Source organism: Pezoporus wallicus, unplaced genomic scaffold, assembly GCF_028554395.1.
Source record: "Pezoporus wallicus isolate ANWC-B61680 ecotype Strahan unplaced genomic scaffold, APGP_CSIRO_Pwel_v1 contig_3365, whole genome shotgun sequence".
NCBI classification, from domain to species: domain Eukaryota; kingdom Metazoa; phylum Chordata; class Aves; order Psittaciformes; family Psittacidae; genus Pezoporus; species Pezoporus wallicus.
In genome coordinates, this window is record NW_026640883.1 from 1,065,834 (window position 1) to 1,283,026 (window position 217,193).

The window sequence follows — 217,193 nt, forward strand, 5'->3', positions numbered from 1 at the left end:
AATGTAATGCAGTGCAGTGCCATGTAATGTCATGTAGTGCAATCTAATGTAGTGTATTGCATGCAGTGGCGTGTCGTGTAACGCAGTGCAGTGCACTACCATGCCATGGGCCAGGCCAAGCGCTGTGGTTTTGTGAGGGCACTGTGCAGCACTACAGACCATGTGTAGTGCAGTGTGATGCAGTGGGGGAGCACAACAGTGTTGTAGAGGTGCGTTGTCTGTGTTGGAGAACACACATTGTAATGCAGTGCCAGTGCCACAGAAGGGTGCAGCGTGGTGCCCCAGGGGATGTTGGTGGGGCTGTGCAGCAGCCGCAGGAGGGTGCAGTGCCACAGTGGGTGCAGGCAGTGTTTGGGAGCTCAAGGAGCAGACCCCATGCAGGCAGGATGGCATGCGAAAGAGCAGTCTTATTGCAGCAGGGTGCAGGAGGTTCCTGGGCTCAAGGCTGCTGAAAGTCCAACTCTTCCGTTAAATATAAACCTGCCATAGCTCTTGCCCAGTTAACCACTCCTGTGGCCGTGGCAGGCCCGCACTCAGTGCACAGGCAGGATCCTCCTGAGCTGCCTTCTCCCCCTGCCCAGATCCACGCCAAGATGGCCACCGTCCCCCATGACTTCAACATCAATGCCCCGCGCTGGGACCAGAGCACCTTCATGGGGCGCCTGAAGCACTTCCTCAACATCACTGACCCACGGACCGTGCTGGTGCCGGAGAAGGAGCTGGACCGGGCCAAGACTCTGGTGGAAGCCTGCAGGTGAGGAGCAGGGGTACAGCAGGGCAGGTACCATCCCCATGGCCATACCTGACCACCCTGCAGGGCCACACAGGGATGGAAGCAGTCATTCCCCAGTGCATGTACATAATATCCATTAGAGGTGATTTGGGAGGAGTTTCCCAGCCTTCTCTTGGGAGTCTCAAGCTGAGGCAAGCTTCCCTCATGGAAGATGTTTATCTGCCTTTCATGTTTGGTGCCCCGGGGCTCTGTGCCCCGGTGATGGAAGGTGCTGGTGGGTCTGCTTAGTTCCTCCTCGATGGTCTCTGGGCTTGCAGGACCGGGCTGGTGCCACCAGGAAGCAGCCTGGAGCAGCTGCTGTACGCCAAGAAGCTGTACGACTCAGCCTTCCACCCTGACAGCGGCGAGAAGATGAACCTTGTTGGGAGGATGTCCTTCCAGGTGCCAGGGGGCATGGCCCTCACCGGCTGTATGCTCCAGTTCTACCGGTGAGCTCCTGGGGATGCTGGGCAGCATCCCTGACAGCCCACAGCCCCTGAGAGGTCCCCGACAGTCCAGGCATGGCCTCCTCTGGGGCTGGCTGGTGCTTGAGCCATGCCCATGGCTGCTGTGCCTGCCTGTGTCCTGTAGCCAAGACCTGCATCCCTGTGCCCTGTCCCTGTTGCACAGCCTGTGGTGGAAGCATCATGAGTCCTCCCAGCTCCCAGCATGGCTGGGAATAGCCCCACTTCACCTCAGCTCAGCTCTTCCTGGAGCCCCTGTAATGATTAACGTGGCCAAGCCCTGCATGGCTGCTGCTCTCGCTCCATGGATCATAACAGCCCTCAAAAATGAGGACCAAATGTGCCCCCAGGCCAGGCTTCTCCAGTGGCCCCAGCCCATACCAACAGCTCCCTGTGTTTCCCTTCTGAAATGGCTGCTGTGGGGGGTGAGCAATCCTGTTCCCAGCAGGGAGGCTGTGTGGGACAGCCACTGCCTTCCCCAGTGAATCCCCATCCCATCCCGCCCCTGTTTGCTGGACTGGTTTCACAGTCACTGGTGAGATCCAGCCTGGATGGGAGTTCTCCCAGCGCTGATCGGTCACCCTCTTCCCAGCCCACCTCTACCCTCCTGCACCCCAAAGCTTGCTCAGACCCACATCTCCCCGTGTCTCCTCCTCAGTGCCCCTGAAACACCAGGAGGAGCCCAGGCATCATAGTCACCCCCAGAGCTGCCTCTGTCCCCATATGCCCCCACTGTGCCGCTCCCTTTGACAAAGGCTTATCTGAGCTCAGCAGGATGCCTGCTGGCCCTGGCTGAGCACCCCACCAGGCTGGGCCCCTTCTTTGCTCCCCAAAGCCCTGTCACAGACAGGACTCCTGAGATCATTTCCCAGCTCTGCCAATGGCTCGTGGCTTTGCTGCAGTGCCTCATTTTCCTTTGGGAGACATCATGACAAGGGTACTGAAGGCATCTTGGCTGCCTTCCTGCCAGGTCAGGTATCCCTGACAGCCCTCAGGTGCTCTCCTGGTCCCTTCCCTCTGCAGGACAGTGCCTGCTGTGGTCTTCTGGCAATGGGTGAATCAGTCCTTCAACGCCTTCGTCAACTACACCAACCGCAATGCTGCCTGCCCCATCTCACTGAAGTAAGTGTGCCCACACACAGAATGGGCACCTTCTGTGTTGGGACCCCCTTTATGTTCCATAAAGACCCCCTGTGCCTGGTCTTGGGCACTGAAGGAACAGGATTGAGTCAGAGTTGGTGTTTCTGTTCTCTCCCTTCTTTGGAAATCACTGTCCAGGCAAATTGGGGTGGCTTATGTCACAGCCACTGGTACAGCCCTGGCCACGGCCGTGGGACTCAACCTCTACACCAAGGTATGCCGGGATGGGTAGGGGAGCTGGCTGCATCCTGCCCTCCTGCACTGACACCAGCCTGTCTCCCGCAGCGAGCACCCCCCTTGCTGGCCCGCTGGGTCCCCTTTGTGGCCGTGGCTGCTGCCAACTGTGTTAATATCCCCATGATGCGGCAACAGTAAGTGCCATGCACGGCTGGGGCGCCTGAGGGACCCAGCTCCTTCTGAAGGCGAGAGGATGGAAGCCATGCTGGGGTCTTGCACATTCATGGTGTCAGGTCTCTGGTGAAGGTGCCGGGTGGGGTGTCTCAGCCTCTGCCTGGAGCAGGAGCGGGATTTTGGGCTGAGGATAACTATTCTGGGGTCTGGCCTGGAATATCTCTCAGACCCAAAGATCTTCTGCATGTGGTCATGGGAACGCCCCAGTCCACAATGTCCATGCACTGGGACCCCCTAGATGGGGCTCATGTAGAGACCTGTGTCTGCTGCTTGGTGTCCCCAGAGGTGACAGCGAGGGGAACTGGGGTGCTGTGGGGGACTGTCCCCTTGCTGGGCTGTGGGTCACAGGGAGGTGTCTGTCCCCTGAATGGCCAGACCCAGTTTGCAGCCATGCCCTGAAGATGGCAGCATTGGCTGGGCTGGGGACTGTGGTGCCCTGGGCTGGCGGAGCCCTACACCCTGGGACCAGGGCTGGGGTCAGTGGGGTTGCTGGGACCCCCTTGGTACTCCCTCACCCCACTGCTGTGTCCTCACACTTACGCATCGATCTCAGTTCCCACTCACTACTGCCTGTCCCCTCCAGGGAGATCATCAACGGGGTCATGGTGACAGACCAGGACAACAACGAGCTTGGCCACTCCAGGGTGAGTCTGGGGATGAGGGTCCAGGTTGGGGTATGGCATTGGCAGGGGCTCACCTGCTGCTTTTGCTTGCAGAGGGCAGCAGTGAAGGGCATCGCGCAGGTTGTGGTCTCCAGGATCACCATGGCAGCACCAGGCATGAGTGAGTGCAGAGCAGGGGAGTAGGGGGCTGGACTGGGGACTCCACTGGGACCAACCACTTCACCCTCCCCTGCTCTCAGCAAGATCCTTGCCATGCCAGAAGCCTGGCAGAAAGGATGGGAGCATGAGGAGCATGCTGCCTGGGGGATGGATGGATAAAGGGATGAGGGTCCTGTGCCAGGTCCCTGCGATGAGCACCCAGTAGTTCCCAGCACAGCTAGCTGCTGCCATGGCACGAAGGATGGTCCTGCTGGGGCAGCCCTTTGGGCCTGGCTTTCAGGGATACCCTGACCTTTTCTCTCTGCACCTAGTTATCTTACCCATCATCATGGAGCGACTGGAGAAATACCCCTTCATGCAGGTGAGCCTGTGTTTCTCCTCCCATGGTTTGCAAGTGGGTCCTGTGGTGCCACTGAGATGCTGGAGATTATATGGGGGGTTGTAGACCCTGGCTTGCTTTACCCCCTATTCAAGTCACCAGTACACCAGAGATCTCTTGGGAGAGGCTGTGAAAGGGTGGCAGGGTTGGTGGCACCCTAGAGGTATTGGGCATTCAGCCCCTTTGAGGGGAGAGGTCTCCCTACCCTGTAAGCAGGGCTTATGGCTAAGCCAGAAACTCAATCCCAGCTCTTCTCTTGCAGCGAATCCGAGTTCTCCACGGGCCTCTGCAGGTGCTTGTCAGTGGGGGCTTGTAAGTATCTCACTGCTCGAATGCCTGTGGGTGCCTGGAGGGTGGCTCCAAGAGATTCTTGAGAAAAGACCTCTTTCCCAGCAAGGGATTGCAAAGCTGCTCGCCTTTCAGCCTGGGCTTTCCCCAGTTATTTGGAGTCAGCACCTCTTGGGATGAGATTCCTGTGGCCAGGGGGCAAATGGCCTGCAGTCCACAAAACTAATGCTATATCTTCTCTGTCCCACAGCCTCCTGTTCATGGTGCCAGCAGCCTGCGCCCTGTTCCCTCAGAGATGGTACCTGTCCCACTGCTTCTTCCTCCTGCACGGGACCTTGGGAACCTTCCTCCTCCCCTAAGTCCTCTCTGCCCTTCCCAGTAGGAGCATGATGTCCTCCTGCATGCACCTGAATGTACACACTGGAGTCCCGGGCAGCAGGAGAGCATATGCCTCCTCTGCTTTGCAAGCTCTGTGCTGAGAGCATTGGGACCCCCCAGGCCCATAGGCAGCTCTCTGCCCCCCAGCACTGGACGTGGTGGGTGCCAGGAATGGGTGGTGGGTCTTGATGTGAGCCTGCAAGATCCCAGGGACTGCAGGGGACCTTGCATATCACTGGGGAGGGAGGGTGACCTGTCTAATGGCCATGGAGGAAGATGACAGGTCTAAGTGTCTAACCCTTCTCCCCACAGCTCCCTTGCGTTGTCCAACCTTGAGCAGGAGCTGCGTGACAGCATCGTGACCAAGCACGGGGACAAAGTGCCATACGTCTACTTTAACAAGGGTCTGTGAATGGAGACTACCTCAGGAGCCATCGCACCCCTCCTGGTAGCCTCCTGCCACCACCAGCCCCACATTCCCTGAGCAGGGCTCAGAGGCACAGTCCAGCCAGATCTGCCCCCTGCCCCAGCCCAGCACCCTGGTGCCTCCTCCCTGCAGGGGAGCATGATCTGGCTCTGTGCACCCAGCTTGCAGCACTCTGGCTTGTCCTGAGCCTCCCCCCATTGCTGCTAGCCGTGTGCTTGCCTCCCCATGTTCCTCTGGGTGATGGTGGCACTTCCGATGCCTTCCACTACCCCAGCCTTGTGTCTGTGTGAGCCTCATGACTCCTGTGAGGCATCAGGCTCTCCCTTGGGGCTCAGAGTGCAGTCCGACCTCCAAAAGCAGGTGCCCTGCCATTGCACCAGGAGCCAAACCACATTGCTGCCTTAAACCACCACAGTGGCCTTTTACCAAGAGGGACGTCTCCCCTCTGCACAGGGAGCATCCTGAAGTTGAGGGACCAATGCTTGGACCATGCCTTCCTTATTCTCAGGTTCAGGATTTATTCACTTTGTGTTGCCACAATCCAGGAGAGAAATAGTTACTTGTTTTTTAAGCTCTAATTTTTGCAATCTACCCATTCCTCTGAGTGCAAGAGCCAGCCATCACCCTTGTCCCACTTCTCACTGTCTCTACAGTAGGACCAAGGATCTGCAGCTTTGGGGGACAGTTGACTCTGGCCCGCCTTGGGCAGGGGGAAGCGGACACAAGAGTTACAAAGCTGGCAAGGCACTGACCCAGACTCTGAATGGCAGCACTGAAAATGGCAGAGAGGAGGGTTGAGCAATTAAATTTTAAAAGCAGCTGTGGGCTCTGCTTCTGGCTGGTTCCCTGGACAGGGCTGGTACGTGGGTCTCATGCAAGTGACAAAATGGAGGCGATGGTGCTGTGCTCATGGTGACTCACCCCATTGGGGATATTGAGGGATGACACTAACTGACCCTACACCCATGGGTGCTGTTTGTCTCCTTGGCCAGACAGTGTTTGCAGTGATGCTAACTTGGGTCTGCCAGAAGGCTCTCCCACACCAAAGAAGAGCGGCTTAAGTTTGTTGCAGCCTACGTTTCAGAAGAAGGAGACCCAGAGTTTAGTCCTAGTCCTGGGCTAAAGTCCCTGCCCTCAACCAGCTGCATCCAGCTCTCTTCTTGCTGGTGAGCATCTCGTGGTGGGATAAGCATGTTTCTAACCAGCTGTCTGATGTGGCTGCTTGGAGAGCCCCATACTCATCCCTTCAGCCAGGGATACCTGTCAGATTCCCACGTGGAGACACAGGGTCTGCAGCAAAAGGGCTTTATGGCATTAAGCACTCCACTCCTACAAGCAGAGCAGCCAAACCCAAAATGTACTTCTTGAAAGGCCAAGCTGTATCTACAACAGGTTTGCTTCTGCCCAAGCTGCAACAGGCAGAGGATAATGTCTGCAGCCACGTGTAGTTACAGCTAGAAAGTTGTATAAGAGCTCTGAAATAATTAATAGGTCAGCAGAAAGTAGGAAAACAAGTTAAAGCTTGTGTATCCATTCCCTGGGCATTATTAGATCTCTTGTTAATGCACAATTAAAATAATAGATAAGCACATGAAATGTAACAGATGTCACTCCTGTTGCAAGTGGGAAGAAGCCAGAAGAAGACATCTCTGCTCTCCTTAACTCAAGCTGCTCTTACTGTACACCCAAACCTGCTTTGAGCACTTTCAGAAAGGCACCTGTAGCAGTCTGGGCTGTATTTGGGTCCAAGGTGCCTCTCACAGTGATGCTCTAAAACTGCCCCTCCCTGCGCATTACAGCCATGCTCTTGCTGTTGACCCTTCCTGTATTTGCAGTGAGTACCGACAGGACTGTGCAGCCAATGATGCTGGGGCAGCAGCCTGGGACCACAGTGGGAAAGCCTTAGCATTATTGCTGTCCCCGGCCATACCAGAGGGGCAATGGAGGAGAAGGATCCTCTGAAGAGCTACTGCCATCTCACACCAGCTCATCCCCTGCCCTGGGGAGCAGGGCATGGTGCAGCACACTGCTTTGGACAGAGGAAGTGGGTTGCTCTGGGCTTGGAGGATATTCAAGCCATCCTCAAAACAGACCTCCCCCACCCCTGAGCTTATAGTAGTGGATTCCGTCTTCAGATCGATGTGGGTTTATGCCAGCTGACAGCTTAGCTCAGCAGGGTTTGTAGGTTTCCAGGTTGTAGCTCCCATCTCCCCTGAGGATTCAAGTCATCTCAACAGCTCATGTTGCCCTGGTGTCAGGAGAGGGTTGATGCAGCCAGAGCCTTCCTGCACTCCCTAAAACCACAGCAACTCCCCAGCACGCCTTGGTCTCCTTAGGGAGCAGAGGGGTCACAGCCACGCTGCAGCCACCAAGTCCCTGTGCTTCCAAGGGTGACTCTGCCAGCCTGCCTCCATCTCCCATTGCTGCAATACGAAAGAAACCTCATTGCCAGGAGTCAGAGCCGGACTCATCCCTGATCGGGAAGAGCTGCAAGTGTTAATTGCTCTCCAGCGATGAGTCACACCTGATCTGGGCTGGTTCTGTGCTCCCATTGAATTCATGCCTTCTCCCAGCTGTGCCTCTAATTGTGGTGAACAGGAATAAAGCTTCTTTAATAACTGTTCATGGCTGAAATGTCATGTTTATAACCTCCCTTCAAATGAAAACCAGACAGAAGACACTGGGCTGCAGCAGAGCCTTGGAAGGCATGGGAGGCTGAGGTGCTCATCTGGAGCATCAGCAGTCCCAGCAGGCAGGCTTGGCTGGCTGCTCCTCACCCAAAGGCTGGTGGAGGCTGGTGAACTGGCTGCCTATGGAGGAGGGATCGGCAGGGTGCCATGTGCAATGGGTTAACACTCGATGGCCCGTGCCAGGGCAGGTGGGCGAGCTGAACCAGCGGGGTTAGGTGTGCCCCAAGCACTGCCCTGACTGGAGCATGCCAGGGTGGGAGATAAGCTGCTAAACCCATTACTTTTGTTTTGGCTTTTCTTAACGTGTTATCTGAGCATCTGATAAACCTTATCCCTCTGATCCCTGTGGAGGCAGCCCGATGTGCAGGGAGCGGCAGTGTAGAAAGCCTCTGCCACTGCCCTGGGAACACGGGCTATCTCCCCTGAGCTGTGAATTAACCCCCAGTGCCAGTGTCCCCTCTTCTCCCAGGCATGCAAGCCTGGGCAAGGGACTGCAGTGTGGGGACATGGTGGGACTTGGCCATGGTGGGACACTTCTCCATGCTGCTGCTGCCTCTGGACCAGACTGACACCAACATATGGTTGCCTGCCAGGCACCTCCAGTCCAGCCCTATGCTGCTGCTATCATTTTAGCCCCCTCTCCATGTCAAACTCCCAGATCCAGGTTGGCCGCTTGGGTCTGGGGCTCTATGGGTGCACTGGAGAGGAGGCCAAGCGGGGATCATGGTAGCCAGGTGTGGCCAGCTGAATGGAGGACGAGTGTCTGGCTGCCATTGGGGTGTCATGGCGCTGTAGTAGGCTTATGAACCCCCTTTTTGCAGTGCCCAGGTGTGTCCCTGGAGGTGCCTGCACTGAGGGTGCAGGGCCAAGGGGCAGCCCCCCCACTCCGCCTCCAGGCAGTTCCGCCACTCACAATATGGCAGCGCGCCCCCACCCCAGCCTCCCTCCCCGGTGCGCCACACTCAAGATGGCAGCTCCCGGTGCGCAGGCCCCGCCCCTCCCGGTTCTGCCCATAAGCGACAGTGCTCTGAACCAATAGCAAGCCAAGCGGCGCACCGCCCACCCAATAGGCGGCCGGGTGGGGCGGGCCGGGGCGCGGGGTGCCCCCTCGGCTCCCGTCCCGGGCCGCAGTCGGGCTGGGGAGGCGGGGAGCGGGGGGTGGGGGGGGGATGGCGAGGAGGTTCCGCGCCGCCATGGCCTTGCTGCTGTTCCAGGCCCTGCCCGAGGGGCTGCCTGCCAGCGTGGAGCCTGCCCAGGTAGGGGCTGCCCTAGGGGAGGCTGCTTGGAGGGGGTCTGGGCTCGCGCCGTGCTGGGGGGTTGTGTCCGTGAGGCTGGGGGATACAGCCTGTGAGGGGCCTGAACGCCTGAGGGGCAGCGCAGGGGTCTGTACCCTCCGTGGTGAGGGACGTGGCCTTTGGGGTAGGGGGTCAGGCTGGGCTGGCAGGAGCAGGAGTGGGGTCCCTGGGCTCTTGGGGCTCGAGGAAGAGGCTTTTGGGGCCCTGCCTGAGGTTTGGGAAGCCCTTTAGGTGAAGAAAAGCTGGAGGAGATGCAGAGACTGGAGTTTGGGGGTGCTTCTGTGTTGAGGGGATGGAGAGGGTTTGTAGAGGATCTAGGTGCAGGTGCCAGTGCTGCTTTGAGATGCTTTGTATGGCAGGGTGAGGAAGAAAGGTGCTTGGTGGTGGTTGACTGGAGATGGTGGTGAAGATGGCCATAGTGAGGGCAGAGGCTTGAGCTGGCAGGTGCGTGGGGACTGTGGATGGAGCAGTGTGTGTCTTCCTGGGGTGGTGACAGGGAGGAGGTGGCCCGTGAGGGGATGGGGCTGGAGGAGGTTTGGGATGAGCTGGAAGGTGTCTCTGGGGCAGCTAGCCAGAGGGTCAGTGGGGAAATGGGACTTGTGTGGTGCTGGTGAGCTGGTCTGCCCGTGGCAGTAACTGTGGTGGGGAGGTTTGGCGCAAGCCTCGGCACAGAGGGAAGGAAAAGGGAGTGTGTGTCAGCTGGGATGAGGGGAGCAAGGCCTTATCTTTGTAGGCTCTGACCACCTGCTTACTACCTTCTTCATGCCTGGAAAGGGTTTTAATAAAGTTGATTCTCTCTTCATCTCTTTACTGTTTCCTGTCTATGCTGCAGTGTATACCATTCAGATACCAGTGATGTTCTGGGGTTCCCCCATGTAGATGCATGTAGACCTCTCCCACCTTGATATGTATGCTTAGTGTCACTCGGAGAGAGGTGTACTAGGCCAAGCAACCTGTGCATGACCTGGATCTTATTATTTGTGGAGTCAAGATGTCTCTTTCACCCTGTGTAGAACACAGACAAAACAGGATGACTTCTGGTTTGATACGGTGTATTACTTATAAGGTACAAATGGTAAGTTGCATTTGTTGAAGGTCTGAGCCAGCGAGATGCTGCTCTATGACTGCAGGTCACAGAAGCTGTGGGTTGCACGGTGCTTAATGTAACAAGGGTGCAGATGGGGAGTACCCTTTCTGGAAGGCTTCCATTGAAATATTTCTCAATGCTTCTGCTGAAGTTTGCTGAGGAGTTTGCCTAAGACTAGAGATGTTATTTCCCTTTTGTATTACTGTTGTCTTTTCAGGATGCTAAGAGCATTAGATCTACTTTAAAAGCTGTGTATTGGTAGTGCCATCCCAAATCTCTTTTGGCTGCACTGAGGCTAAGGTTGTGCATTGATGCCCTAGGGAACCAGGTGTAGGATTGTGTTGAACAGTGTGTTTTCCATGCTGTCTCAACTGCCTTTACCAGGTGGAAGTCTTGGTGCTTGCTCTGTATCATCTGTGAGCTGAGGTACATAAACTAAACATATAGAAGCACATCTCAGGTCTGTTTTGCTCTCTGGTCGTTGTGGCATTCCAGCTGCAAGCAGTGGTCAGGTGGTAGGATTATCTGGACAGAAGCTGTGAAAGTGTTGAACCCTATACATGCTCATAAAAATACTATACCTGCTTTGAAGACTGTGAAAGATGCTCCCTGAGTTGTACGCCTTCTGCATTAGTGAAGGAGCTGGTAGAATAAAAGAATAGGAAGTAGAAAGGAGGAAAGGAAAAAAGAGGGTGTGGAAGCAATCATACAGCTAGGTTGCCTGTGGAATAGTTGCATACGTGACTTGTGGGTATCCTCTCCAGTCAGTGCACCAGAAATAATCCTAAAATAACACATCTTGTGTGTGGTACAATACATGAGAGTGGGGGAGAAGAGCTTTGGCATCCTACGTTTTCTTTAAGGCACTTAGATACAGATACATCTTTTACTCATTTTCTTTTCATAGTTTGTCTATATAAAACTCTTGCAGTTTATTTTAGATCTTAAATGTAGACTCTGTCTGTCAAAAGTCTGGTATTATCTTGCTGCATACTAGAGATTGACAGCTACCCACTCAAAAATGACAGTGGTAATGTAGGATCTGGAAAATGAGCATGTAACAAAACTTTATCTCTCTTGGTGTTGCCTTGGAGTGTGATTTCTTCAGAGCTGATGGGCTTGTGGAGAGAAGCTGCAGTGGGGTAGTGCTGGACTTGAAAGATCTCACCAAGGCTTCCTGTGTTTCTAGCTGAAACCCTGACAGCATTTGCCTCTTGTCCTCTCCAGGGGGTTGCTGCCCTTGCTGCCTCTAGGGGCTACTGCCTACTGTCTACCTTGCAGACATTTGCCATGGCCTGCTTGCTGCTGCTGTTGGGAAGAGTGTACACCACCTTGCCTGTATAAACTACCCCACAGACCTGGTGGTCTAAGACTGGGAGGTGCTGCAGGAAATGTGTCCTCTAAATAATTCAGGAGGTGGAGCTGCACTGCTAGCTGCACTGAGCAAACATTCCTGAGAACACATTGTACTCTGCAGGAGGGTCTGATTTTCCAGGTTAAAATAAGTCCAGCCTGCCTGGGATCTTCAGAGACTCATTTTAACTGACACTTGTTCGGGATGGAATGGAGGACAATGAAGATAATTAGGTCATCACCATACCGAGTCCAAGTTGTTCAACTGTCTCCATGAGTATTCATTGCAGTTTTACTTGTAATCAGAGCACAAAACTCAATTAACAGGAATAAAAACATCAGTAGATTATGGGCAGAAATACTGCACTTACATAATAAAATCAGGATAAATGTCATGGGAAGAAGACATTGGCCATGTTCAGTTGCAACTGAACCACACACCTTAGCTGTGCATTCCCCTCTTGGTTTGAGGGAGGAAGAAGTGAGGAAATAAGAAATTGATCTATTTTAAAATCAGCTTGATCAGATTTTAAATGAAAAACTTTGAAGATTAATTGCTTTTCTGTTGTAGTTTATCTGCAGGGCAGAGTAAAGGTTATTTGACTGCCTTAACTATCTGTCTGCTTCCCACGCCCACAGCTTAATTATCACATAGTTTTCTCAACTGTTGTTTTTCTTAAAAACAAGATATTTAAGTGAATGCTAACTATGTGACAAGACTGCAACATCTTTCTGTCTCTAATAAGGTGGTTTTGAGCCAAAATCTGTCAGAAGCATGCTCTTAGACCAGTTTTGTTTCAAAAGAGTTTGATTGGAGTACTGTGACTTGAGGGATGATTCATCATATGTGACAAAGAGGATGGATCTTTGCTTTAAGAAAGAACTCAGTGGACTGCCTCTGTGGCTAACACCCGTGTAACACAGAGTTCCTGTCTCAGGCTGTCCTCTGGCTGGGACCATAACTCTGATTGCACCAACTTGGAGTCACCAGGCTTCATCCAAGAGTTTGGCTGTGTTTGGGCCCTTGCAGAGCATCACTTCAGGTAGTTTGTGAATTGAACAGCAAAATTTCAACTGTCCTTGTGTAAGAGAGGCTCATCTCATCAGTAAATTTAAGACAACTTTTGTAATTAAAGGTAATTAGTTACAACTACACTTCTGTGTCTCCTGAAATCCATTGGGGTCCTTCAGGAAGACAGCTGCTCATATAACTGTAGGATATATTTTGTTTGCCATGATATCTTGTCTGTGACTTGGTTTTTGGCTTGCTAATTTCCACAGTTTTGGCAGGAGGCAGCAGAGATCAAAGTACGTCCTGTACTTGCTCAGAACAGGGACCTCTAAATAACTGTGCACATTGGATTAAGCACTGCTTGTACTGTGGTGATGATAGCACCGTGAGCTCCGGTGCCTCATCTGTATAGCACGCTTTCCTGCTGATTAAAATGCTTTTGGTTGTGAGTTGCCCTTACAGTTACACACAATGCTGTGAGAATTTCTCCTTCCATCTCTGCAGCTGTGCAGCAGATGGAAAGCCCGGTCGGAAAGTGTCCAGTGCAGCCTGGGAGCAGTTTCCTTCAGGACAGTCAAAGCAACTCTGTGACTGGGACATGTCATTGCCTTTCTGAGAATTTCCTTGCCACCTTCCAAATATTAATTAACAAAACCCACTATTTTAAGAATAAACTCGGGCAGCTTTTGTTGTGCTGTGCTGAAAGGGGACTTGGAAAGTTTCATCTTCCAGAGTTGTTGCAATATAGTCAGGGATTTTTCCATCCTCCAAGCCTCAGGAGCCAGGCAGGGTCAGGCCAGGTCAGCCTCATCCAGCTAGGGGCAGCATCCAATGCTGACTGTCCCCAAGCAATGGCTCTGCTGGTTGCAGTGCTGCTGGGCACCAGGGATGCTGCCCAAAGTAGTGATACCACCATTGGCCCTCCTAGTGAGACAAAGGGATGGATGTGCTCTGTGTTTGGCCACATTTCAATGGCTAAAACACCCATAAACCCTTCTTTGATAAACCTGCTTTGATTCCTAGAAGTGCTCCTCTCCTAGGCTTCTTCAGCAGTTACTTTTCTGCTGGCAAAAGAGGGTGCTCTTCTCTATAGCTCTGTCAGCTTGTGTTAACCCAATGTTATGTTGAAGTTCACCTTCTTTCTTTCTGCAGTATTAGAAAGGCATTAATATAGGTAGAAGTTTGTGTTTCTTTGTAATGTGAAAACACATGGACATCCTCTGAGGTAACGGGCACTATATTTAGTAAATGCAAACCACCCACCTTTTCTTTTAGCCTTTTTTTTTTCCCTTCAAGTCATATTGAGAGGACTGGTAGGATTGAACAGACATTAACTTGTGGCAAAAAGCTAGAAATGGGCTACTGATCTTCTGGCCTACTTCCCCATCCAGGGCTGTCTGTGCTGTGCCCTTTGGTCGTGGCTGTGCCTATACATGTCCTGCATGTTTAGTAACATTGAGCTACACATGGCCTTTTGTTGTTTCCTGACAACATGCATATTTGGTAATGGGTTTGGGGGTGTTCCTCTAATGTGAGCTGTCCTGTTTTTGTAGGATAAGATTTGCCCTTTCTGGTTAGCTGCATAGGAATCTTCACAGCTTATTAATGTATTTAACTGTTGATTTTATGGCTGTACGTTTGTCTTGCATTTGCTTTGAGGGGTTTGTGAATCCAAAGTGACCTGGCAAGCTGCTCCTGCCAGGGTTGTGCTGCTGTTTTTGCAATATGAAGGAAAGTGCTTGGCATGTCAAGAGGCATTTCAAAAGCAGTCTCTGAGGCAGGGCCGGTGGCAGTCTCAGAAGTCATGGCAGGGCAGAGATGCTCACTGCACATTTTGGGGGAACCTGGTTGCACGAGGTATTGGTCTCTTCTTCCAAATCAGAAGAATGTAAATATGGAGTGTTGGAATGCACTCCTCGATGACTTCGTGGAGAGATGCTGATGGGGAAGCCAGGTCCCTCCTTCCTCCTGCTATCTTGTGTGATTAAAAAACCCACAGGTAAGAAGATAGGTTTTGAGATGCCAGCATCTTGGTGCTGTGGCAGTGAAGCTCGAGAGTCAATTGCCTGCGTGGCTGAGGCTGTGAACAGTGCACATAACAAACAGGCCTGAAATAACAGCTGGCTGGAGAGAAAACGCTGCCAAGCAGGAATTGCATGCCCGTACTTTGCCTGTGACAGGAAGCGTGTTGGCGTGGCAGTCACAGATGATGCTTTTTCCGTGATTTCACAGGTACTATTTAACTGCAGAGGAAGGCTCAAGGTGCTGCAGAGACCTGATAATTTATCTGCTTGGATAAGGAGGAGCTTCATTCACCTCTAATGATGTGATTATCAGTGGGATCACAGCCCCCAGTATTATTTTTAGAGGACTGCTACAGTCTCTGCAATGGCTTGTGAATCTGTAATGGAGCACTTTGCATGAGGGGATTTGCTGGGTGCCAAATGAGTTGATCACATAAGGGACCTCTGGAGATTGTCTAGTCCACCCCCAGTGCCAAGGCAGGGCCACCTAGAGCAGGTTACACAGGAACATGTCCAGGCGTGATGCAGCAGACCAAACCACTTAATGCCAGTGTGGCCAGTGTTCCCTGGCATGCTGTACCCTGAACAGACAGAAAGGAGAGACTTTATTTTGTGTGGAGGCAGCTTGTGGTGCTGCTGGTCTGCAGGCCTCCTCCACTGGTCAGTGTCCATTCAACTGGTATTGCCTGTGGTTGGTCCAAAGAGAAAGCGTATGAGAGAGCTGGGTTGTGTAGGAAATTTAGATGCAGTTGCCTGACTCTTCCTTCTTCACAAGCACTTCTGCATCAGCGTCAACAAATCCAGCCACTGACAGTGCACTGGCAGTTTGCTAGCAGTCACCACTTGAACATGGAAGAAATCTCCAGTGCATCAGGGGACAGAGCTTTTGCCATTTAAAATGCTGCTGGCCTCTTGTTGATAATGACTTACAGAGGTGTAGGTGGGTATGGCGAGCAGCTACCAGTACTGCCAAGCTGTAGAGTACTGGGTTAGGGAAGAATGGAGAACAGAAACCTTTCCTTTTCTCATGGCAGTTCAAGACCTCAGGATGCTGACTGCAGTCCTTAGGACTACCAGAGAAAAGCAGTTGCCTCAAGAAAGGAAAGCTCTGATAGCAGTATTCTTCCTTCTTTCCTCTTTCATCTTCTGCATTACTATGAAGTGTAAATTTATTACTTTAGTGGTGATGTGTTTTTATTACATCTCTGGTTCTGGTGTGAGCAAAGCAGTGATGGGCATTTCAGAGGCAACTCAAGAGTAGAAGTCCATGGTTTTTAGGGTTTTTTGCTTTCTTAGTTTGGGTTTTTGGGTTTGGGAATTTTTAGTTGTTTTTGTGGGTATTCTTGTGATCTGTGAGGGATCATGATCAAAGCAAAGCCTAACCCTGTCTTGGCTCTGCTTGAGGCTGAGGGAGCTTGTTAAGATACTGATTTGCTGAAAGTCCTGGAGCCAGATTTGATAGGAAGAGACCTCTAAGATGCATAAGATGTCAACAGAATTCCTGAAAACAGGCACAGAGACCTAAAAAAAAAAGCCCAAAACAAACAGAAACCAACCAACCAAAAAACCCCAGCAACAGCAAAAACCAGGGAAGCATCACTGAGCAAGAAGCTACAGTTGTGAGCTTATTAAGCGCTGCAAAATTTGTGAGCCTATGATTGACTGACTTGATATATGCCCTAGCTTCTGGAAAAGCTTCAATTGGAGCTCACAGTTTACTAGCCTGCAAAGTCAATCAGCCTTGTGGAACAAATTAATGGGAGGTCAGCTTTACGGAGCTCTGCTGGTTACAGAACTATTCTTATTTTTCTTTTTTGTCTCCTGCTGGCTGAACAGCAAATTGAAGGGGAAAAGGCTGATAAGCTATAGAAACGGTTATGAAGCGTGTGTTTTGCCAGGAATCTCACCAGCCGTCTTGAGCTTCCCTTGTGTAAAAGATTAGTGTTGCCTGTTGGAAACAGGGAGGAAAGTCAGACATTAATGGCGTGCCAGCAGACTGTGCTGAGGCTTTTTAGTGAGCAGAACTGATTCACTCTTTTCTCTCATGTCCTAGCACACAGATGTGGCCAGCAGGTCAAGGACTCTTGTCCACAAGAGACTTCTTTTTACTTAATATGGAACTGGAGCTCGCAATCAAGACAGTCTGGGATAATGCTGTCAGTCAAACAACGGTGTAACTGTGGCAGTCACACCAGAAGCCTGATAGGGGAAGAGTGTAAAATATGCAGAAGTACTCACCCTTGCCAAGCTCTGTATTCCTGACGCTTTGTAACAAGATTTTTATTTGTTAATACTGTATCAGTAGTTGCATGGCTTTTTTAAAACCTCTACGTGGGATCATGTTTAAATCCCAGGTAGTGGATGGTGGCCAACAGGAAGGCATGGGAGCAGCATGTCTTACACCTCCAGCAGAAGATCAGGCCATTCTGTTGCATAAAATATCCTGTGACATCTGTCCAGCTGGTGGTAGGCAGAAAATTAGTCCCACAGAATTCGCAACGTGGTGCAAAAGCACCTTTTTGAGCTTTCTGGCTGAGCTAAACATGAATTAGGAGTGACTGATGTAGAATGAAAGGGTTAAACAGTGGCTGGGGTCAGTCTGGGCCAAGAGGGAGGGGAAAGACTGGAGGAAGTGGTGGTCATCGTACAGGGGTGTTGCAAAGACTGGACAAAACCTTTTAAGAAGGCAGTATGTCTTCAAGGCCGTGATACTGGGCTGACTTCATCTCATCCTGCGTATCAGTTGTAATTGCTTTGGGAATATTACTAAGAGTGTTCCTGCCTTGATGGGAGGAAGGACTTTTCTTCAGACACTATCTGAAAGATGTTTTCTCTGTGCTAGGAAAGTATTTAATGCAGCTACCTGAATGCAAGGTCATGACTCATGTCTGGGTCTCCTTTGTAATGAATTCCTTCTTTCCTTTCTCCTTTGCAGACTGCTTTTCAAATAGTGAATGTTGAAGAGGAGGAGGAGGGTTGCATGTGTATTGCATTGTCTTCACATTACCTTGTCATTTTGACTTTTGTCTTTTTAGAAGCAGCAAACTTCACAGTTTGCATTTGACTCTCCAGTCTCCTGTGATCTGAAGCTTAGATAAAACAGGCTTGCAGACATATGTCATTGCTGATTGCCCCCATTTGCTGATGGTTAGCACTTGGACTCTGACAAAGCCTGTTTTAAATTGCAGTGTCAAAAATAAGAACTCTTGGTTTATTTTCCTCTCCTTTTCCTAGCTGTATTGTTTTCCCTTTGTCTCATTGTTTTTCTCATTAGAAATGTTTGCATCTCACATACTTGATTATTAAATATTGTTCTGTTTGTGGCTCATTGTTTTACTGAGTTTCTTGCTTTTCCACTCTGTCCTTGTACCTCTGTGCTTCCAGAGTATTAATGCTAAACCACCAGAGTGTCTTTGGGCTGTGGAAGCAAGAGTCGGGAGTTTTCTTCTCCTCTGACCCATTTTGTGCCCTTAGGCCCATCCCTTGACTGGAGTCTGAGGATCAGCCTGGCATTGAAAGATGAAGGAAGAGGAAGTCCGCAGTGATCGTGCTCTTCATAGTGTTGTTTTCAGTTCTGAAACCTGTAGTCTGCTTTCTCTAGATGGCCTAGCTGAAGCAGCAGTCCTCCTTTATTTTCAGCATGCTGTGTATTTATTGAGAAGCGTTGTGCCAGGAAAACTTTAGATTAAGGGACCAGACAAATCTGTTGTTGCCTTGTTTCACCTTTGCTGGCATGTAACTTCAGGCTGATAGGAAGTGTAAGGGCTTGCTGAGTTCTTTGCATGGACAAAGCCCAGACAAACCTTTTTTCACAACCTCTAACAGAACAGATAAACTTTGGGGAACAGGAAGAGTGGCACTGATGGTTTCTTGTCTGTGTCATATTATCTAGCAGCATGGAACTAAAACTCTTCCTGCTATGATCCTGTTCTCAAAAGATTTTGGAAGTTTGACCAAGAGATTGGATATATTCAGTGTGTCTTAATAAAACAGGACTAAATTTGTGTATGGAAACAGCAAACAAGTTGGCTTTGGCTTAAGAACCTAGAGATCTGAAGGGGAGGAAGATGGCACTAGACAAGATGTTCACAGTGGCCTGGCTGGGTGCTGTGCTTGCACCTTGATCTTCCTGAACTAAGCAAATGGAGGGTGAATCTGTGTCCATGAAAGTATGTGGCTTGCATAAGTGTAAATGTGAAGGCTATCTGAGCTGCTGCTGTTGATGTAACCAATACCACACTGTTAATACAGGAAAAAGTTAATTTTACAAATCTGAAAACCTTAAGTTCTAGTGGCTTTTTACAGGTAGGGACAAACTTTTAAATGGATGACCTTATATTTTGTTTATCCTTTTTGCGGGAGTTCTTCTCTCACACAGGGGCTACCTGCCAACACTCCTGAAGCACTTCACTTTACTTCAGGACAGGATGCAAGGTAAAACTTGTTTATGCTTTTAACTAATCTCTTTAAAGAAACAGGCTTTAAAAATACCACTCTTATCTGGTTCAACCCATTAACTTGTTCATTTACAGGTCTTACACTGTTTCTGTGTTTGTTGGCTTTTTCCCCTCTCCTTACAGGAGGCATCTTGCATATTCTGCAGTGGTGAGGGCTCTTGAGAGTGAAGTGTCTTGATAGTTTACCCTCAAGGATTAGTGCAAAGGTAAATGATGGGAAAAAAAAACCAGTTTTCAAATGAAATTTCTTGGGCTTAGTTGTTGGGATTTTTGTTTGTTGGGTTTTTTTTTGTGGTTGGTTTGTTGGTTTTTTTTTTGAGGGTGAATTTATAGATATTGTAAAAAGTAATGATTTTTAAAAGCCACAGTGTGCTCCTGAATCCTTCCTCTGACACAAGTACTTTTTTGCAAGAACTCTTCAGTTCTGGTCCTGGCTTACCACATGATATTAAGAAAGTAATGTCACATTTCTAATCTGAAATGGAGACACTAAAATGGTGAACATACTATTAACTGTTGTTTGTGTTTGTTGGTTTTTTTTTTGTATCAAAATACTGGGACATTGTGTGGTACTAGGTGTATAAATATTGTGTAATTCCCCTCTTCAGATGGAGGTCTGGATGAGAGTCTTTAGGTCTAAATTATTAATTGTTAACCAAGAAACTCCTGGTTTTCTTCTGCAAGGTTTCGGTCCAAAGGTTTTCAATAACCTCAAGTACTATGGTCAAACTTTACCTAATTGTTGAGATACAGTTTGATTGTTCTTCTTCTGTCCTTGAGTGGGGACTGTTCTTCTGTATGGATGGAAAGCATTACAGTAAATAATCAACATGTGAAAACACACAAGGATCAAACTTTTGTGCACCTCACAGATCACATGTGCTGTGTCTCCTGCATAGAAAGCGAGAAGTAAAACCTTTTCCTTCTTTTCAACTACAGAACCAATTAACTGAGAGTAGAAGTTGAACTTCTTGTATCATATTCCCCCTTGGAGGCAACAGCACAGAGAGATGCAGATTTAAGACTAAACCAGCAGGTTCAGTGAGCAGAGCTGTGAGATGAGAGCGAGCTTGCGGAAATGCAAACACAGAATCTGAAAAGGTAGTACAGAACCGAAACTGGCAGCAAAAACTATTTTGGTAGCTGCATTTTGGCCTGAAAATCCCTCAGATGCATAGAAAACAAGGTAGTCTCTTTTCTAGACTTTTGAACTACATACCAAAATCTGCAGATGGCCATGAACCATAAGACCCTGCCGTGTGTCCCTTGGAGAGTGAAGGGGGAGAGGGAGCCCAGAGCAGGTTGTCAAGAGGTTCTGTCCATGCAGGATGGTGCTGGAGTGGGCAGGCAGAGTGCGTGGCTTCCAGCTGCTCCGAGATGTGAATGTCAGCACACAAGCTTGCCTGGCTTTCTTTGGCAGCAGGGGAATTTGACTACCCAGCAACCCAGCTCTTGGGAAGGCTCAGACATCTGTCCTAAGTTTCTTTATAGGATAGGATGCTTTTTGATACCCAGCCTTTCTGCAAAGAGTAAGATAATCTTATGCATGTAAAGAGGACATTTTATATTTGCACGCTAAAAAGACATCCTCTGTTTCCAAACAAGCATGCGTCTTGCATCTCTTGCTATTTTACATTGCACCTTTTGTTTAGGTGATTAAATGAACCCTCTAGTTTGACTTCCTGATTCTTTAGTGCTAACTTGCCTCTGTCCTCAAGTGCTTGGGCTTTCTGTACAGCAGAAGAGTTTCAGATAATCCTCATGCCCTTCTGCAAAGAAAGAGCAGGATACTTCTGCATGGGTGGTGGGTGTTCATTTATCACTTAAAGTGAGAGCTTGTCCAGTTTGTGTCAGTAAGTCCTTTGATCCTCTTACTTAAATGAGACAGTGGGTGTCCTGCAGAAAAGATACCTTGCAAGGTTATGCTGCTCCACGCTGGTTAATAAAAGCTCATAAAACCATATTGGACTGGAGACTATGAATAGTTTCCCAAGTACAGTTCTCCGTATTGTAGTTCATAGCAAACACAATTTATTCTCAGCTGACTGACCTCATGTGGACTTGTGCCTGTGTAAGCAGCAGCTGAAATCAGTGGTCTGAGCACTAATCTGCAAGTCATAGACAGTAGGTTATTATTTAGTGAGAATGCTCTGCAAGTCTCTTGCTGCAGCATTTTCATTCAAAAGGTCACTTCCGTGAGTTTGTGCGCAGCTGAATTTAATGTTCTTTCTCAGCAAGGCAGGCCACACTGGAGAGTGCATAATTACAATAAATACAACTTTGTTCTCAGCTGAAAAATCCATCTGAAATAAATTTTTCCAGCCCTTCCAAGAAACGCTTTTAGTAAGATAAATAAAAGCAATTCTTGCAGATTTCACATTCATTCAGCAGGAATGTTAGTGGGTGTAGGGTGCCTCCACTTAAGTCACTCATCACAGTGCCTTCTGGGCTCTATCAACTTGTATATTCAATAGCTGGCTAAGGGTAGTATTTGCAAATTGGGTTTCTCGCAAGCCAGTTAAAGCCAAGTTCATTATTTCTTTCTTGGGTTGAATCCTGATTATTACTTTGATTAAAATTGTTCTTAACAGCAAGTACAGAGAGTTCAGTTAGACTCTCAACTTGAGCAAGCTTTAAACAATGCTTTGATAGGTGCATCTGGTTTTAGGGAACAATGCTTTGATAGGTGCATCTGGTTTTAGGGACATGCATGTTTTTATACAAGCTTTTGTGGCTTTTTTTTCTGGTTGGCACTTCTGTGTCAAAGTCCATTTGTTTTCTTCTGTCTTCTATTTCGCAACACTGGAAATACTGAGAAAGCTTCTGCCTAAATACAGAAGGAAAGCTAAGAGGGCTTTTTTTATTCCTCCCCTGAACTTCCAAGCAAGTACTTTAACAAAAAAATCCCCTCTTTGCTTTCATCTTTCAAGAGACTGCGCAGAGTATGAAATGTCCGGACTTCCCTTTCTTTTAATTTTTTGTCCAAGCATAGCAAAGAGGCTCTGCTAGTTGATCAGGGGGTTCCTGATGGTGGAAGCTAAATCTCTGCCTAGTTTCTCTGGATCTGTAACCAGACTGGTTACCTTTCAGGTTTCAGAAGAGTTCTACAATGTGATCCTAAAGTGTCTTTGTGCTTTCCCTGCAGAGACTTCAGATAAGCAGTTTCCAGTCTTCGCCACTCAAAACTGTCATAATCTTTGGTTTGGGAACTACCTGGTAATAGTGTGCAGTTGAGTATTGCTGCAAGGTCAGTCTTCTGGAGGGCTCTGCTGGAATCTGTGAGTTTGCAAGGAAGAAGACTTGCATGACAGTGTCAATGGTAAATGAAAGATAAGACAGCCATTCTGCTCTTGCCAAAAATTTGGACAGCCCTGTGCTGTACTGCTTGGCAAGTTATGGCACCTAGTATCTATCTTATTCTGTTTCCTTCTCATTTTGATGAGAGCGAGGCATGGAGGCCGTTCTAAAGGAAAGAAGAGCCTTCTGTCTGGGCAGAAAATAGAGCGAAGTCACTGAAATCTGACCACTCAGATATCATTAAATGGAAGTGATAGTCCTGGGGAGGAGGGGTGGAAACTCACTTCTGCTTTCATTCATGGCCTGTGTGCTAGGTTAGACATTCATCTCTCAAAGACTTGGTATCTGTTCAAGCCCCAGTGGGTTTCCATTGACACTGGAGAATAATCAAAGGAAGAACATGCTCTCTGTCATTGAACTATGGGCTTGTACCTTATGGTCACGTTCCATATTGATCAGGAGCAGGTTTCATTAGCACTTAGGTCATGACTGTCTGCTTTTTTTTTTCTCAAGGTATTCTTTTCTCTCCTTGCTTGTCTCCTTTGTTCCTGCTACTGCCTTCCTTTTCCTCATGCAAGTCTTTGTGTTCTCTTTATTTTATCTGTTGAAGTGATCAGGAGTTGAATACTTGGTACTTGCTAATGAAGCTTCTTTGGCAGTGAGGCAGCCAGGGAACTCACTTACACTAATTGTTGTTTTAAGATCTCTTTAGGCTTCCTGACCCTATGTGCAGACATGGTTTATTATTGAAAGATTGTCTTGAGTTAGAAAATCAGCTCTTTTCCTAAAATGAAAACACACATCCATCAGAACCTGGATTTCACGTGGGTTGTGTAAATATGTAATTTGGGTTAGGTCCGGTCACTGGAAAATAGGCAGTCCTGTTGTCCAGGAAGTTACAGTGCAAGAAACGTGGGGAACTTCAGAAAGTCACATTAAATGTCTCCTTGGAGAATTGCCTCAGAAATCCTGACCTCTGCATTTCTGCCATGTGCAGTCACTTGAGCAGTTGCTACGTTCATGTGTACGTGTGTTTGCGTGACATTATAAACTGTGGAAAGAATAATGCCATGCTTCCCAGACAGCTTCCCAGAGACTCTCCCTCTGCCCCAGTATATGGCACATAAGCAATCACTCTGATGGTCAGAGCACCATCTCCTTCAATCAATGCCATGTTCCTATGGTCAAATCACAGAAACTTACTGCTAGGGGTCTGTGCACCTGAATTTCTAAGGGTGATGGCTAGGGTGCTCTCTGACACTTCTGGTCTTTGCCAAGCCACCATCTAGGGTCAGTGTGTACAGTTTTAGGATAACCCAGGTACCCTGTTCCTGTCCCCATCTGCTAAAGGTTTCCTGTGCAAGATGTTTGTTTTACTCTCCCCTTTATCAACCCTGACAACAGCTGGTTTTTAAATGTTGCTCAATATTTTCAACAGGATCTCAGGATGACTGCTAATTCCTTCAAACCCTTGTTTTGTTTTAGAATTTCTAATCCCATTTGCTATGACTAAGTTCAGTTGCGTGGTTTCCACAGAGAGGATTAGGATTTACTGCCATAGGTACGTCATTCTGCCTTTGAAGCTGCTTGCTCATGCTTTCCTTGGCAAGCTCTGGCAGACATGCTTAGCACCAACAGAGATCATATCTTTTAGAAGCTGCAAAAGGGTTAATCAGAAACATGTTTATGAAACCAGGTTGCTCACCTTTACAAGCTTTTACTGTGATGTTTTTGGATGCTTTCAGAAGATTTATCACCTGGCTTGGTAATTTATATTACGTTTTTCTTTCCTTTCTTGAAGCTATTTTAATGCTGTGTATGGTGGTGTTAAAATTAATGATGATAAGCTACTTTTCTTGGCAAGCCCTAAATTGCACACTTCTTGGATGCAAGCTGGAGAACGTGACTGTTTTCATGTGGCATAAGATTTTTGGCTGATTTATTCAGGGTGCTTGAATAAGCATAGGGCATCTGAAGTACATCTGTAGCTTCAAAACAAATCCAGCAAAATGACTTGCATCCCCCAGGCAGGCAGAGAGCTGTTTGTACAGATGCTTTTTCTCAAGAGCCATTTTGTAGGATTGGTCACAGTTGTGGTTGACTTTACTTACATGTGCAGGGAGAGGGGCTGATGGCTATTCAAGCGAGTATTATTTTTCATCAGGGCGATTAAAGGTATTGCTATTGATAAGGGCATTTCTTTGTGTGGAGACTCTCTAATGGAGCACCTGCACGTACACAGTACTACTTTAAAAACATTAAACAGGATCTACCCTCTGATGGGAGTTGTTAATTGTGCTTTTGGCTCCATCTGCCTCACTGGCAGATGTACCATTGTGAAATTTTTACAACCTAATAAAATATTAGAGGATGCTTCATTTCAAGAGGAAACTTGATGGCTGCTTTCAGCTGATGCCCCTTTGAAACCAGGTGAGAAATGGACTTGCTTCACTGGGACTTGCACATACCTCTGCAGGCATGGCACCAGGATATTACAGTCCTCTTGCATGAATTACAAAGAGCCTTTAATAGCTCTGGTAGGATAGATGTTATAGCACGCTCTGCATATTTGATGTGATGCAGTTGAACAGACTGTGAAAATCTTATTTCTTTTACTACATTAACACAAAGTGAAATTATTTGTACATTTGATACAAAATGTGTCTTGATTTTTAGTTAGTGTATTTCAAAAGCCATGAGGGAGATTCCTGGGCCTTGCTATGTTTGCCCTGGTCTGGTAGTGAATGCTGAGCTTTGCCAGTACGGGCTTTTGATACAAAGTTGTGTGTTATGTATTTGTAAAATAAGGATTTTCCAGAAACTCATAGGAATCTGGTGACTGTTGTTTGTATTTTCTTGATTGTTAAAATTGCACAAATCTAGAATCTTTTCTGCGATTTCTGAAGTTGTCATTTATCTAACATTTTCTCTTCCCAGGAAGTTTTGTCTCCTGGGATTTAAGTATTTGCTGATGCAAATATCTGTGATCACAGGTAGTTGAAGAACTGTCAAGTATCACATCATTAGGTCACCAGTTCAAGTCTAGCCCAAAGTGGTAATGGGCATTTTTAAACTCCTTAATGGACTTCATCAGGATTTACATTTAGTTGCTTAAACTAAACTCTGAGCTTTTGCTATTCAGAATTATGGATTGAAGTGGACAATAAAGACTAGAAACAGTTTCTTCTATAACAGAAAATTCTGTTTGATTTGTCTTAGTATCTGTATTTGCTTGTCATCATACATAGGGCTTTAGAAGGAGGAAAGGTAACATCTCAGAGGAGTTGCTGCATAAGAAATAATGCAGAAAGGTGACCTTATCTAGCATAGAAGTGTTGGCAGCAGTCAAGTCTGGTGGTTTCAGTGTGCTTTCCTATGACTTTTAAGTTGCAAGAGCCTTTGGAGAAAGTATAGGAGGACAGACACTTTGAAGGGAAAGAGATTTTGAAATTGGAAATGCAATGTGAAAATGTTTTGAACGGCAACTGAAATGCTTTTGGATAAAGTACTTCTCAAATTCTTCCAGGCAGCTGCTCTTCTAAGGAATGACCATTGCTTGGCTGGTTGTTTTTTTTTTTTTCCCCTTGTTTCTTCTAGCACTTGTCTGGATCTTTTATATAAAGCTTCACTTCCAAATCTGACCTCTTATCTTGGTTTGTAGTCAAGAATCATGGACTTAAGTTTAGAGTAAAATCTAATACTTATTAGACTGTACATTCCCCAGTGTGTAGAGAGCTTGAAATGGTTCCATTCAGCTGTGTGGGCTTTTGCAGCTACACAGTTCCTCCTTGTCGATTTGTTATTCTAAACCTGGGAAATCCTTACAATCTCTTTGAGGTGTGTTGAGACATGGAAAGCCTTGCAAACCCCTGCAGTCAGGGGCTGACCTCCTGTGTGCTGGGCTCTGCCTGCGACTGCCTCTTACTTCCAACCTTTTCCTGACTGTTTCCTGAGTGCTTTCTGGCTTGTTTCAGGGAATAGCTTGGCAGCAAATCAGGAATCCATAGCTGGAGTCCTTCAGGAAAGAAGATGATGATACTGAAGTATGAATTTTGATGTCCTGGTTGTTAGAATCTGCTAGCAGAAATGTCAAGATGTGAAGAGGAGAGATATGAAAGCCGGTGCAAGTGTTCTCTTTCTTTGCGCTTCTGAGTTGAGAAATCAGGATCTGGGTTGGCTTCCCCACCCTGAAGACTGTTGCATAGTATCCCATGCATCTCATGCAGTAGGAGATTGTTGGTGACTTTTGTCAGTATTCAGAGTTACAAAAAGTGGTTTGCGAGGTGTGGAGACAGGAAATAAAAGATATTTAATGACATGAAAAGAAAAACTTGATAACTTGAGTTATCACTGTGGAACTTTGTTACAGGGATTCCAGTTCTGTGGGTCTTAAATATGTTTTCATATGTGTATACTCTTTACAGAGTCCTCAGTCGTGTAGGTCTGAGTTCTTGGCTCTTTGGGAGAAATTGAGATCATTAGTTTTCATTCCTGATGGTGCTTATGGCTGCCTTTTTGCTGGTTATCTCAGAGACTGTTAGCAATATATTTATGGCTTCCTACTTAGAATATTCTGTTACAATCAAGTATGTCAGAAGCACTGAGTGCATATTTCTGCCTCTCTTTTGCTGCTGACTTGCTTTATAAAGGCAGTATTGAAGTTCTGGCTTAGCAAATGAATACCAACCATTAAACAATTTCTGCCTGTATTTTGTCTCTGATTGCTTTTTGGCTTGTAACAGTGATTTCAGCCAGAAGTGGTACATGGCTAGGAATCTTTCTAAATTCTCATCCATCTTTTTCTGGAGACTAAAAGAGGAAAGTTAGTGAAGTGCAAAGGAAATTCTTTTTCTTTTCAAGCTGAGTCATGACAAGATTGGCAAGTTGCAAGGGAAAACTTAAATCTGGTGTTTACTTACTATAGTTAATGAAATCTTCCTTTACAGAAAATTACTAGAGTGAAATAAAATCTTATCTTGCTTTTATTTTTATATATAGATATGCACACATATATATATAGTTGGTCAAGGGAAGGGGTAAATAAAAAGAAGGTACCACTTTCTAATGATAATTCTCCAACGATTTGCCCTAAAATTATGGTCATCATCAACAATTGCTAATTTTGACAAATAGGATGGCTTTGTATTGGGTTTCGCTCATTACAGGCAAATAACTAGATCACAGGATGTTTTTCTTAAACCTGTGATCTTTAACGGGGGAATGAGTTCTGATTCAATACATATAAACAGTAATACGTTGAACTAGCATGGAAAAAAAAGTAAAATCTTTTGCATAATGTAAAGTAATAGAAGTTATCTATAACCACTAAGGACTCTGACTCCTTAACTTCTACTCTTAATTTGCTGATGGAAAATAAAAGAATAGAAAACAGTGACTTTGCCAAACATGAAGTCCAGCGCAGTTTGAGAATGGACCATGAGTTCTTTGGAGTGTTACAAAATGGCTGTTATTTCTCTTGCAAAAAAACTCTGGCTAATGTGAAAACATGTGTTATCTGTTGTTTTGAAAATAGATGAAATAGATTGCAGAAGAACATACTTGTCAACAGGAAGTAACCATCAACTTAGGAGGCATGCAGGCGTTGAGTGTGGCTGGACAAGACTGCGAAGAGTAAAGATAGAATTTCTTTCCCCTGGCTTTCGAGGCTGCCAGTAGGACCAGAGAACACCTTTCAGGAGGGCCAAGCAGGCTTTTCAGGCCCCTTTGGTGTTTGTGCAGTGTCTTAAATTAAGTCATGATGCTACACTTTTCATGGCAAAGACTGCTGGTTGCGTGGAGCAAAGCTGCAGGTTGTCACCAGCCCACAGCCACCTCCACTCCTGGTGTCAAAGGAGTATTTAAATATTAGTAAGAGTTGATGTAGGTCAAATCCAACATGAGAATTTCAAGGTGTCCCTGTGTGGGGTTTTGTAATGCTGCCAGATGTGCTTAGAGCTGTTGCATGCAATGAAGGACCTTCTGTGATTGCATTGATCAAGATAGTACCGTGGGTGTGTTCCTGATCAAGAGGAAAAGTGAGGTCAGTAGGAATGAATGTTGTGCTGCAGCTCAGACTGGAAAAGAGATACTTTGGTGTGCTGGGAAGAATACATGTCCAACTTCCACTTTGGGTCGTTCAGTCTAACATGGCAGTTTTGATGTTATCTGGCAGGTGACTTTATTGTCTTCCTTGTTGGGCTGCTTTACTTGTTCAGCTGCAGGCCAATTCTGTACTTTGTCCACTGCTTTTTCCTCGGGTAGGCGATCCTTCTTCTTGTCCCAGTACAAGCTTCAGCCTTGCTCACTGTCTCCTCTTGGCTCAGAATTACCTGCTGCATTTCTCATTGTAGATGTGTCCAGGAGTCCCACCCTTCAGAAAGCTGGAGGCCTGGTTTCAAGTCATCTCCAAAATTTTTTGGATGTGGTAGATAGGATGGGAGCCACTCACATGTTGGGCTCTCAGATGTTTGGATATTATGGTGGGAATGAAAGCAACAAGGAAAGTAGCAGACAGGAAAATCCTCATGTCTGCTGAATCTGCCAGTAGCCCTGGAGGAATAAGATGTTCAGATGTTTTCTTAACTCCTCTCTTCCACTTTTTGGGTTAGGTCTACTTGTTTGTTCAGTGAGTGAAGAGTATCTTCTGTCTTGGAACATGTGTAGAAGTGAAATGGCTAGGTACTCTACTCTCAAAAACTCAGAAGCTAACGTTGGCATTCTTGCCATTTCCCACATCTTCTATGCTGACATAATGACATTCCTTGTAAACTGATGGCAAAGCAAATGATCTTTTTTTGGGTCTTGCTTCCATCCATAGTTTAACTCTTCTTATGAGGTGTATCTCTGATCAAATTATATTAACAAAATTTTTATCTTCTTGGTTTTACAAATGTGATTTAAATGTTCTCGACTTGAAACTTGGCAAACACTGCATTTGTATGCAAACAGTGGGGATGGGATGGGGAAGTCACTTGGCTGTTGAAAAAGTACATATGGGAAAGTCACATGGAGCTTCCAGTGTTTTATTTATAATTCTGCAAAGGCCTCTTCTAATTAGAAAAATAGAAGAGACCAAATAGTGGCTTCTGGAAAGCAAGCAGTTAGGTTTTTCCGTGAGTATTTTTAACACAAATATTAACTTCACAGATTGTAACACTCTTTCCTCCTTAAATACTTTTTTTAGCCTTCAGGATGTATAAGTGGGTAGACTAACACTGCGAAGTAAACCTTAACTCCCGCAGCAGCTGGCTTCCTAAATTCAAATTGTGAAGCTGTAAGATGTTTTATTTTCATTTAGCAAACACATACTGAGTTTCCAGAAAGGTAATATGATTTACAATAAGCAGAGCTAGTGGGAACCATATGCTTTTCAAGTTTGTCTTTGAATGATTAGAGTATTTGTTTCAAAATGTCTTTTCCAGAAGAACACTAGTTTTAACCATTAAGTAATGTTTAAGTAAGAACTGAACATTAAGTAAGAACTGAAGCTGGATTTTCAGATTTGGCTGTATGTATGGACAGACATCTCCAAACACAAGTCCTTGGAATGATTCTACTAGTTAATAATGCAACCGTGAGTTTTAGGTCAGCTTGATTCCAATCAGTGTTTTGCTGACATCAATATAAGATAACTGTGTTACCTGAAATCACTTGAACAAAGCTGAAGGAAGAGCGATAGAAGTGGTCTGCCTGAGAAGCGCTAGCATTCTCCTTCTGCTCGAATTGCTGAACGTGGCTAACTCTGCAGAATGGTATTTAAGGTTACGTTTGGAGTCATTAGGTTATAAACAGTCTGCAAAATATTTTACATACTTCATGTTAATATTCCTCTGAAGATCAAGATTCCCTGGGGAGAAATGAGAATATGCACCAAAAACATTCTCAGTTCTCGAGGTTTATCCACGACTTCCTAGATCACTAAAGATCAACTGTCTTGTGAAGGAATTATTACAAAACAAATTTTGATGCAGCTCTCGGGATGTGTACATGTGGGGAGGACTATACTGGGTAATGCCCCTTCTTTTAGTTGTCAGATTTTCATATTTCTGCTGGCTGATATGTAGATAGTGACTGGAAAATCTTTCTGACTTGAATTTGGTAAATTTATACGAGCCTTCATGTTCAAGAATGCTTTTGAGTCCCAGGCTATGTTGAAAAAAAACATGGTAAAAATGTTCAGATCTTGGCAGAATGTCTGAATCTGTGCTATTGAATAGAGAGAGGAGTCCTTTAATTTGTGTTTCTCAGTAAGTCTTATGGGGGAGAAAGTTCTTGACCTTTCTTGAAGATGCCAGAGTGCCTCTGAGAGATCTGACCCACCATGTAATTTTTTTTGCCAAGAATAAATGTGTCTACTGTGAAGAAGTGGCTGTTTTGTGCTAGACACAATCCATGTAAAACTGGGTCTGTGGGGGGACTCTGCTGTACTTGTGAAACTGGTCTTGTCTTTTGTTCTGGCATTAGCATTTACTCTCTTCACTGAATGCTTGGCATCTACAGTGGTACAACAGCATGTGTGCCTGTGCTCCTTGCTCCTGTGTGTTCAGCCGACCTAGGGCAACACTCTGAAATAAAACAAAACTTCTAGACCACTAATTTGTCCTTCAGAAGTGAATCTTATTTCAGATTCCACTGTGAAATACTGGGATTTGTAGACCTGGCAGGATGGCTCTGGCAGAGTTACCATGTTGCAGCAAGATTTGGGCTGTCTGTCAAAGCCTTGACTTAAGTGGCACTTCTCATACCTGAGGATGTAACTCACAAGGGACATCCTTGGAATCTGTGTGCATCCAGATTTCTTCCAGGGTCCAGATGAGAAGCAAAAAGTGGAGGACCTAAATGAGAATGTGGTGAGAGCTGCTGTAAGCAGCAGACACTCACAAGCTAGTTGCAGTTTATAGACTGTAGGAGCCACTGGTGCATCTTTCTCTTCCTGGGGAATTCAGGAAGGAGCATTTTCCATGTGTTTGTTGAGGTTTTGGAGGTCTGGGTATCCTTCAGGGTAGTTTGAAAACTAGCTGCAGACCGTGTGACAGCAGTACTTTGCACTAATGAGGAAGCAGCAGGGTTGCTCTTCCTCTAGCTTGCCTAGAAAGGAGAAGTACGAGGCTCAGCTGGTCAGAGCTACACGACTGTAAGGCATAATAATAGCTTAAAAGACTTCTCTTTACACAGCTCAAACATACGCTAACTGTGTATTAGAGAACTAAAACCTGGTCCAGTGCACTTGATCTGATAGCAGAGCTGCTTGATTCACCTCTGTTACTGATTTGATTTCCAAATTGAGTCCTTCAGCATCTGTAAGGCTTTTTTGGTGCATGAACACATGGAATACCACTGGCTCTCCTGGCTCACTTTGGCAGATACGAGTTCCATTTCACTAGTAAGTTTCTACATTTATAAAAGGCTTTAGCTTTTTTAATTGAAACTTTGCTTTGAATTTTAACAGAATTTGGGTACATTTTCACAGTCACTGATTTTTCCTTGTGGTAACTTCAACTCAGTGCGAGCTCAGACGTCAACAAATAGTCCACTGTGTGCTGACACTCTAAAAGGTAAAGTCATGCTGTCAGTTTATGCTGAATTCTTTCCACAAATGGGTTATATGTTTTAAAAGTCCCTAACATTTTTTTCTCACGTCAGACCTGGGTTTTAAAGAGATCCTGAAATTTATTATCTTTATCCTTTTTTTTTTTTTTTTGCTGATGCTAATACCATGTACTAAATTCAGTTGTCTAAAACTGAAGGGACAATAAAGATTTTACTGCTTGTCTAGTTCACCTTTGGTGTAAAAATTGTGTTACAGTGAGCAAGGTTCACAAAAAGGCTTAAGAAAAGGTTCTGCAAATAGAGTATTAGATGTGAAAAAGGAAGTATTGATCTGAAATGTAATAAGAGAAGTGAGTAAACAGTAACTCAGTAACTGATATATAGACTGAAAAGGTTTGCTGTTCTTTTGGATCTCTAGGGGTAAAAAACCAAAGCACACAAACTCCTGGTTGTAATTCTACACACATTAAAATTAATACTAAGTGTAAAGGGGTCAAGTCAAAGGAAAAGAATAAGGAAGAAAAATTAGAAAATGGTGAAATGCTTCAGTATTTACTAGTATTTACTAGTGTATAGTGAAGTACTAGAATAAATCCCTGAAGGCTTTATAAGCATCTCTTAGGCAACAGGAAATGAGCGGTGTGGATTTATAAGAAACAACCTCATGGGAAAAAAAAAATTTGGCTGATTCAATGGATTAGAGTCCAGCCTGAGTGAGGGAGCGCATTTTGGTTATGTGATGCTGAGTATAGATCAGGCTTAAACAGCAATGCAGTGGGTTTATTAAGTGACAAATATATGCTGAGTAGTATTCTGCGGTGGTGACTGGGGTCCTGGAGGGGTTTGTTGTGCCTCTGTGCCAACAGTTTGGGATGCAGAGAGAAAGCACCTATAATGCAGATGAAGGGTTGTGTGTGTGTAAGACAGGAGAACAACCAAAGCCTCATTTAACTTCTCCCAAAAGAAAAGCGCAGAGTACTTGCTGGATAGAAAAGTTAAATAGAAGGAATCTAGGATTTTGGAATGTATCGGAAACTGAGCGCAGTTGTTGCAAAAACCCTACCAAATCTGTAATGATACAGTAATAGAAGTGTCCTATGCAGTTGTTTTGTAATACTCCATGCTAGTAAGTGATGCACACCATTTCAGATCCCACATTTTAAGATGGGTTTAAGTTGCAGAGTGAGAAGAACTGTGATAAAACTATGATTTAATCCTTGTAGTCTGTGGAAAAATCCTCAACCCAACACCTTTTGTCTTCTGAAAGCAACTTACAGATAAATAGAACAATTTTCCAGGTGAGCTAAGTTAAGATGATGACTGATCAGTTGTCTTATTTTTAGTGCAGACAGAAATTACTGCCATATCTTGCACTAAGGCCTGAATTAATACTAACAGGAAAGAACATACTAATTTCTAAAGAGCATTGAGCACAGAAGCACATTGCCTGTTGAGGTGGTAGCAATACTAGTGATTGTAGTTGTCTTAAGAATGGGTTAGAGAAATGTTGATGCCTTAGGTTGTGAACAATGCAGCGAACTATTCCCAGAGCAGTTTGTCAGGGTGACTTTTTGCGAAGCCTTTCAGCCTGGTGCCTCTGGGTTTGCATCTTTCATTCTTGAACAGCCCTGAAGTTTGAAGCCTGTTTTAAGGAACAAGTGCTGAAAGGACAGTCTTATGGCCAGTCTGTAATTAAATCCTGCTCATGAATGTTGCTGTCCATCCCCAAGTTCTTCATGTATTTTTACCTGGAAGATGTCTCTTTCAATGGGCTGATGACTTTACAAAGTGCAGGCTGGGTCTCTGCAGTGAAATTGGTGGGCTGTTTTCTCACTTGTTTCCAGGAAAGGAGATGTTCAGAATTCCTACTCCCAAAACTACCTGCTCAGGAGAAAAATACTACTGTAGGAGCCTATGATGTGTCAGAAGTGAGTATTTCTAAAAACTGAATGTATTTCCTTGCCTTAGAGCTTCTTCATTCAACGAGCACCCGCAGGTCTTTAAGCTTTCTGAGTGCTGTTCACCTTTTGAAGAAGATAACTGGCTTATGATAGTTTGGTGCTTGGTTGGTTTTTTTTTTTAACTTAAGTTTACTGTTTTACTGTAGTCATGCTACTTAGCACTAGTTACCTTCCTGTGAAAAGGTGGGATGTCAGTCAGGTTTTGATTTGTTTTACACAAATGCATATGGACTATTTGGTTTATGCTCTGGGAGAATTTAAAAGAAAATAATGGTTCCAGGAGTAAGAGGCCACCAATACTGTGATCTAAAGCAAATGTATGTCTCCTGGGTTCAGACCATGACAGAATGTCTGGAAGCCAGTTTTCAGTAAGGGGAAAGCTAGCACTTAGTCTTCTTTCTTTTCTGCAGCCTTGCTGCAGAGAAGTGTGTGAAACAGGTAAAACAGGGTCATGCTGTCCTCCTTCAGCCCTGCCACAGCCAGGGGAGTGTTTGCTTAATCTGCCAGTGGAATAACAAGCACTAATGGAAATTAGAGCAGTTGGGATAAGATAATACCCGTAAAGGCAGATTATGGTGGTCAGTGTTTCTTCCCAAAATAAAACTGAAATGAGTTTTTAATTATTGGGCACTGAACTACAGGAAATAAAGCATGCTTATGCCCAGAAGAGGAACACATGTTGACCATACAGCGAAGGGGGAAGCCCTACAGGTATCATGAACCCAGGGGAATGAGACAGCGGGATGTTGAATGTTATCTGCCCTTGAAACAGCAAAACCACTTGGCCCGCAGGTTTAGAAACTTGCTGTGATTCTAGGTGCCACCAGTGCTTTTAATGCTTAAGTGAAGTGCAAACTGTAATGCCAGGGCTGATGCTGAAACACAACACTTGGCCATCGCTTCCTGCCTGCCCGCCTGTTCCTTATGTAACTGCTGGCTGTCCCAGGGTGGCCTCTAGATGAGCTGAGCCCAACAGGAAATATTTGGGTAACCGGTGGCAGTTCTGCTAGGCATAGAAAGAATAGCAATTAGTTGTATTTGGAGTCCAACAGTTGTAATACCTCCAACAACTTGCTGGCACTCTCTCCATTTTACAGTCAGGGAAAATAGCTGCAGAGAGGGGAAAATGCAGTAGGATGAAGGAGCTGGGGATGGGAGGCTGTGAATTTTTTGTCCTGTATCTTTGGATCGTACCAACTTTATTTGTACCTGGAAACCTACATCTGTGAGCTCTCTGCTTTATGTGGATGATGCTTTCTGACAGCTCTTCTGGTTGAGGCAATCCCAAAAGCTCTCCTTTTCTGGTTGGCAGAGCAATAAATTCTGTGGCCTTTTGGGAAGCTTTTCTTGTCTTCCTGGTAAAGATGTGGTACAAGGGAGAACCAGTATTACAACAGGGAGAGATTAGGCTTTAAAGTCTGTTTCCTGCTTTTTCACAGATATGGGTAAACTCAACCTTGAAACTGCACTTAACTGTAAACTGTACTGGTTTGTTTATTCCTTACTTTTGTTGACTCATCATTTAAAAATAGAGATGAATTTATGCCTTTCTTCCAAGTACTTTGAGAGCTCCTAAGCAACATAGTAATTCAAGTTAAAAAAGACAAGCTTTTGTGTAAGATGAGGTTTATCTGAAGTGTTTTTTTTTTTTTTTTTGCGTAAAGTTGCATGTTTGCAGATGTTTTTAACCATGGAGGTTAAGATCTGGTAGCTCTCTTACAGTTGTGTCTAGTGATAAAAAAAGTGATGTCTTTAATACTGTTTTGATGTGATCTTTTAAATGCTTGTGGTATTGAGCTTTCTTAATGGTTAAACTTGTGATTTCCTTTAAGTCTTTGTTTTAGTTGTGTGAAGATACGTATGTGATCTTTAGTGCTTTTCTTTTTGGATAAGGAGAACTCTTCCTGTCTCTTTGCTTGTCATATGCCATGTGGAAGGGCTTCCCTCATGTTTGTGCCAGGCTCTAACCACAAAGCCTCACCCTACTTGTTGCAGTTCAGATGAATTTAGTTTTCTGCTGGTAACAGAAATCCTGTACAACTGTAGGTACTACACAGCCCATTGGGTTCATTGACAGACTTTTAATTTTGGGAGTAGGGTATTGTGATCCACATGTATTTTTTTAAGAGGAAGAAATCCCTGTTAAATCAATTGTTTGTGGTTAGTGTACTGCCAACACAATCATCCGTGCAACCCAGAACCCACCTATTGATGTGGATGTAGGTTCCACAGCAGTGTAAAGTCCAGGGATAATAGTGGGAAAGTGCTTGAGGTTGTACATATACAGGGCACTTTGAGGACATTTCTTTGCCTCAGCACAACCTATGCAATATTGCTCTGCTGTAACATTATGTAACCATAGTATCCAGCAGAGTGCTCAGAAAGAAGCAGCTGCTGATGTCTCTTTTTTATTTTCCCCTAAAGGATTTCCTGGAAAATCTGCTTCTCTCAAGAAGGGCCATACAGAAGTGATGCTTTGCTGGAAACAAAACCTGAGTTCTCAGAACTCAATAAGAGATCCTCTTGTGAACTGAGGAAAACAAGTCTTCTGGGATTCTGGGGGCTTTTCTAAATTTGTTCAGATCAGACCAGATCTGACCAGACTGTATTTGTGACAGATCCTCTGGCAAAGTATTACATGATGAGAAAACCATTTTAACCAGCTGTCTACCTCTTGTCAGATTAAGTAACTTTACTGTTCCTGAAGAAAGAGCTGAGCATCTTTGGGCAATGGGATGCCCATTTGACACCATGGTTTCTGAATAAGGCGTGCATTTTAGGTTTAGAAGAATAGTAGCAGAGATTAACATCAAAATACTTACTAATTTGTAGGAATATCATCACTTCAAGTTACATGCATCTATACATGTGTGATCACCTATCACATGTGCTATCTATTCACATCTCTCTGGATGTTTCCCACAGTCAACATGCCTGTGCCTCATGTGAGACTGGATTTTTGCTGAACAGTAGCATTTCATGGAGGTGCACTTGTGAGAGTGCAAAAGAGGCAAAAAAGGCCATGACCTTTTTTGGGTTTTGTCATCTGCTCGTGGTGATGTGATGCAATTTGGCTGATCCGTGATCCCCTTCTCCTGCCCCAGACTTCTGTCTTAGGTATATCTTGGTGATGAAATGCCACGTAACTGCCTTTATCTTCAGTGGGGTCTCTGTTTTTATGGTAGGTTCTTTTTAAATATATTTGCATGCTGGGAAAGATCAAGTGCTCCCTGATGTGCAGCAGTGCTTGGTCCTGAATAGTTGGGGCCAGCAGTGGCAGTGCTGCATCCCAGGTAATTGCTCCATGTATGTAAGTATCCTTCTCTTTGAGGAGCTCTGAGTTAAGACCGTCTGCTGTGTAATTGCCTGTTGCTTTAGATTCTGATTGGAAAATCCATCTCCTAGGACCCCAGAAGGTAAATTGGAGCAGCACTATCCCATGAAATCTAGAGGCAGTAGAAGAGTAAGGAAGAAGACAACCTTAAAATCAATGCTAGTCACCCCAGCACTAGTGCTGTTAGCTTTGGCAAATCCTGTCTCAGCAATAAAGCCAGCTGCCATTTTGGCAACAAGACAGACAGACTTGGCATCAGCCCCTCTGGCACCAAAAAATGCTTCGTGGGAGCTGGCACCAGCACTGTGAAACAAGGGTAAGGCCCAAGGGAAATGCCAGGCAGACATGGGATGAGCACTAAAAATAGTGAGTTACTGTCACTTGGAGAGAAAACAAATAGCACTTCTAAGAGTAGGGCAGCTAAGATCTCCATCAAGGTTGTGCTGGTAAAAGCAGCTCTAGGACAGTGCTGTCTCCTATAACGATGTGACCAAAGGACACACAGAGGCTGTATTTTTGGTACCCATATGGTGCAAGACTCTAAAACTAGAACAGACACTTACCGTCTTGATCCCACATTCGGGGGATCCTGTTACTGTCTGCAGGCTCTGCCTTCTTCCCTGTCTGGAGCAGATCATCTTCTCTTGAGCCATTACCAAAGGTCCTATTTGCATACGTGGGCAAAAGGAAAACAAGAGCTGTAGTGTCAAAAAGCAAGGAGCCAGACTAGTGTCCCTGTGCCACCCAGGACACACTAGCCCTCCTGAGGACAGCCTTGTCAGATGTCTAACAGCTGAGCTCCCCACCTCTATCCTCCTTCTCCCCCTCCCAGCAGGCTCACAGAAAGCCAAGTAGGCTTTCCAAGTGACTTCATTACCCACTCCAGGCTAAAACTGAAGCCTGACGTTGGTGCCCAAGACCTGGGAATGCTGAAAGGGCAGAATTGACTGCGTTTCCACTGAAGCAGTTAGTGCCACTTCTCAGCAGGGCAATTTCAACTCTTTAGTCTGCCTCTGCCTCAGTGGCAAAGGACTTTAAAGCTTTTTAAGACCTCTGGCCTTGAATGGCAGGGCTGGGGTATTCAAATAGTGCTCATACAAATTAGATGATGCAAATAGCGTTTGGTGTTACAATTACTTTGGCTTGGCCACAGGTCTGCTGCTGTGAAGCAAAGTGTGCTGGACCTGTGGCTATCATTTTCTTCTTGGGGAAAAAGCAGTGGGAAACAATGTCACTGAGGGCTGGAAATTTCAAGCTACACTTAGCAAAAACTATTTTGGTCTCAGAGATGGAGCCTGGACTTTTCATTACCACCAATCTCCCATCAGCTAAACAGCAGACTGGGTAGAGTGTCTGGAACAGCCTGGACATGGCGTCTGTTGTCTCCCCTGTCAGATGGGTGTTGGAAAGGGCTGCTCTTGAGTATCTCTTCCACATCCACTCCTTGTCTGCTCCCTGCCCTTTCTTGAGTGCCGTTCTTATGATAGCTTAATACAGAAAGCAGCTTCAGAGGAGGAGCCCACTTGCTGTACATAAGTGCAAAGGGAAGCGCTTTACTGTTGGTATTTCTTCACCTGCATATGAAAAGTGAAGAGGAGGACAGGCTCCCGCTGAAATAACCAGTGACAAACTGGGTGGTGGCTTCCTCTGCAATGCCCCTTCCTTTGGTTCAGGGCTCAGTTATGACTTTCAGGTGGAGGATGTGGCACATATTTGCACTTGCCTGCTTGCTGTTCAGGATTCAATTACAAATCAAGATTTGGTTAGAGTCAAGCATGAGCTGTTGCCATTGAGGCTTTAACACTGAGTATGTTTTGAAGTGCACAGTCTCTTCCTCCCTGGTTAACTCTTTACTCAGAGGCAAAGCCAGGTGACAGCAGTGAGGTTGAAATGCACTGTCTTGATTTGCTTATGTTGACTTAGTAAGCTGCAGAAGTTTCTTGCACTTCTAAACCACTGAGCTGGCAGAAGTGGTGACAGGCTGCAGGGAAGAGGGACCTGCCCAAGGACAGATTCTAACCACTGCAAGCCCTTGTGCTTCATTGCACATTAAAAATTATTGATCCAGCAGACCGGTTGCAGCACTTGCTCACAAGCCAGTTCCAACATGTATGGTGTCTTTTCCTGCAGTTACTCTTTGCTCTCTCTTACGATGATTAAGTCAGTTTGGCCTGACAAACAGTAAATGGAAGTGATTTCAGTGTCCTTGTTTTGTAGTTGAACTGCATACAAACTGGGGGATCCACTTTACCCCACTCCTACATAGGACAGCAGTACTAGACACAAAGGGTCTGAAAAGTTTGGTTTGGACCATGTGCCCCCTAAGCAATGGAGTAGGTCCTGTAGGTAGTAGGAAAAACAGGACTGACCTGTTGCTGTTTGTCCTCTAGAATTTGTTGATGACATTCTTTGTAGGCAGTGCCAATGTTATACATTACATGAGCCTTGGACACCTGGTCCTCACATTGGAAAGTCATCGTGTTCTTATAATGGTGCCTCTAGGGTGGGGAAGTGGCTCTTCACTCCTCAGGAATTGACAAGTGGACAGATTTTGCAGGCAGGTAGCCAGCCAGAAATGGTTTCCAGCCAGATCTAGCACTGCACTGCTGTTCCCTCACTGGTGGTCTCCCAGTGTCTCATGCTGATTTTGCTAGCAAGCAATCCCCTTTAGGACATTTGCCATCAAGGTAGGTAGAGGTTGGTTGTTCCTGGATGTTGTCTTATTCTAGAGAAACAGAGATACGTTTTTATGCCTTTTTGTATGTTTCTTTCCCTTTTCCTTTTTTATTTTTTTCTTTATTCCCAGAGCCATCTCCAGGATGGTGAAACATAAAATCACCTGCATTCAGGTTGCTTCTTTCACACTTTGTTTTGAGTGCCTGGCAGACTTGCGTAGTCTCAGTTCTAGCACCCAAGGCTGTGGGCCACCTGGTGAATATGGGTAAAGGATGCTCCTGTTACAATATGAAAATAACAGAGTGCACTGGGGCAAATAGAAGAGTCATAAGATAAAATTGTTCCAACTTTATGGTCAACCTGTATATATATATATGTATGTGTATATGTATGTGTGTGTGTGTATATATATATATATCTGCAGAACCAACCATGGTCTTCAAGTTTTAATCGAGGGGATATTACCACCCATATTTACTGTGCAAAACCTCTTCCTGCCTGGGACTTTTATAATGGAGCAACTGAGAGCAGCCTTGTGCTTCAAGCCTGATGGATTTGAGCTGCACAACCTCCACTTTCATTCCAATCTTGTTGTAATAACTGGATCACCTAAAGGTCAAGCTGCTTCCTCAGGGGGTATCAAAATTGATATTGTATCTTGCTGGGTTACTAAACCTGCTTGCAAGCATCTCCCATCAAGCATAGAAAGTGACTCTAAAACGGCCCAAACAACTTCCATCATCTAATTCAGTTGCATGCTAAAATCTGAGGTCACGATGCACAGTGTGTGAGGCTTGGGAAGGAGTCACACAGCATCCTTTGCTTGACGTCATGTTCAGCAGACCAGTAGTACAGACTGATAAAGCGCAGAGGTCTTTAATCCCTCCTCTTCAAAAGAATCTTGCTCACCATTATCCTGAAGTGGGATCCACACTGACATGCCAAAAAAGGGTGGGTGGCAGCTGCCTAATAAAGCAAATGCTCAAAATCATGTAGATCCTGTAATTTTCCCTGATGTTAGCCCAGACTTTTCATAACCCTCAAGAGATTCCTCTGCAGAGAAACTGCAAAACTTGTGTTTGCTCTGTTCTTTATCTCAGGTGGACGCACTCTTGTGTCATAGGTGGGTGGCCTTTGCAGATGTTAAACTCCAGGTTCGTATAAAGGAAGTGAAACCCATGCTGAGCCAGCTGCCTTAGAGCTGCTCGTGCTTTCATTAAAATAATTATGATTTCAGCTCTGGTTTCCCCCAAGCAGAGAGCAATAGAAAATTAGAAAGGTTTTGGAAATGGACAATGAGCAGCTGAAGGCTTTGGGAAAAGATTTTGTATTAAGAGGATAGGGAAGATTGATATCTTTTAAGAAGACAGCTAACAGGTACAGAGTAATGAATGGGTGAGAAGATGGATGGGGACTTCTGTTCCCACCTCCTAATAATATGAAAGTCAGATTACAAAGTGGTGAATTCACTTCTGATGAAAGGAACTATTTGTTCGCAATCACTATCTATGACCTTGCTGCAAGACAAAGCACAGGGGCAAGAACGTACAAACTTAAAGGAGGGAGTAAAATTATACCAGTTGGAATAGCCAAAGCAGTTGCAATGCTTAGGAGAATGTCAGTGTTTTGAAAAGGTGTATTTGTCGGTGTATTGATTAGGGCATTACAAGAGTATAAGCTAACTTGTACAGCTTTTTGGGGCCTTTTTTTTCCTCTCTCCAAGGCTTTTTCCATAATCGCCTATAGGGGAGTTTGTGGAGTGTGTTACTGGTAGCTGCCACTCAGAGACTGCAAGAGAGGAGGTCTGCTGCTGCAGTCGAATGCCTGCTTGCAAGCCACCTATTTTGTGTCAGTTCTTCCAAGATTGCTAAATTAACACATGAATTAGGATGTTTTAGCTTTTCTGTTATGTTACTGCCTTTGATAATCCTTCACAACTTGTCTTAGATGTGGAATGACGCTTCACCTTTTAAGTATGTGCCGGGGGAGAGGCGGGTGGATAAAGTTAGATTCCTTCTGAGGATTTAGAAATTGCTGCATTGGCTCAGCCCTGGGATCTGCCTCGTCCAGGGCTCTGGATAGCAACAGCCAAAGTCAGATATTTCAAAGGACAGCATGAGGCCACAGAACAGATGACTAAAACAGAAAGCTGCCCTTTTAAATCACTGCTGTTTGTCCATAGAATTGGAAAAGCAAAGGTTGAGAGTTTGTTTGATCCAAGAGCACAAAAGCTGGAAAATCCCGTTGCCTGGCTGATGCTAGCTAATGCTGATGTTTTGTATCCTCCAGGAAATTACTAATGTGCCTGTTTTCTCTTAGGAAAAACAGAGATGTGCTTACCTTAAACGACAAGTTATACTCTGCCTTTAAATTGGTGTAAAAATAAGTAATACTTGTGTGTAGTCTCACAGCCTAATTGTGTAGAGGAAGATCCACAGTGGGATTCTCGTTTGGGAAACAACCCCAGGGTTGGGCAGGGCTGGGCTGGGAGGAGGCAGCGGCAGTGGTCACTGAGGGGTTTTGGCATCTGGAAAATGGGTGTCTTTTTCTGACACTGTTGCAAGCTATCCAGCTGTCAGGAGGGTCTGGTCTGTTAGGGGTTTTTGCCTTTTTTATTTTTTAATCTTTTGTTTTTCTTTTTCTTTTCCCCTGCTGTTGCAAATGAGCATTTGTAAGAATTATATGTGGTTTCTTGCTCTGCTGAAGTCCTGAAATTATTGTTAAAACTGCTACTAAAAAAGGGATTCAGTGAACTCTCCATGGGAAAAAAAAACAAAACCCGTATATTCCTTCCCTTGTCAAATATTGTAACTTGTCAAGGTCCAAAAGCCAAAGAGGCCAAACACAAGGGGAGTTGCCCCTCTGTCAACTATGCCTGGAGCGGCTGCTGGGGCACACAGAACGGTCGTGGTGTCCCAGTCCCCCCGACAGACGAGGACAGCTGCTGACTAAAGAGAAGCGCAAAAAAAAAAAAAAGAGGTTGCTGAACTTTCAAAGTGGAGGTAGAAAAGGGAGTTAAATTTAGATTATCTTCTGCAGTGTCATCTCTGACACCGCTGCGGAACTTGCTGTACTCCTTGCATGGGAGAGGACAAACAAGACATGCCATCCTGGGCACCAGATGATAAATTTGTTTATAAGGCTTAATTACCCCTTGGCATGAAAATGTGAAATGAGCTCAAGTAGAATGAGAAACCTTATGTTGGGACTAGCTGCATTTTTCCTTGGGGAAGGGCAGATTAAAATGTCTTCCCATCACCTGTCTGGTGCTAGAGAAGCCCAGTGCTGATCCTGCTGAAATGAGGGTAGTTTGTGACTGTTTCTTTAGTGAGATGGCTGTTAACTGGATAGGCTGAGAGTGAACGCTGCCGTTAAGAGTTGCTCAGAAAAAACAGCTGTGTGGCAGGCAGAAGGCAGCATGGGAGCGCTTTTGATCTGTGAAGGCTTTACCCAGGTCCCTGTGATCTGGAGGTACTTGGGAAAACCATAGTTGTTGCTCCTAGAGCTCCAGTGCCATTCAGCAAGTGGCATCAAACATGGCTTTCTCCTCAAAAAACCCAAAACCAGCTAGATTAAATGTCTAATTTTGCTTAACAAGATTTAATCATCGCTGAGGAGCTGCTGGCTCTTGCCAACGTTTTTAATGGATTCCCCTCCACTTGCAACATCCCATTAGCAGGGAGCAGAGCGGTTGTGCTCCGCATGGCTCTCGGCCAGGGTCCCGCACCGGCAGCACACAGCTCCCGTTGGCAGCGAGCTGCCTGGTGTTACCCAGCAGCTGCATTAAGGGTCAGGGCTTCTTTTTTATTTATTTTTTTGGCTCTATTTTTTTTTTTTTTCGCAGAGCTGCCCGATCTGATGTCATTTCCCTCTTGCAAACACCCCGGCTGGGCTGCGTCTGAGATATGTCACGGGGAGTGGGAGGAGGAGGAGGGGGAGCCAGCGAGTGCGTGCAGTGTCCCAGGACCCTGTTTACTTAGCATTCCCAACCGAGGAAGCCCGGGTTTAAATAGGATCGAGGAGCGGGGCTGCCCACAGCAGATGAGGAAATGGTCACTGTGGGGCTTTAAATTCCTGCCTTCCCATGCGCTGGTGCGGAGGATGAGCCTGCAGAATGCCTTTCCTCCTGGGTCTCAGACAGGTAACCAGCTGCGGTGCGGTGGGAGCTGCTCGCTCAGGTGGAGGATGTGATTGATTTGCTTTTATTTTGACCACCCCCGCACCTCTAAGGAAGCGGTTTCTGACTTTCCCAAAACGCAGCCGTACAAACGGTGCTTCCCCACCCGTGGCGTTTGCTCGGAGAGCACGGCAGTGGGAGAGACGCTTTTCATCAGCTAGGAAGGAGCAGAGCTGTGAGGCAGGGACAGCAACTCGCTGCTTGTTGTAGGCTGTGCGGCAGGGCGGCTCTTCGTGTCGTGCTCCTGTGCAGTTTCTGTTTGCTCCGCGTTCAGGGTACTTTCCACAGTCCTTAATATGGAATTGTGTTTACATTGCTTCAAAACGTGCCAAACTTTGAACCCTTTTCTTGTGTGGGCAGTATATGCTGAGGGTTACACTGGGGGGGGGGGTGTGTTAAAAAGACATTTTTCTGTATTTCATCCCTGACAGAGGTCACCAAACGGCAAATGACAACGTGCTATGACCCCCAGCTTGGTGACTTTTTAACTGAGCTTTGTCCCAAGTTTCTTGTTCATCTAATAGCTGGTAAAGGCGAGTGGAATGAGAAACGGTAGCAACTGCCCAGCTGCTCCCCGCTGGAGGAGGTGCCAACTATGTGTGCCTCTGCTCGGGGAGAGCAAACCCTTTTTTTGGTCTGGGAGGCACGTCTGTAGGCGAATTTAACTGTAAACTCTTCGCAGGACCGTCGGGATCTGTAATCCACAATAAATAGGTACTGCATGTTATCGGAGTGCTGCTCGCAGCTTCTAATTTAGAATTAAAAAGTCAAGATTGGACCGTAGCATGCTTTAAACCTTTCAGCTGTTCAGAAATGAAGGCAAAAGGACTTGAGCACACTGCTGAGTAAACAGTGCTGCCTCTCTTTCCTTATCAGTTCAGTTTTTAGTGAAATGCAGCTCCCCCCCTCCCATCCTGCTGAACTGAAAACAGTTTTACATAAGAAACTACCTCTAGCACAATGACCTTCTGTAACTGAGCGCAATAGCTGTAATAATAGTTCCCTTGTTAGCACTCAGGGCAAAGAGACTTTCCCTAAAAACATCAAAACTGAACCAAGGAGGGAATATTCGGGCACGAAGGCTGAATGGCTTGAGGTAACTCAACTTTGAGCAAGACATAGTTGGCTTAAATGCTGAGGCTGCTCGAGTCTCGTGTGTGTTTTTCTCTAAAGTTCCTATTTTTAAATTAATCTTTTTGTTTTAGAGACACATTTGGGACAGTGGAGGTGCTGCATATGGTGTAAAACCAGAAGTTCTGTGTAATTCGGCTTCATTTGCTCCAACTGCGAACATCTGGTTATCTCAGTGGCTGGATGGTACTTTTTTCCTTGGCTTGTAACTTTTTGGCACCTACACAGAGGCCTTTACAGGAAGCAGAAAAAAGGTGTTGCCTCAAGACCACAAGAGCAAAGCTTTTGACTATTTTTATCCACTGATGAAGGATATAGTGGGAAAGAGCTGCATGAACTTTGCTTAGTTTTAATCATTTTGAGTTTTAATTTTTGGTCTTAAAAACCTAAATATTTGTGATTGTGTTCTGCATTCAGAAATTTCTTCTGCTTATAAAAGAGCAGGGGAAAAAAAGGGTTGTTAGTGAACAATGCTATTTAATTAAAAGTGTGGGAGGAATTCAGACACATCTCATCACCTCTATTGTCTCTTGTGTTTGCACTCGGCCTGTAAACACTTGGTTTTCTGGGATGTCCTTTGTTGTTCTTGTTCCCACTCAACACAAGGGGTGTTGCCCCTGGGCTGCAGGGAAAAGGTGCTGAATGGGGTGCCCTCCCATGAGCTTCGAGGACAACAGCGATTGTGGTGAGAGCCACTGCTCCCTGAGACAGGCACCCCTTGCTCATTCCTGTGCTGAAAGACTGCTTTCCCTGGATCTGCCATCACTTCTTTATTGGGACCCAGTGGCTCTGCAGCCTGGCAGATGAACTGCAGAACATATGATAAAAACAGGGTGTTTGGTTTGGGGATTTTTTTTTTTGGGTGGTTGTTGCAGTGGGGATGATGTTTAAATGCCTAAAAAGCTAGGTCAGCTCTATTTGACATCAGTGCAACGTGGGTGTTTAAAGGTCCCATCCCAGGAAACATGATTGTAGAGCATCTTAGCTTTCAGTTTTAAGTGAGCATTTCCTCTGAGGGTTGCAGGTGAAAGCTTGAACATGTTCATGTAATTTGCTGCATAAATGTAAAAGAGGGGGGGGGAAGATGGGAATTTTGTATCCCTGACCTTTTCCGGTTTAATTTTAACTGCTTGAGGTTTTCGGTGATGTCAACTCTTTGGTGGTTTAAAACAACAAAACACAAGGCAGCCTCCTCAAAGCTGTAATTTCCTAGAGGCGGCTATCTGTAATGTGAAAGGGCTGGGACTGCAGCTGGGAAGCTTCTAGCAAGGTGTGAAGGGAAGTAAACACTTTCACTTGGGCTTAAAATGCCAGTGTGCAGTTCTTTGAAAGTGAAACTTGCAATAAAAATGAAACCAGCCCTTACCGAACTGTATCAGAATGTCCACGATCTGTGAAAGGACAGCGTTCCCTAAAAGATTGTTGGAGTATCTCTCCAAGATAAATGGATGCAACAAACCAATTTGTTCCTCAGATAAAGGTTAATAAAACCTTGGAGGTTCTGTATCCGCTGGGGGTGTGAAGATGGTTCTGCTGGGCTGATTAATCATGGTGATTTAAATATTAATTCTCCTGATGCTGGCATTAGAGAAGCAATAAGTGTTGTGGATTAGAGCTCCCACTTCGGAGATCTTTATTGTGCCTGGGACAGCTCAGAGCCATTATTCCTCCCACCTTACCATACTGTATTTGGATGTTTGCACTTAATATATTTTGGTTTTTCCACATTCAGCAAAACCAGATTTGTGGTGGGTGTCTTATGAAGAAATGTCCAGACTTGATTTATTTCCTGGCCTCAGCTGTGTGTCGTAAGGCAGTCTTACAGGAATTATCTCTTGACGAGCTGGCACCCGAGGTTCCAGTAACTCCCAGCAATCAAAGCCATTTTCATCTTTACCAATCTTAACATGTTTTTTGTTAAACTGAATCCACCAAACGCACAGCACTTGCTTCGGTAGTGGATTTTTGCTTTTATGTTCCAAAGGACTAACAAGTGTGGTGTTTGAATATAGGAGCTGACTGGTGGCTTTAGTGCACACTCAGCTGGGTTGGCGTCAGTCCTGACCTGCCCTGGTGATGAAGGGTTCCCCTCCAGTTGTGCCAGTCCTTGCTGCCATCCCACCTACTGTCCTGCTCTGAAAGGACCTAGTGATCTTTTAATTTAAGATGAATTTTTGTCTAGGAACTGGGAAGCAGCTGGCAAACCAGGAATTGTAGTAAACTCATGGCAAGATTTGGCATTCCAGTATTTTCAGTAGGAACTTTAACTTGCAACTGAGTCTTTTATCTGACAGAAATGAGCCTCATCTTTGTTAGCTTTGTGTTTGCATTCTCATGAGCTGTTGCTGATGGTCTTAGCTGACCAGCACTAGTGATAGTCTGATATGTGAGCTTGAGTAAAAGCCAGGTGGTAACTCATTGGGTATCAACGACAATTTTTTCCAGTTGGCTGTTTCAAACGTATTAAAGATACTGATAATCACTTCCATTCGGGTACTCTGGGTGCTTAAAGAACATACATGGCTCGCATTCCGATTACAAGTTCCTCAAGGTACATATTCTAGTTCATTTTTCTGAAGGTTGTGTCATTTGCTTAAATCCATCCTGCTTTGTTGTTAGGGGGGCGATGGATACTGAAAGCAAATGTCTGCTGCCTGTGAGTAATGAGATCAGTGAAATAACTAGGTCAGGATTTTTTTCATTGTTGGACAGATGCTTATTACCAAAGTCCCCAGTGAGAGCCACAAAGCCAGGTCTGGAGAGGTCACAGGTTGAGCCTGAGTCCTGTTAAAACCAGTAGCATCTTGCTTTCCAGTGGGTGCTAGTTTGGCAGCCTCCCTCTAGCCTGCTGCTGGGCTTTTCATGGTGTCCCACTGTCTGTAATGCGTTATTTGGTTCTGTTATTAATCCCTATCTCTTCCAGGTCAAACAGTAATTTGCTACATAGTGCCTTGGCAAATGGTGTACCTGAGGTTTGGAGAGAAATGGGAGTAGGTCTAGAGAGCTGGCTACCCTAGAAAACAGGAATGGCATATAACCTGCTGTCAGTAAATGCAAATCACATTTGCACACAAATGTTTTCCGGGATGTCTGGGTATTACCAAGGTTAGGATGAACAGATACTCTGTCAGGTTGAATGACACACAGAGGCCATATAAATGCAAGGTGCTCATATTTAGGGTAATGGAGGCCAGATTTCTGTGGAAAGAGGAGACAGAGCAAAGAGCTAAAATGGTTATTAGATCTCTGTGATACCAGCTACTGCTGGTTTTGGTTACCTGGTTAATGCCAGCTGAGGAGTCATCTTTTGTAGGTGGTTCACTGCCAACTATGCACTTTTGAGCGTGGGCTGTGGTGTTTGTTGCTGCAGTTGCACATATTAATTTTCAGCTTGGAAAATAGCCATACCGGTCTGGAATTTGCTCATCTTCATCTTTCTCCTTTTTGACATAGCAACAACGTTCCTAGGTTAACTGCTGGCTTTTGAGAATAGAAAATTATGAAGTGCCTTGATCCTTTTGTTGTAATGGTACTCCACTGTCCATCAGTTCTCATTCCTTCAGTTTCCTACACTGGCTTCATACACAATAAATCCTAACAGATTTATGAATATTAAACCCAACCATTTAGTACTAAAAACCTTCAGAAAAGTAGGTTGAGGAGGTCTGATTTCATCCTTTCTAGCAGCAAGGTGCAATTCAGGCTACCTACAGACCTCCCTGAATGCCTCCTGTCTTGATCGTGCCCTAGATTTTGACCTTTTAATTTGACACGTAGACTTCCAGCAAAGGTCCAATACTAAACTGGAAAGTGGAGAAAATAATTGGCTTTTTTCCCTGGCACTGACGTTAATGTTTGCTGTAGCTTCAGATGTGACAACATGCAGCACTGCCTTGAGTCCTCTTCTACCTACCACTGCTGGGTATTTTAAGGATTATTTGTAAAAGCACTTGACAGCACGAGTGTGCTCCTGGCAGAGTTGCTAGCATGATTGTGGGCTTATAACAAATGCCAAATATCAACAAGAAAATAAGTAAATCTTACTTTATTCCAAGCTGCTTTATAAAGTTTATGACAAGTGAAAACTAATCCAGAATGCCACATCTTAAACGGAGGCTTTCCAAGTGCACTGAGGTGAGGTCTTCCCAACTCAACCAGTCTCATGAGACAGAGTCTCTACTGGATTTAACAAATGGCTTCTATTGAACTGGATGCAAAGAGAACACAGACTCCAGGTTTGCAGAGCTTTCTCCTGAAAGCTGCTGGCTTTGGAGTGTGGATCAGGGATCCAGTGTTTCCAGTTTCTTAGATCTGCATTAGCTCTTAGGATGACGCCAAGGAGACCATGATGCACATGAGTACGTGTTGCTTTACAGGACAAAGCCAGACTCTTGAAATAAGCTGGAAATCTCCCGGGCTTTGCAGGTAGGAGATAACGGATGGTGTGTTCAGGCTTCTTAGTTGTGAAACAGGAATATTCTGTTCTGATGGAGTTGAACAGTTTTTGAGAGCAGACCCATGTAGATACTGCTTAGTAATCCCGTCTGGAGGTGTGTACAGTTAGCTGAACAAATGGTGGTGGGCAGGGATGTGCTTGCCTGGACAACAAGAAAACAAGACTGTCCTTCAGCAGATGAGCCTGCACCGGAATGTGATAGTCACTGGCTATTGGGGAAGAAAGTGCTTTTGGAAAGAAATTCTCCTCCTCCTTTATGTATCACTACCTAACACACACCCCCCCCCCCCCCCCCCCCCCCGCCCCCCCAACACATCTGTAATAGCTCAGTAAAAACTCCATGGTGCTAAAAATGATTAAGATTTAAAAACATGAGTGCTGCTTGCAATGGAAGGTAGAAACAAAGGCAGGTCGCTAAATGCTAGTACTCAGCTTTCTCCTGTAAGATTTTTTTCCCCCAGATATATTTTTCTTACCTATAAAACTACTTGCAGTCCTGTGCTTTGTCCCTACCTGTTGGTGTGAAAGAGGAAATAGTTGTTTTCATAGCACAAGTACTTGTGATACAGTTTCCAGGAGACATTTAGACTATGGATTACTGTATTGCCGATATGTCTTAAGTAGCTGCAGTTTTGCAGCATGTGACACAAGAAGGAATGGGGGAAGGAAGTAGAAATAATACAGAATTGATGGTATGAAAAGTGCAGGCTGGGGTTTAACCAGGAATTGAAGCCTGATGGAAGTGCTTGGTGGTGAGCAGAAGTTTCCTGACAAAAAAATACCATGATCTCTCTACTGATGGCAGTGTGTAACCTCCTCCTTGGCTTGCAAAACAGTGCAAGAAACTGTACAGCTTGTTGCAGAGATGAGTCTTGACTTATGTGGGGAGAGGAAAGGAGACTGAAATGCTCGATCCAAAGGAGACACCTGTACCATGTTCCAAAACAATGCTCTCCTTGTGCTGGAAGCTTTGCCTAGTAGACTTTTTCCAATGATTTGTTGCCTTTACATGTTATCTCTTTCCCTGTGCTGGGTTGAGTAACCTAGCGTTGGAGGTAGCTGTGCTCTGAGCAGGGGTCGGGCCATGTGACCTGCTGGGATCCTTTCCAAACTAAATTATTACTTGATTCTGTGAAACTGTTTGGAAACAAGGGTGACAGTTCTGGGTCTGACACGTGGCACTGGGTCTGACGGCTCCCTGTTCCAGAAACCCATTGGTGGCTGGGCTGGCAGAGAGCTGCAGAAAGGCTCTAAGAGCAGCTGCTTGGACTTTGAGGAGTATGGCTGGCACTGCAAGGACTTGAAAACCTGGGACTTTCTGAGCTGTGGGAGCTGAAAGCCAACTGCAAAGACTATTCAAAGGTACAAGTGCTTATGTATTAGCAAGGAAGCTAATTTCTCTTGGTCAGTATGTAAAGAAGCTTCAGACAGCAAGATCTGATCTCTGCTTTAGATGGTAAAGCAGGATGTTGCTGGAGACTTTATCTCCAAAAGCAGGCAGGAGTGACCCACTGAATAGCAACCTAGGTACTGAGAATCTTTTCAACATGCACACCTATCCCCTCATAGACCTGTTTGCCGTCTGGGCTAAGAAGAAGCAGCCATGCACATAAGCATATGGTGTTGTGGAAAGGTCATTTCAGATACAGTGAGTTTGGCAAGAGGGAGTCAGGAAGCTCAAGGGAAAGGATAATGTGATTAAAGTCTCAGAAAGTAAGACTTGGAGAAGTTCTTAAGTGGGGAAAATACAGTGACATTGAAGTTGTTATAGGTTGTTGCTGCCAAAAGACACGGATGTGTTCCTTATTGCTGCTCTTTGAATCAGACACCACTGAATGGAACAAGTTTTGGGGGAGTAAACACAGGTGGTCAAGGACAGATCAGTGCTGGGGTGCAGAGTTGTTCCTGAGGTGCTTTCACCACCTCTGCATGATTCATTTGCTGGTTCAGCAGGTCACATTGATCTTTATGTGCTACAACCGCAGGCCTCAGCCGGTTGCTTTCTGGCTTGTGCATAATCAACAGGATTGCAATTTTGCAATGGGATTTTAATTTCTCAATTCTGTTGCTAGGAGAGCTAAAATCTGTGCTGCTCATCGATTACGTGAACTCTGCAAAGCCAGTAAAAATGAGAAGTGCAAATAATAAGAGGAGATCAGAAATAGATGTGTCCTGTTTCTAGTTCTTTTTGCTGACTAATGTTACAACTTTTTGAGTGAATAGCATGTCTGAAGCAGAAAATGCTGTGCTGGCTCAACAGTGTCTTGTAAAAGTTGCAGTTAGAGATGGAAACACCTCCTTACCCTATAGGAAAATGTTGTGTCTGCTGTTGGCATGCAGCCTCTCAAGACAAGAACATAAAATGTTTGCTTTAGCGAGCTGTAGTAAAGCAGTTCAACTGGTCTGTCCAGCAAGATGTTCTCTCTTGAAAAAGGAGGCACATACCCCTCCAGCTTGTTGCCTCTGTGGGTGAGTTCTAAAGAGTACTGTGTTGGTGCTTCTTAGAGCCTTCCTGTGGAAGGAAGGGAAGCCGTACATTGTGTGCTGACTGGTGGTTTCTGAACTGTGCTCTCACCTGATCAAAAACCCTTTCAAAAGGGTTTTCAGAGGTTGGTGTGACTTCTTAGGAGAAAAATGCGGCATGGGATCTTTTCTGTACTATGTACTTTAGGTGAGGGACCCACAGGCCCAGTGTGCGCAGATGCAACTCTGACCGGGTTGCTGCATGGTGGTGGGATGCTGATCCCCAAATAGACTGAGTCTCCTTAAGAACTTAGTGCAGGACTCTTCTGCATTGAAACTGCTGCCTTACCTCTCTCATTCAGTGAGGTGGTCCATCGTTTGAGGTGATCTTTGTATTTTGTGCATATGGTGGCTCCATAGAACTGAGAAGTGTGGCTATGTGCCCTCAGAAAATAGAGGACAGTGCAGCTTGGCAAATGTTGGGGTCCACTGATGTGTGTTCCTGTAACCTGCTGGTTGGGTTCTGTTGGGCTTTTTGTTTGTTTTGAAAGGTGTCACAAGACTAATTCTTTCAACACATCTTTCAGTATAAACCTCCCCACATTTTCTTTGCTTTCCAATAAATTTTAAGTGAAAGAAAATGAAAATTTATTACAGATTTGTTTGCAACATCAGTGTTTTTTATTAAGATCTCTGTTTCACAAGAAACTGTGTAGTGTAACTTCCAGGTTGCCCCAAAGCCTAAATCCTAGAGGATGTACAAACCACAACCTGTAAAATGCTTTTGTTTTCCTGTGTTTTGTACTTTTTCCCACCCAGATTTTTAGACCAGCAGGAAAACAGAGACTTTTATGAAGCAGTGCACCATGTGGGGAGCAAGACCTTACACCGTGGTCCTTTTCCATCTTAAGTGTCCTGAGGACCTGCTGGGTGATAAAGTACAGCTGATTTGGCTGAGCTCCTGGACTACTTTGGTATTCCAGGAAGAAGTTTTACAGGAATACTTATCTTATACGAAGCGCATGGCTAATGATGAAGGAATCATTTTAGATTGGAATCTTGCAGGAACATACTGCAGTTATCAGTTAAATCTAAATGAATCCAAGCAGTCTTTTCTCAAATTATAATGTTCTGTTTATGAATGCATTTCCTCCACTTGGCATTCAGCCCCACTAATGCAGTGATATTGTGTAAAATGTGGAACAAATGACATCTCTTTCTTACGAGAATGTCTGGCTCCTAGAACGTAGTAACCTTTAATGGGCAAGGGATGATGAGAAAACGGGGCTGACTTGAATGCTAAAGCAATGTAACTCATGAGTTTGGAGATACGGGGTTTTCTTCTGAACAGTTGTTTGTGATTTTTGGTGATCTGTAGCTATTTTTGAACAACTTTATATATTCTATAGTTTCCCAAGACCATAACTTGTGACTTTTCAAATGCTTTCAGATCATTAAGTAAAAAAATGACATTTACAGAAGATATTGACAAAACATCTTAAAAGTGTGTCTGTTTAATTTTAGGACAAGGAAACCTGCATGGGTGTCAACAATCAAAGTTACATATGTGAAACGGGCCACTGTTGTGGACAATCCCAGTGTTGCAACTACTACTATGAACTCTGGTGTAAGTCCTTCCATTTTGTATGGCTTCCCTTCCTAATCTGCATGGCTCTCATACAGGTCTGGCTTGTGTCCCTTGGGGTTTTATATTCAGCCCTTGTTACACATCACAATTGCATTTCACTGCAACACAAACCAGAGTTGACCTGACATGGCAAAGGAAATAGGGTCTCTACAGTGGACACTGCATGCTTTTTGAGGAGTAATGGGTCATCTTGCCAGGTTCATGACTGGAGATTTGTTTGGTATTCTCACTGATTTGGGCAAAACTGAGGGTACGCAAGTAAGGAAACCATGCTTGAGGGAGAAATGCCAATGCATGCTACAGTAGTTTGAAACACTCAAGCAGAGAATTAATTCAGTATCTTTTCAGCTTATCGGTTTAGTTCTTTGCAAGAGTAACAGTTTAAATCTCTTTTATCTTTTTAAAGCTATCCTTTCAACGCAGGGTGGGGGCAGGACATTTATTCTCCTTGGGATGCATTGTGTTTGGAGCTCAGCTCTTTGGACGGAGAGGGTCTTGGGCAAATCTTGTGGGCTGACAGTGGCTGAATACTGTGGGATGCGAGGAACATACATTGCCCATGGCAACCCTTCTTAGCTAATCTTTCCTAAAATCTGAGATTTAAAACTACTCATGTTTCCAGGGAGTGGTTGAGTGGCTATACCTGTTAAATCCGTTTAGATGGCAGCAGGTCAAAACAGGTCAGCAAAACTCTGATAAAATTATATGGGAAAAATGGGGAGTTGAGAGGATAGGGAGGTAAGAAATGCTAAATTTTAAAGGCAAACTTTTATGTTCGTTCTTCTCTGATGGTGTCCTGTCTTGAGGAGGAGCACAAAGGGTTGAACACTGGTGTTGATGTGCTGTTGTACTGCCAGGAGCTTTAGCTGAGAAGGCCTCTGTTCTCCAAGAATTTGGAAATGTGGAGCTCTGAGCTCTGCACTCCGACATTAGAGAAGCTGGAGAGACTTTCTTACCATATCCAGTAGTATCTTATAGCTTTTATGCAACTGTGCTATCTACTTAATCGCTCTGCTGTGGCCATAGTTTCACTTTCTCAAAGTATCGTGTGTGGAAAAGTATTATACATATAAAGATTGTCACTTAACCTGTATCTAAGGACAGGAATAGTTGAATCCATTAGCCTAGAGACATACTCTTACTCTTCAAATTAACCAGTGAAGCATGGACAGTGTGGTTATAAACTAAACAGGAATCTAATAGACTCCTTCAAGTCACGCTGTGCATCTGACTGCAGTGGCTGGCTGTGTTGATGCTAATGAGAAGGTCTGCAATACATTCAGATCTTCCACAGCAGCTTGATTTTCAGAAGTCTCTGAACACTTCAAGAAACAATTCATGACAAGAGGAAAGGGTGGGGGGAGTGGGGGTTAGGGGGGCAGCTCTAGGGACACTAGCAGGCTGAGAGATAGGCATGAATACATGGCTGGCTGGTTCACGTCCCAGCAGTGGGCCGCACAGGCAGGGCAGGACAGATGACTGGAATTTGTTCTATGTGGGGCTGCATGGACAAAGCAGAGAGGGGAAGGTCAGACCCAGTTTTGGATTTATGTGGGTGGGAATGTGGAGGAAGATGCACGTATGCAGGGGTTTACAGACTGTGTGGCAAGCAGGGTCTAAATTGAGCAACAGCATGAAGTACAGCTGCACGCTGGAGCTTGTTGCACAGTCGCCATCTTTCCCCCATGGACATCTTGAAAGAGAGGCTTAATTGAATTGGATACAAACAATACAGCCTGAACAATAGCCCCCTGCCATTTTAGTGGAATGATTTTACTTTAACTATCTTTGTGCTCTCAGTACAGCACGGACTTTGAGACTTGGCTGTGCCTGACTGCATCGTAAAAGTTCTTGGAAGATAAAACCAGATTTTGTTAAAAAGAAGCAGAATTTTTGAGGCTTCTTTCTAGGGCAAGTACAGAGGTCGTGCTGAGATCATGGAACAAACATATTAGTGGCACACACTGCTGGATGGTTCCTCGGGAGGAATGGGTTTCTGCATTGAGATTCATATTCCTTCTGTGTTGCAGAGAACATCATATACCACACTGCGATGAGAGGAGTAAAGCAAACATGAGACCTGTTCTAGGCTTTCTGCAAACTCAGGCAAATGTCCAACATCGATGTAAAATTGGTTAATGTTTTCTATGCTCGCTTTGCCATTGTGTTAGAAAAAAGCTGCTGGGGTGGGAGGGAGGAGGCACAGGGGATCGTGTCCTTTAAATGAAAACTCATATTCTAGAGCTTGTGAGCACAGCTGCAGAACTTACCTGCTGCTCCAGTTCTTGAGTATCTTCGGTAGGTACATATGGGGAGGCATCTAAGACCTTCAAGGTGAATAGCAGTGATAGTGTATGTAAAGTAGTCTTAATATGAGCCATAAATTGATGGTGTGGAGTGTAACAGCTTTACATACTTGGGAATAGATTAGCTTTTAAAAAGTTATTATTAACTTTTGGGTTAATGAACAGTTAACTTCGCAGCACTTTTAAAGTATGGCTTCATGGTTGTTCTGTGCTTTGATTTTAACCAGCATATGCATGTACTGCAGTGGCTTTTGAGAAGTTTCTGCTCCTCTTGACCTTCTCGGACCACCAGTGCTTTTGTGTGCCCGAAAACAGACCTTCTTGCTAGATTTGTTGAATTAAATCCTGGATTTATTTACCACCACAGCTTTGTGGGGAGAAGAAGCAGAGGAGGGTGGCATTTGAAATGGAAAAGAAAACTAGTTTGTCTTTGCCGGACATGCCTTCTGAAATGTGATCCTGTGGCTGCTGTCTGTGGCCACTTGGAGGTTTTTCCCGTAAAAAGGATCTTTTTTTCCAGTTTAAGAATTTGAGGGAAGTTTGTCTTTGAGAACGGCTGATCTCAGCATTTCTAGACAGCACGTTAAGTTTGCAGTAATTACAAACCAGTCCTTGTGGGCAGTGGAATAGGATGCAAAATCAAGGTATTATTTTGTTAAGGGGTGGAGTGGAGGAATGGAGAACATGATATGCCAAGCAGGTGGACAGCCTGTGTTTAAAATTAGATAACAGCCCAGTTCAGATCCCCCACCCCGCTCTTGTTAAAAAAAATGAGTAGTGCCATGCTGCCAAATAATAAAACTATGTCCAGATTCATACATATATAGGCCTAATAGCTATATAAAGGTGTATTTACTTCTTAGCTCAAGCTTGGTAACTGGTAACACGAAGGAAAATGTGCGGTATGCTTTTGAATTTTCTTCGAATAGAATCATAAAAAGTAAAAGGGAAGAAAAGGCTTTACTGTTGCTTTTGCACTTGCTTGGATGGTGGTTAAGCTGGTTCAGCATTTTAGCTTAACAGTTTCTTTGGGCTCCCCAGAGAGTTCACAGTCCCCAAGGTGGGGATTGTGGTCTTGGGAGAATGGCAGCAGCCACTGGGTTTTGCTTGCTTACAGTTTTCATTCAGGTGTGTTATGATGTGATTGTGATTTACTGGAGTTGCCTGATGTTGACCTTTGTCCAGGCCTGACAGGCATCTACTGCTTTAATATTCCAAAATACAGGAGGAAAGTAACTGGGGAAGAATGCCATTCCTGCATTTTGCAGGTTAAGAATTTAGGCTCAGACATTTGGGAATTTCATAAGTGTATAATTAGGGCTGAAACCAACATCCAGATCTCCTGACAGCCATCCTTGCATGTTTCCTTGCCTGTTGAGGACCAGCATGAAATTGAATGGTTCCAGAGGCTCTGAACACATCAAGAAAACCTATAGAAAGTAGTTTGCATAGTGTGGTTGGAAAAAGGGTACACCATGCTTCAGGAATTGTGGAACATGGAAACAGGCTGCTGGCCACTGTGTGCAGAAGATCTTAGTTTTAGGATTTTAAAGTTAGAGGGCTTAGCTGGTCTTGGGTCACGTAGGTACTGTACAACAAACCAGCACTAGTTATGGGTGAGTGTTCAGATGTTGCATGTGCCTGTTTTGCTTCATTTTGGCTTCTTCAGCAAAGTAGAAAAGATGATTGTTTGGGCCCTGGTGGAAGGGTTGTACAGGAAAAAAATGTTCTGTTTGCAGACAGCACAGTTGATGTTTTTGCTGATTTTGAACATTTTGCTCATCTCTGCACGCTTCCCCTTGGAATCTCTAGACAGCTCTTTTCCCCAGAAAGCATACTGCCAGAAAATTCTGGCAGGGATCCGGTTAGTTGCTAAAACTAAAGCAACTGCTCTACCACGTACATGTTCCAGGTCAGCTTCATAATAGGAATTCATTTCCAAAACTTGCTTCAGTCTCCAAAACTCTCAGTCAAACAACACATCAATCCCAAGTTTTCTTCCTTACTGTGTGTTATCTTATCCTTCAGTCCATGTCCTTTTCCAGAGAGGGATTTACCCTGTTCCTTGCCTTTCACTCAGCCTCCTACATGGTTGCACTTGCTTTCTCTTTAGATGTATCAAACTTCACCTTTGGCTGCTGTTACTCCTCAGCTGGTGCTTCAGTGATAATGCTCCCATGACAAGGCCTAGCTGACAGTATAGGACAAACAAAACAGATGTCACAACCATGCAGAAACTCATGATAAATAGGGTCATTGAGGGAGTTATTTCCCGAGTTCCTTGCACATTTTTTAGCCTAATCCAGACAGCAAAATCATCTTAAGCTTGTTTTGATGTGGCTCAGTAAAATTCACAAACCCAAAGGAGAAGGCAAGCTGTCTTGCGTAGCCTGACAGTGCAAAAACTGACTTCTGCCCTGTGTGGCTTGCTTCTACGTGCTTTGTGTTGAGCAGCAAGGAAAGGCAAGAGAGTTTGCTGGCGGTGGTGCACCCACTGCCTTTTGTACCTCCAGCCCAGCTTCTCACCAGATATACAGATCTGTTGGTGCAGTGATCTCCAGATCTTGCTTCCAGGTGTTCTGGAAATGGTGTCAGCTGGTTTTCCTCTCCAGTCTCTCTTAGACTGCTGTTCAATGTGCATTTTACCAACATAAATGTCTTGGGAGGCTAAGTCAGCTGGAACTGACTGGACTTGCATCTTCTGAAGCACAGAAGCTATTGCTCTTCAAATGCTCCCTCCCCAGAAGAGAGGCGTAAAAACAGTGCCTGCAGATTTACTGCCTCAAATTGATTTTTATTGCAAGATAAGCAAAGGATTTTTCTGAAATCTGTCTTTTCCCACCTTATGTCGTGGCAGTGTGTATGCCATGCATACGGGACCCTATTCTGAAAACTAGAAACCAGCTGCAGATAATGTCCATCTCCTTTTGTGTGAGTTACCAGTCTGGGAGCAAGCAAACAAGCAGAAGTTGGAGATGTTGGTTTCAGCTTTTCTTTTGCCATTGTACTCTACAAATACTCATAACTTTTTCCTGCAGTGTGATCAGGCTGGGGCTACAGTCCCATTCATTTAAACTGACATAAAGCTGTCATTGAAAGTCATAGTCTTTCTCTTGCTGCTGTTGTGTTTGGTAGATGAGTTTCAACCTGCTCTGGTTCCCTCAAACCGGTTCAGACCGCAGTTGCGGCACAAGAAGAGATGGAAGAGGCAGCAGGAGGTATGAAAGAGACAAGCAGAAGAGGGTTGTGCTGGATGACACTATTAAACTCGGTGCATCCAGGTTCTGGTACCAAGTAAATCTCTCTCCTGTTTTTGATGATAGCCACCATTTGGGACACCGCTTTTTAGTCAGTGAAATTGTCCCACTTCTTCTGTTCAGAACCAGCTCTCACGGAGCCAAAGCTATTACCCATATGCTTGTCAGGCAGACACAAAACCACTTTGCAATATGTTTTGGCTTGCTGTTAGGGGACTTTCTTCCAGCAGCAGAGTGATGGCATTTGCCCAAGTTTACCCTGAACTTGAGGGCAGATTTCTCTTTTCCTACCCTTGGAGCGCTCCAGAAGAGATTTTCCATTTTGCACAGGATAAAAGGAGTTCCCCTGAACAGGAATGCTCATGGCAACATCACATGCAGCAAATACAGTACATAATCAGCCTGAGCATTGCTCCCACCTTTTTCATGTGGAGTGAATGCTCTGCGTTGTTTATTTTTTCTTAAATTCTTTTATTCTTAATCATTCTTAAGTTTGAGCAAAGCTCTGGTCAGCGTCCCAGGAAGGTTTTACTTGACGCTTTAAGCCTGGCATGTTATTTCGCAGCTGGTAGAAAACATCTCTGATGCATGACCATGTGATGAGGCTCCCTTTCTCAAGGACTCTAAGTGTAGCAGCCTTCTCTTTCTTCAGTATTTCTTCTGCTTGTGGGAGATGGCTTTCCTGGGAGCTGATTCTGTCCCTGGGTATTTCTGCAGCTCCTGTTGTGACTTGGAGCTTGGTGCTCTTGTAAAGCTTACAGCTCTGAGCTTGTCCACTGCTGGGTAAGAGGATGATACTTCTTTTTTTCATGAAAGGTTTTGAATCCCTGGCAGGGAAATCTCTTGGCAAAACTCAGATCCTTGGCTGGGTCTGATTCACCCCTTGGTTGCATCATTATCCACCCATTAGCATCACTAGTGAATTCGGCAGAAAATACAGCAGTGTTTCTCAGGATTCAGCCTTTTTTGGACTGGAGAGTTGTGTCACCTTCTGACTCTTCCATAAACTAAGAACCTGCCTGAAATTGCTTTCAATTCCAATGGTCCCCTGGGGCATGTTTAGCTCCAAACTGGTGCATGACTTCTGGTGATGCTGATCATCGGTGGTTGTTTTTCCAAAGATCCTGTTTGCTTTTTGCTTGTCGCATTGCCCTCAGGTTGCCATGAGTTTTCAATCCCAGTGGTCACCACCAACCTCACAGTGGGTAATAGTGTCTCTCAATTCAGACATTTAATGGCAAACTTGGATCAAGATGCCCAGTTGTCTCCCAGCCTTTCTCCTTTTCCAGTGACTGCAGTGATAGCTTAGCACAACGCAGCTGAAAAACAGCTTGTGGCACCCATTGAAGAGCACAGGGAAGGTTTTTGGGGATGGTGAATGCAACTAGAAGCCCATTTTTACTTGGCTTTTAGAGCCTTTTAATGCCAGACTTCTGGTGCCTCTGCACATCTCACCCATTTTCTGCATGAGGCAGAGCCAGTACCTCTTTTCACCATGAGCAAGGTGTTAGCATGTACCACTCCTGTGCTCAGCCTCCACATTTTCTGCTTGAGTAGTGTTGTCTTTGAGTGAATTTGAAATATCCCTCCTGCCAAATGAGCCACCGGGTACATGGGTCAGCATTCTGCTTGGCTTACCTCCCTGCTGCTGGTTTTGAAGCCAAGCATCACCAGGTGTATAAATGCACAGCTCAGCCCTGGACATCTTCGCTGTTCACTCTATACTCTTAGACATAATATTTACAGTTGTACTTGGCCTGTATGCATAGCTTTATTCCACATAAATGACCCTATTATATATCTGCTAGGCTTTTACAGTTTTTCTGTTCTGCAGCCAAAATTGCAGCTGTACCCAAACTTCTGGCTAGGGCATGTTGTAGAGCCTTTTATGGAGGCCTTAGGCTGCCAGCACTGTGCTGGGCTTGCAACCAGAGCTACACCAGATCCTCCTCTCAGTGCTGGCACCTTTCTTTAAGTGGCAACCAAGGAGCCCCTCATGTGCCTCAGCACCTATGGGTGTCCCATCCTGTTGCCTCTTATGCACTGGAGCGCTGCAGTACAGATGTGCTGTTGCGTGACAAGCATGTTGCATGAGGAGCAAAGCCATTAAGGAAGACACCAGAAGCCAGGCCAGCAAATGGCCATTGTGGGCACACGCCACTGACCTCCTGTGATCATCCAGGCAAATCCTTGGGCTCGTGCTGAGTCAGGGGTTGAGTAATTCCTAGAAGCTCTAGGAAGTGTTAGCGGTTAATGAAACCAGGCAATAACGTGGTATTAGTGGGATCTTTTTCTGGCAATTCCCATTAAAAACAACGGATCTCATCCACTTGTGGTTGCAAGCGTGCATAGACCCTTTGCACAAGAGTGGAGGTGTTGTTCCTGGCGCTGTGGCCAGATTGCAATCCAGTAAATTATGGTCTGCTTACTTAAAATGCCACCTGTGGTTTCAGTAGGATCCAACATTAATTTATTATCTTAAGCTGTTGTATGTTGTTACTGTCTGTTGTTTACAGAGTTGCCGCACATCTTCCCAGGAATGGCTGAGCTTACTTTGACCCGTGCTCTGAGCTTGTGCATCAGTTTGTCTGCAAAGCACTTTGGGATTTCTCTGGAATGGGTAGAGAAGTTTTCGAAAGAAGTACTTTATTAATCTTCTGGATGCAGGCTCGGGTGGGAGCAGTTATTCCCTGCAGAAAAATTCGGCTGCTACAGCTGAGATTGCTTAACAGTGGCAGGTCTCCAGGACATCTTAACTAACTAAGTGCTGCTTGCTGCCATTGCATCTAGAGTCCTTGGGAGAGGACATGATCAAATGTGTTAAAAAGCATCTGTTTTCATAACTGTGGCTAAAATCCCTGGATAGCTGGGTGTAATTTTCCATTGTTTTTTGAATGCATGATCACGGACTGCCTGTTGAAAATAAGGAGTACTTAAAAGATGAACTGCAGGCCTGCCTCAGTGCATGGTGGCATGCCGTGCCAGTGACCTGGTTTTGATGAGTGTGTTCTGGCCTCTTCAGCAGCTAAGAGGCGAGGAACCTTCTCTTAGCAGGAAAAAAAGTGGGAGTCTTAAGAGAGCAAGGCAATGTTGTATAGGGCTTGCGTGGCAAGGTTGGGTACTGAGGGTAGCTACAGGGATATTTGCAAATGCCTGGCTTTGGAGTGAAGGGTGGACTAGGCCAGTCCTTTTTATACAAAAAGGCTTTTTTTTTAGAAATGGAAGGGTATTTGGAAGGCAGCAGACACTTTCTCAGCTCAGATGCAGAGGACATCTAGAGTGCTTCATCCTTTGCTTCTCTGGAGTGAAGATCACCATTTTCTCTCTGCCCTTTGTGGTACTGCTGAGTAAGCTAGAAAAACTACCTAGGAACCTTAATTTCCAACCAAGCAGGAAAAGATGGAGCATGTAACACCTTCATTTGATAGCAGGGTTTGATAAGCTTAGGTGTAAGGCGGAATCCAGTCCATTAGGGAGGTTGGTTGTGCAAGGCAAGAGAGAGATTTCAGTTTAACTTGCCAAAATACATAAAGAATTTGGGTTGCAACACAGGGAGGTGAAAGTCCGTGCTCAAATGCTCACAGGCACGATATGGCACATCCAGTTCACCTACAAACAGCCCAGTGTGGGTCTCTGAGATGGGTGATATGGGTCGATTGCACTTTGTTCTGAGCCAGAGCAACACTCCTCTCATTCTTCTAATTCCTAAACTGTTCACCTTTCCCCACCCAGCTCTTAGCAGAGAAAACATCGCTAACTCAGCAAGGGATGCTGAAAACATCAAGGTACAGTAAAGGTGGGACTAGAGGTTTCTACCAGGGAGGATAAAAAAGCAGTTGGATCGCCCAGGGCAGAACCATGCTGAAAATGGGCTGTAGCATGAGTTGTCTTCGTTCTGTCTGTTTGGGAATAATGAAGAGTGGCAAAGGTGCTACCAAAAGAAAAGCAGTGTTGTGATCTCTGCTGAGGAGTGGTTGTCAGGCCTACTACGTTTCTAAAGGGGGGGAGCTCTCCTGAGCTGCAAAACCTCAGCTTGAAAAAGGGATTCAAACAGGTAGAGCCGGGGGCTGTCCTTGCAGGAGGCAAAAGCCTAATCTGCAGTGAATGTTGTTGCTCTTCTGAAGTTTTTCTCAAAAACATTTTTCTAGTGCATGGAAGCGTGAAGGGAGATCTCTGGAAAGGGGGAATTATTCCACATGTTGGAGGGAGTGGAGGAAATGCAGGAAGTGCTCTTTATAAATTCCTTTTTAAGGAACAGTGTACGTACAGTACGACAGGGCACTGAGACCAGCCGTGACCACAAAGAGAGCAGAAGTTAGATTTCTTGAGGATTCAGTGGGGGGGGCTGGTTTAATCTAATTTTGGATAATTTAAGACATTGAATACAAAAATAAGTTTTAAAAATATTTTGAGATATTTATGTAAAAAGAGTATGGTTTTGTTAAACGTAACAATGAAGGATTTGGGATGGAAATTAAAGAGCAGTGCAAACAAAAGCAAAACATAGTGCTTGGGGGTTTTCCTCTTCTTCTGTGGTCAATCTGCAGAGTGGCTTTTGTGTCTTGATTGTTATTTTCAAACTGAAGTGGCTGTAGGAGACAAGTTCAGTGTTATTCACAGCTCTTCTCATATTTTTGGCTAGAAGAAATGATATCCAAAGGGTGGGAGCGATGATAGAGGGAGCTTAGCTCTGTCTCCATATTTCATTCTTCTCTAGAATTGTACTTAATGAACACACTCCACATTGTACCAAAGCATGTACCGAGTTACCCAATTCTGTCAGGGCTACCCAAGGCTGTCAGAATAGGAGTCAACCATGCAGGCAGGTCTGTGTTGAAGCCTCCTGGCACAACATGTATTTCTGCCTTTAAGAGCAGTGCAGGGTTCAAATCTGGGCTTTCTGATGATCTTCTCCATTGCCTTGTGGTGTTTGCTGGGTTTGGATGTGGCTCTTGCATTGTGGTTAACACTTGCTCTCCCCCACTGTAGGGTTTTGGCTGGTGTGGACCATCATCATCATCCTCAGCTGCTGTTGTGTTTGCCATCACCGACGCACCAAGCATCGTCTCCAGGCCCAGCAGCGGCAACATGAGATCAACCTGATCGCATACCGGGAAGCCCATAACTATTCAGCCCTGCCGTTTTATTTCCGTATGTACCTCACACTGGTTTTCCTGGAGGTCATGGGTAGCAGGGCAGCAGCAAGTTTGCTGGGTTGGGTGGAAGCAGGCAGCAGTGGTTGGGCTCAGCAAGAGGCAGTGAGCAGCTTTCTGGCCTAACCTTGGCTTGTAGAGATGAGGTGGCATATTCCAGCTGCTGGATGCATTTGACTCCCCCTTGAGTCTGCAGGTGAGCCACACCAGCTACACCACCTTCACACCCACCCTTGATTTGGCTTTGTGAGTACAGTGATCCCCTGAGTGCTTTTCTGCGAGGGTTCTTATAATCTCCTTCAGGACTTCATGGATGCTCCTCCTTTCCAGCCTGCACTTGCTGCTGGTGGGACTGAGGTGTGCAAAGTGGCCTCTTAAAATACAGTCACACAGGGTGGGTGGAAGTGGTGCCTTGGCAGGGACTGTGCTGCCTCCTGCCCTGTGCTGCAGTGACCAGACCACATTGTTGGTGAGCAGCCCTAGGACCTGGCAGGAAGGAGCTGTTGCCCATGGCTCAAGGAAAGTACAATTGCTTTGTGCTCTCCTTCGTGCCCTCCTACGCTGCACTAGAACAGCAGGCCTCGGCCTTCTGACTGGTGGTATTGCAACTGAGTTTTCTGTAGTGGACTGTTGAGTTGCATATATGAGCTTGCTTTTATTGTTCAACTCCTGCAGCCACCTCAGAAATAATCCCCAGCAGCCTTTTCCTTCCCAGGGATACCCAATTGCACATGGAAAACTGCAGTGCTTTGTGTTTCCAGTATTTAAGTCCATTCTGTCTATATATAGATTGTTTTGTTGCCTCTTAAAAAATAAACAAAATCTGTCATAGATTTGTGGGGCTGTAAGTACAATAAACCAAACTTTCTTGACAGTACTGCCAGTTTGCTCTGCCTGCACCAGAAAAAAATTAATCCAGTGTTAACAACTGAAAGCCAGGATCCTTATAACTGCTTATGTTTCTTCATATGTGCACAAGGCTTTGTGAGATGAGGTCTTTGTTCCTGAAAGCGGAATCTTGGCTGAGAAGCCAGTGTTGGTGAGGGCTGGTGAGGTATCTCCCAGGATGTTCTCTCCAGCTGATGCAGGCCATCCCTTGGTGTGGTTTATGGGGCTGTACTGGGGTACAGGGTGGTGATAGTAAGTTCACCTGGTAGCCCTGGGCATAGGCTTGAGAGCCAAGAGATCAGGCTGCTGTTCCCAGCTGTGTCCATCTCCTCCTGTAAAGGTGCCCTCCTGTGCCACGATTGCTGCTTCTCTATAACATGATGTGTCTCATTTGGGCCAAGTTTTGGCACCCCTTGTAAAGCCCCTTGAGCTGTTCAGAGGAAAGGTGCTGGTAGACAACAAACAACTAACAGACCTGCATTAATGACTTGTTTCCTGGGGTAAGCTGTTCAAGAAATAACTTCTCCTCCTTGCTTCCTACTTTCAGGGTTTTTGCCAAATTATTTACTACCTCCCTATGAGGAAGTGGTGAACCGACCGCCGACCCCACCACCGCCATACAGTGCCTTACATCCGCAGTGCGTCCCAGCAGGCAGCAGTAGCACAATCCCAGACATGCCAAGAAACCTACAGCCAGCACAGAGCAGCTCAGCAGCACCCAGTGGCAATAACAGCAGTACTGACCACCCCGGGTCCCCCGGCCTCGGGGATCCCGAGCCCTCCACCCCCACACTTGAGAGAGCAGTTGCCAAAATGCAAAGCATTGAGCCTGGTGGTACCAGCACAGGAGCCGAGCTGGTGGAGAGGGCTGGTCCTAATAAGGATACTGAGTGCAAGGAGGAACTGCTCAAAGGTTACAGCTCTGAGAGCTTAGAGCAGAGCAGCGCCATTCCCGATGCGAAGGACAAGACTCCGGGCAGGCAGCGCCGCTTCACTGGTGACTCGGGCATCGAAGTCTGCGTATGCAACCGGGGCCATCACGACGATGACCTCAAGGAGTTTGATGGGCTCATTGATGATGCTCTGGATGGGCCTCTGGACTTCTGTGACAGCTGCAGCGGCCGTTCCCATGGGGATGAGGAGGAAGGGCTTTTTAATGCCGCAGAGGAGCAGCACCGTGAACACAGCCACCACCACCTGCCCCGGCAGCCGGTGTGTGTACTCTTGAACACAATAAATGAGCAGGACTCTCCAAACTCTTGTACCAGTAACTCCCCCAGCTAAGGTGGCAGAGTGGAAGGGAGAAAAAAAAACAAAGAAATGAGAGTGGAATAAGAGGATAACAACTTTAATAGGAGGAAAAAAGGTGATACAACCTTTTCTTAGTTTATTTCTGTTTCTCCCCCTCCAGTATAATTCGAGGACTAGTCCTTGAAGGCCCGGTGTGTGGGGGACGGGTCGCTCGGGGTTTTGTTAATCATGTCTGTCCTGCTCTGCAGGGCAGGGACTGGTGTTTCTCAATGAGACCTTCTAACAAATGGAATTTTCCCAATGGTGATTTTGGTGATGGTTATTACGAGTTTGTTGGGTTTAGTTTCTGAAAACACTGCTTTATCTCGCAATCAGTAAAGCTCAGCAGATCTCACCCTGGGAGGATACAAAAATCACCATCAGGCTTCAACCTCCAGGTGTCTTCCCAGAAGCAAGCAGCTTCTGACAGTGCTGGCAGTCAGTGGCCCAAGAGTTCTGGTTTGATATAGTGCTCTTGAGGTATTGGGGATTTCTTTTCGGTTTAGCTTTTATTTTATGTGTGTGTGCGCGCGCACGTGTGTGTGTGTGTAGTTTTCCTGAAGCTGATGAATGCCTGAACACATCAGCCCTATAACCTCTGGTGCTTCAGTGTTTAAGACAGCAGGTAGGAAATTTCCCACTTGAAGCTGGTGACTGAAGGACCAGTTTCTTCCAGAAGGAGTGTTAGTCTACCGTGAGCAGTTTGAAAAGAAAGGCTTTGCAGAAATTTGCCTTTATATGTCATTTTTAAAGACAAGCGTATTCCTTCAATGCCTCCAAGAGCACAGTTAGAAGTAGAATCCAGGCAGCTGGGCTGCCTTCCAAGTACTGTGGTCTGCGAATGACCTTTTCCCGGTGTGCTGCAAAAGGGCTTGGCTTTATTTTGTTCCTTTCTTTGCACCCCGACAGCAGCACACTGGAGTTAAGATGACAAAAAAGAACAGGGCTCTCTTTGGCCAGCGTGCCTTCAAGCTTCAGGCGATGCATGTTGAACAAATGGAGACGAGAGCTCCGTCCATTGTGAAGGGATGACTTACCATGTAGATGTGGAAGACCTGTGCAGTATTTTTGTTTGAAATCCAAATGTTTGGTGCGATTCTAATGTTGACCACTTCAAAGAAATGAATGTCTGTTTTCTTTTTGTTTTTATGGTGCCAACTGGCTACTGTACAATGTCTGTGAGCGTGTGTGTGTGTGTGTGTGACTGCAATCCATGCATGCAAGTCCTACTGGTAATATGAAAACCTGCTGTAAGACTGCAAGAAAATTTACTGTAGCTTTGCTTTAATAAATGGTAGAGATTTTGTTAGTGACAACCTGAAGGAAAAACAAAGAGCTTGAAACTAACATTCCCTAGCGTGCTCATGTGGAAGAGAGCACAGTTCACACTATGTATCTTGTTCTCGGGTTTTCTCCCCGGCCCTTTTATAATTATGATCATCCTGATCATTACTGTTATGGGGGGAAAAGAAAATAGAAAACTGAACTCGGACATACTCAGATTTGATTGATTGAAAACCAAAATCAGTTTTAAATGAGGTGGAAACCAAAATATAATGCCTTTTCTGATAATTTGCCCGTGTGTATGTGCATCATTTTGTGAGTTAAGAGCAAGGTTTATCTTTAGTTTGTGGTTGTGCTTTGGTTTCTGAACTGGAGGTACATAGCACTGTGCTGGCAAGAGATGACAGCAAGACAAGTGTGCTCATCTTGGTATTTACCCACATGTTTGAGGAGAGCACTTTTACTTTACAAGGTTTAGGAGAATCTCACTCCTTTGTCTGTCACAGCCTTTCTCTTCTATCAGAACAGCTGATGAAAGCAGCTCTTCAGTTTGTGTCTTGGGATGCTCTTAGGAATGAAGGACTTCAGTGTGGATTCAGGAGATCTTGTTCCTGGATGCCTGGAGTGTGAGAGGTAACAGAGAGGCTGTACTCATCCCAGAGCCATGCTGGTTCCCTGTGCACTGACCACCCAGGGACTGGTCGCTCCCAGCTGTTCACTGACCACGTGCATCTTTTGAGAAGAGAATTAAAGATCCCCAGTGCCACCCTTAGGAGTTCTGTACGTATTGGCACCGGGTTTTGCTCCTCACAACACAGAGAAAGCTAAAACAAAGCACATCAGTCCTTACGGAGTGGGGTTTAATTGCTCTAAGTCCTGGGGATGGCCCCATGGCAGTGGGAGACCCACTGCCAATGTTTTTGTTGGTATAGGACAAAAATCTCTGTGTTTGCTTTTGTGCCACCCCACTGAGAGTGGCGGAAACCCCACTTCTGTGGACATACTGGTGCTTACCTCTAAGCCAGGCTTCTATTTCTGATCTTAAAAAGTCAGGAAGAAACAGGGGTGAGCCTGTTTTTATGAGTCCTGGAGGCTTTTAAGGACCATAAAGAAAGAAGGTACAAACCACATTTCTTAAGCCCACATGTGCCTGAGGAGGAGCAGGACAGTCACTGTGGCTCTTGGTGCTTCAGGCTTTTAGACCTGGAGCAGGAGGAATGGTGTAGGGGAGGACAGCTTCTTGGAGGCATCCGGCTGGTGTCTCTTCAGGGCTAAAAACATGGGCAGGGAGAGAGCTCCCAAAGCTCCAGCTTTGGAGCTTTAGAAGGGTGCTTGTTTGTCACGTGTGTCCCTTGGTAGAAAGCCAACATGACCTAAACAGAGCTCTTCTCTGAATGCACACTGGGGGAGTAAAGTGCTGGAGAAGCGAGGATGCAGGCAAGTGTGCATCTCTTACCACCAGGACACCGAAATCCACCCATTTCAAGCTATAAGGGGCAAGTGTTTTATGATTGTCATAAACATGCCACTTCAAAACCGAGTTGCAAACAGTGCAGCACAATTGAGGGCAAATTAGTGTCAATCCACGGCTAGATGTTTTTCTTTGCAACATGCTTCAAGTGTTGGTGCCAATAATGCTTGAAGTCTATTTTTGCCAGAGCCTTTGGCAGTGCAGTGCTGCATACACGGCATGTTTTTGGCCACTGAAGTCAGCTTTGAGGGCAAAGACCCAGCGGGTGTCCCTGCAGGCATGGGGGGATGTCGCCTGGGGACAGGCACTGCAGAGCCCATGTGATGGCTCAGCAAGAGGGTCCCCCAGGCACGACTGGTGGATGCTGCAGCATCACCTCAGTGTTCCCAAGGGATGCTTCAGCTCCAACAATGCAAACTTATCCCTCTGGGAACGTTGCTCTAGTTTTTCTACAGCGTATTGTTGCATGTTTATACAACCCAGCTGTTGGGTGTTGGCTGGAGGAGGAGGGAATGGTGTGTCTTGGTGTGTGCTGGCAGCCTGCTCTCAGAGCTCCTACCTGCCTAACTCGAGGCGAAGGAAAGCTGAGGCGCAGTTAAGCTTCTGCGTTACGCAGTCATTGAAAACTTCCTGGGGCAGGAAACCTGAGCAAGGCTCCGGGACAGCAGCATGATCTGGAAGCTCTGAGGCAATGGGAGCGTTGGGGCGCCCATCGCGCTTGGGGATGTGCGTCAGCGGCGGCAGCCGGGGCTGCCTCGCTTCCTGCCCCTGCAGCCCAGGCTCCCACAGGCACATCCTCTTCTGAGCCGGGCTCGACCCACGGTGACCCACTCCCAGCACAGCTTGGCAGGGATCTTGCTCCAGTGCACACGCTCCCTGCAGCCGGCTGCCTCCCGACCCTCACTCACCTGCCCAGGAGGTGTCACCCCCTTGGTTTTGGATCTCTTGTTTATATAGGAAAAGCCTGGACCAGGCTGGGCACGCAGTCGGGCCGGCAGCCTCTGCTGGAAGCAAGCCGTGCAGCATACCACAGCAAGCAGCCTGGGAAGGCCGGGATCAGTTGCTGTTCTCCCCGTCTTCATCAGAGCTGGTTCCCCCTCCCCTGCAGCACAGCTCCGCCGTTATCAGATGGGCCCGGTGCCCGCCCCAGGCGTCTCACGAGTGGTGCAAGCGCTGCAGTCTCTGTGCCGGGGGGGTCACAGGCTGCCGGGGTGGTTCTGGGTTTGTTTTCGGGTGGTGAACAGCTGTGTCCTGAGCTTTGTGCTTACTCAGCTCGCCTGGCGCCCTGCCCGACGCCAGCCAGCAGGTACTGCCAACATCGCCCTCTCCTCTCCTGCTGGCTGTGGCTCTCCAGCACAGCCTGGGGTGTAAAGTGGAGCCCCCCCAAACTTGGAGGGCTCCTGAGCAGCGTGCGCTGAGAGCTGTGCCCCCCAAAATGAGTTTGTGTGATGGAAAGGCTTGGGCTTGTTGTACCCAGTGTCCCCGAGTCCTCCCTTGGTGTGAGCTGCACCTCTGCCCCATGGGCTACAGCGTGGGAACAGCCATGGATGAAAAATCTTCACCCTTTCCACTATCACTGATTCCTCTTCTGAAGCCCCCCTGTGCTGCAGGGAGATGCTGTTTCCTGACCCACACAAGCTGCCCTCCAAGCCCTTCAGCTCCGTTCCCTCCCGCCTAGTGCAAAGACACCTGGTGACCCCAGAGGAAGGGCAGGGACCCAGCATGGCTCAGGCTGTTAGAGCAGCAGGATTATTTCAGTGGCAAAAGCCTCCGTGTTCGCAGTGGCTGCCCGTGCTCAGCCGGCCAAAACCTAGTGGCAGCTGCTGAGCTCTCCCCCCCCCCCCCCCCAGCTCTCCCATGGGCATGGCTGCCTCCTCCCCCTGTGTTTAAGTCGCTGAGCTGCCCAGTGCCAGGTCTGAGTGGGGCCAAAGGGCCACTGACTTCCACAGTGGTTCAGGGGGCAGGAGGATGGAAGGGAGCCCGGTGCAGCCTGGGTGAAGCTGTGTGCTGGGGTCAGGAGTGTTTGGGTGCAGTGCAGTGCCCGGCCCCGCTGCAGCTGTCAGGGCATGAATACTCCGAGTATGATTCAGCAGCGTCCCTGCCCGTTCCCAGCCGGGAGCAGCCGTGCCCGCGGCTGTTTACCCGCTCACACGGTGCCGGTGCCGGCAGCTGGTGCTGGGCGCTGGAGCCCTGCGGCGGCGGCTGCTCCCGGCTGGGAGGAGATGGGCTGGGGCTGAGCTCGGAAGCCCCGCGGCAGGGCCGGGCTCTCGGGGTGATGGGGTTTGCAGCACGTGGCTGGGGTCCAGGTCCGGGGCAGCACCTGCCAGCACAACCTAGGGAACCCCAGCGGGAGCCTGGGCTTCGGGCAAGCGTTTGTTGCTGGAGGCGTTCGTTCTCCCATCTCGAAACACCCCCGGTCCCAAAGTCCCTGTTTCTGTCTCTTGGTACGCGCTGGCCTTGAGCGCTTGCAGTGAGCGCACGCACCTTGCAGCGAGCGCTGCGGCAACGGTACCGTGTGTGCAAGGGGCCGGCCCTGTGGTGGCTCTGGCAAGGAGGGAATTCCTTCCTATATCAAGGTCAAACAGTGCCTCGGTAAGCAGGCAAGGAGGTGCTGGAGGTCGTGGACCGGTACTCTTGGAAGCATCAGGCTGCTGGTGACTGCAGGAGCCTGGAGAGGAGCCGCCCTGCCAGCACATGCAGCTGGGGACAGGATGTGGGGCAGGGGGAAGGACCAGGCTGGCGCAGAGTTGCCAGTCTCTGGGAAAGCCCAGAGCATCCTATTGAGACAGGTTTTCCCCAGACCTGCTCTGAGCTCAGTCCCCTTCACACACCAGCGTCGGCCTGTGCCAGTAGAGGTGGAGGGATCAGAAACCCAGCGGCACCCCTGGTGTGATGGAAAGGGGCATGAGAGCAGGAAGGGCTGTAGGGCTCAGCACACAGCAGCTGCAGCAGGGCTGAGCTCCCCTCTGCCCTGCTTCTGGTGGGTCACCTGCACAAATCACCCCAAGGATTGCCCCTGTGTGTGCAGAGGCTCTTCCTCCGGCTCCTCACCACTGCCCTGAGCCCACCTGAGAATGGACTGGGAGAAGATGCTCACAGTGCTGTGCTGGACTGCAAGCACATTGTCTTCATTGTCCCTGTGCCATCCTTGGGCTGACAGGGCCCATTTGGCATCAGATGCCAGAAATGAAGGGGCTGGTGAAAGCCAAATGCTGGTGGTTCAAAACAAAACATGCAGTTTTGACTCACGAAGTAGAGAGAGTAGTGGTGGGGAAGGTTTATGCCATGTTTCCTGCCTGCTAGCAAGGGAGAGAGCTGGGGGAAAGTAAAAGGAGGGGAAAGTGGAGCTGTGTGTGTCTGGGGGTGTCACACTGTGCTGGGGCTGTGTGGGTCTTTCCACCCTATCTGCTTTCCCTCCAGGTGCCCTGAGCCGTAGCTGTGTTGCCGTTGAGCTAAATATTAAGAGGTCAGCTAATAGAGAACCAGAAACCTAATTGCGTGCTGCCCTCCACAGCACGGTAGTGTTCTGTGAAAGCAAACCCAGCCCCTTGCATTTCAGGGAGGTTGTGCTGCTCCAAGTGATGGCCGTAACCCAGCCACAGTGAACATCAGAACCCTGCGAGACCTCACCTGGAGCATTGTGTGCAGTTCTGGTGTCCTCAACACAAAAAGGACATGGAACTGTTGGAACAAGTGCAGAGGAGGGCCATGAGGATGATCAGGGGACTGGAGCACCTCCGGTATGAAGACAAGCTGAGAGAGTTAGGGCTGTTCAGCCTGGAGAAGAGAAGGCTGCATGGAGACCTCATAGCAGCCTTCCAGTATCTGAAGGGGATATCTGAAGTCCTTCCAGCTGGGGAGGGACTCTTCATTAGGGACTGTAGTGACAGGACAAGGGGTAACGGGTTAAAACTTAAACAGGGGAAGTTTAGATTGGATATGAGGAAGAAGTTCTTTACTGTGAGGGTGGTGAGGCACTGCAATGGGTTGCCCAGGGAGGTTGTGAATGCTCCATCCCTGGCAGTGTTCAAGGCCAGGTTGGACAGAGCCTTGGGTGACATGGTTTAGTGTGAGGTGTCCCTGCCCATGGCAGGGGGGTTGGAACTTGATGGTCCTTTCCAACCCTAACTATTCTGTGATTCTGTGATTGCTGCACAGTGAATGTCAGCAGCCCCCAGCACTCTGGTGCTCATGCACTGGGCCTGGGGTGGGAGGGGGTTCCAGGTGCCCCTGGGTGTCCCCAAGCAATGGGAACCCCACTTTTGCCTGAGGCTGGTGCTGCCTGCATCTCCCCTTTGTGACTCACACACAGGACAGGGTCAGGCAGCCCTGCAGCCCTATAAGGTGCTTATGTCCTACCTGGAAGGGGCTGCATGCATGCAGGTGTACATGTGTGCATGCAAGCACATACGTATGTATATATGTAAGCATATTCAGGCATAAATGTATCCTTGTGCTTTTGTGTGCATATACATGCTTGTAAGTACATGTGTGTGCAGGCACATGTGTGTATATGCTTATGTGTGCTGGCATATGCCTATGCATGCACTTGTGTGCTGAGGGAGAGGAAGCCATGGAGGAGCCAAAACTGAAGGAATCTCTGAGCTGTTCCTCTCTTTTTCCCTGCAAGGAGCAAGCAGGAGTTCCAGTGGTGGGGACCCAGTGTCCTGGGATGGGGCTAGGGAACTCTCCCTGCCCCGTGGCAAGCTCAGCTCCCAGCCCACGTCATGTTCATTCTCCCTGCTCCCAGTGGGGAAACTGAGGCAGGGGTCAGCCATAGTCACAGCCTGGGCATCCCTAACCCCAAACTGCTCACTGCTCACATCCCCCCTTACCTGGCTGGGGTGGGCCCTTCTCCCCCCCTGGCTGTGTTGGGGGAGTGGTCCCCATGGCTCAGTGTTGACTCTGGACTGGCCCCCACCTCGCATCCCTGGCAGGGGTGAAGGGGCTGTTGGTGTTGGCAGCCCCACAGAGGTGCTATGGCGTCCCAGCTCAGCCTAATGCTCACAGCAAGCTGTGGGGCGACCATATATCTCATGCACCCTCCTACCTCCCTCTGCCCTCCACAGCCTGCCCCAAAAATACCAGGAGCCACACTGCCTTGGGAATAGCTTTATTTGGACAACCCTGCACCCATGGGCAGGCAGGGCATGTCCCATCCTGTCCCATCCCACCCCACCACTGCTGGGGTCCAGGGCTGGTTCCCATCACGCGGCCACTCGCCATGCATCCCGCAGCCTGGCCTTCACCCGAAACTTCTGCACCTGCAGCACGACGCCGAACTTGCCCTCCAGTGAGGGCAGGGGCTGGTCCTGGGGGCACTCGAGTGTGAAGCGCTGCAGCACCCAGGCCAGGAAGAGGAACAGCTCCATCTTGGCCAGGACTTTGCCCAGGCAGACACGGATCCCGGCCCCAAAGGGCAGGTAGCTGGGCGAGGGCGAGTGGATGTGCTGGCCCCGCTCATCCAGGAAGCGGCCTGCGATGGGAAGTGGCACCATTGGCATCAACAGGGATCGGTCCCTGAGAACTGCCTGAGTTCATCACCTGCGTGTCCCTCCCCTGAGCTGCAACAGCACAGACAGTGCAAGTGCCCCAGCCAGGGGGGAGCAGCATCCAATATCCCACCACCAAGTCACCCCCAGGCTCAGCCTCTCCTGCTCCACCCACCCCACCATCCCCTGCCCCCTGGGAGCACTGAACTCACCGGGGTTGAACTCCTCAGGCTTGTCCCACTCCTTCTCATCGTGGTGCACGGACCAAAGGTTGATGACGACCCTGGCACCCTTGGGGATGGAGTATTCCCCTATGCTGCAAGGCAAAAATGCAGAGGGAGATGGTTGCTCCCTCCCATAGTCTCTGTCCGCATCCTGACAGTACCGTGGGGGTCTCACCTGGTGTCGGCAAGGGATACGTGCGGGATGAGCAGCGGGGACACGGGCCGGATGCGCAGCACTTCACTGATGGTAGCCTCCAGGTAGGGCAGCAGTGGGCGGTCGCTGAGGAGGGGATGACGCACCAGCCCGATCTTCTGGTCCATCTCCTCCTGGATCTTCCTCTGGACCTGGGATGGGAGGCAGGGCTGGGATGGGAGCCCAGGGATGGGGGTGCCCTGTGTGTATGGGCTTCCCATGGCAGGTTGTACAGGGCAGAAGTAAAATGCCCACAGCCTGATCCTTCTTATTGGCAAAGCCTGACATCTCTCTTGGCATCTGCCTTCCCCAAAGCCCTCCATGATGTCCCTGGTGGCCCTGACACAGAATGCAGACCCTACCTCGGGGTAGTGGAGCAGGTAGAGCACAGCCCATTTGAGCACAGTCGTGGTGGTCTCCACACCAGCCCCGAAGATGTCCCCCACCGTCATGAGGAGGTGGTCGTCAGTCAGCTCCAGCCCTGGTGCCAGGGCACTGCTGCTCTCGGCACTGAGCCTCACTTGCAGGAGGGCATCCATGAGGTCCTTTACGGTGTCCCCGCAGAAGGCTTCCTGCCAGGGGACACATGTGAGCTGGGCTGTGCTGGGCACAGACCCCTCCAGCACCCCACAGCTCCTGAGCATTGCCCTTGTCCTGGCCCTGTTGGCACCTTGTGTTCAGTGAACTTCTGCTGGAGCAGCTGGTCCCGCACCTTGAGGCATCTCTTCAGCAGGGCCAGGTCCTTGTTGGGGAAGATCTGAGGGGAGAAAAGCCCCATTACAGTGAGGGGCTCCAGTTCAGCCCAGCCTCTGCAGTCCATCTGTGCCCACCAGGATACTGGCTCTTGGGGGACACCAGGGCAGGGACCCTCCTAAACCCTGGGGTGCTCAGGTAGCCCCGTCCTGCATGACACCTGCCAACTCCTTTCTGTGATCCAAGGTGAGAGGAACTAGCAGTCCCTGTGTCCTTGCTTACCTGGAGCCACGGGAAGATGTCCACCAAGCTCTCCTTGGCCACGGTGTCCACGATACCCTGGCTGTACTCCAGCATGGCCTCGAACTCGGGGTCCCCGCGCCGGTACGAGGAGTTGAAGCAGAGGGAGCAGACCACGTTGGTGACGGCCCGTGTGAGCTCAGGGCCCATGTCCAGGGCCATGTCCTGTGCAGCGCTGAGTGTCTCGCAGAGGGAAGCAGCTTCCCGGCAGACTGTGGTGGAGAGGAGAGGCAGGTAAAGGGGTGATGGTGGAGATGAGGGGGTGCAGGGGGCATCTGGGTGATGGAAGGAGGGGTCCCCCACTCAGGGTGTGCAGCCTGCAGAGAGCCCTGTCAGGGCTGAGCCTCAAGGGGCTCGGGTGGCTAGAAGGGGTGATACTGGGTGTGGGAGGAGCAGAGGGGATGGAGACACACAGCAAAGTCTGTGTGCAGCTGGATGCGCCTCCTGGGTGGAGTGGGGAGCCTGGTGGGCTGGGAGCTGGCTCCATGCCTCAGTTTCCCCAGCTGAGTGAGGGGAGACATAGCTCAGGGGGAAAAACGTATGGGGAGAGGTGTTGGCAAAGTAGCAGGGATGGAAGAAGAGGGACTGAGCTCCTGCCAGGCAAACTAAGTGCCTGCTGGGGGGCATGGACCCAAACCAATGAGTGCCCCTTGGTTCCCAAGGGATCAGGGCACAGGGAAAGGGAAAGCCGAGCTCGGATCAAAGTGCGGGAGGAGGCAGAGCCGGGAGGGAGCTGGGGGGGGGCACTTACTGATCCTCTCGAGGGTGAGTGAGCCCTCCCCGAACATGGAGAGCGCAGCGTGCACCAGCTTGCGCTGGAACTTCCAGAGGGGCCCGTAGCTGGCAAAGGCGATGTCCTTTCCCCCCCGGGACAGCAGGTCCGTGGTCACCTGTGGGGGACACAGTCCCAGGGTCACCCTGCTGCAGGGCAGCCCCGAGAGGGGTGATGCTGCGGGGGCTGGATGGTCATCTCATCCCAGGGATGGTCCAGGGGGATGGTGGTTAATGCTGGTGGGCAAAGCCAGGGCCATGAGCTTTGCTTTCCCACCCCAAAGACTGATGGAGAGGTCTGGGGACAGATGCCAGGGCTAGGGTCAGGGGTGCCCAGGAAACTTGGAGGGTGCAGGGGGCCCGGTGGTACCTGAACCCATGCCTCAAAACGCAGCCAGCCCTGGGGAAAAACGGGCCCCCTTGGGATGGAGGATGCACAGGATTCGCCCCGGGGAACAGGGCAGAGAGGGGGTTGCCCCTGCAGCTGCCATTGCTGCAGGCAGAATGGGAAAAGGAGAAGGACCCTGCCGGGTGCCAGCCCCTCTCTTGGGAGCATCCCCCGCCTCACCCCACGCCGCAGGAGGAGGGGCTCCCCCAAACCCCGCTGCCGACTCACGGTGCGGGGCCGTCCAGCGAAAGCCTTCCCTTTCTTCAGCAGCACCTCCCTGGCGTGCCGGTAGCTGTTCACCACCACCACGTAGTGCGAGCCCATCCAGAGAGCATAGAGGCTGCCGTAGCGGCCCTGCAGGCGCCAGAGCCGCAGGTGGAGCTGGGGGTGCCCGGCCAGCTGCAGCAGGCTGCCCACCAGCGGCAGGGCGGGCAGGCTCCGCGGCCGCCCCTGCCCAGCCGTGTCCCTCCGGCGTGCCAGCCCCCAGGAGCAGAGCAGGGCCAGAGCCAGGGCCAGCAGCAGGGCGCCCAGCAGCGGCATGGTGTGGGGCCGGCTGTGGGGCCGCAGCGGCGCGGGGGGCCTTTATACAGGCGGCGGGGTCGTCGCCTTGACCCCAAGGCGGGCTCGGCTCCTTATCAGGGGGACGGGAAGGGGGGAACGGGCGCTGGGCCTGGAGCCAGCTCTGCAGCTGGGCACCTGACGGGGGCGAGGGCTGCGGGGCCATGGTCGCACCGGGTGGCCGTGGGGGAGCTGCATCCAGCGGGCTGCGGGCCAGGGTACAGGCAGGGATGGGTCTGTGCTCAGGCTCCATCGCGGTGGATGAGGGGTGCAGGGGCAGCCCCGGGTGCCATGAGCACAGCTGGGGACCGGTGGGACACTGGGGTCTGTCCCAGCCTGGGCACCTTTCAGCGTGCCTGGGAGGGGATGGGCAGCACAGGGCTGGGGGCACTGGGGAGTGCTGGGCAGCCCTGGGCAGCAATGGGCAGTGCTGAGATGCCCCAGACAGCTCTGGTCGGTACTGGCCAAGCACTGGGAAGTCCTGAGGAGCCCTGGGGCAGTGCTGGTCAAGCACTGGTCAGTGCTGAGAAGACCGGGTCAGCTCTGGTGAGTGCTGGGCAGCAATGGGTCAGCCCTGTGCAGTGCTGCAAAGTCCTGGTCAGTGCTGGGCAGCAATGGGCAGTGCTGGTCAGCCCTGTTCAGTACTGGGCAAGCACTGATCAGTGCTGAGAAACCCTGGGCAGCTCTAGTCAGTACTGGGCAGCAATGGGCAGTACTAGGCAAGCCCTGGTCAGTGCTAAGAAGTCCTGATCAATACTGGTCAGTGCTGAGAAGCCCTGGTCAGTACTGGTCAGCAATGGACAGTACCAGGCAAGACCTGGTCACTGCTAAGAAGCCCTGATCAGCACTGGTCAGTGCTGAGCAGCCTCGGGATGTCCGTGCCCGAGGTGATGTCCGGGTCTGAGGTGTCCTGAGGAGGGCCGTGGAGGCACCCGAGGGCCCGGCCCCGGGCCGAGGCTGTCCCTCCGCCCCACCTGCGCGGGCCCTGCGCCTTCCCGACTCTTTAGTCCCCCGGCACTCGCCGTAGCGGCGCCCGGCGGTGCGGGGCGGTGCGCGGGCAGGGTAAGATGGCGGCGGCGGGCGCGGCAGACGCTCAGGCGCGCTTCGGTCACTCGGTGAAGGGGCTGCTGACCGAGAAGGTGACCAGCTGCGGCACCGACGTGATCGCCCTCACCAAGCAGGTGCTGAAGGGCTCCCGCAGCGCCGAGGTGAGCGGCGGGCGCCACCGGACTTAGGACTACAGAGCGCGGCATGCGGCGCGGCCAAGGAGTGCGGCCCGGCGAGCCCGCGCGGGGCACGCTGGGAGCTGTAGTTCTGGAGGGGGCCTCCCGCCGGCGGGTATGGCCGTGGGGCTCTTGGGTGCCCCTTGGGTGCGCTGGGGGGTGGTGAGAGGCGGGAGGCTGCATTTGCCCCATGACATGTCGGCAGTGATGGGCTGGAGGTACTCTCCTCAAGGCCGTATGCTCCGAAGGGTGGGCACCGCACCCCCGAGCCTCGTACCGTGTCAGCTGTGCACACAGGTCTTGGGACACAGAGGTGCTGCCTCTCAGTCTGGTGTGTTTGTCTCCTAGCTCCTGGGTCAAGCTGCTAAAAACATGGTGATGCAAGAAGATGCCATCCTGCACTCGGAAGATGTAAGCTGTGTTTTACTGCTAGAACAAGTGTTTCTAGTGGACAGGAGGAGAGGAGGATTATAAGAACAGATATGCAAACACATTATCTTCGATAACGTGGTATTTTCCTACCCTGAAGTCATAGAATCATAGAATAGTTTGGGTTGGAAGGAAGTTTTAAAGGTCATCTAGCCCAATACCCTTGCCATGGGCAGGGACATGTTCACTAGATTGGGTTGCTCAGGGCCCTGTCCAGCCTGGCTTTGAATGTTTCCAGGAATGGGGCGTTTACTACATCTCATGAGTTCAGGCAGCAGGGCTGGTGGCCAGAATAACTTAGTGCTTCTTCAAACCCACATGTGCTGCTGGTCTTTCAGCATCCTGCAGCCCAGGTCAGCCCTTAAGCTGTGCCATCTCTACCGGAAAGCTCGAGGGACCATAGCTTAAAACAGAGCACTTACTGTCAGTGCCTGTCTCACTGGGAAAGAAGAGGGGAGCGTGCCACTGCTGACAGATACTGGTGGAGATGTTTCAGAGTTGGTGCAGTGCTACAGTGGTGGCCATGCTGGAGGAACTCCCCAGGGTGTAGGGACAACCTGCCCTGTGATTCTGCTGAACTGCTCCTATCCAACATTCATTCTTTGTCTTGTTCTCCACAGAGTTTAAGGAAAATGGCCATAATAACGACTCATCTACAGTACCAGTAAGTAGAGGTGTCGACACCACGTTCTCTCTGGGGAGCTAAGTGATTCCCTTGATTCCTTTCCTGTCTACTTAAAGACTTTTCACAAAGCCCACTCAGACCAACCCCTCTTGGCTCGCTCCTCAAAGCTGAGCAGACTCTGAAGCTGGCATCTTCCAGGCCTCTCCAGCTCCACTGGTACAGCTCAGACTGTTTTAGGGTGGGACAGCCGGGATTTTTGCCTGCTGTTTGCCATGCAGAGTTTCTCCTATGAGGGCATGTGACACATTTCAGACTAAAGGGGAAAAGCTAGTGCTGTTTCTGTCCTCTAGGACTTAGAAACACACTGGGGTTTTGGCCTCCTGAGCCCATAATGGAGTCCCTTTTCTTCAACATAACGTGAACCCTGTTGCTAAGATTTTGTTTTTCTAATGCTGTTTTTGTCTCCTTTTCTCATCTAGGCAAGAAGCAATTCAGAAGAAGTGAGTCCTCAGCTGAAGAAACAGTAGCAGGACCTGGGGGACATCTGTCCCCCAGGAATGGTTGATGGAAAGGGAAAAAGGATGGAGTAGGGATGGTGGGAAACAGCAAAAAGGTTTGTGCAGCTGCCTTTGAAGCAGATGCCGGCCCAGTGGGATAGTGTTTTGGGATTGTGAAGAGATGGGAATTTGAGTGAAGGGATGATTTATACCAGAACTTCCACTTGTTTTATTGACGTGGTAGAGCTTGCTAGGTTGGTTATGATAGGAGAGGAGGGTGGTGTAGAGCAGAGCTTTCTGCTTATGAGTGCACAAAATGAGGTTTGCCTTGTGGGGATATGGAGGTGGGCTGGGGAGCCCCAGGGTTCTCTTTGTTGTAGCATCAGTGCTACAGCCTTTCTGGTCAGCACAGCCTGGGGAGCAGATTTCATGGAACCTCTTCTTGCTTCATCTCCAGCGTCGAGCAGTCATCAAACCTGCAGGACCAGCTGAGCCACTTGCTGAAATGAAGCGTAGAGAAGGCATGAGGACATCTCAACTGGCACTAAGGACAGTGAAGCGTCCTTTCCCCTCCAGACCTGGGGGTTCAGGCCTGTGTTTGGATGATGCTGGATGTCAGCTGGGAGATGTGCAGAATCTTTCTTTCTGGGCACATGGGCCCCTCTTGTGTGTCTCCATCCACGTCTCTGCTCCAGAGCACTCACCTGCTAACCAGAGCAAACTGAAACAAACTCACCTGAAACTTTGCCCACACCCCCAGCAATTCTTGGGTCTGCTTACATCCCATGTAGCATGAGGTGCTCAGCCCACACCAGCACCCCTGGCAAAAAATGCATGAAACTGAGTGTGGGTTTTAAATACAGGTGCCAGCAGTTTGACACTGATCTGGATTTAGACACAGAGGTGGCACAGAGTGCTTTTTATTTAGGGCATGTTAATCAGTGGGAGCTGTAAGTGGGTGGGAGAGGTGCTTCAGTGTTGACTGAGGTGCCAGTCCCAGGCCAGCAATTCTGAAAGTGGGAATGTGGGCACACACCTCTGTCACTGGTCAGCTGGACATGGTTTGGCCAGCATCCTGCTCAGAGGTTATCTTACTTTCCGCCCTGCCACAGTTCAGAACATCATCCTCTTGCCAGCCCATCTGCACTGCTTTCAGCCTTCAACTGCATTCCTCTTCCTGGGCTGCGGCTCCAGCTTTTGATGAAACAGCCTTGGCTGTGGTGTATGTATCTGCTTGGGAAGGTATCCAAAGGCCTGGCCGGGAAGCGGGCAGGATAGCATGAGGGTGTGGTGTGCTCAGTTCTGCACTGCTCTGTGCTGGAAGAGTAGCAACCAGGCTCCTGTTCACATCCTGGGTAGCAACATCAGGCCCAGGCTATAAATACTGTGTGTTGGTTTTGGTAGGTCACTTATCTGGAGCACTTGGAGCGCACGGGAAGCACTTGTTCGCCTGAGTGTGCTTTTCATTAGCTGATAGAAGGCGGCAGGCTGAGAGCAGGCATCAGCCTGACACATTCCTGTTGGAGTGGCGCTGGGCTTTGGCTCCTGAGAGCCACCTCCTGGGCTGGATTTCACCATCCCCTCCAGTGGCACTGGCTTGACCTGGTGGCACTACTGCTCCTGCGTTCGCAGGAAGGTACTACTGTTACCCAGGGTCTGTGTAGCATGTGTGTGTGTGTGTGTTTGTGTTTGTACCTTGGGAGGGGTCCTGATCCCCGGCTTTACAGATGCACTTTGGGAATGAGGGTTTTCCCTGAGCTGTGACTCGCTGAGAATAAAAGCTCCCTGAACACCACCAAGCCTCACCAGTCTGCTGGATGCCATTGCAGCTAGTCTCTGTGCAGAGGGGAGACTGGGTCTCTGCCCTCAGATGTCCCCTATTGTGCTTCAGCTCTGGGGGTTCTTTGCAGTGTGTCCTTGCTGCAGGGGGCTCACCTCCAAGGTTCCATCCTTTGGAGAGGCCAGAGCAGCCCTGCAGCATTAAACTCGTGTCTCCCTGCATTTGGGGTGAGCACGGGCAGAGCTGCACCCACGTGCATGCAGAGATAGGGGGAGGCAGCAGGAAGGGGCTTTGTGGGTGCGGGTGCAGGCATGGCCCATGTGTGATGGCAGCGGGCTCCGTTTCCCCCGCGGGGCCCTGCCCCAGGCTCTGGCCGTACGGGAGCGGTGTCGGGCGGAAGCCGGGCCCCGGAGCCGGGGCGGTGCAGGGTCGGGGCGGAGCGTGGCCCGGGCTGAGCGGAGCTTGGCCAAGCGCAGGAACCGCAGGCAGTAAGGCGGGCCGGGGCTCGGCCGGGAGTGCTGGGGCATCCCTGGGCACCCCTGCGGCTGAGGGCTCTCGGCAAAGCAAGGCGGGGTGGTGTTTGGGGAGGTTTTTAGGGGCTTGTCTCTCCAGGGCAGCTGGGATTAGGGTTGGGGGAGACAGGGGGATGTTGTCAGGAGGCACAGGAGCATCCCACTAGGCTGAAAGTTTGGGGGGGTCTCCTTGGGTGCTGCTTTCAGGGGGCAAAGAGTGCTCCTGTATGTGGGGGAAGAGGGAGGTTTGGGGCCTCTGGGAGGGCCTGGCATGGTGCCCATCGCAGTGGCGTCAGGCACCAGCCCCATGTTCCTGTTGCAGTGGCAGCAACCTGTGGAGAGCAGATCCACCGGGAGGTGCAGGTGAGGGGTACAGGTGGGAGGTGGAGAGGGGATGGGGTGGCCGGGCTGGGGGAACACAGAGGGTGGGGAGGGGGGAAAGGTTGACTGGGCAAGGGCAGCTAAGCCCAGGCTGTGCTGTCATGCCTGCTGCAGTCCAAGGGCAAAGGTGGTTTTGGGCTCCAAATAACAGTATTAGGTGTGGCCGGCTCCTTTGCTCTAATTTCTATAGGAATAAGGTGCTGAGTAACCCTGTGTTTTCCTGCCCTCATTCACTGTGCCTCTCTTGGCTGGGGAAGTGGGGGCTGCAGCCTGCAGAGTTATTGCAAATGGAAATTAAATCCCCCACTGCACAAACATGCTGTGCATGCGAGCAAGGGAGATGGGCGGGATGGGAGCAAAGGGGTGCTTGACGTTAACCTAATTTTTAGCTGAGTACAGATGAGAGTGCCGGTGTCAGAGGACATTGGGTGCATGTACAGGCCGAGTGCAGGCATGGCCCTTGTGTTTTGGTGCATGGGGAGCTTCCAGGGCACAGCTTGCTGTAGTTTGGTGGCCTCTGTCCCTCCCATCTCAGGATTACTATGGCAAAGAGCTGCAGAAGACAGAGGACCTGAAAACCAACGCATGCATCACCCAGAGCAAGCCCGTTCCCAAGGCGGTAAGAGATGCTTTGGAGCGTGTCCACGAGGAGGTGGCAGCCAAGTAAATCCAGGACTTTCCCCTCTGCTGCTGTGTCCCTGTGGGCTGCAGCCCCTCAACCACCATGCGTGGGGGAGCACCTCTGCCCGGCTCAGCTCAGCATCCCCTCAGGTACTACGGCTGTGGTCTGGTGGTCCCCGAGTGCCTGGCATCCTGTCGGATCCTGGACCTGGGCAGCGGCAGCGGCAGAGACTGCTACCTGCTGAGTCAGCTGGTTGGGGAGCAGGGCCATGTCACCGGCATAGACATGACTGAGGGCCAGGTACGTCATGGAGCTAGGGCTTCCCCTCAGCCACCCCAGCATTCCCCCTCATCATCCCCTTCCTTCTCCCAGGTTGAGGTGGCGAAGAAGCACATTGCCTACCACATGGAGAAGTTTGGCTATCAGAAGCCAAATGTGGAGTTCCTCCAGGGCTACATGGAGAAGCTGGGTGATGCCGGGCTGGCTGACAACAGCTATGATATTGTCATGTAGGTACCACACAGGCATGCAGGAAACTGCCACCCCTGGTGCTGCTGCTGCCTGGGGCTGTGGGCTGGGGTCCAGGACTGCATCACACTGGGTCACCTGCTTCAGGAGCACGTGTTAGGAAAGGGAAAAGCCCAACTGTGCCTGGGGGAGAGCCTGGGAATATACAAACTGCCCATTTCGTTGTCGAATCGGCATCTCCAAATCCTGCATGAAGCCACGGGACATGCAGCAGGCAGTGGACGTGCAGCAGCTGGTGGTGCTTAGCGTGTGAGAGGGTGCAAATGAATTCTGGTTTCCTCCCCAGCTCCAACTGCGTGATCAACCTCTCCCCTGACAAGAGGGCTGTGCTGCAGGAGGCCTACCGCGTGCTGAAGGTAATGATGGGGCCGGTGCCCGTGGTGGGAGCAAAGCAGGGTTGGGGTGTCCCTCCTGTTGGGGTGCCACTGGGATGCAGCAAATGGGATCCAGCATGGTGGAGATGGGGCAGGGGAGGGCACCTCTGCATAGGTATCTGAGTAAGGTAGCATTGAGGGGTGCCCGGTTCTCCCTTCCCCCTTTGTCCTGTTGCTTCTTGGGATCTCCCTTCACTCCTTGCTGCCTTCCAGCCTGGAGGAGAGATGTACTTCAGTGATGTCTATGCCAGCCAGTGCCTGAGTGAGACCGTCCGGAAGCACAGGGTGCTGTGGGGTGCGTAGGACTCTGGGATGTGGGTGCCTGGGATGGGAAGACTGCACCTTTGCTTCCATCACATTTGTCTGTGGTCTCATGCTAGGAGAGTGCCTGGCGGGAGCCCTGTACTGGAAAGACCTGTACAGCATTGCCAAGGAGGTGGGGTTCAGCCCCCCATGCCTTGTCACTGCCAGCCCCATTACCATTGGTGACAAGGAGTTGGAGAGCATTGTTGGTGAGGGCCTGAGCAGAGAGCATCAGCTCTGGGCAGCCATGGGGGGCTGTGCTGGCACCCGGGGCTGGTTCCCAACCCACCAACCTCTCCTTTGCAGGTGACTGCCGCTTCGTCTCCGCGACTTTCCGCCTATTCAAGGTGCCGGTTAGCAGCCGGGCTGGGCCGGGCCAGGTCACTTACAATGGTGGGATCGTGGGGCATGAGCGAGAGCTGGTGTTTGATGCCAACTTCACCTTCAAGGTGCATGTAGGGGCATGCTTGGGCTCCCAGGATGGCATGCAGTCCTGGTCTGTGGGGTGGGGTAAAGCAGTGCTACTCAGCAGTGTCCTCTGTGATTTTGGGAGTAGAGGGAGTAGTAGATGGGAACAGAGGGGCTATATAAACCATGGAAGGTTCAACCAGAGAGGCAGATCCATGCATTGTGTTGTGGTGAAGGTAGGAGCAGGACATCCATGGTGGCTTCACAGGAGGGTTTGAAGCCAGCTGCTTGGTGGTATGGATGTTTCTCAAGATTTTGGGGTCAGGCTGTGCTCCTGCTTTTGCTGCACACTGTCATCTGGGTGACTGGGGTCCCCTGCGCCACGTAACCCAGACCCCAGCCCTGTGACTATCCCTCTGCCTCTAGGAAGGAGAGGTGGTGGACGTGGATGCTGAGGTGGCTGCGATCTTGAGGAGCTCCAGGTTTGCGGAGAAGTTCCGGATCCAACCTGGTGCTGCACCACAGGGCTGCAGTTGCAAGGGGGTCAAGGTCAGTAGCAGGCAGCTCCACAGCTGGGTTCAGGGATGAGGACATGGATGTCTGTGCCATCAGAGTTGCCCTGGGGTATCAGAGGGGTTATGGCATGACACCAAGAGACATGAGGCAGTCTGTGCCATCAGAAGCCCATGGGATGCCTGAATTTGAGCAACTGTACCCAGCACAGGTTGGAGCCCTCCAAAGGGGGGATCTGCTTTAACCAGCTGACATGAGAGCCCCGTGCCCCCCAGCATGTCTGTGGGGGCTGCCAGGACTGCCAGCTGGAGCTGCCTGAGATATCCCAAGGGGAGACATCTTTCTCCATGGGGGATGGCTGGAGACAGCCTGCCCCAGGGAGGTGATGGCCAATCCCTGCAGCTTGTTCTTGCCCATTGCCCTCACAGCTGCTGATGTGAGCTTGGCCCTGGCTGCCAGCCCTGAGCCCGCAGCACAAAGCATCTCTATCAGCTGGAAGCCTCTCTTCTCTCTTTGATGGTCCCTCCAGCCCGTAGATGGGCCAGGAGAGGCAAGGGAGATAACACCCTGCAGCTGCATGTCCCTGAAACACAACCTTGTACTTGGGGAGGGGGAGATGTTCTCGGGTCCCTGTCCAAGCAGGAGGTGCTTCTCAGATGAAAGCAGAGCCGAAGTCCCAGAGAAGCTCTTGGCTTCCTCCTCGTGGCAGGGAAGAGGAGCTGAGTGACCCGGGGACTGCCCCTGTGTTAGCTATAGAGGGTCTGCTTGGGCTGCGCTGCTGGCAGGGAGCGAGCTGGGGGGAATGCAGCTTTCCTGGGTGCCTTTTGCTTCCCTCTGGCCTGATCCAGCCCTGGGTGTTCTGTGCCCTCTAGGAGAAGATCTGTGATCCCTTTCAGCTGCTGGAGCAGCTGTTGACCCCACGTCCTGCCTGCTGTCCTGGTGGCTCCTGTGGTCCTTCCTGCTGAGTGCTGAGTGATGCCCCTGCACCAGAGGGTGCCAATAGGGCAGGAGGATGCGGCCCCAAAGGTGTGAGGCTTCCACCGGAGAACAAATAAATGGCCAAGCTTGAAAGCTGTGTGCTTGTGGCTGGGACCATAGGGACTGAGGGGTGCTGTGCTTCCCTGCTGGGGCTTGTGGGGCAGGTTGTGCCTGTTTGTGGTGAGGATGGGAAGCCATCCTATACGTCCCCTTGCTATGGGCCTGGCAGTGGCTGCATGGCTTGGACATGCAGGCAGGGATGTCTCTGTACAAATGGGATCGTTGGTCCCTGCATGTAGGATGGCAGGGCTGGTGTGGGTTTGGCAGCAGCTGTGTACTGATGTTGAGCCCATGGAGAAGAGCAGAGATGTTTACAGAAGGCAGCTGGGCAGAACAGGGTGCCAAAGGAGGCCCTGGAGCCAGGCAGGGCCTGGCCCTGCAGCATGCCCCCCCTGCATGAGCAAGGCTCCATTTTGAGGTATTGGAGAGCCTGCAGCTGGGACACAAACACTTCTGAGAAGCAAAAGGCACAGCAAGAAACAGCCCAGTTGCTTTTTTCCTTCTTTTGAACTCCCTGTGCTAACCCATCACACAGAGGGATCTGCAGGCATCTGTCTGTCAGGCAGAGACTGTGCCAGCTCCTGGCAGTGGGGTGAGCAGCTCAGTAACATGGGTACAAATGAGCATCCCCCCCCAGGGCAGTGGGTGAGAAAGGTTGGTCACCTCCTGGGGGCTCGGCCAGCCCTGCTTCTCCATGAAGAGCTCACTGCAGCACACAGGGTGCAAAGGGATGTCCCTGTTACTTGCATGCAGGATAGGGGATGCCCCAAGCACAGCTCCTCATGCCTTGTCTTGCAGCCCCATAGCCCATTCCAGGAGAAGGGAATTTTTCTACCTTTCCCTGTGCAGCACTGCTGAGATTTCTGTTCCCCCCTGGACTCCATCTAGCGGAAAAGGCCCAAGCCCTCTGCAGCCATCACACCTGCAGAGTTTTGCAGGGAAACACAGGGATTCTGGAAAAGCAGAAACCTGGTTGACTGCGTCCTGCATCGGGCAAGGAGTGAGGGCTTTGGTGGTGGGAGATGAATCCCACATGCCCTGGCCCACAGGCTGTTTGGGGAAGGTGAGGAGCTGCTGAGCAACAGCCCTTGGGTAAGCAGCTGAGCTTAGATATGTGGAACTGCTTCCACCCCTCCTCATGCACTGGTTTTCCACGAGGGACCGAATTTCCCCTCTCTGCATTTAAGCAGCATCTTGCTGTGACATGGGGGAGGATAAAAAGCAAACAAAAAATATCTGGGTTTAAAAATAAGCATGGGCAAGTCCCAGTGATGCTCTGCAGCAGCAGTAGCGGTGGCTGAACAGGGTCTCTGCGGCCAGGAGGATTTCCAGAGCATCTGGCTTGAAAAGTGAGTAAAACCCACAGGGTAGCACAGTGATGGGAAATCCAAAACCAGGTATGACAGCCCAGACCACCTCACCTGCCCTCTGCCATCAGCAAGGTGAGGGAGCAATTAACTTACAATTTAGAGATTAAACATATTAATAATGCCCATAAGTACAGCTTCTTGGAAAGCTGCCTTGCCAGCCTGTCCTTTTGGCTGTGGACAAAACTATGACCTGCTGGGTGCACAAAAATTCATGAGTTGTGTTTAGAGCTATACTATGAATAAAGAAGATAATCCTTGGTGCTATCTGCAGTCAAGAGGGCATGAATTAGCTGGCTTCAGGTAGGGCACCCTGGCAGACCAGCTTCCAGTGGTGGCTGTGACCTGGCAGGTAGAAGAGCTCTGGAACTGCATGTACTGATGTGACCTTGGGAATGACCTGCTGAAAACACTGCCAAGATGCTGTTTAATCCCCCCCTGCATAGCCCTCTTCCACAATTGCTTACAAAGACTTTCCCAAAGTCCCCACAGAGCCCATCCTGGGAGGTTGGCAGCAATTAGTTCCTGCTATCAGAGAGCCTCCCCAGTGTGAACGGAAGAGCAGATGGGGCACGGGGCCCTAACTGCAAACCCTGTCATTAAAAAGGCATGAGTCCCTGCTGTGGTCTTTCAGCTTCCCTGGGGACAGAGGCCCCCACAGCAAGGTCCCCCTCTTCCATGCATACAGAAAAAGGGCACAGCTAAATGCCACCCTATTTACATAGTGCTGGGTTGTTTTTTCCCAAATCCTTGGCATTTCTGGGAGGAAGCAGCTGAAAGGGCTTGACTTTGAGCTTTCAGTAGGGGTCCTCACCAGGCTGTGGATGTGGGGGTGTCTTGTCTGCCTGGCTTTGCTTGTGCATGCAAAGCTTTAGGGTTTTGCCCCCCCACCCCCAAGGTGTGAGGAGGTCCTGCAGCCCCATCTGTGGAGAACCCCAAAATAATCTGTCCAACACCCCGCTCTTGGTGTTTTGGTGGTTGCAGAGCTGAGCCAACTGCCCTTCTCCCAGTGTGGAGCTCTACTGTGTTCTGCAGGCAGGGAGGGTGCAGTGAGGACAGGAGCCCTAAGTGGTGGTGCTCTGATTCACTCCGAGGTGAAAGGGAAGTGGCTCGGGAGTCCCTGCTCACTGTGGTTAGCAGGGATTTGCTGTGTCTCAGCAGCATCCATCACCTCCCCGAGGGAGCAGATCTGCAGGACTCCCTTGGGATGAGCTGAATGAGGTCTGGCACCATGGAAGATCTGTGGCTAAGGCCCCATGAGCACTATGCTCTGCTCCCTGTGTTGGGTTGGCCTGTGAAATCCTCTACTTTTCCATTTTCCAAGAGCTCAAATGGGGGGGTGGGGGGTGGTGGTTTACTTCCCTTAAGGGATCTCCCTAAACCCAAAATACAGTCTCAAACACCACAAACCATACCGGGTGCTCCCACAGCTGCTCACCTAAACTGCTAAACTGCATCCTGTGCTCTATGTGTGTTGCTCATCACTAGTGGAAAGAGGAGTGATGAGGCTGGTCCTTGGGTGTTTATTGCCCCTGTGGGGTTTGGGACATGGCAGCTAAGGCTTAGGAAGCAGCCTGGCTCTCGGGATGGTGGGATGTAAGCACACGCTAAATTACAGATCTTTTCCCAAATCAGCTCTGTGCATGCAGTGGTAAGGCCAAGTGAAACAGGGTGCAGCTCCCTGGGAAGTGTTGAACGGCCCCAGTGGGAGCTCCAGAGCCCCGGCCTCAATCATGCCCGGTCTGGGCAAGGGTGTGTTGAATTCGGGGAGGGTGGAGGTGCCGCGGGCGGCTGAGCAGAAGGCGGGGATGGGAGCGGGGAGTGCCACCCTGCCGAGTTTAACAGTTAATGCTTAATTTCGCTCGCAGGAACGACACAGCGGAGGAAATACCGCGGCACCGGGCGGAGGGTGCCCGGGAACGGCGAGCGACGGCTGAATCGCTGCACGTTACCACACCGACCGCGGCTGGGGGCAGAGCGGGACCGGGTAACGGCCGGTGCCGGGAGAGCCGCTGTCCCGATCGGTAGGGGGCGGCCGGGGGGCGCGGGTGCCGCCGCCGCCGCTGCTGCTGCTGCTGCTGCTGCTCGGCGGCTGCCTGGACCGGCGGCCCCCGGCTGCTGCCGCCGCCGCGCCGCCTGCTGCCGTCGTCCCGCCCTCGGCGGCGGAGGAGACGGTCATCATCGGCCTGCGGCTGGAGGACACGGACGACGTCTCCTTCATGGAGGGGGGCGCGCTGCGGGTGAGCGAGCGGACGCGGGTGAAGCTGCGGGTCTACGGGCAGAACATCAACAACGAGACCTGGTCGCGCATCGCCTTCACGGAGCACGAGCGGCGGCGGGGCGGGCGGGCGGTGGCGGGGCCGGCGGGGCGCGGCGGCGGAGGGAGTGGCGGCGGGGTGGGGGGCGGCGGCGGCGGCGCCCCGCAGCGCTGCGGCATCCGCACCTCGGACATCATCATCCTGCCGCACATCGTGCTGAACCGCCGCACCTCGGGCATCATCGAGATCGAGATCAAGCCCCTGCGCAAGACGGAGAAGAGCAAGTCCTACTACCTGTGCACCTCCGTCTCGGCCCCCGCCGCCGCCGCACTGGGGCCCGGGTCCCCCGGAGGGCTGGCGGGTGCTGAGGGGCCGGCCGGGCCCCCCCCATGGGGCGAGACCACCTGGATCTACCATGATGGTGAGGACACCAAGATGATTGTGGGTGAGGAGAAGAAGTTCCTGCTGCCCTTCTGGCTGCAAGTCATCTTCATCTCCCTCCTCCTCTGCCTCTCGGGCATGTTCAGCGGCCTCAACCTCGGTCTCATGGCTCTGGACCCCATGGAGCTGCGCATTGTGCAGAACTGTGGCACGGACAAAGAGAAGAACTATGCCAAGCGCATCGAGCCTGTGCGGCGCCAGGGCAACTATCTGCTCTGCTCCCTCCTGCTGGGCAATGTACTGGTCAACACCACGCTTACCATCCTCCTGGATGACATTGCTGGCTCTGGGCTGGTGGCCGTGGTGGTCTCCACTATCGGTATCGTCATCTTCGGCGAGATCGTGCCGCAGGCCATTTGCTCTCGGCACGGCCTGGCCGTGGGCGCCAACACCATCTTCCTCACTAAGTTTTTCATGATGATGACCTTCCCGGCCTCCTACCCTGTCAGCAAGCTGCTGGACTGTGTCCTGGGCCAGGAGATCGGCACGGTCTATAACCGTGAGAAGTTGTTGGAGATGCTGCGGGTCACCGACCCTTATAATGATCTAGTCAAGGAGGAGCTCAACATTATACAAGGAGCCCTGGAGCTGCGCACAAAAACTGTGGAGGACGTGATGACTCCCCTCCGAGACTGCTTCATGATTGCTGCCGAGGCTGTGCTCGACTTCAACACCATGTCTGAGATCATGGAGAGCGGCTATACCCGCATCCCTGTTTTCGAGGGTGACCGCTCCAACATCGTGGACCTGCTCTTTGTTAAGGACCTGGCATTTGTGGACCCTGATGACTGCACTCCACTCAAGACCATCACCCGCTTCTACAACCATCCGCTGCACTTTGTTTTCAATGACACCAAGCTCGATGCCATGCTAGAGGAGTTCAAGAAAGGTGGGCTTGTACCTGTGGCTGTGATGTAGGCGTGGGGGGAAAGTGCTGCTTGATAGTGGTCAGTGGTATCTTCCTGAGGCAAGGGCATGCTGCAGAGAGGCCTCCTGGGTTCCTGCTCATGGAGGGGTTTGGGAAGGTGCATTCAGGACAGAGAGTGACCAGTATATAGGCATCTGCCTGTCCCCTGGGCCAGAAAGCTGATACGCGGCTGGTATGTGCCCCTGGCCAATTTTCCTCCCTGCACTGGGATGTGTGTGTGGGCGCAGTGCCAAGCAAAGGTTGTTTTCTTTCTTGCTTTTTCCACTCATCTGTCCATTATAGCGAGAGCTGCTGACGGGAATCCGCGCCCGTTCCTTGGCTGTGTCTTCTCTGTGCTTTTTCAGCTGGGCTGACAGTGAGGAGCGGGTGGGCTGCCCGGGTGTCTTTTCAGGCTCTGTGCGCGCACACGTGCCGAGATAAACACAGCGCTTCAGCTCCATTCATAGGCTCAGCTGCCCGACCTCAGCTCTGTGCTCGTGTTCCAGTCATTTTGATTGATGCTATGATCTTGTAACTCATAAATAGTTTCAGGGTCTTAAAATACATTCAAAAGCAGCTGTTGGTGCTGTACTTAAGGCTTTTTTCCTTCTGCACTCAGGACCACAGGCTCAGCAAAGACATGACCCTTTCTGCCTCTGATGTACAATGTGTATTAGTTCCATGAGAACGGGACTGAGACTTTCCGGCCCCAGCCCCCTCTTCCTTGTAGGAGGTGTTGACCTGACAAATGCATCCTAATTCCTGTTAGAAGCTTTTGCTTCGAGAAAGGAAAAACATTTTTTGTTTTCCTTCTAAAATTTGTTCCTCTCTGTGCACCGAGTAACAGCTCTATATGGGCTCTGCAGGATAGTGCTTTCAAAAAAATTAAGGAAAATTTCCAACGCACTGGGTGTATAGACTCCTGTGCTGGAAAACTGAAGGCTGTTGGAGTGCCGTGGAGCTGTTTGGACCTGGGGAGATCTGATCAGTGTACCCCTGAGCAGCTCAGTCCTTGGGAGATGAGATCTTTACAGCTGCACTGACTCCACAGTTAGGTTCATGGGGAATATCTGAATTCACCTTTTGTCGATTGCAAAAGTTACCTTGAAAAGAACTTCGTAAATTGGTGAATGGTCTTCCTAGGTACTAAATTTAAATTGCCATTTAAATTTCAGGAGCTGTTTTTTTCCACACGCTGAGCTTTGACAGCATGGCATTTGGTCTCTCTTTTTTTTTTTTTTTTTCCTTGCTTAACTCAGTTTTGGGTATTTGGAGGGTTACCCCTCTGGTTTTCTCATCTTTATTTCTTCTTCCCAGATAGAAGGTGAGCATACTTCTATTTTTATTGAGTGGTTTTCTCCATCTCTTTCTGTCTTGATGTAGTGATGGGGAAATACTACTTGGGCTCAGAGCTGTTGAAGGAGAAATGAAGGAGAGCCTCCCTCGGCTGTGATTTCTGCACTGTGGGATCTGCAGCTTGGATCTGGGAAAATCAATGATGTCACTTAACTGTTGGCTGGTTATGATGGGATTTTGCTGTATGTGTGGGCGTAGGGTAGTTCTCACCCCCCTGCCCTGTTATTTGGACTCAAGGAAGCATAGTGTGGTTCTTAATCTGTAGCAAGACTTATGTTTTTTTCTAGTTTTGTTTGTAGCAAATTGTCTGATGAATATTACGTTGGTCACTTTATTACCCCTGTCAGGAAAGAGATGCAATGCATTCCTCTGTGTTAGTCCTTTTTGTTAATAGCTGGGAGAATTACGTGCACATTTTAATCCTGCAAGTGTGGCTAAGCCAAATATGCCTCCTTACAGTTGCTGAAACTTGTGCTTAAAATAGGCTTCTTAAAACTTCTGGGTGGCTTGGAAGGTGCAGGCCAGAGACTGCTTTCCCTGGTAGCTAGAGGACTTCCCTTGCCTGCCGTAGGAGATATCCCAGTAGCTCCTAACATGTGTATTCCCTCCTGACATCATTGTGTCCTGGAGTAGGATCTGTAGTTGTGAATAAATTCAATCTAGTTTGATCATACTTAAATGTGTACTCCAGAATAGTTATGGTGGTTGGTCTGTATGGGCAAGCCCTGTGTTAGGACCAGCTCTGTCCAAACTGGTTTCTCCTTAAAAAGTGCAGATATGGTGGAAATAAATGGCTTCCTTTGTCCTTTGAAATGAATGTAAATAACTGATAGCTTGCTTGATCTGGCATAGCGCAGTGTCTTTTGCAAGAGTGCTTCAGACTTTCTTCTTCAGAGCAACCTTGCCAAATTCCCATGAGAATGTACAAATTAAAGGTGAGAATCAAATTGCATGTTACTCTCTGGTAGTGTTGAAAATAAATAAGCCTACAGTTTTAATCATTCCCTTCCCATCACATTGACCTTTCCCAAAGCAGGCTTGCTTCAAAACTCACATGTATGTCTGTTTTCCTTCCACCCAGGTCCCTGCTACCACAGTTTGGTGCAAGAGGCAGCTTGTGTGATAGTGCTGTCAGTTGAATGCTTTAACTGGTTTTAAGGAAAAAAACCTGTATTTTTAAGCAGTTTGGTAGTTAGCTGGATAGATGGGGGTTTGAAGCTCACTTTTGGGGCAGGAGCAAAACATTCTTAACCTAAGCATGGAATTGAAGGCTTAGAAGGAGGGGATTAAAAGCCAAGCATGGCAGGATATATGTTCTTCCATGGTTGCAGAAGATGAATTGTGTAGTTCTGTAGTTGTTCTGGTGCTTAGGCTGAGCAGCTGGAGGATTTGGTGGTGGGCCTATTATTAATGTTCTTCACCCACAATTGCAAAATCAGTATCTGTTTCACTTCTATGCTGCCAGGCAAGAAACTTAATTTTAAAAGTGAGCTGTGGCATGTTCCCAGTCGCTATTGCTCTAATCTCTTAAAGTGTGAATAAACATGATTTCTGAAGCAGTCTGCAGGAAAGCTTCCCCTCTAAAAAACATTGTTTACTTACAAATAAGTAGCTTTTAAAAGAGGGGCAATTTTCTGTTCTCATTGACAGACCTTATACCTACCTCTATGTGCACTGTCAAATCCATTTGCCTACAAGGTGAGCAGGCTGTGTGTTTAACTTTAATTTAATCATTCACATTTAATGCAAGGAAGTGTAAGGTACCCTTTATACTGGCCTAAGGAATGGCCTGCCCAACTTTGCTTAGTGCAGAGAGATACTTCATTTGAAAAAAGTCCACTACCAGCAGATCTGATGTTGGCCACTGCTGTAAAGGGAAGCAAGGTGTTGTTACCTGTTCCAGGACTGATTGTGTCCTGCTTTGTAAGCTGCAGCAGGGAGTGAATGAGAGACAAAGTAATTTTTGGAAAGAAGCTAGTGAACTGTCTCCACTGATCTCCTTTTTCTTGTTGACAAGTGTGTGGGCTTGCTTCTCCCCCCACTTCCCTTTTTGACAGTTTTCCTAAGTCTCTTCTCAAATGCTCTCTGGCACTTGCTCTCAGTGTTTTTCACAGGTAGATCCCTGTGTGTGTGATCCTAAATCCAAAGTGTTCTATTTCTAGCTCCCTCCCTGCCAGAGCAACAAGAATGCAGCTTGAAAAGCCTCATGTTGTAATACTAATATTTCAAGACCGGCCCACTTTCTACCAGCCATTGTACTGCTGCTTTCCTGGTGGCCTGGACCGCTTTGGAGGTTTGTCAGAGCCCTCCTTACCTGGAGACTTTGAGTCATATGTTTGATCTTACTTACATCTGTATCCACTATTATGTTATACGGAAGATTAGAGTTAATAACCTATTGCAAAGAAGTCACAGTAACTGCGTGCAGCATTTCTGAGCTCTGCTTGCCTGAATCACATGGCAGCCTTGGGAAAATTCCTGGATTCCTTATTAAAATCATCTCCAACTGGTCTCTAAAAGGTTTTTCTTTCCTAAAAACAATGTCGGATTTAATTTGATGGTCTTCTCTTCGGGTTCTGTTGGGCTTGTATTGACTGTTTTTAATAGTGTGTGTGTTTGGTGGTTACATTGAGTGTGGACATAAGACCTGGAGAAAAACTTTGTCTGTTTGTTTTCTAGTTCTTCCCCCTCCAAAGAAAACCAACCCCCAGCAACTTAAAACATAAACCCCTTACTTTTGAGGGAGCAGAGAAGAATACCTAGACCTGCTTACTCCTTGTCTGAGCACAAAGATCCTCTTTTTGGAAGCAGGTAGGGCAGCAAGTGGTTGGTAGCCCAGGGATCCAAAGTTTTGTATGATTGCTGTTGGTCTGAGGTTTTTCTGGTATTAAGTCATCTACCTTTCTGGTACAGCTGTAACCCGGGCGTGTGTAGGTGGCTTCTTTCCTGGTCTTTTTCAGGTTTTATGGAATACCATCCAGAGTCCAGACTCCCCATAAATAACTTATTTAATGGGTCTGCATGCTCACTTTCTAGTTTATCTGACAGGTTGTCTGTCTCCTGAGCCATTTTTCTGTGTACGCCTGTGGCTGCAGCATTACAGGAAACTGGAAGAAACTCATAAATCCCTCTGGGATTATGAAGGGGATGTAAAACTCCTTGGAAAACAATATAATTTTCAAGGCTGCTTGGCTAATAAAAGGCATCTCCTCTGATCCTTTTGCGGAAATTCATATAAAGGGAAAGGTGTTGAGGAGGTCCAGTGTGGAGTCTTTTTGTGTGAAAGAGAGTAGGGGAGTGGTAGGTGGGAGGGAGTTTGCCACCAAGATACAGAAGACTTCTCATGATATGCCTGCAGATTTGTTCCTTGAACAAAAATTGCATGTGGGGGTGGGGGTTGCCTCGTGACACTGTTTCTTGGCTGTCTGACAGTGTAGCACCCGCAGGTACTGCGCTGCCAAGAGCTTTGCTGGCCTTGCAGAGCTCCTAGGGGATGAGCGCTTGTTCCAATGAAGAGGAGCAGATGTGGGTTACTGCAGGCAGCCCTCCTGCTGGTATGCTGAGGGGAAGGTGTCAAGGGGAATGCATTGGAGAACAGCTCCAGTTCTTCTTGGACTTCCTACTGGTAAGGTTTTTTTAGGGATCAGGAGAAGAAGAGGTGCTGCTGGAGAGCTGGCCTAGGTGAGAGACCCATCTGGAGGCTCTGGTCTGCTGCTGACAGTAGAAAGAAACACATGGTTCAGGTGGCTGGCAAGGAGAGGGGTAAGTGGATTATATGGCTTGAGCAGTAGAGGTTTGAATCTGATGCTCATGTTGTGTATGATTCTTTGATTGCTTTTTAAGCAATTGCTAGCAACTCTTGTCATTCAACAAACGCAAGAAGTTACCTTTTCCTCCCCTCAACTGTTTGCTAAGTTAGCAAATGCTTTCCTGCACTGAGGCTGATAGGAGTGAATTCCACCACAGGTGAACCATGTTCCTATCTGCTTTCTCTCTGTCTGTAAAGGTTATCTGTAACAGGCAGAGATGTAAACTTCAGGTCAGTCTGTGCAACCAGCAGCATTTCATGGCCAATTTTCGAGTAGAATGAAGAGGCAGAATGTCAACTTTTGAGCAAAGGTAGTAGCGCAGGAAGATGATTCGGTAGTTCAACCATTGCAGTATTCTTCTAGGGCTGAGATTTTCTTTTTAGTTTTGGGATTTCTCTGCCAACATGAGATTCTGAGCAGCAGAATGCTTCCCTGGTGGACTTCAGTTGACTCTAAGGGGTAAGAGCAATGGTGGTGAATCCTGTGCAGTACTGTTTCTGTCAATGGCTATGGCTGCTCAGAGGAAGTATTTGAGTAAGTTTATTTAGTTCCCTGCAGAAGCTTGGTGATCTCATCAGGCTACAATTGAAATATTCCTGGAACTGAAGATACTGTCTTTGTTAAATAGCCCTAGATGTTTATTTCGGTTGGTGAGTGTGTCTAATCAACACTGAACCTTTGTCAGTTCTTGCACAGCAAAAATGGGGTATCTCCTGTCAGTAGTTTTGCAGTGCTAGTGGCAGAAAGAGATGGATCTAAAGGTTGCATTTCTGACTGTGATTTCTGTATGAAGCCATCCAAAGGCAGGTTTTGTTTTGGCAGGCTGTGATATCACTCTAGCTGGTAACTGAGGACATGAGAGAGTTAGCCACCTCACACTTCACGTGTGTTATGAGCCCCAGTTCCCTCGCTTCTTTGTTGAAGGAGTCATTATAGAGAGTGGGAGTATTAGGGGGCTTTACTAGGTCCCTTAGCTTGGAGCATCAGTGCCATTAAACTGTGGACAAGACCTACTCATCTTCCTGGGGTTGACAAGTGTCTGATTTTGTCTTGCTCTCTTGAAGGGCAGACATTCTAGTGCACAGGAATTAAGACCTTGAGAATTTGAACTCTCACTGCTTCACCTCTTCTAAACACTTTGCAGTGTATGCTTATTATTAAGTCATAAGCGAGTTTTACAGCTGCTTGGTCACCATCACGTAGACCTAGAATGAAAGGAGTGGCCTAGCAGTATGCTGAATGAGTCTGTGTATCATCCTTCTGTGCTTTTTTTCCCATTAATACTTAAGAAGAGCTAACTGTATCTTATGTGCCTCTACAGGGCTGTGTTGCAATAGCTGGTCTAGGTAGACCAATTGCACTTCTAGTGTTGAGTCCCTCCCAGTTTCACTAATGGAGCTTGTAAAACAAGCCCTCAACAGAGAGTACTCTAGGGCTCTGAACCATACCCTGGTAAGCATGACCTGGCACTCTTGTTAATTTGACAAGGCCCTGAAATACAGCCTACCAGCTACAAACAGGAGGGTAAATACTTGGTGGTAATGAGCTACAGCCAACAGCACATGGTTAACAGTCCCAGATCAGGTGGTTGATCCAGCTTGGTTCCTGCCAAGGTCACCGAGTTGTTTCAGGACTATCTAGCGAAGGGGTTTGTTTCACTTTTTAACAATACATAGTAATAGAAAGAGATGATAAATTTGTCATTAACCTTTTGGTGGAGTCCACCTTTTCCCTTGGCCTAAAAATCAGCTGGTGGCAGAAGCAGCTATGCTGGGCATAAACTGGGGCTAAGTGTGGTGGGGTACCAAGCATTTGTGAGAAGGGTATGAAAAGCAAAGCTGGTTAAGGAACTATAAGGGAAAGAGATGACCTACTCACTTCAGTGCAGATCTTCTTACAGACAGGTAGGTGTAAGGAAGAGAAAGGGATGGCCTGGAACAGGTAAGCTGAGAAGTGCCTCGGTCTAAATGGCTCTTTGTACAACACAGAATAACAAAGTTCTCATCCTTAAAAATGCATTGTTATGAGTTGAGGCAGGGAAACTAAAGTCTTTTAAAAGGTATAAAAGGTATCCCATGGCTTCTTTAAAAAAAAACCAAAACAAAAACCACAGAAAACCCCCACTGGTGTTGTGACTCCAGGACATGGAACTGTTCTGTGTCTTTCAGAAAGTGCACTTGTTAGAACCAGGTTCCCATTTCACACTCCAACTTGAACCATGAAGTAGATAGATGGCAGGAAGATCCATCATGCTTGGAGTGAAATTGAATGTGCTTTTGACTTGCCACTGGCATTGCATGGACAGGATGGATGTGCTTAACACAGTGGCTGGCTCAGCTTAATTTACCATTCCTGGTCCCCAGTAACAAAGAGGCTTTGCTTCTTTTCTACCTTGTCTCCACTCTTTCCTTTTTTTGCCCTCTTTTACTCAAAAGTGCTCTGTCTATAGTAGCTTTCCACTCTGGGGAATCATCATTAGGGGCCCTTGGAGACCTTTGAGCCGTTGTTCTCATGTTTTGTGTTAAAATTGCCTTGGGGCCTTCCAGAATTTTGGTAGTGGGTAGTTTTCACTGATGAGAAGAATGACTTTCAGGATTTGCCACACTTATGTGTTGTCTATGAGACATCATATGGGTTATGTGGCCTTGACTGTGCTGTTCTAGTACACAGCTTGTAAATGCAGGAGATGTTTCTTTGTCTGGGTTGGCTGGCATGTTGGAAATTAAGATTCCTACATGGGTGTTTGTGGTTATTTTTGTGACATAAGTCAGGCTTGGTCTTTTCTGGTGATGAGACCTGCTTGAAAAGACTAGTGGAAGAATTCTAGAAAAGCAACTTGTCATGTAACCAACTTGCCCTAGATGGAACAGAAACATGAAAGCTATGACAGCTTGTGTGAATGGGATTTGTTGTCTTTTGTATTGAAGCATTTTGTTTGTAAATTGTTGGGTATAATAAGTGCTTAAATGTGAAGCAACAGCCCTTCTCATCAAAGAATTGCATTTGGAAAGGCAGAGTAAGTGTGATGCCTGTCAATCTGGGAACTGAAACCTGGGTTATTGAGGCTTCAAGTGTTACAAGTTAACATGATTCTGCTGCAGTTACTAATTAACCATGAAACAGCTTTGCTCCAGCCAAAGGAGCTGGGGCCAGAAGATGAGCACATACATTTAGTACAAAAGATCTATATAGGTTTGTTTTCTGTAATGCTTTCCGTTGGGATTACACCATTCTTTTGCTGGCAGCCCTAAAGAATCTGCTTTTCAAATGAGAGTGGTGTTGTAACCTTGTTTCTGCAGGGTGTACTGTGCCATCAAGACTGAGTTCCTCCTTGCTTGAGGTTCTCTCATGCAGCAAGCCTGAATGAAAGCTGGTGGTGTAATCCCTTCGAGTTATATGAAGGAGCCATCCGTGACTGTTGATCCTTGTGGAGGTGAACAAGGCTTTATTTTCCCCACTTGTCCATGGGTAATGAAGGCAACAAAACACTGATTCTGCCTTAGTTGGGTACTCTGCTGCCAGCAAGGAGTTTTAAGAAGGATCTTGCCATTTCTGGTTTCTTTCCAGTACTCCACCTCTGGCATTCAGAAGATTGTCCTGCCTGCCCTTTGCACTGCAGGGTTCAAAGTGCAGCCTTGGCCAAAGTGAGCCTGCAGGACCCCTTTCCATGCAACGGTTATATGAGGACAAGGATGAGCAATTGTTCACTTTTATTGCCTGTGAATTGCTTGTCAGCAATTTCTAGACTCCTACAAAAAGGGAAGAAAATCTGCTGGTGTGAACTTGTTCTTGATAAAAATTTACAATCTGGCATCAAAAATAGGTGTGGCAGTGGGGTTTAGGCAAGCTGCAGGCTTAATTCTTCCTATCAAGCCTGGGACATCTTTCCTTTGGAAGCCAGTACCGCTCTTACTGTTAGAATTCCCATACACAGCAAGCGCAGACAGGGGATTTCAGTTGATGTTACAGGGCATCTAATAAGAGGTTTAAGTTATTTTATACTAGTTATTGTAGGCCTAAATTATGAATTACAGTTATTCAGCAGCTCTAACTTTTGCTCTAAGGGACTTCACTAAGTTTTTGCTTAGGTGGATAAATTAGTGTGGTAGGGTTTGCTATGTGAATTTGTGTGTTTTTTTTTTCCCCTGCTGTGTAACTGAGGTATGTGTACAGGTAGAGCTTTTTGACCTTCAGCTTTTATTTTGGTGTCTTGATGTAGTATGTGGGGAGGAGGAAGGAAGCATCTCTCAAGGTACCATTTATATGATGAAGACTTGCTGCCTGCATCTTGCTTTTCTTTTAGCACAGAAGAGGAAGGGATGCTTCACTGGAGGCTGGAGCAGTGGTCCTGTGAGTAGCTCACTGTATGGACTATATGGTATAGCTATATGGACTAAAAGTGTGGGATTTATGCTGTTCCTCAGATGTGATCTGGTCGTTGCATGCTGGTTCCCTGCCCTCATGGGGAATAACTTTAATCTTCCTGTTGATACTCTAGTTTTAGTGGTAAAGCTTGAAAACACTGATTACTGCAGCTAAATTCAAGAACTTCACACTGCTCACAGGGAGTATTTTATTTTATTCTTAGTGCTGAAGAATTGTTTGTGCTATGTGAATGGGATTTTTCCCAGAGAAATCAAAATCCCATTCAAAATCATTGTCTATTTCTGTCTTAGTGAAAATCCTGTACAGTGTACTTTAGATTCAACATCAGCTACTAAAAGTTTATCACATGCAGAGGAAAGCCTGCTTCTGTTCCTTCTGTACCAGCATATTTGTGTCTTCCTGTGACCCTTACAGAGATCACAATGCATTTAAAGCTTTATTTTCTTTCCATATGATGGAGCCTGTCTCTGTCACAATCAGGACTGACAGTTTTGTAGGTCTTTCTGTTCAGTTGACAAGGCCCAGAGGGGATTACGATCAGTAATGTGGAATTGCCTTGCCAGTAGTTTACTGGTTTAATCCAGTTTGTGTTGTATTGTCTGAAGATTCCCAACGAGAACCTGGAAAGGGAGAAGTTGCACAGCTCACCCTGTAGGCAGTCTCAGTGGGGGGTGAAGCTTCCCAACGTGGGAATCCCCTGAGGTTAGAGCTTGAGGAAGGCAGCTGGGGCAGTGAAAAAACTTAATTACCTGCATAATGGATGCAGTCTCCAAGAACTACAGCAGTCTGCTGCTGGATGCCAGCTGAGGGTTGAACCTGTGAGCGCAGTCCTAGTGTGCACAGCCAATGTGCAAGCAAATACAGGAGCTTTGTTTTTTCCTGCTTTCTCCAATGCCCTTAGGGTTAAGGGTGGGGGTGAAGGTTTCCCTGTGCTGTGTGATGCACCACAGACGGGAATCCCAGTCTCTCCTCCTCCTCTCTGCAGGGCACACCTGCTGTGCATAGGATGACTGGTCTACCAGGAGAGCTCTGATGTCAATGGCTATGCTGTTAATGGTTTTATTTTGCTTTCCAGAGCAGCTGTTTTGAATTTTTCAGTTTTTGCTGTAATCTTCGAACAAGCTTTCTTTTTATGAGAGACAGACTGGCGAAGGGTGTGGGGTGAAGGCACATATATTTGAGTGTCAAGGACATTTTCATTTCTCATTCCTGGTCGGAAAACTGGGTTTAAACTTGTTCTTTGCCTGGTGTTTGAGCATGGTCCAATGGTAGGAGGCTTTAATACATTTCTTCTTTGCAAATCATCAACCTCACATCTTCCAGTAAAGGAAAGAATTTGGGAGTATAGCTTCCAAGAGTAATAGCCCTCTCCGCCCCATGCAATGCACAGGCTCCAACCAAAAAGTTCCAAGGAAAATATTCAGAAAGGGGGAAGTTGTCTAGCTATATTCCTGATGGTTTTGCATTTAAACTATTGGTTTTTGTGAAGGGATCTTTTTTTCAGATAGACATGTTGCCATGCTGGAACTAATAGCTAAGCTCTAATATCTTAACTCAAGCATAAAGTAGAGAAGTTAACAAAATGTTTCTTATTTCCCAAGTTTAATATTGATAATGGTCTGTAGTTTGCTATTTCTCCCTGCTATCCAATTCCTCTCTAGCTGAAAACACACTTGGAAGGTATTGGAGACTGCATCTTGGTACCCTGTGTTCTACTTGCATCTACCTCCTGCTCAGCAGAAAGAGCCGAGTGCCTTGAGAAGTGCTTGAAAGGCTTATAGGAGGATGCTGACCAAAGAGCTACCATAAGGAAGCTAGTAGGCTTGGGGACTTGGGTGACATTTATGCTGAGTCTGGGTCTACATCTATTTCTTCTGAAAAGCACTAAAACAGGAGTGTCCTGCCAGTTTTTAGAGGAAGCTTCACAGTGGACATTCTCTTAGGAGAGAGCAAAGTGCTTTAAATTCAAAAGGCTCTTTTAACAAATGAGGTTATGTTAACCATCCTCTCCAGTACTGCAGCTAGTAGTTGTGACAAGGAATGAGTGTGTGCTGTGGTTAAACGTGTCTTCTCACAGCTAGAGGCAGCATGCAGGTCCTGAGAGCAAAAACTCTTCATATGGTAATGCTTGTGAGCAGTTCTCCTAACAAAGGGAATTACCATCTCTCAGTGTTTTCTATGGCTGTAAGGATGATTGGGACGTATTCCTTTGTGTTTGTTTCCTCCAAAATGGAAAACTGACCCAAGGAATTAAGGGCTTCAAGTGAGTTGAGAATTGGGCAAGGATAAAGTGGAGGGTTTGATCTTTTGAATTCACTAGTACTGTCCAAAGTTGCATGTTGACTGTGATGCCTTCTCCTTGTGCTTCAGTTACTTTGCTCTAAAACGAGGACTGTTTTTTTGATCCCTTTCATTGTAGCAACTGAATGGTTTCAGCTTTTCTCCTGTAATTTAAGGTATATAATGAGTTTGGTTTAATCTTCATGTAATAGCTCCTTGCCTGAGTATTGAAAATTTCCTTCCAGTGACTCAGATTTTGTTTCTCTTGCCATGAGGTTCTTGGCTATCAATGTCTTTATTTAGTGTTTCACTCCATTCTGCAGATCAGTATGTAGTTCTGGCACAGTTTATTAGCAGAAAGGGAGGAAAATCAGGAAGAGACAAGGAGAAAGTAGTGAGAGATGAGATGAGATGAGGCCATCTACTAGGCTGTGTGGAGACATAGTTAAGGTGAATGCCCCAATGGTTAATGCTTTGTTCTGTGTTGCTTTATGGGTACTGAAATTGCTGTTGTAAAGTTAATTGTTGGGTGCTTTCTAACCTCTTACTGATAACAGGGGGTTTTAACCTGTTGTTTCTTCCTTACTGTTAGAGGAGCCATTCATCCTTTTATCCTGTGTTTTCAGAGAGTTTAAAGGGAATGCCCAGTTTAGGATTGGTTATGAATTAAATACTTTTCTATTTTGCTGGGTTGAAAACCTAGTAGGCAGGTCTTTAAGTACATGCCTGTTACTGCTTAAATTCCCTATCTTGAGGGGGAGTATGCAAGTAACTCCTTTTTTTCTTGTCAGTGGCAAGGTGGTAACCTAAGCATGATTAAAAACCTGGGCTCCCTCATGAGCCAGCAAGTCTCAAGGTCTATTACTTGTGCAGCTGGAAAACTGTTCTTGCACCGTGGACAGGTTAGTTACACCAGAGGCTAACACAAGAGTGTTCCTCATTGCCATCCGTTCCAAGGAGTCTAGAGCAAGTTGGGTAAGAGGAATGCACTGATATAGATCGAAGTCTAGTTTCTCTGCTGGTGAATTTTGGAATTGAAAGGGTAGCTTAACTGGGCTTTACTCCTTTATTCCATGTGTGATGGTGTGATAAGGGGGAATAGCAGCCCACCAACCTGCTATTTGTCTCCAGCCCTGCTCTTGGATGATCCAAGCCGCTTCCCTGGTATGTCATAGAATCATAGAATAGCTAGGGTTGGAAAGTGCCTTAAGATCATCAAGTTCCAACCCCCCTGCCATGGGCAGGGACACCTCACACTAAACCATGTCACCCAAGGCTCTGTCCAACCTGGCCTTGAATGCTGCCAGGGATGGAGCATTCACAACTTCCCTGGGCAACCCATTCCAGTGCCCCACCACCCTCACAGTAAAGAATTTCTTCCTTATATCCAATCTAAACTTCCCCTGTTTAAGTTTGACCCTGTTACCCCTTGTCCTGCTCTGTCCTACTTTTTCTGAGTATACTGACAGAGACTGGATTCTGCCACTGCTCTGATGGCTTTGTTGGGCCCATGTGCACGTCAGGGACTAGGCTGGACTTGCCTCCATGACATGGAATCGAAAGAACTTGTGTCCTGTTGATACAATTATCACTATGTCTCGTCATGCTTCCGTTTATGACTGATGTCTGATTAAAGTGTCTGTTACCGCAGAAGCTCAGTGTTGGACTCTCAATCAAGGACACCACTGTTACAACAGCTGAAGTTTTGCTACAGTTGTGATCATATTGATCTGTCTAGCTCCTTCCTCACTCTTTGTTTTCTTTGCTATAGGAGGTAGGAACAGGATGGAGGAGCTGAGAATTTTGCTGCTTGTCCATGCACAAAATGGATGTGACAGGAACAGTGCAGACATGGTCAATTTTCTCATCCTTCTCCTGGGGTTAGGCTTGTGCAGGGAAGCGATGGACAGAGATTAGTTCATCCTTCTTCCCTTAGCTGACTAAAAGAAGAGGTGTGTGAACATTGTCCTCCAGTAAAGTGTAAATTCAGAAATCCCATTGGAAAAGTTACTACCAGAAGTGACAGAAATAGATTTCTAGTATCAGAGAAAATTATTTTCCTTAATTTTTAATCATTTTGTGTTGGAACAGGGAGACAGGGGAAGGATGGTAGGACTAGGTAGGATGCAAGGAAGAGATGGGAGTGTCGCAACCTTTGAGTTGTTAACCTTTTGAAGTGGCATGGGGTACATGTCTCATTACCCTTAGCCCAACGCATGCACATTTTTATCTGTGACATACCAAGCAAATTGCCTCCTGCCTCAGAGATGGTGAAGGGCTGTTAAACCTGTTTGGCTTCAAGGCAGTCATTCTGCAGATTCTCTTTATGTGCACGCGTGGGGGTCAGGAGGCCTGCAGAAGCCACCCTCCTCTTCCCATTGTCTGATGTCCGCTCTGCAGGACCAGTGCTTAAGGCAAAAACTCTTGTGTTGGCCAAGGGGTTTTTGTAACTGTTTACAAAAACAGTGATAGATGATCTCTCCAGGGTCAGGTAAGGAGTTGAAATGCTTGTGGGGAAGTCTACAGCCACAATTGAACAAGCCAGTGGCTTCTTATAGTAGGCACAGTACTTGAGTACAGTGTTTGAAAATCTTACTAGAGAAATTGAATGTCAAACTAGGTTTGCAGTTTGATTTAGAAACTTGATACTAAACTCTTGAAGCCAATGGTCACATGCTTCTTATTTCCCCTGTCAGAATAAGGTGGTTTTAATGAAAGGGGCTGATTGTATTAGTGTCCGTCAAGGTGCTGACTTCAGCATGAAGAAGCAGTTTATCTGCGTCATGTACACTTAGATGCATCTTGGCAGTGATCATGGTTCTTGGTATGTAGCACTTCTGTAGCAAGTGACAGTAAAAGTGAACAAAGCTGATCGCTTCTGGGTTTTTTCTCTTTCCTTCTTTCTTCCAGCTTCTTCACACTCCTACAAGACAAGCATGGGTATGGGGGTGGTGTAGGAGAATCCAGAAGCTCTGTAAAGATAGGGAAAGTGAGGGAACTGCAGTTCTTCAGTGCATGGGAGAGGGTCACGGAATAAAATACAGAAAACTAAAAGTATCCTAGAAAAACAGGGAAAAAAACCCAACAAACCCAAACAGAGTAAAACCTACTGATGAGAATAATCCCTGAAGTATCTGACCTCCCTCTGCTGCTCCTGTCACGGTTAACACGCTCCTGACTTGCTGTTTGTGTTTGCCTGTGGTTTTGGAGTGTCTTGGTGATCTGTTCAGTGGAAGTAAAACAGGTGCCACATAGACACAGGCAAATGAGCTTTCTTCTTACTGTTCCACCAAAGGATATGTGTCATTGCTGAAGTGATGGTTCATTTAGCAGAGCAGTTAAACTAAAAGTATGGGTATCGTCAGCATTTCCAGTGATAACTCTTTCCTTTAGACATTTTTTGTGTTATGGGCACAGCAAGGAAGCTTTTGGCTGTGGACATTGGTCTATTAGGAGTTGATCTGTAGTTGTAAGTTTAATTTATGTGAGCCTCGTAATGGAGGTAACTGCTTGGTAGTGGAAGTTGAGCTAAATTTGAATCTGTAGAAGATTATTGACTTAATCCTTTAATCTGTCAGCTCATTCTTCATTCGTGTTTTCTGTTTGGATGCTGTAGTTTTGGGATGTTTTTGGAAAGGGTACTGGGAAAACTTGCAAACATTTTTCAAACAAAAGATGGTTTGTCTTCATGGCTGGGAGGGTTCATTTGGACACTTGCTCTGATTTTTTTGTTGTTGTTGTTTGGAAAACTGAAGTTCTTAGAAGTTAGATGGCCTTGGCTTGCTTTGTTCTTTCTTCTGTCTCAGACATCTGTATCAGCTCTCTCACGGAGCTCTTTATCTTACTTGGCTTTTCTGTGGATGCCTGGAGGCCTTGGCTCACATTCTCAAGAGTGTCCACTGGTTCAAGAAGCCATTGCTGCTATCAAATTACCTTGACAGCTGTTGTCCCATTTCATATTTGCCATCCCCTCCTCCTGGCTCCCTTGTGATTTTTGGCAGAAGATGTGGCTATTGAGCAATAAAACTTGGATCTGAGAATCCTGTTGCTGGTGGGAAAATGAGATGAGAGCATACTAGTTAATGCCTTGCAACCTGACTTCTTGCTGATGCATAATCAGTAGCATCTTTATCTGAAACAAAACCTACCACTAGCTACTCTGTTTGTGGATTGAGCGGGTGGTTCATTTACTGTTCATCTGGAGTTGTGCGATAGTTGTCAGTGTCCTAAAATAGCACACTCTGTGTATGACCAGAGAAGTTCCTGATTTGGAGTCCTTTACAGATGCCTCTATGTAAGGACTGCAAAACACCGAGGATGCTCGTGTTAATTAAACTAATCCATAAGGGCACAATTGACTTTGTCTTTGTGTGTTTTATTGATGATCCTCTCCCTGTGTAACCTGGAATAGAGCTCCTGTAGTACTATTTACTAGAAATTAAATGAGACCCTATGAGAAGCAATTGGTCTTGCTTGGATTTGAATTAACAAAATGTAGAGATAGCATTTGGGGACTCTTCTTTTGTGTGTGTGTTTGGGGATTTCATTGTCATTCTTTTATGTGCAACCATAAAACACACTTGTGACAACTGACAGAAATGTTAATGATCTTGGGACCAACAACCATACAAGAGCTGCCATCTCTGTAAACCTCTCCTTTTAAGATGTTTTGTGTTTCCGTTGTCAGTTGTTTGAGAAGTTGGCTGGTGCATGGCATTCTTTAATCTCTACTGATTGCTCCTCTTGTCCCTGTTCGAACAAGTCAGCAACTCAATTTTGTGTAACATACTGAAAAAATTAGGAAGCAAGGAAGGAGCAGATCTTAATTGGAAAGATGATTGACAGAAAACAATTAATGTATCCAGAGCAGTCAGTTCAGAGGAATGCAAAGAGGAAAAGCATATAAAAAATTCTTTTGCTTGCAGTGGGTATGATTTACTAGCTGATAACATCAGTGTGAAATGCAAAGCTTGTAAAAGTCTGGATCAGACCAGCCTTAATGCATGTCTTACAACTCCTAAATGACTGTGCCAAAGTGGGAAGACTGTTACACGCATGTCTGTAGAGAAGGGTATTTTAAGCAGTTGGTGGGTGATTCTGGTGTGTGTGGAGTGAAAGCATGACTTCAGTGGCTGTAAAATTGAGGGCTGGTGCCTTGGGGCTCCATCCTGGCAGGAGCCAGTGGATTGTGGGATACTGTTTGATCTCAGCGTCTCAGGTGCTGTGAAGTCCTCCATGTTGTGCTGAAGAACTGGGGATGTAGTGCAATGAGCTGTGAAGTCAAGGGCAGAAAACTCAAAGCATAGGGTCAAAGATGATGTCCTCTGACTTTGGAAAATCACAACTGCATCAACATTACCCCCTGAAAAGAAAACAGAAGTGGAAAATGCATGAAGCATCCCTTCCTTAGCTGTAATGCTTGAGCTGCAGGCTGGGATGTATGGGGTTTCTGTTGAAAAGTAGGGAAATAACTTTTTAATGTCTTTTCTTCCCCCCCCCCCCCCCGAAGGAGAACAAAACCCACTCATAAGGCCTCAATTTCATGTACAACTTGATTGAAGTTGTGGGGTTTGTTTAAAGAAAAAAGCGATGATTTATCCTCCCTGCCCTGCATCCCTTGCTCTCCTGGCATTTAACACAGGCTTAAACAAGGTGCTCCTTGGTCCGGTCTCTCCATGGAGACTGCCGAAAGCGCTGGAAGGCTTGAGCTTCCTGCGATCCCTGGCACGTCTTCCGTTACGCAGCTACGGTTATTGTAGCAGTAGGGGACTTGTTAGTTTTCCAACTGCAGTTCCTAGCGATCGTGTCCACTCTGCGGTGTAGACTCCTGCATGTTCGGTGTTAAAATAGTTCTATAGCTTTCAGGCATCTTGCATTTCAAATATGGGTGGAGAAACAAGTGTTGGCCTTTAAGGCAGGGGTTTCAAAGCTTTGTGATATCAAAGGCCATGTTGACAACTTGGCAAGCACTTGTGGGCTCAAGTGTGTTAGATCTTCTGGATAGGAACTGCCTTGCTGCGGGTGTTGGAAAAGATGTTTTGCATTGTTTAAGTGTATTGTCAGGTGTGTTACGTCCTTCTCTGCAATGGGGCTGCTGAAATGTCTCCTCCTTCTGCACTGGGCTTGGCTCACTTTCCTGTCAGCCAGAGAGGGGTTAATTTGCAGTTACAATCTGCTCCAGTCTGTGTCTTGCTGTCCAGTCTCTTCTGCTTAAACCCGCTCCCATGGGGCATCCCATCTCCTCACGCTGTGGAGGATTAAAGGGAGCTTTTGGGGAACATGTTAAGCTCTGTGGCAGGTTACAGGGTGGGAGGAAGGATTTCAGCTGGGGGTCCTTTGTAGCCTTCTCCCGGGTGTGGGAAGCAGGTAGGGTTCTGCAAACTCAGGAAAGCAGCCGGTTCTGGCAGGGCAGAGCTTGTCTATCCTGGTCAAGGTCTCAGAGGTCTTACCAGGTTACTTGCTTGTTGACTGTTTGAAATACCAGCATGTGTCGCTTCCGCTCTGCTCTTGCACTTTCCAGCCCTCTGAACTGCTGCTCTGCTTTCTCGCATTGAGTGCGCTGACTTCATTGGTTTGCTGTGGTGTTTGAGCATCTTTGGATGATAGACCAACATCTTACTAGTTCTTAATGAACTATGTTCGCATCTATAAGGAGGTTTATTTTCATTCTTTGTAAGGCAAGTGAAGTGCAGAGGACAGTGCTAGAACACAGTGCAGAAGGATAAATGCAATACACAGAGATGTACCAAAACTCTTCTTAACGTGAACCCTGCTGCAATCAGTGCAGCTATGACAGCGTGGAGTGCAACCAGGCTAATTGTTTAGATCCTCATCTGGCTCGTATTGGCTTGTGGATCCTTGTGGCCAGCGCTGAGCTCTGGCAGCGTGGCTGGCTTGCTTGCCGAAAGGAGTAAAGCTGGCACGGATGTTTCAGCTTTTAAATGCAGTCACAGGTTTTGGTCTGAGATGGAAGGGTACTTTAAGAGCTACATTGTTTTGCATGAAAGACTAAACAAATCTGTAGCAGTGTGGAGGAGAAGCCAGTTTTCCTAACTCCTGGTCATGTGCTTTCACCACAAAGACCCTGTTTCTTCTTTTACTTAACTGAAGAATTCCATTAGATCAAAAGCTAGTTAAGGAAAATAGAGCCCCATGTGGTCTTGTGTGGTTACTTAGGCAAGTGCTATTTTTAGGAATCCCAATTGAGTAAGCCCTGGCTCTTGCTGCTGTTAAAATCCATGGAAGCAAAATTAAAACTTCTACCCTCATCTCCGCTGCATGTAGGCTACTTGGCTCCAGTCATTTGGGTTTGTTTTTTTTTCCCTCATTTGTGCCTCCCCCAGCCCATTCCCTGCCTTGTGGGGATTTTGCCTTTCCAAGGCAGTTAATCAGTTCCTTGGGCGTGGGAGATTTGGAATAAGACAGGTAGGAAGTAAGGAGTTGTTCACGTTCTGCACCTCTGAGAATTGTTATCAGAGTGGTTAATGAGCTCTTGCCCTCCAGTCCTAGGATTCTGCCTAATTGCTCAATGACTTCTGTGGCCCAGTTCCATTGATTTGTAGAAGATGCTCCTGCTTGCTTCTCCCCCTCCCCAAAGCAGGGAACCCAGGTTTGCAAAATGTGGTTTGTTCGTAGCTCTTTGTCCTTGGTGCTGCTGAAGGAAACTTGATCACAAAGCTTTGCATACAGACCTGCTTGACCTGCCCTGTTATGAGCATTTGGAGGGGTAGAGGGGGGTAAAATGATGGAATTAAGACAGTTTGGCCTTAGAATACAGGAATCCCGTTCTTTCTGTGGAAACAGTTGCCTAACAGTGACTGGATTCCTCTCCACAACTTCATGCCCCAGCTTGCAGTATGCAGAGATTTTGTTGGTTATTTTTGTGAGTATTTTTCTGAGCAGAAAAGCAACAGTGGGGTAAAGTGGAGGGCACGGCAGGAGAAAAGGATAATGCCTGAGAAAGCTTTGGGAGGGTGGCTTCAAGGAAGGCTTGCTGAACCTTTCTGGGCTGGCTGCAGAGGCTGAGAGCTGCAGGCAATACTTGTTTCACTCTTACCGTTTGTACAAATTTCTCTTCCATATTTTTTTATTAAAAAAATACTATTGTGAGGAAATAACTGTGTCACACAGTTCTAGGAGAATAGACTTGTAAATGCCTGGAGATTTAGCCAAAGGACTTGGTTCAGAAATGAGGGAGAACAGTTAGCTCATTTTCTTCAGGTTGCATAATCTCTGCTTGAAGAACCCTTATCTAAAAACAACAGCAACGACAAAAAAAAACGCTCCTGCTTCTGAAATCTTGGGTCAGGGCTAACATTTGCTGCATTACTGGGCTGTGTGGAAAAGGCATAGCAACATGCTTTGAAATATTTGAGGTCCTTTTAAATGCAAAGCAAGTAACTACTGTCCTTTTAAGTTTGGTTGCAATTAGCCACTTATTAGTGTTTCATGTCAGGCTGAGGTGGTGGGAGGTTAGTCAGGGATGATATTTATCTGTGCTGGTGTAAATGCAGTTGGATGGGCAAGGTTTTCATCATGCTTTAGTCTTCTCCGTCTAGAGATCTGGCTTGAGTTTGGCCAGCAAAAGAGAGATCTTACTGATACCAATTGCATGTCCCCGTAGACTTTTGTGAGCCATAGCTAGGAGTGACATGTAGAGAAGCCACAGGTGACTTGAACTGAATCAGTGCCTGAAACAACATTAGGAAAGTATTAGACTCAGGATCGTTGTGGATCAGAACATCCTTGATTATGCTTAAAAGTATGGCACACATGGTGCTTCTAGTGCTGTGTCCTTGATAGTATGGATGGGATTGTGTTAATAGACAAGGCTCAGGGATATTTAATAGATACATAAGGGCCTGCTGGCTACATGATTGCTCTTCTACATGTGTGTAGTCAGCTCTTCTCTCCCTACCCATAGCTTCTATAGCTGAGACAATCGGTCACTTGTGTAGATCAAGAAGGTCTGCAGATCGGAATGTGAAACCCTCACCTGTAGAGGAGTTGTAGCTATTGGGGATTGTAGTGGAACTCCCCACTCTGTGCTGGGACCCTGCAGTCTGTCCCAGGATGTTGGCTTCCCACAGTTTCACTTTGTGTCATGTAATGCTTATTGCACAGTTGGGATTTTGTTTGGAGCACTCATGTCTATAAATTGTTCTACCTGAACTCAGCATTCTGCTGAGTGTTTGTCCCCAGACCTCCAAAAAGGAGGAACAGTAAGTTCCTCAGGGCTAGAATCATTTTCTGTCTGAACACTGTGGAGGGTTCTGGCTTCCCATCATAGAATGGAAGCCCAAGTAAATAATCCTAAATTCTTTGAATGTGGAGTAGATAACACTTAGCTGCCCTTACATAGACTGAGGATCACAGGCAGCATCAGAAGTGAGCTGCTGTAAAGATCAACTGTACAAAGGTGACTGGGAGCAAGGAATTTTCATCATAAGGTATTGATCACTCTCCTTGCTGAGAAGGAAACTGAGGTAATGTCTTGTTACTGCAGAGTCTCCCTGCTGCAGCTTACCTAAAGAACAGGCCACTGCCAAGCCACAGGATGGAATTAGGAGGTAGTGTCCAGCGGTGACAACCACCGAGCTGACTGGTGAGATGTGACATCAAGTAAGCTGTACAACTGTAACACTTCTTGCTTGCGTCCTTGTAACTGGAGAAGAAAACATTTATTGTGATGTTTGCAGTCTGTCAAACTAGTTCTATAAATGTGCCCCCCTCCACTTTCTGGGTGGCACTGCAATGAGTGACTTTGCTAGCTAGCCTGCAAGTCAGCTTTTCCCATTGTTTTGGGGTTTGTGTTTCCCACCCACCCCAAAAATGTTTCCCTAATGGTATTTTCTAGTGATATTTTAAAAAAAATTATTCTTTGAATATCCCCTAACTGTGTTTTGTGTGTTAGCCTTGGATGTGGTTTTCACCTTAAAGTCCTATCGGGGTATAGGATGGTCTAGGTATCACCTGTCTGGTGTCTTTACTTTTAAGAAATTCCTTTTTTAAAGGTAGATGTTATTCAAGAGACAAGTGAAAATTGCATTTTCGGAGCAGTTAAATCTCAGTGGTGTTTTAAATTGTCTTCTCCAGGCAGAAGGTTTTTTGAATGAGGAGTTGTGTAGTATTGCCCTGTTGTGTTTCAGAGTGTTCAAAACAGGATGCAGAAAGTGTGAATTCAGATGCCCAAGAGCAGTGGTGTTCATTCAGTGTCATATTTGATTTCAACCAAAGTAAGTGGTGAGGGTTAGTCCCTAAAGAGTTGCCTTTACTTAGGTAATAGCATGGCTGTTCTTACTTTGCTATGGTCCCGTGTTTTCCCTCTGCGGGAAAGGAGTGACTGTGATGCTTCTGGGAGTTGCAGAGGCTGTGAGGAGGTGTGCGGAAGGGCACTGCAAGCAGCTGACAAAGAACAGTTCAGTAACAACGGTTTGGACTCTTGCATAGCTACATATTGAGTAAAGCACCTACAGTTCTTATTCCCCACTAGAGGAAATAGTGAATATTAATCAGGGAGGACTGTGTTGGGAATTCTAACATTAAAAAGAGATCACCTTGTTTTACTTCCTCTATTAGCTGAGCTGTGCGGAGGTAGAAGCTGACTCACGCCAACTTGTATTACAGGCTGCTTTGGGTAGAGCAGTTGGAAAACTGTGTCACTTCAGCCCAAGAGAGCTGTAGGAGCACAAGTGTGGTAATATATTAAAATTACATCAAAGTCTCTGGGAGATTTTAATGAGATCAGCCCCATATTTATTTTCATGGTTAAGAGCAGAAATAACTGAATAATGTCATGGAAATATTCTGGAATGAGGAGATGTAACAGCCAAGACCATCTCTAAGCTGGTCAAAGGCTCTGTTAACTCCAGGCAGGCTGCTTCAGTTTTGGGTATTGAGAGCTTGCCAATAGAGGTTTTAGGCAGAGCAGAGACCTGGTGAAGGTCCCAAAATGTGAAAATCGTGTCAGCATGGCAGAGTGCTCCTTGCCTTTGCTCTCTGCATCAGCAGCAGGGCCAAGTCAGCATTGCTTTTGGCTACACTCTCTCTTTACGCTTATAACTTGCTATTAGTCTGGACAGTCAATTAAAATGGGCTGGAGCTGCTTCTGAGGGTGGTTGGGCCCCAGCTCACCTCAGCAGGACTCCATTGCTCCCCAGGGCAGTTCTCAGCTTGGGTTTTCCTTTGCAGATAGCAGAGTCCTGCAGTGGGGTAGGACTGCCAGTTGTTTCAAAGCTTAACGTTTTTAAGGGTGCCCTGTATTGCAGGGCAATTGGTGCTTTCTTCATAGCCCCAGAGGGTATCAAGGACCAGCACTAGCTCGCCATCCTCTCCTGTCTTCCTTCCTCCCCCAGAGCTCTTTCCAGCTGTCAGCAAAACTCTGGGCCTCATCACACACGTGTCTGTGGTATGTTCAGGGTGCTATAGGAGGTCTGTCACTGGGCTGATGGCGTGGGGTTGTATGTGCCAGTGTCAGCAAACACTTCCTAACAGTTGGGTTTGAGAAGGTTTCTGTGAATTCCCTTGCATTTCTGTGCTCTCATGGGGCTATGTTCTCATTGGTCGATGAGAAAATGAACATGAGCCAGCTTCAGTGTGCACTCACAGCCCAGAAAGCCAACTGTATCCTGGGCTGCATCAAAAGGAGTGTGACCAGCAGGTCAAAGGAGGTGATCCTGCCCCTCTACTCTCATGAGACCTCACCTGGAGTATTGTGTGCAGTTCTGGTGTCCTCAACATGAAAAGGACATGGAACTGTTGGAACAAGTCCAGAGGAGGCCACGAGGATGATCAGGGGACTGGAGCACCTCCCGTATGAAGACAGGCTGAGAAAGTTGGGGCTGTTCAGCCTGGAGAAGAGAAGCTGCGTGGGGACCTTATAGCAGCCTTCCAGTATCTGAAGGGGGCCTGTAGTGATGCTGGGAAGGGACTCTTCATTAGGGACTGTAGTGATAGGACAAGGGGTAACGGGTTCAAACTTAAACAAGGGAAGTTTAAATTGGATATAAGGAAGTCCTTTACTGTGAGGGTGGTGAGGCACTGGAATGGGTTGCCCAAGGAAGTTGTGAATGCTCCATCCCTGGCAGTGTTCAAGGCCAGGTTGGACAGAGCCTTGGGTGACATGGTTTAGTGTGAGGTGTCCCTGCCCATGGCAGGGGAATTGGAACTGGATGATCTTAAGGTTCTTTCCAACCCTAACTATTCTATGATTCTTTGTATGCCATTGCTAGCACTGCATGCGCTGAGCAAGCAGGAGCGTAAATATTTCCCCAGGCTTTGCTGAAGGAAAGAGATATTTTTAAGTGGCATGCATTTGTTTTGTTTGCTTTGCCTAAAACAAAGGGAAATGTTACTCTGCTGATCAGAGGTTTGTTGGAAGCAGGGCTGCTGCATGTGTGTGGCAGCGATAGATGAACGTATCTGATCTGGCAATCAGCATGATGCAACTGTTGGGTTATTTTGTGGCTTGTGTAGATTATCTTTGTACAGCATTTCAGCAGCAGTGAAGGCTTTAGACACTAGAGCTTGGGTTCTGCTCCTGTAGTTTGATGAAATCCCATTGGACTGGGTGGTGGATACATCCAGAAGGAGCAGGAAAGCCATAGACTGAATAAGCAATGAATGCATTTGACAATATGTTTGCACCTCCCAAATTAACACTGGGACAGTGGTGCCTTGCAAAGTTGAAGATGTTAGGCTGGAGCAGCATAGTCTGTTCCCATTTGGAAGCAAGATGAGGAATATGAGAACTAGACACCTTGTTCCAAGTGGGAACCACTTCTCCTTTCTGGGTGATCAAACCAGGAAGTCTTCAGTAAGATTATTTCTTAAGAAGAATTTTTAAGGTCCTGTTTAGAGAGGGGGAAAAAAACCAGAAGTTCATTACTTTCTCTAGCATCTTACTACTGCCAGTAGAACTGTGGTCCTGGGCTCCCAGTTATCCTGCCACCAAATTTCATTGCAGGGTTTGACTTCCCTAGGAGAAATCCTGGTTCTGTGAGAGATGAGGGCATAGTCCAGTGTGGTCAGTGTGTTCTGAGAATTGGGCTCTGGGATGGGGATGCCTCACAGTGGAACCTCAATTGTTTGCATCATCTGTAAGTCATGTGAGAGAAAACTTGTAACTTAAGGTTTCATCAACCTTAAAGTCTCAGTGGACTTAATCTTTTGTGTCTGATACAGATCCTTTGTGCATATTGCATGTTAGGAAGGCATGAGACAATTCCCTGATCTTTTCCTCATGCAAAAGGAAAAGATCATGTTGCCCCTCCTATGTTTTACAATGGCTAACTTACTCTGAATTACACTCTGCTGAGTCTTACTGAGCTGCATCACTGTATTGCCTAGTGGAGGGCCTGTGATACCTCCTGTCTGCTGCCTATGGTGAAGCACTGAGGTTGATGTAGAAAGAATAAACAACAAAAAGAGAATGAGTAAAAATGGGGAAGGAGGAAGCCCTCTAAATGCTACTTGGATCCAAATTCTCGGAATCTTTAGGTACCTGATTCCCATGGACTTTTAAGGGAGCAGTGCATCCTAAAGTGAGTTTGCAATCAAGATATTTTTGTGGTGTGGTGGTAGCCCAGATCCCAGTCTTGTATATAGCTATAGAAGAAAATTCCCTCTGAGGACTGAATTATCCTTACTTTGTCCTCCTCAAATGCAAACACCGTTAGACATCATAGTGTGAACCTGAAATGTTACGTTAATCTGTCTTATATTTGAGAGGGGATGCTTTTTGATTTCCAAAATGCCTTAATTATCTTCCATATTGTCCTTCGTGGCTTAAATTGAACACTTAAGTGCATGACTGCCAAAGACGGAGTCTATAGGCTCTTTAAAGCAGAGTATGAAGGTTTTCTTCATGCTGAAAATGCAGTGTTGCACTTTCATAAAAGGTAATAAAATGTGACTGCCTGAGATGAGCAGTTGCTTCATTGTGCATGACAGAGCAAATCAGTTTTCCTCCCATTGCTTTTCCTCTTTGGAGAGAACATGCCAAAATAGTCAGTACCCTGCAGTATGAAGGTTCAGGGTTAGACAAATTGTGCACTGAGGTTAGTGGGGTTTTTCTTTCCTTTTTTCTTTTCTTTCTTTTCTTCCCTCCACTGATGGCTTAAATAATTTTGCCTTTGGAAGTCCTAACATAGGATTTCAGATGTCTTAAAAATGTTGTGAGTTTACTGCTTCACTTAAAGAGTTCTAGCAGGTTTTCTCCTGCCATCCTGGATACTTCCTTGAATTAGGCAAGCAAATAAGAAATGTGGCTGTCTTACAAGGTTTAAGGTGTTTGTAGAGATGCTTTGGCTCTGCTGTATATGTTCAGTACATAGAGAATCTCTTCGGGAAAACGCAAGCCTTTCTTTTGTTTTCTAGCATTAACAGTACAGGATTATACTGTTCAATGAATTATTAAAACTGTTGTGTTGAACTGGCAAGCATACCATCCCTCAAGGAGGGGGAAGTGAGAAACAAATCCTTTTAATCTGTCAGATTTTGTGTAGAATTTTTAATCTGTCAAATTCTTTGTAGAAAGAGTAATGCAATTTAGTAAGCATTGCTGTGAATTGTAAACAGAGGTAACACCAGTATGGGAGCAATCAGTGCACATTTAAGAAACCAGGAAACTTACTGAGTTTTATGAGTGTGTGGAGATCAGTGTTTTGACAAATGATGCTTTTTGGATGTCTCTGGTAGTCCAACACACCAGTAAAGGTCCCAGGTTTTCAGGAAGTGCTAAGTGCTTAGTACTTGGACGTCTAAAGAGTAATAGCTTTAAACTGAAGATTTAGATTAGATATTAGGAAGAGAGTTCTTTACTGTGAGGGTGGTGAGACACTGGAGCAGGTTGCCCAGAGAATTTGTGGATCTCCAGTCTCCAGCAGTGTTCAAGGCCAGGTTGGACAGGGCTCTGAGGAACCTGGTCTAGTGAAAGGGGTTGGAACTGGATGATCTTTAAGGTCCCTTCCAACCCGAACTATTCTATGATTCTATGACTGGCTCCCTATGAGGGGTCACTTTGAGCATTCGGGATAGCATCTGAAAAAAGTAAAGGAAGGGACTTTGTTGAAATCTGAGAAACTGACTTGGCCAGTGGTAGAGCTACAGCCTGGGTAACTCTGGGTGGTTGTTTTTGTGGGTGATTTTTTTGGTTCCCCCCGCACCCCCCAATTTTCCCCCCCAAAAATAGCCCTGCTACTACTGCTTACAAAGGATAAAATAGGAAATCCTCTTCACAAACAAACTTTTGCTTTACCTGTGGTGGACAATGGTTTGACTGCAACAAAAAGTAAAAGAAATGTCCTGAAGATCTCAGGAAAAAAAAAGCATGATCAAGAATATTATTGCGCAAACCTTTGGGTTATGAAAAGGTAGGAGTGAAAAAACTGTTTGAGTAACAGTCATATAGCTACTCATAAAAGCTCCTAATGAGCAGTAACTTCTGTAGGTGGCCAGAATGCCACTGTTTATGCCTGCAGATGTCTGATTTGTAATAAAGAAATTACAACAAAATGTGTCACAGATGTTAGTACCTTAAAGTAACACATTTAAGTCATTGTCTTGGATCCCTTTAGAAGATGCTTTGCACAACACAGAGGATGACTTATGAAACTGAAAATGGTGTATAGGGCAGGATGGACACAAGGTTCTGTCTTACTGTGTCAAACAATCACTCCTGGTCTTGATTTGTGTTTTTAACCAGGTCTCCAGGTGAAGGGAGACCAACTGCTGAGCGGCAAGCACAAAACAGACTTGTGATAAGCTACATTTAAGTCATGCTGACTCTTTGAACCTGGTAGGCTGCAGGATACTGTTGATTCTCAGATGAAGCTGAATTCCAAAGAAGGCTGGAATGTTCTGTGGAGGCTTCAGAAATTCTGGAATGGGACAAAATTAATCAATCAGGAATCAGAATTATCTTAGAAAGAATCCATCTCTTGAAGACTGCATTGTTGGTCTTTAGATGGTAGACTTGCTAAGTATGTTAGGTGAGAAGATTTCAGCTGATAGTCACACACCTTTCATCCTAGACTGAGGGAAGAAGAGACAGGCATTGCCTGTGGTTTTGGTGGATCAGGTTTCATACGAACTTTTCAGATGAAAATGAAAACATGCCTAAACGTGAGATAGAAAGATGTTAAAGAATGTGACAACTACTTAGTCACCTCCTTGTGGTCTAAAGAGCAACACCCAGTGGTGTAGCAAAGGACATGCTCCACTACTGCCAGTGACTTGGCTCAACATAAAGCCTTTTTTTAAAAGAGCTTCCACTTTCCCAGATTATTGCTGTGTCTGTTTTGAAACATCCACAACCAGTATAACTGCTGAAATGGGCTGTGGACTCATTAGTCCATGACCAGAAGACAGTATGGGTGGTGTGTATTGTCTCTTAGGCTGATGGTGTTCTTGCCCACTTTGGTGGTGCTTGATCCTACTAATCCAGTTGGAAGACTGCTGGTGGAAGGAGATTTAGTAACTCCCAGTACCCTGGCTGTTCAGTTAGCTTATCTAAGTAATTTTTTACTGTTGTCTTCATGAGAGGTGGACCAGCACAGCAGGAAGATAAAAGCTGCTCTCCATCTGTTTTATTTGTAGTTATTAATTAGAAACTGATGAAAGAAACAGAATTTGGTTCAACTCTGATTGAGTCTTCTTCATAATTCAGGCGTCCTGAATATAGAAACACTGCTACTGTATAGCCAAGTAGAGCACACAGCTGAAACTAAGATAGCTGGGTTTGTTCACACAGTGATGGAGGATTTATAGATTATTTAGATGCCATGAGCCTTTCTGGTGCATAAGGAAGGAATTGAGCGTGTGTCTTTCTCTAGTGGCATGCTTTTTCTAAGTAGTCAGTCTCTGTGCTGAAGGTCTACTTTGTGTCTCCACAGACCAGTCATGCTCTCTAATTACAGTGGTGCGTTCAATATTTTCCATCCCTTCATAGCCACGTAGGAAGGGAAAGTATACAGTCTGTCTGGATGATAAAGGAAACTCAGGCTTGCTAGGCAGACATGGCATGATGTTCCTCTGTGGCACATGTCCTTTCAGCCCTGACATCTCTCTCACTATCTGTCTTCTATCCTTGTACTCTGGATATAGTTGATGAAAAAAATTTACAGTGGAATAAGTCAAAAGCATGGAATTACATTCTGTGTCCCCACTGATGCCATGGAATTGGCGACCTGTATTCCCTTTCTGCAGCCTCTCTGGTTTGCAGAGGCATTTTTCTGTTTCTTTGTGTAGTTACCAAAGTGAGGTCTCAGGCCTCCTGAGTTGAACCAGTCAGGAAACATGCATTTTACTATTGGGTGTCAGAATTTTTCTGGAGAAGGTAGATTGGGAGAGATCCGGGGATATCCTGTGAGGATGCAGACACAATCTAGTTTGATAAACCATTATCTGAAACAGACAGAACTTGTTATTCTGGGGAACCTGTCTGTTTTTACAGCCTGGAGAATGACTGCAGCTACTGAAAATGTGGGTTTTGAAGATAAATAACTAGACTTGATACTTGCATGGGTTATGTATTGTTTCTATTTCAGTGCCTGCACAGAGATACTCTCAACCTAGTATTTCTTCCAGTTCTGATACCTAGGATACTTTGTAGCAATTCGTCATGTCTATGTAGAATATAAAAGTAAAGCCAGGAATTGCCTGTTTTCTTTGAACTGAAGATAGTTTCTCAAGAACAAAACTATTACTCTGAGCAGTCATGATCTTGCTGCTGCTTCTTGACCAGAGTAGAAAGTAAATACTTATCTATGTTGCTGTAGCATGCCATGTGTACAGCACTCAGCAGCTCTCAGTACACCTTTGTACAGTGCCTGCTCTGGCAGGATTGTGTGACCTCCACCTCCAGGTGATACGTGGATTGTCAGGTGGGAAAAGTGTCTTAATGTGTTCAGATCTCTTTTGGGAGAGCTGGATGTCCACTTGTGCAAAAGCTCCTTGCATCTCCTAGGACTGCCAAAGAAACATTCGTGTTTGTGGCTTGCTGTGACTTATCAGACCACAGTTTTGAGAAAGTCAGTGAAAATACGTAAGAAAAGCTTATGAATGCTGGACTGTTCTTTCCTACCTAGTTTTAATGTCTGGGAATGCTACTATGGATTGTAATGCCAAATTGAGCACAGCATTTAACCTAGGAAATCTAATCTCCTGCCTCTCTCAATGCTGCCAAACCCTTTCAAAAGTTCAGTGTGATCAGTCTGGCTGGGTAATTGATACTAGAAGAGTTTGAGTCAGATAGGGGTTCCTCAACGTGTCTGAAAGTATCTCTGCTTATGTTTCCTCCAATATTTGAAAGCAGCATTAAGAGGCTCTTGGAATAAGGCTCTCACCTAATTCACTTCCCTGCCTCTTTCTAAGACTAGGTAAGAAGAGAACACAGAAACTGGCACACTGTCTCCACCTTTGTTGTTTAGCTGTGCTGATACCTTTAAAAGCATACATTGTACTTTCGTTCATTTTTAATGGCCATTCAGGCTGTCCTTTCTAAGGGCTGCCAGTGTTCAGTGGGGTACCTGGTGCTCACAGTCTGCTCTCCGCTGCTCCTCTTAGTGCAGAGACACAGCCTGCAGGGACCACGGTCTGCAGAAGTACTTGCTGATTCAGGCAGGAACCAAATGAATTTGTTGTCCTTCAGGAAACTTTCATAAAGGTGCTTTGCTGGGTAAGCAAAACATTCTTCTGAATAGGCACATACCCAGTAAGCACCCAAATTATGGTGTTTGCTGGATGTGTAAGCACTAGTGCAAAGAACACTGCTATGCCAAACAATCCCGGAGGTCAAGGATGTCCTTCAGGTGGCCACATTCACAGTTCTGACCCTGCAGTTACTGACTGCAGTGAATTCAGGTGGTTACCATAATATGGCAGGAAAATTAAGCACAAAACCCAGACAAAACTTTTCTTGGGCCAGTATAGAAGAGCAATGTGATTTAAGGTGAAATGAGAAAAGCTGCCGTTTCCTGTCCTTTATTTTAGTCTGTGCTGTTATTTTATGTGTGTGGTCTCAGTAGTGCAAGAGGACTGAGAAGGAACTAGATTCTTCTAGGGTTTCTGGGCCAAGTAGCAACACTGCGAAGAGGGTGTCCTCTTCTTACTTTGTGTTGGTGGCTAGCACAAGTTTAGCTGACCTGAGCTGTCATGAGGTGTCACCTCATGTATCATTTTGCCTTTTGGGTTGAAAACCCCATGGGAACTGGGGCTTGTTACTGTTGAGAAAGAGTAGTGGGAAGCTTCGTTTGATGCTGTTGGTGTCACTTAGAGGGCAGGTTCCGTTGCTTGGCAGGAAACATGTGTTTGACCTTTCACAAAGCTACGGTCTTCATCCTGGTGGCCATTAATTCCAGTCCTTTTAAGGCAGTGGTGAGATTATCTTGGTGTGTGAGCCTTCCTTGACTCCTGCCAGATAGCGCTGACCTGGGTGTAGTCTATAGTCTGTTCATCTGAATGTAACTATCATCTTCTGGCAGTCTGTGGAGATCCGGTGTCTGTTCTTGTGTCATATGTTCTTGTCAGTTGTCTCTGTAGTTGTCGGGTTGTGTTGACACACCTTTCCTCTCCGCTATGGGTAGATCTAAGCAGCTCTGGCTTTGCACAGCTTCATTCTTCTCCTTGGTGATTCCCACAGGCTGGTGTTGAGTAACTCTTCTGCTCTGAGGTACTGTTGTACCTGAAATTGAGAGGTGCATAAACTAGACCTGTCATTGAACTGCTCCCTCTCCTCTATTTTGAACAGGTATGCTCTGGAATTCATTCCCCTTAAACTCTGTTGAAAGCTCCTTCTGTGTTAGATGTGTTGTATTCCTTGGTTTACTTGGCTAGCTGGCCATCTAGGGATGCTTAGCTGAAATTACCCCTTGGAGTGTGCTTCTCCTGTCCTGTGTTGGAACGAGTCTTACTTAGAAACACATCAAGCAAGATGTGCCTGTAGAGAAGGTGAAAGTTGGTTTAAAGCCTGTTGTCAGGGATAACCATTTTATCTTTTCTTCCAAGCCACTGGCATTCAGCTGTCCCTTTTCCAGCAGCAGTTCCTGCACAGCTCTGATGTGGTCCCCTGTCCCAGCTTGTGGATCTGCTCAGAATGGTGGGAGGTCAAGCCTCAGGCTTTTGGTTGGTGGAGGTGGCAAAAACTGACACCAAGCCAAGCCTATTGTGTTTAAATTCATGCCCTCCATTGAAATGGTTGTGGTACTGCAGTGCCTGTTGCTGCAAGGGACATCTGCTTTTGGTTTTTTACTATTTGCAAGGTTGTCTCTTGGTATTTGGAATTTTTCCAGAGCTTCAGATTACTGTGTTCTGTGTAATTATGTGATAATAGTACCGGTTAACACTGCTTCCTTAGAAACTGACCTCTGCAGGGTCTAAGTGAGGGTGAAAGTACATTTTGCATGTTTGCATCCTGTACCAGTGCAAGTAATTTCTGATATGACTTGAACAACAGAGTGGTGAAGCGAAGGCTTAGAATACAGCTTGCTTCTTTCTCAGCAATTGGTGCATGTGGGAAGTGTTGAGAAATTACTTTGAATTTGAGTGAAAAGCTGTTGATATGGAAAAAGGTGCTTGCTCCTCAGTAACAGAAAGTACTTGGAATTCTGTTCCTTTGAGGTAACTATTCTTTGACTGGTGATTGCTAGAAATTGTTTGGTGGCTATAAAATAGTGTAATGTTGTAGGTGCCTTGGCTAAAGTTAGGAAGAAGCACACCTATTAAATTGCTACCATGCTGGAAAGTGAGCATCTTGGCAATCTGCTTTGCGAGTGCTGACCCTACTGACTCAGCTGTCCTTATTTTGCAAGTTCAAAGCTGATAACATAGATGCTGACTCTCGAGTTCCACAGAGATGACTCAGATATGATTTCTATAAATCATCAGAATTGATATAGTGCCTATAAATACACGCGAGTATATTCAAGAGGAATTCAGAGTTTGAATCCAGTTACTTATCTTGAAGCTTTGCCACTGTCCTAGGTAAGCTTAATTAGAAATATTAATGAATATTGCAGGTTTAAATTTACCTTTAATCCTGAATACAGGATGGAATACTGGGGGGTGGGAGAAGAAAGCAAGCTGCAGGCATTTGGGATTACTTGGAGATCTACTTATTAGGGAGGTGGAAAATTACTGAGAATCACAGAATGGTTGAGGCTGGAAGGGACCACTGGAGGTCATCTAGCCCAACTTCCCTGCTCAGGCAGGGCTGCCTAAAGCACACTACTCAGCATTGTGTCCAGATGGCCCTTGAATATCTGAAGGGAAGGAGACCCCACAGCCTCTCTGGGCAACCTATTCTGATTCTCAGTCACCTTCACAGTAAAGATGTTTTTCCTCATGTTCAGGTGGAATCTCCTGTGTTTTAGTTTATGCCCACTGCCTCTTGTCCTGTCACCTGGCACCACTGAGAAGAGTCTTCTTTCAGATACTTACACACCTTGGTCACATCCCCCCTGAGCCTTCTGTGCTCTAGGCTGAAAAGGCCCAGCTTCCTTAGCTTTTCCTCATATGAGAGATGCTCCAGACCCTTAATCATTCTAGTAGCCCTTTGCTGGACATGTTTCAGGAGCACCACAACTCTCTGATACTGGGGAACCAGAGCTGGACACAGTACTCCAGGTGAGGCTTCACCAGGGCTGAGGAGAAAGGGAGGATTACCTGACCTGGTGGCAGTGCTCTTCCCAAAACAGTCCATTGTCCTTCTTGGCCACAAGGACACATTGCTGGCTCATGGACAACTTGTTGTCCACCAGGACCCGCAAGTCCTTCTCCACAGAACTGCTTTCCAGCGGGTCAGCCCCCAGCCTGTACTAGTACATGGGGTTATTCCTCCCCAGGTGCAGGACTCTGCACTTGCCTTTGTTGAATTTCACAAGGTTCCTCTCTGCCCATCTCTCCAGCCAGTGTAGTTCCTTCTGAATGACAGCACAGCACTCTGGGGTATCAGCCACTTCTCCCAGTTTTGCATTGTCAGCAAAAATACAGCTTCTGTGCTGTAACTCCATGCATTGATTCCAGTGGTGAAGACAGGCACTGAATTCAAGGCAGGGTAGGAGGGCACCATCATATGCTCAAGGTTTTTTTTTTGTGGAATTGCATGTGCAAATAGTTCATCCATGGAAATTTGTGGCTTAATCTGTCCCCCAGACTTGCACAGCCAGTCAGACCTCCCACAGGAACAAAGAAGGTGCTCTTGCATTGCAGACTTCTTTATTGTCTTCAATTAGAGGTGTCTGAAGTATCTTTCTGCTCTAGGTTTCATAGCCAGTCAACTCCCTTTTCATCCTAAAAATAATGTAAAGAACTCACTTTTTCTCTTTTGTCTGGGAATAAAGTATAAATGAATAGGGCATGCAACTTCAGTCTTTTGGGTTTGTTTTGGTGGTAGTGTTCAAATCAGGCCTCTGCCAAGCAGTGTCCAAACTTTGCCAAAACCACTGAGCTCCGTAGGCAGCCTTTAAGTAGCTCATCAACCGCTAACTGTTCCTTATTATAAAAAATGCTGACTGGTGAAGCTAAGCTGAGGGGAAAAAATAAACTCAAACTGGGATTGAATGTATTTAAGAATAATGAGGTTTTTTTGTTGATTTGCCTTATCTGCGTTGTGTTATACGAGAATAGTACCAAATCCATAGCAATGTCACCAATTTGTCAGGCTATTGATCGTCTACTTCACATGATTTCCTGCAAGCAGAGCAAGAGGTGACTGCAAGGTCACTAAAAGGCAAAGCAATCTTAAGTGATGACTTCTGCGTAGTATCTATGATGTCAGGGATAGGTTCATGTAATATTTACACTAGAATTCAGAATGGAAAAGGTCTAGCAGTCTACTCTGCAGGTTAAGGATGCATCTCCTTAACTTACAGCATGACTATTGATAAGGGATAAGCAGGGAAAATGACCCTCTTTAACTATTTATTCCTTCTCTTTATCCTATAAGATTTCTTTGTGGCTTCACTCTGGCACCTTGTACAGTGAAACACTGCCTGCAAATTGTAGGGTGGGAAGGTGGGGGAGGGTGAAACCTTGTGTGCTTCAGTCAGTGGCATGTTCTTCAAATGAATTAGTAGCTTGTCTCCAGTAGCCCTTCCAAATTGCTCTGATGCTTCAATGGAAAGATCAGTTCTGAGGAGGAGAAAAGTTCTGAAGAACATATCAAGACTTGCATCTCTTCACAGCACTTTGGAATAAAGGAAGCTTCTCTCTGCTTTCAGTTTTCTGTTCATTCAAACCACTGGAGGGAGTTATGTCAGCCATGCGCACGTGCTCCCGTTTAGGACTGGGCTGGTGTCATGATCATGATCATGGTCATGTTCTGTTGGGGCAACTTGCAGATTTGATATCCCACATCAAATATGTAAGCATATTTCATACCTTTCTGGACACAAGTACAGCAAATCTCACCTTTTCCAACAGTGCTGAAAATCTTCAGCGACAGAAGCCTGTTTCATGGCAAGGTAGCTGTATTTCTAGCAGTTAGGAGACTGGCTCTTTTGGCCTCTCTTGAATAGGAGGCTGGCATGGTCTGAAGTTTTCTCTGAAGTGAAGGCAAAATCAATACCCATCTTATTTCAGATTGTCCACAATAGAAGAGAGGTGATGAATCTCCCAGGTCCGGTTTCACTTTTGACGTGGGTTCTAAATGCAATTGGTGTGGGAGCTGTATCAAAATGCTCTGTTGTTGCCTTCTGCTGTGGACATCCTCATTAGCTGAAAAGTGTTAATTTTACACTTGTGAAATTCCTGTGCTCTTGAGAAATAAAAACAGCATTTCCCCCCCCACTGGATAATGAGCAGCTGACTTCTGTGGATACTTGTGTTAAGCCTTATTCAGAAGGGAACGTAGCAATGCCATGGCTTAGGCAAGAGGTTCCACCTGCTCTTTTCCCTCTATTTCCACAAATTCCTCCTCTGGTAGAGAATTAGATCTGCTCACAGTCGTAGCCTGTCGTACTAGAGGGCCTTTTGGTCACGATTGACTTTGCTGCAGTTACAATTTCTGTCATGATTGTCCATATTTATGCCATTTTGACAACCCAGCTTGCAAAACACACATGTGCATGTTCTGAAATGCTTAGAGCAGCTCATTGTTGATTAAAAGAAAAAGAAATCCTAACGTTTCAGTGGACAAGATTAACTTCCTAAATGTCAGAAGTGCTTACTCTTCCAAAGGGAGGGGTTTATCAAAGTGACTCAATCTATGCTGTGCCTAAGGGCCTGTTTTTAAACAGAAATAATTTCATGAATGTTCACTGCTCACATCGCTCACATCTGGACTGTTGTCCCTGTTTATGTCCAAACACAGCCGCTTGTTCTTGTGAATAGTTTGAATTTTGCAGAGCTATGGTTGATGTTACTTCCTGTCTCCTTCTCTTCATCCACCAAACTCTCAGGAGGGGCACTGAAGTACAAATCTGACCCCTCAGAGGCACTGTTGCTTTCCAGCTTGGCCATGGTCATACAGAAGGCAGCAGGGAAATAAAGATGTCCTTGGAGATTTGATGCTAATAAACCATTGTCCTAACCTTGTAATTCCACATTTTGGAACAGATATCTCTAGTCAGCTTCATTGGTGATTAACACAGTTGCTGTTGGTATGATCTAGCAGTAATAATGTTCTCATGGGTTGGAACATCTCTGCTAACCTAAGTGTTCATTGGTAACTCAGTTAAGCAGAAAGCTGCTGCAGGGATGTGTGCTCAGTGCAGTGTGTCCTGACACTGTCAGCTGCTTGTGATTGATAACAAACTTTGGTGTCCCTGTACATGAGTGTGTGCTCCCATTTGCTTCCCTTGGTACCAAAATTGCTTAAAAGGGGAGTCAAGTGGGAGATGATCTTGACGCTGTTGTATTTTCTCTTTGCAGATTGACTGCACAGTAGCATAAAGGCAGCAGACAATCTCTGCAAACACTGCATTGAAACTCTTACTCATGATCTTTTTAACCTGAATTATGTTTAAATTCCAGTTATGTGTGCTGAACTTCCAGCAAGGCGTGCCACAGAGCTGGTTGGCTTAGTAGTCCCAGTCACACAGCCTGAGAGGAACAGACTTCCTTAGTGCACAGGCAGCAGCTAAACTTGTGCCACATACTTGGGAAATAGAGTTTCTACTAACTTTGTCACATCTCTTAAGGAGAAGTCTTAAGTAATTAAACAAAGTTCTAGCTGGTTGCTGATATAAGAGACATATTGGTAGTTCTTTTTTTAAACATAAAAGGCTATTTGAGCAAGGTTTTATTGCAGGAAACTTACTGTACTGTCTGCTTGCGCTGTGAGCAACTGGAAGTGTGTGCAAGAAACCGAGTTAAAATATTCTGGAGGTCTTTGCTACACTTGTGGTGCTACCAGGAAGGACTTTCTGTCCCTGGAAAATGGACTTTAACAGTCCTTAAATAAATCTGTAGCTCTCAAACCAGCTTGTCAGCTCTTCCTCAAAAAAACAATATTTGGCTCAAGCATGTACTCTGCACAGCATATCTTGATGTGTCCTGCCTGATGCATCATGGAGAGAGAAGCATGTCTGACGTGCCTTCTGTGCGCAGTGGCCGTGCTTGCTCAGCTCAGTGCTGCTGTGAGCAAGTGCAGGTGATGCTGGAAGGAACCTGGGTGTGGAGTTTGTTCTGTGTTTTGTTTTATTTTCCTGCTTGGGCTGTCTTTTTGTCTTCCTTCTCATGTGTTGTGGGGCCAAGGTATTTTTGTGGGCAAAGGAAAGGGGAAGAGGCAGAACTGTAGCTCCTTTATCAAAAGGTACCCTACGTGTTTAAGCTTTGCTCACCATTGCACTATTTGCTGTGCCTGGTTACATTCCCACAGCTTAAATGAGACTGTAGAGCTTTTATTAGTAATTAGCTCGTTGTGTCTTTAAGGCTTCCAGACACAACTAGTTGTTTTCATTTGGGGTATTAATTATGAATCACAAACCTGTAAACAGCTATAGCCAAGAATGTGCACGTTTGCAGATGTGACTGTTTTGCTGTTCAGCCCTGGGTTAGCTCTGCACTGCCCTCATTGTTGTTACAGAGAAGTGTATGGAAAACATGTTTTTAACCTCCTAGATGCTATTGAGTTCCTGCATAGCAGTCTGTAAAACTGTGGGAAAAATGGCCCTTTCGTTTGCTTTCTAAACAATCTGGTTTAATATGATGGTTTGAACAAGTGAAGTAAGGCTTTTGAGAGCCCACTGTACAAAAGGCCCTGCTTTTAAGATCGTTTTATAAATACACTTAAAAATTACTTGAATGTTCTGGAGGGAGGAAAGAGGGTGTTTATTCAGGACAGTCTTACCAGTTCAGCGTTGCTGAAGCTGGTTTTATTTCTAGTGTTGTTTTCCTGATTTTCTGCAAACAGCAGTACCTGGCTAAGAAATCAAATTAAATTCTCTTCCTATCACAGTTGATAGCAAGTCTTCCTTTTAATTCAGTGGAGCTTAGTTTTTCCTCTTTAATGTGGCATGAGCTTGCTCGCTGCTCAAATAAACAGGATACTTACATAGCAGGGGTCATAGAAGGCTCCTAACAGGCGCTTGTGCCATTTGAGGTTGATAAGATAGAGAGGATAGCAGGGGCTTGCATTATAGAGCTACTAGAGATGATGGGATATCTGGATTTCTGCTCTGGTCTCTGACCATGTGGCATGAATAGTTCTTGACCACTGGATTCATCAATGTAAATGAGAGAAGTGAAAAAAAAACCCAAGGAACCCAAACCAGGATAACTGCTTTTATAATTCTCTGGTCATTAATTGTGAGAAAGCAAGAGCAATTTTAATGCGTTTGTTAAGTTGTTGGTGTCTGACAAAAAGAGCTGCTGTTTGGGGAAGAACAGGTACTACCCTTTGCTAGCTGTCCTTTCATCATGCAAAATGTTGTATCTTCCTCTCTTAGACCCTGCAGTCCATGAGAAATTCTGTTTGTGCCAGATGTGGGGTTTGAGGGACACAAGAAGACTCTTGGGAGGTTCTAGGCTTGCTTTTTCTCCCAACAGTTTCCCTCTTCCCCTCCACTTTTGATTTTAAGTATGAACTCTTCTAGTACATGTCCACCCACAAAAAAAAAAAACCACAAAACAAACCCAAACCAAAACAAACCCCAACAAATCAACCCTGAGAGACTAATTTTGCAGAGGTAATAAAAGCTGAATCACAAGTTGGCTTTTGAGAAGTAATTTTCTTAGGAAAATTCTTGAGGCACATTATTGCTCATTTCCTTTCTTCAAAGGTGTTTTGTAGTGAGATGTAGGAGGAAACACAGAAGGTATGTGCTAGATAATTTGGTTTTTATTGCAAGGTCTTTCATCTGCTTTAGATTTATGTAAAAGGGTCGGGGATGGTGTTTTTATCCAGTCTTTCCTCCCCCCCTTCCAAGTTAAGAAACAGATGGTCTGACCTGTGTAAGGCTGGAAGTGTTGGAATTGGCATCAGTGTCTTGAGGATCATTCTTAAAAAAACAAAACCCAGGAAGCATGGTGTCTTTGCTCAGTGTGAAACCTGGTCTGTACAAAAATAGCAGGCTCACAATATGTGACTGAGACGCTGCCCCTGACCTAAATAAGGAAAGCGATTACCTGATATTGGGAACGTGGCTTTACTTCTAGCGTTTCCTCCTGCCTCCAGGCACTACTCCTACTTATTTTCCCTTCCCCCTGTCAGCATGCACTTCACAGGAGAGTTGTAGCTTCATGTATGTCATAATCTAAGTCCTGACTATTACTTGAATGGCAGCTTGCAAGGTGATTGCTTGAAATGGGGCTGGTTTGATAGTTATACATCTAGCAGGAAGGAAACTGATGAAGGTTGTTGATGGTGAAAGGTGTCTGCCACTTCTAATCTAAGTATAGATGTCTGACCCTCATTTTAAATTGAGCCTAGATTTGTTTCCTTTTAAAGTTAATGTTTCCTGAAAATACAAGTAAGTTTATTGCTATTCTTGATCACAGGCAGCTAAATTAATAGTTCTTCACAATGTGATGGAGCCAAAACCCGGCAGAGAATAAGGTTTTATTGTTTTCTCTAATGCTTGTATTGATTTCAGAGAGTGATATTGTTGATGAGAAAGAAATAATCAAACCTGAAATGTGTTTAACACCTATTAGGTTTCACTGGTGTCTTTTCAGTTAATGAGATTTTGGTTTGGATCTCAGAATCAAATCAAGCCTTCTAAGTACAATGTAACTAAGGAGTATTTCTGTTGTAAAAATTGTGCATAGCTACTGTGGTTAAGAGAAAGGAGTCCCTTGAAAAGAGTGTACTTAAATAAAAAATGAAGATGTCAGCCCTGCTGAGCAAATCCTGGGGGTGTATCTTTGGAGTGGTCCTTGTTTGCATTTGTCATTGTGCTTCTTGGTGCTTCTTTATGGATGTAGTCATTGTTTTTACTGAATGAAATTATTGCAAGTCTTGCTTTTAGTTTTTTTGCTGATCAGTTTTAACCTTGTTTTACCACTGCAGTCTGTATGGAGATGTTTGACTTGTGTTGGCCAGTGGCTAGCCTACAACATACATTTTGAACCTGAATTTGTTCTTACTACTTACAGTACACTACAAAAAGGGACAGGAGAATTTTTGTGGGCTGGCTTGTTCTGTTGATAGCCATAACTTTGGCCTATGGACTGAGCTGCTGGGGGCTGGAGGAGCATCCTTAGGAAGGCTGCTATGTGCTCACTATGTGCTCTTGTTCCCTGGTCATCTGCTGTTGGCCTTGAGGAGAGAAGAGATTCTTGGTTGGGGGATCTTTGATCTCGTCTCTTACAGCAGTTTCTACTCAGCTCTACTTAAGCTGAAGCTGTAGGCATAACTCTGCCCTGTTATTACGTTTAGAAGTGGTGTTATGTGCTTGTTAAATAAGGCTGTGATGGCAGAGCAGGTGGAGAAGAGGGCTGGTTTGCTCTTCATTGCTGTCTTTCTAGATGAGAACACACAGGAATTAAATAATAATCCACAACTTGGGGAAGTCATGGTTGTCTCCCATGCTTTCTGATGCATCTTTAACCCTACCTTAATCCCCATGCTCCATTCTGACTAAAGTTTGTCATGTCATTTCTTAGGACCTTCTCTGTGGATGCTGTCTGTGGACAATTATCTTGCCTGCAACTGTTTCATCTGTTGGCATTTCCTTAAACAAGAAAGTCTATGGCAAAGTATTCATTTTATTGCTGCCCCCTTTAAAAAAGAGTATCTGGCATATCTCTGACTGAAGCCAAACAGTTGTTTAACAGGATGAAAACTGTTTGATCTCGCTTACATTATAATATTTGCTACCCTGAGCTGTTACGCTAAGAGCAACATTGGCTTTTGTTTCCACACGGCAGGCCTACACAGGCAGCTAGTGTAGTGGGTAAATAACATGCTAATTGCAACAGAGCTTGACCCTTCAGCAAAAGTGGAGCTGGCTGAAGTGTGTGTGCTGCAAGGTAAGAGTTTCCATATCGGCAGTTACCACAGAGGAGTTAATGAGCTGTGAACGCACACCTCCCTTGCTTGTAGTTCACTGATTGTGTCACCACAGCTCTGTTGGTGCAGCATGCATGCATGCATGTTAACTTTCTCAACTCTTCGATCTTTGGGGTCACATCTGCGCAGTATTCCACTTACGTGATTGTCTGTATGATCATACTTGTCTGCAAGAAACACAAATGTTTGGTGTGACTTAAAGCCAGTCCTAATAATTTTTGGTTTATATGTGAGAAGTCTTTCTTAAGCCCTCTTTGTCAAAGAAGCAAACCCTCTTACCTCAATGTCAGTTGTAGATTTAGTTTTGTTTTGTTCACCTTCACCTTAGGATAATAAATCTTACTGAAACCAAAAATAACTTTCCTAAAGACATTTAATGCAGATGTTTATCTGCTGCTCTAGTTCAGTCCTGGTGGCAAAAATTGAAATTCTTGCTCCTGCCAGTTCATCTGATTCTGGTTCGTAGCTGTAGGGAGACATCCACAACCACAATGTATTAACTTTGAAAGGAGTACAATTTAAGGCAATGTGTTTTCATCTAGAAACACCTAGGATTGCTGGGGTATATGTGGTGTTCATCCACAATGATGTCTGGTTGCATGTGTGGAGGCTTTCAAGTTATTGTCAGATCAGATTGACTGCTCCTCTGTGTTTTGCTGGGGGATTTGTATCTTCAGGGGCATGGGGCTTGTGCATAGTTTTTTATGGTGTTTGCAAGTGGGTTTGTAATAAGAAGGTGCTTATGGGACTAGGGAGTTGCTTTCCTAGTGGAGCTAGTATGTTCTGATGAATATTCTTCATGGAGTATTCTTTAATTTCATGAGGCATAGCTCGCAGGTCTGGCTTGGCAAAATGAATTATTCCAACAGGGTTTTGAAGTCACTAATGTTCCCCCCCCCGCCCTAACTAACCCCATTACACTTTCTGTAGTCTGATCCTCCATTTGTCCAGGCAGCAGAATAAATCTGAGCAGGCAAGTAGTTGAGCCATTGAAGAAGAGTGGGATCCAGAGTAATCTAGAATCAGGAAAGGCACAAAGTGTTGAAACTGGGAATGCTTAGGAGGAGTTGAAGGGTTTAGAAGCAGGTCCTCTATGAAAGGCTCATAAGGAGATAGAGCTTTTTGCGTCTTGTGTCTTAAATTAAGCAAATGACAATAACTTTCAGGGGATGATGAAAATTAGATGAAATTTGGAGGCTTTTCATTTTACAGTTAGTGTGAGCTTTTTGTTGAGTCTTTTGGAGGTGGGTCAAGGAGGAACTGTGAAATTCTTCAGCAGGGCAGGCTCAGCTATTTCTTCTGTTTTGATGGAGGAACGGTTCTTGTGCAAATCTTCTGCTGTGGTAGTTCACAGAACTTCCCTGTTGGAAAAGAGCTAAGAGTGTCCCCTTCTAATTAGCTGAAACACTTTAACCCACCTGCTAGACTGTAGATATACCTTCAAGCAAGGTAGGTGTTGAACTTCAGCTAGAAGTAGGTGATTGGGAAAATCAAGAAGATAAAGAGAGTCTGATAAATTGCCCTAATATCATGCAATTATAGGATGCTTTGGGTTGGAAGGCACCTTAAAGAATATCTAGTTCCAACTCCCTGCCATCAGCAGGGACATCTTCCACTAAACCAGGTTGCTCCAAGCCTGTCCAACCTGGCCTTGAACACTTCCAGGAATGGGATATCCTCAATTTCTCTGGGCAGCCAGGGCTTGTGCCTCATCACCCTCACAGTAAAGAACTGTTTCCTAATATCTAATCTAAATCTTCCTTCTGTCAGTTTAAAACCATTCCTTCTTGTCCTATTGCTACATGTCCTTGTAAAAAGTCCTCACAGGCTTTCTTGTAGCCTCCTTTAGGTGCTGGAAGGCTGCTGCTCTGAGGTCTCCCCAGAGCCTTCTCTTCTCCAGGCTGAGCAAGCCCAGCTCAGCCTGTCTTAATAGGAGAGGTGCTCCAGCCGTCCTTGTGGCCCTCCTCTAACATACAGGAACAGAGTCCCTTCCAGCCCTTCCACTCCAGACCTTCCGTTTGACTCTCACTTATTGTTTAAATCATGGAATGCTCTTACAGAATTACTAATTAATTTCTCCTGCTGAATTTACACCACTGTGACCAAAAGTGCTTTAATGGGAGCTGCTGCTGACTCACCTCTGCAACAGAGGAAAGGTCCCCCCGCAAATATTCAATTTCTTTTTGGAGGGCATCACAACAGCTGCTCAGATTTCAGTGGGAAGCTACAGTGCTACAATAGCTTCTACTTAACTTCCATAGGAGCTACTTTCTAATGCTAATTTCACGCCTGATAACTACAGTCCCTTGTTGCCTTGACAACAAGTTACGGCACTAATGTTCATTACTGCACTACTGGTTAATGAGTCTCCAGTGTTCTGAAAATATTACAGCCAGAATTAAGTGGGTTTATTCACTTTAGTCTGAAGTTACCCCCAACCTAAGAGACCAGTTTGCAGAATGTTTCCAGTTAGAAGTGGTACCCAAGTGCAGTAGTGACAGACTAACCAGAACACACAGAAGCATTTGGTATAGCACTGCCATGGTAAATGCACACATCTGTTTTGATTCTTCTTTTAAAGGTCTGCTGTTTTATGAGGATTGTTTTGTTATCAACAGCAAAACATTTAGAAGTTTACAATCAAGATATCTAGAAATACCCTTCTTGTCAACATTCATAATCTTTTGTAGCATTGTTGAGCTTGGCCAAGCAACTATTAGAGTCTCTGAGCAATTTCAGAGTCAAATTTTTGTGTGCTTTGCGTCCTGTTGTTCCCAAATTTATTGTAAAACAAATGAGGGGGCACATTTGGTTTGATGTCTTGAGGCAACAGTAACATTTTCCAATATGAACATGTCAGGGGACCTCTTGCCAGCGGCTGGTTTTGCACCAAGTTCTCAGTTTCCTTTTTTTTGGTAGAAGGTCTCATTTGTAAAGATTTGTTCAACTTGATTCAGTTCACATGTAATTAAGGCAAGAATTCCTTGGTGCTCAGTTGGTTGAGAGGGGGCTCTGCTTGTTGACCTTTTCTTTGGTGACTCAGCATGGAGAACTCAACACTTCCCTGCCGGGCAGAGACCATTGTTAACTTCTATTCCATTATTATTTTTCATTTAAAAGCTAGTTTACTCTTTTTGCCTTCAATCCCTGTCATTCGCATTATTCCAGCTGTTAAGTAATATGAAAGTTTGTCTTTGGCAGGCTGCACATGTCATCTTGCCTTGGGAAATCAAAAGGGAATATTACATAACAGCTGACAGTAAATTTGGCTCCAGAATGTCATTAAACTAATGAACATTGAGTTTTCTTTCCCGGTCACAATATTCTTGAGTTCAAAACTAAGAACTCTTTTTATGTGAAACCTAGAGTGCATGTAGGTAAATAACAGAACTTCAAGGAGCTTTCTGATCCTACACTGTTAAACAGAATATATGCCTTGGTTTAAAAACTGGAAATGCGATCCAGACATCCAGAAGTCATTGTCCCTAAGTGAATTTAGAATAATTTAAGTTTTAATTTTGACTGTAAAGTTACTATTGAGGTTCCCTAAATTTGATGTAGGTTGGTGTTCACCCTCTGAAGGAATCCAAGGCTGCCTGTTCGAATGCAGAAAAAGCATTGTCTGTGTTCGCTTGTAAAAAGTTTTTTACAAAACACCAAAAAGTAACTTTTTTTTCATTTGATTTTTTTTTTTTAACCAATAAAATTTTGTTATTGTTGAAGTCTAAAGAATTTTAGGACATAGAATATCTAAGAAGAGGCCAAATGCCTGTATAACTGCTTATTTATAACATACTTCTAAAAACTCAAAAAGGCCTTAGAATGAAATTCAGTTCCTGGTGTATGTGTTTTAATTGAAACATAAAGCTTTGGCCTAGAATTGCTAAATTTGCCTTTTTATCATTGCAACTCCTTAACGCTTCTGTAAGGTGATGGGAGGGGAAATAATCACTTTCATTTATTTAGAAACATAGTTTTGTGTGAAAAAGCAGTTTACCATATCTCAGAACTCCCTCTTCCTTTGATACTTACATTAAGAATAGATTTGGTTGCACAGGGTGCTGCTGGCTTTGTGCTATGGCTACAGTAGCATAGCTATGTTACATGTTTGCTATGATGGAAGCTATGTTGTACCTGCTGTGATAACCAATACAAGTGAGAATACATGCTTGTACCAGAAAAATAACTTTACAGAACTATAGTAATTCTTCACATGTTTGTAAATCTGCAATGAGCAGGGGTTTGGGCTTTCATTGTGTGGAGTTTCTTAACTTTGTTTTGTTGTTTGTCAGAAAATCTCTGCAGAGGCCTCTATTGGACTAATGAGAAAACAGGTTTCCAGATCAGGGGAGGATATAGTAGTTTGTATGGGTGTGGACTGCTCTTCAGGATGCTGTTTATTATAATACTTAATATACTTAGTATTATAAAACTTAATTACTCCTTAATAGAAGAAACTTATTCAATTCATAAGCCATGTTGTAATTTTTGTTGCAGTCTGTTATGAGAAACAGAATACTAGGGGCATTCTGGGGGGCATTTAGGGGCATTTTCCCTTTTTTTGTATATGTTGGATCAAAATTGTGATTCTAGTGCTTAAAATGAATAAACCACATGCATGATGTGAATAATGATGTTGCTACGCAGGTAGTCCATTAAACTATCAGTTTGAGGTAGTCTCTAGTGTAGGTTATTTGGATCTTCATGTCCATGCATTTTAACAACCCTCGTACGAACAGAGTAGCTTTTGAAGTACGGCCCTTATTGCTTAGCTTAGATTTTAGACTTTTCTTCCACAGGGGAGAAGTGTATTTTGCAAAACTAATCAGGATCCCAGGGCAGGTGAGATGCTTAAAACTCTGTTATGTACTTAAGTGTGTACTGGTTACTGTAGCCCAGGCAGCAAGGGCAGATGATGTAAAATGTAGATGTAAAAGCACAGAGTAAAAAAGTGAAATCAAGGGTAGGTGGATTTGTTAATAATAAATGGCCATATTCATGGATTGGTTAGCTTAATAAGCCTGATGCAGAAGTGGAGCCTGTATGAGTCACAGCCATCCTAAGAAGCAATGTATTGCTTTTTCAATTATAGGCTAATTTTCTTAAGAGCATACTATTTTTTCTCTAAAAGCTGTGGCAAGCTCTTCAGGGTTCCTGAGGCAGTACCTCCTTGTTGATCTAATGGTACCTCCACATTTGAATTGAGTCTCTTTCAGCTGAACTTGCCCTGTTCCTGGTTTTCCATCAAGAAACTGCTGCTTTGTGCAGGATCAAGGCAAGTGACTAATGTTCTCTCAAAATGTATTCAGACTATGCTTAAAATTAAGAGCAAAATAAGCTCCTTTTGGATAGCTTGGTGCTTGCAATCTTGTGCTAGTGCTGCAAGTGGTACAGGCGGAGAGGCTCAACCTGGGAATTGGAATTACAAGTGAAAGATATATGGTTCTGTTTACTCAATATTTAAACCTGTAGGCAGTTTTGATTTACTAATTCTGCTTGCTTTGTATGCATAACCTGCCCTGCTCATTATTCAGAGGCAAAAAGTGTATTAACACTCATATGAAATACTTCAGTCTGGACGTAGTGTTCAGTGTGCTAGCCAGTTGTACAAAATGTTTTGTTAAATGTTCAGGCCCACTGCCTTGGGGCAAACTATTTTAAGTGTACTAGAGCAAGATGGTACACTGTGGTGAGGGTACACTGGCTAAGGGCTGGCACAAAGAAGGCTAGGACAAGACCTTCAGTTGCAGAGCCTTCTGAAGGAGCAGATAGTACCCGCTTCACAATGTCACCTTTTCCCAGGAAAGTCCCTAAATCGCAGATATGATCTGGTCAGTATCAGTAAGAGGTAAAACAAATCAATCTCTCAGTCTCACCTCTTCACCACCGCTTGGAAGTGTGGACTAGGTGGACCTCTTTTGGTTTGACCTTGCATGGCTGTTCTGCTAGGGAGCTCTTAGTGGAGTGTCAGGACTTGGGTCATGGTTCCATGATCAAAATTGTAAGGCAAGGTGAGACAATCCTTCCAGAGCTCCACCTCGTCCCTGTAGGATCCCACATTGTTCATTCTCACCCTCCACAAGTAAACAGAGAGTAGCTATGCACTTCTTTCTGGGTTAGCTTTCTGCGTATCAGGTGTCCTGAGTCAGGGGAAGGGCTAGAAAATAGCCAGAAGGGGCAACTTAAGGACAGAGATGTCAGTCACTTAGTGTCAATAGTGTCTGATAAACATGGGAAGGGCCAATGCTGTATTGCTGCTTTGCTCAGTAGCCCACAGCCTTTCTGCTGATGTGTACATTAGCCTTTTTGATAGACTTACTAGAATGATGTTGTAAGTAGTTTGTATCAAGTCTGAAGCACTACCAGTCTCTCTGCAAGTTACCAGCACAGCGTTACGTTAGCCTTTTTGAAAACCCTGCTCCAGCCTAATGTCTTGAACATCTGCTGCCACCTATGCACTTCTTGGTGTGCCTTACTGATGGGGGTTTTGGCACACTGAATTAGCATGTGTGCTGTCACACATGCTTCACAAGAGGAAGCTGCCACAACTTCTAACCCTGAAGTTCACCTGCATATTCTCTCTCAGGGAAGTTGTTATTGCTTTTTACAGTGGGTTTTGGATGACATGGGGGCACCCTGACATGACATGGCTCATGCCATGTTTCTTAACTGTAATCTTCAACAATTGATATATCTTCCTTCTCCTCTCTTCTTCCTTTATACACCATCAAAAATAAAAGCTGCTTTCAGCCACTTTCAACTTGCTAATTAAGTTTCAGCTGGCAGAAAACCTGGTTGTTCGGACAGAGGTGGCTTTGCTGTAGTTGCTGCAGTTGGAATGGCCATACCCTGCATAAGGAGCTCTTGGTTCGCATCTGAACAGGCTGAGAGCACAGAGTTCAATCTTGCTGATAAGTGAGATAAGCCCCTCTGCTGGTGTTAAACTGTTCCTGTTGGTTGCTTGTAGTGAACTTCTGACGGCTCTGTGTGACTTCACAAGGAGAGCTGTATTCTATTGCAATCAGAACAGTTTTTCTCAAAACCAGTTGATGTAAAGACTTCCACACACATTTGTCTTCTGTCAGCAAGCACAATCATATTATATGCTGTTGCTATTTAAAAAACAGTGAATCCTCAACTTATTCAAAGGGGTTTTCCCATCTTAACTAGCACTGTTCTGTCTCCAAAGCTTTACACACCTGTTTCTAGGAAAGATGATGTATTTCCAATACCTGCCTGGTTTAAGAACATGTTCATCATTTTCATATGGGCCTGCAGACTATTTCTTGAGCCTGGTTAGGTATCACTAACTCTGCATTGGGCTGGGGAGTAACTGGGTGACTGGATGAAGTTGGATCCAGTCAAAGACCTATCTTAATGTTTGCCCTGCTGTGATGTTCCCAGGTCCTGGTGTGTGGTACAGCCATCCCAAGTCAAACCAGGAGCCCAGCCCAAGTCCAGTTATCTAGTAGTGGCAGAGAGCAAAAGTCTTGGAGAATAAAAGAGCAGGGTGTGTGTATAGTAGTATATCCCCACTCCACCATCTCTATCTCCAGGCACTTGTGGCTGCAGACTTTCCTGAAGCAGAAGCAGCATTCTTATATTTAGCAATCTTCAGCTGACTTACTTACTTTCCTTGAATCCATCCAGTTTATTCTTTTAACTCATTTATTTTTATCACCCACAGTTTCCTGTGCCAAGCCATTCTCATCCATAGCTTTAGTGCTACTAACCTCCTTTATTGTTTTGACCTTGCTATCATACTTTATTCTAAAAACACCAAAGAAATTGGACTGCTTTTAGGGAAGCATTTAGGAAGGCAGGATTTGGAGGTAATCTAAAGTGACAGAGGTATCTTGGCTTAAGATGGTTTCAGCCTGCACCTCGTATAGTGCCTGCTTCTTTACACATTTGAACTGGACAGCTAGATACTCTTGTTAATCTGTGAATGTGAGGGAAAAATGTTATTTTAGATCTAATTTTAAGCTGTGCTTTAAACAAATACCCAAAAGTAAGTAGTTTCAGTATCTTAGGTAAACAGTGCTCATCGTTGTACTGATTCAGTCCACCTGTAGTTAGACCACCAGCTTTGTCTGGCTGAATTCCTCACTTCCCTCACTTCCTAAATTGACATTACTTTTCTGAAAAGAAGATAAGAATTATCTCCATTTTTACTCATTTCCTTCCCCCCCTTTTTTTTTCCATGCCTTTTAATATCAGTGTTAGTTAATGATGTGCATTAATTAAAAACTACTTTTCCCTGCTTAGTAATGTCTTTTCATTGTTTTCCTGGAGCACTACATTACTTGTCTTAAAACATGTAGACCATGGATGTAAGACCACAGTTGAAGGGAGTATGACACAACCTATGACAACATTTAGCTATGTATTGTTTGACAGAAGATAGGGTGTTTTTATGCCAGCAGTTACAGAGGGAGCTGAGCTGACTTTCCTTGGGCTAATCTTCAAAACCCAAAATACAGGAGAGCCCAGCACAGAGATTTTCATTATTGCCTTGGGCCTGAAGCTGGCATATCCAATCTACTTGTGTTAATCTGCTGCTGTACTTAGGCTAGTAAGATGCAGAGTCTTGCAGATCTGTCCTGGGTTATCTCTGCACTGTAGCCCATTTTCTGCTCTTTGCATGTGCCTGGTAGATACTTCCAGTCTGCACACGGGATCTGTGAGTGGGAGTACAGTGTTGTCTTTATGTCTCTATATGGTTTTCTGATGGGTTAAATTGTGACAAGTTAAAAAAATTATGAATGTTTTCAATCTCCAGAGGACCCTCCTCTGCTTTCTGTCTTGAAGAACTGGGAATAAACCTTTTGGGTGTTACCAGGTGTATTTGTCTCTTGGTGCCAGCAAAGCCTCCTGTGTTTTTGAGGGTGATGGTTGGTAGCCTTGAAATCAAAGCAAGCTCTTGCTGATTGTTTCTGCTGGGTATTTTACCCAAGGTACATTATAGTCAGGGCAACCCAAATGATGTCGCCTCTTACTATCTGGAAATATAGTTCTGGTGAAAGTTGACACTGGCTGTTTTATCTAGGTTTGGTGAAGAAACACTACCCCATTCCTGTCCCTTCTGGATTTCTGCATACGTTTTTTAACTCATACTAGGCTCTTTGTGCTTTTATTGCTCACCTTCTCTAGCATTGCCCCTGAATGACATGCGTGATCCTGGGGTACTTTGACCTCTGTTGAGCAACCTTTGCCTTCTCTGTGGATTTTGAATGTGTTCTTTGTAGTAATTCCACTGTTGGTATGTTATTTCATCCTCTGGAAGCTACTGCAACATTAACTATGTAATTTCTTTGTGTTGGAGGAACATGGGCACTGGAAGCAGAATGAAGAGGTCTCAAATGCTTTTAAGGGAAAGGTGATGCTTGGCCTGTGCACAAGCCAGGTTATGTTTCAGTGGGAAAACTTGCCTTACACCTGATAAGTTTTGCTATCTCTTGAGCCATTCCTGAGGCAGCATCAGACCATAATTTGAAGTTGCATGTTGTTCTTGGGCAATTGAGAGCTCCTCTGAACCAATGTGTGTGTTTGTGCTGCTGCTGGGTTCACTACCTGGCATCTGAGAGCCATACTGGAGGGACTGATGAAGTCAAGAGCCCAAGCCACCTCTGAGGTGTGTCAAGAGCCCAAGCCACCTTTGTGTGTTCATTACGGCAACATATGTTGGTTACCCTAGAATAAGGTCTCATGCTGTAAAGGTACAGCACGTGGGGTAATGATATACCCTGGCTCCCCAGGGTACAGTCTCAGTGTTCAAGGGAAAGGGCACTTATATTTGACACCATAACAGTGAGGAAGCTTTTTGGAGTAAGTGGTTTCAAAATTAGGGATGGTGGAGGACAGAGAGATTGATGACTTGAGAAGAGGGATGGCAGCAGCTATTTTTAAATAGAGCAGATGTATATGAGCTGTTGAGGAGATTCCTCTAAAGGGAAACTTCTAATGCATCAGGGATGCATTAAGTAGGGGAAATTTAGATTGGATATAAAGAAGAAATTCTTTCCTGTTAGGGTGGTGGGGCACTGGAATGGGTTGCCCAGGGAAGTTGTGAATGCTCCATCCCTGGCAGTGTTCAAGGCCAGGTTGGACAGAGCCTTGGGTGGCATGGTTTAGTGTGAGGCATCCCTGCCCATGGCAGGGGGGTTGGAACTAGATGATCTTAAGTTCCTTTCCAGCCCTAACTACTCTATGATTCTATGCGGACACAGTGAGGACACTGCATTCAATGAAAGTAGGAGCAGAACTGCGAAGCTGTCTGAATTGCTACTGCCTTCTGCTTTGGTCTGCTCAGCTGCCCTCTGACACTGCTTAGCTCCTCAAGCTCCTCACTGTGTTCTCTCATGGCTGGGAGGAGGAAAGGTGCCAGGGAAGCCTGGCGTCTTGTATGGAACCAGTAGGTGGTTTCACTTGTCCCAGTCAGAGCCTGGTGATAGCTGGAGTGAGATGCATAACAAGCTTCCTTCCCTCTCCTACACATCAGTGCAGGGTGCCTGTGCATATGGCCTGTGTGGGCTAAATGTGCTGGGCAAATGACACCTTTCAGTGTCAGCAAGCATCTCTGCTCCCCTCATTTGAATGCAGGGCCATGTATATATAACCAGGCTGCCCTCTGAACTCGAGGTGTCATGTAAGCTGGCCTCACTGTGCATCATATCTTGCATGCCTGATGTTTTGATGAGAATACCAAGCTTGAAAGATGTTTAGAGCACGCTGGCTTTAGTGACCAGCTTTGCAAAAAAATGCAGATTGGACTATGACCAAACTCCTCATTCTGGTCATTCCATTTCCAGAAGTAGGTTAGAAGTAGGTTGGGATGAATGCATGCCTTGTCTGGTTCCTCCCCTCCTCTGCAGAGAGGAACTCTGAGGGGGAGGACATGGGACTGCTGCAGCTTGTTAACTTTATGGGGGGAGGATCTGACCTCAGTGCTAGCTCATCATGGGGAAAAAAAAAAAGCAAAAAACCCTATACCAAATTTAGTGGCCCTCTGGAAGGAACTTGGATTTGCTTTGCTGTCTAGAACTGTGCTGGTGTTGTATGTCTGCATCACTTCTGCCAAATAAGCTCAGGTTAAGTAATGAACTCTTGAGCAGAAACCTGCCTGCAGCAACTGCAGCAGCACTTCTTGAGTTTTACTGTTAATACCAGATTGCTTTCTGTAGCCTTTCCCTTCCAGGGATCTTGTTCCTATTTCTGTCCTGCCTCCCTTCTCCTACACTTTTCATTTTTCCTTGTATTTTCTATTCTCTAACCCTTCCTTTAATATACTCCTGTTTGGTGTTTTCCTGTTGGCCATCACCTTGCTTCCATCTTTTTAATTTGTTCCTTTCTGCATCTTGCCTGTAACTCTGTGCCTTTGTGCTATGCAGTACTGATAACACTGTGACAGGCAGAAGAACATGTGCTCTCGAGCTGCAGCTGTGGTGGTAAAAAGCTGAGACCTCATATACTTTAGCGATCAATGAATTTGAAATGTCCACAGCTGACACAAAGCTACAGGTTGGGCAGAGAAGAGATTCAAAGCAGCCCTGCAGAGAAGGACTTGGGGATGTTGATAGATGAGAAAATGAACATGAGCCAGCTTAAGTGTACACTCGCATCCCAGAAAGCCAACCGTATCCTGGGCTGCATCAAAAGGAGCGTGACCAGCAGGTCGAAGGAGGTGATCCTGCCCCTCTACTCTGCTCTTGTGAGACCTCACCTGGAGTATTGTGTGCAGTTCTGGTGTCCTCAACATAAAAAGGACATGGAACTGTTGGAACAAGTCCAGAGAAGGGCCACGAGGATGATCAGGGGACTGGAGCACCTCCCATATGAAGACAGGCTGAGAAAGTTGGAGCTGTTCAGCCTGGAGAAGAGAAGCTGCGTGGGGACCTTATAGCAGCCTTCCAGTATCTGAAGGGGCCTACAAGGATACTGGAGAGAGACTCTTCATTAGGGATTGTAGTGATAGGACAAGGGGTAACGGGTTAAAACTTAAACAGGGGAAGTTTAGATTGGATATAAGGAAGAAGTTCTTTACTGTAAGGGTGGTGAGGCACTGGAATGGGTTGCCCAGGGCAGCTGCGAATGTTCCATCCCTGGCGGTGTTCAAGGCCGGGTTGGACAGAGCCTTGGGTGGCATGGTTTAGTGTGAGGTGTCCCTGCCTACGGCAGGGGGGTTGGAACTGAATGATCTTAAAGTCTTTTCCAAGCCTAACTATTCTGTGATTCTGTGACTCTGGCTGCAAATTTATTGCCTGTTGTGTTTCTCCCAATGCTTTACTGTGTCTTCCTCCTCCCATCACATTTTCTTTCCCCTTATTATATGGAATTGTACAGTTTTGGGGACGAGGACTTTATCTTCTTTGTTCTGGCCAGTAATCAGCGCGATGAGCAGGTCTGGCAAGACGCTTGAGCACAGAGCTCTCACTGGCTCTGCCTCATGTTAGAATTGTAGAATCATAGAATGTTCTCCTAACTTGATGCAGAAGTCCTGGCACTCTGTATTCAGGGAAGAAGCATCTCCTGTTGTGAGCTCGCTTCTGCTTTGGGTCATCTGAACCACCCAGGATTTCAGTGTGCAAAATCTTGAGAAATCTGTGCCGTCTGTGGGTGATTTGTGCTGGAGGAGCACAGGATGCCTCAGGAGGTGGGGAAAGCCTGCAGTTAGCCATCAGGTATATGCTGACACACAGATAGTGGCCAAAACCCTCTGTCTCTTGCTCCTCTTATTAGTCAGCTGTATGTTGTGGCTGCAAACCACAGCCCCTGCTCCAGTTTTGTCAGTGTGCAGCTTCTAGGGAGGGAAAGCTGAGAGAGAAATAAAAACAGTGTTAAAAGGGGAGAGGGGCAGAAAGAAATTCCTGTGCTTCCTGTTGCCTTAAGGTTTGTGGCTGCCTCGCCTGGACCCACAAGCTACTGAATGCAAATGTTCCCAATCTGCTGACACCCTTCTGGAGGGGAGCAAAAGAGGAGACAGCTTCTTTCCATGGTGAATTGGGTACCTGTGGCTTGGGAGTGCTTGCTGCCATGTCCCAGAGGGTGCAAACCTGAGTCTGGCTTTCCTGCCTGCTGCCTGTTTAGAGGAAGGCTGGTCTGTGAGTTGCATTAGATTCACTTTATTGAAAAGAAGGGTTTGGCTTTTTTCTTTTAAAATGCTGTCTGTTAGTTTCCAATTAATTGTTTTCTGTAGTGTTGTGTCTGTTAGCTGAGGAAGGCTGGAATGGACTCCTGACTCCTCTAAGAATACTGGCTTAGAATTAGTTACCTGGTTTTGGTGCTACAGTTCCCAAATTGCAAAATAGGATTTATCCTCACTGTCAAGGGGCCTCTCTTTTATTGAGTGACATTTGGTTTTGTCATGTGAAAAGGGAATCATTGTCCAGTCTGAATGAGATACAGGACGTAAACAGCACAGATAGTGACATGAGTCAGGTCTTGGACTAGCTGAAAAGGAAAGAAATTTTAGATGTTACAGAGATGCAGTTTGAAAAGTCTTCTGAATCAATAAAAAAATAAAATCCCACTCACCACTGACTTAGTGTTTCCAACCTAATCAGAGTGTGCTCCGAGTGTGATCAGCAGTCAGCCCCACTGATCAGAGTGTGAAAACACTGGGGATCTGAAGGACCTACTGAAGTCATAGTATCATGGAATAGTTTGAGTTGAAAGGGACCTTTGGAGATCACCAAACCCCCCCTGCCATGAGCAGGGACATCTTAAAGATGTTTATTATACTTAGATAGAGCTTAAGAAGAATGACAAGGAAATAATTTCACAAAGATTGTACCTGATATGGGATATAGTGATCCAGGCTGGCTGCTCTGTGATCCTCTTATGCTCAGGCATATTGGGTGCCCAGTCTGGACCACTTGTCCTGCAGGGCAGACATTGCTTTCTCTGGGGTGACAAATTCCTGGTGCTGAGATTTTGCTTGTAGGGAAAGATGGGTTGGAAGGGTATGTCAGGGCTTGTGTGTCTGACTGACATTCTACCTTCACAATATGCATTTGAATGTGAGTCTGAAAGTGTCTTGAAAAGGCATGGAGATCTGTCAATAGCAACTGTGTGGGATGTGGAGAGCTTTGTGCTCAGGGCTTGATCTGGTGAGTATCCAAAGCAAACTGCCATCATGAACCTCCCTGGAATAAATAATTGATGTGAACAGCACCTTATACTTTAAGGTTAGCACTTTCCATCTCTCTGTGGTGTTGAGTAGCTGTCCTGTGACAGTCTCTGTAACCGTGCAACATAATGTGTCATATTTTGAATTTCTACCTCATTAGGCTTGCTGTGTGCAAGAATGTGATTTTAAGTGGTCTGTGCCCTTCCCTGGATGTGATGGGCTCTGTGCTTGTGCTCAGGGATGGATTTGGCTGGTCTCTGGAGCAGCAGCACATCCATGTGCTTACTCCCCTGTTATGGGAATAGGAGCATGTGCTGCAGGAGGACATGCTGATGCAGATACTTCAACTTCAGTCCTGCAGTTCTCATGCTCTATCAGCCTTGTCCCTAATTATATGCTGAAAACCATAATGTGAAAAGGCTGTCTAATCCAGCCATTTTGTCCTAGTCTGTGCCTTACAGACTGAAGTTAAGGCACTGGCACATAGGAAGCATCCAGAAAATGGGAGGCAGTCTCTGCAGCTAGGTTCTGACCCTGTCTTACATGTGACCCTGTTTTATATGGGTGTGGGGAAGATGCTTATACTTAATGTCTCTGGTTCTTTCTCTGAACTTTCAGTAAGTGCAATACTGGAGGCACCTTTAACAGTTCAGATACACACTTGACTTAAGGGAAGAAGCCTGCATGCTAACTGCATTTTCTGATAATGTCTCAGCAGTAACTTCATTAGAGGCTCTGCTTTCTCAGTCTTCAGAGCGCAGCTCAGTCCTAAACTGCCTCCTTCAGCCACAGTGACTCATGCAGAGGCAATGGCTCTGGCAGTTCCTGAAACTTCAAACTCTGTTGATGTCCTTAGAAAGGCCCTTAGGTCAGTGGTTACCTACTCAGTCCACCAGCCAAATGAAAGTTATTGCATTGAAAAAGGTTTTTGTTGTTGAAAGGTCAACAAGCAGGCCAAGAGGGTTTCTTGGAAATGTATTTCATACCTGTTTTGTTAGTACCCTGTCTTCTTAGCCTTCCCAGGACTCTGCAGTTCTGGCCTAAAAAAAAGGAGCACAGTATTCCAAGAAAATTAGGGAAATTGAGCAATGCAGAATGCTGGTATATGCAGCTGTCCCTCTGGAGATCTTTTTGATCATGTTAGAGAGGTAGGATATTTTTTTAATCAGCTTTATTTCTCTGTGAATCTTCAGATTTAGCTTTTTATTTTCTGCCAATTTGGTTAAATACTAACTATTCTGAGGGCTTCTGCATGGGCTTCTGGTCCAGGTTGTCCAAGAAGCTCTGATATTTTGAAAATACAATGAGTACTTATAATTGGAGAATTTAAGAAAATCCAGCACATAAAATGACCATGAAAATGAGTCTGTACTCTGATAACTAGTGGCTTATTGGAGAGGGAATAGAGAGCAGGTGATTGCCTACAGGAAATACGTGCTAGGATGGCATCCCAAAAGATGCTAAACCTTTCCTGTCCAGGAAAGGGGTGGTCGCAGGGGTGTAATATATGTTGGCATGAATAGTTTAGTGAATTAACGAAAGGATTTTGATAAGGGCTAGAGGAACAGCCTGAGGGTGTTCTTGGTAGCTATTTTAGCTCACCACTTTTTGTGGGTTCAGTGATCATGTAACCATTCACTCTTCTTCCCTATCTCACAAACAAGTTCTTACATTGTAAAATATTTTTACATCCTTACACAGATGCTTTCCTACTGGCTCTTCAGGTTTTGGTATCTGTCTTATCCACCACCTACTACCATGCTGTAATATAGAGTTATTTTGGATAGCTTGCTACTGTAGATGGTACATTTTCACCTCTTTCTTCAGCAACTGCAGCAAATTTTTCTGAATGCTTCCCTGTTCCTCTGTGTTTTACCTTCATCCTTCAAGGAATCTTTAAATGTGTAGGCCAAAAAAATCACACAAGAACAAATACCCATGACCTGTTCCTGACAGCTTTTGTAATTGTCTTGTTTGGACAGCTTCCCTTCTCAATAACAGCTTGTTCTGCTTAGTTTTGAGACGTCAGAAGCAAAACTGTGTTCTTCAGGACAGTGATCTCATAGGATGAGGCTGTTCACTCTTCATCACCCCACCTGGGCCACTGAGCTGTGACACATGCTCTGCAGGCAGGAATAAGTGGTGTTCATTTATTGGTGATAAAGATTGCTTTTCTTTACCAAATACCTCATACTGCTTCTGACTGTTGCATCTTTAAGGAGAAGGATGAAGCCCATTCTGATCTGAAGGGCTGATGCATTTGAGCTGTGAATAGTAAATTCTGGGGATTAATGGATGGGTTTAATCCCACTACTCAGGCCAATCACCTCTAATCTTATTACAGTTCTCAGCTGATTAAAATCAGTGGTGATTCCAGTGGGGATATAGCATTCTCTAACCCATATGCAGGTCTTGTAACCTGCCCTTAGATCCTGTGAGGTGCTGAGCAATTCACTCCATTGCTCTGTATCTTACACAGTTGAATTTTTCAAGAACTTAGTGTGTGAGTATCACTAATAATAGTATATAATTGACTGAAGCAGTGCTTGGATGTAAACTTCCCACTTTCCTACAGTAAAATCCTTGTTAACTTGATTATGTTCCCGTGGTCTGTCTTGTATGTTTAAAATCTTTAAAAAAGGAAAGAGGAAGCAAGTGCATTTATCCTGGGGGAGAAGCTCATTGGCCTGCCTGAAATCAATACATCTACAAGATTAATATGTTAAAATAGCAAAAGAAGCACTGCCCATGCTTTCTTTTCTCTTACTAATGACCCTGAGATATAAATGATCTGATTTGTGCCACATATGAGTCCCAGTGGTAAATACTGCAGCACAGGATGACAGCTTGTTAGTGCTAAGTGTGACAATGTTCATTCATTAGCCAAGTACAAATATTCCTTGCACAAGCTATAAGCTTTCAAGCACCTGTGTAGATGTAAGGCATTCCTATTTTCTGGTGCTTCTCCCACAGGCTTGCAAGCGCTGTTCAGTAAAGGTCTGTGCTAACATAAATTGGTATTGGTACATTGGGCAGACAGAAAAACATGGGTTTGAATTAGAGGATACTTGCCCAGGATGATGATGTGAAGTGGGAAAGGAGCTAGGGTCCACTGACTCCTGCCCTTCATTCCAATTGCTGGACCAGCTCTTAATTTTTCATGATTGCATGTATGAACCCAGCTTTGAGTCACTTTAATCCTGTAGAGCTCATTTGTTTGGGAATTTTAACTATGACTGATATCCACCCCCCCCTTCATTTCCAAAAAAGCTCATGGAATTACACATTCCAGTCTCTGTAGCCAGAGCTATGTTTCCTGCAAGCTGCCTGGCTGCTGGGAATGTGGCTTCTTGTGCTGCCCAGCCTTCCAGGAGAGGGGAAGGTCTCTTCCCTGAGTCAGAGCTTCTCTGGGGTTGTGAAAAAGTTCAGTTCTCTGGTTTGCAGTGACCATCTGTCTTGATGCAGGGAAAAATAAATTACTTTTTTCAACAAAAGACCCTGGAAATCTCCTAGGGCAGCACCATGTCTCAGCACTGGGAGCTGCCCCATTGTCATCATATTTGTGGAATGCTCTGCCATCTTTTGGCCCCACCAAGAGTCTTCACTCTTAAGAGCAGAGGCTAACACAACAGGTATTAAACACACTTTCAAGATGGGCAAAGCTAAAATTGAACCTTTTCTGTCCTTCCTTCTCACCCAAAGGGACTCGGCCTTCTCTGGATGGTCAGACAAGTAAACATCTGCCCCATTCCCTGAAACCTCTGCTAAAGAGAGACTGAGGGTGTTGGATTCCATGCTCTCACTCTTAAGTTGAATATTTTCATAGTGTTGTAAATCACTACCACCTTCCTCACATCAACTTTGCCCATTAATGTCTGTTCTCTGTTGGAAGTGGGCTGTGGGTATCTGTATGTGAGGCTATGGGTAGCCATGTCTAATATCCCCTCTCAGAGACATGTCTGGGGGTTTGTTTTATTTTGTTGATTTGTTGTTTTTTTTTTTTTTAACCTTCTCTTAATCCAGATGGGTGCTGAATCATGTCAGTCGCTGTGTGTGCCCAGCAGTTGTATTGACGTATGTGTGTTGCACACACACGGTATGTGATCTAGTATGTACACTAAATACCTGAAGGATTAAAGGTTTCTTTATTAAGTTAAAAATTAATTCATAGAATCATAGAATAGTTAGGGTTGGAAAGGACCTTAAGATCATCTAGTTCCATCCCCCCTGCCATGGGCAGGGACACCTCACACTAAACCATGCCACCCAAGGCTTCGTCCAACCTGGCCTTGAACACTGCCAGGGATGGAGCATTCACAGCTTCTCTGGGCAACCCATTCCAATGTCTCATCACCCTTACAGTAAAGAACTTCTTCCTTACATCCAGTCTAAACTTCCCCTGTTTAAGTTTTAACCCGTTACCCCTTGTCTTGTCACTACAGTCCCTAATGAAGAGTCTCTCTCCAGCATCCTTGTAGGCCCCCTTCAGACACTGGAAGGCTGCTATGAGGTCTCCACGCAGCCTTCTCTTCTCCAGGCTGAACAGCCCTAACTTTCTCAGCCTATCTTCATATGGGAGGTGCTCCAGTCCCCTGATCATCCTCGTGGCCCTTCTCTGGACTTGTTCCAACAGTTCCATGTCCTTTTCATGTTGAGGACACCAGAACTGCACAGAGTACTCCAAGTGAGCTCCCACAAGAGCAGAGTAGAGGGGCAGGATCACCTCCTTTGACCTGCTGGTCATGCTCCTTTTGATTCAGCCCAGGATATGGTTGGCTTTCTGCTCTGAATCTCTTCTCTGCCCAACCTGTAGCTGTGCCTGGGATTGCTCCAACCCAGGTGTAGGACCTTGCACTTGTCATGGTTAAACTTCATGAGGTTGGCATCAGCCCACCTCACAGGTGTGTCAAGGTCCCTCTGGATGGCATTCCTTCCCTCCAGGGTATCAACCGAACCACACAGCTTGGTGTCATCAGCAAACTTGCTGAGGGCGCACTCAATCCCACTGTCCATGTCAGTGACAAAGATGTGGAACAAGACCGGTCCCAACACCGATCCCTGAGGGACACCACTTGTTACTGGTCTCTACCTGGACATTGAGCTGTTGACCACAACTCTTTGCGTGCAGCTATCCAGCCAGTTCTTTATCCACCAAATCTGTGGAAGAGTTAGTGTCTTCTGCCTTGTATAGCCTAAATCACTTAGGCCTTGAGGAGCAAGTGATTTTGTTTCTGGCTGATAAAGAAGAATCAAACTTCCAGTGAGTTACCTAACTCGTGCATTGCCCTCTGCAGTGATAGCAATGTGGAGAAGCTTCTGGTGAAGTACGCTTTAGGGCAGTGCAGTCAAAATCACGCTAGCAGGTGTAAAAGTGACTCCTCCCATACCCCTGGCAAGTGTTCGAACTTGCATTTCTCAATTCCAAGGAGATACCTGCTGCAAGCCTTAGAGGAGCATTCTGGACAACTCTACTCTGTCCCTTGTACCTATACCTTGTACCTATAATAAAAGATTATATTAATAAAAGGATTTGGTGCTAGAACTGAACTCTTTGCCAACAGCTAATTGCTGGGCACTTTGGATCAATGAGCTGTGCCGCACCGGTGTTTCACCATTGTTTTTCCCAGAGGCTGATGTAAAATTAACCAGGGGAGTAAGAATGAGGGCAGCATGCTTGGGAGTGAAGGGGGAATTATGCAAAAACCTGGCAGGTTTTCTAGAGAAGAGGGATCAAACTAAGGAGCTTTACCAACATGCAGTAGTGTCAGGGTTACTGACCTCTGCCAAGATACATGCCAAGTGTGTGGCTGGCTGGCTGGCTGAGGTATTGTTCTGATGGATTTTCATTAAAGAGTTTTTGTACTGTTTTCTTCAGAGTAGGCTGCATAAATATCTAGTATTAAAAAAGACAAACAAAACTCCAATCTTTCCTCTTGTACTGAAGTGGGATTTTTGATTGTGGTCCAGCATATTCAAATAGTGGTAGCTGTCTTAATGAGACTACACTCATTGAACAGTCCAAATATCCTGCTGAAGTTTTAAAGTCATTGATTGAATTTGTAGAGGTCACTGGCTGAGTGCTCAGAAACAGTTTGTTTGAAGTAGTAAAGCAACTTTTAATAACATCATATGTGGGTACATAAATAAATACAGAGAGGCTATTTCAGTTCTGGATTTTAATGACCAAATGAGATCAAGTTGGGAATTGACAAAAAGTAAAAAAGTCCATCCATGAATAAAAGAGCAGGAGGGAGATGATGGCATCTGCTGGTTCCAAGAGCTAATTTATCATATACTTTAGACAAGTTCACTTCCTCCTGCAGACAAAACTTCCTCCAGACAAAACTGGAACAGTTTTTAAATGCAAATCATGTCCAGGTGAACTTAAATATTGAAAAGCTATTTATCTGATGTAGATAAAACATGAGTTATTAAAACAACCTTAACTGCTGTCATCTTTTGCATGTAAATTCAAGTCTACTTTCTTTCTAGTTTGATACAAATTGTATATATGTCTTTAAAAAAACCTGACGCTGTTTCATAGCACAAGAAGAAACCTGGAGGAGTAAAGTGTTGTTATCTTGTTTCTCAAAGATACGGTTTGTGTTATCACTGAACTGGTATACTCAGATGGCAGTGTCGGGACAGGAACTGGCCCAGGAGACAGGGACAGGGTGAGCCTGGCTGTCCCTGCTGCTACACGTGAGACCACAGCCAGAGGGTCTGATAGTAGTTTCAAAGATCAAGGAGGGAGCGTTTACGCCACCCAAGCTGGATGCAAATACTATGTATCTATGGTGGAGAACCCATTTTTTTACTGAAAAAGTTATCTGTGTTTCTTTAGCTTGGGGAAAATGGAGTTTCAATTCTTGGCGTTTTTGCAGGAATTTTATTTCCCTGTCTGAAGTCTAACCTGGTTATAGTCTATAGGCTGATGCCCTCTGAACTGCTGAAGCCAAAACCTCCTGCTTTATAGTCTCTGAATGCAGCTCTGAAATCCCAGCTCTCAAGTGGTAGAAAGCATTAGTCTCAAATTGTAGCAATTCACAAGGTGTCTGCTAAAATCCTGATCTGCTTGAACTGTGGAGCAGAAGGAGAACAAGATGCTTTGAATAGCATGTCCTGATTTTAAGGTCTGATGTTTTTTTGTCATGACCTGAAGCACTTCAAATGATCCTGAAGAGCACTAGTACTTTCTAAGTGTTTGTCCTACATCTCTGAGTAGACTTCTCTAGACAACCTCTTGGCTGTTGGCAGAGGTCCTGGGAGAGGGTACATGTGGAAACTGCTGTTTCAGATTGTGTTGTGCTTGCTTGCTGTGTGTTTTGGTTTTCAGCAAACTAGAGCAGTGTTGGACAGTGACTGTAGAGCCTGTGATCATTACATGTGGGACTTGGAGGAATATTTTTGTTCTGTTGATGCACATATACATCTTGCAGGGAGAGGTTCTAGCTTATCTCCCTGTAGACATCCAGGTTTGACACTGAGGATATGATACCTAGAAGTCCTCAAACCAAAAAGCCATGTTAATACCCTCAGGGATCCCTTTTATGTGTTCAATATAAAAGGAAAATATTGCTTGCAAATTTGGGGTGTTTGGGGTTAGAATAATGTGTCGTAAGTGAAGCCCATACTATCATGATTATTCCACAGTTGATGTGTAAGTTGAACCGTGTTTCTCCTCACTCAGCATTAAACAAATGATGCTGCTCAGAAGAAGGCTGGTGAGGACTGTAGCTTTGCTCTCATAGGTGTTTCTGACTTGCCTGTAAGAAGCCTGTGAGCTCTTTTCTCTTTATCCATCAAAACCCATTTTGTCTGCAAAAATAAATGAATTGCCCAGAGGCAAAAGCACAAGTGCTCTTTTTTTCATTTCTTTCCTGGTGAGACCCAAAGCAACATGTTTTCAGGCTCAAGTCCTCTTCTTATTCCTTTTCTGCTGTCAGACCCATGGTGTTCTGCTGTGTAATGGAGTAGGAATGTGTAGGGGTCAGTCACTTCATCGCAGCTGAGGAGCAGGGGACTTCCAGCTCTGGGAACATAGCCTCTTTAGCCTCTGTAGCATAGTCTTTTTAATCATCCCATTAAACTCTGCGAGAACAAGTAAATGATGGGATTTTGGCACGTAAGACCGATTTAACAGAACTGACAAATAAGTACCCATTCCTGTGGTCAGTTGTGTGTATCTAACTGGGCAAAGGATGTTCTGTTAGCAGGAAAAAATCGGGTTTTGGAATTGTAATATCGTTTCAAAGCTTGTTTGCAATGTCAGGATTTCCTCCACATTCTGACTTAAATGAAATTGTTTTACTGATCCCATGCTGGGATTTTTTGTACTGAAACGGCTACATCACAAACATTGTCTGGGTTTGTGGGGAGTGCTGATGGCGTTTCCAACACATACGTGTACAGTCAATCGGTACAGCTTTTGTGCTGGAATGGTCCCATGCTTATATTTTATTTTCAGTGTAACAAAGGCTGGTAAATGAAAGACCTGGGAACACCTTCCATGATTGAAGACGGTACATAAAATCGTGCTGATGAAGAGTGCTTACTACTGAAAGCCTGCCCTGTAGCACTGGGTTAATTTCTCACTGGTATCCCTGTTAAGGTGTTTTGCAAATGCTGCAGAACTAATAACTCTGATATGATTTAGTGATGAGAATGCTTTTTCTGTTTCACAGAAATATCTGTGTTTATAAACTGCAGCCATTCGGTTTAGAGCTTTTATTTATCTAGATTAAATAGGGAGGGAAGTGGAAGGCAACTGCTTGTATAGGTTCCCCAAAAATATTAAATATTCACCAGATGTATGAGAGTGACAGATTCCATCAGTGGAATGAAGACACTAGCAGATAAAATCAGATTAAAGTTAATTTAAAACAGGATCCTGTAATTAGGAAATTCCTGCAAAGTTGCATGAACTTGCCATTGTAACATCTTCAGGCTACAAGCGTGGTTTGACAGCCCTGCTGGGACAGAACTTGAACATTGTTAAACTTCACTAAAACATTTCTGACAGCTCAACAAATTACATCTGTAAAAGGCAGCATGTCAAGGTAAATGTTCTGGACCATCCATGCCTGTTCTTGTTCTGCTTGGCACTGTTTTGTTGACAACCTGTATAAGGGCCCCGTTTGAAACTCCTTCCCCTCTAGGGATGGAAGGAGGTGGAGGGCAGTGCTTTTGTATCACAGTGTGCTCTTTTGGATCCAAGGACACAAACTATTCAGTAAGAAAAGCCACCTGTCATTTGGGAAAGACTGTTATACTGTTGTCCACTTTCTCCCTCTAGATGGTGGTGAAAGGATATGGAAGGAAAAGAGGAAAGTCAGGAGATGCAAACATCCTTCAGCAAGTCTATTTTCTTAAACCTACTGCAGCTGGAATTAGAATGTACTCACCCATAAACCCTTTTATCAGACAGTGCCACTAATTTATTCCTCCTCCCAATATTATTAAGAGTTCTTGCAAAGAAATAAAAAGCCCAGAGTTAGTAATGATAAATTCTTCACTTAAAAAAAAAGAAAAGAAATGAAACCTCAATGATGTAAAATTATCTTTCAGAGCTGATGTGGACCCCCCACTGTTAAAATGAAGGTCTTAATGCAGCTTTAGTGGAGCAGAAAGCATTCTGTAAGAGTGCTTTTGAGTAAGAAGATCAATGCCAAATGCATTATTGGACTTTTTGAGCTGCTTGAATCTTCCAAGGCATTCTGGAAAGGAAAAGTGTAACGCAAGGTTACTTAAAAATACTTCAGAAAGTGGTGCCTTCCTGATGTATATTCATTGCATTCCTCAGCCTCCCTTTAAAATGCTTTGTGCTTGACATTCTAAGGTATGCAAGGGCTTGCGTGGGTTTCTTTTAATGAGATGCAGGGAAGGTGTGCTGAAAGTTACAATATGATTTATAATAGGTTCAAGAAAGTACATTTTGAATGTCCATACAAGGATACGTCCTGTAATGGTGCCGTCAGCTTTTGGCACAGGAGATCAAGGCTTGAGGCTGATGTGTGCAGTCAACATGCAAATAACTGCAGTGAGAATGGACTGGAGAGAAAGCAATTACAACCCTACCAAGCTCCCTTTGTCTAAGGCTCTTTTGGGAAATAAAGATGCTGTTTTCAGTCTGCTTCCCCCACTGTTGGGATAATCGGCTGTGACCCAAGTCTCATTCTTGGGCTCTAGAATTCCTACCAGCATCTGTTATTGGGACACTTCTCTCAATGACAAGAGTGACACAAAAAGCCTGCCCCAGTAATCTGTATTTCTGTCTGCTTGGTTGTGCCAGTATCACTGTCTGTAGGGCTGCACCATGAACTGAATCAGGGAAAGGAATTCAATTAAAAATATCTCCCCTTTAATGGTTATTTTTGAGTGTGATTGTTTGTAGTAAGCAGCAGCAGGATAAAAGGGATTCCTTATATAACTATGTAACCAGGTAAAGAAGCAGAGGCAAAGACGAAATGATCGGTTTTCTCAGTGAAGAGGCGTTATTAGTGGAGTTTCCTGTTTGCCTGAGCTGAGAGTATTGCTCTAATCAACAGCAATAAAAACCGGCATCTGATAGAGGTACAGAAGGACTTTGTGATAGTGAGTTATAAAACTGTCAGGTTAAGTTAATTGAGGAAAGATCTAGAGTAATCTGGAGATGGGCCGTGAGCTAACTTTTTCCATGCAGGAATGTGGTGAGGGGATAATAGCACACTCCAGTGTGTGCCATTCCCATTTCATTCAGCCGCAGTAGAGCAGTCAGAAAACAAATAAATATGGGATACAAGTGCAGTGATGCACCAGAGCTGAGAGAGTTGAACTCCTGAAGTTACTAGAAAAGTAGCTATGGTCTCTAGTGAGAGGGAATTAAGGTTGCAACACAGTACGTACTTAGAGAAATCTTGGAAGCAGCCCAGCTTCAAAGGAGAGTTTAGGCTTAAACCTCGGGTGGTGCTACTGTTCAGCAGATCCCAGTGACAACTACAGATGGGAGGAGAGGGACACATGCTTAAGATTGCAGTCTGTGTATAGACACTAACAAGCACTAGAGTTTATTCAAGAAAGAAGCTTTCTGCAGTTTTGCGCTCAGTTGTTAATTGCATGGAGGTCATCCTCTACTCAGTGCCACGAGAATGTGCTTTCCAGTAAAAAAACACGGTTTCTTGGACATAAACTGAAATCATTTAGATGTAGGATCTGATAGTTCCTGAGAAGTAACTTTCAGGGTCTGGTGAGGAATCTAGAGTGCTACCCTGCTCCATCACTTTAGGGATGTGTTATTCATCTGACTCTCAGATAGTTGTAGCTGGTGATCCTGCCTCCTCCATTGCATTACCAGGGTGACCGTGGGGATGGAGCGATGATCTCATCTGAAGCAATTTAAAAGCTTGCCTTGTTCAGTCCAGCTAAACAAAGGGTGAGAATTGATATATTTGTTTTCTGTAATGACTAAGAAGGTTAAACCTTAGAAGAGTCAAAAGAGAAGAGTCACGTAAGGTGAAGGATAATGCTAGCAAGAACAAGCTGGTACAAAGTGGCTTTGGATGTATTTCTGTTGGAAGTGGTGTGTATGTGTGGGGTTCCTTCAGCATTACAGCAGTCAGGCCTGAAGTGGCATGCCAGTCAGCCAGAGGAACAAGATCATAAGATGGTGCTTATGAAGGCCATTATAAAACAATTTGTCTGTGCAAATGACACACAACAACCTTTCCAGTCCTGCTGCTGTGTGAGAAGGTAAGATACAAGTTGTAAGTAATCAATCTTTAGAGAAATATTATCACCTTAGAAAATGGGGAGTAGGAATTAATTCTTTTTACTTAAGGGGTGAGCTGCATATACAATTAAACCTCCCAAACACAGCCTCATTAGGGCTGTGCTTGGCTGCTTACTTATTTGTGGCATTTGTGATTAAATGCTTAGAAAGACAAGGCTCATTTAGTATTCCCTGGTGGGCATTTGGTTCAGGCATTATGATTTTGATTGAAAAGCAGCTGTTGACCAACATGGAATATATCTCTATTGGAAAAGGAGGAGCTGATCACAGTAGATAAGGGTAGACTGAAGAAAGAGAGTAATGTCCTATTGCTTATAGCAAGGAGGAGCTGGGAAACAATCTCACTTCTCCTTTATTACCTGCTTGTAAGTTATGGGGTGCTATGATGAAATGTCGTCACATAAATCTGTGCAACTGAGAGGCAATGAAATTAGGAAGCAGCTCGTGAAGCACACCTTAGATTGAATTTGCTGCTAATAATTATGAGCCTGTTTGAGCCACTTGCTTTTCCCCTTCATGCATGCCTTGGGAAGTGCTGAGCCAATGAATTTTTCTTCTTACCAAGAGCAAAGGGTAACTTCTACTACTGTATTTTCTATTCAGTGTGTTTTTATTGGATGTAAAACAGTCACAGAGAAAGTAATAGAAATACCACACATGACTGAGAAAAAAGAATCTGCAGATTTTATTGTATTCAGCCAATTACTGACATTGCAGCCCTGATTGTAAATCTTTGGACACATGCTGGCTTCTTGTGAGGTTTCTCAGTTGCCTCTCATAGGAATTGCCAGACAAGGTCATACTGGAGGTCTGTCCAACCCAGTGTCCAGCAGTGTTAGGGACCAAATGCCTCTGGGAAAATTGGAGCAAGGATCTGTATGTATTAGGACCCATCTTTCCACTAGATCCCATCCTGGTCTATGGTAGAGAAGGTTGGATGTGTAAAGCCTTGTGCTCTTTCAGTGACGCTGCTGTCCTTACTCAGAAAGCCTTCTGGATGAGAAGTCAGGAACCTTGCTGGTCACTTAGCTCCTCTTTGGTGGCTCAGCATGAATCCAAGTTGCTCTCAGCTTTTTTTTCCTGAAGGGGTATTTTGGATAGTGGTACAGTGCCATCTGTAGGGAGTAGTTAAAGGAGCACAGAAAGGCATAAACTGAAGTGACTTTGTAGGTATATGGATGTTTAAGAGAATGTCCCGCTGCTTCCCACTCAGCCATTGTATTAACTTGGATTTTAGTGTGGATAAACCACAGTTGTATCCTCAAGCAGCTCTTGTTAGGCTCAGTGCTGCTCATTGGCCCCATGACACTCTGTACATGAAAGTCCAACAGCCAACCAGAACTAAACCAGAAAGTGCTCAGGAGCTTAAAAGGTGATAAATGAGGCTGAAAGTTCTAAGTACTTGTAGTTTCACTAGCATTAGTTGTGTAGATGATTTAAGTGAAATGCTGGTGTAGCAAAGAAACTTCTGTGCCTGGGTTTTGGTGTGAACTTAACAAAAACATTTAAGTCCTCTGGGAAACCCCATATATGTTTGCTAGGCACAGACTGGTGAACAGGTTATGTACTTAGTGCCCTAAAGGGCCCGTGCAGCAACAACTGTCGTATCATTCCTATAGTGGAGCCTGAACCAGCCTGCGTGTTTCTTTGATTCATCTTCGCAGGTTCATGTGGAGTGGGCATCCAAAGGCTGTTTGTATGTATTTGTGGTACATAATAACCCAGGGAAGCAAGTTTCCACTTGATGCTGCTGGGACAAATATAGAAAATGCTAAATAAAGAAGAATGTAAGCTGAGATCATCTGCAGTACAGGAAACAAAAATTGCTTTGCAACCATGAGTGACATATAGAGTTTCTCTTTCAAAAATATCAACCATCTAAAGAACTTCTCTTCCTCTTTCCCCTCATTTGAGGTATGTAGAAGGGTTATACATATAGGTATGTAGAAGGGTTAAGACACCACTTCCCAGACCAACATGTCTGATGTTTTCACTTGCGCAGATGCCACCTTTCTGTCTTTTCCACCTTTATAGTCTTTGCCTATGAGGTTCTGAAAACACGTGCCAAATATTATCCATATCTCACAGATTTGTTGCTAGCAAGAAGTATACAGCTTTTCAGGCAAAGCAAAGCCTCCAGACTCCTGTTTGGGGCACATGAATTGCTGATGTAGAGACATGCTGGCTTGAAGCCTAATGCCATTTAAAGAGTTCTGTTGGTCCCACTGTGCTAAGAGTGCGTTAAATGCCCTCCTTACTTTGAGAGGTAGGACTCTTAACAAAGCCTGGGAAGTTACTGTTGTGTCTGTAGTCTTTGTCTTCCAGGGAATTTGAAATCTTAATTTGTGTACAGCATGTAACTGTAAAGAAGACTGCAAAGTAGCCTCTGTGACCTACGGTTAGAACCAAGGCATCAGGTTGTGTGGCTGCTGATTAAATGCGATTGCTCTGAGTAGTGAAATGGCCTTTCTCATGCTGAGAATGGTGTTAAGTATCTGGACAGGTGCTGCCTGGACCCTAGGTTTCATGGCTTTCTGATGTTTGATATGTTGAAGAAGGCAGTCCTTCCCCTTTGCTTGACTCCTGCACTCTGGCCCTTGGACCTGCACTCAGCTGGCATGCTTTGTCTTCATTAAATGATGTGTTCTTGTGCCTGACATTCTGGAGGATTGGAGGTGGCTTTAGACAAGTTCCTGTCAGAGCTATTAAGGACTTTCCTGTGGGCCTTGAGAGGTAATGGAGCATTCGTTTTTGCAGACCTCTGCAGGACCAGCTGAAGGTGATAGCTTTAAGACCCCTTCTTCTTCCCTTTCAGCTCTTTTAAGGTCTCTGACAGCAGGTGATTCCAAGGGGACAGCTTTGCACATTGTTTAGCAGTGTTGGTTCTTGAGCAAAGCCGTGTTCTGAAGAACTGAGTTTATGTGGATGCTGGAAAACTCCTGTGGAAGGAGAAGCAGATGCACTTAGGGGAAATCCTCTGCTCCCTAAGTTAGGTGACTAACTAGGTGGGTGCTCTTTGGGTGGGAATAGAGAGTTTGATGTTGACAGAGGTCTGCTGATGCTTTGATTCAGTTTCTTCAGGAGAAAGAGGAAGACTTTCAGTTTGCAGGAAAATAAAAAGATTTTTTTCTACCTGTTCTTTTGACACTTGAGATTACCCCAAAATTACGGCTCTGGCAAGGGTGCCTGTAATACTCATAACTCAAAACTGTGCCTTAGTGAGGTCTTGGTATTGAGCACTCAGTGGTAAGCAAACCTTGCCATGGTGTTTTGTTTTCCATCTTAGTTAAAAAGGGGTTAGAAATACTAGCTTAAAACATCAGTGATTTTGTGTTTTAATGATACATCTGACAAAGTTGAGTCCAAACCCACAATTAGATATTTGAGCATATAGACTCTGTTTTTGAAAGCCAGCATTTAAGTTAACTCGGGATCTGCATGGGAACGGGCTTTTTCTTCTCCATTACCGAGTCAGACCCAGTAATTTGCCTGTTGATGGGATGTTTTATAAATTAGTGCTTTTTGAAAGACCAGGTCAGGAAGAAAGGGGTCAGCCTAGGTTTATGATGGAAACTCAGTGACATCTTGGCTCTGGAGTGATTGCCATTCCATAGTAAGACTATGAGAGTATAGACTCTCTGGTGGGTCAGGGAGTGTGCTCTCCTGCCCCTTGTGGCATAGCATCCCTCACCTGAGTATTGGCATGGGGCAGGGTACAAAGGGAAAGCACATGTATGGATGCCATGTGTGGGATGGAGTCCTTTGTCTGGAAGGTCACTGACTTCTTCTCAGAGCTTGTGTGACTGCTGGGAGCCAAACAGCCCCGAGGTCTGAAGCCTCGATGCCTAAGGAGATGAGGAAAACAGGTAGCACACCTTGACGCAAGCGGTGCAAGACTAAATGGCTGTGAATGGAACAACTTACGGGCAACATTTTCCATTTGCAGCTCCATGTTGAGGTAATTAGCCAAAATGAGCTCAAACTGCTGGAAAACTGCAAGAGCAGTGGAAAATAAAAAGGTCACTATGCATTGCAGGGGTTAAACAGCTGGGCTTAAAAACCTGCAGCGCTCTCTGAATTAAAGGGAAAATTGCAGTTGTTCGATAGGTCTAATACCTCTCAAAAGGACTTCCAAGATGTTTACAGCTTTTGCTTGTCTCTCTTTATTCATTTCTTCAATCAGGGTTGTTTATACTTCTCTTTAAGTTTGCCTTTAAATTCGTGGTTGATGCAAACTCATCAGGGAAGAGTTTGCTCTACCCCATAATTATGCATGTTAGGGCCTGGTTTCAACATCCATGCCAAAAGTAACAAAGAGTACAGTGCCCCCTCTTCAGCACCCCCTTCCCACCAGCCTTGTGGCAAATAAGTTCATTTTTAAAATAGTTTAAAATATAAAAAAAAGGCCCAAAGACAAAGCAGTTTGTGTCCTCGTGACAAGTTGTGTTTTCCCATCCGATCTTCTGCATGTAGCTTGCTTCTTTAAAATACAAAAATTGTGAGGTTTGGCCTTGAAAAATTGGTTTGGCTCAGTTAGATCTGCAATTTAGCACTGAACAGGGGAGCTGGCGTAGGTGGGTATGTCCTGAGGGTGTTTTTCTTTGCCATGAACTCTGTAGAGTTTTCCCATGGAGGAGGCTAAGCTCACAGGTATCAGTTGATGCTGTTACTTTCTGAGGCTAAGAAGAGGATTAGAGTAAAGAGGCTTTCAGTAACTGAGCATAATTGCAGTAGAGCCGTTCATAGTAGAAATAGAAAACTGCTGATGAGAAGTTATGAGGGGATTGGAAGGGATATTAGATTTGGGAAGCAAACTTACATGCACACCTACTCTTGCTTAAAATCTCAGTTATTCTCTAATTCTCCTAAAGGGAATGTGTGAGCATTTGTGTTGAGTGATCCGCTGTGCTGTTGTTTTCACACTGGCTAGAGCCTCTCTTTTGCTGTCTTATTGTGCCTGGGGATAGATTATTTCTGGAGAAGAGGAGATAGCTGAAATTGCTCCTGGTTTTGTTCATTTGGTCTTCCTCTCCTTGTGTTTGATTTCAATCTCTTCCTTCCCCTTAATCCTATGTGACCGGTTTTGTCACTTTAGATGTGTTCTTTACCAGGAGTAGTGCTCCAGTTTTTAGCCTGGCTATTGACAGCAGTAAAAGTGAAGAACTGACGTGCAAGCCCTCTTCTGTCTCCTTTTCTTTGTCTCCTCTCACCCCTTTTCTGTGAGTACTATTGCTGGGAGGTAGAGTTTGCACCTCCTCTGTGCCTTGTTTTTTTCCCCATGTAATAGGCTTGTGACAAGCAGTTCTGATCATTTCCAGTGAGGGATTATAAGGTGAGGAAATTCATATGCAACTCCAATTCCCCAAAACAGGGAGGAAAAAAGTCAGGAGCTGTACGTACAATACTGTTAGAGACAAGTGAGCCATGGTAGATTTCTTGTCAGCTCTTGTATGTTCTAGAATGCCCAAATGCAGATGCTCCCTGAAAATTTAGCAGAAAACCCAAGCCCAAACCAATGGTAGTGAACTGAATTGAATCTCCAAAGGGTTCTGTCTCAATAGCTTTGGTTTTCCCTCCAAAGGTCTTGTTGTAAATCACTGGTTCTAACAGCTGCAGGTACCCATAAGCTAGAGAGGTCCTAAACATGATCTAGTTGCTCTTTCAGCTTGTTAGACAGCAAGGACTGGCATCTTACTGTGTGCCACAGAGCAAATGGTAACTTGTCTGATACTTGTCTGGTGCTCCCAGAGACTACAATGATACAGGATATTATTGGTAATGGTTAACTGTACGCGTACCGTATGTCTTTCTCTGGAGGAACATTAATATGAAAATAGCATCCAATTCTGGTATGTTTAAAGAGAAGTCATCAGTTTGAAATCTGGTTGTAAGTATTTGTATGTCTACTTCTACCCTTGGGTCCTCCTCATTTTTATGATTTAACTACCAAATTCCTTTTTTTTTGTTAATTCCTCCCCTCCCCGTGAGGTATTTTTCCATACCTATTTTAGTGGTGGGTCAAACAGTGATCTTTTTTCCAGATGATGCAGAATTTAAAACTTCGTTTGTTTTGTTTTTTCCAACACTTGAGAAATGTCATTTGTTGGAGTGGGGAAAAAACGTTGACATCTGCTAACGAATGAGATAGTGAATTGAGTGAGCAAAGATTCTTTTAGGGAAATAGTTGAATCTTACACTGACTTCGTCTGATAACAAAGCTCATCTCTTCACACTTGAGAAGCTGCAGCAGGTCCAGTGACTACTCTTACCACACATTTGCATTGGTAAGGGCCTGTTCCATCATTCCATGTAAACAAAGCTACCATGGCTGACCAACACATCTTGTGAGACAGATGTCTCCTGCCTTTGAGTTGATGCCCATGCTGGTACAAGTCGGGCTGATGAATGAATCCTCACCCTGGGCACATGCCACACCAGACTGCTGTCTCTTTGCTGCTGTGAATGACATCTCCGTTCAAGGACAGTGATGTGGCTACAGTGCAGTGTGTGATATCCCTGCATTCAAAACCTTTTCCAGTTAGAAAGGTGCAAAGACAAATGCTGGAAAATTTAAAAACCAAAAGGCATCTTTCTGCATAGTTTGAGATAAACGCTGATGAAACTGTCCTGCCTAGGTGGGATTTTCTCTAATCTTTTGTTTTGCCTGGTTTTAGTACATGTGCCAAACTTTGGCTACTTTAATGTGGATAAGAGAGGATCTATTCCTCTTCCTCAGTAATCTCAGTTAATGACATTTGAGGTGGTTGATTTGCTAACCTACTGACATTAGACAGGATTTGTATGTCATAGAGCAAAAGCTGAACAGAAGGATTGATAAGCTTGGAGGATCCTGAAGCTGACCAGCTCACAATAATAAAGTTGTAATGCCCACTTTCTGTTTGCCTTAAGACCCTAACACAGGCTTTTTGCTTCGGGTATGAGCAGTGTCTAGGAGTGTGTTAAAGCAGGATCCAAAGCAGAAGTCTCAGACTTGCATTTCATTTTAGGCCGTTGAGTTCTCTTCTGTGTTGTCCTCATCAGGGTCAACAGGCCAAGCTCTTATGCTTAGGATGATGTTTGCCAAAACCACCAAACAGAATTCCTGCTTCCTGCAGATCCAGCTGTCTGGAGAGATAGTCCCTTATCATAGAGTCATGGAATGGTTTGGGTTGGAAGGGACCTTTAAAGGTCATGTAGTCCATGTATCTAAAGAGCATGGCAAGCACCGAATCTCAGTGCCCAGTGTCCTGCCTGCTGAGCAATGATCTCATACGTGGAGTCAGGACAGTTCACAGGAGAGACCCACGTGCTGTGGCTTGGGCAGCTCTCAGCCTGGTACTCCATGTGCTGGAGCCTTCTCCCATCAGGAGCCACAGGTCACATTCCTCCCCAGCTCTTACTCTAAAGCAGGGGGCTTTGGTTGCCAAATAAGTCTTTTCAGGCAGGAAGGAATGTTTTGTGGAGGGGATTTACCTGTTAGTGGATTAGGCTATCTCAGAGTCAGCGGCCTTGCCAGCTCCATAAGAACCTGCCCACTGCTGCCTGTTCTGAAAGCTGTTCTCTCTTGCAGCTCTTGGATGAGGCTCTGCCTGACCTTGCTGTTAGTTGGCAACTTGCTTGTTTCCCGCAGGTCTTGAGCAGGTAAGCCCAGGAAGGGTGCTGGGCAGAGCCGCTGCTTCCAGGGGTATCATTACATCTTTTGGATGAGAGATATGAGCATAGCTTCAACAAGACTTTACAGCACACTGTTGATTCTTAAGTTGTCCCAGGACCCCTGAATGACCAACCATCAATTAGCTGTGACCTCTTGTGGTTTCAGAATTGGGATCCAAATGCTGAGGTTTGCCTCTCTCTGTCTCAAACCCCTGACCACAGTTCATATGTTTAAGCAGGCATGGAAAACTGATCTTCTGGAATTCATTAGCTTCTCCTGCTGCTGCTCTCCCCAGCTCATTCCCTGTTTATTAGAGACATTGCTGTGTTAGTGCGACTGGCTTGTCCTGGTCATCACTGCAGTGCTACGTGAGGGCCACAGCTTGAGATACCTGTGCTGCCTTCATGTTGATGCTGAAGCATCTCTGTACAGAAGTGGACCTCATTGACTTAGAAACAACTTCCAAGCCCAGACTGCCTGGTCTTGGTGTTTTCTCCCTTCGCCATGGCTCACCTTCCTCTTCTGTTAATGTTTTTGTTTTCTTGGACCATGCAGTGGTGTGGTTGACCTCCCATGGGTCAGGGTAGAGCTACAGCCGTTCCTTCAGCTCCTTGCTCAGCTGTTCGGCTGCCACACCATGCTTGTTTTCCCATGGCAGCAGGACCACCTGCTGATGTCCAGCTCGGCAGAAACCCCGGGGGCTTTAGCTCTCCTTGCAAAGTGCTAACTCGATTATTGGGCTTGGGATTAAAGTGAAGGCTCTGGGAGCAGAGCACAGAGCACGCCGTTAGTCCACTGAGACGTCTGCTTAGCAGCAGGGGTGTGTTTCCTTTGGGTTTCATATTTAGGTTAGAAATGCTTTCTTTTGGGGGCCAAATTGTCATTCACAGACACTGTAGTCAGTCTTACTATCAGCCCCATGAAGACTGCATGTCTAAAGGAAGTGACAGAAATAGATATGTTTGTTTCCAAAGCAAAACCCTTTGGTCCAGAGAAAAGATACCTGCCTCTTGGGAAAGAGGAGAAGACTCCCATCCCTCCTATTTGTCTGAGCTCAAGGTCTCTTGTTCTTTGTCTTTGAGTTGTTTCCCATCGCTTATCGTTTACTAGATAAACATTCCAGCATGTGTGCAATTCTAGACCACAAAAAAACGATGAAGAAGAGATGGATGCACTGCTGCTTCTCTATTTATAGGAAGAGACGAACCAAAAATGATATGGGAAAATTCAAATCTTTAAATACTGTGGGAGAGATGGATGGAAAAAGGGCTGCTTTCATTGTTCACAGGGTACAGGAGACTTTCTCACGGACAGCTTGGTATAACCCCCTGGACACTTGCTCATATGATGGGGATTTCTGTGTACAAACTCCCTTCTTGTTTCTGGAGTATCTTACTTGCTTCAGCAAATAACTGCTACAGCAGTTGTGCCTTCCTGTCGTAGCGTGCTCTTGCCTTCCTTCTTAGTACATTCTGAGCTTATCCTTTGGTGTAACTCACACACTGATACTAGCACTTCTGATACTTTCACTTGTATTCATGATATTCTTTCTATCCATAGGTTTGCACATTTGCATTCCAGTCACCACTTCATAATCCCTTAAACATTTGAAAATATTCCCTATCTCCTTTCAGAACAGTAGGCTGCCCTAAGATGCCTTTTTTTGCCCTGTCAAATCAGTGAAATCTCTTTCTCAAGCTACCCTCTTGCTATCTGTGTTTTTCCATGCCACTTTGTATCCTATTTCCAGAACCATCTTCTCTGAGACCTCCTCCACTAATCATACTCCAGTAGCTCCGGTGTTTGAAAAACACATCTTCCCCCATCTTTGACAAAGAAATTGCTGTAATATTTGCTTGCAGATCAGTGGTTGCTCTTGATTAAAGATTTTGACTTGGTGCTCTCTGCACTTACTTCAGAGGTTGGCTCAGACCATCACAAGGGGAGAAGGAACTGTTCATTTTTGATTTTTGAAAGGGCTTTTTGTACCAAGGTGCAAAAGTGGGAAGCATGAGGGTAGAGTGTGATGCTGCCTCGAATGCAGTGGGGAATTTAAGGCATGCGACAGGGTGGGAACTGAGGTCTCAGGCAAGATGCAGAGTGGGCAAGAGCTTCCTGTTTGTTCCTGTACCCTTCTAAATGTCTTGTCCATGCACATGTAGAGCGGTGTTGACCTCAGCTGCTCTTTCTGCCGTGAACTCTTTCACACTGCCCCTGTTGCCCATAAAATGTTTCCTAGCATTATCTGCAAAGTGTTCCCCTCAGATCACCTCTGTTGTGACACCTGCAGGAAGCAGCCATTTCGCAATGGCCAGACTGCCAGGCCAACTTGCTGGTATTTGTATTTAGTGAAACAGTACATCTGATGAAACACATCAGTGCTTGAGACAGTCAGACTGTCCCTGCCTTCATCGTCCTGGTCCTTCCACCTACTCTTCCCTTGCCCCCAATGACCCTGGGATGCTCTGGCCTCTCTTATCCCCACAATATCATGGCTCCCACTATGAATTACCCTACAGGAACAGGCAGATTACTAGGTAGTCTATTGAGCTGGGGCAGAGATGGTGGTTTGAGCACCAACTCAAGTGCTACCACAGTGGAAATAACATGAATCTCATTTGCAGTTCCCAGAGTTCTTCCCTTTCTTTCTCCTCTCCCTTCCCTATATTTTATTTCTGTTGATAAGTCTCTAAATGCTGCCTTTAAAAAACCCACTGTTGCCAACCACTAATTTCAGCTTTCCTTAGAAATAGACCCGTGTGGGATCCAGTGCTCAGAGTCCCTCCCAGGGTTGCATCTGCTCTTGCTTTGTGCCCAGAGGAGCCCTGGGTACTCTGGTGATGCACCCTCTGTGCTCTCCTTGGCCTGGGGCTCCTCTGCTTTTGAGTTCTGTCATTTGACCACTTTACATGGTGGTGAGTCTTCATACTTGTCATGTAAGCTCTTGCTAATGCCACTAGGAAGAATGCTTTTATTTTGCAAGGACTAGCAATTTGATATCAGGCTTTTAAGTCTTGGTTATTGTATAGGGCAAGGAAGATTGCTTAGTATTTGGATGAAAAACTTCCAGAAAATAATGTGGTCTAGTGATTTATTTTATTTTTAGCTTGTTTCCAAGGACTACTTCTGATGTCTCAAGAAAAGGTATCTTAAAAAACAGTAAGCCTTTTGTCTGTAGAGAGCTCAGCTGTACAGAGTTCTGCATTCCTGCTGAGCATTTTTAGCAGCTCACAAATTGAAAAAGGTTGAAACTATTGTTGCAGTCAATTTGGCAAATAATTTCCTTTGAGTTGTTACGCTGCATAAATATTTCACTGTCCTGCCAAGAGCTGTTGTTCTGCCAGACATGTCATCATTTCAATGAATAATAGATCTGAGCTGCTGATCACTTGTGGTCATAAAAGAACTTGGTGTTCTTGTGAAGCTGGGTAGATTTGGAGTTCTTGGTCCCAGGATCTAGAGCTAACCTTGTTCTGTTGTCACACTGCAGTCATCACGCCATGATCTAGTCTTGTTCTTGGTCAGAGGGTGATAACCCTTCCTTTGTACCAAGTGGCTGAACCCGCTATATTGTTGCTAATTTTCAGCCAGCAAGAAGGTGATGATATTGTGAAGTGGGTCAGAGATCTGAGAGATCTGTAAAGTTTTTGTAAGAAGACTTTGAAATGTTACTTACAAAACTTCAGTTGAGTTTATTCATCTTCAGTCCCATTTGCTTTTCTGGGTATTTGATGCAGCAGGAATCACAGGGCAGGAGAGAAAACATTGCTTAACCTCAACAGCTTTTTGGTAAGAAGGGAATCCAGTTGCTATGGGAGTCAGCAGGTGAGATGCCGCCAGCCTTTAAAGATTCAAAGAAGACAAATTCTGTTCCTATCAGTAATTAATATTCATTTCTGGAAAGCTATCTGCCAATCCTGCTACACACAGCTATCGGTGAGGCTCTCCACCAAGCTCTATGGACAGTGCCTACTCCAGCCTTTCCCTGTTCAGACCCCCCTCTTGGTTGCTTTGTCTGGCTGATTCCACCTCATACAAAGTTGTAACCCTGAGATGCAAGACTGGGTATGCCATCACTTCAGTAATTTTATTGTACTTTAGAAAAAACCTTGAGCTACTTACTGTCCAGGTCATCCAGGGTTCTTGGATGTGAAACCGCCACAAAAGAACCTGGCCTTTATTGCTGAAAACTCCCATTTTCATAAAAAAAAGGATTCTGGACCCATCAAGGAAGGCATTCAGGCAGGGTGTTGGGCTGGATGTTGAAACATGCTCCTGTGGCAGCTTGAAGTACTGTACTTTAAGTGCTGTGAATGGAGACTGATGGTATAGAATAGTGTTTGAACAGATGTAATGAGACTGGATTGAGAGTTGTTCACTTAAAAAACAAAAAGAAGGAGAGAGGTATTCTTCATCCATTTTACTGATTCCCCTGGGGGCATGGAGAAAGTCTTTAAAGTTATCCATTAAAAAAAGATACATATTTTCTGCTTGCTTTGTTTTCCTCAGCTTAAACATTGACATGAATTACTCAATTTTACATTTATCTGTCAGTTAGATGTAAGAAATGTGGTGTTGGGGACACCAAACTGCAGAGGAGTAAGTAGAGGGTAAAATTCAAGCCCCTCAGACTTGTGCAGATAAGTCTTATGAATAACTTTTATTACCTTCCTGTAACTATCAAAGTATATTTCTTTTATGTAGAAGGGGCACTATAGTGTGGAGCACTCTCACAAGGGTAGCAGTTGTGGCAGTAATTTGAAATGTTTCCTCTGAAAGAGCTTTAGGACCCTAGTGAAGCCAGTGGTGGACTAGCTGTCTCTTAGTGAGCATCTTGGACTCGTCTCCTAGTCTGTTTATTTTGTTGTGTATTTCCTGTGTCTGAGAAGTTCTCAAGGGAATTTACCATTCAGCATTTCATACCGAGATTATCATAAATCCAAGAGCTTTTTGTTTTGCTTTGTCTGCTTTATGGCAAAGCTCACTGGAACCTCAATTCATTTTTTTTTGTCGTGTGTGACTTCAGTTCCATGAACTAATATTAGTAATACAGTGAGGAGACATCTATATATAAACACAGAGCTTTGTATGTTTCCATATATACTCATGTTTCTATATATAAGCAAAATGCTTTCCTAGGAATATTTAAAGACATTTGTCACATTTTGTCGTGTATTTTATGGTGGGAAAGTGTAATCGGAAAAAATGCGTTTAGATCTTGTGAGACAGTAAGGTAAAATAGCTACTTGTGTGAACTGGACCTTTTTTTAGATGCAAGCACTACAGAAATAACCAAGTGATAGCCCCACTGTGAACTCAAAACGCATTTCCTTTTCACCAGGGTTTGCTGGGCTGTTTGTCTAACCCTTGTAAGGGCAGTGATGCAGCGTGTGCAGCCAGGCTCCTGGCTTCTGCAGGCACTGGAAGGACAGGGACCTTTGCTTGTATCAGCCTGCTGTGTGCAAAGATCATACGTAGTCCATCTTCTTTAGACCAAGTGTGTATTTGAGCTCTACTTGGAAACACGTAGTGTTTCAAGTAAATAAATCGTGTGCAGTATAAGAGGGTTTTATATAACAAACCCATTTATTCATGGCTTTCTAGCAAATCTGGTTTGTTGTTTTTTTTTCTTTACTTTGTTGTAAAGGAATGAAAACCTCTTTCATGCAAGTGAAAATTAGAGTAATATTTTGGAGTTTGTTGTCTCCTGTCATTTGGGGGTCTGGCATAGGGTCTGCAATGTCACTGCTGTGGGGGAGGTTGCTTGGATGTGGGTTATTTGGGGCTTTTTGTCTGGTTGGGTTTTTCTCTTGTTTTGGGTTTTATCAGTTTGTTTATTTTTTTCCTTACCTATCCTAGTCCTCCATAGCTTTGAAAGTCATTGAATTAGAAAAGTCAGAATACCATGCTTATACAAATGTCATGAAAATGTGGTGTGTAGGTGAGGAAATCTTTCCTGTGGCTCCCTCTGTGGTAGAGAGCTCAGCCCTGAGCTGTTCTGTGGAGGCAGCATCACTTGGCCTGTAGCTGTGTTTGTGGAGGGACCTTTTCTGAACAGGCAGAAGATGTAAAAATGAGCCCAAGAGCGCTGCAGGCCCCAAGAGAGGGTCTGGGAGAAAAGCTGCAGATGTGTTTCTATTGCAGTAGGAGAAGAAGAGGGGAAAATAAGGGCATTGCAGTAGGGAAAGATAGGAAATGTTAGACCCATCTGCTTAAAAAAAACCAAAACAAACCCAACAAACCCCCCATATATATCTATATATGGATATGTATATATATATATAGATATCTGGCTGTGAATCTTTAGCTTTTCCAAATTCTCTCATGCCCCAGTCCTTGTATGTTCTCCTGTGAACCACATACTGCAACACACAGCCGTTCTGCTATTGTTAATATACTAGATAAATACTGTTGTTTATACTATAGATTTAAGGGTGAGTCCTCAGAGCTTAGTAGACTGGTTTTCTGGTTGAGGTTCATGTTGATGTTTTTGTATGTGCAAACCCAGAATGTTTGTCACAGAAAATAACAATGAAGCGTTCGTATATATGTTGCATGACCTGGTTGCCCATGTGTTTTCTAGCAGAGGTTAGAGCTGGTTTACTTTAGTGTTTATTAGGATGTAGAGGAATTCAGCCTAATCCCAGCTAGAAATAAACAAATGCAAGGCAGAAGTCACTGCAATCGGACATCACTGCTTTGAGTCCATTTCCATGGTCAGAGGGTTTTAGGGATGAAAGGATGCTGGTATGGTGCACTGTGTGAGCACTCCTAGTGTTGGCATAGATTTCTGAGCAAAGCTGTATGGGTTGCCTTAGTTTTAATTCACCCCCTGCCCTCACAAGGAAAGCTAATTTGACCTGTGCCAGTGGGTTCAGCCATTGTAATTGAGGTTTTTTCCCTAGCTAGTGGAGTTATGCTTTACTATCACTCTCATCAGAGTGTGTTGTAGAAGGAGCTGGGTACATTAGGTTGGTGGATTGTAGCCATATGAAGCAGATCATCCCTTGTGAGCTCTTACTGTCCTGAGAAACTTTAATGTAGTGCTATTACATGGTGTTAGTAGAAAAGTACACGTGCCTAGGCTTAGATAAAATCATGACGATGCTCTGACAAACACATTTATGTAGACAGTCTTAAAGAGGCAATAGAGATCTGCCCCTTGCCAGAGGAGATCGGATGAAAAGGTTTTCTGCTCCCATCAAAAGCCCAGCTCCTTATAGAATCATAGAATAGTTAGGGTTGGAAAGGACCTTAAGATCATGTAGTTCCACCCCCCTGCCATGGGCAGGGACACCTTACACTAAACCATGCCACTCAAGGCATCGTCCAACCTGGACTTGAGCACTGCCAGAGATGGAGCATTCACAAACTGCCTGAGCAACCCATTCCAGTGCCTCACCACCCTAGCAGGAAAGAATTTCCTCCTTATATCCAATTTAAACTTCCCCTGTTTAAGTTTGAACCCGTTACCCCTTGTCCTATCACTACAGTCCCTAATGAAGAGTCCCTCCCCAGCATCCCTATAGGCCCCCTTCAGATACTGGAAGGCTGCTGTGAGGTCTCCACACAGCCTTCACTTCTCCAGGCTGAACAACCCCAACTTTCTCAGCTTATCTTCATACGGGAGCTGCTCCAGTCCCCTGATCATCCTCGTGGCCCTTCTCTGGACTTGTTCCAACAGCTCCATGTTCTTTTCATGTTGAGGACACCAGAAGTGCACACAATACTCCAGGTGAGGTCTCATGAGAGCAGAGTAGAGGGGCAGGATCACCTCCTTCGACCTGCTGGTCATGCTCCTTTTGATGCAGCCCAGGATATGGTTGGCTTTCTGGGCTGCAAGCTCACACTGCCGGCTCATGTTCATTTTCTCATCAACCAACACCCCCAAGTCCTTCTCCGGAGGGCTGCTTTGAATCTCTTCTCTCCCCAGCCTGTAGCTGTGCCTGGGATTGCTCCAACCAGGTGTAGGACCTTGCACTTGTCATGGTTAAACTTCATGAGGTTGGCATCAGCCCACCTCACAAGTGTGTCGAGGTCCCTCTGGATGGCATTCCTTCCCTCCCAGGGTATCAACCGAACCACACAGCTTGGTGTCATTGGCAAACTTGCTGAGGGCGCACTCAATCCCCCTGTCCGTGTCAGTGACGAAGATGTGGAACAAGACCGGTCCCAACACCAATCCCTGAGGGACACCACTCATTACTGGTCTCTGACTGGACACTGAGCCATTGACCACAACTCTTTGCATGCGGCCATCCAGCCAGTTCTTTATCTACCAAGTGGTCCATCCATCAAATTGATGTCACTCCAATTTAGAGACAAGGATGTCGTGTGGGACAGTGTTGAACACTTTGCACAAGTCCAGGTAGATGACATCAGCTGCTCTACCCCTGTCCATCAGTTCTGTAGCCCCATCATAGAAGGCCACCACATTGGTCAGGCAGGATTTCCCCTTAGTGAAGCCATGCTGGCTGTCACCAACCACCTTGTTTTTCATGTGTCTTAGCATGCCTTCCAGGAGAATCTGCTCCAAGATTTTGCCAGGCACAGAGGTGAGAAGCTTTGCCACAAAGCTTGTTCTGGAGTAAAATTGTCAAGATAATAAATAAATAGTCCCAGAAGTCAGTGATGTCAAAGCTGAGTACTTAGGTCATTTGGGAGCAACTATGCTTAGATTCACTTTGGATGGGGCTAAGATAATGATAGACTTCTGCAGAATACCAAAGAAAACAGAGTTGGCTCCAGTATATCTTCCTTGAGCTAAACGGACAGAGCATGAAAGGAATACCATCCTGGCAGAATTCCTGTTACATCACTAAAATACCACATCACTAAAATACCACATCACTTTATGGTGAATATTTGAGAAGCATAATATTGTAGTGTAGATGTGAGTTGCATGTAATCCCCTGTCATCCCCACCCAGCAGCTGGAAAGCTGTTGAGCCACCTTGATTTATGTGCCATCTTTGAAATCATTTTGGCCTGAATTTTAGATTAAAACAGTGAGCAGCCATTCCACTAATTCTTTTTATTGTTGACTTGCTTCCTCAAATGCCATCCTTAATGTCTCTCTCATTGGGTTAGAAAAACTGTGATAAATAATGTAGGAAAATATTTTAGTAAAATCTTAGGACAGGTTCACCTGAAATAAATCAAGGAGTTGCTTAAAAGAATGTAAAGTAGACCTATGAAAGGCAGCTGCTGTTGGTTACGCATTACAGACTGTGTTCTCAGTTCCAAACTGATTTTCTTCACAATGCGGGCATATCCTGTTGAGCCTTAATCTTATGGAGTAAAGGAACAATTCATCACAGCCAAACGAGTGGTGGCAAGTTCACAAATTCAGTCTCCTGCTTTAGATGCCTTTTCTCCTCTTTATCTCCCGTGTCTTGGTGCTCTTCACCTTATCTCCAGCGCTTGTGGCTGAAGGAGCACGGGTTTGTTGTCTTACCTGAGAGGCTTCCTTCCACCTTCAAGAGCTGTGGGGAAACTCAGCCTAACAGAGGGCAGGGTGGCCCGAAGAAACAAATGAAAACTTAAACGTTCACAATGAAAATGAAAAAAAAATGTTCACAAATGAAAACTTAAAAAAGTTGCTTTATAAAGGCAGTAATTAAAAATATTCATGGTGTAATTCCACAGAGCTGGATCTTCAAAGTCTCCATTTCTAAAATCTGACCCAGTAATATGATTTTTGAGAAAATTAATCTTGCCTTCTGTGGGTGGAAAGATGATGTTGGGTTGCTAGTTCACTTGGAAATCTTACATGTGTGAGTAATTGAAAACTCTGACGAACAAAGCCAGTTATTCTACATTTGTTCTTCAATAATAGTAATAATGAATTCAAACGTATCATCAGTACTGTCACTCTTTCAAACAAGGCAGTTTACTGTAATCTTTTGCTTTCCTGGAGATGCTGAGTCAGCATTTGAACTAATTCTTTTGGTCTCTTTGCATTATAGGCCTTTAAAGTAACGTCATCAAGATAAAATCTACTTAAATCCTTAGCAAAATGAAAAATCATACCCTCCCCCCCCCCCCCCCCCCCCCCCCCCCCCCCATTGTCTTAGTATTCTGCAAAAGCTCCCATGGTTTGCATTCAGATATCTGCTATGCCCAGTTCTGGAATCACAGATGCTCTTCTGTCTGTTTGCTACTGTGTCAGACAGTTTCAGCATGTCTTTGGGTGTTTTCAGTGATCTCCTGCCCATTTACATGGCTGTTGATCCGTACATGTTCTTGTTGAAGAGGCATGGGACCAGTATTCAGCTCTGCTCTGTGCCATTAGCTGAAATTGCCCCAAAGCAAAGTGGAGGTGCTGCTGGTGGCTTCAGAAGGTTGGAAATGGTCTCTCCAATTTAGGTTCTCTGATCCATGTCTGTTGTGACACTTTCCTAGGTTTAGGTGTGCCATACCTTTAAAGAGTCCCTTTCCAGCCAGACAATTGCTTCCCACTGAATTTGCTAACAGTCTTAACAGTTCTGGGGCAGCTTTTGTGCATCATTACATCTCATGGGACCTGACCCAATAAAAAGATAGTGGGAGAAGATTGTTTTTCTTGTGCCTTCAAATTGCTGCAGTATACTTCATTTTCTGCTGGAGAGATTGGAAGTTGATTTGTAATGGTGGCTGCTCCAACACAGTGTGTGAATTGGTCCCCCCATGTTACAAATATACACTGTCAGAGCATGAGTGCTCACACAGCATCCTGTGCTTGTGGGAAGTCAAGGTCGCTGGTACTGGTTGTGTTTACAAGCATGTTTATCCCATGGCTTTGCTCCCTGTGGAAGCATATGCACATTAGTGATTTTGGGGTTGTATAAATCCTGCTCGGTGAAGGATGCTGTCACCAATTGAGAAAGAAAGACCTTTTAGCTTTTTGTTAAGCTTCCCCCAGCCTCTGCTGCAATATAAATCAGAAAGCCTTGTGCTGAGCTTGAAAAATCTGACAGTGCCATCGACCAGCCGGCGTTTTGAGCTGCTGGAATTGCAAACTGCATGTGATATAAATGGCCTGAAGTAAAAGCAAGTCATTAAAATAGAATATTAATGATCTTAGTTGTTGGCACCACAAGAACCTTTTTAGATTTATGTCCTAAATAGTGAGCTAGAAGTAAACTAGAGGACCTGATGATGGTAGTAAAAAAACCCAAAGGTAATATATGCAGCCCCAGTTCCTTTCATGACCCACACCCCCAAGATGCTGCTCTTCCTTTTCAGCTCATATGCTTTACTCGCAGCATGGTTTAGGTCCTTATGTAAGCACACTGGCCTCAGCTAACCTCCTCCTAATGTCCAAACACATTTCTGTTGTGCCTTCTAGTACTTTACCTTTGTCGGATTTAAAGTCTCGTGGTGTAGATGCCAAAATCTAGAAACTCCCCAAATTAAACTCAGTTTGTTCTAGGAATAGAGGGAGGCAGGATTAGAGGGAGGATTAGATCAGTAATATTTTTGGCTGCAATGATACAGAAACAAGGGGTTTGTTTCTGTTGGTGTTGTGTTTTGGTTACCTGAACATCAAAGTCATTTGAGTTCATCGCTGCTGACTACTATTTTTGTTGCTCATAAACAACTCTTGATGTTCCTGTTTTTATTTAGTGAATTAACCGTTGGTTAGTGGAAACAGCCTGTTGGACAGGTAGATTGATGGAGGAGACTGACGAGGTCACAGTTACTTTTCTGCATCCTTATGAAGGGCTCAAGAAATTGTCCCCCCTAGGATAGGAGAGGGAGGAATGTGGGGTGGGCACAAATGGTAGTAGCAGTGCAAAGCTACAGGAGACACTGAACAGGCCAGGCCAGATGTTTGTTGTTGCTATGGAGTCCCCAGGCTGGACTGTACATCTCTCTAAGAAGATCAGCCCGGATTCAGCAGCAGGCCAGCACCCAGACCCCACTGGTGCCAGAATCCAGGACCTCTCCTCTCCATCTGCTTACTGCTGCACTGAAGTTTGGAGAGGACCTGGAGCTTTGAATTTAGCAAACCCAAGGTTTGGCGCTCCCTCTGCTGGCTGCATTTTTGCTGGCTGGTTCCCTCTTTTTATCGCTGAAGGAATGCTGAAATCAGTAGGGACAATCTTGAGCAAACAGGGAAGTAATAAAATCAGCATGTCTCTTTTTTAGGGTCCTTGGACACTAAGTAAAAATCCTCACTGACCATGTTGTGGAGGTGCAAGTCAATAAGGAGATACATTTCTTACACTTCTTTTAAAAAGGTCATTACTTGCCTTGGGAAGTGGAGACACAGGGGAAATCACATGAATTTAAGTCACACTTCACTATCTTTTTGAATTTGGTGTGGAACCAGCACCAAGAATGACTTCAGTATTCTGTTTGCTTGCCTCAAATTTTATCTGAAATTTTTGTTCTGCAGTAGCCCGAATAGTGATAGGTCTCTCTGCAGACTCAATACTTCCTCCTCTCATTGTTGCCACCTCTTCTCTCAACGCTAGTTTGCTGCACTCCCTGAAGTGCTTCCTTGGTTTGTTTCTTAAACAAACCAGCCTGTTTCTCATCTCAAGGCACCAGCATTCCGATATTACAACCTTGTACTCAGGTTGGAGCCTCAGATGGATGTCAAAAAACACTTTGCTTTTGGGGGTTTTCTCTCTCTATTGTTATTTTTTCCATCTCTTCCTCTCCCACTTTGGATCCAGTAGACACTTCTGTAGTGTGTTAGCTTCCAGTTTTGGGAAGTAGCTTGTGTTTGTCCATTTACCAGGCTGAAATCAAATGGCCAACACTGAAAGCAGCCCAGTTAGTAGTGTGCATCTTACACCCGTGTGCACCATGGTTATTGTCAATCCCAGCCATATCCAGCCCAACTAGAAATCACTGGTGCACTCTTCATGGCAAGGGAATCATTGCTGATGTTCAAGGAGTTTCTAAAACTTTACCTCTCCACTCCTTAGTTTTGTTCTTGCTGCCTGCCTACACCTGGTAATAGTTTTCCCTAAATGTTCTCACTTCTCCTAATTCTTTCCAAGATTTCCACTTCAATAGCAGAGACCTGAGTTGAAAGGACCTTTTTTCTCAAGTTATTCCTGGCTCCCAACTGATTTCTTTTGCTGGTGAACCTAAAGTGAGTTCAGTTCAGTTGCATGTAAAGCTTCATCAGGTAGCAGCTTTCTAGAGCTATGCTCTCACTCTTAGAAGAAGCAGCAAAGTAAATTAAGTTTGACAGCATGCTTCTCACCAAGGTCTGACCAGAATGGTTTGGAGTGCCCACAGCAAATGATAGGCTGCTGGAGGTGGAAAATGTTAGCTCATTGCTTCTCTTCCATGCCATGGGGCAGCAGAGAATTATTGAGCCCTTTCTAGGAGCTTCATCTAGTCAAATTTTCAAAGGCACAAGTAACTGAGGTTCTGCTGTTTCCCTTGGGAAAGTATTCCTTACAAATACAATTCACTGTCAGGAAGTCATTCTGAAACTCTCCCTAATTCTGACTTTTTTTGGTGTCCTCCCACTAAAATGGGCTTTAACACAAAGAATCTATTTAAAGCACTGCTTCTTTATTTTCCTGTGAAGGCTGATGTGGTTTCTAGTTAATGTTTGTACAAGACTGTAAGCTCTCCGGTTTAAAGGCAAAGAATCACTATATTCACTGGTTGTGCTGATACTTTCACTTGTTTCCTTGAGGGTCTGGATGAGTTTCATGTGGCTGTATTAAACGGATGTTAGTTATTGGGTTCCCTTCCCAACTAGGTATTTAAAAAAAGGTGTGTTCTGCTGCTGAAAAGAGCAGGATTTAAAAAACCTAGTTTAAATCTAGATTATGTTTGTGCCCAAGGTTTGGGTTTCTTTTCATTCTATGAATGGTATTGTGTTGTGAACCCAAAGGCAGTCTACAGCAGTTAGTGGTGGTAAGAAAGCAGCAGTCTGATTTCCCTATTGAAAATAATCAAGGTGCAAAAGCAAACAGCATGAATGCAAATTTCTGCTAATAGAAGAGAGATTTGATGTCCTTGAACTGTGCTGCAGAAAAAAAATGTAGGGAAACACTTGTTACTTAGGTATAATTGCTTGCAAGCCAGTGCTATTCTAGAGGGAATTGTTTTTCGTGGTTAAATTATACAAGACATTTAAAAATAGATTGTTCTGCATAATGCATTGTTGAATCTGTAAATCTCACTGACAGACAAAATAGTTTACCTCTGTAGAAATCAGTCAGAACCAAAACAATCACTTAAGAATAAACTGGGAGAGTTCTCAGAAGCACACATCATTAGTTAGCAAATTCAAGGGCAGCTAAACACCTCCTGGGATTTTTCTCCACGTCATTGTAGGCATTTTAAACAGGTTATAGCTTAATGTTCCAGGGCACTCACCAACAGCAAATGGACTGAGATTACTGACTTTAGCAAAAACGGGCTAGCCTGGTTCTAGTTTTACCACAAAATGACTTAACAAGCATCTTCTGTTTTATAAAACAGTGCTTTGATTTAGCACTGATTTTTTGTTAATAAAAGGAAACTGAGGGCCTTTTGTGATATCTGATTCTTGCATCAGGAAAATAACATTTGCTAATCTTCCCAGATACTAAGCTCATAAACCTCCTCCTGCAGAGATAGAGGAATCTCTAGCTGCTTGCTCATGATATAAGCTTATATATGTTATGTGTAGGTTGTTACTTCCTGCTCAAAGCCCCTGAGTTATGCCTCTACTGCTGGACCACTTTCTTCCTGAGCTTTGGCTTTAAAACTATGCCAGCAGTATTATAATTTCTGCAGTGCGGTCTGGCTAGTAGTATCATTTTGCCCACTTTTGGTCCTTGCTCTAAATGTACAAATGCCTAAGGGTCAAAGGAGGATATTTATTTTTTCCACATCTTTTTCAAGGAATGGTCAAACTACCCGAAGAGAATCAGTATTTTGAGCATTTCTTCCAGTGCTGTTCTGCATGGTCAGTCACATGGACTCGCAGGAGCTCATTTTAGATTCAGTGACTCATGCGGATTTCACTAAGCATCCTCATGTTTCTTAATTAGCTTAATAAATTAATCAGGAGTTGCTGTACTGAGCAAAATCCAAGCTGAGGGACAAGATATTGGGCAATGCGATGAGATTGGATTTGCTTTTAACAAAACTCCTTGGTCCTTTAGTTGCCCATGGATGTCACTGGAAGATCAGCATTTGTTACGACTTCTGTCTCAAGCCATGTACACGTATAAGCTCTGTGGGCTCTTGCTGACAGTTGCTGTAGATGGGAGAAGCTGAGGCAGAAAGCAAATGCTGCCTGCCTGAGGCCAGAGGGAGTTGTGGGTTAGAACACTGCCTACAGTTCTCTCTTGGTGCTGCTTATTACACATCATTTGGGTCATTTCTCCCTTCATCATCAGATGTGGCAGTGTTGCAGAACTGCCTGCTTGCTAAATATCATTGTATCAACACTTAAAGCGAGTGATTAAAGAAAGATAAATGTCATAGATGTAATGTACTTAGAGACTGTAGCCAGAAAATCAGTGAGGTATAGAAATTATTTATATCATTTCCATGCATGCTTGTTCCCCCTGTTTTATTTGTGTTCTGCTCTCAAAGCCCTAGGAATACCAATAGACAGTCCAGGTTTCCTTACCTGGATGTTTACTTTATTCAGGTTCATGTTGGGGTATGTATTGTGTGTCCTTAGTTAAAGCCTCTCTCAGTTGAATATTTGTATTGACAAATACCGGTGGCCTGATAAAGTCTTTGAATAAAGCTGTAGCCAATTTCTGTTTAAAACACTCAGGGGAGTCATTTTATTCACAGGCCACTTCTAAAGTTGGGCACATGCTGTGTTGTGCTCTTTTACGATGTATTAAGTCTTTGCACTCCTCTGGCTTTTCCTTTAGCCTTTTCTGCCTTGATTACTTCCATACGTGGGGGGTATTTTGCAGTTGTCGATGCAGCAGTCTGAGAGGGCAGCCAGTCTGGGAATGCATCTTCGGGACACCTCCATCACCAGTGCAGATGTTTATTCCAGTGTCTCATGATTTCTGGCAAATTATTGCATATGGATCAAAATTAACTTGCAAAGACCCAAGAAACATAATTTTTGGATCTGGTCTGTTTCATCAAGTGACTGCATGAGCGTTGGACCCATTGCAAAGGAAGAAGACTTAGGGAACAAAAGATGGCTTCTTTTTAAATGCAGCCTTATTAGATTGGCTTAAATTCATCTGAACCCCAGCAAAGTGATGGATTCCTGAAAGTTGGGAACAGGAAAAGTCAAGAGGGAAGAAAGGTTAATGTCAGCCTGTGTTTGGTTAATTTATCTATCTTCAACAGATAAATTCTTTGAAACAGATATTTTTAAGAGCTGAACATCGATTCTACCCACCAAGAAGTCCAGTGACATTTGAAACTATGACAAGTTTCAATGGCCTTGATACTTCGGGTGATACATAAAAAAAAACAAACTAAAAAGGAGAGATTATGGCAGAGGCAAAAAAAATGGTTTTAGCATTCTTTTTCATTGTAGAAAGTGTAAAATGTCCAATACCCATCCATAACTAGTTCCTTACCAGCTCACTTTGCATAAAAGAGCAGTAGGTGGTACAGATTTTGGTGATTTCCCTCACGCTACATACTGTTGGTCAGATCAGGGTGCTGTGGCTGCTCAAGCTGGGAGAGAGAGCATAATATATTTTAGTGATCCTAAAATCGTGGTGGAGACCAGCCTGTTGTAAAGGACATGCAACTGGTTTTGTGCATGAAAGTCATGCACAATTTCCCATGGTTTTGAAATCCCTCAGGTTCTTCCCCCGTCCCGTTTCCATCCATCTCTCCCATTGCTTGTAGATGTGACCAGGATGCCACTGTTAGAAAGACTGTCCTTTTCAGAATGTAAAATTTAATCATTTAGTTCAGCTCTGTCATAGGCAACACAGAAATGGAGGAGAAGGTGGCAGTGTATCGATTCTGATTATTGTTTATTGTTTTTTAATTCATCCCCTTGTACAGATCTGAGCACTCCTACCATTTACTAATGTGTGACAATGGTAATCCTCAGGAATTAGCAGGGGCAAATGAGCTGCTCTGGTTTGTGATATGAAAGGTTCTTGAAGGAGTCACGTTTTCCGACTTGAAAGCACATGTACTGTCTGAGCAGCCGCTGGGAATTAAATTACAATAGTTGGTTTTGTCCATGTGACCTTTCTTTGTGCTACCAAGTTCTTCTTGAACATTGTTATATTGAAAACATATTATTGGAGTAATATATTATAGGGGAACAAGACTGATAATAGTAGTTAAATCTTTCCTGTTTTTATGAAGCCACCTTCTTTGTTTTCATACTGTTCATTGAGCAGTGAAAAGAACTGGAAGTCTTGCAAGGAATGCAGAGAAATAAAACCTGGCACAGAGAGAGGCTTTGAGTGCAATATGAACGTTGATCCTTTAAAATCACAAATCATCTTTCTATTAATTCACTGTAGAATAAGGTCTCCTCAAGATAAGACTCAGCACTGCTGTGGAGTTGGTATTTAAAGTATGTCCATCTGCATCTAAACGAGTAGCTCCAAGACAATCAGATTATGCAGTAGTTACTTTGGTGAGAATATCGCCTAAGTGGAATGGAAACTTCATTTTGAGTCTAATATTAGACCCTGCTTTGGAAAATTCCTTTTAAATGATCACAAGCTGGGAATAGCAAAAGAATTTAACTTTCGACAGACAGCATTCACCAAGAATTTGTTTTTAACTGCTTATGTTGGGTCCCTGGGAAAGCAGATGTGAAAAACTTACCAAAGTGAATTGACTTGACCTGATGCAATGTTTATATCGGTAGTTGATAAGTTTTCCTCCCTCATCTAATTTGTTTGGGATATTTTCATTCTTTAAGCATGAGTAAGTCTGGGTTGGAATAGTTTGAATGCTTGTTAGTCTAATAATCTGAATCTTAAATCATGCAGACATTATTGCCTATAAAGGGGTCTAAGCAAAGTTGAACTATTTTGGTTATCTTCCACAGATGGGGAAAAGAATCGTTTATCATTTTTCAGACTAAGGAAGAAGAATGTGAGACAACGTTGCTTACCTTCCAATAATTTAGGAAGCATATTAGTATCTGCTGTATTTATACTTCAAAATACCGCTTGTATTTGGTGAATCCTTAGAATGCATGTTACATTTTATGCAGCTTTACAAAGGACTGTCTTTCAATGGCACTTAGGGAAGTCAACAACCAAATATACCAAAGCAGATTCATATTATTATTATTCCTGTGGCAGAAAAGACTTTAGGAACTGCAGAATACGCTGTGAATGATGCACAGCTCAGGGATCTTCAGAGCCACTGGTTTATCTCATCTTAGCTCTTCTCTTTGTTGATCAGACACGGTTACTTTGAATATTTTAATTTGTTCCTGAATAAGCCCCCACACTCCTACGGAGCATGGTTATATAAATTATTCCAGAGGGAGGGAGGAGAAAAAGACAAGCTCATAAATGGGGCTGACCTCTTCTTCCTAACTTTCCTCTGTCCTTGTGCTTCGTGGTTTCACCATTGTTGCTGTTGTTTCCAAGCTTGAGGAGAACATCCACAGGAACTCACTGCAAAGGAGGGCTCCAGCCTGGGCTTCCTCTGCCAGTGCGTGAGACAAGAAGTGGAGCAACTGTCAACAAGATAATATAATGAATTCAATGCCAGGGCAACGGTTTCACTGTGAAAGACATTAGAAAGAGAACACTGATCTCTTTAATGTTTCTCCTTTAGTGCGTTAGGTGGATTTATGTGACCCAGGAATGCATTTCTCGGACAGAAATCAGATTATGATTTTAAGCATCTGTTAAACTTTGCCTGTTCTTTCATGAAGCCTGACACCAACCTTTTTGTCTTTTTATTTATAGCCGTCTGTCTATAACTGCTGTAATTTCTGATCTTTCAGGATTTTCTAAATTGTCTAAATTGCTGCTCTGTCTCCTTGCAGGCAAGTCTCACCTGGCTATAGTGCAGAGAGTAAACAATGAAGGAGAAGGGGATCCTTTTTATGAAGTCCTGGGAATTGTCACTTTAGAAGATGTGATTGAAGAGATCATCAAGTCTGAAATTCTGGATGAAACAGATCTATACAGTGAGTAGAAATATTTGCACTTTCTAGACAAGGGGGAGGACTCCATCCAGCAGCAGTTGTGTCTAATAGCTGTGTTTTGAGAGATGTCAAGTTGCTGATTTAAAATCTCAATGGTCAAAATGACCTGCAGATCCCTCAGATGGCCAAAGTAATTTTTGTTTTTGCAGCATGGGCACTTCACCCCTTTATGCTGTATTAATTCAGAAACATTCCAAGGGGAATAGAGTCCTTTTAGAGTGTCTCTCTGTCACTCATTCAGAAAACCTGAGAATGGAAGGTTGTCTTCAGGGCTGAAAACCATCGTGTCCTAAGTGATTATCCCTCAGTACAACTCCTTCCTTACTTTCTGTTAACGTCTGTTGAGGGAAATGATGCTGCAGTCCAACCGTTACCTGGGACTTGAGAGATCTGGTCTCTCTTTTTTCCCAGTTTAGAGTTTGTCTGGTCTTTGGCCAGTTACCTAAAGTGTCTTTGTTTCTCTTACCATCTGCACAATCTGCCCTGTGCATATGGGACTTCGTTTCTGTCATTTTTTATCTGTCTTAACTGTGCTTTCATCACATGCTGGCAGATGCTATTTTTTACTGTGTGTTTGCATGTAGCACAAGGATGTCTCTAGTTCTGTTGTAGTAGAAATAATTTAAAATATCTTTAAGACTGCTCAGCTGTCCTTTGCTTTCTTTTTCTTTCCTCTTGAAAGGGATCTGAATGTTTCTAAAGCATCTTTTTTCAGGCTAATGCAAGCATCTTCTATACTCTATCTAAGTCAGATGCAAATGAGCACTTTTTACTGTGGGGTAGACATACGCTTCTACTTTTCCTACTATATTCTTATTGCCTGAACTACTTTCTGTAGCTGGTCAGCATTTTACCAGTATTTATGTGCCCAAAGGTTCATGTAAATCACTGTTGTGTTTTACAATATGCTAAGCAGTCTAATTACTATGCGAATCACAGAAGTCTACTTAGTATCAATTTCTTTTCATACCTTCCCAAATGTTTGGCTAATCAGTTACAGCATAATGCTTTTACTGGGTGAATTCAGACTTTCTTTTATACTCTATAAAGATCCCATCTTTGTATTATCACCTTTGAGGTATTTCCCTGTTTCTGTGAGTGAAAAAACATTGCATATGCTTTTTCAGTGTTTTTTTTCCCCCCTTGTTTGTTAAGAGAAATCATGTAGATCATGCGGAGTTGTTCTTCAGGATGAAGAAAAGCTTTGACCATCAATAACATGTTAGAGGGCAAGGAAATGAGAATTTAATTCTGAAGACTTCATACATTTACAAAATAGAGCTGGTGAACATGAGTTCATTTGAAAATCTCCTTCCTGAGAAGGGTTTAGTATTGAAAAGTTCTGGTTCAGAACAGGCAGGAAACTTCCCTTCCTAGGCTTCCTGAAGGATGCAGGATGTTCTGGGGGGTGAATCCTCTTACATACCATGAAGATGAACTTTTAAGTTTCTTTATGAAGCACTGCAGTTCATTCCACTGTTTAGATTGAAGGAAATTGTAGCAGTAACAGAGAGAGCAGAAATCCAGAGAAACCATGAGGATCATAGAAAATGTGGTAGATTTTGGATTTGGGCAGATTGATGTGTTGTAATCACTTACAATTGGTGTAGTGATGGGAACATGCTTTGGGTTTACTGAAGGTACCTAATTGTCCATGGTATGTTAAGGCAGCTCATTTTTTATGTTGCTATCAGTGTGTCAGTGCAAGTAACCCCATGTAGTACTAAACTTCTCTGATGCTGTTCATTGGGAGACCAAGCTGGCTTACTCAACTCATACGAAGCCAACATGAAACGTTTGGACTGATTTGCTCTGTGATAGGTCTTTACTTAAAAGTAGACTTTGTGAAATATTTTGGCTGCATCGTTACACCTTTGTTCTGCAGTTTAAAAAATGTCTTGTTTTGCTTTGATGGAAACTTGAAATTTGATGAAATGGCTGACCTTGGTGTTGGAGCTGTTCCTTTCTGCTGTTTCCATGAAAATCCATTTTAACTGTGTTAGGGTAGAAGCAACTATGTATTTACAGTTACTGCTCAAAGCTGCTCTCACTGCTGAAACCCTGCACCTGAATTTCTTAGGGATTGAGTGCCCATTAGACATATTTCTTCAGAAAATTGCCCTCGTCTGCTGTGTCTTATGGCTAGCAGAAATATTGGGAGCAAGGAGAAGATGGGAGCAAGGCAAATTGTTAAATATGTCTCAACTACCAACATCTGGATAAACTGAGTACTTCTGAGCAGGAGATGTTTTACTGGGGATGCTGATAGGGTGGAGGGAAGAGGTTTCTGTCATGACACGGGTAGGCTCTGGTTACATCTCAGCCAGTGTCATGGTGAAAAGCTGTCAGTGCATTTGGATCTTAGTACTGGAAACTTGGAGCATATTTTCATGGTTGATGCACTACAGGAATTTGTCCCGTAGTGGTCCTAGCCATGGTGGGAGAGCATTTCTCAACCTTTTTAGAGGCTCAAGAGAGAAAGCTGTGTGTCTGCTTGAAGAACATGGAGTTCAGCATTCTGACCTGGGTTTCACTGTTGACCTGTCTTATTTAGCCCTTTATAATTGAAGACAAATTTAATCATCCTCTTGGTACAACTGGAATGCTTCTGGTTTTCACACATACGGATTCAGAGATGGTTTGCCCCACTGGGATTTTTCTACAAATGAAATACGTTAAACACACCCTGTGCACATGTTCTGGATGTCATGTATGGTGTGGTTGTAAGCATCAGCTTACCCCGCATTTTTACATACTCGCTGCTGTGCTATTCAGCAGTCTGCCAGCAAATACGACCCCTGGCAAGCACATGCTGCAGGGACATTCAGTGCCAGGCCATGGGGCAAATATATTACAGGGCTGCACTGCTGCAGCTCCAGTAGCTTTCACCTAATGATTTGTTCTGTCCTTGGCAAGTCACTTCCCTGAGGGGAACACCACATTTTACCCAAACATTCCTATTTCCAAACAGCTGTCAAACCAGGTATGTTAAATGTATGTGCTAATAAACTCTGTATTACTTCTCCCGTTTAAACTACAGAGCTAAGCGAATAAAAATTGTTTTCCCTAATGTTTATCCATTGTCATCCAGCAAAAGTGTAGCAACATAGAAGAGGTTGTGCAACCCTTATTTGCCTGGCAAGACCTACAGATATTGGCATGGTGTACATCAGTATCCTGCGCCAGAAGAGCAGAGCCTTGTGTAGCTGGAATCTGATCTTTAGATATACCAAAGTGATTGCCACCCAACAGAAATTAATGTTTTTACCTTCTTGGCTGTTAGGACTGGACTTGCATGAGTAGGCTGCAGAAGCTGTATCTTTACATGAAGCTATTTTAGGCTGTTTAAGGGGTTCAGGTTTAGTCCCACTGTCTGTCTGTCAGTTGCCAAAACATGTTTGATATACAAGCAACCTGGTTTTCCCAGCTAGAGACAGAAAGAACTGGCAAAACTAACTTAGTTAATTCCTAAACCTTTCTTTTAAAATGAAACAAACTCACAGGCTTACAAAGACCTGTACATTGTGTGGGACATAGGCTGTGTGCATCGCTGGGAGGATGAGGGAGAGGGGGCTGAGGGGTATGTGATCACTGAGACTCTGGCATCCACCTCTGTCTGCCTTGGTCTGGGCATCCTAGTACTGAGTATGGGCACGGGGTCAGTAAGTCTAGTCCTCTGGGAACTGTACTTTCTTTTCTGAGGTTTGAACTCCCTGTTCTGTAGCTGTCTCCAATCCAAGCTGGCTCCTTCAGGGAGATCCATGCAGTCATTTGTGGTGTTCTGCATCAGGAATGGAAATTCAGGAATATTACAGGAGAGATCACAACCTTTCTTGTGTTTGGACCTCTGCTCTTCCTCAGCCCAGGAGCTCACAGTCAGCCTCGCTGCCTTTGATTCAAATTGGAAGTCTAAATATTCCCAGAACCTACTTAAAATAAATGCAATATTTGTTAATATCACACCAAAAGTTATACTGAGGGTATCCCCCATCCATCACATTGTTGATGTTGTAGAACCAAACTGCGTCACAGCACTGTGAGCAAAGATTGCTTCAGCGGGCCAAGATAATTTCAGTGCCCAGGTCTCCATCTCACCTACTGTAGAAAGGACAGACAGGAAATATCTGGTCCAGATTCAGTTACTTCTGTCAGCGTCCAGCCTTTGGTTCCTGTGACTTAAATGAAGCTCAAAAGTTGTTTGGATAATGGGGAATAATTAAGACCATCCCTTACAAAAATAAGCCAAGATAGTGGCTTTAAGCCATATGGCTCTGCTCTCACTGTGAGACATTTTTCTTGGGGGAAGGTTTCTGAAGAAGCAGCCGAGGCAGCAGCAGCAGGAGTTGAATCCACCCATCATTTGAGAGCCTGGGTCTCTTACCTTCATGGCTGATGCCGACAAAGATTTAAGGCATCCTCCCATGGTGTGATGCAAGCCTTGTTTTGAGGTACAATAAGTGCAGTGTGAAGCCTGCAGTGGTACAGCTCGTCCCCAGAGAAATAAAAGAGATGCTTTACTGCCCCTCTGAAGAGACATTTCCCTGTCTCAGGGCTAAAACTCGTACCTGTGGTGACTTTTGCCTCCCTAAAGAGATCAGTGCTGATGCTCCTTGTTGAGAAAGCATCTGAGCCACAGCATTGTAAAAAACAGCATTCTCTGAGCTTTTCAGAAAAAAAACACAGTTTCTATTCTTTTTACCTCTTACGAGAGGTAGGACCTAGGGAGAGCTTCTGGGGGGGCTTTTCTCCTATTCACCTTCTATTGCTTTGGTATCCATCTTTTACTGCAAGTCTGTCTCACACTGTATTCCTAAGGCAGGGGTTGTTTTTAGCCTGTAACCACTCCCTTGGGTGGTTTCTATTCCCACTTTTGGAAGAAAAACTGTGGTCCCCGATGTAGTTCAGGTCCTGGGTAAACTACTACTAGGGTAAGAGGCTTCTGGTTTTAAAGAAGAAAAAGAGCACGGGTCATCATCATTGTTTTCCATGTGCTTGGGTATAATTATCTAAAATTTTCTGGTTTGCTCTGCTCACACAATGAGCTTTAGCTATCTAGAGTAAATGTGTTACTATCAGTACAGTATTGCTGTTGATTCTGTGATAGTGGGGTCTTGTCTGTAGGAAGCTGAGGATCTAAATGTATTCATATGTAAAAGGCTAGGTGACTTGGGAAAATGAAGAAATCTGTTAATTACCTGTATTGTGGTTGGGTTTCCTGCAATATACAGTGGAACTTACAGCTTTCTGACAGCATTCTGCTGCTTATTCCCATGCTACTTTACGCACTGTGTCAGCAAAGAGCAAGACCCTGCCATCTGAGCAGAGAACTCTTCTCCCTGAAATTGATGTGAGCCATACCCCACCATGCTTATAGCTTGCTGCTTATCTCATTTCCTAGGCATGATGGCAGATGAGCTCAGTGGGTAGATGGTAATAGGCTGAGGTTAGAGGTTATAGAGCAGTAGAGATTGTCTGTACCTCTTCAACATCATCTTTCATTTTGTCTTTCACAAATGGGGATTCCCCACCACAAACCCTGCTTTAGGACACAAACACACCAAGTGGTGTGTTTAGCTGAATAATGAACAGGAGGCAGGACCACTAGCAGGCAGATTCCCGTATTTGAACTCCTGAAGCTACTCTGTACTTGATTCTGGCTTCAGTGCCTGTAAAACATCCAGTGATTCCCCCCTCTGGGCTGTACACCTTGCCAGCCTTGGCTGAACAAAAGAAACTTCATACGCTAGACATTGGGAGTTACTTGGACCAAAGGCATGCGGATTTTGCCAAAGCTGTGAAGAGTCAGTGCAGCCACGGTACAGCATAAGTCATTGTGTATTTATTCTGTGTACTTGCTGGGAATTTTCCTATGAATGTATATGAAAAGAATACCTATCAGAGATATTCTTGTAGAGCAACACCTTTTGATCATTAGTAACACTGAGCAGGACTCCTCCTCCCCACCTAGAAACATGCATGCACCTTATGCACATATGCAGACATATGCGGAGCTGTTCTGCAGTGTTTGCAAGCAGAGACTTTCTTCCCATTGAAATAATGAAGGCCGTGGGTGACCAGCTCTGCAGGACAGAGGCTCACATCCAGATGAACCCACAGCACAGCTGGCTCATTGTTAATGGCTTCTGCTGAGTGCCAGTGAGCAGGGCCTAGCAGAGGGGTCTGTGTGCACCCTGTGCTCTGGGTGGCCATCCTGACTGACTCCACCCAGCACGGTTCGTGTTGGACCCCGTTCTAACAGAAATCGCTTCCTTCCTTTCTTTTCCCAACCTCCCTTTCCCAGCTGATAACAAGACGAAAAAGAAGGTAGCTCATCGGGACAGGAAGCAGGACTTCTCTGCCTTCAAGCAGACAGACAGCGAGATGAAGGTTAAAATATCACCGCAGCTCCTCCTGGCAATGCACCGGTTCCTGGCAACAGGCAAGTGTGGGTTATCTCTTGTTGCAATTGTGCCAAAGCCTCGGAGGAAGTTTGTCAGCAAAGGCCGGTGAGGTGGGTGGGACAGTGCAGGCGGGAAGGGAGGCTGGATTGTGGGGTGACAAATAATGCCACTGTTGTGTTTTTCTTTTTAAATTCTCTCCTCTCCTGTGTTCAGTGTCGGCATGAACCCTCTGAGACATTTACCAGGGGTGGACCAGTAACTTTAAATTGGTCTGAAAGGTAAGGATGAATGCCAAGTGCCGCACTGCATGTCTAGAGTCCGTCAGATTAACGACTAGCAAGTACACCCCATTAGGAAGAGCTCAGGGAACAAACCAAAGAGGACTCGATACCACTGCCCAGCTGACTGTAATTGCACTCTGGCGCCTTCTCCAGAAAGAGATGCTGGACTTTTTTTGCAGGAAGGTCTAAACCTGTTCCATGAGACTTTTTGACTCCAAGTGAAAAACTCTCCTGACACATTTAATGCAGACTGCGCAGGTGGTTGAACTGTGCTTTAAAAATGGATTTCTGGCTGGCATGTGTGACCTCCGTTGATGACTTCAGGTTTCAGAGGAGAGTTGTCTACATCCCAGAACACCTTGATGTTTCAGCCCTTGGGTGAGCAGTCTGGCAGAGAGGCCAGGGCCTTGAATGGTTTCTTACAGCTGATACTGCCTTTCGTCGTAAAGTTGGTCCCTTCACCTCAGAGATGAGACCTGTTAAGAGGAGAGCTTTGTGGAAAACATACCTTCCTATTGCTCGTGCTGTCTCTCTTTGACATATAAAGACTTCTCACATGCAGGCCTTTCAGATGGGCATTTTTCACTGCGGTGTTCAACATATGTTCATGGGTTGAAAATGATAAAGTTGTTCCGTCTCAAGTGTGCCAGCTCCAGTTGGAAATTAATACTTCCCCTGCTCTAAGATGCAGTAACTGCCTGTCTAGATGCTCCTAGTCTGCCTTCATTCTTTCTTTTTTTGCCTCTGTGACTTGAAGGAAACACATATGTTTGGTTATCACATCTCAGCTGAGGGGCAGTAATTCCTTTAAAGGCTTGGACTCCTATGGCTCATGTGCACATGAGCATGTCCTTGGTGAAAGGAAGCAGTTCAACAGGAAGATGTGGATTTACCAGCAAGCAAGGCATTGTTCATGTAGTGGTACAAGACTTGATGGAGTTCCCTAAACCTGCTCAACAGACATAGTCTTAACAGTGCTGCTTCTCTACTTGTTTTGTGAATGAAAATGTTGCGTAGCTTAAATCCAGGTCTGTCTGTGAAGCCACTGCTAAATAAAATGAAAGCTACAGTTTTGGTTTCTCTGTTCTAAATTGAGAATAGTATGTTTGGAAGAAGAAAGGTACTGTGTCATTAATGGGCCTGTTCTTAAACGAAGTGTTAGGAAAGCTTATCAATTTGCATGTGTAAATCTCGACGTCCCTGGCTTAACTTTCCTATACAAGGATGAGCTTTTCTGCTTCAAACAGCTCCTGTTGGGAACACTGAAGGACAAGTGGATAGGGAATGTGTTCTGTGTGTCAGGCATGAATCCCACATGGTTTGAACTGACCTGCACTGTCTCTCACTTTGAGTAACTCTTCCCATATGAACTGTGGCAGCCCTAGCTGTGCCTTTGATTTATGTAGAGCATCTATGTAGAGCAACTTCTAAGCCCCAAATGGTGATTTGGTTGTTTTGTTTTGTTTTTTCGAAGTGCAATAAATGTAATAACTAATACCTTTCAAGGAAGGAAAAAACAAATTCAAAGGTTCTCTTTGCCCCAACTGTAAAGCTTTTCCATTTATACAACTCTCCAGTAAGCCTATACAACTGTGATTCTGAACTCTCAAGAGGGCAAGTCTGCCTTTTTCTTTTCCCTTTCAGATGAAGACATGGTTTTTGGTTGTTTCAGAAAATACTTAAGTAATGAAGTTGGGGTGTTTCTGTTTTTTTTTTTTCCCCTCTTACAAATCTAACAGTCTCAAAAGACAGGAAGCCTGCAATTCCATAATGGATCTTTCTGCATCTGTGTGTCTTTTTTAGGCAAATGCTTATTAACAAGTATTGCTAACTTCTTGCCACACATATGAAGTTTAATGCCAAATTGTATCTTGTGTTATAGAAGTAGAAGCATTTGGTCCATCCCAGATGTCAGAGAAGATTCTTCTCAGGCTGCTAAAACATCCCAACGTCATCCAGGAGCTGAAATATGATGAGAAGAACAAGAAAGCCCCAGAACACTACCTCTACCAGCGAAACAAGCCCGTTGACTACTTTATTCTCATTTTACAGGTCAGACATATGGTTATGTAGTTATGTGCAAAATCCTTAAGCTCCTGACATACCCCTCTCTATACCTCTTCCACTTGTCTTCTTTCAAACATGGGAATAGAACTATGGCTCCTGGGAAGTGCTCCTGCCTCCTTTATGACCTTGCTAACCTTTAACTTCTCACTCAGCTGCTTTCATCTTCAGTTAAACCAGTTGTGATGGGTAGACAGCACTTCCCACTTAGTCATCTGTTGAAAATTACCTTAGGTAACTCTAGGGAAGGCAATGCAAGGGAATCCCTTCATCCAGCTGGCATTGCTTGGAAAATAAGGATGGAAATACATGCCACATTATAGGAGTTTGGCCAGGATGCTTTTTGGCATGAGGAGTTTGACAGCTTTGTCAGGAAATGACATTTTTCTGTACAATTTTGAAGACTGTACCTTTTGGTGCTTTGAGAAGCTCAGGGTTTGGTGAGGGCACTGCACCCTCTACTGAACTGATGCCACTTCCTGCCACAGCCCCTGTGGTTCCTGGGCACTCTGCCGTCCCATTACTTGCCCTACCCTGACACGGCAGCATTTGAGGGGGTTTTAGATTGAAGTTGGATGTGGTGTGGAAGGACTGTTTTCTGCTTGTTCTGTACAGGATTGCATCCAGTGCTGTTATCTCTCGGGTTTTATTTCTTCACAGGAACACTTGATCAGTTAGGTAAAGCTTTACACAAAGGCAGCTTCCATCTGGCACTGTCTGAGCAGGAGCAAGAAACAGTCCTTTAAGAGTGATTTTGCTAGAAAGGTGCTTATGTTTCTATCCTGCATAACTGAAATTGGTTTTGGTTATAAAAACACAAGCATCATAGCTTGTTGTAACACAGGCCTTGAAATCTTCCTTAATGTGGCCTTAAAAAAAAGAAAAGGAGGGGGATTTAAACATTATCAGTGATAAGGAATTAAGAAAGCACTGGAATATGGAATTTTGGATTCAATGTAGTTCTCTTCTAAAAAAGGTTCATTTTATTTTGTCAAGGGATTGGGGAGCCTCTGGTAGCTCTTTAGCTGTTCTTTCTTATGAGCTGAATTGTTGCCATCTGAAATATTCCAGAGGCAAGATAATGCTCCTGAATGAGGTAATGCTGCAAAGATGCAAAAGGAGGACATGGGCAATACAGAAGAACAATGAGTTCTTTCTGAGCTTTTCCTGGAATCAATAAATATTTAGCCAACACAATGTGCAAGCTCTATAATGCATTTGGAAAACTGAGTCTTGCATACTATAAAAATGGTAACAAGGTTGGTTCTGCAGGGATCAAGAGGGAATAAATCTTCTGGTTTTGTTACTTAAGTGGACTTAACTCTCTTTTGTCAAGAGACCAAGAATACCTTCAAAGTAAATACATGCCAGAACACAATTAAAGGTATATTCTCTGTGTTAAATGTATCAGTTTAATCTCTGTAAAGTTACTATTTTAGGTGGAATGTTACCTGTTTGTAACAGCTTTTATCTAATGGGAAGTTCTTCTGTAACAGTTTGGGATTTGGGTTTGGCATGGTGTTTTTTCAAAATTCCTGTTGGGACATTAAACAGTGGAAAACCAGAAACTGCATGTGCATGCATTTAAACAGGGCAGAACGCATCTCATAGCATGCATGGGGACCTCTTAGCGGCTTTGCAGCCTCTGTGCCTATACCAAGCATGGCTGGTCTTCATATGGGAAGCTTGGAGGTGCTGAGTGTGCTGGTAGAGCACACTGGTCTTGGAACTGAAACTGAACTTGCTGTGGTAGTTTTTCTTTAGCTACTAACTCCAGACTGACTGTATGTGAAGATCAAAGCCTGGCTGTGTATGTATTTTAGAGACCTAGTCTTGGCTGGTGAATAACTACCAGGTTAGTAGTTATTTACCTACAGTTTACCAGAGCTCTCAACCTACTTAAAATAAGTAGGTTGTGAGCTCTGTTTATAACCAGTCTCTGCCTGGAGGATGAAATCTCACCTTTTGGAAGGCTTATAATGAACAAATAAGCTACTTATTTGTGTTGTGAAGTGAAATTGGTTTTAAAAGGGATTATATGAAGTTCTTGCTTGTGATAGCAGGAAAGTGGATTTGTGAGCACTCTTTTCCTGCTAGGTAAATTTTGTGTTTTTTCTCATGTGGGACAGTTAAACAAACTGACTTGATATCAGGGCTGATGCAGGTTGAGTTCATTTTCACATTTTCCTGTACTGTAAAGCTAAAAGCATAATTATTTATATTAAATGGTGTTAAATGAAATAAACAGACAGAAATAAAATCTACCTTTTGGATGCATTTTGACACGATTGTGTCCAGTTGATGTTCAGTCTACTTAGTCCACATGGGACAGGCAGTCTCTGCCCTTTCCAGCCTAGCAGAGGGAAAGCACTGCAGGTAATTATGTTGTTTGACTAAAACCCTAACTTTGTGTAGTTCGGCCTGAAAACTGCATGAGATTTTTTCTGTCTGCAGTGGTGTGTTGTAACTCTCAGTGCAGTACCAATGAGGATGGCCAATTATTTTTAGCTACTTGTATACCAAAGTAATTGGGGTTTTTACAGCTGTGCTTGATGTGGTCATTCTGTTCTGGAGTCCTTTGCAGGACTTGATGTTCAACATTTGGTTAAGCCCACATAAGAACTGGGTGCACTTGCATGGTAGTGTAGTTTTGTACACCTTGGGAAGCACTGAAGGTCCTTCTAGGTAAGACTCTGCAGAAGAGCAGGATCTTAAGTGCCGGAATATGTAAAACTGATAGAAACCAAGAAACCCAAAGTAGCCCCAAGATTCCTCCTTCAGGAATAAGGGCTTTGGTTTTGTGGGAATCTCCTCCTTGTGTGTTGTCTTCCATCTCCCTTTCCTATGCTTGTGTTAGTGGGATTTTTTCTGTGAACATGTGAACATCTTGGTTTCTCCAGACCCTAGATGTCTGGGCTACTTACAAGCTTGTTGTGATACTGAGGGAATGCTTTTTCACTCTGCATTGAGGGAAAGCAGCCTGGCAACACTTGGAACAGGGCACCACCCTGAAGTGATCCCACTCCTCTGCAGGGACTTCTGCTGGCCACAGAACACCAAAGACTAGGATAGCTCAGGGCACAAGGGTCTGTCACTGTTCAGGCACCCTTATACGCTGCAGGGACCATGACGCTGTTTAGGAATGTCAGGCAAGACTAGCTTTCAGGGCTCAAGTTTGGTCTTGTGCCTTGAGACCTACAGTCCCTTTTAATTGCAGCTCTCTCTCCTTTTCCTTAACAGGGGAAAGTGGAAGTGGAGGCTGGGAAAGAGGGGATGAAGTTTGAAGCTGGTGCTTTTTCCTACTATGGGGTGATGGCCCTCACAGCATCGCCAGGTATGTCCTCTTACCTTCTGCTTCTGGAATGCTCTCCTTGCACAAGCCTTCTAGTCTTGTGAGTGCAGCAGGAGGAGTCTGCTCAGGATACCCACCTGTGTCCCTGGGCTGATGTTATCTGTACTTCCTTGCCTGCCTTGCACAGCATCCCTGGGAAGGGTCCTGGCCGGTGGCGACGCTGGCGCTGTCTCCGAAACAGAGTGGTTTGCCAGCCCCCGGAGGATGCCAGTGTTGGCCTTAGTGAGTGATGTGGTACTGAAGGACACCTTTGTAGTTCTGCTCACTGTAGGGTACCAGGGAATTAGCGGGAACAAATAACCAGTGGCAGAGGGACATCTAGTGGTGCAAGTACAAACGCCCGGTTAGGCTGGCAATGGTTTGCTTTACAGTCTTACTTTTAAAGCCATCTTGAGGAAAAGGGGGGCAGCAGTGCAAGAAAAGCGATTGTTCCTGTCAGCTTGTGTGGAAATGTATCCGAGAAACCGGCAAGGGGGATAAGCTCGTGCCTGAGGATGAAGTGTGAGCTGGTTCCCACCGAGATGCAAGACAATTCCCAGCAAACAAGTGGTAGCTGCACAAGCCACCACTTCACAGGCACAGGTTGGGGGATTGTCTTATAATCCACCAAAAGCAGGCTACGGTGATGTATTTCAGCATTTGGTGATGTATTTTGGTGCCAGCAGTGTCACTTCTAAGATCTCAACCTCAACTGGGAATCCCTACAGCCCTTTTGGGGAGAGCTGGGGCACTGGTCCTGGCATTGGCCATCTGCTGACACAAAGCTGCTTGCCTAGCTTCAGGAAGAGACATTTTTCATGCTGAAATCTGGTCCTCCTGTCACAGCAGGGTATACGTTCCACTTGAGAGGCTGCTTGTATTAGCTGTATACTCATGAGCACTCCCTTTGCGTATGTGTACATATGTGTATGTACATTAGCAAATGGCACTGGAATGAAAATGATTTTTAGATTATGAGTCTAGCCTTATTAAGCATCAATTCTCTTGAACGCGTGAGTTCGCTTTTACAGACAAGACTAATTCTTCCTTCATTATGTCACTTTAATTTGATCAGTCGAGCTCATACCTTTTGAGGCTTGCAAATGAGAAAGCGTGCAGAGCACTGAATGGCAGCAGAACAGTGGTCACAAGGATTCATGACACCTGGGTACAACTGCACTGTACCCCCAGCTTTACGGCTCGGCTTTTGCAATAGCACATGGGCCAAGCACAGAGCTGGGTTAGACGCGGTCACTTCTCCACCAGACCTGTGCTTGGAAATCACTTGTGGCATCTGTTCTGCTAGCATTGTTCAGTTTGAATGTTTTCATGTGTGGGTTGTTGGGGTTTTTTTATGTGTTGCTTACCATCCCCACAGCCATGTCAGTTGCCCCAAGTCCTGTGAGGTCAAATGATCTCCTGTATGTACCCTGAAATTTGTCTTGGGTTTTGTCATGTCAAACTTGAGGATATGCAGTATTTTGAAGTATTCTTGGCCAACATTGGATTTGTTTGCCTTCAACTGCTTGACTTTTACTAGTACTAGGCCTCTTATTTTACTGGCTTTTCCTCCAGGTGTCAGAGAATTTGTTTTACAATGTCTTGTAGCATCCTGAAATTCCTGTTGCTCAGTGTAGACAGGAAAGCTCAGTGGAACTGTAAGTAATTTCTGAACAAGAGAAACTGCTCTTCTGTGTGTCCTGATTAGAGTTGATGTGCCTGCTTCCCCCACCTGAAATCTGAAGTCAGTAGAAGGAAAGTAAAGCCTTAAATAGCCCCCAAAACAAGCGCTTTCAACCCCATAAACAAAACAACACACATAAACCAAAAAATAACAAACACCCAAAACCCGTCAAAAGAAGCTTTTTTCTTTAACTGTAGCTGGGGAGGGATTTGCAGTAATGATGAGCACTACGATTCCCATCCTGTAAAAGAATTGCTTAGAGGATCACAGCCTCGCTTGACATTTTACTGAAAACTTGAGGAACTGCGAAGTGTCTTTTGGTTTTGTTTCTGGTTTTGTCTGACTCCTGTAAGGAGCACCATCCATGAAAGCTTCCTGGCTTGTTTTAACTCTTTGCCTTTCAGGCTGGAGTGGGCACCACTGCTTCTTTTGAATTGTTTCAAAACTGAGTGTACCTTGATGGACTCTTCTATGCTTGGATAATCATTCAAATTAGCAACTGAAAATTGTTCACTTCACTGTAATTCCTTAGGCTTGTTTTTTGATTTATTCCTAAAATTGTTTAATTGTTTTTCTTTTTGTTGGTTTTGCTTTTGTTTTAACCCTTTACTTTCTCACAGTTGATTTGCCCTTTTGGTTTTAGTTCCTCAGTGTGTGAACTGGCTCCTTCCCCTGTCGAGTGTGGATAGCTGCCGCCTTTCTGGTCGTGATCTCATCCTTTTTCTCTCCCTCTTCTAGTTCCCTTGTCCCTGTCTCGTACCTTTGTTGTCAGCAGAACAGAGTTGTTAGCAGCAGGTTCTCCAGGTAAATCCGCATGCTTCTATTTTCACCATTCTTGTGACTGCCCTGATGCCATAAAAAGTCAGCTGCAGTCTGTATTTTCTGACCCCTTTGCCTGTTAGGGAGAAGTCCAGCACAGAGTTATGCCTCACAGGTAGGTATCCTGGACTTTCATTTGTGGTAACTGGTAGCAATGTAACAGAGCCATCAAAATGGGAAGAACTAAAAACACGTTGAAGAAAATGTATTTGATAATGTGTGGTTTGTCTTGTTTCTCATATGTGCACTGGTGGAAAATTAGAAGGGAAGATTTTTTTTGAAGAAGGTTTTCTCCCCCAAGCTGAGGCTTAAAGGTTTCTGAAGAAAATGCGTTTGGCAGAGGAGAATGTCTGCTGCTAAACTGCCATAAAAGGAAAACTTCTTTAATGAAAAAATCCGTATATCCTCATACGGATAAATTCTATGGTTTGTGTAGTCTGGCCATTTCAATTCCTCAAAAGCTTTGAGAGCTCTGTCAGTGAGGTTAATGCCATGGCCCGGCACAGTGATGGACGGATTTGCAATGGAATGTGCAAGAAGGTTGTGGGACCTCCTGTGGGGTTTTCTGGTTCCCATTTTACTAAAGACCTTTCCTTGCTGAATAACCAAGTTGGCTGACACAGAAATCCCTTTGGAGAGCAGAGACCAAGGAGGGAACAAAACTGGGCCAAAAAGAGCTCTGAGCGGTGACTGAGCGTTTGGAAATTGGGAAGGGTCACTGCATGCACAGAATAGTTGAGAGAAATGGAAACCTATCAAGAAAGCCTGTTGGAAAAGCACAATCCTAAAATAGTTTGGGCCACAGTGAACATATTTCTTCCTTTTGAAGTTTTCTTTTTCAGATGAAATGTTTTTCTCTAGACCTAAAAGCAAACAAGATAATGATACGCATATTTAAGTGAAACATCTCTTAAACATTAATGCATATCATGCGTTTCATAAACTTTCACCATCTGCTTCTTGTATGTTCCTCCTCTCCTTTTTTCCCTTTTGAAAGTGTATTTCACTGTCAGTCCTTAAATTAGTCTCATGCACATTCCAAACAAAGTACAGGTTGTTGCCCTGCAGGGTTTTTTTTCCTGCCCTGTTAAAGTTTCCTGCTGCTAAACTTCAAAGAAGGGGGAGAAGTTTAATCTTTCTTTAATTAAAGTACCTGATGGTCTTCTTTTAAGCTCAGAGGCTTTGATTATCTTTTTTAGCTTGGTTCTTTTGTTTTGCCAGATCTTCCTTTTTTTCCCCCTTTTCCTTGCTGCAATAAGTATACACTTTGCACATGCAAGTTGTTTTCAATATAAATGTCAAGCATATTTTCACAGCTCTTTTTCCAACTAAAAAAACTCGATGAAAAATCAATAATGAAATACAATGGGAAGAGTCTCCTTTGAAAGGAACTGATATGGTAAGCCTAGTCACTATGGCAACGTGGTATCAGTTTTGAAGAAACTTTCTACTGGGTTCTTCTAAAAAGGATCCTGTTGTTTAACTCCAAATTCATAACACAGTTGTACTGATGGTTTGTTGTGTCTTTTGTGGTCTTTATCCCCTGTGTAGGAAGGTGAGGTATGGGAAAATCTGAGTAGAAAAGACCTCTTTAGATCAGGACTGACCGGCTAGGAGGCTGGCAGGGTGCTGTTCTGGAAACATGGACCTTCCTGGTATTCCTCTATCATCTGCCCTTCCTGTTATCTTCCCTTCATCATTAACTTCCCTTCTCCCTTCCTGACTTTACATGGTCCAGAAGTGATGTCCTTTCCCTCAGATTTTTAGTAATCATCCTTTTTTGTTCTGTCCTTTTGTTTCACCTGTCCCATTTTTTTTGTTTTTGTTTTAATAAATGCTTTGTCACGTTGCTCTCTGTCCTCCTTTGTTTTTTCTTAGTAATGTACTATAAGAGCCAGGTGAAAAGAAAGAGCAGATATAGTCGCACTAGTATAAAGCTAAGCCAGATGGAAATCTTTATGCTGATCAGCAATGATGCTGTTCTTGTCATATAGAGATGAATTTCATGTATGCAAGTAGGAAAGACAGGACAAATGCACTCAGCCTTCACAGTTCCTTGCTGTCCAGTGGGAATTGCAGCGTCAAGCTCTGTGTGAAGATAGAGTTTTGGCTCCTGGCAGCAGTTATTGCAGCCTGCTGTGGCTTTCAAGATGGCAAGTTAGTGTGGAGAAAAATCTTGCAGGGGAGTGCTTCCCCCTAAGCCTGTACTTGGTGTTGCCATAGGGACCTGCACTAATTCCATAGTGCAGAAATGGCAGAAAAATTGCCAAATTGTCAGAACCTGTATTTTTCTGTTCCCTTTCCTAAAATTAAAGATGTCAGAGGACTTGCAAGTGAGAAATAAAAAACAGGGCAATTTTGCTGTGCATCTAGAAACATCTAAAGTGTTTGGTTTAGGAAAGGCTGGATGCAGGGATGTAGAACAGGCTCTGCCATTTGTGCAAGGAAAGATTTTATTTATAGTGATTAAGTGGCAGAGGTAGGGTTGAATTTTAGGGAGGGTTTTGGTTTTTTTTTTTTTTGTTGTTTTGGTTTGTTTTTTTTTTAGAAATAAGTTTATATATCTTGAAGTCTTCAAAAAAAAAAAAAGAATTTGTAAAGCTTGCAAGGATACCATTGCCAATTTGTTTGAAGAGGCTTTGTATGTTAAGATTATATGAAAATGATCTTTCAGCTGCGAATGGGGGTCATGTGAAGGTTGAGTAGCATCATTTACATCACGTTTGGGCTGGATGAATGAAATTTGACTGAACTAGGATCCAAAAATCACCAGTCCAAAAGGCAGGTCTTAGATCAGCATATACTGTGTGTGCACCCAGGGAGAAGCCCATTGGCAGGAGGACTTGGGGTCTCTCTTAGGCTGTATTTCTGCCCTCCTTTCTTCTGGGTCACTGTGTGAGTGAAAGTTAGAGATGCAGAATGTGGCTTCCTGAAAGCATGTTTACTTGAGCTGAACTGTGCCCAGTCACACTCGCAGGGGACGGCTGCGAGGGTTTCAAGTAAAACCTTACAGTGGTTAAAGGCCAGTAATAGAAAATGTTGTCTCCAGTTTACTCCTTTCCTGGACACAGATTTTTCTCTGTAGCCCAGACTAGTTTCCCTGTTTTGCTGGCTGGCATGTACCGCATGGAGCTTGTTCTCCTTCACAGAGTTTTTGCCCCTTTAAGCGCTGGGAGATACTTGAGGAAACATTGAATTAGCCATGTAGACTGCTCTCTGGTCCACTGATGACTCTATCAATTATGATCTGAAAATGTCTGCTCTAATTCAGGGAACAAGGCATATGTTGGTACCAGATGGAATAAAAGGGAGGAAGAGTTAGCTGGAGCTGACTGTGGATGAAAGGTTTGGTATGGAGTTATGATTTTAAATTAGTAAGAAAAAAATAAAGGAATCTGTTAAGCATGGTCTTACTATCAAGAACTTCTGTAAGGGAGCCTTGGGAAGTGACCTTTCTTTGGTGGTTACCACTCATCAGCTGAAGCACTGTCATCAGCTGAAGCACTGTCATCAGCTGAAGCACTGTCATCAGCTGTGCACAGGGCACGTTGCAGCATAAACCCAACTAGGTTTGTTTAAGGCATATTCACTGGTGTCAGCTATCAGTTCTGGCCTCAAATTGTACCTTTTCAGAGTAACTGGGTTGTTTAACTGCATGTCTAGTTATCAGTGGATTAATTACTTGCAGTTCTTTTGTGCTACATCATGATGTATTATGTCCCTTTGAAACTGGTGGCTTTAAATATTTCTTACTTGATTTAAGAAATCTCTCACTCTTGCCTGTTTCTCAGCCGAAAATAAATCTCCACCTCGGCCCTGCGGCTTGAATCACTCAGACTCTTTAAACCGAAGTGATCGCATCGATGCAGTGACACCAACATTAGGGAGCAGCAACAACCAGCTGAATGCATCTTTCCTCCAAGTGTATGTTCCGGACTACTCAGTGAAAGCAATCTCAGACATTCAGTTTGTCAAGGTAGGAAAAAAGCTAGAAAGGCCCTGCTGGAAAGCCGGGCTTGGCTGGTAGGATGGAGAGCCTGGGGAAGGGAGGTCTCTTTTGATCGCCTTGTGAGTAAACAGGATTATGAAAGTAGCCGTCTGAAAATCACTTTAAGTTACTTTCTCCCAGTATCTGCTGTCCATTGATTCGTCTTCACCCTTCTCCTTTAGGCTCATAAGTAGATTGGTCACATAAATTTCTGGATTTCAGGTCCCTTGAGGAAAGACAATAGAAAATAACCTCTCTTTGCTTTTAGTCATGAACGACATATCTTTGTGGAGCCTTTGGAGCCATCAGAAATGGAGATCCTTCATTACCAGTGTCCTTTTCGAAGGGATGAGACATTTTCTGTTGGCTGCAGCCTTTTTTCACTTCTGATTTTGGTTTCAGTTTTGGGTTCTTGATCTTACTTTCCAACTTGTCATCCTTCTGCTTGGAGAAGTCTTGGATATTTCTCTTTATCTTAACTTCACATGTTAGGTTCATGTCTCATCCTACCAGTGAGTTGCTGCATGAATACATCTCTGTCTCCCAGCATGGTGCATCCCACGCTGAAATGTGTTTGAGTCCTGTGGGATAGGAAGTCTAGCTGAGCTGAGGAACAGCTAATGCTGGCAGCAATTCCAGGCCAGCTGAGAGTCCAGGGAAGCTGATGTCCCATGGCCAGAAGTTGACCTTGGTGCTTTTCTTAAATGCATGTTCACAGTTTCTTTATATGCAGCTCAAATGATTTGTGAACTCAACTTCTGTCAAAGTCAATATTAGGAATGTAGAGTAGAGTAGAAATACTAGAATGTTAAATCAATTATTCTTGTAGCCAAATTTTAACAGTAGAGTACAGTCTCGCACTGAGAACTCAACAGATTCAGTTGTACTGGTTGATGGTTCAAGCCTTCAAGGCTTAGATCAGTAAGTATTTATCACTGGGTGAATGTTTCTCACTGCAGCTCTCAATGGCTAATCTGCTGTACAGAGCAGCTACTCATTTTATGCTGGTTTATGGGGAGTCCTTCCAACTCTCACTGTTTTCATACTGAGGCTAATGAATGCTAAACTGTCTCATGCCTCTGCACTCACCCACACTCCTCTTTTTGCATCACTCTGCTTTACACACAGGACAGAGTACTCAACATTAGTGTTTTCACTGTGCCACATGGGCATTTATTCAGTTAATACCTTGTAAACCAGAGTTGAGACCTGCTCGTGCATGTTTTGGATTTTGCTTTTGGAGTTGTGACCTGGTCCATCTGACTCTCTCCATTTCCAGTCTCTCTTTTGCATTGCTACTGAAACATACGGTTTTCTAAAAGCCTTGTTTCACCTTTTCCACCTTCCTTCCTGCTGAGATGATCCACTGCTGTTGTAGCACACAGGGCTGCCAGTGCACGTGCATCCTGCTGCCTGTCCTGGCTGAGAAAGTTGACCTGGAGGAGTTTATGGGGCAGGTTGCTTGCGGCTGCAGGAGGAATTCTGTCCTCTACCACCATATGCAGATATATGGGGCTGTAGGCTTCCTTGCCTATGGGGCATCGTGGGCAGTAACACACTGTGCTCTAGGCCAGCTGTAATCGTGACTGTTCTGCTGAGTGCAACCAGCTCTTGCAGAGACTAATTTGGAGTCATATCCATGGAGATCCCAGTCTTTCCTAGAATTGAATGTCCTTCTGTGTCAGAATAAGGCTGTAGCTCCTGCTGCGTTTGCTGGCCTAGACAAGAGCAGTAATGCTTGTACTCTCTGGCTGGGACTCTTAGAGCCACACCAGGAGCTCACTGAAGCTGGGAGAAAGACTTCGCTGAACTCTGGTTCTGGCCCTAAAAATATGCATGATTAGAAGGAAATGGAGAGCTGATTTCAAAATCTCTGCATAGGAATAAATCCCTGCCTTTGAACAGCATGGTGGTTGCACAGCTCTGTGCTTCTGCCTTGTCTGAAAATGTCACCATGCTGTGGTGCTGAGTTGGGATGCTCTATGCTTGCAAAGCGCAGGGATGTTTTATAGAAACAGGTAAACAGGGGGTTTGAAGTGTGATCATCTGGAAAGGGAGGGCACTTTATTTTCTCAGTGGGTCCCACAGGAGACACAAAAGTGTGACTGGTTTTATTCCTTCTCTTCTTGGAGCAGATCTCAAGACAGCAGTACCAAAACGCCCTGATGGCATCCCGGATGGACAAAACACCTCAGTCCTCGGACAGTGAAAACACTAAAATCGAACTGACTCTTACGGAGCTGCATGATGGTTTGCCAGATGAGACAGCAAACCTGCTGAATGAACAGAACTGTGTGACTCACAACAAGCCCAACCACAGTATGCACAGTGAAGGAGCCATCTAGGAGCTGACTCCCTACAACCCACCCATCCCATCTCCTCAGCAGGACCAGCCCTTGCTCCTTCCTGCCTCCTCCCCGAGTGTGAACACCGTTAGTATGTGCTTGCAACACTGTGCTGCATCCAGTGTTCTGAGACCAAAGACTTTTGTGTCCATTCTGGGAGCAGAAGAGGAAGAAACAGAAAGAAAGGAGCAAAGAGCAAGAGAGAATAAAGCCCCAACTGTATTTTGGGAATGGTGAGCCACCCTTGAGAACGATGAAAATACTTCTTGCAAAATAGAATTGTGTTTATTTTTTATCTGTATTTTTGATCCTTGTTGGGTTTTTCCTCCTCAAACACATATGGAGAAGTTTCAAAGCTCCTCCAGTTATTTTTTCAAGAGAGATCTTGTTTTTAAAAAGTATTTTACAGAGTTTTAAATTGTTTCTGTCCCTCCTGAACCTCAAATGGGCTCTGTTGTGGCTTTGTGAATTGGCTCCAATGTCCTTAGGCCTCTTTTCACCCCTTTCTGGTCCTTTCTGTGGCCCTGTTGAAGTTAGCAACTGGTACTTGTATGTTATTTGTATCTTAAGAATGAGCGAGCTTTGGGGAGCCTCTGGTTTCAACCACCTGGAAGGCCAAGGGATGAGTACTATTACATTCTTCCAGTTACAATTCAAGGAAGGAGTGGCTACTTTGGTATTTAATGATGTCTCAAATTTCAGAAGGTTTCCTTGTAAAACAGGCAGAAGCGATGTTACACTTACAGTTTTGTAACCTCCATTATGTTATGTTGAAGGTGATGCTGAGGGAAAGGAGTCAATTAGCAAAACTACAATCTCATGGAATGAAAGCCAGGCATAATTTTCCATAATGAAGTAACTGGGCGATTTTTTTAATTGATGTTCCTGACAGTTGCATGGTGAAGTAATGTGTGCACCCCAAAATGAGAAGGTTTTAAGCACTCATGTGCTGTAGCAGTCTGCACCTTGGCCAGATGTGCAGATGTGCAGTCTTTGCTAAAGAACACAGGCCATCAATCCCCACCCCTCTTCAATCTCAAGTATTAACACAAAAGATGCTGCTACAGTTATGCCCAAAGTACATCCTCCAGGTGACAGTAAACCTCTACCAGTGCAAGGATGGGCTCTGCTGAGGAGTCGGGACCGTCCTTTTCTCTCCAAGAACTGACAAAACTTTCTGGACGCGAGTGTATTGCACTTCAGGGATTCGGAGAGGTTCGTTTCCAGGCTGTTCCCAGCCACGTTCCTTCCTTTGAGTGGATTTTAGTATATGTCCTTCTCTCTTGCCCATTTTAACAGCCAGTTTAGGGATTCCTGTGGTAGCAGAGCAGAGAGCCTCCCATCCAGCTGCCACTAGCGCAGGGCACCCTGCGTTGGGCAGCAGAAACCGATTCCTCCACCCCAAAAACCTGAATGCAGAATGATTGCAAGCAGGAGGCACCCTGTGGCAGTTGTGCATCACACATTCCCCACTCCCACAGATGGAGTCTAAGTCCTCAAATGAAGAAAAGTCATCTCTCTCTGATTCTCTCCCTTTCATGCTCTCAAACAAAATGTGAACTTTACCCTTGGTATCTGGAGAGATTAAATAAATCAGGCATTGCAGTTTCTCTATTTGGAGAGCCTTCCATGGCCCCTGGCTATGTAGCATTTCCCTTCTTTTCTTTATATCCAGATAATCTCATCTGTCCCTCAAAGAAGCCCCCAGCCCCAAATGCAACTGCCAGAGCGCTCTGTGCCTGCCCCGTCTCTCCTGCTTGCGGGCTGGGGAAGTTTCCATGGTCTGTCTTTGTGAACAGTGGCTGGAAAGGTACAATATTGTGCTGCAGGATCTCCTTGCAGGAAAGGGGACTGTGTGGGTCAGAGCCAATTCGGTCTGTGCGTGTGTCTTCTTTCTTGTTTGGCTTCAGAAAGCAGCCCTAATTTTTGCTGTCCTCCCCAATGGGAAAGGTGCACATACTCGTTAGAGCCACCCATGAGGATGAAGTCCCCACAAAGAAGCATAGAAATTGCACAGGATCTAGTGTGTGCACCCAGTGAGGAGGAAACAAGGCCCTCAAACCTTACTGTCACATTTAGCTTATTAACATTTTTTGAGTCCCATCTAAAAGCATTTCCTTAGTCGCTTTGATACCCCCCAGCCCACCATCGCTGAGAGCACACAACTCAGCATTGGCAAGGGCTGACCTGAGCCCCCTGCTTGTTCCCAGAGAGCTGCCAGTATTGCACCTTTCCTGCAAAGCAAGCTGGTGGGATGTTCCAGCGTTTGTCCTTGGCGAGGGACCCACCTCACCAGGTGTTACCTAGCGTTGCTGAATGTAAAAGTTTGTCGGAGGCGTTTGACACGGTGGTGAGCTTGAGATGCAGTATCCGTTTTGTCAAACCTGCCGAGGGAGGGAAAGCTCAAGTCAAGGCAGCTCTCTGTGTGGCATGAGGTTGCTCGTTGGATCTGACTTCTGCTCCTTAGGGCAGGTTATGGATTTGTGTCAGTGTCTGTGTTCCTTTTTAAGAAAAAGAAAAAACAAACAAACAAAAGCAAACAAAGAAAGCGCCAATTTTTTTCCAACCAAAGCCATGTGATCCCAAAGCAAATACCTCCTGCTTCTGCCCATGCTGCACTGCTCAGAATTTGCAAGCAATTTTTTGCATGACTGTTTTTCATCGTTTGTACAGATCCAATAATGGAAAGTGAAATAATTTCCTTAAAAATAGTTGATTATAGATGTGTTTCATATGGAAAATATGTACCTGACCCAGAGGGGTTGGGAGCTGCTACTATTAATTAGCTTGAAGAACAAAGCATGGTCCTCTCCCTGGAGGGGAAAGAATCCAGTCTCCCTGTTCTCAGGGTATTTACAGTTTTACTGTTTAACAAATGCAAGGGGTTCCCAGCCCTCGTGGTGGGAATCATCACACGCAGAGGAGCCCAGCTCAGGATCACTTCTGAGCCTCCGGGTGGCGTTTGCTGGTGCCAGGAATTGGCTTTCCCAGCTGTAATGGAGATGCTGTGGCATCTGAGTCTGTGCCCTTGCAGGGGGTGTCTTGCCAGAGCAGGTTCTGCTTTCTCTGCCTTGCTGGCTGCCCACCTGCATGCAGCTGGGCTCAGATGCCATGCTGCAGTGCCATAAGGACGTGTGGCAGGGCTGCCTGACATTGCCACGGCACAGGGCACCAGCTGGTGGCTTTGGGAATTGTTGGACTTGTCCTCAGACCTCGGCCAGGCTTTGACCCATAGAAAGGATACTGCATCTTCCTATGTCAACTGCTACTGCCGCCTTTGTTCCCCTCCTCTGTCTGCCTCTGGGCGCAGGCAGAGGCAGACAGAGGCCTGCTGGCTGGGGAGGCTGGGAGGGCATCTAGCCATGGTTTCTACTGTCAATACAATTTTGCACAAGAGTTCTTTGAAGTGAGGTTTTCAACACTAATATCTTAAATGCACAACTGTGAATTATAACTTTTTCACTCCTGTTGGTTGAAATTCCTTTAAATGAAATGAACCTGAATCTGTTGTAACTATGATTATTATTTTTTTTAATTCTGTCTATTGCCAAATCTTTGTAAAGAGTGAAGGAATGTTCTTGCTTTCCAGTGAGAATCTTTCTCCAAATGAGACTGACTCTGGTGATGTGGAGATCATACGAAGCACACTAGCTCTGAGTGGAGAGGCGCTCTGGGTGGGCTTAGCAAACCAACCTTGGCCTCCCTGTAGAGCCCAAGCTCAGACCCTCCAGAGTTTACAAAGTGCTTGTTGTTCTGTTCTGAGCTTACCCACTCCCTGAGATCCCTGTGCAGGTGAAGGCTGCTGCCCCGGAAGAACTCTGGATGGGTGAGAGACAAGGGGTGCTGGCAGGGAGTAGGGGCCCCAAGGCCAGTGTGGCAGGATGAGGTGCTTCCCCCATCCAGTAGCACCAGCAGAGCAAGCCCCATGGGACAGGTCTTTCCACTGCTCTCCAATTCTGCTCCAAGCCTGTAGTCATGTTAGTTCCCCCTCATGCTCCTTTTGCCCCCACACACACTCCTGCTCTGGACTGAGCAGTGGTGGGATGATGCCGAGATCTGTGTGGGGCAGTTGGAGCTGGCTGCTCAAGGCTTGTAGTTCTTTGGCCCTGCTAGAACAGGGGTCAGCCACTCATTCACATTGTGCTCACTGGTCTGTTCCTCCTCTCTTCTCCTGGACCTGCTCCTCTTATCCTCACTGCAGTTTGGTTTGGTTTGGTTTTTTTGTTCTTTTCTTTAAGTGCCTTTTTGTGCGGTGGAGCTGGCAAGAGCAGGAGTTTCAGGATATGGCCCTTTGCACTCACCTCAGACCTGGAGAAAACTCAGGAGGAGCAGGGCAAGTTGCTCATGATGGCCCATAGACATCACCCATCACTGCTTCTCAGCCTTCAGCACCCAGCTCAGATGAGGATGAGATTTTGGCACTGGTGGTGTCAGGCTCTGGCTCAAATCAGCACAAAGAATACCAAAGAGGTAGTTTTGTGTGAGGGGCTGCTTGGGCAGCAGTGGTGCTTCCTGTGATCTCTGCAGAGCTCAGCCAAAGGGGTGTGGATGGCAAAGAGCAGCGCTGTCTCCTCACAAGCATCCCATGTAAGTATCCTACATGATGGAGAATACAGCCACGTTCTCCAGGACCCTTTGAACATGCATCCTCCTTGTGCTGAAATACACTATCTATAGAAATCATTCCCACGTGAAAGATGTACCATATTTTATATGATGTCTAATACACACGCCTGTGGTTTTAAAACTAGTATCTGTGTACCAGTTGTCAAGTTATCCAGTGTCTGGACTCCCAGCAGAAAACTGGGGCTGGGTGGGATGGGAAAGGATGCTTCAAAGAGTACCTGTTGTTGTGCAGCTAACTCACTGAAGGCTCCATCCCAAAGGTGTCTGACCAGCACTGAGGGGTCATACTGTGTTCATACTGTGTACTGCCATGTGTGAAGCTGGCACAAAGCAGAAAACCAGTGTGTGCTGAAAGGCTGGATGTGATACAGCCCTGGGCTCGTTGCCTGCCCCGCTGCCTGGCTCTGCACTGGGGCTAGAAGTAGATGCAAAGGATGGTCCTTGGCTGCTGAGGGTTGGTTTGGCCCAATAGTGAAATTACAAGCTTAACTAATGGGACTGAAAGCTGGACATGTTTTCATGGCACGGAGGAGAGAGCAGCCTTCATCTAATTTGACCAGCAGAGAGAATAAGCTCTGTGCTGCAAGCTGGTCTGGGAAGCCACCCTTATCCCTGCTGTATTGCTTTACTTGGTCCCTCAGTTGCAGGTCTCTTGTCGGTGTGTTGTGTGTTGATCTCTGTGGTGATACCTCACTCCCATACATTGGTATCCATGGCTTCCCACAGAGCCTCCCGGGCAATCCTGCTCAGTGTCTTGCTTTGTCCTGCAGTCTGCCTTCAAGCTGGGTTGTGTTCCACCGCGGTTAGTTTCGTGGTCGTGTCCTTGAGGCCGTCTCCAGGCAAGGGGAGGCCTTTGCTGCAGGTCCAAGTGGTACGGTTGAGCTTTTTGGTTTGGTTGTGCGTATTTGCTGCTCCATTAGAAGCTGGGTGCTGAACCTGGGGAGGCCAGAGCATTCCTTGGGAGGAAGCCTGGAATGCTGGGTTATCCCAGCGCTCTTCCCTGAGCTGCAGGGATGGGGAAGTGGGTGCTGGAAAGCTGCTTCCAACCCATAGCACGGTACAGGTGGTGGATGGAGGTGGTTCACAGATCGGTAGCGTTGAATTCGAAGTGACGTCTTGTTGTTCTCATTACCCTGAGGACAGGCTCCTGAGCGGCTCTGTACCTCAGAAGTACGGTACTCAAAGCTGTGAGTCTTCTGTCTCCAGCTGAAAAGCATCTTTCTGCTCTCTCCTGAGGTTTCTCCTTCAGGCCCTGTTTTCCTCTGAGCAGGGCTGATCACTGGGGTCCTGCACAGGACACTGCCTGGGCTGCCCACACCCCTCCAGCACAGATTCCTGGCTAATGGAGTGCTTGATGTTTAGTTCTCCCCCCATCAGGAGAGGTTTGGCCGTTCTGGACAGAAGCTGCTGCCTGTCATGCATCCAGGCTTGAGGTTTGTCAGCTGTTGTGAGCCAAACCAGTGCCTGCAGGTGGCTCTGATGCTCCAGGCATGGATCTGATGTCTCTATTATCTTCTCCTTCTGGAAGCAGTGCAGCAGGTCAGTAGCAGGGTTTGCTGGGGAGGAAGAAATGGTCTGAGCATTTGGTGCTTGGCAAAGCAGCATAGTATCCCATTTCAGCTGTTTGGTAAACGCAGAGCTTTATAAAAGGAGGTGTTCTTTTAATCCTCTGGGCATCACTGTTGTACCAAATCCGTCAAAATTAAAGTTAGAAACTTGCAGGTGTAAGATAAGTAGCCTGGATCATAGGCTTTAGTTGGAAGTGCCAATAGTGAACGCATGCCTTCTGGATTCACCCAAAGAGCAGTGCGGAGGGTGGAGGGGTCTCTCGGTGAGCTCCTCTGTTCGCAGAAGTGACAAGAGTGGCCAAGCCTAGATCAGCTCTAGCGTCTCCCTGCCTCAAAGTCTCAGGTCCCAGCAGGCTGGGCTGGGCTGGTTTGGCCGGTGGGTTTTTACCCAGGGTACGTGCTCTGTCCTTCTGCATCGTGGTGGCTTGGATTGGGCAGTGCGGCTGCTGCTGTGGCACCGGCCATGGCCGTTCCTCTGCTCTTCTTGCTATGGTTCAGTTGCAAGTGTTCAGGAAGGTGAGAGAAGGAGGTGCAGCAGTCAGGAACAGGCGGTGCTGTGGCCATCCTGTCTTCATTCCTCACGCTAAGGGTGGAAGATGCTGTACAAGGGACTCAGAGAGTGCAATCGGTCCCATTCAGTCTGTGCTCTCCTGAGCTCAAGAGTGGTTTATGAGCAGTTCAGGGCCAGGCCCTGCTGAAGGAGTCAGAGCCCTTGGCACGTGCTTTGTGCAGCTGCAGAGCCAGCCTCAACACCTGGATCACAGGGCAGGCACCTGGATGCCAAACACTGAATCAGAGAACCCAAGTACTTGAGAAGTGTTCCCAAAAGCCATGAGCAGCTGGAGACCTCGCACCAAACCGTGGTCCTGCGGCTGGGTCCTTCCTGGTGGCTGCCGTGGTCCCCGCGCTCTCCCTCCATACCAGTGGCTCTTCCCTGTGTCCTGTTCACCATCGTATGTGGTCTTTGCGAGTTGTATCATATTGTACATGACTTGGGGTTGCCAGAGTTGTAGTGTTCTGACTACAGTGTTTCCATGTGTGTACATAAACCTGAATAAGCACAACTGAACTCCTGAATGAAGTGTATACGTTTCATATACTGATTGTCATACGATGAATTTTATAATTATTCCGATTTTGTTGTAGATTTCCAATCTTTCCTATTTATTTTGTACCAGATTTATTTGTATATTTTGTGATTTTGTTTAAAAGCATTTTGTTTATTTCTATTCTTTTTAGATAAATGATTTTTTTTTTCTGTTGAACATTCCAGTTTATGCATTTTTCCCTCCTCCATGCTCCTCCCCTCCTCATTTCCAAGGGATGGATTTTGGCACGTGGGTGGTGGGGCTGATGTTGACGATCCCTGACCCAGATCTCTGCTATTGGCACATCATTGCTCTTTAATCTCTACTTCAGCTGCCAAGAGCCACGGAGAGGCTGGATACTGTTCCCCTTAGAGCCAGGTCTTGCTCTTTGCTTTGGTGGGTCTGGGCCTAAAAGTCCTCAAGCTGGGGAGGGCTGTGCCGGTGGTTTTGCTGAGCAGGAGCTGGGAAGCTGGTGGCAATGCAAGCAGCTGACTTTATGAAGTCCCCTCAAGGGTGAGGGTCTTTTTCTTCCACTAATAAAACCCCCTTATTTACAACCTGCTCTCCACAGATCATGTTTGTCCGTCCGGAAGCATAGATGCCGTCTGTCTGTCCCTCTGTAGCGTGTGTTCCTGCCAGGCCGTGTGTGACAAGGGTCTCCAGCGAGGGACGCGACTGGTGGTGAAGTTGCTGATGGAGAGAGTCTGTGCCCCTGCATCAGTGCCGCTGTCTTCTCCCCACTGCTGGGCCTTGGGCAGCAGAGCTGTGCAGAGCCTGCAGTGGCAGAGCTCTGTTTCTGAGCAGGAGGGTGAGCCTGTGCTCAGTCCCCTGCCCAGCATCACTTCAGTTCCATGCTGGCGGAGCAGCAGCCGGCCCTTTCCTGCAGGGCAGCCGCAGCCCAGCCATGCGCCCAGTTCGTGTTTCTGCCACCCTCAGCCCCTGTCCTCGCAGCCATTTCACCCAGTGCTCTCCCTGCACTGGGCTTTCTGCCTTGCTCAGCTCTTGAGCTGCTGAACCCTGGGCTAGCGAGAGTTGGGCAGTGTCTGCTCAAGCCTTGGGGTGGTTTTGCTGCACCCAGTGCCTCTGTCCTGTTCCTGTGCTGCAGGGTGGACCAGTCCCCCTGCACATCTCTCTCCCCAGCCTCTTGTCAGCAGCACGGAAGAGCAGCAGGTCCTGTGAGGACTGTGCCTGATGTGTGCCTGTCCCTGCAGTGGGTGGAGGATGTGATGCTGCAAGCAGGATGTAAGCAGAATTAATGTGCAGGCAGGCTTGGGGCTGGCTCCTATGGTGAGGAGCAGGGCAGGAAGAGCCCAAGCATCCTGGCAGGGAGGATGCAAGTGGCCGGTCCTCCAGGCTGGTGGGATGGGTCCAGGCTGTGCTGTGGCAGTGAGGTGGGAGCAGTGCCTGGAGCAAAGGCACCTGCATATGGGGCTCTGCATCCCTGAGGCTGTGCTGCGACCCCCCTGTGCGGCCAGGCCAGGCCCCCAGCACTAAAGGCCAGTTCTCAAGTACTGTGTGAGTCCTGCTCAGGGGCACTTTTAGTACCCACAGGGTGTTAGGCACTGGTAGGTCTTGCCCTCCGCTGCCCTGCTGCTGCATTGCTCTGCCTGCCAGGGCCTGTCTGCAGGAGGTGAGCACCCCAGGGTGAGCTGGGAGCTCTGCATCTATAAAACTGCCTTGTCAATGTACACCACAGGGGCTTTAGGTGCTGAGGCTGCAGTAGGTGCTGCCCAGGGACTGGCACAGGGCTTTGCATCCTCCATACCGGGTTTGTGCTGGAGCTGCATGTGGGTGCTGTCTGCTGGGAGAGGAGCTGGTGCAAGCATGAGGAGCTGGGAGCATCTCTAGTTACTTTGACCTATTCAGAAGGACTGCCTGGCAGTGCCCCCAACACAAAATGTCTCCAGGGCCATGTCTAAGGGCAGTGTGACCCTCAGGCTCCTGTCCCTGGTAGAGTTTTCTCTGTGCAGCTGCTGTGAGGCCCCTCCATCCCTGTGGAGCGGTGAGGGTGAGCACGTGGTGGGGAGAAAGCAGAACCCAGGACAGGGAGAGAGCGCAGGGCTTGGGGTGAGGGCTGTCCCTGAGGCCTTGCTGCCACCAGGCTTATGCTGCAGGAGGGACCAGCAGCAGCGGGCATCAGCATGCCCACCCCCCGGGGTGCTGGGCCGGGCTGCAGGGAGAGCAGCTCACACCGGCTATTTCAGGGGCTCTGCAGGGCTGGTTGGAGACACAAGGTACCGCCAGGGCACCGGCTCCTTGTGGGCAGCACTGGTGTGGGCTAGGAAATGGCCACGTCCCCTGTGCAAAAGGCTTCACCCTGGCTCTTGCTCAGTGGGTTCTTCCTGCAACACCGGTGCAGAGCAGCACAGGATGGGCAAAGTGGCACAAGGCCGGGCAGTGAGCAGTGCCTGTTGTCCACCAGGCTCCCTCTGCCCACTGCTTTCCCACCATCAAGTGAGGGTCAAATACTTTCCATTGCTCCAGCCTTGAAGAGTCTTCTCCCCATCATGGTCAGAAAATAGCCCTGGGCTGGGAGGGAGCTATTTGTGGTGACCGGTTAGGAAGGAGGAATGGAAGGAGGAATGCTCAGAGCTCCCAGACCTCCCTTCCTGCAGCCGCACGCCCTCCCCAGCTGCTGAGCTAAAGCTTAAAAAATCCAAGTGGCTATACTTGGAGAAATGAGGTTTAAACATAGCAAAGCCAAGCATGGCCTTTAGTGAAAGGGCTCGGGAGCAGCTCCTCAAACCCTTTTTGCAGCTAGCATCACTGTGGGTACACACTTGCTGTTTTCCAGACCCCAAAATCAAGGGGTCAGGGCCCAGTATTGGGTATGAGGCTCTCAGCAATCCCTGCTGTGTCGCTGTTGATGGCCACCACCTGCAGCCATTCATCATTGCCTTTCTGTTTGGCCACAGGTCCTGACCATCCTGCTGTGGTAGCTCTGACAGCGGGGTCTCAGCTGGTCTG

General features: G+C 45.8%; 6 protein-coding genes across 12 annotated transcripts; 5 read left to right on the plus strand and 1 right to left on the minus strand.

Moving 5' to 3' along the window:
- Window positions 1-352: 352 nt before the first annotated feature.
- On the plus strand, window positions 353-5,845 carry SFXN2 (sideroflexin 2). The gene is made up of 11 exons (XM_057421066.1): window positions 353-754; window positions 1,051-1,221; window positions 2,260-2,358; window positions 2,515-2,590; window positions 2,662-2,747; window positions 3,371-3,431; window positions 3,504-3,570; window positions 3,881-3,930; window positions 4,211-4,260; window positions 4,487-4,534; window positions 4,927-5,845. Exons 1-11 carry the CDS (start codon window positions 594-596, stop codon window positions 5,024-5,026), a joined length of 969 nt encoding a protein of 322 aa, XP_057277049.1. The 5' UTR covers window positions 353-593; the 3' UTR covers window positions 5,027-5,845.
- A 2,984-nt stretch (window positions 5,846-8,829) lies between these two features.
- Window positions 8,830-68,117, plus strand: WBP1L (WW domain binding protein 1 like). Of its 7 annotated transcripts, none has more exons than XM_057421052.1 (6): window positions 43,754-43,917; window positions 53,528-53,630; window positions 59,093-59,175; window positions 62,947-63,010; window positions 64,204-64,365; window positions 65,803-68,117. In XM_057421052.1, exons 1-6 carry the CDS (start codon window positions 43,891-43,893, stop codon window positions 66,537-66,539), a joined length of 1,176 nt encoding a protein of 391 aa, XP_057277035.1. In that variant the 5' UTR covers window positions 43,754-43,890; the 3' UTR covers window positions 66,540-68,117. The 7 variants fall into 7 exon arrangements, with proteins under 7 accessions (XP_057277040.1, XP_057277035.1, XP_057277041.1 ...); XM_057421053.1 differs by having other exon boundaries at window positions 43,779-43,917; window positions 59,093-59,251; XM_057421056.1 differs by lacking the exon at window positions 43,754-43,917 and adding an exon at window positions 50,062-50,902 and having other exon boundaries at window positions 59,093-59,251.
- A 6,280-nt stretch (window positions 68,118-74,397) lies between these two features.
- On the minus strand, window positions 74,398-77,929 carry LOC130605516 (steroid 17-alpha-hydroxylase/17,20 lyase). Its single transcript, XM_057421047.1, has 8 exons — window positions 77,590-77,929; window positions 76,954-77,092; window positions 76,185-76,414; window positions 75,880-75,966; window positions 75,572-75,781; window positions 75,192-75,361; window positions 75,005-75,108; window positions 74,398-74,776 (listed from the first exon to the last, which is right to left on the minus strand). Exons 1-8 carry the CDS (start codon window positions 77,899-77,901, stop codon window positions 74,508-74,510), a joined length of 1,521 nt encoding a protein of 506 aa, XP_057277030.1. The 5' UTR covers window positions 77,902-77,929; the 3' UTR covers window positions 74,398-74,507.
- Window positions 77,930-78,959: 1,030 nt separating this feature from the next.
- BORCS7 (BLOC-1 related complex subunit 7) lies at window positions 78,960-81,593 on the plus strand. Its single transcript, XM_057421074.1, has 5 exons — window positions 78,960-79,127; window positions 79,491-79,553; window positions 80,192-80,235; window positions 80,676-80,696; window positions 81,151-81,593. Exons 1-5 carry the CDS (start codon window positions 78,987-78,989, stop codon window positions 81,200-81,202), a joined length of 321 nt encoding a protein of 106 aa, XP_057277057.1. The 5' UTR covers window positions 78,960-78,986; the 3' UTR covers window positions 81,203-81,593.
- A 1,302-nt stretch (window positions 81,594-82,895) lies between these two features.
- Window positions 82,896-88,066, plus strand: AS3MT (arsenite methyltransferase). Its single transcript, XM_057421065.1, has 11 exons — window positions 82,896-82,961; window positions 83,308-83,348; window positions 83,902-84,029; window positions 84,138-84,288; window positions 84,361-84,497; window positions 84,803-84,872; window positions 85,104-85,185; window positions 85,271-85,402; window positions 85,500-85,642; window positions 86,028-86,150; window positions 86,987-88,066. Coding segments are annotated over exons 1-11 (1,101 nt in total). The 5' UTR covers window positions 82,896-82,960; the 3' UTR covers window positions 87,080-88,066.
- A 691-nt stretch (window positions 88,067-88,757) lies between these two features.
- Window positions 88,758-207,799, plus strand: CNNM2 (cyclin and CBS domain divalent metal cation transport mediator 2). Its single transcript, XM_057420977.1, has 10 exons — window positions 88,758-88,822; window positions 90,388-90,506; window positions 90,548-92,107; window positions 185,870-186,013; window positions 192,333-192,470; window positions 194,596-194,765; window positions 198,018-198,111; window positions 200,531-200,596; window positions 204,403-204,587; window positions 206,735-207,799. The coding sequence occupies exons 1-10, from the start codon at window positions 88,758-88,760 to the stop codon at window positions 206,942-206,944; spliced, it is 2,751 nt and encodes a 916-aa protein (XP_057276960.1). The 3' UTR covers window positions 206,945-207,799.
- Window positions 207,800-217,193: the final 9,394 nt, after the last annotated feature.

Coding starts and splice junctions, on each gene's coding strand:
- WBP1L (XM_057421052.1), top strand. CDS start 43,891: ATGCCTTTCCTCCTGGGTCTCAGACAG. Junction 43,918..53,527: donor TCCTCCTGGGTCTCAGACAG/GTAACCAGCTGC, acceptor GTTTAATTTTAG/GACAAGGAAACCTGCATGGG. Junction 64,366..65,802: donor AGCCCTGCCGTTTTATTTCC/GTATGTACCTCA, acceptor TCCTACTTTCAG/GGTTTTTGCCAAATTATTTA.
- AS3MT (XM_057421065.1), top strand. Junction 85,643..86,027: donor ATGCCAACTTCACCTTCAAG/GTGCATGTAGGG, acceptor CTCTGCCTCTAG/GAAGGAGAGGTGGTGGACGT. Junction 86,151..86,986: donor GCAGTTGCAAGGGGGTCAAG/GTCAGTAGCAGG, acceptor TGTGCCCTCTAG/GAGAAGATCTGTGATCCCTT.
- LOC130605516 (XM_057421047.1), bottom strand. CDS start 77,901: ATGCCGCTGCTGGGCGCCCTGCTGCTGGCCCTGGCTCTGGCCCTGCTC. Junction 75,782..75,879: donor AGAAGTTCACTGAACACAAG/GTGCCAACAGGG, acceptor GTCCCCTGGCAG/GAAGCCTTCTGCGGGGACAC. Junction 75,109..75,191: donor GTATCCCTTGCCGACACCAG/GTGAGACCCCCA, acceptor TTTGCCTTGCAG/CATAGGGGAATACTCCATCC.
- CNNM2 (XM_057420977.1), top strand. CDS start 88,758: ATGAATAAAGAAGATAATCCTTGGTGCTATCTGCAGTCAAGAGGGCAT. Junction 192,471..194,595: donor GCACCGGTTCCTGGCAACAG/GCAAGTGTGGGT, acceptor CTTGTGTTATAG/AAGTAGAAGCATTTGGTCCA. Junction 198,112..200,530: donor GGCCCTCACAGCATCGCCAG/GTATGTCCTCTT, acceptor TCCCTCTTCTAG/TTCCCTTGTCCCTGTCTCGT.
- SFXN2 (XM_057421066.1), top strand. CDS start 594: ATGGCCACCGTCCCCCATGACTTCAACATCAATGCCCCGCGCTGGGAC. Junction 1,222..2,259: donor TGTATGCTCCAGTTCTACCG/GTGAGCTCCTGG, acceptor TTCCCTCTGCAG/GACAGTGCCTGCTGTGGTCT. Junction 2,591..2,661: donor GACTCAACCTCTACACCAAG/GTATGCCGGGAT, acceptor TGTCTCCCGCAG/CGAGCACCCCCCTTGCTGGC.
- BORCS7 (XM_057421074.1), top strand. CDS start 78,987: ATGGCGGCGGCGGGCGCGGCAGACGCTCAGGCGCGCTTCGGTCACTCG. Junction 79,128..79,490: donor AGGGCTCCCGCAGCGCCGAG/GTGAGCGGCGGG, acceptor TTTGTCTCCTAG/CTCCTGGGTCAAGCTGCTAA. Junction 80,236..80,675: donor ACGACTCATCTACAGTACCA/GTAAGTAGAGGT, acceptor TTTCTCATCTAG/GCAAGAAGCAATTCAGAAGA.